Here is a 258,003-nt window from a genome sequence, read left to right on the forward strand (position 1 = left end):
TTTGAGCGGTGGAACGGTTGAACGGTGGAACAGTTGAACAGTGGAACGGTTAAGGTTGTGAACGGTTAAAGGAGATGAACATGTTGAATGTTAAATCACTTGATTGGTGGAACAGTTGAATATTGGAAGGGTTGAGGAGGTAAACAATTGACGGGGTTGAAACTGATTAAAGGTGGAACAATTATTTCTGTTAAATGGTGAAACAGTTTAACTGTAAAACGTTTAAACAATGAAACAGTTGAACGGTGTAACAGATGAGGAATTTAAGGGTTGAGGAGGCAAAATCGTTGATCGGGTAAACAGTTGAGCAGTGGAACAGTTGAACTGTAGAGCGGTTGAGAGAGTAAACTGTTGATGGGGTTTAACTTGTTGAACAGTTGAGGTGTTGCAACAGTTAAACGGTGAAGCTGTTCAACCTGTTGAACGGTGGAACAGTTGAAAGGTGGAACAGTTGAGCGGTGGAACGGTTGAGGGGGTGAAAGGTTGAGGATGTTAAACCTGTTGAACGGTTGAGAGGCTAAAACTGGTAAACGATGGAAGAGTTAAACCTGTTGAACAATGTATCAGTAAAACATGTTAAACTGTGGAACAGTTGAAGGGTGGAAAGATTGAGGAGGTGAACGGTTGAACCTGTTGAGCGGTAAGAAAGTTGAACAATAAAACAATAGAACGGTGATAGGGTTGAGGGGGTTAACGGTTGAAGGGGTTTAACCTGTTTTTACGTTTAGGAGATTTAAACTGTTGAACGGTGAAAGAGTTGAACTGTGGAACGGATGAGAGGGTGAACGGTTAAAGGAATTGAACCTGTTTAACGGTTGACGGGTTAAAACTGTTGAACGGTAGAACAGTTAAACTTGTTGAACGGTGAAACAGTTGAGAGGGCGAACGGTTAAAAAGGTTGAACCTGTTGAGTGGTGGAACAGTTGAACGGTGGAACAGTTGAACAGTGGAACGGTTACAAGTGTGAACGGTTAAAGGATTTAAACCTGTTGAACGGTGGATCAGTTGAACGGTGGAAAAGTTGGACGGTTGAACGATAAAAAGTTGAACGGTAAAACGGTTGAGGGGGTTAAACCTAATGATTGGTGGAACAGTTAAACGATGGAACAGTTGAACGGTTGAATATTATACTAAGGTAGCAGCACTGTTGACGGCGTTTGATTACTAAGATAGCGGTGCCGTTTACGGCGTTTAATTGCTAATAGCAGCGCAGTTGACGGCCTATAATTGACTAAGTTAGCGGCACTTTGGGCGGCGTTTGATTGCTATGGTATCGGCTTCTTTGACGGCATTTGATTAGTAAAGTAGCGGCACTGTTGACGGCGTACAATAAACCAAGGTAGCGGCGCTGTTGACAGAGTTTGATTACTAATGTAGGTAGCAGAATTGTTGACGGCGTATAATTTACTAAGGTAGCATAACTTTTGACAAAGTTTGATTGCTTAGGTAGCGGCGCTGTTGACGATGTATAATATACTAATTTTTAACCCCCTTAACAGTTCATCCTTTCAAATGTTCCACCGTACAACTAGTTTACCGTTCAACTGTTCCATTGCTAAACAGTTTCAATCTCTTAACCGTTTTACAGGTTCACCCCCTAAACCGTTCTACAGGTTCACCCCCTCAACCGTTCACACTCTCAACAGTTCCAACGTTCAACTGTTCCATCGTTCAACAGTTTCACCAATCATCAGGTTTAACCACTTCAACCGTTTTAACGTTCAACCTTTTCACCGTTCAGCCGTTCCACCGTTTGACTATTCCACCGATCAAAAGGTTCAACCCTTCCAATCGTTCACCTCCTTAACCGTTACACCGCTCAACTGTTCCACAGTTCAACTGTCCTAACGTTCAAATGTTCCACTGATGAAGTGTTCCACCGATCAACAGGTTCACCCTTTTAACAGTTAACCGTTCACCCCTCAACTGTTTTACCGTTAAACTGATTCACTGTTCAAACGTTTAACCGTGCAACTATTCCTCCGTTGAGGGGTTGAACCTGTTGATAGTTAAAACTTTTTTCATTTAAACTGTTTCAACGTTTAACAGAAATAATTGTTCCACCTTTAGTCAGTTTCAACCCCCTCAACCGTTTCCCCCTCAACCCTTCCACCATTCAACTTTTCCAGCTTTAAACTTATTCAAAATTAAACACGTTCATCTCCTAAATCCGTTTGCCCCCGTAACCGTTCTCCTGTTCAACTGTTCCACCGTTCAACCGTTCCACCGCTCATAGGGTTCTTCCTTTTCAACCGCTTATCCTCTCAACCGTTCCGCCGTTTAAACAGTTTAACCTTTTGAGCGGTGGAACAGTTGAACGGTGAAACAGTTGAACAGTGGAACGGTTGAATGAATAAACAATTGAGGGTGTTGAACCTGATGATAGGTAGAACAGTCGCACGGTGAAACAGTTAAACGATGGAACGGTTAGGGATGTAAAAATTCAGGTGGTTTAACCTCATGATCGGTAAAACAGTTGAACGATGGAACTGTTGAAAAGTGGAACGGTTGAAGGAAGAAACGGTAGAAAAGGTTGAATCTGCTGAAAGGTGGAACAGTTGAACGTTGGAAAAGTTAAAAGGTGGAGCGGTTGAAGACGTGAGCGGTTGAGGATCTTGAACCAGAATATCGGTGAACGATGAACAGTTGAACAGTGGAACGGTTTAGGGAAACACGGTTGATGGAGTTCAACATGTTGAGCGGTGGAACCGTTTAACGTTGGAACAGTTAAACGAAGAAACGGTTAAGGCGGTAAACGGTTGAAAGGGTTGAAACTGTTAAAAGGTAAAACAGTTGAAGTTGTTGAACGTTGCAATAGTTGAACGGTTAAACGGTTGAACGGTAGAACAGTTTAACAGTGGAACAGTTGGAGGCGTGAACGGTTAAAGAGGTTAACCTGTTCATCGGTGGAACAGTTGAACAGTGGAACAGTTGAACGGTAGATGGGTTGAGAGAGGGTTAGGGTTGAAAAGGTTAAACCTGTTGAACGGTTAAAGGCTTGAAACTGTAAACGGTGAACTGTTAATCCTATATAACGGTGGAACGGTAAAACGGTGAAACAGTTGAGAAGTGGAACGGTTGAGGGGAGTAAACCTTGTAAACGGTTGGAAGGCTAAAACTGTTAAACGGTCGATCAATTGAACCTTTTGAGCGGTGGAAAAGTTGAACAGTGGAACAGTTCAACAGTAGAGCTGTTTAATAGGTAAACGGTTGAGAGGGTTGACCATGATGATCGGTAAAACAGTTGAACTTTGGAACAGTTGAACAGTGGAACGGTTGAGGGGAGAAATGGTTGACGAAGTTCAACCTGTTGAGGCGGAAAAGTTGAACGTTGGAACATTTAAACGAAGAATGAGTTGATGCATTGAACGTTTGAAAAGGTTTAAAGTGTTGAAAGGTAGAAATGTTGAAGCTGTTAAACGTTGGAGCAGTTAAACGGTGAAACCGTTAAGGGAGTAAACGGTTGATGGGACTTAACCTTTTGAGCAGTGGAACAGTTGAACGGTTGAACGTTTGAGGGAGTGAACGGTTGAGAGAATTGAACTTGTTAAACTGTAGAGGTGTTAAAACTGTTGATTGGCGGAACAGTTGAACCTGATAAACAGGGAAACAGTTGAACTGTGGAACAGTTAAACAGTGGAACAGTTGAACGGTGTAACTGTTGATGGGATGAACGGTTGAGAGGGTTGAACCTGTTGAAAGACGGAACAGTTTAACGGTAGAACAATTAAACGTTGGAACAATTGAGGGGGTAAATGGTTGAAGAGGTTAAACTTGATGATTTGTGGAACAGTTAAACGATCAAACAGTAAAACGGTAGAACGGTCGAGAAAGAAAATGTTGAAACCGTTAAAAGATGAACATGTTGAACGGTGGAACAATTGAAGGGTGGAACTGTTGAAGGGGTTAACGTATTAACCTGTTGAGAGGTAAAACTGTTAAATGGTGGAACATTTGATCGGTGGAACAGTTGAACGGTGGAACAGTTCAGAGGGTAAACGATTGAGAGTGTTGACCATGTTAAACGTTTGAGGAGTTGAAACTGTTTAACGCTAAAACAGGTAATCATGTTAAACGGTGATAGAGTTGACCGTTTAACAGGTTTAACTCCCTCAACTGTTCAACCCTTTAACCGTTCCACCGTTCAACTGTTCCACCGTTCGACTGTTTCACCGATTAACAGGTTCAAGGCTTTCAAGCAATCACCCCCTTAACCTTTACACAGCTCAACTGTTCCACCGTTCAACTGTTCCACCGGTGAACTGTTATACCGCTCAACATGTTGAACTCCCTCTACCGTTTCTCCCCTCAAACGTTCCACTGTTCAAACGTTTCATCGTTGAACTGTTTTAACGATCATCAGGTTCAAACTTCACAAACTTTCACTCCCTCAACTGTTTCACAGTTTATCTCTTTCATTGTTCGACTGTTCCACGGATCAACACGTTCAGCCTCCTCAAACGTTAACCCATTCAACCGTTCCACTGTTCAACTGTTGAGGGGTTGAACCTGTTGAACGGTTAAAGGGTTGAAACTGTTGAACTTTGGAACAGTTGAACCTGTTGTAGGGTAGAACATTTTATTATTTAAACAGTTGAACGGTAGAACGGTTTAGAGGGTGAACGGTTGAGGGGTTGATTCTGTTGAGCAGTGGAACAGTTAAACGGTGAAACAGTTGAACAGTTGAACGGTTGAAAGGGTGAACTGTTGGGAGAGATGAAATTTTTGAGGGGCGAAACAGTTGAACGTCGGAGCAGTTAAACGTTGGAACGGTGAAGGGGGTAAACTGTTGATGAGACTAAACATTTTGAGCGGTGGAACAGTTGAACGGTGGAACAGTTAAACAAAGAAACAGTTCAGGCGGTGAACGTTTAAAAGGGTTGAAACTGTTGAAAGGTAGAAATGTTAAAGCTGTTAAAGGTTGGAGCAGTTAAAGGTTGGAACGGGGGAGGGAGTAAACGGTTGATGGGACTGAACCTTTTAGGCGGTGGAACAATTGAACGGTGGAACAGTTGAACTTTTGAAAGTTTGAGGGGGTGACCGCTTGAGAGAGTTGAACTTGGTCAACGGTTGAGGTGTTAAAACTGTTGAAAGGCGGAACAGTTGAACCTGATATACAAGGGAACAGTTTAACGGTGGAACAGTTAAACGTTCAAACAGTTGAACGGTGGAACGTTTGATGTTAGGAACAGTTAAGAGGGTTGAATATGTTGGAAGATGGAACAGTTTAACGGTAGAACAATTGAACGGTGGAACAATTGAGGGGGTAAATGGTTGAGAGGTTACACTTGATGATCGGTAGAAAAGTTAAACAATGGAACAGTAAAACTGTGGAACGGTTGAAGAAGAAAACGGTATAAAATGTTTAAACAGTTAAAAGATGGAAAAGTTGAACCTGTTGAACGGTGGAACAATTGAACGGTGGAACGGTTGAAGGGGTAAACGTTTTAACCTGTTGAGCGCTTAAACAGTTAAACGGTGGAACAGTTGAACGGTGGAACGTTTCAAAAGGTAAACGGTTGAGGGAGTTTAACTCTCTCAACTGTTGAGTCCCTCAACCGTTCCACCGTTGAACTGTTTCACCCTTCGACTGTTCCAACGATCAACAGGTTCAACGCCTTCAAGCGTTCACCCCCTTAACCGTTATACAACTCAACGGTTCCACCCGTCAACTGTTCCACCGGTAAACTGTTCTACCGCTCAACAGGTTGAACTCCCTCTACCGTTTTTCCCCTCCCACGTTCCACTGTTCAAATGTTTCATCGTTCAACTGTTTCACCGATCATCAGGTTCAACCTCCTCAACCGTTTCACCGTTCAACTGTTTCACCGTTAAACTGTTTCACCGCCCAACAGGTTGAACTCCCTCTACCGCTTCTACCCTCCAACGTTTCACTGTTCAAATGTTCCGTCGTTCAACTGTTTCGCCGATCATCAGGTTCAACCTCCTCAACCGTTTCACCGTTCAACTGTTTCACCGTTAAACTGTTTCACCGCCCAACAGGTTGAACTCCCTCTACCGCTTCTACCCTCCAACGTTTCACTGTTCAAATGTTCCGTCGTTCAACTGTTTCGCCGATCATCAGGTTCAACCTCCTCAACCGTTCACCCCCTCAACCGTTCCACTGTTAGACTCTTTCACCGTTTAACTGTTTCACCGATCAACAGGTTCAACCCCCTCAAATGTTTAACACCCATTCAAATGTTCCACTGTTCAACTATTGAGGGGTTGAACCTGTTGAACGTTTAAGGGGTGGAAACTGTTGAACTTTGAAACCGTTGAACCTGTTGTACGGTAGAACGGTTTAGAGGGTGAACGGTTGAGGGTTTGATTCTGTTGAGCAGTTAAAAAGTTAATCGGTGAAACAGTTGAACAGTGGAACGGTTGAAAGGTTTAACGGTTGGGGGAGGTAAAAATTTTGAGGGGTGGAACAGTTGAACTGTGATACAGTTGAATAGTGGAACGATTGAGGGGGTGAACGCTATTAGAGGTTGAAACTGTTGAAAAGAAAAACTGTTGAACTTGTTGAACGTAGGAACACTTGAACGGTGGAACGGTTGAGACGGTGAACAGTTGAGGAAGTTGAACTTGTTGAGCAGTGGAACAGTTGAACGGTTGGACAGTTAAACGGTGGAACGGTTGAGAGGGTAAACGGGTGCGAGAGTTGAACCTATTAAACGGTTGAGGGGTTCAAACTGTTGAACGGTGAAACAGTTGAATCGGTTAATCGGTGGAACAGTTGGACGGTTAAAAAGTTGAACGGTGAAACGGTTGAGAGGGTTAAATCGGATGATTGGTGGAACAGTTTAACGATTGAACAGTTGAGCGGTGGAATGGTTGAGAGTGTGAACGGTTGAGGGTGTAAAACCTTTTGAACGGTTAAGGGGTGTAAACTGTTGAGCGGTGGAACAGTAAAACGGTGAAACAGTTGATGATGGATCTGTTGAGATGATGAACTGCAAATGCGGTTAAAACGATATAAAGGTAAAACAGTTAAACTGTTGAACGGTGGAATAGTAGAACGGTTAAACGTTTGAACAGTTAAGCAGTTTAACTGTGAAACAGTTGAGAGGGTGAACGGTCAAAAGGGTGAACCTGTTGATCGTTGGAACACTTGATCAGTGGAACAGTTGAACGGTGGAACAGTTGAGCGGTACAACTGTTAAGGAATGAACGCTTTAAAGGGTTGAACCTGTTGATCGGTGGAACGGTCGAACGTCTGAACAGTTGAACGGTGAACAGCTGAACGGTGAAAAAGTTGAACGCTGAAACGGTTGAAAGAGTTAAACCTGATGATTGGTGAAACAGTTGAACAGTGGAACAGTTGAACGGTAGATCGGTTGACAGAGTGAACTGTTGAAAGGTTAAACCTGTTGAACGGTTAAGGGGTTTAAACTGTAAACAGTGAACAGTTAAACATTTTGAACGGTTGAACAGCAAAACGGTGAAACAGTTGAAAGGTTGAACGGTTGGAGGGAGTAAACCTGGTAAACGCAAAGTTGAAAAGCTAAAACTGTTAAACGGTGGATAAGCTGAACCTTTTGAGCGGTGGAACAGTTGAACTGTGGAACAGTTGAACTGTTGAACAGTTCAACATTTTTGACCTTTTCAACAGTCCACTCTCAACCGATCTACCGTTCAACTGTTCCACTGTTGAACTGTTCCACCGATGAATATTTTAACCTCTTCAACCGTTCACCCGCTAAAGTGTCCCACCGTCAAACTGTTCTACTGTTCAACCGTTTAACCGCTAAACTATTCCAACGTTTACCAGCTTCAACTGTTTTACCTCTCAACAGTTTCATCACTTTCAACCACTCACCGCCTCAACCGTTTTTTCGTTTATCTGTTTCACCGTTAAACGGTTCCACCGCTCAACATGTTGAACTCCTGCAACCGTTTTCCTCCTCAACCGTTCCACTGTTTAATCGTTCATCGTTCAACTGTTTCACCGATATTCAGGGTCAACATCCTCAACCTTTCACATCCTCAACCGTTCCACCGTTCAACTTTTCCACCGTTCAACTGTTCCACCTTTCAACAGGTTCAACCCCCTCAACTGTTCCTCCATTGAACCGTTCCACCGTTAAGCTGTTCTACCGTTCAACTGTTCCAGCGCTTAACAGTTTCAACCCCTTAACCGTTCTACAGCTTTAAACCCTCAACCTTTCACACTCTCAACAGCTCCACTTTTCAACTGTTGAGTCGTTCAACTGTTGCACCAATCATCAGGTTTAACCCCTTTAACCGTTTCACGTTCAACAATTCCACCGTTCAATTGTTCCACAGTTCAACAGGTTCAACACTTTCAAGCGTTCACACACTTAACCGTTATACCGCTTAATTGTTCCACCGTTCAACTGTTCCACTGCTCAACAGGTTCAATTTCCTCAAATGTTCACCGTCTCAACCGTTCCACCGTTACCCTGTTCGTACGTTCATCAAGTTCAACTGTTTCCTTTTCAAGAGTTTCTACCTCTTATACCGTTCACCCACTCAATCGTTCCACCGTTTAACTGTTCCACCGTTCAACTGTTCCACCCCTCAAAAAGTTCAACTCTCCAAACCGTTTACCCTTTCAAACGTTCCACTGTTCAACCTTTTCACCGTTTAACTGTTCCACTGCTCAAAAGAATCAACCCCTCAACGGTTCACCCTCTAAACCGTTCTACCGTTCAATTGTCTAAATATTGAAATGTTCTATCGCTCAACAGCTTCAACTGTTCCAAAGTTCAACAGTTTCAACCCCTTAACCGTTTAACAGGTTCAACTTCTCAACAGTTAAAAAGTGGAACGGTTGAATGGGTAAACATTTGAGGTGTTGAACCTGTTGATATGAGGAACACTAGTACGGTGGAACAATTTAACTGTGAAACGGTTGAGAGGGTGAACGGTTAAGGTGGTTGAACATGATGATCGGTGAAACAGTTGAACGATGGAACATGTGAACAGTGGAACGTTTGGGGGAGAAACGGTAGAGAGAGTTCAAACTGTTGAGCGGTAGAAGTGTTTGACGGGGGAAGAGTTAAACGTTGGAACAATTGAGTGGTATAACTGTTAAGGGGTGAATGCTTGAAAAGGTTGAACCTATTAATCGGTGGGACATTCGAACGGTGGAACAGTTGAACGGTAGAACTGTTGAACAGTGAAACGGTTGAAGGGATTAAACCTATGATTGGTGGAAGAGTTGAACAATGAAACAGTGTAACGGTGGAACTGTAGAGGGTGTGAACGGTTAATGGGGTGAACCTGTAGAACGGTTAACGAGTTAAAACTGTTAAGCGATGGAACAGTTGAACGGTAAACCAGTTGAACGGTTGAACGGTATAACAGCTTAACGGCGGAACAGTTGAGGGGGTAAACGGTTGAAGAGGTTAACCTGTTCATCGGTGGAACAGTTGAATAGTGGAACAGTTGAACGGTAGATCGGTTGAGAGAGTGAATGGTTGAAAGGTTAAACCTGTTGAATGGTTAAAGGGTTGAAACTGTAAACGGAGAAGAGTTATACCTGTTTAACGGTGGAACGGTAAAACGGTTGAAAGGCTAAAACTGTTAAACGGTGGATCAGTTGAACCTTGAGCGGTGGAACAGGTGAACGGTGGAACAGTTGAACAGTAGAACGGTCTAATGGGTAAACAGTTGAAAGGGTTGAACATGTTGATCGGTAAAACAGTCAAAGGGTGGAAAAATTGAACAGGATGAACTTCCTCTACCGTTTCTCTTCTCAAACGTTCCACTGTTAAAATGTTCCATCGCTCAACTGTTTCACCGATCATCAGGTTCAACCTCCCTAACCGTTTACATCTCAACCGTTTCACCGTCCAACTGTTCCACCGTTCGCCTGTTCCGCCGATCAACGGGTTCATCCCCTCAAATGTTTACCCATTCAACCGTTCCACGGTTCAACTGTGTAAGGGTTGAACCTGTTGAACGGTTAAGAGGTTGAAACTGTTGAACTTTGGAACAGTTGAACCTGTTGAACTGTAGAACATATCAATACTTAAAAAGTGTAAGGATAGAACGGTTTTGAGGGGTTGATTCTGATGAGCAGTGGAACAGTTGAACGGTGAAACAGTTGAAGAGTGGAACGGTTGAAAGGGTGAACAGTTGGGAGAGTTGAACTTTTTGAGAGGAGGAACAGTTGAACGGTGGAACGATTAAGGGGGTGAACGGTTGAAACTGTTGAAAAGAAAACAGTTGAACTTGTTGAACGACAAACAGTTGAACGGTGGAACGGTTGAGACGGTGACCTGCTGAGAACAGTAGGCAGCGTACAAACACGTCTGTAGGCGGCCCAATGATCCGAGTGAATGATGGTTCCTGGGTGAGTGTTCGCCGCTATGATTGGCAGAAGTGTTTGCGCGTCGCGTCTGTCGACCAGCTGCATAACGCCGAAGCGCAGATTAGTGCAATACATTCCGAAGACCCATCTTTCTGCGCGTGGCTTTCGCCCGCGGTTATACTACAAGAAAACGATAGGAATCACGGCTTTGCTGCAGCCATAGAAACTTACTTTTCTTCCGTGACGAAACAAGGACTCGTCAATTTGCACAACGAATCCGGCGCCGCCTAACTTTGTTGGGTTGCTTGTCAGGACAGCACTGCATACGTCTCGAACGTAGCTGTAGTGCTGTACTGCAGTTTTCTCGGAGAGATGCTCCTTCACTAGAGCATGCAGTTGCGTCACAGGAACTTTTGTTGCCGAGCAGTACAAGATGCGGAGGAGGATGGGCTATGGCAGTCGTGACTTTGTAAAATATGAGCCGGAACGAATTGACTGCTTTCTTCGGCAGTCCGATTTTGTGCTCCGCCACTGCCATCCGTCTGAAACGTCTGATCGGCGAATCCAATGCATGTCCTGTCCGCAAACGCACGTCGCACGTGAAGCCAGAAGCTTCTTCTCTTTCAGGAATGCAATAGTAGCGTCGGTGCTCGCCGTTGCCAAAGCAATCGTAGAAAGCATGGCGTCCTTCAAACCCCAAGCACAAAACTGTGCTTTCTCTTTTTATACTCTTCCGTGGATGACTCCCGCCAAAACTTCGATCCGCTCGATCCTCTCTCTCATTGGTCGACGGCTTCGGACCCGCCCAGCTGTCTTCTGGATTGTTCTATTCGAACGTGAACGGAATTATTGGGCGGGTCCGAAGTCGTCGACCAATCAGAGAGAGGATCGAGCGGATCGAAGTTTTGGCGGGAGACATCCGTGGAGGAGTATAAAAAGAGAAAGCACAGGTTTGTTCTTTGTAGTTGAAGGCTACTGATTGTCGCGTACGATGCTTTCAGCAATAGCAAAAGCAACGGCGAGCAAAGAAAGAACGATTGCGTTCTTTCAAGAAAACAACCTTCTGCTTTCCTCGGCGACGTGCCTATGCGGCAAGGCAATGCGTTGGAAGAAGCGCGCCGAAGTCAAAGACGGCTACACTTGGCGATGCTCGGCTGTCGGATGCCGCAAGAAGCTGTCTATCCGACACAACTCTTTCTTTAGCAAAACGAAACTGCCACTCGACGCGACTGTGCAGCTGCTGTACTGCTGGGCGGCAGAGATACCGTCTAGCGTTGTGCCGGAGCACGCTGACGCCGCTGCACCAAAGGGCGTCGAGAGTCAATACGATTGCATCCGAGATGTGTGCACGACTATTTTATCGAAAAGCCCAACACTAACGATGGGAGTAGAGACAGGAGGCGAAGGACTCGTTGTCAACGAGTTCATTGTCGAATACGGAATGAAAGTACGAGTGGCGAGTGAGCAAAGAAGCAAAGATAATGATGTAAATTATGTAGGGCATACCGAAGGCATGGATACTCATCCTATACGAAGCCAAGCGAGAAGAAAGGTTTATGCAAATCCTTGATGAACCTACCGAAGAGTGTGCCTTTCAACTGGTCAAGGCGCACACGTACCCGGGAAGTGAGATCCTCACCGTCCCATGGGATAAATACGTTGGCATGGCCGAAGATGGGGAGACGCGAATATTTTCTCCCGATTTCTTGCAGTACGATCCAACGAGCTTTGTGGAGTCAGTTTTCGAAAACGGACTCCAGCCTGGGAAGCGAGTTCAAGCCTTGTTGGATGAAAAAATGTGGCGAGAGAGATGGAGTCCGAACGGTGCGGCGGCGTTCGAGAGCATTCTCCGTCACATTGCGCAGCTGTACCCGCTGCCATAGACTGCGCGGACGCTGTTGTTAGTTTGCATGGGGAAGAGACCTCTCGTTCGTCGTTCTTTTTTGTCTCGATCCTCACTGTGCCCTTCGATCGTGCGCGTAATAAAGCTTCGTGAACGCAGATAACGTGGGAAACGCGATAGGGCGATAAAAGTAACCAGACAAAAAAATGCTCTAAAGATGAGGTTCCTTATGAAAACCCCGTATTGGAACTGCCGTCGTCTTCGTGGAAGACGGGGCCGGGACTAAGAAAGTGTGCAAATTGCCCGGTTGGCCGTTGTTCAACGTCTATAAATATTCGTATGGCCCTGTCTTAGACGGGGCCATACGACGCTCTATATCGATAGAGAACGAGCTGGCCCCGTCTGAGACGGGGCCATACGGCGCTCTATATAGAGCGAGCTGGCCCCGTCGGAGGCGGGGCCAGCTGCGTAGATGTGCGCAGAAGGCCCCGACGGGGCCATGCCCCGTTTCTTGGCGCTCGGACCCGTACAGTACAATATTTCCCTTTTTCTCTAGGCTGCGAGGCAATACGATTGCCCTCTCTCTCACGACAAGGCTCCAAATGAAACGGAGCCTTCTAGAACGCACTGGAGGCCCAGATACGGCGGCGTTGGGGTGTCTTTTTCTCGAGGCAATGCGATTGCCTAGTGAACGACGGTCTCGCTTCATCGTCTATTTTTGGGAGGAATCTCATGATTCAGTCGGTTTTTTCTCTCATGATTCAGTCTCTTTTTTCGTTGCAGTTTACGACATTGGACTCCGCATCCGCATGAACGTTCTCATTCTTGGAAAAGGACTTATGTATGAAGCAAAGTAAGAGTGAAGACTACCCGCCCACCCACATTGAGTTGAAGTCTGAATTTCAGAATGAGAAATACATGGAGGAAGAGGTCAAGAGGGGGCGTCGGAACAAGAAAACGATCCATAATGGCACTGCATGGTATCCTTATTCTTTGTGATGGCTTTTGGTAGGTATCAGCTAATAGAATGACCAGTTTATTTGTAATGTAGTTTCTTAGGTTTTGGCGTCCTGAGCATGACCCTGTTAGTAAAAAACTGCTTGCCGGGGTCCTGAGCACGACCCCGTGATCAAAAACTGCTTGTCGGGGTCCTGAGCACGACCCCGTGATCAAAAACTGCTCCAGTTTGTAAGGGAAGGGACAAGTGCTTTATTTAATAAAATAAAAAAATTGCACAGTGTTTCTTGTTTCATGCGCGGGCAGTTTTTTTGACAGGGTCATGCCCAGGACCCCAACGAGCAGTTTTTCATCACGAGGTCTTGCTCAGGTCTCCGACGAGCAGTTTTTCATCACGAGGTCTGTCTCAGGACCCCATGACCTAATGCAGTGGCACGGTAGTTAGGACACAACCATATGTTTTACGTACCTGCCAGGAATTGTCCTTCGAAATTGGTGTTTTTATTTCTTCCTCAGACGTGCTGACTTTCTGACATTCTTTGATAGTTCCTTCCTCTGGACCCCAGAACCTAATGACAATTATTAGGTAGTTACGTGTAAAAACCATGTCTCATGTGCCTGTCCTCCAGCCAGCTGCCATAATTGTCTTTTTGATCATTCCTGCCTGCTCTTCTTCAAACTTTTTCACTATAATGTCAAAAAATAAATAAAAGTAAACGCTGGCCGTTTGGCTTACCTGACTTATAGCAAATATCATATGACATCCTGTCTCGTCAACAGATGTTCTATCCTGATAATTTCCTATGAGAATCTTTTACGATATGTACTAAGGAAGAGACTCGCCGTTCATGACTGGCAAATAGACAGATAAAAGTCTCCAGAGATTCGTCCCTCACCTCACTGGTGCCCTTTTGTTTGTCAAATCTTTTCTTTTGTTGTCGAATAAAAATTAGAAACACAGTACACAGTGGCTCCAACGTTTTTGCTTACCTTACACAGAAAATTTGCAAAAGCTTCAAGTGGCCCTGCCTGCGCCTGCAAGAATAACAATTAGGTTGAGCTGAATTCCTTTAGGAGTTGTGCTGAGTTATACTTTAGAATGGGTAGTCCATTTATGAATTTTTCTCTCGTCTCATGCATTTCAATCATGAATTTTTTCCATATAAAAAGGACAGTTAAAAGTATCAAGTTCATTAATGGTTGAGCGAAAATCGACTTATCTGACAAAAGAGCTTCGCTGTCGAAGACTTCTGCAACAGAGATGATGAGTGGATATTTTTGAAAGTGCTGACGATCTAAAAGACAGGATTTCAGTGCAACCCTAATTAGGGCTGGGCTAAGGGCTTGGGCTTTCCGTTCGTAGGACGTATAGAAGTGTAGAGAAGAACAACGACCTTAGATTGACTATTAAAGCAGCGTCTGCGCTGCTGAGTAAGAATCGCGCAGGAATTCGCGAGTTCCACTCTGCTGTGACCTTGCCTACTGGTAATCTCACTCTTACCGGCACAGTCGTCTTTCGCAAAGTCCCAAAATGATGCTCGAACGGATGCTATTCTTCCGAGCAGCTTCTTCTCAATAAAAATCGATCGAAAACGTCTTTTGATAGCGTGCGCTACAGCTTTTTTCCTACATTTGAACGCTAATTACGACTTCCGCGAAAGAACTTTTGTTTATAACGCATCCAAAATGAGTTTGAAATCACCGAATCTATGAATCATGTGAAGATCAGCAAATTTTGTGACGTTTGGTCGTAAGGAGACAAAAAATGTGGATTTCTCTGCAACGAAGGCACAGATTCAAATGCAATTCTACCATTTACCTACTTGTCTAGACTGACATCAAACCGTGCTAGTTTGCAGCGGCTTCGATTCCGATTTCGCTAACCGAGTTTGGAACGACCACAGTGTCTAAAGGCTTTAGCTACCTCTACAATACACTACTCACCTTTCGCGGTTGCTCGCCGATCAAAGCAATACTGCTCAATTTTACTTTTTTTAACGTCCCTAATGCAAAATTAGTAGAGAAATCGATCTGCGCAAAAATTTTTGAAATCCGACAATCCGTTCGCGAGTTATTAGCAATCAAAAAATAGCAGTCCCGGATGTAATTTAAAAAATTAATATTTTTTCTAATTTATACTTTCTGACAACACACCTAGAGTCAAAAACTTTCTAAATTCAAGTTCTTTCTGTGATAAATTTTCGAATTTTTTGAGCGAATTGTTTCAGAAATCAATAACAGCCAAATTTTACATATAACTTGAAATATTTCGAAATCCGTTGCGCTTTCGAAGACACATTTTCTTAGAAACAAGTTGGAAGATATTTTCGCGCACTTCAGGTTCAAAGTAGACAAAATACACAAAGTTTATTTTAGAAAATAATTTTAAAAAATACAAAAATTACCAAAAAAATTAAAAATTTTTACAACTACTCTTCTTGATTCTAGGACCCTAAGAAAAATAACAGAGAAGAGATTCAGACGTATCACTTCAAAAAGGTCTCTACAGCTTACTGATTTTCTTCGCAGCCGAGAGACGGCTGCTGAGACGCTCCTTCGATGCCTTTTGCATTGCCTTGTCCGCCTACGAAGTCAGAAAATATCTGTCAGAGAGACAGAATCGCCCGAGTTTCTACTTCCGGTTCGGATCGCGAGAGATTCTGCCCCGAAACATAACCTACGCGCTATTGAGAAGCCAAAAACACGATCTAGAGCGATTCTAACCACATTCGGAGGCCAGCGACGAGCCGAAGGGAAACTCCCGCGCAGCTCGCCTCTCTCTAACTCGGCCAATCGCTCCCAAAACTCACCTTACGGTCGGAGGAACGCTGTCGAAGCGTTCGATTCGATCGCCGTTGGGCGAGCGGTCGACTTCGCTTCGCCAACTCCCAGAATCCTTCTGTATAGCGCAGGCGAAACGTAGAGGAAAGCCTATTCTAACGTTCCAAACATGTAAACGTGTGCATGCTGGGCCTACTATTTATATACATATGCGTGCATATATGTGCAGCGCGTTTTTATTGTTAGAATAGGGTTTTAGGTTGGCCGTTCTGTCCACTGACTTTAGAGGGTAAACGGGAGCGAGAGTTGAACGGTTAAACGTTTGAACTATGAAGCAGTTTAACGGTGAAATAGTTGAGGATCTGAACTGTTAAAAGGCTGAACCTGTTGATCGGTGGAACAGTTTATCAGTGGAACTTTTGAACGGTGGAACAGTTGAACGGTTAAACAGTTGAGCGGTAAAAAGGTTAAGGGGGTGAACGCTTGAAAGGGTTGAACCTGTTGATAGGTGGAACAGTTGAACGGTGGAACAGTTGAACGGGGGAACGGTGGAACGTTTGAACGGTGAAAACGTTGAACTTTGAAACTGTTGAAGGGGTTAAACCTGATGATTGATTGAACAGTTGTACGGTGGAACAGTTGAACAGTGAAACTGTTGAGAGTGTGAACGGTTGATGGGGTGAAGCTTTAGAACTGTTAAGGAGATGAAACTTTTAAGCGATGGAACAGTTAACGGTAAAACAGTTGAACGGTTGAACGGTCGAACAGTTTACGGTTGAACAGTTGAGGGAGGGAACGTTTGAACAGGTTATCCTGTTCATCGGTGGAACAGTTGAACAGTGGAACGGCGGATCAGTTGAACTTTTTGAGCTTTGGAGCAGTTGAACTGTGGAACAGTTGAACGGCTAAGGATGTGAAAAGTTTATGTTGTTGAACCTGATGTTCGGTGAAACAGTTGAACGTTGGAACAGTTGAACAGTGGAACGGTTCAGGGGAGGAAGAATTGAGAAGGTTGAACCTGTTGAAAGGTGGAACAGTTGAAAAGTGGAAAAGTTGAACGGAGGATGTGATCGGTAGAGGATGTTGAACCTGAACATCGGTAAAACAGTTGAACGATGAACAGTTAAACAGTGGAACCGTTGAGGGGAAAACGGTTGATTGAGTTCAACATGTTGAGCGGTGGAACCGTTTAACGGTGCAACAGATAAACGAAGAAACGGTTGAGGCTGTGAACGGTTGAAAAGGTTGAAACTGTTGAAAGGTAAAACAGTTGAAGCTGTTAAACGTTGCAATAGTTGGACGGTTAAACGTTTGAACAGTGATGCAGTTTAAAGGTGAAACAGTTGAGCATGTGAACGGTTAAAAGAGTGAACTTGTTGATTGGTGGAACAGTTGATTATTGGAACATTTGAACGCTGGAACAGTTGAACGGTGGAACAGTTAAGCGGTATAACGGTTAAGGGGGTGAACGCTTGAAAGGTTAAACCTGTTGATCCGTGGAACAGTTGAGCGGTTGAAAAGTAGAACGGTGGAACGGTTGAACGGTGAAACGTTGAACGTTGAAACGGTTGAAGGAGTTAAACCTGATGATTGGTGGAAAAGTTGAACAATGGAACATTTGAACAGTGGAACTGTTGAGAGTGTTAACGGTTGAAAAGGTGAAGCTGTAGAACGGTTAAAGGGTTGAAGCTGTTAAGCGATGGAGCGTTTGAACTGTAAAACAGTTGAACTGTTGAACGGTAGAACAGTTTTACGGTGGAACAGTTGATGGGATGAACGGTTGAAGAGGTTAACCTGTTCATCGGTGGAACAGTTGAACAGTGGAACGATCGATCAGTTGATCCTTTTGAGCTTTGGAACAGTTGAACGGTGGAACAGTTGAACGGTGGAACAGTTGAACGGTTAAGGATGTGAAAACTTGAGGTGGTTGAACCTGACGATCGGTGAAAAAGTTGAACGATGGAACAGTTGAACAGTGGAATGCTTCAGGGGATAAAGAGTTGAGAGGGTTGAACCTGTTGAAAGGTGGAACTGTTGAACGGTGGAAAAGTTGAACGGTGGAACGGTTGAGGATGTGAACGGTTGAGGATGTTGAACCTGAATATCGGTGAAACAGTTGAACGATGAACAGTTAAACAGTGGAACGGTTGAGGAGAAAAACGGTTGAGGGAGCTAAACATGTTGAGCGGTGGAACCGTTTAACGGTGAAACAGAAAAACGAACAAACGGTTGAAGCGGTCAACGGTTGAAAAGGTTGAACCTGTTGAAAGGTAAAACAGTTGAAGCTGGTAAACGTTGGAATAGTTGAACTTTTAAATGGTTGAACGGTAGAACGGTAGAACAGCTTAACGGTGCAACAGTTGAGGGAGTGAACGGTTGAAGAGGTTAACTTGTTCATCGGTGGAATAGTTGAACAGTGCAACATTTGAACAGTAGATCGGTTAGGAGTGGACGGATGAAAAGGTTAAACATGTTAAATTGTTCCACTGTTTAACTGTCCTACCGCTCAAAATGTTCAACTGATTCACAGTTTAACAGTTTTAGCCTTTAAAACGATTACCAGGTTTACTCCCCACAACCGTTCCACCTCTCAACTGTTCCACCGTTTTACTGTTCTACCGTTAAATACGTTTAACTGTACACAGTTTACAGTTTCAACCCCTTAACCGTTCAACAGGTTTAACATTTTCAATCGTTCACTCACTCAACCGATTTACCGTTCAACTGTTCGACTGTTCGACTGTTTCACCGATAAGCAGGTTAACCTCTTCAACCGTTCACCCCCTCAACTGTTCCACAGTTAAACTGTTCTACCGCTCAATATGTTGAACTCCCTCAACCGTTTATCCCCTCAACCGTTCCACTGTTCAAATCTTCATAGTTCAACTGTTTCACCAATATTCATGTTCAACATCCTCAACGGCTCACATCCTCAACCGTTCCACAGTTCAACTTTTCCACCGTTCAACTGTTCCATTGCTTTACAGTTTCAACCCCTTAACCGTTCTCCAGCTTCACCCCGTCAACCGTTCACACTCTCAACAGTTCCACTGTTCAACTGTTCTATCGTTCAACTGTTCCACAAATGATCATGTTTAACCCCTTCAACCGTTTCATCGTTCAACTGTTTCACCGTTCAACCGTTCCACCGTTCAACTGTTCCACCGTTCGACTGTTCCACCGACCAACAGGTTCAACCCTTTTAAGCGTTCACCCAAGTAATCGTTATACCGCTCAACTATTTCAACTTTCAACTGTTCCACCATTTCAAATGTTCCACTGATCACCTGTTCCACCGATCAAAAGGTTTACCCTTTTAACCGTTAACTCCCTCAACTGTTTCAACGTTAAACTGCTTCACTGTTCAAACGTTTAATTGTTGAACTACTCCACCGTTAAACAGGTTTAGCTGTTTTACCTTTCAACCGTTTTTACCTCCTTAACAGTTCATCCTCTCAACTGATCCACCGTTCAACTGTTTCACCGCTTAACAGTTTACACCCCTTAACCGTTCAACAGGTTCGACACCCTCAACCGTTCACACTCTAAACTATTCCACCGTTCAGCTGTTCCATCGTTCAATTGTTCCACCAATCATCAGGTTTAACATCCTTAGCCGTTTTACCGTTCAACTTTTTAACCGTCCAACTGTTCCACCGATTAACAGATTCAACTGTTCCACCGTTCAACAGTTTGAACCCCTCAACCGTTTAATAGGTTCAACTCTCGCACCTGTTTACCCGCTCAACCGTTTCACCGTTTAACTGTTCCACAAGGTTCATCTTCCTCAACTGTTCACATTCTCAACCGTTCCACCGTTCAACTGTTCGTACGTTCCACAAGTTTAACTGTTTTTCTTTTCAACAGTTTCAACCTCTACCGTTTACCCCCTCAATCGTTCCAACGTTCAACTGTTCAACCGTTCAACTGTTCCACCCCTCAAAAAGTTCAACTCTCCCAACTGTTCACCCCTTCAACCGTTCCATTGTTAAACTGTTTCACCGTTCAACTTTTCCGCTATTCAACGGTTCCATCTTAGCATTATATACGCCATAAAAACAGTGCCGCTACCTTTATAATCAAACGCCATCAACAGGACCGCTACCTTAGTATATGATACGCCTTCAATAGTGCCGCTAACTTAGGATAATGTACGCTGTCAAAAGTGCCGCTACCTCAGTACAACTGATCCATTGTTCAACTGTTCAACAAATAATAATGTTTAACCTCCTCAACGGTTTTACCGTTCAACTTTTTCACAGTTCAATCGTTCAACTGTTCCACCGTTCAACTGATCCTCCGTTCAACAGGTTAAACTCCTTTAACCGTTCACTCCCGTAACCGTTCCACTGTTCAACTTTTCCACCGTTCAACTGTTCCACGGCTCAACAGGTTCAACCTTTTCAAAAGTTCGCCCTCTTAACTGTTCCACCGTTGCATTTTTCACCGTTCAACCGTTCAACTGTTCCACCGTTCAACTGTTCCACCACTCAACATGTTCAACCTTTTCAACCGTTTTCCCTCTCAACTGTTCCATCGTTTAACTGTTTCACCGTTCAACAAGTTTAACTGTTCTACCGTTCTACACTTTTAACCCGTCAATCGTTAAACAGGTTCAACCGCTCAACCTTTCACCCTCGCAACCGTTCCACCGTTCAACTCTTCCACCGTTAAACAGTTTCAACCTCCTAAACGTAAAAACAGGTGTAACCTCTTCAACCGTTAACTCCCTCAACCGTTTCACCGTTCAATTGTTTTACCGTTCAACTTTCTTTCCGCCGTCAAAAGTGCTGCTACCTACGTAATCAAACGCCGTCAACAGCGACGCTATCTTAGTACATTATACGCCGACAACAGCGCCGCTACATTAGTAATCAAACGCCGTCTATAGCGCGGGTCACTTAGTATATTTTACGCCGTCAACAGTGCCGCTACCTTTAAATTCAACAGGTTTAACTCTTCAATCGTTTACCAGTTTTAGGCCTCTCAACCGTTCAACAGGTTTAACATCCTCAACCGTTCACCGCCTCAAACGTTTCACAGCTCAACTGTTTCACCTTTCAACTGTTCCACCGTTCAACAGGTTGAACTGCTTCACCGTTTAACTGTTGAAACACCTCAACTGTTCAACAAGTTAAACCCCTTAAACAGTTTACTCTCCCAACCGTTCTACAGTTTAACTGTTCCTGTGTTCAACTGTTTACCTGATCAACAAGTTCGCCTTCTCAAACGTTTAATTCCTCATCTGTTACACCGTTCAACAGTTTCATTGTTTAGAAGTTTTACAGTTAAACTGTTTCACCGTTTAACAGGATTAATTGTTCCACATTTAATCAGTTTCAACCCCCTCAACCGTTTACCCCCTCAACCCTTCCAATATTCAACTGTTCCACATTTCAACTGATTTAAAATTCAACATGTTCATCTCCTTTAACAGTTCAAACCCTTAACCGTTCCACTGTTCAATTGTTCGACCGTGCAACCGTTCCACCGCTCAAAAGGTTTAACCTTTTCAGCCGTTTACCCTCTCAACAGTTCCACCGTTTAAATAGTTAACCTTTTGAGCGGTGAAACAGTTGAACAGTGGAACGGTTAAATGAAAAAACAATTGAGGGGATTGAACCTGTTGATCGGTGGAAGAGTAGCACGGTGGAACAGTTGAACGGTGGAACGGTTAAGGATGTGAAAAGTTGATGTGGTTGAACCCGATTATCGGTAAAACAGTTGAACGATGGAACAGTTGAACAGTGAAACGGTTGAGGGGAAAAACGGTTTAGAGGGTTGAACCTGTTGAAAGGTGGAACAGTTTAACGGTGGAAAAGTTGAACGGTGGAACGGTTGAAGATGTGAAAGGTTGAGGATGTTGAACCTGAATATCGGTGAAACAGATGAACGATGAACAGTTGAACAGTGGAACTGTTGAGAGTGTGAACGGTTGAGAGTGTGAACGGTTGAGGGGGTGAAGCTGTAGAACGGTTAAGGGGTTGAAACTATTAAGCGATGGAACAGTTGAGCGGTAAAACAGTTGAACGGTTGAACAGCAGAACAGATCAATGGTGGAAGAGTTGAGGAGTAAACGGTTGAAGAGGTTAATCTGTTCTTTGGTGGGACAGTTGAACAGTGGAACTGTGGGTCAGTTGAACCATTTGAGCGGTGGAACAGTTGAACGGTGGAACAGTTGAACGGTTAAGGATGTGAACAGTTGAACGGTGGAACAGTTAAACCAAGAAACAGTTGAGGCGTTGAACGTTTGAAAGTGTTGAAACTGTTGAAAGGTAGAAATGTTAAAGCTGTTAAACGTTGGAGCAGTTAAACAATGGAACGGTTAAGGAGTAAACGGCTGATGGGACTAAAGGTTTTGAGCGGTGGAACAGTTGAACGGCGGTACAGTTTAACCTGTTAAACAGGCCCTAAACAGTTGAGCGGTGGAACAGTTAAACTGTGGAAAAGTTGAACGGTGGAACGGTTGAGGGGATAAACTGTTGAGAGGGTTGAACCTGTTGAAATGTGGAACAGTTTAACGGTAAAATAATTGAACGGTGGAACAATTGAGGGGATAAATGGCTGAGGAGGTTAAACTTGATGATCGGTGGAACAGTTGAACGATGGAACAGTAAAACGGTGGAAAGGTTAAGCAAGAAAACGGTAAGGAATGTTGAAACCGTTAAAAGATTGAGCAGTTGAACATGTTGATCGGTGGAACAGTTGAACGGCGGAGCAGTTGAACGGTGAAACGGTTAAACGGTGAAAAAGTTAAACGTTGAAACGGTTGATGATTGTGGAAAGTTGAACGATGGAACAGTTGGACAGTCGAACTGTTGAGGGTGTGAACGGTTGAGGAGGCAAAGCTGTAGAACGGTTAAGGGGTTGAAACTGTTACCTTTTTCACCGCTTAACATGATTACCTCTTCTACAGTTAAACAGTTTCATTTCCTTAATCGTTTAACAGGTTTAACTCCCTCAACCTTTCAACAAGTTTAACCTTTTCAACCGTTCACACTCTCAACCGATTTACCGTTCAACTGTTCCACTTGTTCAACTGTTCCACCGATGAACAGGTTAACCTCTTCAACCGTTCAACCTTTCAACTGTTCCACCGTTAAACTGTTTTACCGTTCAACCGTATAACCGATCATATATTGCAACGTTTAACAGCGTCAACTCTTTTACTTTTCAACAGTTTCAACCCTTTCAACCGTTCACTGTCTTACCGTTTCTTCGTTTAACTGTTCCCCCGTTAAACGGTTCCACCCCTCAACATCTTGAACTCCCTCAACCGTTTTTCTCCTCAACCGTTCCACTGTTCGACTGTTCCATCGTTCAGCAGTTTTACCAATCATCAGATTCAACCCTCTCAACCGTTTACTCATTAAACTTTTTATTGTTCAACGGTTCCACCGTTGAAATGTTCCACAGCTCAAAAGGTTCAACTGATCCACCGTTTAACAGATTTAGCCTTTCAACCGTTTAGAAGTTTACTCCCCTGAACCGTTCCACCTCTTAACTGTTCCATCGTTTTGCCGTTCCACCGTTCAACAGGTTTAACTGTTCACAGCTTACAGTTTTAACTGTTTCACCGTTCAACTGTTCCACAGTTCAACTGTTCCAGCGCTCAAAATGTTTAGTCCCATCAACCGTTTACCCCTTTCTCCGTTCCACCGTTTAACTGCTTCAACGTTCAACTGTTCCGCTCCTCAAAAAGTTCAACTCTCCCAACAGTTCACACTTTCAACCGTTACACTGTTTAACTGTTTCACCGTTCAACTTTTCCACTGCTCAACAGAGTCAACCCCTCAACCGTTCACCCTCTAAACCGTTCTACGGTTCAACTGTTTAAATATTGAAATGTTCTACAGTTCAACAGGTTCAACTGTTCCAAAGTTCAACTGTTTCATCCTCTTAACCGTTCAACAGGTTCAACACTTCAACAGTTGCAAAGCGGAACGGTTGAATGAGTAAACATCTGAGGGGGTTGAACCTGTTGATCAGTGGAACAGTCGAACGGCGAAACAGAAGAACGATCAACAGTTTAACAGTGGAACGGTTGAGGGGATAAACGGTTGAGGGAGTTTAACATATTGAGCGGTGGAACAGTTTAACTGTGGAAGAGTTGAGGAGGTGAACGGTTGCAGATATTAACCTGTTTATCGGTGGACCAGTTGAACAGTAGAACAGTTGAACTGTAATTCGGTTGAGAGAGTGAACGGTTTAAAATCCTTATTCTGTTGGACGGTTAAGGGGCTGAAACTGTAAACTGTGAATAGTTAAACGTGTTGAACGGTAGAACAGTAAAACGGTGGAACAATTGAGAGGTGGAACAGTTGCGGGGAGTAAACCTTGTAATCGTTTGAAAGGCTTAAACTGGTAAACGGTGGATCAGTTGAACCTTTTGAGCGGTGGGACAGTTGAACTGTGGAACAGTTCAACAGGTTTAACCTTTTCAACAGTCCACTCTTGACCGATCTACCGTTCAAATGTTCCACTGTTCAACTGTTCCACAGATGAACAGGTTAACCTCTTCAACCGTTCACCCCCTCAACTGTTCTACCGTTAAGCTGTTCTACCGTTCTACAGTTCAACCGTTTAAAAGTTCAACTATTCTAACGTTTACCAGCTTCAACTGTTTTACCTTTAAACAGTTTCAACCCTTTCAACCGTTGACCGCTTTAACCGTTTCTTCGTTTATCTGTTCCACCGTTAAACGGTTCCACCGCTTAACATTTTGAGCTCCCTCAACCGTTTTTCTCCGCAACCGTTCCACTGTTTAACTGTTCATTGTTCAACTATTTTACCGATATTCAGGTTCAACATCCTCAACCGTTCACATCCTCAACCGTTCCACCGTTCAACTTTTCCACCGTTCAACAGTTCCACCTTTCAACCGGTTCAACCCTCTCAACTCCTCATCCCCTGAACCGTTCCACTGTTCAACTGTTCCAACGTTAAACTGTTTCACAGATCATCATGTTCAACCACCTCAACTTTTCACATCCTTAACCGTTCAACTGTTCCACCGTTCAACTGTTCAAAAGCTCAAAAGGTTCAACTGATCCACCGTTCCACTGTTCAACTGTTCAACCGATGAACAGTTTGACATGTTCAACCGTTCACCCTCTTAACTGTTCCACCGTTAAACTGTTCTACCTTTCAACCGTTCAACTGTTTTACACTTCAACTGTTCCATGGCTTAACAGTTTCAACTCCTCAACAGTTCTAAATTTACCCCATCAACCGTTCACACTCTCAACAGTTCCACTGTTCAACTTTTCCAACGTACAACTGTTCAACCAATCATCAGGTTTAACCCCTTCAACCGTTTCAACGTTCAACGTTTTCACAGTTCAAACGTTCCACCGTTCAACTGTTCGACCGTTCAACTTTTCCACCTATCAACAGGTTCAAGGCTTTCAAGCGTTCACCCACTTAACTTTATACCACTAAACTGTTTCACCGTTAAACTGTTCCACCATTAAACTGTTCTACCGCATAACATGTTGAACTCCCTCTACCGTTTCTCTCCTCAAACGTTCCACTGTTCAAATGTTCCATCCTTTAACTGTTTCACCGATCATCAGGTTCGACCTTCTCAACCGTTTACCCCTTCAACCGTTTAACCGTACAACTGTTCCACCGTTCGACTGTTCCACCGATCAACAGGTTCAACCCCCTTAATTGTTTACCCATTCAAACTTTCCACTGTTCAACTGTTGAGGGGTTGAACATGTTGAACTGTTAAGGGGTTGAAACTTTTAAACTTTGGAACAGTTGAACGGTAGAACATTTCAACATATAAACAGTTGAACGGTAGAACGGTTTAGAGGGTTAACAGTTGAGCGTTTGATTCTGTTGAGCAGTGGTACGGTTGAAAGGGTGAACAGTTGGAGAGTTGAACTTTTTGAAAAACAGCTGAACGGTGGAACAGTTGAAAGGTGTAACAGTTGAGTGGTATAAGGTTAAGAGGGTGAACGCTTGAAAGCGTTGAACCTGTTGATTGGTGGAACAGTCGAACGGTGGAACAGGTTAACGGTGAAACGATTGAACGGTGGAACGATTGAGGGGTGAACGGTATAAGAGGTTGAACCTGTGGATCTGTGGAACATTCAATCTGTGGAACAGTTGAACGGTGGAACGGTTGAACTGTGGAAGAGGTGAACGATGAAACGGTTGAAGGGGTTAAGCCTGATGATATGTGGAACAGTCGAACGATAGAATAGTTGAACAGTGAAACTGTTGAGAGTGTGAACGGTTGACGGGGTGAAGCTGGAGAACGGTTTGGAGATTGAAACTGTTACGCAATGGAACAGTTGAACGGTAGAAAAGTTGAACTGTGGAACTGTTGAGGATGTGAACGGTTGAGGATGTTGAACCTGAATATCGGTGAAACAGTTGAACGATGAACAGTTGAACAGTGGAACGGTTGAGGGGATAAACGGTTGAGGGAGTTCAACATATTAAGCGATGGAACAGTTTAACGGTGGAACAGTTGAGGGGGTTAAAAGTTGAAGTGGTTAACCTGTCTATCGGTGGAACAGTTGAACAGTGAAACAGTTGGACGGTAAATCAGTTGAGAGAGTGAACGGTTAAAATTGTTAAACCTGTTAAAAGGTTAAAGGGTTGAAACTGTAAACGGTCAACAGTTAAACCAGTTGAACTGTAGAACGGTAAAACGTTTGAACAGTTGAGAGGTGGAACGTTTGCTGGAAGTAAATCTAGTAAACGTTTGAACGGCTAAAACTGTTAAACGGTGGATTGGTTAAACCTTTTGAGCGGTGAAACAGTTGAACTGTGGAACAGTTCAACAGGTTTGCCCTTTTCAACCGTCCACTCTCAACCGATCTACCGTTCAAATGTTCCACTGTTCAACTGTTCCATTGATGAACAGTTTACCCTTTTCAACCGTTCAAACGCTCAACTGCTTCACCGTTAAGCTGTTCTACCGTTCAACCGTTCAACTGTTTTACCGTTCAACTGTTACATCGCTTAACAGTTTTAACCCCTTAACCGTTCAACAGCTTCACCCCTCAACCGTTCATATTCTTAACAGTTCTCCTGTTCAACTGTTCCATCGCTCAACTGTTCCACCAATCATCAGGTTTAACCCCTTCAACCGTTTCAAAATCAACGTTTCACCGTTCAACCGTTCCACCGTTCAACTGTTCCACCGATCAACAGGTTCAACCCTTTCAAGCGTTCACTCTCTTAACCGTTATACCGCTGAACTGTTCCACCGTTCAACTGTTCCACCGTTCAAAAGTTCCACTGATAAACTCTTCCACGGATCAACAGGTTCAGCCTTTTAACAGTTCACATCCTCAACTATTTCACCGTTAAACTGCTTCATTGTTCAAACGTTTAACCGTTTAACTCTCGCACCCGTTTACCCTCTCACCCGTTTCACAGTTAAACCGTTCTACAGTTCAACTGTTCCACAGCTCAACAGGTTCATCTTCCTCAAATGTTCACCGTCTCAACCGTTCCACCATTCAACTGTTTGTACGTTCAACATAGTCGACTGTTTTTTTTAACAGTTTCAACTTTTTATGCGGATCACATCCTCAATCGTTCCCCCATTCAACTGTTTCACCGTTCAACTGTTCCACCCCTCAAAAAGTTGAACTCTCCCAACCGTTCACACTTTCAAACGTTCCACTGTTCAACTGTTTAACCGTTCAACTGTTCCACTGTTCAACAGAATAAACCGCTCAGCCGTTCACCTTCTAAACCGTTCTACGGTTCGACTGTTTAAACATGGAAATGTTCTATCGTTCAACAGGTTCAACTGTTCCAAAGTTCAACAGTTTCAACCTCTTAACCGTTCAACAGGTTCAACCCCTCAACAGTTTCGAAGTGAAACTGATGAATGGGTAAACATTTGAGGGGATTGAACCTTTTAATCGGTGGAACAGTCGAACGGTGGAACAGTTAAACGGTGAAACTGTGGAGGGGGTGAAAGTTCGAGGAGGTTGAACAAGATGATCGGTGAAACATATGAACGATGGCACATTTAAACAGTGGAACGTTTGGGAGATAAACGGCAGCGGGAGTTCAACCTGTTGACAGGAAAAACAGTTTGTCGGTGGAACAGTTAAAAGGTGGAACAATTGGGGTGTATAACGGTTAAGGGGGTGAACGCTTGATAGGGTTGAATCTCTTAATCGGGGGGACAGTCGAACGGTGGAACAGTTGAACGGTGGAACGGTTGAACGGTGAAATGGTTAAAGGGATTAAACCTGATGATTGGTTGAACAGTTGATCAGTAGAACATTTGAAATGGTAGAACAGTTAAAAGTTGAAACAGTTGAGCGGTATAACGATTAATTGGGTGAAGGTTTGAAAGGGTTTAACCTGTTGGTCGGTGAAACAGTCGAACGGTGGAACAGTTGAACGGTGGGACAGTTGAACGGTGAAAAAGTTGAACGATGAAACGGTTGAAGGGGTTAAACATGATGATTGGTTGAACAGTTGAACGATAGAACAGTTGAACAGTGGAACTGTTGAGAGTGTGAACGGTTGACGGGGTGAAGCTGGAGAACGGTTAAGGGGTTGAAACTGTAAAGCAATGGAACAGTTGAACGGTGGAAAAGTTGAACTGTGGAACGGTTGAGGATGTGAGCGGTTGAGGATGTTGAACATGAATATCGGTGAAACAGTTGAACTATGAAGAGTTGAACAGTGGAACGGTTGAGGGGATAAACGGTTGAGGGAGTTCAACATATTGAGCGGTAGAACAGTTTAACTGTGGAACAGTTGAGGGGGTGAACGGTTGAAGAGGTTAACCTGCTTATCGGTGAAACAGTCGAACAGTCGAACAGTTGAACGGTAAATCTATTGAGAGAGTGAACGATTGAAAATGTTAAACCTGTTGAACGGTTAAGGGGTTGAAACTGTAAACTGTGTACAGTTAAACGTATTGAACGGTAGAACAGTAAAACGGTGGAACAGTTGAGAGGTGGAACGGTTGTGGGGAGTAAACCTGGTAATTGTTTTAAAGGCTAAAACTGTTAAACTGTGGATCAGTTGAACATTTTGAGCAGTGGGACAGTTGAACTGTGAAACAATTCAACATTTTTAACCTTTTATCCGTCCACTCCTAACCGATCTACTGTTCAAAAGTTGCACTGTTCAACTATTCCACCGATGAACAGGTTAACCTCTTCAACCGTTCACCCCCTCAACTGTTGCACCGTTAAGCTGTTCTACCGTTCTACCGTTCAACCATTTAAAAGTTCAACTATTCCAACGTTTACCAGCTTCAACTGTTTTACCTTTCAACAGGTTCAACCTTTTCAACCGTTGACCGCTTCAACCGTTTCTTCGTTTTTCTGTTTCACCGTTAAACGGTTCCACCGCTCAACATGTTTAGCTCCCTCAACCGTTTTTCTCCTCAACCGTTCCACTGTTTAACTGTTCATCGTTCAACTGTTTCACCGATATTCAGGTTCAACATCCTCAACCGTTCACATCCTCAACCGTTCCACAGTTCAACTTTTCCGCCGTTCAACTGTTCCACCTTTCAACTGGTTCAACCCTCTCAACTCTTTATCCTCTGACGCGTACCACTGTGCAACTGTTCCATCGTTAAACTGTTTCACCGATCGTCAGGTTCAACCACCTCAACTTTTCACTTCCTTAACCGTTCAACTGTTCCACCGTTCAACTGTTCCACCGTTCAACTGTTCAAAAGCTCAAAAGGATCAACTGATCCACCGTTCCACTGTTCAACTGTTCCACCGTTCAACTGTTCTACCGTTAAACTGTTCTACCGGCCAACAGGTTGAACTCCCTCTACCGTTTCTCCCTTCAAACGATCCCCTGTTCAAATGTTCTATTGTTCAACTGTTTTACCGATCATCAGGTTCAACCTCCTCGACCGTTCTCCCCTGAACCATTTTACCGTTTAACTGTTCCACCGTTCGACCGTTCCACCGATCAACAGGTTCAACCGTCTCAAATGTTTACCCATTTAAAAGTTCCACTAATCACATGTTGAGGGGTTGAGCCTGTTGAAAGTTTAAGAGGTGGAATCTGTTGAACTTTTAAACAGTTGAACATGTTGAACGGTAGAACATTTCAGCATTTAAACAGTTTAACGTTAGAACGATTTAGAGGGAAAGCGGTTGAGGGGTTGATTATGTTGAGCAGTGGAACAGTTGAACTGTGAAACAGTTGAACAGTGGAACGGTTTAAAGGGTGAACAGTTGGGAGAGTTAAACTTTTGAGGGGTGGAAAAGTTGAACTGTGGAACAGTAGAACAAGGGTAGGATTGGCATAAGAGGTTGAAACTGTTAAAAAGAAAAACAGTTGAACTTGTTGAAAGTACGAACAGTTGAACTGTGGAACGGTTGAGACGGTGAACAGTTGAGGAAGTTGAACCTGTTGAGAAGTGGAACAGTTGAACTGTGGAACTGTTATACGGTGAAACGGTTGAGTGGGTAAACGGGTGCGAGACTTGAACGGTTAAACTTTTGAACAGTGAAGCAGTTTAACGGTGAAACAGTTGAGGGGGTGAACGGTTAAAAGGTGAACCTGTTGATCGGTGGAACAGTTGAACGGTGGAACAGTTGAGTGGTATAACGCTTAAGGGAGTAACGCTTGAAAGGGTAGAACGTGTTGATTGGTGGAACAGTCGAACGGTGGAAAAGTTGAACGGTGGAACGGTTGAACGGTGAAAAAGTTGAACGTTGAAACGGTTGAATGGGCTAAACCTGATGATTGGTGGAACAGTTGAACGATTGAACAGTTGAACAGTGGAACTTTCGAGAGTGAAGAGGTTTACCTCTTCAACCGTTCACTTCTTCAACTGTTCCACCGTGAAACTGTTCTACCGCTCAACCGTTTAACCGTTCATGTATTGCAACGTTTAACTGCTTCAAATGTTTTAACTTTCAACAGATTCAACCCTTTCAACAGTTCGCCAACTCAACCGTTTCTTCGTTTAACTGTTCTACCGTTAAACGGTTCCACCGCTGAACACGTTGAACTACCTCAACCGTTTTTCCCTTTCACCGTGTCACTGGTCAACTGTTCATCGTTCATCTTTTTCACTGATATTCAGGTTCAACCACCTCAACTTTTCACATCCTTAACCTTTCAACTTTTCTACCGTTCAACTGTTCCACCGCTCATAAGGTTCAACTGATCCACCGTCCTATTGTTTAACTGTTTCACAGATTAACAGGTTAACCTCTTCAACCGTTTAACCCTCAACTGTTTCACCGTTATGCTGTTCTACCGTTCAACAGTTCAACTGTTTTACCGTTCAAATGTTCCATTGCTTAACAGTTTCAACCCCTTAACCGTTCTTCATGTTCACCCCCTCAACCGTTCAAACTCTCAACAGGTCCACCGTTCAACTGTTCCACCAATCATCAGGTTTAACCCCTTCAACATTTTCAGCGTTGAACATTTTCACCGTTCAACAGTTCCACTGTTCAACTGTTCCACCGATGAACAGGTTAACCTCTTCAACCGTTCACTCCCTCAACTGTTCCACCGTTAAGCTGTTCTACAGTTCAATCGTTCAACTGTTTTACCGTTCAACTGTTCCATCGCTTAACAGTTTCACCCCTTTAACCGTTCTACAGCTTCACCCCTCAACCGTTCACACTCTCAGCAGTTCCACTGTTTGATATTCAGGTTCAACATCATCAACCGTTCACATCCGCAACCGTTCCACCTTTCAACTGTTCCACCGCTCAAAATGTTCAGTCCCATCAACCGTTTACCCCCTTAACCGTTCCACCGTTTAACTGCTCCAACGTTTAACAGCTTTAAAATTTCTAACTTTTAACAGTTTCGACCCTTTCAAACGTTCACCGCCTCAACTGTTTCTTCGTTTAACTATTACACCGTTCAAATGTGCCGCCTCAACAGGTTTAACTCCCTCAACCGTTTCTTCCCTCAACCGTTCCACTGATCAACTGTTCCATCGTTCAACTCTATCACCGATATTCAGGTTCAACGTCCTTAACCGTTCACATCCTCAACCGTTCCACCGTTCAACTTTTCCACCGTTTTTAAGGTTCAGTCCAATCAACCGTTTACCCCCTTAACAGTTTCACCGTCTAACTGCTCCAACGTTTCTCTGCTTTAACATTTCTACCTTTCAACACTTTCAAACTTTTCAAACGTTGACCGCCTTAACTGTTTCTTCGTTTAGCTGTTCTACTGTTAAAATGTGCCGCCTCAACAGGTTGAACTCCCTCTACCGTTTTGCCCCTCAACCGTTTCACTGTTCAACTGTTCCATCGTTCAACTGTTTTACCAATATAATGTTCAACACTCTCAACCGTTTACCCATCAAACAGTTCTACTGTTCAACTGTTCCACAGTTCAACTGTTCCACCGCTCAAAAGGTTCAACTGATCCACAGTTTAACAGTTTTAGCCTTTCAATCGTTTACCACGTTTACTCCCCATAAGCGTTCCACCTCTCAACTGTTCCACCGTTTTACCGTTCTACCGTTCAAAAGGTTTACCTGTTCACCGTTTAAAGTTTCAACCCTTTAACCGTTAAACAGGTTTAATCTTTTCAACCGTTCACTCTCTCAACCGATTTAACGTTGAACTGTTCCACTGTTCAACTGTTCCACTGATGAATAGATTAACATCTTCAACCGTTCATCCCTTTAATTCCTCCACCGTTAAACTGTTCTACTTTTCAACCGTTTAACCGTTCAACTATTGCAACGTTTAACAGTTTCAACTGTTTTGTCTTTTAACAGTTTCAACCCTTTCAACCGTTCACCACCTCAACCGTTTCTTTGTTTACCTATTCCACCGTTAAACGGTTCCACCGCTCAACATGTTGAACCCCCTCAAACGATTTTCCCCTCAACAGTTTTTCCCCTCAACCGTTCCACTGTTCAACTGTTCATCGTTCAACTGTTTCACAGATAATCAGGTTCAACATCTTCAACCGTTCACATCTTCAACCGTTCCACCGTGTAACTTTTCCACCGTTCAACTGTTCCACCTTTCAACAGGTTCAACCCTCTAAACCGTTTCTCCTCTCAACCGTTCCACTGTTCAACCGTTCCATCGTTCAACTGTTTAACAGATCATCGGGTTCAACCACCTCAACTTTTCACATCCTTAACCGTTCCACCGTTCAACTGTTCCACAGTGCTACTGTTCCACCGATCCACAGGTTCAATCCCCTAAATTGTTTACCCATTCAACTGTTCCACTGTTCAACTGTTTCACCGCTCAAAAGGTTAAACTATTTAAACGGTGGAACAGTGCAGAGGGTGAACGGTTGAAAAGGTTGAACCTTTTGAGCGGTGGAACGGTTGAACGGTGGAACAGTTGAAATGTGGAACGGTTAAGGGTGTGAATTGTTAAAGGAGATCAACATGTTGAATGTTAAATATGTTGAAAGATGGAACATTTGAATATTGGAAGGGTTGAGGAGGTAAACGGTTGAGGTGGTTGAAACTGATTAAAGGTGGAACAATTAATCCTGTTGAACGGAGAAATAGTTTACCTATGAAACGTTTAAACAATGAAACAGTTGAACGGTGTAATAGATGAGGAATTAAAGGGTTGAGGAAGCGAACTTGTTGATCGGGTAAACAGTTGAACACTGGAACAGTAGAACTGTTGAACGGTTGAGAGAGTAAACTGTTGAAGGGGTTTAACTTGTTGAACAGTTGAGGTGTTGCAACAGTTAAACGGTAAAGCAGTTCAACCTGTTGAACGGTGGAACAGTTGAAAGGTGGAACAGTTGAGAGGTGGAACGTTTGAAGGGGTGAACGGTTGAGGATGGTAAACCTGTTGAACGCTTTAGGGGCCTAAAACTGGTAAACCATGGAAGAGTTCAACCTGTTGAACAATGTATCAGTTAAACATGTTAAACTGTGAAACAGCTGAAGGGTGGAAAGGTTGAGGGGGTAAACGGTCGAACCTTTTGAGCGGAAAGAAAGTTGAACGGTAAAACAATTGAACGGTTAAACGGTTGACGGGGTTAACGGTTGAAGGGGTTTAACCTGTTTTTACGTTTAGGAGGTTGAAACTGTTAAACGGTGGAAGAGTTGAACGGTGGAACGGTTGAGAGGGTGAAAGGTTGAGCGGTTGAACCTGTTTACCGTTTGAGAGGTTAAAACTGTTGAACAGTAGAACAGTTAAACTTGTTGAACGTTGAAACAGTTAAACGGTGGAACAGTCTAGAGGGCGAACGGTTGAAAAGGTTGAACCTGTTGAGAGGTGGAACAGTTGAACGGTGGAACAGTTAAACAGTGGAACGGTTACGGGAGTGAACTGTTAACCGTTATACATCTCAATTGTTCCACCGTTCAACTGATCGACCGTCAAACTGCTCAACCGCTCAACAGGTTGAACTTTCTCCACCGTTTCTCCCCCAAACGTTCCCCTGTTCAAATGTTCCTTTGTTCAACTGTTTTATCGATTCTCATGTTCAACCTTTTCCACAGTTCACCCCCTCAACCGTTTCACAGTTCAATTGTTCCACCGTTGGACTGTTCCACCAATCAACAGGTTCAACCCTCTCAAATGTTTACCCATTTAACCGTTCTACTGTCCAATTGTTGAGGGGTTGAGCCTGTTCAACGGCTAAGGAGTTAAAACTGTTTAACTTCGGAACGGTTGAACCTGTTGAACGGTAAAACAATTCAATATTAAAAAGTTGAACGGTAGAACTGTTTAGAGTTTGAACGGTTGAGGAGTTGATTCTGTTGAGCAGTAAAAAAGTTGAGCGGTGAAACAGTTGAACAGTGGAACGGTTGAAAGGGTGAACCGTTTTGAGAGTCGAACTTTTTGAGGGGTGGAACAGTTCAACGGTGGAACAGTTGAACGGTGGAACGATTGAGGGGGTGAACAGTATAAGAGGTTGAAACTGTTGAAAAGAAAAACAGTTGAACTTGTTGAACGTACGAACAGTTGAACGGTGTAACGGTTGAGACGGTGAACAGTTGAGGAAGTTGAACCTGTTGAGCAGTGGAACAGTTGAACGGTGGAACAGTTAAACGGTGAAACGGTTGAGAGAGTAAACCGGTGCGAGAGTTGAACCTATTAAACGGTTGAGGGGTTCAAACTGTTGAACGGTGGAACAGTTGAATACGTTAATCTGTGTAACAGTTGAACGGTTAAAAATTTGAACGGTGAAACGGTTGAGGGGGTTAAACCTGATGATTGGTGGAACAGTTGAACTATGGAACAGTTGAACGGTGGAACGGTTTAGAGTGTGAGCGGTTCAGGGGATCGAACCTGTTGAAAACAGGGTAACGGTGGAACAGTTGAACGGTGAAACAGTTGAACGATGGATCAGTTAAGAGGATGAACTATTAAGGTGTTTAAAACGGTAAAACAGTTAACCCTGCTGAACAGTGGAATAGTTGAACGGTTAAACGTTTGAACAGTGAAGCAGTTTTACTGTGAAACAGTTGAGGGGGCGAAAGCTTAACCTGTTGATCGATGGAACACATGATCAGTAGAATATTTGAACGGTGGAACAGTTGAAAGGTGGAACAGTTGAGCGGTATAACGGTTAAGGGGGTGAACGCTTGAAAGGATTGAACCGGTTGATCGGTGGAACAGTCGAACGGTTGAACAGTTGAACGGTGGAACGGTTTAACGGTGAAAAAGTTGAACGTTGAAACGGTTGAAAGGGTTAAACCTGACGATTGGTGGAACAGTTAAACGATGGAACAGTTGAACGGTTGAACTGTTGAGATATTTAACGGTTGAGTTGGTGAACCTGTAGAACGGTTAAGGAGTTGAAACTGTTAAGCGATGGAGCAGTTGAACGGTCAACTAGTTAAACGGTTGACCGGTAGAACAGTTTAGCGGTAGAACAGTTGAGGGGTGAACGGTTGAAGAGGTTCACCTCTTTATCGCTGGATCAGTTGAACAGTAGAACAGTTGAACGGTAGATCTGTTGAGAGAGAGAACGGTTGTAGGTTCTATTCCTGCTAAATTTTTTAATCAAATCGACTAAATTTTTTTATTTCTTTGGTTAATTGAATTCAAATCTTACAGTCGATAAATGTCACATCAATGTCATCCGGATGAGGGGTTGAAACTGTAAACGGTGAACAGTTAAACCTGTTGAACGGTGGATCAGAAAAACGGTGGAACAGTTGAGAGGTAGAACGGTTGCGGGGAGTAAACCTGGTAAACGGTTGAAAGGCTAAAACTGTTAAACGGTGGATCAGATGAACCTTTTAGCGGTGGAACAGTTCAACTGTGGAACAGTTGAACAATAGAACGGTTTAATGAGTAAACGGTTGAGAGGGTTGAACCTGATGATCGGTAAAACAGTTGAACGATGGAACAGTTGAACAGTGGAACGGTTGAGGGAAAAAACGGTTGAAGGAGTTCAACATGTTGAGCGGTGGAACCGTTTAACGGTGGAACAGTTAAAGGAAGAAACGGTTGAGGAGGTGAACGGTTGAAAGGGTTGAAACTGTTGAAAGGTAAAACAGTTGAAGGTATTAAACGTTGCAATATATGAACGGTTAAACGGTTGAACGGTAGAACAGTTTAACGCTGGAACAGTTTAAGGGGTGAAAGGTTGAAGAGGTTAACATGTTCATCGGTGGAACAGTTGAACAGTGGAACAGTTGAACGGTAGATCGGTTGAGAGAGTGAACTGTTGAAAATGTTAAACCTGTTGAACGGTTGAGGGAGTTGAACCTGTTAAACGTTTGAGGAGTTGAAACTGTTTAACGGTAGAACAGGTAATGATGTTAAACGGTGAAACAGTTAACCGTTTAATAGGTTTAACTCCCTTCACTGTTCAGCCCCTCAACCGTTCCACCGATCAACTGTTCCACCACCGTTCCACTGTTCCACCGATCAACAGGTTGAACGTTTTCAAGCGTTCACCCCCTTAACCGTTATACCACTCAAATTTTCCAACGTTCAAATGTTCCACCGCTAAACTGTTCCCCCGCTCAAAACGTTCAACCTTCAACCCTTCACCCTCTCATCCGTTCCACCGTTTAAACAGTTTAACCTTTTGAGCGGTGGCAAAGTTGAACGGTGAAACAGTTGAACAGGGGAACGGTTGAATGGGTTAACATTTGAGGGGGTTGAACCTGTTGAACGGTGAAACAGTTGCACGGTGCAACAGTTGAACGGTGGAACGGTTAAGGATTTGAAAAGTTGAGTTGGTGGAACCTGATGATCAGTAAAACAGTTGAACGATGGAACAGTTAAACAGTGGAACGGTTGAAGGGAAAAACGGTTAAGAGGGATGAACCTGTTGAAAGGTGGAACAGTTGAACGGTGGAAAATTTGAACGGTGGAACGGTTGAAGATGAAAACGGTGGAGAGGGTTGAACCTGTTGAAAGGTGGAGCATTTGAACGGTTAACTGTTTCACCGTTTAACATGATTACATGTTCTACAGTTAAACAGATTCAACTTCTCAAGTGTTTAACAGGTTCAACTCCCTCAACCGTTCACCCTCTTAACCGTTCCACCGTTCAACTGTTCCACCGTTCAACTGTTCCACCGTTCAACTGTAGAAGAGTTAAACTAGTTGAACGGTGAAAAAGTTGAACGGTGGAACAGATAAGAGGGAGGTAAACATCTTCAATCGTTCACCCTATCCACTGTTTCACCGTTAAGTTGGTCTACCGTTCAACCGTAAAACTTTTTTACCGTTCAACTGTTCCATCGCTTAACAGTTTCAACCCCTTAATTGTTCTACAGTTTCACCCCCTCAACCGTTCACACTCTCAACAGTTCCACTGTTCAACTGTTGCAGCGTTCAACTGTTCCACAAATCATCAGGTTTAACCTCTTCAACCGTTTCAGCATTCAACGTTTACACCGTTCAACCGTTCCAACGTTCCACCGTTCCACCGTTCAACTGTTCCACCGATCAACAGGTTCAACCCTTTCAAGCGTTCAGCCCCTTAACCGTTATACCGCTAAACAGTTCCACCGTTCAACTGTTTCACCGTTCAAATGTTCCACCGATCAACAGGTTCTCCCTTTTAACCGTTCACCCCCTCAACTGTTTCACCGTTAATTACAACTACTTATGTAACCATTTTGTACATAGATAGAAGTACTTGTGCGCTGCTGTGCCACGGGCCCCCACCCCAGCCCCAGCTTACATTGATTCCCGCCGATGCCTTCAGAAGGTCAGTGGCAACTGACTTTTTAAACTCTTTGAATCCAATGTAGCTAAGACACAAAATATCGTATAAGAGGTTCGGTTTAAATAAAATGTAGACAGAAAAGAAAGGCTCCTGCATAAAGCTGCTCGTAAACGATCTACTTCTTTTTCAAATTACGCAGTGAAGAAACTGCAGGCCTCTTGATCCAATCAGTAATCATTACGAAATTAATTTTAATGCACAAAACGCTTATCAAGCTTATCCACATCAGCCGATGACTCCATCTGAAGAGGCCGCTGAAGAGGACGACCCATGAGAAGGCTCATAGCGTTGAACAACCTAACGGCATTACTCTGACAACTCGTCTCGAGAATATAATTTGCTTCGCGACGATCAAGATGAAGTCTGAATAATGCTGCATTTCTGAATAAATGCTCTACTGTACCCTTGCCCCTATTCCCACCCGCTGACCCTTAGCACCCTACTCACTCTCCTGCCTCTAATCCCAATCCTACCCCTCATCCTAATGCCTTTACTCCTAAGTGTGATAAATAAATATAAAATAACCGTGTACCTATTGATAGGGGTCCTCTAATTTCCTCTCCCTCGTCCATGTCGATTACTTCCCTTCCCTGTGCGTGTCCTTGTCCTTCTCTTGCATCTTCATTCCATTCCGTTTAATATTCCTAAATAAAAGAAATGAAATGTGATAAACAAATGTAGAATAACTCTGAACCTATTGGTAGTCTTCCTCCACGTCCCTTCCTTTGTCCTTGTCGATCCCCTTCCTTCCCTGTGCGTGTCCTTTGTCCTTCTCTTGCATCCTCGTTCTATCCCGTTAGGAGTTCCTAAATAAAAGGAATGAAGTGTGATAAACAAACGTAAAAGAATTCTGTACCTGTTGATGGTCTTCCTCCACTTCCTTTCCTTTGTCCTTGTCGATCCCTTTCCTTCCCTGTGCGTGTCCTTTGTCCTTCTCTTACATCCTCGTTCCATCCCGTTGAGTGTTCCTAATTGAAATTTGATAAAATAATTTTGTACTTGTTAATAGTCTTCCTCCACGTCCCTTCCTTTGTCCTTGTCATTCCCTGTGCGTGTCCTTTTTCCTTCTCTTGCTTCCTCGTTCCATCCCAATGAGTGTTCCTAAATAAAGAAATTTATTGTGATAAACAAATGTAAAATAATTCTGTACCTGTTGATAGTCTTCCTCCACTTCCTTTCCTTTGTCCTTGTCAATCCCTTTCCTTCCCTGTGCGTCTCCTTTGTCCTTCTCTTACATCCTCGTTCCATCCCGTTGAGTGTTCCTAAATAAAAGAAATGAAATTTGATAAACAAATGTAAAATAATTTTGTACCTGTTGATAGTCTTCCTCCACGTCCCCTCCTTTGTCCTTGTCGATCCCTTTCCTTCCCTGGGCGCGCCCTATGTCCTCTTCTCATCCCTCCAAATGAGTTCCCCCTGGATAAAAAGAAAGTTAAAAACCTTTTTTCCCCCAAAAAATAAACCTATACCTCATGCTGATATCCGTTCGACCTTCCCCCCCTATACAACACATGAGAACCAAAGCCCCTCGAACACGTAAAACTACGAGGCACTTATCTAATAGAACCCTTATAATGCTCCCCAGTAGTAGAATAACACTAAACAATGAATAACAAAAACAAATAATCACGTACAATATATGATTTGTTCTCCTAAAACACGTACCTTTAATGAATTCCAGTGAATGATAAAATGTCCCACACCTCCTTGGTCGTTAAACTCCCCCCTGAAAAATGAAAAATAAAAATAAATAAGTCTACATACGCCACTAAAAAACCTCTCCCCACTTACTCTCTGATTTGCAGGAACGCTGATCGGGTCGGATCGGGTCTCAGTATATATCCTGAGTCGCACGAACACTTGAAACTTCCCCCTGAGTTGGAGCAGTGCTGCTGGCAATATCCGAATGAAGCACATTCATCAATATCTAGAGAGAAAGTTTTAGCTTAGGGATTCTGTTCATGAGTCTCATCCCGAATGTCCTACCTTCGAATCCGGTTGCAATTTTTTGATATCCTTTCTGGCACGTGCAGTCGTACCCGATCGGCAAATCGACGCACGTCTGAGAGCCCCGGCACGGCGATGTCCCACTCGCACTTTCATTTCATAGAGTCTGAAAAACCCGCCTTGGGAAAGAGAAAGCCTTGTCCACACCTTTGACAGAGGAAGAGAAAGAGAACTCGTCTGACGAGTCTTTCAGCAAATTAGACGGAGCGTCGAATCGGCGCGACGGCGACGAGTTTTAGAGGCGCAATCGTCAGCAGAGCGAGCGATACGACGACGTCGTCATTGCTGCCGCCGCGCGCGGAGCGAAGGAGTAGGCGCTCGTTGTCGCGTTCCCACGTGGCGTAGCGGAATTTTAGGCGTTTGGAGACGTAGACGCGCTTGAGCGGTTCGCCGCGATCGAGCGACCAGATAATGAGCCAACCGGAGCGCGTCAGCGCCACAGCGCCAGATACGTTGTTCGTTGGATCAGCGGGTCCTGACAAAGAGCATTACATGTATGTCTACATCACGCGTATATGTTTTTATACACGTATATGAAAGTCACACTCTTTACCTGTCGTGTGTTTGTAGTAGCTGTTGAATGTGACTAAGGATTCGATGCGATCCTTCGTGGGAGACTCGTAGAGAGGGCGCGGAACGCAGTTGGGTCCGCGCGGTCCAACGCACAGTTTGAAATTGTCGAAGAAAATGAGTCGGTCGTAGAAGATGGGAGACGAGGACTGTCTCACCCAAACCTGCAGGAGATGTTGCGATTTACTCGTTGAATTAGAAACGGTGCTGTGTGCTTTTACTCGTTTGAAGTGGGCTTGGGAGCTGCAAACTATGGATCTAAGTGCAGACGCATTTCGACGTGTGGAGAGGCCGTCGATGGATCTCTTTCGTAGATACTGTACAATGGAGAGCTTCCTTGTCTTCGAGAATGTTGCCTTTTGCTCCAGACTTCAAACGGGCTTCGTCGCTCTTAGCGTGCGCTTTTGCGTTTTACAGATTCTTACGGGGGTGTTTTTCGTCGCATTTTAGCGAGATCGACTTCCAGTTTGCGGCTTTTCTAGTGTCTCAGTATGTAAAGTACAATCGTAGATCACGCAGCTAGGGCACGGTGCTTTCTGGTAGACAAACGGAGGTGACGTAAATTTAGAGTATTGTTACGAGACTTCCGTAACAGCACACACACGAAAATCCGTCGAACGAGACCGAATGGAGCGAGCGCAGACTCCGATAAGAGGTCGGAGCACTTTTTATAGCAGTTTTAAAGTCAATGGAATCTAAAAGGAACTCGAAATCACAGTGAATCGCCAGAAAAGAAGAGCGGTCGGGACATCCACGGGACAACAAAGCTGTAATCTCACGTAAGAACCAGCGAGAAATAGAACAGGAACCCTATACAAGGCAACCGGACCCAATTTAATGAAACGGAGCCCTAAATAACGAAGTTCTAGCCAATAACGGTGAAGCCCTCCCCGTTCGGACTGAAGAAAGCTGCTACAGTCCAAAATCGTAACCGTCATGTCAGAAGAAGATTCCATGCACTTCCTTTTTGTTGGAGTACATCAACTATCTATCCTCCATAGGATTCATACAGTATAGTCTAGCTCCAGTCGAAGCTCAACCGTGAATAGCGGCTCTGCTGATTATTTCTCTGCTTTTCTTTCTCCTTGATCTCTGTGTGAAGGCCGAATCTTGACTTGTGTCGCAAGAGAGAAGGTCAAAGTCAAACAAAAAATTTTGTTTGCAGTCACAGTTGCTGAATGCCCTTACCTCCTCTTGCCTTCCAAGGAGCCGTCTCTTGATTCGCGACGTGGACCTGACCTAGGAAATAGCCCAGTAAAATCTCTTATACTATCTTATATAGATACCAACTAACCTTCCTTGGTCCTGCATTACTTTTTCGCGTCTCCTCCTTTTCCTTTTTGACCTTACCAGTCTTTGACGACTGGTCAATAAGCTCGGTAGCAAAAAGCTGATTCATCTCGCGCGATCTCATGGGCTTCGTATGAATCCAACTACACGCGAGAACCGATTACAGAACTCAGCGCTGTGTATATCCGAAAAAGTCAAACCCGGATTCATCAGCCAATTTCTTTGTAATTCCATGAACCTCAAGTCGTTTGAGAATGTCTTTGATCACGGAGAGCTGATAACCTGCATAACATCAGAGCTTGAATCCAATGGATTAGAGATGACAGACACACGTTTGTGAAGACGCTTTCGAAGATCATTAGCGTAGATATTGATTGATCGGTATTCCATCATAATGACGTATACGACGAGTCGCCAGATAAAGATCGCACGGACGTTCGTCGGCGATTTCAACCCGTGCAGAGCCGAATCGGAGCACTTTCCTTAGATGAAATTATTAAAAAGAGTACCACTATTTTTCGTATCTTTACTGACTGGGTCACACTTGTAGCAGAGCAGCAAGTCGGGCCTCAAGTCGAGACGATTATAGCAGCAACCGTGGTGCCACGTAAAGCAGCGATTGCATTCAATCATAGCCCCTTTGTCCTACGGCAAAGCAATCGCGCGTACTGATGATGCACGGCACGAATAAAAGGCCTCCCTACGTAATTGTAGCCGCAGTTACAATCGATTTCGATTCCAAAATCGAACGTCATCGACGACGCATGGGACATAGCATTCATAGGAATCTCCTGCGACGCTTCTACGGTGCGCAAAACGAGTTCTCGTAATTAGAGAAACTGTGCACACTAACTGTACCTTCCATTGGAATTGTTGGACTCAGCCCTCCTGCTGAGCTGGCCAGACGGGGATCTTCATCGTTGTCAGACGACTGGTGGTGGTCTTCTGCTCAATTGCGAGGTTCTTCAAACGACTCGTTGTTGTCTGATTTTTTGATGAAAAAATACTTACTTTTTTGAAATTTCTTTCCATTTTTTCCTCTTCCTGCGCAAGATCGATTTTCTTTGCCTCGTATCTCTCTACACTATACAGGCATTCAGAAAAAAATGTTTTTTAAAAATTTTTCTCTGACTTAAGGAGCCCTGTAAGTCTCGCTGTATCAGGCTCTTGTATCTACGTCACTGTTTTAAGTGGTCACATTAAAAAAATACGACTAGGTGATGGAGCGGTGTCTACTGTAAGTAACTGCAGAACTAAAGACATCGATAAAACTGGCGACTTCCCCTGTCCTCTTGGAATAGTAGCAAAAAAAAGACGGACGCTTTTTAGTTACTTGCAGTGATTCCACTATCCGTGAAATTGATGTCCTGAAAACAGATTCAATTCGGATTTTGGCAGGTGTCAAAAATGAACATGGCAACAGTGACGGCCATTGCGGTGAAGCAAGATTCAATGTTCCTTTGCAAATAGCCGTAGGACCGGACGGTTCTGTGTACGTGATTGAACTTAGAAGTAATGCTGTAAGAAAAATGAACAGCAGTTTTCAAGTTGAAACGATACGCAATAATAGCAGCAAACCTAGCGGCGTTGCTGTAGACGATGAAGGAAACCTATATATCTCTGATAACTCTTATAAAATCTATAAGCTCGCGCCATCTGGAATAGAAACTGTGTGTGGATCAGGTGAAAAGGACTCCATTGACGGCAGGGGTACCCTGGCTTCCCTGAACATGCCTCGGTTTTTGTTCTATGATTCTAAATCAGGATTCCTCTACTTTACGGAGCCGAAAGCCCTTTGCAGGGTTAGGGTGGCAACTCCTTTTATCCACGATCCTAAACTGTCGCTTGATTTGGCCAAGTTTATTGATGGCAGTGACAACCTACCGGTGGGAGACGCCATATTTTTGGTCGAAGGAAAACGTATCAAAGTTTGCGCAAAACCTCTTTGCGTTCGCAGTGAATACTTCAGCAGCATGTTTTCGTCGAATTGGAAAGAAATTTCGACGAAGGACGCGAGCGAGTCGACTCTAATTCGCATTGAAGACGCAACGTACGAAGCGTTTCATGCTGTCATCAAGTATCTCGTCACCGGGTGCTTGGAAGTTCGTAAGTATTTTCGTATCATTCCTGATATACTCGTATTGGCGGATCGATATCTCGTTGAAAATCTGCGCGAGTTCTGCATCTCGCATATGGCTCGGAGAGTTTCAATTGAAACTGCTCTCGATTATCTGTCTTTGGCTGACGGGTTCAGCTTCCGAGAGCTGAGGAAAACGGCTCCGCAGTTTGCTACAAAAAATTTCAAGACGCTGTGTCATGACGACCGGTTTGCGGCTCTTGGCGGTGAACTACTTGCCGAAATTATGAGAGTTATTGCGTCGTCAAGTTCGTCGGAGGAAGAACATTGACTGGTAATTTTGGCGCGGATTTCTTTGTTGATTTTCCTTTCTGAACTTTCCTGTATAGCCTGGTTCTAAGTTTTATTAAAATTTACTTGTTCCAATTTGTGAAGCCGGTAAAATTATCGTCCTTGACGTGTGCGCACTAGATAAAAAGTCTTCCGAAGCCCTGTTCCGAAGCCTTTCGTAAATGACGTCTACTGAAGGTATAAGAAGCGTGTGGACAGCCATGCATGTTCGTTTGCAAGAACTCGCGCGAACTCACCCGGAAATCACGTTGCTCATGTTTTCAGGCAAGCGAAAATAAAATAATTCGATAACGTCAAATTTTTTATTTATTTTTCAGAAATGTGCCGACGATTCGAGGTGGCTCCTTGCATCAGCCAATATCGAATTTGTTGATTTCAATTGGCAACAGTGACGATCAAATATTAAAGTATTCGTTACCAAAAATTTTTGGTTTGAAGGCGAGTGCTCGTTGCCTGGCTGCGCTCTCATTCGATTAGAATTAGTCAGTAACTATAGCAATCTAGATCTAAACTGAACATGCTGCTTATGATAAGCTTTTCAGTCAACAACGTCGATCGTACGCGATCCGATTCGTCGAGAGGTCGTGGTGATGTACGGACTGCTCAGAGCCGACTTGTATCGCGGCGGTGGAGGTGAGAAAATATCTATCGAACGAGAAACGACTTGTAGAATAACTTCGTATGATAGCAAGCGAACCGTTAGTCGAAGTAACGGAAAGGCACGTCGGCTCGTTTGCGCGACAGGGACTAAGGACTCTGTGCATGGCGAAAAGGGTCAGTGAGAGTATATATGTCTTATATATATGACGACACTCTATCATTGACTGTTCGTTCTTTAGGTTCTCAGTGATGATGAGTATAAACGGTGGCTTGCCGATCACGAGACGGCCGAAAAGGCGTTGGGCTAGAAGTGCAGCTGGATTTATGACAGAAAACAGCAGAAAGCGTTCTTCTTCGGCTTGCTCAGTAGCAACGGTTGTCTGTGCAGGAGAATCTGAAGATTCAACTCCTGCAGCGAAAAAGAAAAAGTCGTTTGTTGCTAAACCTATTCAATGGCTTTAAATTAATTTTATGATTTTTTGTTTAGAGAATATTATGTATGATGTACTGTAGCAGTGGTAGCCTTTCTGCTATCACCACGAGTTTGGAATTTTTGTTATACGGGACGTTTTGTATGTTTGTCCGGGAAGGTCTCGCGAATTCAAACGAAGGAAGACAACGAACTGTTCGTTTCATTCGAATGAAATAATGTACGATAGGTATCGAACGTGTAAAGAGAGCTTCTGTTGTCATTTTTTGCAGGCTAACGGATCTCGAAGGCGAACTGGCAACGGAAACGAGCACAAAGAAGGAAGGGGGAACGAAATCGACATCGGCAACGACGTCAACAAAAACGACGATGGCTAGTTGGAGGCGATCTCGACGACGGCGTTTTGGCAGCGGCGGCGGCGGCGGCGGAAAAGGAAAAGCTGAATTGCCCGTCATTGTGCCAATTGATAGACATCGTGACGAACTCGCATCACTGTTGAATAGCGACGATGACGATAATGACAAAGATCGTCTAATTATTAATGAAAAAGTCTACAGGAAAGGAAAAGTGATAGGACAGGGTGGATCAAGCAAGGTACAGTATCAATGGAACTGCTTCTAACAGAGCACTGTCTTATCTTATTTCTAAGGTCATCGAGGCTATTTCAAAGGAAGGAGGTGCTTGTGTTGCTGTGAAATGCGTTGATTTGTCAAACATTGAAGACAGCGAAATTGAAATGGGATATCTTCAAGAAGTGAAAATGCTCAAAATGTTCAATTGTCCTCGTATCATCAAATTGATTGACTGGTAGAGAGACAAGACTGTTAAAATAAATTATAGTCATGTGTTGAATATACCCTATAGGGAATATCAAGAGAGAAATGGACTCTTGTTCATTGTAATGGAGAAGGCGGAACGTGATTTGGGATCAATGATGAGGATGGAAAAGCTCAAGAAGTTCAAGATTCAAGTATTTTGGGAGGATATGCTCAGAGCAGTTCAAGTTAGAAAAGAGAAATCCTACGTCATTGTCTGTCATTGTTTATTCTATTTTTTAGGCAGTTCATAAGGAAGGAGTTGTGCATGGCGATTTAAAACCGGCGAATTTTGTTGTGAAAAATGATCGTCTTTATCTCATTGATTTTGGAATTGCTGATCAGATTGATGACGGATCAACGAGCGTCGATCGTTTCATTCACAAGGGAACAGCTGATTCAATGGCACCAGAAGCAATAAATTACGGCGGAATGAAGGTCGGTCAGTTAGTCAGTCAATGAGATGTCTCTTCTATTAATTATATTCTTCAGGTTGGTCCCTATAGTGACGTTTGGTCTCTTGGCTGCATTTTGTACTCAATGGTCAGTGGACGTCCACCCTTTGCAGACAAGTCTACATACAAAGAGAAGCTCTTCGCTATTATCGACTCTTCCTATGAGATTCCTTTTCCCAAGCATTGGGATTTTCAAGTCGTTGACGTCATTAGGGTTTGTCTAATGACAACAGGTAATTGTATTTATAATGATTATTCTTTGTAGATGTGTCTTAAGAGAGACCCTAAAGAAAGAGCAACAATTCCTCAACTTCTTTCTCATTTATTTTTAAACGAATACTGTGATTCTCCGCCTCCTTTTTCTTCTTCTCGTGAGTCAAGTCATCTCATAGATAAAAAAAATGCTTAAATTTGTTGTATATTAGCTGCTGAAATGAATAAGGAAAAGTGAAGTTATGTACTCTACTGACTCTGAGCAAAGTTCTACGATAAAAAATTAATTAGGTCAGACTGTATTGTAGGTGACGTTATGATATACGGGACGTATACGTCAAAAGATGTGACGTGGCGCTGACGTGTTCGTTTTTTTCTTGCGTTGCAGTTTGTTTCCCTTTGATCCCTTTGATTTTTTTGTTTGTTGGAGGGGGATAATAAATCATTCTCTTATCACGTTACAGACCTGGGTTTTAGCAGGCTTTTTAATTCATACGGGGACACGAAAAAACTTTTATTTGAGCCGCGACGGGTTTTTCATTTACGCTGCGGATTAGCAGATAATCAGCCAGAAAGACAAAAACCCGCCTGTAGCTAGAGAACTTGCGCCTCCAGTTTCGCGAATAATAGCTGAAATTTCACGTACGCTTAGGAGAATGTTTACTATCAGCCTCTCATCTGATTTGGCGAGAAAATTTAGCGAAATATGCTCGAAATCCCATTTTCGCGGGTTCGCGTTCTCCGCAGCTGAAGCCAACAGTTCGCCTCTCTTAGCGGCGAGACTCACACAGCATGTTCAGCATTGACGTACGCTGCCGTGAACGAACAAAGGAAGGGCTCACGCGGTCTGATTTGGGGCACAGGAAAAGGAAACACAATTATGATACTTCACGCCCGTGATGTCTGACTGTACACGTGAGGTCCTTCCTTTGTTCGTCCACGGCAGCGTACAGTCAATGCCGAACATGCTGTGTGAGTCTCGCCGCTAAGAGAGGCGAACTGTTGGCGTCAGCAGCGGAGAACGCGAACCCGCGAAAATGAGATTTCGAGCATATTTCGCTAAATTTTCTCGCCAAATCAGATGAGAGGCTGATAGTAAACATTCTCCTAAGCGTACGTGAAATTTTAGCTATTATTCGCAAAACTGGAGGCGCAAGTTCTCTAGCTACAGGCGGGTTTTCGTCTTTCTGGCCGATTATCTGCTAATCCGCAGCGTAAATGAAAAACCCGTCGAGGCTCAAATAAAAGTTTTTTCGTGTCTTCGTGCGATAATGTGACATTCACATGTTCCTAGGGCTTCTAGACCTTGGCCCAGCCAAATATATTTTGAAGAACGCGTCTTTTAGTACTGATTGGCTAACCCCTATTGTTACCTCACTAGCGGGCGAGCATGCGCAGTGTTTGTCCGCCCTGCTCCCACATACTGGATTACTTTTGATTGTGACTTCAGAGCGTGACAATCAAAACTGTCGTTTCGGTTTCTCAGCGCATTTATAACACGGAAAATAGCACAGATCAATTGGAAACAGGGGTTTCTACGTATTAATTCCGTTTATGAAAGAAAAAAACGCTTTTGCCTTTTTTGGGACACCGTTTTGGGCCCTATTTCGCGCATGCGCTGTACAAAAAAACGGGTTTTTAAGTTACGTCACAATGCCGAGCGTGACGAACAGACAGACAGACAGACAGACAGACAGACAGACATACATACACTTCCGGCCCTAAGATCACGTTTGAAAGAGCCTCCCTCCGTCGTTATACGGGCTCCACCCGTACAACTGTGGTGGTCGGCTCCATAAGGTACGCTTTTGCTGTCACAAATCAAGGAAAATGTTTGCGGTGTTTCTGTCTCCTCTGCCGTGTTGGGAGAGGCGATTTCGGGGGGTTCCGCCTGTATAACTTAGAGATCGAGGTAACTTCTATTCCCCACACGCCTTCTGTGAGCAACGGCATACGTTTCGAGTTACAAAAACATTGTGTTGATGCGTGACGAGCTTGTTTTCTTCAAAAAGTGTATTCTTTTGCGACTTTCGAGCCATTTTCGGACCCGCACGTGCTCACGCGGGGGCAAAGGTATCTCCTCCTACGACAGCAAAGTTTGCTATTCGCGTGGTACACTGATGTTCCCTCCGTGGCGTCATGCAGCGTTTTAGTGAGTAAGCTGCTTTCTCTTGGCGAGAAAAGGCGATTTTCTCCAGCACATCAAACCTGAGTACTCGGGCACTTAATCTCTCAAATTTTGTCTCTTAGCTTGGACAACGCCTTTCCATAAAAAGAAGATGTCGAATTTAGTCCGAAAGCGAAAATTTCTTCAAGGCTCTCACCGAAAAGTCTCGAATGTTGAAGAAGATTTTCCTAGGTAGTCAGTGCATAAGCGACAATTGCCATAACGGTATCTATTTTACTTCATAGGACAAAGTGGCAAATTGATAACTGTGGCTCTGTGAATTATCTCACAAAAATGTTATACCGATCAATTGGTTCAAAGGACGGACCGCCAACGTCAGCACTTATCAGCGTTGCACTCTCGTTGACAGAGGCTCCTGAAATTTATGTTTGTGGCGTTCGCTTAACGACAGAGCAATGTTCACTTTTGCAAGAAGGCTTAGATTGGAATGAAAAGAGGACGGTCGACGTAGAAATTGTTACAGCTTTTCTTGACAAATTGTCATTATGCTCCGGAAATGATGACGGGCACTTTCGTCAGCTAATGCTCAGTAGTCGCCGTCTTTTCGTGAGCAGATCTGGAGAAAAAAGTGCAATTTTGGATTCGGTTAATAAGACCGTCCGCTCGACTAGATGTAGCTATCTCATTGAGCAGTCATCCCAACAACGCTGTGCAGCATGCAATCGCCTGCGTGCGTGCTTGAGAGTAGCTTATCAGCGCTCGCTGAAACCGCAAAGTGCTGCAGCAAGAAAGTATACCGCTAATGCTTTCTTAAAAACGCCTGAAAGAAAACGCAAATTCGCTAGCCTTGCCCGCGAAAAACAGATCCAAAATCAAAAGCTTCGTCGACTTCAAGTCAAAGTGCAAAAGTTGATTGCGGAGGCAGGGGTTCCAGTGACCGAAAGTCTTCATGAAGATCTTAAAACGTCCATTGAGGAAAAGCCTCCTGGTAAGTTTGAGGACATTCTGCCCAGTGGGAGCTTTCGACGTTTATTCTGGGAGCAACAGAAGAAAGCGTTTACGTCCAAAAAAGCAAAAGGAATGCGGTGGCACCCATTAATCATCCGATTGGCGCTGAACATAAAGATGATATTCTCTGCTGCCTATCACGCCATTCGGTCGTCAGAGTTCCTTGTTCTTCCATCTGAGAGATCTCTAAGAGACTACAGCAATTTTTTCAAGAACAAAACAGGCTTTCAAAAGGAGGTAAATGACCTTCTTCTTCGAGAATGCCCAAGTTCCGAAGAGTCACCATCAGACAAACACGTCGTCGTTGTACTAGACGAAATGAAAATAAGAGAAGACTTAGTGTTTCACAAAAATACCGAAGAAGTTTGTGGCTTCGTCGACTTAGGCAAAACAGCAAATCAACTGCAAGTCGTTGAAAGTTCTTTGTCCAAGGACAAAGCACCTATCCCACCAATTGCCACGCAAATGCTCGTGGTAATGATTCGTGGACTGACCTCATCCCTTCGATTTCCATACGTACATTTTCCAACGAAAGGTGCTACAGCTTTGAATTTGCTCGATATCTTCTGGGATACTGTGGAAAAGCTGGAAATGATAGGCCTCAAAGTCGGTGCCGTTTCTTGTGACGGAGCTGGGCCAAATCGGAAGTTTTTCCGCCTGCATTCTTCCTGTGTCCCAGAATCGGTATCTCTTTGCCACCAAACGGTGAACCCCTACTCTAAAGAAAAAAGAAACATCTATTTTATTGCGGACGTTCCACACCTACTTAATTAAAACAACCAGGAATTGCCTATCACACTCATTTCCGTCTAGCAAATCGCGTAATATGCAGGTAAGTTTCTTAAAACTCTTAGAAAACGTATACTTGACTTAGTCATCTTTACTAGATGAACAATGAAGCAATTACTTGGAGACATATTGAGTCACTGTACAATTCTTGCCGGAAGACATCCGATCCAGCTGGGCTTTATGTTGTTAAAAAATTAAAACTAGAACACGTTAGATTGACTTCGTATTCAAGAATGCGAGTAGGTCTAGCCGCACAGGTAGGAGTCAATCCAGAAAAAATTTAGAGTTCACAAAGTGGTTGTTTTTGCCAGATTTTAAGTCGAACTGTCGCTAATGGCCTCGAATTTTTCAAAATAAATGGGTCTAGCGAGACCGTCCGTTTTTGCTGGTTCGAGCGGAGAAGAATTAAGACAGAGTAGGCATTTTCAACCTTTAAACTTGCTAACGGATTGATCTTCGAGCTGCTAATGCACTTAATTGGACAATTGCTCGACGAGTGCGGAAGAAAATAGCTTCCAATTCGGGGATCCTTCAATCGACAGGAGCTTTTCGGCATGTTTCTTAAGTCGCTCGATACGCGAAGATGCTTCGGAAACAACGTCGTCGGCTAGAAGCTCTCGATATCGACTGCCGGAATTTTGCTATGAAGGGCCCTGATTATTTATGGCATATGGATGGATACGACAAGATCAAACCATATGGTTTCGCGATCTATGTCTGTATTGACGGGTGCAGTTGAATATCTTTGAAGTGGCTTAGTTGTCTCTGCGTACAGATTTTCGTGAAGAATTATGTGGCTGGAAGTTGCATCCACGAACAACGATCCACTTGTTATATCTGACTACTATTTACGTTGCATAGAGACACTGAAAGGTATTTCACATAAACTTTCTTTAATATCTCAATTATATTGTGAGGCCTTACTTTCATTTAGGTCTGCCAAGAGTCCTTCGTGCTGACCGAGGCACTGAAAATACACCTGTCGTAACATTGCAACCGTTCCTGCGTCATAAAGACACGGATGATATGGGCGGTGAGCGTAACTTCATGTATGGAAGATCGAGAGCGAATCAGGTTAGGTAAAGTAAATTATTTCATTAGCCAAGCTTAATTGAACTTTGTTCTAAGAGAATTGAAGCTTGGTGGGGACAGCTACGCAAAAATGGTGCTGGATATTGGATAGATTTCTTCAAGGTACCTATTTAGTACATACTCTTCCATTCAATGGTCATGTTTAGGATTTGCAAGATTTGGTGAAGTTTGACGCTTCTTGCTCTTTCCGCAAGTAACATTGATTGAATTCGTTGCTTCAAAAATTGTATCATTTTCCGAAGGGACTGCATTCGGTACTGCTTCATGGCTGTCATTCAGAAAGAACTTGACGAGGTTGCAAGAGAGTGGAATTTCCATCGAATCGAGAAATCTAAACACGGAGAGTCACCTGGGGGTGTACCAGAACTTCTCTACTACTGAGTCAGTTCGTTTGCTGTTCTTTTTAAATTAGAAGCCTGTGTTCTTCTATTTAAACTCTTTCTTTAGATGCGTTATTGACTGTAAGTGTCATTCCCCGAATACACTAAGGGCTTCAACAGGCAGTGAACCTTGTCAGGTATTGAAAAAACTCAGCGACAGTCGCTGTGCAAGTGCCAAAGTGGAGTTCATGTCTGGAGAAATCGGCCTGATAGGACCGGTTGTGACGACGAGAACTCGTGCACAAGAAACGACTTTTGCCTCAGCGGCAGATGCTTAGGCACTCCTTTCTTCTGCTTGTCGTGTCAAAAATGCGATGGCAGCGGCGGTTGCGTCACCGGTTCACGTTCCTGCGCTATCAGCAACACATGCTATTCTAGCGGTGATCGAAAAAATCAGGCTAGAATTGGCGATGACGGTTGCAAGGCAAATAAAAGTTGAACTCTTGGCCTCTACTTTTAACACTTTTGTTTCTACTCTAAAGGAATGTCAACCTTTGGCGAATCAGTTTGATTGGACCAGTGTGTCAGGAAGAAGTTGCAATGACAACAATGCTTGCACTAAGAATGACCAGTGCAAAGATGGAAGATGCACAGGAACAGCATTTTTGTGTCAGAGTTGCGAGTCATGCAGTGGAAATGGATGCACGCTAAACTCTGGCAATTGTCTTCTTGACAATATGTGTTACACAAACAATCAAGTGAACCCTAATGAACAGTGTCAGGTAAACACAAAAACTCTATACTATTTATTAATGTGGTAAATTCTATTTTGTAGGCGTGCAAATCTACGACTAATACAGTGGTCACCGTTGACCGGTACCAGTTGTGACGACGGGATATCTGTACGCATTCGGATGCGTGTACCAATCGTGGACTGTGCGTCGGAACTCTGATAACGTGCGTTTCTCCATGCCAGCAATGCGACGGAACATCTCAATGTCGAACTCAAGGATGCTTGACACCTCAGAGAAACTGCGGGTGCGGCGTTTGCTACAACAACAACGCAGTGAATCCGAGCAAACAGTGTCATTACTGTAACATTGCTTCATCTCCTACCTCATGGACAAACTATCCGACTCAGCCTTGCGACGACGGAAATTCGTGCACTAGAGACGACACGTGCAACGCAGGAACGTGCAGTGGAACGGACTTCACCAGCGAATGCGATGTGCACACGGTGGCAACGAATCCGTGTGTCAGTAGAACTTACTGTGACGGTTCAAATTGTCTACCGACATATTATTCGTCGAGTCGTCAGTGTTATACAAATCAGGACGCTTGCGACTATCCGAATTTGTTTTGCAGCGGAAGCCACGCCGAGTGCCGATATTGTACGAGTGACGGCACGTGCACTTCCGTACTGAGCACAAAGAAACCAACGACAGGTGTTGATCCAACGAACGCCGTCATATCCGTTTTTGAGTCTACGTCATCGTCACAGTTATTGTCTCTTGTACAAGGCACAGATGGAAAGTCGTACCTGATGCTGACGAATATTCGAGAAATGAAGATGAGGTTCGAAGGCTTCAAAGTTCCGTGTGGCAACGTCAGAATCGACTGGTAATTAGTGGACACAGCCAACAGCGATACGGTAGTGTATTCGTCAACGGGCCAAATAGAAATCGCCAGTGAAATAATACACGACGTAACGGTTACGAACCAATTCACACTAACAAACGGAGGCACGTACAGAATCGACGCGACAGCCAAAAATGTGAGAGACACAGAAACTGCGAAGAATTCCGACGAGATCTTCGTTGATGTCACTGCTCCAGTAATCTGGGTCATCTACGATGGAAGTCGTCCTGGTCCAAATCAAGTAGCAGATATCGATTATCAAAGTGGAATCGATGCAATTTCAATTCATTGGGACCCAAATACCATTGAGGATCCGGAAAGTGGAATCGATACAGACAGCTATAGAATCGCCGTGGGCACAAGCGCCGGTAGCACGAACATCAAGGACTTTGTGTCGTCAGCGACAGGAGAGATAACTGGACTCTCTCTTACTCACGGTACAACGTATTACGTGACGTTGACAGTGTATAATCGAACTGGATTGTTCACCATCAGATCGTCGGACGGCGTCGCCGTAGACACCACGGCACCAGTAACAGGAGCGGTGACGATTGTTAACAGTACGACCGATCAAACTCAACGCGACTATTTCACATCACCGAGTCGTCGCTTTGTAGCCACGCTGAAGGGTTGTAATGATCCCGAGAGCGGCATACGTCAAATGAGCTGGACAATGTGTTCTACTAATGTACAGAATTCGGCCGATTCAGCGTGCAACACGGCTGGTTACCAAACGTACAGTTGCGCCGATTTCAACGACTGTCTCGTCGATATTACGTTTTCACCTTCAGATCGAATCCTTTTCAACGGAAATTTCCAATCAGGCTACTCATATACACTCAGTTTGTCAATCGAGAACGAAGCTCTATTGACGAGTTCCGTCAACTCGAACGCAGTGATTGCCGACTATGATGCGCCTGTAGGCGGAACAGTGTATCACGGTCTCATTACAGACATTGACTACCAACACGTCAACACGTCAATCAGTGCGAGGTGGTTCGGATTTCGAGACGAACAGAGTGGATTGGACTATTGCCAATTGGCAGTTCGTAGAACATCGCCGGATGTAATCGTACTTCTGTTCGGCAATGTTGCTCTCAGCGGAATGACCACTAAACCGTTAGATTTTGCAGCAGAGACCGTGTACAGTGTTATCGTACGTTGTTTTGACAAAGCCGGATTCTACACGGCCGTTACATCCGACGGAGTATTCATCGATCCGTATCCTCCCGTCGCGACAGAGATAGCTGATGTTCGGTGTACGACGATAATGTAAACGATGAAGACGAAGACAGAGATTTTCAAGTTCAGCAAACAGGAGTGAAAAGCAAATGGAAAGTCTTTCCGTCGGCCAGTGGTCTTTCATCGTGTTTCTGGTCACTGGGATCGACGAGGAATGAATTGGAACTGGGAGACATTGTACCAGAACAGTCCATTCCGCCGACGAGTATACGATAGCCTTGTCAATGTCGACGACGTACTTCGCAGCCGTACGCTGTTCTAGTCGCGCTGGACTATCGACGACATCGATATCGGATGGAATCGCAGTAGATACAAGCGTTCTTTTGTCGGGAGCAGTGCATGACTTGTGTCCCGATCCGTGTGGCCTTACAACAGACAAAGAATTCTCTCCGTCTAATACCGCTCTGAAATTTCGCTGGGATCGTTTCACCGATGCTGAAAGTGCATGGCATCGAATTGTACGAGTGGAATTACGACCAAGACTGTACTGGATTCTATATATTGAGCGAGTTTGAGCCTGTCGGACTTGTTAACGAGGTCTTCTCCAATCAATCACTAGATCACAATGACAGTACAAGGCGTCAATGGAGCTGGACTCAAAGTAGCGAGTAGATCAAACGGCGTCCTGATCGATACAACGTCGCCGAGAAACGTTGTAGTGAGAGACGGAAATAATCCATCAACAGATATTGACTATCAGTCGTCAAGCAAGATCGCGTCATTTACGTGGTCGCAAGTAACAGATCCTGAATCCGGTATCGCTATCCTTCAAGTCGGTCTGGGTTCGTCACCAGGAGACAATGACATCGTGGCACTGACAACAATATCTAACGCGTCTACGTCGCATTCGTTCAGCAACCTGAGACTGGAACAGAACAATGTGTAGTACGCATTAGTCTGTGCCACGAATGGAGCTCGTCTACGCACGTGTGTGAACTCCGACGGAATTTTGATTGATACCACTTCTCCCAACACAGGCGTTGTCATTCACGGCGCCGTTCAACCGGGAATGATGTACCAAGCAGACGATATTAGCAAAGTCATAGCGCATTGGTACGGATTCAGAGACTTGGAAAGCTCAGTAGACTATTTCGAATGGGCGATTGGTACATCACCAAGTGCAACCGATGTTCAGGTGTATACGGCGGTCGGTTCCAATGTTACATTTGAGGCAGCTCTTTCTCTCGAAAATGGACAGCAATACTTCGTGTCCGTTATCTGCTACAATGGAGCAGGTTTGCAAATTGCCGACGTCTCTGACGGAGTGACCGTGGACATAACGGCGCCTGTAACATCAGAGATGACCATCTCTCTTACTTGACCTCGTTGCCCATTTGGAATCATCGCTTCATGGGAGAATTTCACCGACGCCGAAAGTCCGATCTGGTATTACACGTGGACCTCAGTCGGTACTACGAAATGTGGTATTCAATCGCAAGTATTCACGAACGTCGGCACGCGAATGACGGCGTCAAATTTTATGATCACGTTTGTAATCAGGACTAACGTACTATTCGTCTGTTTTAGCTCGCAATCGAGCTGGGCTGTTATCAAAGATCTTCTCAGACGGTATTCTATTTGACGACTGTCCACCAATCGCTGGGATTGTCCGAGATGGAGACGGCAGGACAGATGTTGATTTTCAAACACAAACGACCACATATTCTTTGAACTAGGACGAGTTTGAAGACGACGAGAGCGGATTGGGACTATGCTCGGTGGGCATTGGTACGAGCAATGATAGCGCGGATATTCGCGACTTCGTAAATGTGGGAAATGGTGTAACTCGATATCAATTCACTAATGTTGATCTGCAGAATGGAATCAAGTACTATGGGCTTGTCCGCTGCAACAACACAAATGGATTAGAAACCACCACGTCATCAAATGGCGTTACTATCAACTCCACCAACGCCAGGCGTCGTTCGCACTGTTCGTTTCCAGACTTCACTGACGTCAACTGAAGAAGCTACGTGGGATACCTTCACGGATACAGAGAGTTCTATCGACAGTTATTGGTGGTCAATTAGCAGCCGCAGTCCTCAAGACAAACTTCGTTTTACTGATGTCAAACTGAATGCGTTTGCTGTGCACAACGGACTAAATCTAACAGCGAACAGAACTTACGTTGTGACAGTGAGAGCATTCAATCATGCAGGACTGTCATCTGTAGCGTCTTCAGAAGGACTCGTAATTGACATATCTCCACCTCGAGCTGGTATTGTGTTTAACCTCGTCTATACATAAGAAGAGAGACATTACCGCATCAAACAGGCAATTCCAATTAGGCGTACTCCGTCATCGTCAGCCGTTGGAGTCGGCACGTGAGACGGCGGTCTTTCCGCCATCAGTTTTCGTCGAAGTACCTTCGCTCCCTGCTCCATCTTCCTCAGGTTCTCAAGCACGACGGGAATCGAAATCGGATCGGGAAAGACAAGACGGCAGCCGCCGCCGCCGCCGCTGCTACTCTCGTCTTCGACGCGACACACCTTGAAGAATTTCTTCGAGTCTTGCGTGTGCCGATGCCATTGCTCAAGGAGATGACGATAGTAAGAAGAATCTTTCGCAGGACCACCTCCTGGCGCCGCCGAAAGGCGCACCGGCGATTGTCCAGCAGTGGTCGACGTCGTCTCATTCCTTGTCTTCTCTCTCGAGCCCGAAGCGTGGTCAGGAGAGATTCTGCTGACCTTCAAAGACGAGTGCATGCTGGCGAGCACCTCGGCGACGGACCGTTTTGCCGGGTGGACGACAGCGGCGCTTCTGGTGCTTCGGACGAGCTCCGACGCATTTGGCCACGATGATTGACTGTCCGGTTCAGCGGAAAAGTCGACGGCATTCCACGGCTGGAGTAGAAAGGACGTTAGAACAAAGGGCTGTCCGAGAGATGTCATATGCACGTACCTTCATGAATTTCACAATGTTTCTTCTTTGACTCTTTGAAGAACTCTCTGACAACAATTGGCTTTCTTTGCTAAATCGACGCAAATTTCGACGCGGCCAGACAAATTCGGAGCCCTTTTGAATCGACGGCAACGCTTTTTCTAGAGCAAATCATTCGGCGACATCAATATGTGGATGTTGGATATATATAAAAACTGTGATTAAATAATTATTAATTGACTGCATACCTCTTTCCTCTTGCGTAATCTCTGTCGTTCGTTTATCAAGTGCAGCAGCCATGAGCTCTTCTTCGTCTTCGTCATTCTCCATTTCTTCGTTGTCTGGGCGAACTGTTCCTGTAACTTCGGCTGCACCCGCTGTTACTTCTCCTAAAGAAACAGTACGTCATACATATTTTTGTTATAATTGTCAATATGACTAACTTCTAGTTGGCTGAAATCCACCTGGGCCCGTTGGCGGAAACCCGGAAATAGCCCATTGAAGCATCTTCTGCTGAATGGGATCATCTAGAACAACGGGCTTATGCCTCTTCAACGTCTTTTTCGATTTCGTTTGAGAGCTCAAAACATCCGCCACTTCTTCCACTTCCGTCCCTATTGGCTCGTCATCGACGTCAGAAAACGTCTTGCGACAACGCTTAGCAGCTATCTATGAAAAAACACGTGATAAAAACAATAAATAAATAAATAAATATACTGTATATGTGTATAACCTACTGTACCTCCAATGCTGTCATGATTGCGTCTCTGTAGTGTAAATCTCTTAACTTGGGCATGCTCACTTTCTTTGCAAACGATTCGAATTGAGCCAATTGATTGATAGTGCACGCTAACTAAAGAATCTCGACGTCACATGCGCTCCCTCATTTTATCCTATTCTAATCTCACTCCCGAATATTGCTCTTTTCCGAGCCAACGAATCCTCGCGTGACCGCTCGGCGTCTTCTCCTGCTTCGCCTCCCAATCGTGAACGACGAGCGCCGGCCACCAATCAAATCCTTGCAACTTTCCCCAAACCAATTCGCCGACGACGACGACGACGCGACGCGACAACAAAGCCTACACAAGCAAATAAAAAATAATTAATTAAGATATTGCTGGGGTCGTCGTCCCCACTTCCTTTCTCTTCTCCGCTTCCGCTGCTTTCGCTCGCTTACGTTCGGATTCCGGACGCGGAAGCGGCGGGGGCGCCATTCCGAATAGCAATCGTTTTACGCGATTTTTGCGCAGGCTAATCCGATTGCGCACTTCTCCCGTCTCCTTCTCCTCGGCCGGCGTCGTCGTCGTCGTCGTCGTCGTCGTCGTCGTCGTCGTCATCTTGAGCGGCGTATCGGACGGCGTTTCACCCGCGACAAGAATCGTCGCGCGAGTCACGTGCTCGCTCGTCTAGGAAACGAAAGCCAAATAATCAATAAAGGTATAATTGCTTCGGCTCCACCCCTCGTCGTCGTCGTGAAGTCTGATAGATATTAATAGGAAATCGATACGTCATTTACAGTCACGAGTCTTCCTTGCCGCGCCACGTGACTAGAACCGAATCACGCCCGCGACTTTCGTTCGTTCGTTTTTTGATTTTTCATCCGCGTTCGTCGCTCATTGGCTCGCTTCCCACTCGTGACGTCACGAATGTGGAATGGAATGCGTGGGGGCGCTTTACGCCGAAATTCGAACGAGGAGGCGAGGTCCTTTCTCTCGGAATGGTCCGCCGGGTTCCAAAAGGCAGTCTTTTCCGACAAAAGGCGATGGTTTCTTTACATGCACATGGACATATAGAAGAGAAGCAGGAAAAGGGGACCCCGCCCACTTCCAGCGTTGCTTCAGCCGACGTTTAGCTCGATTCAACCTTCTCTATCTCTGATTCAACTCTGCTCGTGATCTTCTCCGGAAATGGCTCGAGCGGTCGCGCGGACACTCGATTCTCGTGCTCTTGCTTCTTCTTTGCCGTCGCGAAGGTGCGCTTGTGGCTCCTACGAGTCGCTCTTACCATGCTTTGAGCTGTTCGGATCGGCGAAACGTCGATTTTTCTACGCTTGTTTCGAATGGTCACGTGGGATAGCGCCCGGATACCGACGCCACGCGAAATGTCAAATGGGTCTGCGCGAAATCAAATGTATTCCCCCGCCCTTAGGCCTAGCAGCTGACGTGCTGATTTGTCGACTTGAGCGTCATTCTCCGCACATCCAAACCACGAAACGGACTAGAGTCGTTCCGGTACTTTCGGACATGTAGTTCGGACAGTTCTTGTGTGCGTTGGAGACGGTAGATCCAAACCGCTTTCGGCTGATCTTCTTCCTTGTTCTCTTAGAGATTACTCACTAAAGTTTCGGCTGGATCGAAAGAGCCATCGCCAGATGACACGCCATTATTCGAGCAAGGACCTCAGTGACACGTACTTTCGGACACCCACATGTGATACGGACAGAGCGATTTTCTTCAAGATAATCACGAGCAAATAGGTTGGAAAGCTCTTTCTTTGCTCTTTCATCCTATATTAATTATTTAATTAAATTTGAATTGGTAATTGAATTACAGAATTTTAAAAATTGCCGAATTTTTGGCAATTTCGGACACATTTGATAACGTTATTTTGTTGTAAAGCAAGCTCAGAAAAACTGAAAATTTATAGCTGTCAAGCTTTCTTTGCATTTCTCGAAAATAGCGTTTAGCATAGGTTCACTGGCGCTAAACTCAGAAAAAGCAAGTAGACATGCAGTTAGCTGGCATTAGTAACTCTTAAATGCTCTAGGAAAGGTCAGAAAGTAGTTTGGTGAACGGCCAGACTTTTCTCTCTGGCTATCTGCCACCTTCTGTGCAAACGCTATTTTTGAGAAACGCAAAAGAAAGCTTGGCCGTTACAAATTCTCAGATTTCTTGAGCTTGCTTTAAAGTAAAATAACGTCGATGACCGTGTCCGAAAATGCCAAAAATTCGGCAATTTTTAAAATTCTGTAATTCAATCACCAATTCCAATTTAATTAAATAACTATTATAGGATGAAAGAGCAAAGAAAGAGCTTTCCAACGGTATATAACTTTCCCTATTTGCTTGTGATTATCTTGAAGAAAATCGCTCTGTCCGTATCGCATGTGGGTGTCCGAAAGTACGTGTCACTGACCTTGCTCGAATAATGGCGTGTCATCTGGCGATGGCTATTTCGATCCAGCCGAAACTTTAGTGAGTAATCTCTAAGAGAACAAGGAAGAAGATCAGCTAAAAGCGGTTTGGATCTACCGTCTCCAACGCACACAAGAACTGTCCGAACTACATGTCTAGGAGAATACGGGATAGAGCACTTGACTTGCGCCTGACGTCACAAAGCTAAAAGGAACCCGTATTTCTGAGTAGAAAGCATTCGACGATCGTCAGAACGATTGGCTTGTGAGCGATATCGTCGAGCGCCGCGTAGCGAGTCGGCGCGCTCACGGCGAACGTTATTTGCGAGTCGTATTGGTCCGTTTTCTCGGCGGCGACAAGCGGCCCGTTTCGCTTTGGGTTCGCGAGCCGAATTCGACGCGGACGAACGACGTCATTACTATTTCATTCAGGAAGACGGGAGCCGATTTCGAGTAATAATAATTAAAAATTTTAATTAATTAAATTTTTAATTATTAAGGCTACGTTGCCATTTGAGCCGTAATTTTATTTGGCTGCGAAAAAGGTGCGAGAGCATGGGGAATTTTTATATTGCGAATTTTTCACTTGTTTGTTGCTAGGATATGGAAGGGGAAGTGGTTGCGTTTTGACTCGAAAATTTGCTGGACTTCTCGCCACAATTGAACTCGTGGAAAAAGAAGATTTGGACTTGGTAAATTAATAAATAAATAAATAAATAAATAAACACCATTCTCAAAATATAATTACTATCTTTTAATTTTCTTAGACGAATCATCTGGTTGGATTGAGAGGCAAATTCATAAAGCTCTTCTTTTGCACGACGCAAGATCTGAAGTCAGAAGGCAAGAGAAAAAAATCAAATAAATAAATAATCTTCTATACGTAATCCAATTGATATCAGAGAGGTAATGCCTGCCGTTAAGAAGAACAAAGATGGAATAAAAACCGCGGATAAATACAACGTTTCTCTTTTGACTACGTTGAGTGTACCGTTTCGTGACGTCACAAATAGTTAGCTTCTATTTCTTAAAAGCATTTCCTTGGGCGCCAAAATGACCAATCGAGTTCCAGATCAAATGGAGATATTCGAGAGTATGACGTCCCGTATCACGTTGCCATCGATTTGAAAATCAACGTGGTAAGGAAAACCCGTATAGATGACGTCATAAAAGAGAAACGAGTTCTCCTTATAAGGGATGTGTACAAAGTGCAAGGAAACGGATCAAATCTTCGAATAATTGAACGACTTCCGGATCCGGACAGACCGGTTAGTAAACATTTTTAATTAATTAATTAAATTCATAATTGAATAATAGGATCCCGTTGTAATGGCTTTTGATATTGAAACGACGAAGATGCCTTTGAAATTCCCGGACGCGAGTACAGATTGCGTCATGATGATATCCTATCTCAAAGCGACGACTAAAGCGAAGTTGAGGTACGATCCCATTGAATTGGACCCGGAAGAGATCTGTCGAATGGCGACAGGAGAACCCAGGGTAAAAAAATCACGCGCGCGGGGATTATGTTTAATTACTTAATGATACTCCTAAGGAATCGGCTAATTATTCCCGTTTCTGATGCCGTGGCGACGTTCTATCTCTACATGAAATACGTACATCCGTTCATTTTCTCGCGCTGCAATATCATTCCTCTTGAACCCGACGAAGTAAATAACTAAATTAATTAATTTAATTTAATTAATGATAATCTTTCTCTCGAAGGTTTTAAGAAAGGGATCCGGGACTCTTTGCGAGACTCTGCTCATGGTGCAAGCATTTCACGCTAACATTATTTTCCCCAATAAACAGGAAGCTGTAATTATATAAATCTCGTCGTCCACGTGACCTATTTTAGATGTTGGGGTTATCAGGTCTCTACGGCGGAGCAAATTCCATCGCCGCGATGTCTTTCGTGAGATCTACCAACAGTTTTAGAAACGACTCCAATCGCCTTCGCTCGTCGCTCCAGACATTTCGAATATTCGCTTTCGACTTCGCACAGACCGTTTCCACTAACCGCTTTCGAAGACCTGCCACCGTGTCACGTGAAGTAGCGTCATAGGCTAGTAGAGCGCGCGCAGGGTGACTCGACGAAAGTGTATTACAGCCGCCATTACAGCCTCGTTTCCACCATCCTGTATCGATTCGACAAGACCGTTGAAGCTTTGGAGCGCAGGCTTTCTTCGTCGTCGCATCCAGCTGCTTCGACCTAAAAGCAAGTAAAAAGAATTCCCATCCATTTCACAGAGTCATTGAGTACTATTCTTATATTCCTCGTATTTCAACCCCCACACGTACACCACGTTTACATTTGCAAAAGGATGAAAAGAATGAAACAATCTCGCGCCATATCGTCTTCTAACCAATGACGTCATGGACTCTTTCTTTTACTCCTACACGATTTCCAGTCCTTCGCGACTCCGAACCCGAAGCGGATCCTCGCAAACGCGCCGACGTCTCGAGCCTACATTAGTTTTACTCAATGTATTGTATTTTTGTGCACCCAGGCTCTTCCAAACATTGTAGCAAGAATGTGATCGCCTTTTTGTACTTTTTCGGTTTTTTCCTTCCTCTTTCTCCTTTCTTTTGTTAGAGGAAATAATCGGGAATTGGTTTCTTGACGGGAACGCTTCGGACGTCTTCGGGCGCCGCTTTGAATATCGTGAAGTTCCTCTGAAGATTCTCACCCAGCTCCATGATTGCCGCTACGTTGCCACATCGGTAGCAGTAGTTCGGCGCCGACCAGACGGTGATGACCGTCTCGTTGAAATGCCACTTGTAGCCCTCCATTACGAGTTGATGGGCTCGGCAAATCATTTCGACATGGTTATTCGAATTGAACTAGGTCGCTAAGTAAGGAGTAATTTAACGACGTTGTGCTCTGTTTACCTGAGCCACTACGCCACTTCCAAAATGATGGCCAGAACCTCGCTGTGATACACCCCACCCTTCAATATCTAAGAGAAAGAGAAATCAATACTGATTTGGATTCACTGCTCAGTAGGTTCCACTATATACATTCTAAGGCATTAGTGCACTTGCCTTCTGGGTCAGACCAGAGGAGGTCACACATTGCTCCTTCGTGCGGGACCTCTTGTTTTCTATCAATTGCCCTTATCTGCAGCAGATGATAGATTACAGGGAGGCTAGCTGCTGTGCGTTGATACTTACTTGGTCTAACGTTTCTATCAATGGAGAGAGACCGCCGTGGACGCAAAATATCTTTGATTAGAGAAAAAGTCATTATTAATACTCTTTTGGCTGGAATATTACTTTGTTATCAATTAAAGCAGAGAGACTAAGATAATCGAAAATTTCCGTGCAGTAACGCCACACGTTGACAGACCCATATTTTCTCAAGCATTCATCATAAAATCCGTAAACCTGACAACAAAAAAACTTGATTCGTTTCGTTTCCCAAATATGAGAAACATAAACAACCTGACTGATTTTCCTGCTTTCGTGGTTTCCTCGGATCAGAGTAATTCGACCAGGATACTTTACCTACGCACAATAAATAGGACGTTTAGGCAGATGTTCGCTGCTGTAGGATTCGCTAAACATACTTTCAGCGCTAAAAGCAACAAGAACGTTTCCACACTATAGAAACCTCTGTCGACGAAGTCGCCGAGAAAGAGATAATTCGTATCGGGAACAGCACCTCCCACCTTGGAAAGAAACTTTAGCGAGAGGAGAGAGAGAGAGGGAAGGAGATTGTCGTCCTGTTACTCTGAATAGTTCTTTCAGATCGTAAAATTGACCGTGAATGTCACCGCAAACCTAAGGAAACACGCCGATTCGCCGATTCACCGATCGGGAGAGGAGAAACTCGCCGTGACGGGCGAATCGACTCGCTGTACGTTTCCCTCTTCGATGAGAATCTCTCTACATAAAAGCGCCTCGTTTGTATCGCTTTACGGTACGTCACACCGATTTCGTACCTCGCCTTGCCGCACAACGTTCTCACTTCGACTTCGGTGATGATCTCGCAGCGGCGTAGCCGTTCGATTAGTCTGCAAGGGCAAAAACGTATGATTCGTTCGTGCCGACGCGTGTGCACGAGACTCACGGGTCTAAGAAGTCACCCATCGTCGAAATGTGTAGAACCAGAGACCAAGAGAGAGAACCACGGATACTAAAATACGGGTGCTGCGCTGAAGAGCACGTGACGTGACACTCTGCGTGTACGTTTTCCCTGATGACTATGTCTCACAAAATGGCTTTGGATAAGGTCAATACGCAATGGATAAGCGTCGGGTTTCCGTTAATCGAAGCTTTAGGAAAAAAGCTTCGATTTAAGTCCGACGTATTTTTAATTGGGGGGGACAGTTTTCGACGAGAGCGTGTTGAAATTTTTGAACGCACATAAAAGCAAAATTTTGTGCAAATCCTCACTCAGACATAAGCATTAGGGTGTTATAAATCCATGGCAATGATAGGAGAGGCGCTAAATATTTTCGCTTTCTATTTATTTGCAGCTGTACGTGGACCATCCGCGCGCAATTTTTGCCTTCGTGCGGGTAGTTTCTCTACCTCAAACGCATGTGCGATCGGGAGATTACTAAAAGATCTAATAGTTTTGAACGAAATAGTTTTCGTTATTCAGATCGGTAATCGCATTTTACAGGACTTCCTCCCTGCGTATCTGCAGACGTAGTCCGCCAGCGAATTGTTAGAAAAACTTCCACTAAATGCATTTTCTTACAAAACAGATTGAAATTCAATAGATACGAGGGAAAATGGGATCCTACGTAGAATGCGAGTTAGCGGGAGATAACCCTAACAATGTCGCATGCGCCTTTGAAAGTCCGCCCTGCCGAGCTACAGTAGGTAAAAGAGACTTGTTTCGCGCGTCTCACCCTGACGTCATCAGCAGAAAGTCAACGTGCGCTACATATCTTGAATGAGTTCGAATCTAACCGACGTCCAGCTTATTGTTCGCTTGCGAAGGCTTGGCTTTAACCCAGGCCCGATTACGAACGCTTCTACTCGAAAATACTGGCACGATCAGCTAAGAAAGACGAAAGGGGACCTTAGCGGCGTCGTCAGCCAACCGCGGCGTCGAATCGAGCCACGAAGCGTCGATGAGACCGATAGTATAGTTCGAAGACGTATCCAGAAGAGTTGGAAGAATCGACGATGGGATTTGCCCAGCGGTTTTACCGTTGGAGGAACGATCTTTTCTTTTGGCGTATTTATCTATATTGCCTATGTCCTAGTCGCCGAATCGGCGAGAGAGAAAGAGCTTCGAGCAAAAGACAGTAAGATAACGTCTTTTTGAAGGTTTGTAACGCTTTTATTCTAGTTTTTCTACGTTGCCAGGGTGATAGCGATATGAAAAAGGTAATGGAAAATATTAGGGAATGTGCATGAATTTAATTGTAGGGATATCTTAGACATTTTGCATTGAAGACGAATCACTTGGGCGAATTATTGGAGTTGCTGTGGAAATGGGAGAAATACTTAGCACCATAGCAGGTGACAGTGTTTCTTTGTTAGTAGAGGATAAATTGTATTTCTTCTCTAGGGCGTTATGACTGTGAGTTCGGAGTTAATAGTCGAAGCTTGACACTGAAAGAGCTGAAAGAAGTGATTCAGAAAGATACAAGGTAAAAAGAGTTTGATTTATTATTAGTGAGAACCAAACAGAGCTAATTGATTGGCTTGTCTATTGTCCGCTGGAGCTAGTCCTGACCTTCATTGTTAGACTATGAAGGTTACTACTCCTTGTTGTAGCAAATTGACTTGTGGCTCACATAGGGTGCTCCTATACCTAATCAACTCTCACATCTCCGCTACTAGTATATATTATATAGTCCTCTAGTCGACTCTCACTAGCCTGACTATTAATTTGCCGGCGTATTTGACATATAGGGACTCGGATATTGAAGTGGGTCTCTTGCTGTTTCTAGTCAATCCTCACTGGCAGATGAAGTGGCTATAGCAAGAATCATCAAAACAAGTGCATTGCCTATAAAATCAATAAAGTATCAAATAAATTTATTAGGAAAATCTGCGCACAGTACCGCACGAAAATGTGAACATAGGAATTCGACGTAAATTGCGCGTTTGCCTATAGAAGCCCAAATAGCCTCGCTGCCGGGACTTTTGGTGATCGGAAACGAAGATCCAAAACCAGACGAGAGCGTGAACGAAGGCGAAAAATTGAAATGGCGTTTGTACAGTTCAAGCTAACCGTGAGGAAGTTGCTGACGTCACTTTCAGTACGGGGTTTGGTGTCACGTAAAAGCTAACGTTCATGGCTCACTACGGCGGTTCGCGCGGCTATCTGACCACGTGATCTGACCGACGAGATGTCCAGGTATGATATTTGCTTTCAGGATACCCGCTTCGGCATCTCATTTACCGCACCGTTTAGGTTCGAACGGGAAATTGGTCACGATCAAGGCTACGGCTCAGGTAACGCAACCAAGAGCCATCAAAACAATACCTACTCACCATATTCTCTAGGCCCACCTATTCACCCGCCTCACTTGTCAATGCGTAAGCCCAAATTTCCCCGTCTAGCGTGCGGTACCCAATTTTTTAGCCGTTTCTCTAATGGGAGTCGCAGGCGCTTCAGCTCCAATACCAACACTGGCAAATCGCATCACAGATGAAGAGCAGCGCAAATGGCAAGCGAACTACAGCGAAGGAGTTGAAAAAGAACAAGAAAGCTCTCCGAGCGGCGGGTGGATCGTCGTGGAACGATCCCAGTCTTTTGGAATGGGACAAAGGTTTCAAAAATTGACGAATTTGAATTTTCAACAACCTTTATGTATAAATAAATTAATTAATTAATTAATAATTAATTAATTCTTTTAGATGATTTTCGCGTTTTTTGTGGTAACCTTGGCAACGAGGTGACGGACGACACGCTGGCGAGAGCGTTCAATCACTACTCGTCATTTCAAAAGGCGAAAGTGATTCGCGACAAACGAACCCGGAAGACGCGCGGATTCGGATTCATCAGCTTTGCGGACGGTCACGATTACTTGAAAGCTTTAAAAGAAATGAATGGTATTGTTGATTAAGAGCATCACGTGATTTTCTATATTGTATTATTGTCTTTTCCTTTTTTTTCTCCCATGCAGGTAAGTATATAGGCAATCGACCGGTGAAACTGACCAAGAGCGTGTGGAAAGATCGAAATATTGACGAAAGAGAAAAAGAAGCTTGGCTATAAAGTGTGATAGACTAGACTTTTATTTTGTTTGTTTCCTTATTATTTTTGTAATATGACTGTGAATCGTGCTGTCTTTTTTTCGTGCTCTACATGATGCTTCACTTAGAGCTGCGACGACTCTTTTGGTGGAGCTGGGGGAGATGATTCGTGGGATATATCGGTCATTCTGACTACCTTCGTCATCCTGGTGCCGCTCGAATCAAGACCGGACGTGCTTTTACTCGACGCCATCAAGCCTTTGTCTCCGCATTTGAAAAACTTCTTATAAAGACGTCGCACCTTATCGTTTAGTACGAAGACCAAGAGCAGTACAATCGCCTGAAAGAGACTCGCTGCCATGTACAAATACCAAAGCCAGTCCTGCTGAACAAACGCAGCGACTTGGGAGAAAATGAAACTGAGCCCAGCAGAGAAAACAAGCTGAGATACACACGAGATTGTTTTAGAATTTTCTCCGAAGACTTCTCTTTTCTCACAGCAGCAGCAGTCTTGAAATCCCTATGAACAACGATGGTGACCCTGATGAAACAGCCTAGATTAATGTTCGAAGATCATTGCTGTTTTGACAGACAAAAGCGGCAAAATCGTTACGACTCACCATCGCCTCCAAATATTTGGCCATTGACGCGCCTTTCATATCAACCTAAAAATAATTAATAATACCCATGTTCCCCTACCTAATGAATAAACGCTTTAAACATGTTTCCCTACCTAATGAATAAACGCTTTAAACATGTTTCCCTACCTAATGAATAAACGCTGGAAAATGTTCCCCTACCTAATGAATAAACGCTGGAAACATGTTTCCCTACATAATGAATAAACGCTGGAAACATGTTTCCCTACCCTAACGAAAAAACGCTGGAAACATGTTTCCCTACCTAATGAATAAACGCTGGAAACATATTTCCCTACCTAATGAGAAAACACTGAAAACATGTTTCCCTACCAAATGAAAAACGCTGGAAACATGTTCCCCTACCTAATTAATAAACACTGGAAACATGTTCCCCTATCAAATAAATAAATAAATGCTGGAAACATGTTTCCCTACCTAATGGAAGCATGTTTCCCTACCTAATAAATAAACGCTGGAAACATGTTTCTCTACCTAATGAATAGAAGCTGGAAACATGTTTCCCTACCTAATGATTAAACGCTTCCCCTACCTAATGAATAAACACTGGAAACATGTGTTCCTACCAAATAAATAAACGCTGGAAACATGTCTCCCTACATAATGAATAAACATGTGCTCCTACCTAATGAATAAACGCTGGAAAGATGTTTCCCTACATAATAAATAAACATAGGAAACATGTTTCCATACCTAATGAATAAATGCTGGAAACATGTTTCCCTCCCTAATGCCACTTTATTTGACACCAGTTTCGATATCAACGCCTTACAGCAAGATGCTCAGGTAGGTACAACTTCTCCTTTGAGCAGGAGATCTTCACACTAGTGGGGAATTTCCGCGTGAAAAAATTCGTGGAAGACCTAGATTTACCTTCTTTCCGTTTTCCGTTTCGTTGCGAATCTCTTCTGCAATAGCCGAGGCCCTTTAGAAATGCGACGTTTCGTTGAAAGATTTATAGATCGATTAGTAAACTTAGTTCTCTTTTATTTCTGTTTATTTGTACTGAGCGAAATAATTATGTCGCGCAGTTCGCGACGTTTCTGGGTAACAAGTTGGTTAACGTCGAACCACTTCTGAAGCGCTATAGGAAAATTGTAGTCTTGAATCGGATTCTGAATAGCAAAAAATGAGCATTGCGTTGCGCTCGACATTATTAGCGTACCTTGAAAAAGCTTTCAACAAATTGGCAGAGAAAAATACCGCAGTCACAAGAATTGGGTTGCTGGGGCACCTAATACAAAGCACATTCCCTGACGTTCACACCGATTTATCAACATGCTTTTACTTTAGGAGAACTCAAGGGTAGGTTTTTCGGGGTGAACTTGACCGGAGTCCTTCCAGAGCGTAGCTCCCACTCTTTTGTCAGATACCTACGTTGCAAGGAGATAAAAACTAAAAAACTAAACTATACAGCGAAACTTACATTCGAATGGATTGGGAGAGGGTAAATCGTCCCGAAGTGTACATAGAATCAAAGTGCAATAAACAGGGCCTAAGTGAATGGAACTCACCCCAGTGCGCGTAACTTCTCTAGTCTACCTCTTCTCAAGCGAAGGGCCCTTATCGTCATCAGATCGCTGTTTTTTGGATTTCTTAGATGGACTATCGAACGAGATATCGATATCGAACGAAGAAGAGAAACCTGGGTCTCGACCCGACTGACGCTGTAATAAACAGGACAGATTGAACGTCACGGAAACGACGACATTAATCTATTTCGTGATACCTTATTGCTGGTCTCGACGACGTCGACCTCCTCGATTTGCATTGCCGCTGATCCCTCGTCAGAAGGAAAGTCTTTTTCCGCAAATTTTATTCCGACGTCTTCGGCGGACGCCGCAGCGTCTTCAGGTTCCGCAAGAGAAAAATCGCCGCTGTCCGAGTCCGTTTCCATCTCCGCTTCGGTGGTTTGGTTCTGACGCTTTGCAGGCGAATCCGAATTGGATTTATCGTCGTCGATTTCCCCGACGAGATACGGATAGCAAATGACGTAGACAGACCAATGTGAATTGCTATTCCAAAGAATTACCGGTGGTCACGGGGGGAGGGGGGGGGGGGGACTGACCTGGTGTTGGCCGGAATGACGAGAAAATCCTTTGAAAAAACGTCGATTTTTTTCGTCCATCGCGACAAGCTGTTGTGAAGAATTTCATAATCGTCCACCCTACAACGACAGTAAGGACTACTGCTGAGAAACCGGTATCACACCGACTCTTTGTCCTTTTTCTTTGCCCTGCTGCTAAGTCGTAAGCCCGCTTGCAACTTTTGGCAGAAGAAGGTGCTGAATATGTGGGTTCGAGATCGCTGTTCGTCGGTGAGCTCGTTGTCAAACAGGTACCTAAGGAAGGAGATTTGTGCACAAGCACTAAAGTTCCCACTCTCTCTCACGTTAGATAGAAATTGATAATGTTATCATTGAGCCAGGAGGACTCATCCAGAGAATCCAAATCGATGGACCTCAACTCAATAGCTCCGGATGAGGGTTCCACTTGGGGCATATACCTTACAATTCTGTAAAAAAACATCACGTCGTGCGTGCGTAAATAAGAAGGCAGGCAAGAACATTTTATCAGCTGATTGAGGAGGGTTGTAGCTTCTAGAAACTTCTTGCTCCCTTGGCTCTGGCGCTGGCCGAGGCGACACCTCGCGTCGTCCTATTTAGAAGAATAAGTGAGTGATAATCTAGTAGCCGAGTGCCGTCGTTCAAACCGTCTTTTCGAAGTTGTCGAAATTTTACTGCAAACTGCTCAAACTGCGAGACTATGTGAGGATTCAAGTCACGACAGGCGGTGAACGCTTTTCTAAATTCGTCTTTACTATAAAAGAAAAAGAGGTAGAAATTTTCAAAACATCGACACCGTTGCCGTTCACTTACGTGAGATCCAACAAATCAACGGAGCGTTGATTAGACATGCCGGCCAATACCTAACGACAAATCTCGTTACCTATCTGAGCGATTGCTCGTTCACTTACCGACTCTTCCAGTAAAGATATAACCGAGTTTCTTGGTCTTTGAGCGAACATCAGTATACAGTGCTTCTTCACAAAATCTGGCACAGCAAGTCTAAAAGCGCGAAAAAACTATAGTATATTAGATAAGTATACTTTTGTGTTCTGGATCATAGAGATGTCGAGTAGTGTCCATGAAGAGCGCCATACGCATCTGTTGAGCAAACTCAGAGTCGGTCTGAAAAACAATGAAGCAGCCGTCCTCTGCGCTACTAGCTCGTAAATTAGTCTAGTAAAAAAGTTGGGATTTTGACGTGCACCAATTTGGACAGTACCTTCCAGACGCGAAGTCTGCGAAAAGGAATGTCCATAGATTTACTTCGAAAAATTCCGACATCAGCGCAGTAGGATATCTTCATTTTATCTCTGGTTACCTAGATAGAGAATCCTTCGATAGGGCCGTTACACGGTTACGACGTCTTCGCACGGTTAAGTTACGAAGCTCCAATTTCATGCTGCCGACGAGAAAAGCGGCGGCTTTGATTGTCGTCACGTCGATTCGTTCCTCCTGTGTCGGCGTCGTGCTCGTCGTCGTCGTCGCCGTCGCGTCCAGCGACGATGGTTCGGGTGGTCTTCTCGTCGTCGTTTTTTGGAGAATTCGATATGACGACAAATCGGCGTGTTTCAAATGAGGCGCTTCAAAGTCGCCATCGCCGTCAAAATCACGTTGCTGCATCGTAAAAAAACGCGTGAGTGTACACGACGGAAAAGGACTTTGCGCTTACACTTTCCCCCATGCCACTGCTGTTCTTCTTGCTACTACTTCCACTCGAATTGGCAACCGGTTTTGAATCTTCGTCATCGCTCGACAGCAAAACTAAAAAGCCAAGTAAGAAAAAAAACTCACTAGGAAGAGACGAGAGAGTCCTCCTTGCCTGGCATATCTCCTCGGCCATCCGACGATTCGAGTGCTAACAAACCGCCGCCTCAGTATTAAAGTACTTAAACACACAAGCCAATTATACGGATTACCCCCCTTTGAAATTGTCCTCCGTCGTGTAGTCCTAAGACTATAAGTGCCAAAAGCCGAAGTAGGAGCAGTAGTAACATTCCGAGTCGCCTTTGGTACTCGAAGCGTAACGTTGGATAAAGCTGGCGCTGATGGATCACCGTAAAAAACCCTCGTCTTCGAACGACGGATGGGAGATGGCGGCTTCAAGTTAGGCTTGCCAAAGTAGGGCGAGACGGAAAAGCCTAAAAACCGGGAGAGCGTTACTAAGCGACACCGCCATCAGACTCATTCTCTGCCTGGAAATTTGCTTTCTTTCCGTTTCTCTGGCATCGAAGTAAGACTATAAGTGCCAAAAGCCGAGGTAGGAGCAGTGGCATTCCGAGTCGCCTTTGGTACTCGAAGCGTAACGTTGGATAAAGCTGGCGCTGATGGATCACCGTAAAAAACCCTCGCCTTCGAACGACGGATGGGCGAGACGGAAAAGCCTAAAAACCGGGAGAGCGTTACTAAGCGACACCGCCATCAGACTCATTCTCTGCCTGGAAATTTGCTTTCTTTCCGTTTCTCTGGCATCGAAGTAAGACTATAAGTGCCAAAAGCCGAAGTAGGAGCAGTAGCATTCCGAGTCGCCTTTGGTACTCGAAGCGTAACGTTGGATAAAGCTGGCGCTGATGGATCACCGTAAAAAACCCTCGCCTTCGAACGACGGATGGGCGAGACGCCTAAAAACCGGGGAGAGCGTTACTAAGCGACACCGCCATCAGACTCATTCTCTGCCTGGAAATTTGCTTTCTTTCCGTTTCTCTGGCATCGAAAGGGGGCTATATAACAAACGAGATACTACATGGAGTGGTGCTTTTTTCTTTTATTGTACCTTGGTCTCGCTAAACTGTCGGTTTCCGGTGATACACGTACCTCCTTCTTGTGATTGGCGACGCGATTGCCGCCAATTCTGCTATTCGTCGCCGCTCCCAAAAGCACGTGTGGAGCGTGCGTCTTCGCTCCCGATATGCATCCGTTGTCGTCGTCGTTCGTTTCGATCGAAGGACGACTTCTCCGCGTCGTCGTCGCCCTCGCCTTAGTCCATCGCAACGACGTGGGCTCGGCGTCGACCTCGTCCAACTTCTCCATAAGCGTGACGTTCGATGCGTTCCCGTGGAGAATAGCCCTCGCAAGCCAGGCTCTCCCGTAGTAGCGCGCTTTAGCGCGTCCACTACTGGGAGCACTCGTCTGCGTCATAGGCCATGTGACCACCCGACTTTCCACGTGACCATTTCGGAGTGGTCAGAGCCTTATTTATACAGGCTCTTCGAGTGGTTAAGATTAGGCCAGCACTTTAGTAATGGCTTGCATGACTAGTAACGAGAGGTCTGCCTGTTTTCTACGTCAGCTAGAGGCTATTTCGGATCCTGTGGGATGTACTCAAAATGGTCACGTGGAAAGTCGGGTGATCACATGGCCTATGACGCAGACGAGTGCGCCCAGGCTCTCCTACTAGGCTCTCCCAGTAGTGGACGCGCTAAAGCGCGCTTCACTACGGGAGAGCCTGGCTTGCGAGGCTACATGTATGGCGAGAAGAGGAGATCGTTCGTCGGTAGTCAACAAAAAACGAAGGAAAGTTATCCCCAAGATAAATAGTAAGGCGCAGCATGGCCTATCTGAAGTATTTAACGCAGAGGCTTACGTTAGCGTCAATGTAGCTAGCTAGCTGGTCGTTGAACTGGAGAGCTCGAGACTGAGCTGCTGGAGAGTGTTTGACATGTTCCGGGATTATGGCATATTGTAGTATGAAATTCTGTATTGATCCTTCTACGCAAGATGGCGGCGTCCAATTGACGGCGATCGTTTGATCTGACGTCGATGGTGACAATCGCGGAGTTTCCGGCTTTGGTGACGGGGCGGGGGAGCGTTCTAGAGGCCGTTGCTATGGACGCGGGCCCGTATCCGACGCACGTTAGCACAGCCACGGTGAAGAGTACGGTGAAGAGTTACGGTGAAGGTATAATTCGTGATTCGTGAATGAATCAAGTCGGAGACGACCGTTGGGCGTTGAATTCGCGCTTCGCTGAAGACGACGTTGTTGAGAGCGCTGTGATGACGTTGAGCGGCGCCGACGGATAGTCGCATGGAGGGTTGGCGCTGATTGAATTGCTTTTGGAGCAGAATTCGCCGTTTGAGTCTTCGGTGCACAATTCCACTTGATAAAGGTATGGGCGCGTACGTGCAGGCGTTGACGAAATTATGCGCGAGGCAGAAAGAAAAATTGGCGCGTGCAGACTGGGTATGACCTATCACGTGCTCGACCTATCACGTGCTCGACCTCGTTGGCCACCGATTTGGTTACGCGAATTCCGACAACGAGCGGTACTCTACTGCGAATCGACAAAGCGAGCTCCAAGCAATAAAGTAGATAAGGAAACGCCATGTGCAAAATATACGGGAGCCGAAGCAACAAAGTTGCCCGTAATCCATAGCGGTAAAAACACTGCAACACAAATGAAACTATATTACTTAATCTTTTTCGATAAAGCAGAAATAGCACAATAAAGAGATGTTTAATTAAAGTAACGTCACGGCCAAAAAATCAAGGAACTGTACCGCACGCAATAAAACAACAGAGCAGGCAAGGGCGGCGATTGCTACTACTAACTAAGAGCAAATTCATTCTCCCTACCCTTTTCCGGACGTCCCATCAATTCGGAGCGAAATTTCATCGTACTTGGACCTGCAGAAAAAGGGCGATCTCACAAATCAATTTATAAATTTTATACCAAAAACCGGCAAACCTCCAAAGGCAGCATATCCTTTCCAAAGAGCGCTTCTCATCCAAGGCCAGATCCAATTCTTTCTGCAAAGACATTAGAATGCATAGCATATCCATAGGGGTCAGACTTACCCTCAACTCCTCGCACGCGGCCGCTTCCGATACAGCGCTCACCGTGTTGTGTCGAAAAAATACTAAAAACTGAATTAGTGCACTGAAAAAAAATAGATTTACAAATGCTTACCTTTTCCTTCCCCTGACTCTTGACCGGACCGGCCAGCAGCCAATTCCTTTTGGAGTCGTTCGTTTTCTTTAATCAAGCCGTTCAATTCTGAACGCATTCTCTCCAGTTTAGATCTCGCCTCGCCTACAAGAGTCTTCTAGGTGAGGTGCTCAATCTTTCGAGGGTGATTTACTTTTCAAAGCCTTGTTCTGGAAAATGAGTTTATCATTCTGGCGTTGTAGGACCTCTTGAAATTGCGAGTATCCTTCGATTTCTGCTTCCAATACTTCAATTTTATCAGCGGCTGCAACAAAAAAAACGTAGACGCGAAAATAGCGATTTTTTGCTAGATTCTTACTATCAATCTTCTCGTCCTTTATAAAAAATAAAATATTTCAAAATCGGTGCTTAGGTTAGCGTCAAAAAAAACTTACTTCTAGTTTGTCAATTGTAGTCGTCAGCAAATCCTTCTCTCGGTCCCATTCGTCTAAAAAATCATAAATGGCAATAATTTGACGTAAGACAGCCGCCACACGTACCGCCCATAGAATTCATCATATCCTCGTATCTTTTTATGAAAACTTCGACGGCTTCGACCACTCTGGCACCCGTGTAATCTAACAAACAAACAAACAAACAAACAAACAAACAAACGCGTACTCGCACAACAATAATATATATCTAGACAAACAAGCTCACTTTCGTTTTCCTTCATCTTCGCTTTCAAGACTTCGTCCGCTTTCTCTTTCTCGCCTGTTCACAACACAAATATCATTGAAGAAAAAACGCTCTATTTTAATGACTTACTTTGAAGTTGAGCGCGATGTTTCTTCACTAATTCGTCAATGTCGGCATTGAATTTCGACTGAAGAGCCGTCATCTCTCGTCTCGCCTGTTTCTCAGCGAGTTCGTATTCCAGCTTTTGAAAATACATGGATTGCGCCTAATACATGGTAGTGTTGATATAGATCAATTTAATTAATCAAAGGTTTTTACTTTACCTTTGCTTTCCAGTCTTCTAGCGTCTTCGTCCAGCGTTCGTCCTGTCTCTCGAGCTCTTCATGGAGCGCTTTCACCTAATAAGTAAATCATATTATTAGCAAATATTCCTGTGCATACTGTACCCTTTCTTGGAGGACTTGATTGCTTTCTAGGAGCGTATCGTCAGCCACCTGCTGCTTAAATCAGATGAAATTTATTCTAATAAACAGGTTGTGCTCATCTCTTTACCTTGTATTCTGATAGGTCCGCTTGTGGAGAGCTTGGTTCTACGTGCGTTTTGGAGATCAGGTGTTCTCCCTTTAGGGACGAACGAGATGAAAATTTTTCCTTTTTCTCAACTCCAGCACAATTGTCGTAGTCGTCGTCATCAACGTCTTCCAGCTGGCCAATTGCGAATGTCTGTCGTCTCGGTGCCACCTATAATATTAGAGAAACTAGACATATTTAATTAAAGAGTAGAAAAACGTTGAGACAAACCTTCGATTTTTTGCTTTCCCCACTTGACTTTTTGCTGTCGCAGTGAAGAATCAATTTTTGAAGCTGAGCGATTTTCGCCTCTTTTTCTTCAAGCTACAGAAAAATGATAAATCTCCGAAAATATTTCTGCGACGTAGTACTGTACTTGTTTAGCGCGAGCTTGGTCCAATTCTTGAGCCAACTACGTAAGGAAAAAAATCCGTTTACCTTCTATATATCTCCGTTTTTTATCGTCAAGTTCAACCTGCACCTTTTCACGCAGAAGACTGGCTATTCCAGACTCGCTCCTAACCTAAATAAGTAAAAGTTCAATTCATACAAGAGATTCAAAATAAAGACATGTTTTACAATGTCTAATTCCTTCTTTAGACCGCTGATCTCCTTCTTATGCAGTTTCAGCAAGGCCTGGTCGGACAGAACCTAAAAAACAAATTTTTAAAAATCAATACTCAAATGAAAATACACGTAAGTTTCTACCTGGTTAACTTCCGGTTTATTTTTGATTGTCTTGGCTCTCGAGGCGAACTGAACATTGGTGATAATTTATTACTTTTTTTTCTAATAATCGTTTTCTTTACTCTTAGAGTTCCGTGGGTTTCGTCGAGCGACGACGGCGCCACCGTGCAAATGATTCCCGTTCTAGCGTTTCCTCCGAGAGACGTCTGCAGAATCCTGGTGAGCTTGCTCTCGCGAAACGACAGATAACAGCCCCTACAATAAGATCAGTAAAGAACTAAGACACTGTGCTCAAATGTGTACTGGTCTCCTTCGCAGAGCTTCTCTATCACATTTCTCAAGAAGAGAAGACTCTCGTAGATAAATCCGCCCTCTTTCAATCGACTCCCTAAAAGACATTATTCAATTTTATTTATTTATTTATTTATTTATGTTACCTTGAGCTCCTGTCTGGTTTGCTCGCTCTGATCCAGCGAGATCTACCAGGTTCTTCAAAGATACAAAACGTATAGGGAATTTGTTTTGAAAAAACCGTTTTCTGGTGTACCAGCTTTGCAACGTTCACTGCACCGCTCATCGAGTCTCGTTTGTCAACCGTACGACTCTCGACAACCTAAACGTAATAGCAAATAAAAGTGAACTAATAATAATAATCAGAAATATATATTTGTTACTAATGTAAAAATTGTGTGCGAGCGAGAACTACTTTCGTTCACGTTCGTCTCGCCGAAATGACGATTATCTTTGAAACAAAATGTCACTTTTCGAATTAAAATTATTAGTTGTGCACAACTGACGTTCTCCGCGTTGAATGAGATCCAGTGCCATCTCTCGACTCAACAAAATCTCTTCGGTACAATCAGCAACATATACTCCCCTCTATGTTTTATTAATTTCTATTGCTCAATTTAATTTTTTTAGTGACGTACCTGCGGGCTCATGTGAATTTTTAATTTCTTATTCTCTGGATTCAAAAGATCTTTAATCGCCTTTTTAATTAATCGAAAGTCAGTCACAAGACAAGCAAATAATCCTAATCCCGAGTACTAACTTCATTGCAAATTTCAATATAGGACGCTCCAAGAAGAAATTCTCGTCCGCTACACTAAATATAAGAAATGACGTCACGTCAAAAGAGATGATAATTTAGAAGTGTCACCTCCTGATCTATGTAATCGAAGACCTCCTGCATTGCCAAGAGAACATCGCCTTCGTTTCCCTTCTCGCCCATCATAGTGTGCGTCTTTCCTGAGGCCGTTTGACGATGAGCAAAAACAGTGCCTATAAATAAATAAATATTTGATTATTTTTTCTTACCGTTGAATGCCTTTAGGACTGAAAGAACGATTCCCTGAGCCGACTTTTCGTATACTTCCACATTCGATATGTCGCCGGAAAACACGTGATCTGCTCGCGAAAATTCGACCCTCAAGACGACGATTTCGTCGTCGCAAAGCCTCACCGAACGTCGTCACGCCTTTCTGCGCGATCGTCGGTCCGTCCGTTTCTCTACAATCCGTGGTTTCACAAAGAATCTCGCTCGCTTCCCTAAAATTAAAACGCGAACCGTTTTCGATCTCTCTCGAGCGACAGGGGCTTTTGCATCGTCTCTCGCCCCCTACGAAACGCTCTACAGTCTCGAAGAGTCCGCGTCGCGACGACGCGAAATCGACTCGCGTTCTTTTCCGACTTGATTACCTTTTCGTCGGCGGCCTGACGCGCACCGCAACCTTTATAACGTCCATCGACAGACCGTACGAAACACAAAGAGAGCGTCGGTGCGCTTTTCAAAAAAGATAGAAGCGGGCGCTAATTGGTCGTGCGTGTAGGCACGTGATAGGCTCCCGGATAGCGAAGCGAAGGCTTTCATTCATTCATTCATTTACCAAACCCGTATTGTTGCTGCGCGAAATTCCGCGAAATATACAAAAAATACTTCTTACATTGCCAAATACCGAAAACACTATCCCCTCGACACTCCACATCACATAGAAAGCAGCTGAAAAGCTCTCCAAAGCGAAAGCAACGACATAATAAATTAGAAATCAGTCCAAAGCTAAAAATAAACCAATACCTCATGCTACTTCCTGCTGCTCGACCCCCTTCCTATACAACAAAAGAAAACCAAAGCCCCTATAACACGTAAAACTCAAGTGCACTTATCTGATAAAACCCCCCCTGAATGAGCTCTACAGATGGAATAACACTAAACCATAAAGATAAATAACTCTACATCGATCCTCCTAAAAACGTACTATCGACAGATAAACCTTCATCCCCACCCGTGAATTGTCCTGAACCTCCTAGCCCAAGAAAACCTTTTTTTCCCCTATTAAAATAAATAAATAAATAAATAAATAACCCCATCTACAGAAATAAAGAAAACGATGAATCCGCGAGAAAAACAACAATAAAACCATGCACAGGGTCACGGTTTAAGTCGCATGCTAGGGGGTCCCTGTACCTTTTTCGCTCCGTATGGTATCCCATAGACCATTGGATTGAGATGCATGCGAACGAATAAATACGTGTAACTGAGCCACTGCACGGCTTCTTCGACGTTTCCCACCGTTCCCAAAGCGACCTAGTGTAGAAAAAAAATTGGAACTCCTCTCATTGGTCACAATAGGAAGCAATTTACCTCCGCATTGAGATTATCGATGAGGCGACCGGTGAATTGACTTTCGATCGGGTGTTGTTGCGTCAAAAGAGAAAGATAATGGGACAGCTTGTCGTTCGCCGACGCTGTCGTTTTGAGGACGGCAAGCGCGGCCTAAGATCTGCAGCACGTCGAGTATCCCTAAATCAACGAAAGCGCCCTTGGTCGAATCATACAGTTGAGTTCTTTAAGGAGAGAAATATATATAACCTATGTAACCGTCCACAATGCCTCCATAACCTTTATGAGTGAATTCCAAAGCCGAACTGGAAGAGTTCTCGATTGCGAGACTTCGCAACCTGAGAGAAAGAAACGTCGTTCAAAAAGTGGGAGACGGATTTTCAGGGTTCTTACGTTGATCGCGTTCACGGCGAAATCGCAGCCGTCCGATACGTGGAATTCTCGTCGAAACGTTCGAAATGAACGATTTCTTGGCAACTTGCCGAGACTCGACACGGTGAGAAGATTGGGTTTAGTCGGAGTCGGAGTCGCCTCTTTCTTCTCGAAATCTGCACTGAAACGATTAGAAGAGACGACGGGAGAGCTTTTCTTTACCTGCGATTATGTCCTCCTCAAGTGGATTTTCGTCTTCTTGTATTCGACGGCGTCCGCACTGATGAGAGAAGCGCGATTTTTCGACGAAATCCCCAATGAGGAGCCCCACCTCACCTCAAACATGATCCAGCGAAGCACTTTGACGTACTTTTTTCGTGTATGCCAAAGGTGATGCCCGTCGACGCAGGAAAAAGGATTACCGCAAAGACAAAGACGAGGAAAGCAACGGGTCAATCATTTTTTAACTTAGCGCGCTTGGGCGACAAGTCAGTGACGTCACCTCCTACACGTAATGCCTCCTAACTATAGTTTCAAAGCAAGTACAGTAGAGGCACTGAAGGCCTGTACATCGATCGATCTCGGATCGATCGGCCTAGCGATCGATCTTGATCGGCTTACTGATCGATCGGCACAGCGATCGATCTTCGACCGATCGATCTTCGGGATAAAGGCACTTTTTTCTTTTTTTCTTTTTTCTTTTTTTTCTTTTTTCTGATCTCAAAACATTCAAAGTTCTATTACGATTTAACTGTTATTTTGTCCAAGGAAAATAAACATGTTTAATTAATCAAGAGATATACATTATTTATTTTATTTATGGTAGATAGGTAATTATGTACGGCACCCGGTAGATCGACCATTACGTGTCGAGGGTTGTTCCGTCGGAAAATAAATTAATATCACTATCACTATCACAATTCTGCTATACGGGGGTTCGCGATTTAGATACTGTGACGTCACGTTTTTTCGGTAGCAAAAATACGGGAGATTATGACATCACAATGAATGTGATGTCATAAAGGCACCTTTGTCATCTACTGTATTTGTCGTTCGGGGATTTCTAAGACTCTGCAGGAAGATTGATGGGCGTAATTTAGTAAGCAGTTTTTTACAACTCTCCTGATTGACTTGGATAGGGCGGAAGAATGTGATAACAAGTTCAGACTTCGGATCACAGGCGTAAATTACTAATCCCACCTGACAAAATACATGTTCTTGGACTCTTACAACGCAACACAACGCAACTGACTACCAGTGCCTAACTATCAATCTCTCAATGTCTCTGATGTGTTTGTCCAGATTTTCAGTGTCGTGACGATGAGGAATTGGCCCCAGTGCCACGACTTCTTCCAAATCTCCTTGGGCCACTCTGCGAGGTTGTTGACGTTAGGAGGATAGAATGCTTTACCCTCAGGAGCTGCCCAGTCAAAATCAATCAGAACAACAGCAGCTGTGCTTGTGTTGATCATAATATTGACGGTCCTCAAATCTCCGTGAACGTATTGAGCTTCCTTCAATTTAATATATAACGTACGCGTTTTGTGGCTTTGGTCATTTTGTCTTTGGTAGGGGATAAACCTGTAAGAATGGCTTCCGAAGGTATGTGGATGAGGGGTGGCTTTATTTACAGTGTTTCAGTCTTATATTTTAGACTATGGGGACTCTTTAGGGATTAATTAATCAATTAATCGTTGTCTCTTTCATTCTTACTTTACGGCTACGAGTTTTCTTATTTAGATATAGGACGGTTACGTGAACTTCAACCATAGAGAAGACATCAATGAGGCCGTTCATATCAATCGTAAATCAGTATGCCAAACAACAGAAGAACAAAAGAGTGAATATGTTCCTATTTAGGAAGTCCAGTAGCGGCCTCGCGAATTTTTCTCTTGTATCCGGCTAGAAAGTAGAGATCATGGCACTTGGAAAGCTCACTGTTTTTAAAACAAGGCCACACATAGCAATTGCCCAACTGCTCATACTTCGTCTCGCCTTGTTTGCCCGACCAATCAAAATCAACAAATTTAACAGAACCGCTGGAGCAGACAAGAATGTTAGGGCTTCGAAAATCTCCGTGGACATAGCCCTTGCTGTGAAGAACGTGCAGAGCTCTTTCCATACTTTCGATGACACGTTGGTAAGGCGCGCAGCTTGATGAGTGTGCAGCCACAGCTTTGATGTATTCGTCGAGATTCATAGCCTCTTCAACTTTCTCCATGACAACAATAGTGTATCCGTCAGCCTCTTCCACGTCAAACTTAGGAGCAATGCCGTTTTCATAGCAATGCTGATGCACTTCTTCTGGGTACTTGATAGACAAGAATTTGACAATGCAGTTCACAGGCCCGTCTTTGCGCTCTTTGGCTTCGAAAACTCTGCTATTAATCACATTCACGTATTCCAGTTGTGGATAACGAGTCGGTTTTACGACAGGAAACGACGAACTTGAACTAGCTTCTTCCGCTGTGGCTCTGATAGATTCAAGCAATTGCACCATTGCCAGCATTCCAGATTTTAGCCGATACGCAAGTTCATCAAACTTGGACTTGTCATCCATTCTTGAGCAGGAGCAGAGCAGAGCATGAGATATCTTTTCTTGACCTTGTGTAGCCACTCCGTACAAGTTGAATTTGTCCTTTACAATGGTGAACAAGAAGGAAGGAAAACAAGTTCTCTCGGTAAACATTGCAGAAAATTGCCCGGACCGGCGCCAATATCTCCACAAACTCTGATATTCCCGCATTGCTTGATTGAGGGCACGCTCAGGAGAGGCATGTTCACCGAACTTCCTCTCGCCAATAACCAAAGCGTAAAATAGCATGAGAGTAACAGGAATTATGATGGCCGCGTCCGCGCGGTAATCGCTTCGCACACCGAAATGTGCGTCACCAACCACTGTGGGATCTTCTATTGAACACTGCTTTAGAATTAGCATTGGAAACTGGCACAAGACGCTGAAAGCCTCCCTAATATATTTTTCGCAATTCGTTTCTGATTTTAGCCCTTGGCACATCAACTCGTGAAAATCCCGAAGATCGTTGTCAGAAATTAAGTCGGCGATGGCGGGCTTGGCAAAGCCCTCAAAGAACGGCACCGATGAGAAGGTTGTTTTATACCTTGCCATGTACATGCCAACATCACCAGAAGAAGGAGACGTGGCTTCCTATTTCAGTTTAGAACTTAGGCACATTGAATTTCAGCTTCAAAGCAGAAAACTTACGATACTACAAGGTACATCTCTGCGAAGAGGCCAAGTAGGAAAAAATGCGCCCCCCACTCCTAAGTCGCCTCATAATAATAATAAAAGCCTTCAACAGACAAACAAGTCCTTACCTTCGATTTCAACCAGGTCCGAAACGCACGTCACGTAATCTGGACTTGTAATCGCGCAAAAGTAGAAACAATTGGAATGGCGAGCGCTGCAACTCTGACTAGTGTCCGTACAGTCGATGATTCCCCCTTTAAAAGCGTCGACCATAAACCAATGGTATGACAGACTTTCGGTGCATTCTACTTCAACGGTCAGCTCCTTCTGCCATTTTCCTCCTTGTGGCTGGCGTGTGATCTCCATTAAAAGCAAATCTGCGCAGAAGTGCACGTGACGTCACAGGCGACGTCACAGTCTTTTGTTTGGGCATGACGCGCGTTAGGGTTTCAGAAATTGTCCTCATCTGCGCGATACTACCTTTCTTCCGCGTAACTACCAGAACATATGTAGAGGCATGCTATAGACGTCGTTCGGCGCCTATTCCGTGGGATTTCTCCTCGTTTTCGGCGAGTTATATCGATAAATGGGCGTTTTCAATGTGCTCTCATTCCTCACCAAAGCATCTGATTGCACCGAGACTTTAGCACGTTATAGGCACATGATTGATCTTCACATTAATGGCCAAGATCTGGCAAGAAGAGGTTTAGTTTCGCCCTTTGGGTCCTGTTTGTAACACCACTTAGCGCACGCGCTTCAACTCCTTCTTTATCGTTTCTATAGTTCTAACTCCCTGTGTCGTCGATGGAATGTTGAGAGAAGGTATTAGTTTGTATTGTGTGCGAACATTGGAGATTGCGCGGCGGGATACAAAGTTATGCCTTCTCTCGACATGCGCGACATACGAAATCCATGGCACAGGGAGTTAGAACAACTGAAAGGAAAAAAAGCGAAAAAAAAAGCGCTGAAACACGTGCGCTACGTGGTGCTACAAACAGGGCCCAAAGTGCGAAACTAAACCTCTTCTTGCCAGGTCTTGGCCATTAATATGAAGATCAATCATGTGCCTATAACGTGCTAAAGTCTCGGTGCAATCAGATGCTTTGGTGAGGAATGAGAGCACATCGAAAACGCCCATTTCGTCGGAAGTCCCCGCCCATTTATCGATATCACTCGCCGAAAACACGGAGAAATACCACGGAATAGGCGCCGAAACGACGTCTATAGCATGCCTCTACATATCTTATGGTGGTTACGCGGTAGAAAGGTAGTATCGCGCGGTCCCTATCGCGCAAATAGATCGTACCTGAAACCTTCTTGCGTTCCGCACTGCGAGAGGACGACTTGACAGTCACGCTCGCCTTCTTAGAAACCTTCCTGCGCTTCGAGTCGCGAGAGGACATGATCGGGTGATATGAATGCTACGGCGCGTGCGCAGATTTGTCCCATAGCTCGTCACGCACATCGGTGTCCTTTGATCATAATACACCGGGCTACCATGTCCACCGACAAAAGGTTGCCATGGTTACCCATTACTATTCTATTTTCCCTCTATCGACAAATGAAATCCTACTTTCTTTTCTCTTTTTAAATTTTAATTAAGTTGCATGCTAGGGAGTCCCTGTACCTTTTTCGCTCCGTATGGTATCCCATAGACCATTGGATTGAGATGCATGCGAACGAAGAAATACGTGTAACTGAGCCACTGCATGGCTTCTTCGACGTTTCCCACCGTTCCCAAAGCGACCTAGTGTAGAAAAAAAATTGGGACTCCTCTCATTGGTCACAAAAGCAATTTACCTCCGCATTGAGATTGGCGACCGGTGAGTTGACTTTCGATCAGGTGTTGTTGCGTCAAAAGAGAAAGATAATGGGACAGCTTGTCGTGCGCTGCGATGATCATTCCTTCGCCGACGCTGTCGTTTTGAGGACGGCCAGCGCGGCCTAAGATCTGCAGCACGTCGAGTATCCCTAAATCAACGAAAGCGCCCTTGGTCGAATCATACAGTTGAGTTCTTTAGGGAGAGAAATATATATAACCTATGTAACCGTCCACAATGCCTCCATAACCTTTATGATGATGGCGTGAGCTGGCAGATTGACTCCCCACGCCAACGTCGCACGAAGAGGAACGCGAAAAGATCTCTAAAGAGCTTTCTGAGACGTCGGAGTGGCTCTACGAGGACGGAATGGACGCGACTAGGAAGGTGAGGCCCCTCGCGAGGATCCCGTCCCGTTCTTACGAGGTTACCGTTAGTTAGCGTCGTTTTTTTAGGAGTACGAGGAGAAATTGAAGACTTTGAAAGCGTTGTGTCGACCCGTGTTCGTTCGCGCGAAGGAACGAAGCGTTCTACCGCAGGCGATCAGCGATTTGAAGAAATCTCTCAATTTGTCGATTGCCTTCCATCGCAAGGTGAGCTATTTAAGCGAATACGAACAGATGTACACAGACGTCGAGTTTACGAAGCTCATCGAAGTGAAAAACGAGACGAAAGTGAGGAAACGACGTCGATATGAATGAATTTACCGGTTGCCATTTTGTTTTTCGTAGGATTGGCTCAATGACGCCGAAATTCGACACAATGCGACGACTCCGAAGGACGATCCCGTCGTCACGGTGTCGGACGTGCACGAGAAAGGCACGAAGCTCGATCGCGAGGTGATGTACTTGAGCAACTAACCCTAAGAGCGAAACAACTAAAGAAGGGAAATGAATTTCATAAAGTGATAGCGACAGTGATAGCGATAATGACAGTGATAGATTATCTATTAGTGATGCTGATTGTGTGGTGGTTAATCCTAATGACTAGATAATGATGGCCTTTAATTGTGTCCAATTGCTGATCTCTCTTTGAATTGATATTGATCAGGTATTTCTGCTATTAATTTCAAACTCTCGTTTCACTTTTTCATTCAGAAATACTCTTGCATTGTTCCCTAGTGATACCGCCCCCATGAATGACATACCCTTTCCCTTCACATTGAATGTGAAGATATATACATTTTAAAATGTCGCGAGCCACCCATCCCTGCACAGTATTTCTTTCATCCCTGATTGTACTCAAAATTACGAAACCCTAATTAAATAGCCTAAAATAGTCTGTCATGCAGCACAGATACAAGAGAGACACAGACACAGACACACACACACAAACATCATGTGCTGCACAGGATAGGCTACCACCTATCACAATTCAGACTTTTCATTCTCCAGCTTGACTTCCTCTGTTTCTTTGGATTCTTTGGCCTCTTCTGACCCTACTTTGTGCTCCAGTTTATCTTGGTTGATCTCTTGTACTATTACAAGGTGCAATTTGGAATCAGAAATTCTTTCCCGTAAGATGGTTCTGACCAAATTACTGTATAGTGTGACACTGCGATTACGGTGCTGATATATGATATATGATATATGATATATGATAGAGACAACGGAAAATCAAGTCAAACTCAAATGAGCTACATGGTGTACTTTGTATCCAAAGTGTCGATAAGCTCGTCTCCTTCAAGTAAGTCCCTCACTACCAGAAGATTCGTTGTAGTAGGCAAGTCCGCATATTTTAAGGTTTGGCCGGACGGGTATTTCCTCAGAAACGCAATTCATGACCGCTTGAATCGTTGACACATGTTCTGTTTCGATGCACTCCACTGCTGTCCATATCAACAACAGTCGCCCTCCAGTGATGACCTCATATACGTCAGACACAGATAGGCACGTATTCGTCTTCGAGATTCGATATGACAGCAAGTAGATAGAATTCTCCCTGTCAACGGTCGTCAATCATGTAAGAAAATGTTTTCCATGCGCACGTCGCAATGCGCATATTTCAGAAGGTTGTGCATCGATGACAGAGCTTCCGAAACACTCTTGGCATAGTTGGGAAAGCATTCTTGAACTTCTTCCTTTGACATAGGGTAGGCGGGCAAACGTGGATACACGAAGAAGGCCTTGTCAGAGATCATTTTGGAATCCACTGGAAGCAGGAACTGACGGTCAGACGGAGAGACGACAGTTATATCCTTTGATATATCTTTTAGGCGAAAAAGCGTATTTTCCTCGGTCTCCCAAAAGACGTACTTGAATACCAAATCTTTATTAGCAACAATAATCGACGTTAGAGATGGCCACTGTTCAAATGACGTTTTTAGCTTTTTGGGATCCGGTGGATTGGCGGTGTTAGAAGTGGCAGCTGTAATATTCGTGTTGAGGAAGGTAATCGACCCTTCTGATAGTGGAATGCCAAACAGCAAAGGTGGCTCTTCAGCACCTAAATGACGCCGAAGATCGTCAATTTGCTTCTCAAAGTGCTTCTTCATGTCTGCCTTGTATTCGTCAAGTTTCAGTGGCTCAAAAGACAATTCAAATGCTAATTTGTCATCATTCCACTCGATATCAACGCGGGTTACGCAACCATCGACTTCCTTCTCAGGGCAGTTGGAAGGCTTCGCATAAAGGTAACCACTCCACTCCTTGAAAGTCGTGCTGATATTGCGCAGGAGACGAAGGTGATCAAAAATATACAGGTACGTTTGCCTGATTGCATTCTCGAAGTTGGGGGGAGACTGCAATTCTATGACCATAACCGGCACCCCACAACATACTGTATGACAACAAAGTCAGGCCTTGATTTTTGAGATGCACATATAGCAGGAAGATTGCGTAAGCGAGGAATTTCTCCTTCTTTTTTGACGGTAAGTCCAATTTTATTATGGTCTACGTCAGTGTTCTCTGTGTTCTCTGTGACGGTAACATCTTGTCCAAACTCACGTCCAAATTCTTTAATAATTTCTTCAATTTCAGAATAAATTTTCTTTTTGGAAATAGCGTACGAATCAATGCCGCAAGTCACCCACTCCTGTGGGTGCTTCTTAAATTTCAGTAGGCTTTCATTATGAGCAGCAATGAATGTTCCATCTGATACTCCGGCTCTGGAAGCAGTAGGACGCGAAAATTGAAAAGCGAACGTTCGTCGCTTGGGAACATAGTGGCTCATTTTCAATTCACCCTAATAAAAAAAGAGACATCAAAACTTGTCCGAGGAAGACACTTTCAATAGTATTTATGGCTCAAAAAATACCGTTACGAATGCACTTAGGGAATGTACAGCGAAAGTGACTGAACGAAAAAGGCACACTCGAAAGACCTGTTCACATGACTTAATACGCTGACGCTGGATGGACGCAAGCCCAGCGAAAGCTGATGTAAACAGGCCTGAAATTGAATTGTCTTCGAAGGAGCTTACAACGGTGACTATTGCGTCATGAATGACCGTGTGCCTAGAAAGGGGCCCCACCAACTGGCTCGCAGGACAGCAAGCCAGATAGTGACCAAAAAACGCGACCGGGTGCCCGCGACCCGCACGAACGACGCGCGCGGCGAATTCAAAGCTCGCATAGAGTCGATCGGCGCGAGCCTACAAACGTACCGGCGGTACGTACTTGTGTACGTCTCTTAGGAGAATACAAACTGACGAACGGAGTAGCGGATGTCGATTGTACGCAACTTCGGGCGATCGGCGACACCCAAAGAATTAATTAATTAAGAACACACCCACCGCACAGGAGAATACGGGATAGAGCACTTGACTTGCGCATGACGTCACAAAGCTAAAAGGAACCCGTATTTCTGCAGGATAAAGGCGTTGAGTAAAAAGTCAGTAAAAAATTTAAGACTACACTGTCTTTTGTCACCATAGTATCTATGGCAGCGACGCGCGTCGTTTCCATGTCGTAGACGACGAAGAAAGTAGCCTCGTACCCAGGCCCCTCCCACCCGAGAGAGGTACTGTCACGTGATAGCGCGAGTCCACATGCCCGGTTGAAATTGGGCTCACTTTTGGCTTTGCAGCGCTAATTCCAAGTTCCTCGAGTCCTATACCCCGGTAAGAATAGGTTAGAGGGCCGAGAAGTAGTGAAAGGTCCCCACATTCACTGGGCTTTCTAACGATACCCAGAGCTATAAATGCCTACGAAAAGCGAGTCGTTTCTCTACTAAGCGGCCTCGCCTTCTAGCTATGTACGTTGTTACATCGCGCTAACGCTTCGCGACGAAGCCGAATCCGCGGCGGTTTCGCGTGCAGCAATGGCGACTAAAATAGTCGATGTAAGTATTTTTCGTGCAAGATTTCTCTCTTTCGAAGCGATTTCAAGCACAATCGCGCACACGATCGCGATCGGAAAGCCCTAATCTGTGGTTTGACGAGCGATTTTTTTTCGATTCGTCGCCTATTTCGTGAGATACAGCACGGACGATTTCGACGATGTGGCGAGGAAAAAACTACCTAACCTATTTCGCGACCGAATACACTAATCGAAAAAAAAAAATGCGCTTGTCAAACCACAGATTAGGGCTTGCTGATCGCGATCGTGTGCGCGATTGTGCCCGAATCGCGTATAATTTGCACGAAAAATGCCTACTCGGTCGATTTTAGACACTCGCGTGGGCGCGGGGGGGGGGGGGGGGGTAATGGCTTCTAGCGCACTAGTATAGGACCTCCTCTTGCTAAACCGAACGTTCCATACGTTCCTTTGAGACCATTGAAGCAACTAAATAGTCGGCCAATAGATACAGGGCACTTCTAAATATTTTTTGAGCGTGTTTTATTTTTTTGACTTTTTTTGACCCAATTTATATTACCACCTTAAACTTGACGTAGTCTAGGAGACAGCCTACAATGAGAAGGGTATAGTGATCCCACAATAACTCGTCGCGATTTCTCTTCAGAAAGCCATGGCAACGTCTTCGGCGGCTGATATAGACATGTTAAAGAAAAAAATGCAGGCAATGGAAGAGGAATTAAAGAAGAAAGATGATGAAATGAAAGAGGAATTAAAGAAGAAAGATGATGAAATGAAGAAGAAAGATGTTGAAAAGGAAGATTTTTTGGTCAAGAGGCTGGCACAATTGCAGTTGGGTACGCTTGAAATAGATCAAAACTGCTCTCTCGCCAGATCGTTTTTTAGGTTTCTCTTCTCTTAGTGATGCAACAGTGCCGGAAAGTGGACAGTGTAAGTTGACAACCTAATTTTTTCTATCGTCGTCTTCGCTATTGCATAATCTTCTTTAGCTGAAAAGGCAGTAAGAGAGGCTGTAGAGATTCGTAATGCCTACCTGGCGAAATTAGAAGAGAGAGAAAGACTGATTTTGAAGAAAAGCGTAAGATTGTTAACATTATTTTTACCTTTTACCTAATTGCATGAATAAAATATTCAGAAGTTCGGTGGCAGTCTGCCTGCTGACGACGCATCGCATTTAGAAAAAGTCGAGGAGGAACTAATTGCATTAAAACCTGGTGAGATGCGTCGTCATACTACTCCTACGTGGCTAATTGGCTAATTGGCTTTTTGTTTTATTGAAAGATTACGCTAAAGCAGAGAAATTTGTGAGTACACATGTGTGATGATGATTACGCTAGTGCTATTCTGTTGCTGTCTTGCAGTGGCGACGACCGTCAAGCATTGGCACTTACAAAGAAATCTGGCACGATTTTAGAGCGAAAAATCTTCTAAAGATTCCGGCGTTGCTGTTTTGTAACGCTTTCTGTCTTGACAGTCTCCAGAAAAAAGCAGAGAAAGAGGAAATAAAACTAAAGGAACAAGCGCCAAACATCATTTCTCATTCGAACGCTATCATTCGAAATTTCATTAACGGCGAAAACAAAATGAACGAAGCAGTTGCACAACTTCTCAGTTTGTCAGGATACAATTTTAAGCCGAATACCGTCGGCCGCTGTCAAACAGATAGTTGTTGCTATGAATCCCTGTCTGACGGCAGAATCTACGTAGTTGACGAGGGCAAGTTACCATACGGCAAGGGTGACCCTGCTATTCAGGGTGCAGGTTATTATGTTCTTGGAAGACACGAGGTAGGAGTATATTGTCACTGACTTACTTACAGTTTGGTGGAACTAACTTGCCGATTTTTATTTAGTATCACGAAAGCCTAAGCAATCGTCTTCAGAATTTGTCTGCAATTGACAAATTGTGCCCCGGTTTCATCTTAGCGAATCGTGGAGAACTGTTTGATGTCTACGGCGTTGTTACACTCACGCCAGAAATGAGAAATAGGCCAGACGACGGCCCAGAAGCAGGCATTGCATTTTCACTTGTGAAGCAGTTCTCTATTGGTCAGCCAGGCGCGGCAATCAAACTCGTTTCATGGCTACGGGTGGCAATTAGGGAACTGAGGTCTTATTATACGGATGAGGCGACAACGGGTCAATTGTGCAATCACTTTCCAGTCGTCAAAACGGATTGCTCCCTTCGATTCCATAGGCATCTTCGAGACAATCTTTTTCTTGCCAAAATCGATAACGACGTCAACAAAGGAGAGGAGTGCTTCGTCAAATTTTTGACAGGTGACTACGGCCAAGCTGCACATGATTACTGTCATGGCTCCAAGGCGATGTCGTTTGCACCCCAAATTTTGCATTACGAAGTAATTCCGTCATACGCGGGACCTATAATTATGGTCGTGATGAAGAAGGACGCATCGTTCACTACTCTTCATGAAGCGCTAAAAAAAGAAAATCTGAAATCGCCGCAGGAAGTTGTCAAAAATTTGACAAGTGCTGTTGAATTCCTCCACGAGAAAGATTTCGTTCACGGAGACATCCGGCCTCCAAATGTCCTCGTCAATGACAAAGGAGAAATTAAGCTAATCGATTTTGATTGGGCTGGACGAGAGGGATGCGCTATATATCCTAGCTTGTTGAATGGAAACGTTGGGTGGCCTCCACAGATCTTCGATACTAATGGTATCAGGAGAAATTCTCGCAGCAGAAACCAATTTCCGCCTAAAAATTTTTTGAAAGGTATCAAGAAGACTAAACACTGTGAACCGTACACGTCTTTGAGAAACGTCAATTTCATCAAACTCTCTTGATACAATTCGGGGTGTTCGAGATTTTCGACGAAAGGTATCTGCGCGCAAAGGCGAGAGCGCGCCCGTCGTGCCAACGCGAAGATGAAAAAAAACCGTTACTGTACCTGCCCCGACATTGGGCATCCTACGACCAGCTCGAAGAGTTCGGCGAATAGACGAGTAACGCTGCGCGTCTGCAAAAGCGAAGATGGGACTCCGGCGAGCCCATTCCATGGATCGCGCTTACGGTTGGAGATTCGATGTCCGCCATTGAAGGGTGGAACGACTTCCCAACCTTCTCGAATGAAGACTTCAAGAAGACGTGAATTTCTTGCGACTTGAGCAACGGAAAGCATGTGGTCATTGCGCCTCCTTCCATCGTAGCTTCCATCAGCGTTCTCTAGGCATGCGCGATAGTTGTATCTAATCTCTCATGCGCGCGAAAATGCATCGACACCTCCGAGGACGGGCCGCGCAGGGACTGCATCTATTAGTGTATATATGGATGCTAAATGCACGTGTGTTGGGCTACCTATCTCCTAAATAAACCCACGCGCGCTTGTTTCGTTCGACGGCAGTTTTGGGGAGCTTCTTATCGCGGGCTGCACGCCCGCGGCGAACTAAAGAACAAGGGGGCCGGGCTAAACTCGAAAAGAACTTACATTAGCATTTTGAGTGGCGTGCACGTCGGAAGCCTTATTATCGATCGTAAATTGGTCCTTGCTACGTCTTCGACGGCCCCTGTCTAAAACCGCTCCAATTTACGTCACGTTGGCACCGCCAATTCGACCGTTATGTATCGATCGACCGATGCGTTCGTTTATTTTTTTTCCGGCGTTTTTCGACCCGCTGACTTTTCACAACAAAAAGGCGTCGAGTCGACTCGCCCGCTTTTTGAGCGCTCGAAACCTCGCGCGCGCGATCCTCACTCTCGTATCCTTCGTCGAAACGATGTTTTTATGTTGTATGACGCATAGAAAAGGGATCGGGAGTGCGTGTGGTCCGTTGCTGTTTGCTTGGGCGAATGCAAGGGTGTGGTTTACTTTGAGCGCAGGATGGCCTAAAGGCCTCTCTTTCCTTTCCTTCTGACATCAATCATGCGAAATGAAGGGAATTAGGGAGTCCCAAAAAAGAAGAATCGCGATCCTATTAGAAGGACCCCCTTAGCGGCTTCACGATTCCCCCCGCCGCGAATCTCGATCGCAATTCCTCCACTTCCTCTAGAACGTTCGTCCCCGCTGTGGCACTTTTACGAGGTGGGGCCCCCTAACAGCATTTGCACGCACACGCCATTTCCACCGAATAAACGCCTGTTGACATTGAGGTCAACAACGTTAGCGAGTCGGCGTATCGCCCTCGACCAAATTGAATGACATGTTGCTGAAGTTGCCCAAACTGAAGACCTCATACATATACGCGACGAGGTCTCCCTATCACCTCGCACCTGTAATCCTAATCCTAATCCTAATTCTACCCCTAGTCCTAATGTAACCTCTAATCCTTAACCTACCCCTAATCCTACCCCTAATCTATATCTTACACCATTGATCCTTCATTTGCTCCTCCCCTCTTTTCATCGATCGTTTTCCTATTCTGCGCATACCGTCCTTCTCCTCTCCCATTCAACTAAGCGCCCTAGATAAAAGAAATGTAAAATGATTGAATAGTTCAAAAAAAGGTAAAAAAAACTATATCCTATACCATCGACTCCTATTTGGCTCCGATCCTCCTTGTCCTGTCGACGTCCCTTCCCTTTGTCCTAGTTTGTCCTTATCCTTTCTCTCCCTATTGTATCTCCCTATCTATAAACAAAGTAAAATAAATACAGAGGCTAAAAATAAATCTATTCCCCATACCGATCGATCCCTTGCTTGCTCTTTCTCCTTCCTCTCCAATTGCCATTCCCTTCCCCTTGTCCTCGTATATCCTTATCCTTTCTCTCCCTAGTGTATCTCCCTATCTATAAACAAAATAAAATAAATACAGAAGTTAAAAATAAATCCATTCCCCAAACCGATCGATCATATGCCTGCTCTTTCTTCTTCCTTTCCAATTGCCAGTCCCTTCCCCTTGTCCCTGTCTGTCCTTATCCTTTCTCTCCCTATTGTATCTCCTTATCTATAAACAAAATAAAATGAATACAAACGCTAAAAATAAATCTACTTCCTATACCTCAGGCTATTGATCACTCTTGACCTCCCCCCTATAAACACACACAAACCAAAGCCCCTATACCGTGTGAGAGTGCAATGCACTTATCTGATAGCACCCCTGATTAAGAATGACACTATAAAAAAGAGAAATAAAAGATTAGATAATCATATATAACATAACATTATTTATCCTCTTAAAACCATCTAAAAAAGAGTGATAAACGCTCCTCCCCTCCCGGACTGTTCTAAATTCCCTTGTCACACAATCGTCCCCCCCTAAAAACGAAAGAAAGAAATAACCCCTTCGCAACAACAGATTTATAGAGAAATACTAAGACAACCATGCACGAAACCGTGCTCTAAAACCGAATCGCGCAGTAAACACTGCTCAAAACTACAAGAATCGCGAGAAAACCATTTTTTCCCCCTTCGGGCCCCCAATCCCCAACGCGCAGCAGAAACAGTCTCTCAAACACGTCCAAACCTCACCGCAAAACGCTGGAATCCTAAGAACCGCGTAGAGAACAGAGAAAAAGAGTAGTAAAACCCTTCGAACGCGTATGGGACCCCGAAACTGAAACGCACTGGGTTAAATGACACACAAACACATAATTTACCCTTCGCGATAGTCGATCCCCTCCCTTGTCGTCCCCTTCGCCCGCCGTTCTGTAGCGATGAATGAATATAGTACTCCCGTATACGCGGAACCCCGGATAGCCACCTCGCGAATTTCGAGAACTTACGCTCAAAGACTACTTCCTACACGGCCAAATACGTATAACACACTATTCTTATTACAATAGATGGCATGGAAAACAGCGAAAAAGCTCGTTGAAACGTAAAACGTCGACATGCAAAAAAACGCGATTTTATGATGTCAAACCTCAAATACGCCCACCAGACCCTACACCCATATTAAACTACATAAAATTATCTACAAAACACCAGTAAAACAATTGTCAATCCTTCTAATCTACTATACAAAATAACGGGTATTAGTTGACAGTTCACAAAACACGAATTCCTTAATAATAAATAGAGATTACACCCAATGACGTCATCCACAGGATTTTAGATAGAGCTCCAAAAGCGCTCTCCAATGATGTATAACACAAACATAACGGGCCAAACGTAACACTAATCCCGCAACTTATTGATTTTAAGCGATTTTTAGAAAAATGAAATTCTGCATAACTTCGTAGGAACTCACTGAAACCACTTGGGATTTTTTCAGTGGGGGCCACGCATAGTAGAATTGCATTCCATAACTCCCCTAACAAATCCCCACGTTTCCCTGGTAACCAAAAATCTTAAAAGATTTTTCCTTACCAATACCCCTTTAACCAACCATAACTTTAAACTCAAAGCACGAATCGGGCTTCCAATCTCCCTTTCCGGAGATCTACCACTAGGGAATCCTCTAAACTAACCGTTGCCATGGTTACTAAACCTTTTTTTAAAATGCTTTTGTCGACCCCTCCTATAAAAAACCCTCCTACAAACCACTCTACACCTCCCCAACACTACAGAACCATAGAAATTACCTCACCCCTACAATTACCTCACCCTTAAATCTTCTATATACGGGCTGTCTGTATAGTGACGTAAGTGTTCATGTTACGTGGCGTGGTAGTGACGTCAGGAGGTTATTAGCGAATAATAGAGGAGGGGCTCCAGTTCTGGCCAAACTAGCTAAGCAGACGTCAATAAAGCCTAAGTTTAACTAGCTACAGAGAGCGCGTCGAAAGAACGGGGCCGTGGCCCGGAAAGGGCTGCGTCCCCCAGCGGACAATCCACGGTTGCGCCAGCGGGTACGCAATCGTGACAAAAAGGAGCCCGTTTACGGTGGCGTAACTGTAGCCACGGCGATATGGATAACCTCTATACTGTAGTCTAGAACGGTCTAGAACGCGATCGCGGAACGAAAAATTCCCATGCGCGACGGACCTTCAGAACTCGATCGCGCAACGATAAAACGCACGTCTAAACAAAACAGGAGCCATTCGAACGAGAGCGAACGCTCGCCAAAGGAGCACATTGAATTCGAAACAAAAAATTAGCACCCGTATCAGCAAACCCGGATGCCCTGTCGCGTAAAAAAACATGTTTCTCCGACACCAAAAAAAACAGGGTTACTGCACTCAAGACCACAGACAACATTGAGGACGAGGAACAAGACGGAAACAAAGAATCAACATTGACTACAAAAAATGAAGTACAGTCACTTTTTCTCGTCATCGCCGCCGCTCTTCAAAGGATGTCCTTCATTGAGGACGATGTACTTGATTGCATTACTATGTAATTCAAGCTCACCAAGATTTACGTATCGAAGAAGATCGCGTTTGAGCAGTTGACGTATTGCTGCATCACAATCGACCCCTTTGGCTTTGAAGTCATCCTGTCCCGCTCGATCTCGCAATTCAGTGGCCTTTTCGAATCCCTTTGGATTCTCGGCGAGAAGACGAAGAATTCGATACTGAAACTCTTGAGCGGGTTCGGATTTCTCAATTCTCGGCCAAACAGAAAAGACTTTGGCTAAATCATCATTGGGCACAGACAAGACTGACTTAAACAGCTCTTCTTTCGTTGTAATTGCTTTAGCTACGCTTTCACGGGCCGGCTTAGGGGGAGCGGCTATTCCAAAGAGACGCTTCAAAGCTGCTTTGAGTCCTCCTCCTTCCTTCGACGTCGACTTAGGCTTTTCTTTAACGGCGTCAGCTGCATTCTTCAGCAGGCCAATTCTTCCACCGGTCACGCACTTGTACACGTCATCGGCATCAAACTTTTTTCCTGCTGCTTCAAATCGTTTCTTCAGAAACTCCTTGGCCTCCTCCTCGCTGACGTCACGTGAAAATACCAGTTTAAGGCGAGATGAACTGCTCACTGACCTCATTACATCGAGAGCCACCCCACTGGAATCAACCAGTATCCAGTGAATCACGCCATCATCTGCGTGGTCTTTAGCCCTATCAAGTAACTTGCGAAGTTCCTCCGGCCCTCGAAGATCAGACGGAGGAAGAGGGACGAGTTTGTTGACCCCGTCAATGATGATCGTCGTCACTCGACCGTTTGCATATTCCCTCGCTGATTCACCCAAACGGTGGGTTACTTCACTAAGAGAAATTTCAGGCGCTTGCTCTTTGGCAAATGCCTCCCTTATTAAGTTAGGGACCGCATTTAAAAGGCCATGCATGACTGCCGGTTGATCCATGGAGAAGGCTTTAGCAAGACACTTATAAAGTGGCTGCTCTGCAGTGACGTAATGAACACCCTTGACTCCTTCCTTGCGCAACTCATCGACTACTTCCATCATTGCACGCGATTTTCCTGCTCGGTGAGGCCCAATGTAAACATGAAAATATGACGAAGGGGGGAAAGGGCTCATGATCAGTTCTCTGAGTCTCGCTTTCTCTTCCGTTCGATCAACGTAATCTTCATTGGCAATGGGAGACAACTTCTTATTGGTAGTCGAAGAGAGACGTTTTTCAAAATACAAAATTCTTCCACAGCAATAGAGAAAGTATCCCGCAGCTGACGCGAGGGGGATCGAAGTCTTTGCTACATTAATGAAAGGGGTGGGTTAGGGGATTTTTTTAACATCTACTTCCTAGCAAATACCATTTCGTGACACAAAGTCTTTCAATCGAAGCAGTCTATTAGAGCCACTAGCTGGGAAGGTCAACGAAAAGTTGAAAAGCGTCCTGATACCGCTCAAAAAGTTTCTACCTTTCATATTTGCCCATATGTCTTTCCATCGCTGAAATTTCAATGGAGGCCGTTCATTAGAGCCGCTACCTGGGAAGGGTCAACAAAGAGTTGAGCGGTGGCGGCATCTTCTGATACCGCTGGAAACGTTTCTACCATTTTTTTTGCCATTTTCAGCAAAAAGTCTTCCAATTGGTAGTGAGAGACGTTGCTTTGCACTACTCCAGCCGCAGCCGCCCTTGAGAAGAAGCCCGTTGCTCAAAGTACTGTAACAAACGAATCAATAGATACATTGGATCAATCCACTTTACAAACACATACCGATTCAAACGAGACAAAAGCATTTCGAATTCTTTTAATTCAACGGCCCGGGCCGCACACACACTCTCTATTAAGCTAATGATAAAAAACACATTAGTGACATTACTATTCTTTCCCAACAAAACTTTGAACAAGTCGCGTGCAACTCTAGACGACGTATGGGTTACAATGTCGCCGGGGAGGAGGCGTGTCATATTATATATTCATCATGTGACGTTCAACAATCATCGGCGGCGGAGATCGTTTGCCTAGTTCGTTTCCCTAGTACGTAAAACGATCCCCGCCCGCCGCGCGGGCCCCCAACATGCATTCTCCGGCGGCAAGTCGCAATAAGTCCGTCAAGGAAAAGGTGTAAGTGTGAGGGAAAGCGGCCGGCGGCGGTGGCGGCGGCTGAGTGGTGGCAAAATCAAAAAGCTACGACGCTTCGGCTCTCTCACCTGCCGATTGAAAGCTTTTAGATCGTCACCAGAACCAGGATCGTCCGATTGGAGCGGTGCCGAACTCAGCCGAAGAGATTCGAGCGCACAATCCGTCTGTCTACAATACGGGACACTTTGTCACCTCGCCCACGCAACGAAGGACGAGCGTTCTTAGAAAGAGTCTCTAAATCTCTTTCTGAGCTAGTTCTTATTTTTGTAAACAAATCCTCCGTTTAAAATTAGGCCAAAATCACAATTTTTTGTCATTTTTTGCGAGAAATCAATGAGCAAAAAATTCATTTTCGCATCTCAAGCGAAAATGTAGCGAAATTATTACGTCATTACACTACTAGATGCGAAAAACCATAGCTTCTGTTTTGGGCGAGAAAGGGCCAATTACGCGAGAATGAGAGGAACGCCCACCTTCGTTTAACCTCCTAAGAGCTAAGTTGCGCTTTATGCGCTGGATAACCTAGTCTAGCTACATCTACAGAAGCTTTCGAGCTACTTTCGAAGAAGCGAAACTAAAGATTCGAGGCAGGAGAGCTATTTTCCGCCTATCGAACTGGACTTAAAATGGCGGCGGTCACATGCTTGTGACGTCATTGTAGACAGACGGGAAGTCCTCAACTGGCGCATGCGCAGTGAGCGCTATCTAACCATAGATGTATGAGAGATCATCTATGATCTAACTAGATGTAATTACATCTATGGTGAAACTGGCTGATTTCGAGCAGGAAATTTTAGACAAACCCCATTAGGAGCTTGTTTAATTATTAAAAGGCTAAGGCAGCGCTGAAAAGGTTTTTCTGCAGTATCTTCGCGTTTTTGCTGTTTATCGGAATTTTCGCGCCGCGCAACGACTTCGTGTTTATAGACCGAGCGGTACGTAGAGGCGAGGAGAGCCACAGCCGAGCGTTTCTTTGCTTTTTCGCCGGGTTTTCGCGGTGCGCGGGGCCCGGTGATGTTTCTGTGTGATCGCGTCTCTTTGGTGGGCGTTTTCTTACCTTTGTCGTTGTTGATGTTGAGCCTTCGTTTCTTCCCAACGAGGGGCCTCATTTCCATTCGTCTACCCCATTGCGGGGCCCCATTTCCCTACGGTGCTAATTATCTCGCTGCGTTCTTCGCCCTTCTCTTCTTTCCGCTTTTGCTCCGTTTTTGCTGCGCGTGACGTGTTCCAAGCTGTATATATATAGCGTGTTGACGTAATGAGATTAGCCACGTGACCTCTCGAACCAGTGAGTCCCCATTCGTGCACTTGGGGCCCCGCCGACAATGTCCCATCTAGTCTTTCTTCTTCCCTTTCTTAAGCGGCTCGGCCCGTACTCCGGCGATCTTTCCCTTCTCCGTCGCGCCGACGCTTACACGGAAGCGGAAATCGTACGGACTACGCCTCGTCGCGAAAGCGAATTCTCTCGATCTCGACCTCATACCGCTCGTTCATACGTTCGGTCACTTGGGATTCGTGCTGAAGCACGAACCCGCGCGACGTGACGTTAGTGGCATTCCGATTCAGCGGCGCTAACCAAACGACTCGTCGCCGACGTGGCGCGTCTCCATCCGAACGCGAAGCGAATACACGTCGGCGGCGGCGAAGTCGGCGGAATCGGAAAACCAACCCCTCCACCAATGCACTCACCTCACCCTTTCCATACCGTTTCCCCTTACAATACGCATATGAGGCACTTATCTAATAGTTCCCTCTTGATAATTTCCCTCCTGTGAATTGAGCCACGTCCCTCCAGAAAAATTTCCCCACGTTTCTTCATAATTGCTGTCCCCGCAACTTGAACCAACTTCAGTCTACGACAATGAAAATGACGTTAGGAGAGCACCTTGACTGACGACTTAGGCATACTAACCCTGTGTCCCAGTGGACTCCGCAGCATGTCCTGCCGGTTGATACACCCCTAGAAAAAAAACAATAATGTACTACCGCATTAATTAGGGAAGAAAATAAAAATAAAGAATGAAGGGTACCTCAAACATTCGACGCCAAACAAAACTTTGGGCCTCTTGGGCCTCTTCTCTTCCACTTCGATGGTCTTCCCTTCTGTGTAGCTCTGCTAAGTACTTGTCCTCTCTGTAGCAAAGAATAAATTATCTCTAAAAAATAAAGAATATATTAATAACATCGAATAAAGATGATCTTTATCTACTCTGTGAATCCGGTGGCATTGGCTGGGTCTCCTGTCTCTGTCTAGATGCTGGATGAGACGAGACTTCTGTAAATGATCAGTCATAATGAAATGCCTTTCGAAGCTGAATAAACGTGCCTTGACTATCGGCGTTCTCCCTCTGTCGAGATAGCACTCTCCTCAACTGCGGCCAAAGGCTCTAAACCCCAAGAACACAAGGTAAATCAACAGCCTACACGTCCCTGGTGCTTATCATCTCAAAAAACCTTACTCAATGGAAGGAGATCACAGCTCTTCCTCGTTTAGTGCCGCTGGCCCTTCAGAAATTTGTCTTATTTAGAAAATCAGCGAGTTTTTGAGCACACTTTTCTGTGTGTCCCAACTAAGACATAGACGTCCATATTAACACATCGTTTCGTTTCGACTTCTCTTGTCGCTTTCAATCGAGCGTCGGTTTGCGAGGCGACGACGCGTGCTCTCGTAAAATAGAGAACCTGCTCCGACCGAATTGACCCGCTGCGTTGGGAAGGGATGTCGCTCTACTCGCGCGCATGCTCACGTTTTTCAACTCATAAACGGTCGAGCGGAGCGTGAAATGGACGACCTAACCCAAAATTTCGACGCGATGGAAATAGCGAAAAAAGCGATAGCACGAGCTGAAGCGGCCGAACGAGAAGCTGAAGCCGAACGAGCCGAACGAGCAAAGGCCGAACGAGAAGCTGAAGCCGAACGAGCCGAACGAGCAAAGGCCGAACGAGAAGCTGAAACCCGACGAGCCGAAGCTGAAGCCGAACGAGCCGAACGAGCAAAGGCCGAACGAGAAGCTGAAGACGAACGAGCCGGACGAGTAAAGGCCGAACGAAAAGCTGAAACCCGACGAGCCGAAGCTGAAGCCGAACGAGCCGGACGAGCAAAGGCCGAACGAGAAGCTGAAGACGAACGAGCCGGACGAGTAAAGGCCGAACGAAAAGCTGAAGACGCGGAACGACAAATTGAAGCCGAACGAGCAAAAGGTGCTGGAAAGGACGAAGAGCAGATCGAAGATGGCGCCCGAGGTCAGTTTATTTATTTTATTTTTTTTATGCTATGGCGCAATTCTAGAATGGAAGATTATTGACAATCCCACTCACCTTAAAGCAAGCTGGGACGAAAATGTCAGTCTTCGTTTTCGTTGTTCAGGGTCAAACGTCCGTTACCAATGGATCCACAATACGACGAAGAATAGAGAGAAAAAGTATTGGAAAGATGTGAAACAAGGTAACGATTCCACACTGAATTTGATTTTGCGGAGGCGGGAAGACTTCGGATGGTATCGCTGCATTGCCCTGAGAAACGACCAATCGAAAAAACTCACTTCCAATGATGTTGAAATTAAGTGTTCGGTATGATAATGGCATAATTTATGTGTCTTCATTAGCTAATTCTTTTAGGATACGCTTATGTCGCCAGGGGATGTATCAACTAAGGATCATAACGTATTTTCTGAGAATTTCCTAACTGGATCCAAGTTTGCTGCCTCATACTCGGATGCATTTCTTCCATTCTTTTTGGACGACAACGACGATTCAGAGCTTGACTTGCTCTCCGCTGACTGTCTTGTCCATGTAGACTTTGATGCCAGTGATAACGACATCAGCAAATCTCTCAGCGAAGTCTTTTCTCGATGGCTGATAAGTCATGGTCTGGATTTCAGTATTGAAACAGACGCTCAGGATCAAGCTGGCAAAGGCCTAGGTAGTCAACACTCGTCACGTGTCTTCTACTCTTTCCGTTTGACCATCGCGACTCTACTGTCTCTAATGTAAGATTGGAATGAATAAGAGGAATTTTAGCTTTCGAAAGAATCGAAACTCTTCTGTCAGTGTTTCGTAGCGCGGGCGGCGAATTCATCCACTTGCGCACTATCTCGTTTTTCGCCTCCGTTCTATTGTGAAACGAATGCTCTTTATTATTTTATTTTTTAGCCGCCCCATAGCCTCGATGTGCTCCAGACCCTCGCGCGTTAAGGGGGTGTGGTACACCCCTCTTAACGCGCGAGGGTCTGGAGTATCGAGGCTATCTGGCTATCCCAGAACAGCCCAGAACCAGGGATATAATAGGGTTAGGGTGCCAGCATAGATATGGTGCCAGAACAGAACTGAACAGAACTACTTTAGCGCTGTAGGCTTACCGTTACCAGTAGAACCTGCAGAACCTGCTTGACGAGTAAAGTGCGCTACACAAAACATTCGCTCCTCTTCTTGTTGAATCAATCTTCTGGACGTTTCTCCGGCGTTCGAGACGGTTGAACAGTGGCTGTTCGCTTCTACCGGTAAGGATGGGACATTGTCTGGGTCTTGAAATGGTGGATTTCCTTCGATTTACCGCTGCGCGCTTTTTGTTACGACCCGAAGGCGTATAGCACGCGCCGATCTCGTTCGATTAGCCGGAATAAAAGAGCGAGATCGGCGAAAGGCAGCAATTTGGAGAGAGGGGGCCCACCACTTGTGCGAAAGTGAAATCCAGTCCTCTCGCCGTCCACGCGAAAGCAGCTCTAGGCGAATTCCTTTCACGTTGTCCTCTACGCACTCCTCCCTTGCAGCTCGAGTTAGCTGAAGCTGGAACTAACGAAGAATTTCCGTGTAGATCTCGAATATCGACAGCTATTTCCTCACGTGACGCGAATAATGGCCGGCCGTATGTTTTGACGCACTGTCACGATTGATTTTCTCACTTTCTCTGTCTCTTTAGAAGTTGCAACGACGCCGCGCATCGAGGGCCCTGTTCTTCTATTTTCTGACGAACTCCTATGCCACTTCAGGGGTGAAGGCTGGAACCCATCGTTCGACTGGCGTGTCGACTATTCGCGAGAGGAGCAGAAGACGTGGATAGTGTCTAACGATGGTCTGCGTTCGTTTTTGCGCCAAGATCCTAAACTGAAAATTGGTCGATACCACTGCAATGTCACGTTTGAAATGGAGTACGAGGGCAAGACTACAAAATTGTGTAGTCAAACAAAATCGCATTACATCTTCCCTGGTAATTGTGTTTGTCTGAGGTCTGTCTTTCACATTGATGTTACTTCTATAGAACCCGCTGATGATAAAGTTACCTCTACAGAACCCGCTGTTGATAAAGTTACCGCTACAGAACCCCCTGTTGACGAAGTTACCAGACAGCTGCAGAAAAGAAAGCGAAAGCGAAAGACTCGTTCGGTCAGTTTAAGCGAAAGCTGTTCTAGAGATCAGGATTCAATTTTTCTTGCGTTTCCTACCTTAGAAACATAGTTTCTCATCTCTTGCGAAAAAGCCTAAAGAATGCGTCAAGGCGTATGATGAGTATGCACAGCTTGACCTGACAACGCCAACACTGTGCCACGCATTCTTCTCGGCGGGGTCAGTCCTGAGCAATGACGACGTTGATTGTGAGAGGATGGAAGGTCTTGCTCAAAAGCTGATTTATGCCAATTGGTCCGACTGCCTCGGATTTGTTAAAAAAAGTGCAGAAGAGGAGCTCATGCAGCCAATCATTAATGAAATTCTCTCGGAAGTGCTGGGAAAAGATTTCCCTATTAAAAAATGGGCAAAAGAACATCATTTCAAGATTGACAGTAACGACAAAGAACCCGACGACTGTTTTGGTAATCAGCATCCGGACGGGGTAGTCCTCAGCCGCAAGACTCCTCACACTATAGCTCTTCTCATTGAAGAATTCAAGGTTCGTGAAGGCTCCGGGGATCCCTTTGTTCAACTACTGCTCTATATGCGTGAGCTGGGGAAAAAGACGGACACTAAACACTCTGATCCGGCATCAAGGGCTTACCCTGTATTGCTATTAGAAATGAAGGGCAAGTTTGCCAAATTGCACGCTGCCATTCGGATGCTCGACGACGAAAACGAGATGGTCATTCACCATTGTCCACTAGCCAAAGCCGAGTTCGTTCCTGGTGAAGAGAAGGAGTGCGCCATGTTCCTGCTGCGACTTCAACGCGGCGTCGAGGAGCTGAATACGTTTTGGGAAAACGGGGCGGAATGCATGAAATTCGACTCGGATCACATTTTGCCTTGCGATTGCGTCACAGAGCTTCTGGGAACTTCCGGTCGTTTTCGCTTCAGTCGACACGTGAAGAGAGACGTCTTTGAAATGAGCACGTAAGTTCATTTCTACTCTGTTTTACTCAATTAACTCAATTATTCTTTAGCAAGGACGGATCAGAGACTCGCATTGTCAAGTTTTCGACGCACCGATACGGCCAGGAGGCGCATGAGCGCTGCGCACAAAAGGGGATGGCGCCGAAGCTCTACGATATCGTTCACTTGCCATTATGCTGCTCTCTCTGGGTAGTCATGATGGAGAAATTGGACGGCTACATCTGTTTGGATGATGCCCTTTGCCTCAACCTCTCCGCTGCTCAGACACAGAAGATCAAGGAAAAGATGAAGGAGGCGCTCGACGTGCTGCACGGGGGCGAGAGCGAAACGCGTCTCGTTCATGGAGATTTTCGCTCTCCGAATGTGCTCGTCTCCATGCAAGAGGGAAGCGACGACGTCCACGTTCGCATCGTCGATTTCGACTGGTCGGGAGAAGAAGGGCGCGCCTTCTATCCAAATGTCAACGTCACCCTGAATTGGCCGGAAGGAGTCGAATGCGGATCAGCTCTCAAGGTAGAGCACGATGGGCATCTCTATCGCGCCCACTGTCATGACCTTGACTGGGTGGCGCGTCAAGAGTCTTAGGTTGAGCTTTCCGTTTTGTTTTGAGGCTGCCGTGTGTGTTAGGGGAGGGGGGGGGGACTTGATTTGCAGGACAGCAGTGCCATGAGGTTATTAATAGGCTAAGGAATGCCGACGCGAAGGGTTTCGGGTGGTTGATCATAGAGAGAGGGGTTGTTTTTTCGTGGAGAGATCACACACGCATTTTTTGCCACACGCGCGCACACGCACAGGAGTAGTGAATTAATGTCTAAATAGTCACGTAGAGGACTATGGGACAGTGACCGATTCGAATTGACGACGACGGACGCGCGAGTGCCGTCGAGATAGGCCTTCGATATGAGCGCGACCGTTCCCCAGTCCGTCCAATAGAAATAGCCGTTTGACGGATCGACGACGATGTTGCGCGGACGGTCCATGCCGCTCCAGATGACGACGCTTCGTTGGCTCCCGTCGAAGTTGCTCACTTCGATTTTATCCGTTCCGACGTCTGTCCAGTAGACTTTCTCGTTGATCCAATCGACGGCCAAGCCGGTGGGACTCTCGAGGCTATTCGACGCAATCACTTTTTGATCCTTAGCTGGAGAGGAAAAAATAGATAAATAATGGACATGTTTTCGTTTACCGTTCATGTTGGATCTGCTGATGAAATCGAGAGTGACGTCACTCCAGAAGACCTGATTCTGATTGATTTCGAAATCGAGCGCTATTGCGCTTCGTAGACCTTTCAGCGGCAGAATGACGTTTGAATGGGTGGCCGTGTCAAAGGATATGACGCGAATGTCCGTCCGAGGAGCGAACATGAGAAATTTGTTGCTCTCTAGGAGAAAGAGATTCATAGGTACGCGTACCGTCAAAGCATTCTTTCTTGTCCCAAAAAGTAAAAACGTGACTTCGACACAGGTGAAAAACACATAAAATAAAACTAGCAGTAACTCTACGGCGCATCTCTTAGAGAAGGATAAAAAGAAGCAGAAAATTTTCTAAGTCGATCGTGCGATCGTCTAATGGCATTCCATATCGTTTGACGTTGATCGTCGCTGAAATACCGCATTCGATCGCGCGTCTCCGATCCGCGCCGACGTCCGCGTCCCTCCGGATGACGAAGAAGACAGTCGAGCAGCGTCGCGTTGACTCGCACCTTGAGAAAATCGAGAACGGCGCCGAGTTCTCGTCGCGCGTCGACGCGCACATCTTCAAACCAGACGACGTGCGTAGGCGTGGGCTGGCCGAGCCAAAAATCGACGAAGTTCTCCCAGTACGTCGTCGAGGCTTCGACGTGCTCGCGCCAGCGTTCGCCGGCGAACGTCGCGTCGGGCGCGACGCCCGTGTGACCGTGCGTTTTGCGATTGAATTCGGCGACGATCGCGTGGAACGGATTGCGCATGAGAACGACGACCCCGTCGACCCATTCGGCGAGCGGACGACCGGGCCGATAGAGTTCGTGCGTCTTGTGAACGAGCACGGTCGGATTCATGACGTTTTCGCCGAGAAATCCGATGCTAACGAGCGAACCGTCATTGTAGACGGATCCAGTCAGGACGCCGGTCGACTGTTCGAGAAGATAGCGCATCCACGTATTACCGCTGCCCGGAAAGCTCGCCAGGGCGATAATCGGCGCTTGGCGTCGCAAAAACGTCGGCACAACGCACGGATAGTAGGATTTCGTCGCGAAATTTAGTCGATCGGGCGGCGCGCCGCGCAATTGCGCCGGATCGAAGAGCTCCCATCGATGGGTCGCCGTGTAGTAGAGCCACGGATATTTCCCTTTTCCTGCTGGCTGTTTATTAGGACGATCGTTCTTCGGATGTGCGAGCTGTTTAGTAGCGAGCTTTTAGTAGTAGGAAGAGAAGGAGGAGGAGTAGTAGTAGTAGACTCTTTCCGGGTTTCGTGTTGCGGTTGTCGCGGTTTTGACGAGCGCGCGTACCAGGCGAGCGCCCCGATACACAGGAGCAGAGGCAGTGGGACGCGAAATCGACGAGAACATCGTCGTTTCATGATCGTTGATTTGCGTGGGTCTTGCGCACGCGCGAACGCACGCACATAATCAGATTAGATACCCTTGCATAGTTGTTAAAAATAGGCTTTTGACGTATTAAACCACTGAAAATGTCAAAAGTATTTTTGATTCATGAAACTGCTATTTATTTTTTTATATATATAATATGTTCTAGCTTTGTCTGAGAAGATTGCTGAGACTTATGCCGGTAAATCCACCAGCTACTTTTGAACACTTTCAAACACTCGTTTTCGTTATCTAGGTTCAGTTTCCATATATAAAGGTATCTCTTATTTCTAAAGGTATCTCTTATTAGGGAAAATATTGAAAAGGTCAAAACTGATTCACCTGCCACCCAAGAACAGCTAAGGATCCGTAAAACGTAGCAAAATATGGCCATGTCTGCTGAGACAAAATGCCAGCTGCTGTTCCACCTAAACACATTGATGTGCTGAAGAGTGCCATCCAAGACTTGGTTTGGCTTGCAAAAAGCAAGGCCGTTGATTTGACGCCTATATTAACGTCGTCTTTCTTATCCTAGGAGTCTCAGTCGACATGCAGAGAAAGTGAAAAAGTCTCACACCTGATGAGCGTAAATTGTGTCGTATATAATGGTCGAACAAATGCACGCTGCATAACGGAAGCATCAAGATGACCTCTAACCGCACTATATCCCACCAGCACTCCCCAATTAATAGTGAATCCTACACGCGTCAAAACAGCTCTAATTGTCATACTTATAAGTTGTCTACCGTATTTATCTAGCCACAGCTGCGGCCAGTGGGTAAATCTTTTCATCATAGGATAAAGTATAAACTGAGGAAAAAAAAGGCGAGAGCCACGCTAAGAAACCCTGAAGATAACTCTCATTCACTTTATCCCATAATAGTTGAGAGAGAAAACAATTGGAAGAGCTGCTGTCAACTGAAGTCCCAACGAGCCAATTGCTCCCGTCTGCGACACTTCTCCCGAGGCAAGTGGCCGGAATTTGGTATGAGCTACCTGTGATCATAAAATATTATGTACCAATATCTGATATCAGTGTTACGCTCACTTTTCCGTCTATGTCCCTGTCCCACAAGTCGTTGATAATGCAGGCAGCGCCGCGCATTAGAAACGATCCCATTCCAAATAGGGCGAGCATTTTGAATGACGGCAACGAAGCGGGTTCTGTGGCAAGGGCTATGCCCCAAGTGCAAGGCCAGTAGAGTAGCCAGCTCCAGTACCTAAAAGGGTGAGTTACAGTCGGAGACTTGCTTTTTGGTGCCTAGTTCTGGCCATTTGAAGGCGTACTATTGGGGAAAGTTTTAAGTAATTTTCGTTGCCAAGGAGGTGTGAGGATACGGTAGGGAGGTGGTAGAGGGCAATTCTACCCTGGGTCTCCCTCTCTGAAAAAAATCCTAAACGTTTTAGAGCAATTTCTAAGGAATTATGCAAGATTTTCGATTTTGTGAAAAAGGCCTAAAAGTAATAAGTTTCTGAATTAACGTCTGGTTTGGTTCGTTGTGGTTGTGTTATACATCGTTCGAAAGCGCTCGTCGAGCTCTATCTAGGTTCCTGCTGGTGGCGTGTGTAGATGTAATTGTAATTTGTTAGAAAAAAATTCATGTTTTTGGAGAGTGTCAACTTATACCTTTAATCTCATATAGAAGATTAGCGAGAATGACAATTGTTTAACTAAGGTTTTGTAGAGAATTTTCTGTAGATTAATTTGGGTGTAGGGTCTCTTGGTCAAATTTGAGCTTTGACGTAGTATAATCGTGTTTTTATGTATGGTTGCGTTTTTATTTCTAGGAGTCTTATGGTTTCTTTTGGAGCCGACCACCAGAGTTGTACGGGTGGAGCCCGTATAACGGCGGAGGGAGGCTCTCTCAAACGTGATCTTAGGGCCGGAAGTGTCTGTCTGTCTGTCTGTCTGTCTGTATGTCTGTTCGTCACGCTCGGTATTGTGACGTCACATAAGAAAAACCCTCACTTTGTAAAGCGCATGCGTGACATAGGGCCGAAAACGGTGACCCGAAAAAGGCGATTTACGGCGCGAATAAAGCGTTTTTTCTTTCAGAAACGAAAAAAATGCTTAGAAACCCTTATTTCCAATTGATCTGTGCTATTTTCCGTGTTATAAATGCGCTGAGAAACCGAAACGACAGTTTTGATTGTCACGCTCTGACGTCACAATCAAAAGTATCCAGTCACATGTACAGTATATGGGTGGGTATGTACGCGTGTACGGGTAACAGGAAATATGACCCGTACACATGCATAGGTCCTCCTCAAATACAGAGCACATTATCAAGTGCCAGCATAAATGGCCAAACGGGACTTTTAGTAGCGCGCGAGGAATTCAGAGCGTAGTTTACATTTGGCGTAGTTTTGACGTTTGATCGTCACATCAAGGATTTCCAATGAAGTCTAGCATTTCTATTTACGTCTATTTTGTAAGAAAACGGTTTTGATTTCACCGCAGACAACGTTTCTATACGTTTTGCTAAGAACACAGAAAAGTTCGTTTTTTTTCCAGTTTCAAACAACATATGACGGCTTTCATAAACTCATCTGTCACTTTATACCATTTTCTAAAACTTCATTATCTTTGATTTTCAATACAGTAATTCGGTGGAAAGAAACGGATGTCACGTGACGTAAATAGAAATGCATTTTTTTCCGTTAGGGATCAAGTTAGAAAGAAACTCACTCTATAAATGGCTTCTCACGTGCATTGTTTAGAAATTTATTATCGGCGAATTTGAAAATGTTCTTTCCTTTACAAAATTAGCGCGCGCTAAACTTGCAAAAAATTTAAATCTTTGGGAGTACGTCCCACAAAAGTCAAACTGACATCCCTGTTTAAAATAGGCATTAGAGCGATTTTCGTTGACACACAGTGACACTGTATGTCTTGCAGCGAGTGATCTACAGTGATCTTAGCGCGCGTTTTGTGGCCATTTATGCTGGCACGCACTGTACTGTACGTCAGAAAAGCGCCTAATTAGGAAAACACAGCAATCATGCAAGTACTGTATTTACAGTATGTAGGTAGGACTGAGCTGTACTAGTAGTAGCTAACGGCTGTAATGACAACGTGAATATGTGACAGCATAAAAACTATGACGTCACACTATGTTATGCACTCGCGTACGGTAAGCGGTGGGAGGCTCTGCATGATGGCAACACGGTGAACACCGGGCCATCATTCTCTAGTTAATTTTTTAGGAAAGTATATTGTGATGAGTTGATTGTGGTGAATAAGTTTGGGAGTGTTGGGAATTTTTTCGGTGTATTTTTTGATGAGTGGGCGGTGGTTTATCCGGGTTGTGTATACACGGGGGCTGCGGTTTAAGTCATTACTATGGATCGGCTGAAAAATGGCTCTAAACAGGGCATTTACGGCAGAGACCGGCTAACGCGAAGGGTAAGGAACGTGTTTGTGTGTTATTCGTTGCGTGCGATCGCCAATGTTCGTCGCGCCTCTCGAATCGTCGCGAATCGATGCGAAACGATGTTTTCGAATCATTTTCGAACGTTTCGCGTCGTCCCGCGGCGTATTGCGAGCGTTTACGACGATTTTCGATGCGCGAAAAGGGGGCGGGCCCCTATGTTTCCGGCTCTCTCTACGGCAAACGGCGCATCGGACGCCGTCGACGAACCGAAAATCAGAATCTAGATGATGTAGGCTTTCGATCGACGGTTCGTTCGTTCGTTGCCGTACGTCGCGTCGTTAAGGCGCGGCGGCGTCGTAAAGGTGGGGTGATTTGGACGCACGCGAGTAGGTGTGTTTGTTTATTTGGCGCGTTTTTGAATTGGAATTTTGCAATTTTCGACACGGCTCCGAACCAGTTCGATAGAGTAGTGCATTGCGGTTCGATTGGTCGTGGTCCGATCGTCGTGCGACGTTTCCTGGCGAAACGGCACGATTTTTAAGATGTTTTATCACGAATGAGAAAAATCGATTTTGTTTTTCCATTTTCTCCGTCCCCTGATGGAATTCTTTCGTGCAAAGGAATTCTATTCGGTGGTAGATTAGGGACAAGAAATTTGGTGGTGATCGGCCAAATTTTTGGGTGGAATTTTCACCCAAATCGTTTTTTGCTTTTGTACATATTTGCGGCGTTCGCAAAGTGCCTTCCTGTGGTCGGATTGAGCCGAGATTTTTTATCTGATCTCTCCAGCGCCGGAATAATTGGTGGCCAAACTTTGGTTGCTATAGCAACCAAAAAAGTTTTATTTTTTTCTTTGACCCTATGTTATTGGATCTTCCCTTTCGTCAAGCGGGCCTGGAGGGCCGCGACAGGGGGACGGTATATGGGTGTTCATTGCTCGTTTGATTTTTTAGGGGGAAGTTTTCTGAGCGAAGAAGTTCAGAATGGAGTCAGATAAGTATTTTCGTAGCCTGCTACGTTGTGTGGGCTTTGGTTGTTGTGTATGTATAGGGGTACACTGGCGAATTGGAGGTGAAGCGGGCAGCCAGGAGACGATGACGACTCCGGAAAGTTGCCTAGTTTGAATAAGATAGTGGAAGAAACTCCTAACGTATGGAGTATAGTGTCTCCGAGTACTTAGACGCTAAGTGTTCTGTTTAGACCGACCACGAGCGGATAAAGATGATTTTGAGGCGGGCTGATCATAAAGGAAGCGCAAGGCCAGCGCGGTCTTCGCCACGGGGATAATCAACGATATAGGCGAGCGAAAAGGACTAAAAACGAGTCACGTGATGGACTAAGCGATCCTACTTTCGCAGGCAATACTGTTCTCGACGTCTTCGTCGCGTGAGAAAGTCTCTCAGCTTCGTTCACGGTTCGAGACATCGATTCCATCCGAAAGAGCTCACAATTGACGTCATAACGGATTCGAAGTAGGAGAAAAATAGACTAGGAGCTGTAGAGAGTCTCAGAGCTGAGAAATCTCTTTCTCTCTTGATTACTAGATTTCTACTATTGCCTTTGATGAATTCTGAACGAGCGTGGGCGTATGCCCTACAGTTACGACAGCAGGCGAACACGGAGTCGCGAAAGCGATTTCACATGGTTCGACGCTTGAAAAAGGCAGCCAAGCACGCGAGAGCATTGAGCCAGCTGTGCAAAGCAGACATATGCGAAGCAAGAACGAAACTAGAAGCGCAGGTCAGAAAAGAAAACAAAACGAATAAAACTTTGAATGCAAAGGGTAATCGGATTAGGCTTATTCTGCTTGGATGAATGGGAATTTGAACTTTGAGATGAGAGAGTGGCAGACTGCACTTAGTCTCTTTAGAGAAGCAAGGCAGGTAGTACTAATAATCTATATCCAAACTATTGATTTAGTAAGAAAAAGGAGTGATGTCATTGTAGTCTTAGTTTTGCTCATAAAAAAAATCTTTTATTTAGTACAATTTACGGGAGACTTGCCAGCGCTTTGCCGGCGCACAAGGCACTTTACGATCCCAACATTCGTTACTGCGCGTACAACGTCGGCGACGGCAGCGCCGACATCGAAGAGCTGATGAAGCTGAGAATGACTGCAGGAGACGACCAAGATCTCTTAGCAGGAAAAATAGACGTACGAAGCTCGCGAGGTCGAAGGTTAGATAGAAATTCTCTTTTTTAGGAAGTTTTGGCTCAGAGCCGAGACCAGCAGGCGGAGACGATGAAGGAGATCACGTGGAACGGGCAGACGGTGCCCGTGAAGAACGAGAAAGTGCGCGTCTTTATTTTGCGTACTCTGGAAAGCGATCAGGAGATCGTGCGCGCCGAGACGTTCGAACAGAAAATGGAGCTCTATGATTCACTGCTGATGGCATGCAAAGATGCGCAGCAAAAAGAAGTACATAGACTAAATAATTAATAAATCAATAAGGATTAAATATACAACCTCAGGTTGGCACCCAAGTCAGTTCCATGAATATTCAGCTATCGAATCTGTGTCAATTTTTACCTCAAGTATAGAAGGAAGATGTTATTGGAATTTTTTCTCCAAAATTTTTTTTGATTTATTAGGACAAAGTTGTTGAATTTGCTAAAATGAATCCCGTCGAACTTCTTCGCGCGACCGTGAAAGCAGTTCGTTTTTCGTATCCGTGACGACCAAAAATTATTTAAGTATTTTTATAGTTGAATTTTGAGATTGGACACGAGGAATTGATTCGACGTCAGAAACAACTTCACAATATGAAAGAGAGAGGCAAAGAAATGAAAGCGAAACAAGAACAATTGACACAACAACAGGAATTACATCGAGGCGACGTGGAAAGATTCGAGGAGAGAAGACGACAAATCAACAATCTTGAAAAACTCAAAATGAAACGCGCCTACGTGGTACTAATGAATTAAAATAAAATAGAATAAATAAATAAATAATATATTCTGTGTCACGTGGTCTAGTATTACAATAGTCTTCGAGATGTGCACACGGCTGCGAAGGAACGTCTCTCCGTTGCTATGAAGCAATTGAAAAAAGCCAAAGATTGATCCGGGCCAATTCAGCGAAAAATCACTGAAGCAAATGAGAATATTGATGCACACAAAATGTCTACTAGAGATTTATGATGATACATCTGATCATCATGTGGCAATTCTTGTGTATAGTCGCACAAAGTCACAAAGGGTAGACAGGACGTATCCGGGAAATTGAGCACTTTAGAATCTCTAGAACATGACGTAATAAAATTAATTAATAAAATTAATTAATAATGTTGAATTCAGCTTGGAGAGCCCAAACAAACTTATAAGGAGAGCTTGTATCAAAGAGAAGAAGCGTATGGGAGAGTGAGTTCGTATCATATCACGTGTTTATTATTTATCTATTTTTTATGCGTCAGTATCCGACACCTTGAGAGGGAAATACAAGCTCTCAAACTAGACGCTCTTCCGCCTTCCGAAAACGTCGGCGTAAGAAAAAACTAAAATCCCGGATATTGTATTGCAATAATTTTTAATAATTTTTTGTAGTCACAAGCCGATGAACTTGCGCGTAAAATTTCAAAGTGCAGCCGGGATATTAACAGAGTATCAACCGATAGGACCCGTATACGTCAGGAAAGCGATGATCTAAAAGCTCGATCAAGAGGTAAGAAACCTACATGACGTCATTATTTGTTTGTTTATTTATTTATTTATAAGGGTTTTCTGAGGAATTGAAACGGCTTGAAGACTTGAACCAGCGTCGAGATCAAATCCTTCAAAAGAATGTCCCCGGATGCTTACAAAGCTGTTCAATGGCTTCGTTCCAATCAGGGAATGTTTAGAGAGCCGGTATTAGAGCCAATTTTCTTGCTGGTACAGTATGTATAAATAGAATAGTAGCATGGAAATGTAGTGCGTCTGAAAATCGGTTGTGTTTTACGTGTGTAGCAGTGTACGAAAGCGTATATGTGCAATTTACGTATGTTTTTGAAATACGCGCGGTTGTTTATCCGGGTTGCGTATATACGGGAGCTGTACTTTCATTCACTGCGACAGTGTGACTGAAAACGGCTCGAAAAGGGGCGAATACGGCGCCGGAAAAGAGAAAACGATCATCGCGAAGGGTAAGGAACGTTTTCGCGTGGTATTCGTTGCGCGTGATCGGGTTTCGGGGCCTCGTCTTCGCTTGGGGGTGCTGTCTCCTTGCCTCTTTGTTGTATCTGCGGTTTTTTGAAGTTTAGGCGATTCGCGGTGAGGTTTCAGGCTCGCGTGAGGGATCGTTAACGGCGCGCAGAGGAGAATGGGGGCCCGATAGGAGAAACTGGCCTTTTTTGTACAGATCACGCAGTTTCGAGCGTTGTATTCGATAAGATCGGGTTTAGAGCGTGGTTTTAGGCATAGTTTAGCTTTGGTATCATCGCGTTTACATAAGGGGCTTTTATATGGGTATTCATTGGTCGTTTGATTTTTTAGGGGGAAGTTTTCTGAGCGAAGGGGTTCGGGATGGAGTCAGATAAGTATTTTCGTAGCCTGCACGTTGTGTGGGCTTTGGTTGTTGTGTATAGGGGTGGATCAAACAAGGGGGGGGGGGGGGGGGGGGGGGGGGGGTCGACACGATTAGGTATGGATTGAAGTAGTCTCTAGCAGTGTGACTGATTTTGATTTATTTTTACTAGGGGCGTTCAATTGGAAGGGAAAGGGCACCAAACTTGAGAGGAAGAAGAGGGGGTTCGATGAAGAGAAGAAAGGAGTCCTCGGAGAGTTTATGGTAAGGGATATAGGTTCGTGTTCTGTCTTTGGGAATGTATGTAACGTTTTTTCTCTAGGGGAACACGAGTGGAGAGGAAAGGAGAAGGGGAGGACACGACACGCGATGGAGACAGAAGGAGAAGAAGGAAAATGGATCGATTGAAGGTATGTGGTGTATGTTTGATTTTGGTTGAGAAATTATTTTTAATTGAGTTCCTCTAGGAGCGTATAAACGGAAGGAGGAGGAGAGGAGAAGAACACGCGATGGAGACAGAAGTGCGAGCAAGGAAGAAGAAGGACGATGGATCGATCGTAGATACGGGTTGTAGGTATGGGTTAGGTTCAATAGGGAGAGCTGGGGGGTGGCTTAGAGAAATTTTTTGGCTATGTGGGAAGGGTTTATAGGGGCTTGGGGGCACTCTAGGGAGATAGGGTCGACAAATAGGTTTTTGGAAAATCTACGGTGACAATGGCAACGATGGGGTCCAGGTGTTTGGTAGCGAGGCGGTACCTAAAAGGGTGAGTTACAGTCGGAGACTTGCTTTTTGGTGCCTAGTTCTCGCCATTTGAAGGCGTACTATTGGGGGAAAGTTTTAAGTAATTTTCGTTGCCAAGGAGATGTGAGGATTCGGTAGGGAGGTGGTAGAGAGCAATTCTCCCTGTCTGAAAAAAATCCTGAGCGTTTTAGAGCAATTTCTGAGGAAATATGCAAGATTTTCGATTTTGTGAAAAAGGCCTAAAAGTAATAAGTTGCTGGATTAACGTCTGGTTTGGTTCGTTGTGGTTGTGTTATATATCGTTCGAAAGCGCTCGTCGAGCTCAATCTAGGTTCCTGCTGGTGGCGTGTGTAGATGTAATTGTAATTTGTTAGAAAAAATTCATGTTTTTGGAGAGTGTCAACTTATACCTTTAATCTCATATAGAAGATTAGCGAGAATGGCAATTGTTTAACTAAGGTTTTGTAGAGAATTTTCTGTAGATTAATTTGGGTGTAGGGTCTCTTGGTCAAATTTGAGCTTTGACGTAATATAATCGTGTTTTTATGTATGGTTGCGTTTTTGTTTCTAGGAGTCTTATGGTTTCTTTTTTAATTTTTTAGGAAAGTATATTGTGATGAGTTGATTGTGTTGAATATGTTTGGCAGTGTTGGGAATTTTTTCGGTTAATTCGCGTGTATTTTTGAGGAGTGGGCGGTGGTTTATCCGGGTTGTGTATACACGGGGGCTGCGGTTTAAGTCATTACTACGGATCGGCTGAAAAATGGCTCTAAACAGGGCATTTACGGCAGAGACCGGCTAACGCGAAGGGTAAGGAACGTGTTTGTGTGTTATTCGTTGCGTGCGATCGCCAATGTTCGTCGCGCCTCTCGAATCGTCGCGAATCGATGCGAAACGATGTTTTCGAATCATTTTCGAACGTTTCGCGTCGTCCCGCGGCGTATTGCGAGCGTTTACGACGATTTTCGATGCGCGAAAAGGGGGCGGGCCCCTATGTTTCTGGCTCTCTCTACGGCAAACGGCGCATCGGACGCCGTCGACGAACCGAAAATCAGAATCTAGATGATGTAGGCTTTCGATCGACGGTTCGTTCGTTGCCGTACGTCGCGTCGTTAAGGCGCGGCGGCGTCGTAAAGGTGGGGTGATTTGGACGCACGCGACTACGTAGGTGTGTTTGTTTATTTGGCGCGTTTTTGAATTGAAATTTTGCAATTTTCGACACGGCTCCGAACCAGTTCGATAGAGTAGCGCATTGCGGTTCGATTGGTCGTGGTCCGGTCGTCGTGCGACGTTTCCTGGCGAAACGGCACGATTTTTAAGATGTTTTATCACGAATGAGAAAAATCGATTTTGTTTTTCCATTTTCTCCGTCCCCTGATGGAATTCTTTCACGATTTTTTGTGGAAAGGAATTCTATTTGGTGGTAGATTAGGGACAAGAAATTTGGTGGCGATCGGCCAAATTTTTGGGTGGAATTTTCACCCAAATCGTTTTTTGGCTTTTGGTACATATTTGCGGCGTTCGCAAAGTGCCTTCCTGTGGTCGGATTGAGCCGTGATTTTTTATCTGATCTCTCCAGCGCCGAAATAATTGGTGGCCAAACTTTGGTTTCTATAGCAACCAAAAATTTTATTTTTTTTCTTTGACCCTAAGTTATTGGATCTTCCCTTTCGTCAAGCGGGCCTGGAGGGCCGCGACAGGGCGACGGTATATGGGTGTTCATTGCTCGTTTGATTTTTTAGGGGGAAGTTTTCTGAGCGAAGAAGTTCGGAATGGAGTCAGATAAGTATTTTCATAGCCTGCTACGTTGTGTGGGCTTTGGTTGTTGTGTATGTATAGGGGTGGATCAAACGAGGGGGGGGGGGGGGGGGGGGGGGGTCGACACGATTAGGTATGGATTGAAGTAGTCTCTCGCAGTGTGACTGATTTTGATTTATTTTTACTAGGGGCGTTCAATTGGTAGGGAAAGGGCACCAAACTTGAGAGGAAGAAGAAGGGGATCGATGAAGAGAAGAAAGGAGCCCTCGGAGAGTTTATGGTAAGGGATATAGGTTCGTGTTCTGTCTTTGGGAATGTTTGTAACGTTTTTTCTCTAGGGGAACACGAGTGTTGAGGAAAGGAGAAGGGGAGGACACGACACGCGACGGAAACAGAAGGATGAGCGGAGAAAAAGGAAAATGGATCAATTGAAGGTATGGGGTGTATGTTTGATTTTGGTTGAGGAATTATTTTTAATTGAGTTCCTCTAGGAGCGTATAAACGGAAGGAGGAGGAGAGGAGAAGAACACGCGATTGAGACAGAAGTGCGAGCAAGGAAGAAGAAGGACGATGGATCGATCGTAGATACGGGTTGTAGGTATGACTTTCGAGTTAGGTTCGATAGGGAGAGCTGGTGGTGGTTTAGAGAAATTTTTTGGCTATCTGGGAAGGGTTTATAGGGGCTTGGGGGGACTGTAGGGAGATAGGGGTCGACCAATAGGTTTTTCGAAATCTACGGTTACCATGGCAACGATGGGGTCCAGGTGAAGTTCGAACGCGTAGCTCGTTGAGAATCGATGCTTTTTGTGAGGAGGGCTAAAAGTCGTGAGGAGGGCTAAAAGTCGTGAGGAGGACTAAATGTAGCCATTCTAGATGAAAAAATGACGCAATCTTTTTTTTGTAATTGTTGTTGCGAGATTCTCTAAAGTAACTGTTCTGACAGAGTAGCTTTCCTGAAATTAAATCAATCATTGACACGACTACTGTTCTTTTACATTGAAAATTCCCGTATACAGTAGGAAAACGGCTTCTCGCTAAAAAACCACGAAAAGAGGAGGAGCAGTGCTCTTATGTCCCGTATAAAAATCGTGGCTCCTCCTCTTTTCTAGGTTTTTTATCAAGAAGCCGTTTTCTTACTGTATACGGGAATTTTAAATGTTGGACAATACAGCAAAATGAAGGCAGGTCGACCACATTGATTTCGCAGATCTCACTGGCTGATTTTAGTGAAAAATAGCGCGTGATGAGACTTTGTTCATTTTGGTCAGTTTGTTCAATTAGTTCTATCAACTGTTCGTATGTTGTACGCTGTCCAAAGTCCTGAAAAAGTGGGAAGAGATTGAAATGGCTCGTCGCATTGGGGTTTGCACTAATCAATTCACTATTACAGTAGTTCTGAGAGAATCTCTTACAAAAATATTTGACGACAACACAATCGACTAATATTGAGCTCCCGCAGCGAGCAGAAATGTAGAACAAAGTTTACGTATATACACTTTATCTATAAAAGCACCTTGTTGTCGTCACTCGTAAGCATTTCAATAAACCTCTCGGCATTTTTCATCTGCAAATAACTAATTAATCTGTACTCCACGTCTTCCGCCAAGACATTGATGCACGACATCAAAATTTCTTCTTGGCATCGCCAGTCGTTTAGTCCGCTTTTCTTGACGCATGACTAGAGCTGCTCCACTTGACGCAAGCGCCTCAGCTTGGCAAAGCTTCGACTGACGTATGAGTAAATTTTATTGGCATTCAGACGAAAGTCCTGAGAGAAAACTTGAACAAAGGTTTGCAGTAGATCCCAAGTAAACATACCTGTATCAGTGTGAAAGCCAGTTTGAATCCATTCTCAATATTTTGGCTGGCTAATAAAACCTGAAGGAAACACTAGTAAAACATGGACTCTCAGGCCTCGTCTTCGCTGGCAAACCTGCGATGCTACAGTTGACTTGGCATTGGACGATCCAAACAGAGTCGCTGGCAGATCGCGTCGGCCTTTTGATGTCTGATAGGCAACTTCGGCGAGGACGCCGCACTCGTGCAAATACTTCGTCACTTCAATCTGAATTCGAAACACATGGGAATGCCGCTTCGCATCTCTGAAACAAAGAAGTAAGCGTCAGTAATGAAAGTGTCAGAAAATGACGCGAAATTGGCTTAGAATCTCCCCTGGAAACCGCTTACCCAAGTGAAGGGCTGACGTCGAAAACCGGACCTCGAGTCCGTTTGTTCTTCGCTCGGATCTGCAACGTCGTATATGCTACCGGTTATCAGAGACTGCTTTTTAGGACGTTGCATGAAGCCGGGTCGAGAACGCATCGGTTCAATGCCGCGATACTCTGCAATGTACTTTTCCAGATGAGAAAGCGCCTTTTCTAGATGATGTAGAAACGTCAAGTCGATTGCTCGGTCGTCCCGCTTCGCCCGTAAAGAAATTGATGCATGTAAAAGAAGCGCGAATGTAGTCCTAAGAAAAAACATTGGCTCTCAGTCTCTCAGTTTCTTGCTCGCGTTCTTTCACTTACTTTCATGAAAAGATGGAGTTTGTACAGAACGGCAAACAGTCGCTTCTGCGTCAGATACTGACAGCTTGCCGTGAGATATTTCTCCCATTTTTCTAATGACCAGTCGGCCACGAGCATTTCTTCCTGCAGCTTGCCAAAGCAACTGTGTGAAAGTGACGGAAGAAGAACGCCTTTGACAAATACGCTTGGAGTGCATCTCTGAAGAACAAGAAACTCATACTATCAGGCCAAAAAAATAGAAGGTCTACCTTATCAAGAACAATCTGACAGGCTTTACTGATGAACTCGTAGCTAACGTAAAATTCCACGAGCATAGTGTCGCTGCCGTAGGCTTTGATGTAGTATCGGCACTCGTTAAAACGAGCGGGATCCAGCTTGGTCGGCGATCCAGGACGCTAGAATGCAAATAATTTAATCATTTCATACCCCTAGAGAGAAAGAGTCCTTTACCCGTATAGCGTGAGTGACCGACGCCGGATCGGTCACCTAAAGACGTATACAATAGAGAAAATATTTGAGATGGGTTTTGTACCAGTTCCGCAGTGATGAACGGAGTGCTTCGAATTTGATCAACGATGGCATTGACTAATACTTGCCTTTGTCCCGCGTCTTTCTGTCTCTATCATATACATAAGCAATTAGCGTAAAATCGGTGCATACAGCACAAAAATCTTACGTTGAAGCAGTGGCCGAATTTTTCTCTGGCCGTTCTTACTGTCCCGCTTTGAGGCAGGCCATTCCCCACGACGACCAAACGACGTTGGGATCTAGATGGCTCTTAGTTGACGCTTCTACGGCGAGAATAAAACGATCGTCCAGTAGTAACTTGTCCCTCAAACGCCTAAGAAAACGAGTTTCGACACGTATGGAGTAATTCGCTCGAGAGAAACCTAGCAGCGTCCTGATGGCGTAGATCTTCCAGGGAAGGAACGCTGGAGCAGTCTGATGATATGAGAAAGTTAAGAAGTTCAGCCTTCGAGAGATATCTGAGGAGAACGAGGTTCTAATAAACGTCCTACTTTCAGCCCCTCGTACACTTACGTGTCGCATAATTCCACGCCTGAGCTGTCACCACATTTCATGAATTTGACTTTCGCCGTGAAGAGCAAATGCTGAATCATGCTGTGTAGAGCAAAAGTGAACCAAGTCAAGTGCGCCAATTGATACATGTCTACCTGACGATCAGCTGCTGATCGACTTCCTCGTTCTTTCCGTGGTATCTCACCATTCGCGAAGACAGCCCGTCGCATAGTTGAAGAATGACAAAAGCGCATCGATGCGGATCACTGTGCAGCTCGAGAAGACTCAAGCACACAGTAGTACTCGGAGACTATTGGAAAGACGAGCATTTACCGTAGAAAGACTTGAGATCTCTTTGTGTTTGTTTGGGGGTAATTTCCAAGGGGTTCTTACCTGAGGATAGCAGAATTCTTTCCTAAGTGAAGCACAATACTCTTCGTCGTCAGCGGGAAGAAGCCACGGTTCTTCCAAATCGATGCCCTGTTCGATCATGTCCTCATCTATTGCAGTCGGTGGACTGAAGGCGTCTCCACTACTCAGCAAGTCTCCGCCACCTGAACGAGGATTTATAAATAAAAAGAATCAGAATGCACAGGCGAACATACTGGTTACGACGCTTTCCACCAAAAGCGACTTGCCTTGCTGCAAGTGACTGAAACGAAAAAACGCAGAAATGATCGCAAAAAAGTCACCCCTCCCCATATCGATGTTCAGAAGAACCTGTAGCAATTCTTGCACACGCGAACGGCACGTATCCACGCGATGTCGATACGACGAGCAGCTGTCGCACACGACGCGACCACAACGTCGACAGTGGTGCCGACGATTAAACTACAACGACCTCGCAATCACACGGAAACGAGCTTCTCCCCCCCGCCTCTTACCATTGTAAAGCGTTCTTCACATTCCATGCACGCCGAACGCTTTCGTCTTTCGTCCACTCTTCCCTCGTCGGAACTCTCTCCGGCAGTTCGAGCAGCCAAGGCAGAGCCCTGTCCTTGACGAGCAAGAAGAGATCGTAAGCGCGACGCAGAAACGATAGCGGGCCCGCTTCGCTAGCGCCGCCGCCGCCGCCGCGAATTCGATTGATCGCTATCAAAAGAAACTCGCGACACACGCTGACAATCGTCGTGGACGAGCAGGCCAAATCGAAGAGAACCATTGACGGCAACGACGACGCGAGGGCGACGACGCAATCGGGCGGATGAATAAAAGGAAAATGCTTCGGAGTGACGGAACTCGATAAAAGCTCCTTCATCGCCTCGAGCGTCGACGACGACGACGATCCCATTTGTACGGGCGACGACGACCTGTCGCCGCCGCCGCCGCCGCCGAATCGACTTTCAAACGAGACCTTCTTCTTGCGCGACGGCATCGGCGACGTTCGCGGCGAATGACGTCGCGACGCCGGACCCTTGAGCTGTTCGCCGAGTTGATTGAGCTGATCGGAAAACTTGACGGCATTCGCCGCCGCTTGACCCTCCATGCCGAACCATGTGAACGACTCCGTAGGCGCGATGACAGTTGCCGCTGCGAAGGCACAACTGGAGCAGCGCCAGCGTGTCGGGCGACGACAGCATGCGCGAAACGATTCCCGTTCGTTTGTTATGAAACGATCGACGTCCGGTCATCGCGCGAGCGGCGCGTCGCGTCGTCGTCGGCGAGCCCGATCGACGACCGCGCTTTCGGCGTCGAGGCAACGCCGCCGACGAAGAATTCTTCTCCTCCGTATCGCCTTCGCCGCCCGAATCCCATCGGTTTCGCTCGTCGAAAGCGCGACTTCGTCGTTGCGAGACGAGCGATTTTCGCTCGGTTTCGTCCTCCTCCAGCGACGGCGGCGGCACGTCCTCCTCGTTCATTTCGATCTCGCTGTCTGTTTCCGCCACCGACACGCCGCTTCCCTCGAGAAGCAATTTTCTCGTCCCAGACGACGCCACTTCGCCTCGTTCAAGTACTGATTCAAACGCGCCGTGCGCTGCTGCAAGTCGGCGACGACGATCGACGTTCGAATGAGAGTCTCGTCGTTTTCTGCACTCGACGACGAGTGAAGGTCGTCGGCCGAGCCGCCGCTCAACGATCTTCGATGCGTGCTCGATCGATGTCACGCGAATTTCGCCGATTCTAAGTCCATGAGCGAGTCCTTGAGCATGCTAATCACGTCGCAAGCGACCGCTACGTCGACGACGAAATCGTCGCGAAACGGAAACGACGATAGACCGCCGCTCGCCGTGCTGCTATCGCCGCCGCCTGACTTTTCGAATATGTCCAGCGTTAGTTGATCCTCGTCGGAATCCTTCGACGACGGATCGTCGAGATCCGACGTCTTGACGAAAAGCAAGAGAATGTTTTCGAGCACTTCGACGCGATAAGCGAGCGGCACGACGTGCGACAAGGCGTTGCGCGCGTTTTTCAAATTTGTCGTCACGTTGACGCTGTAGTCGTTGTCGGAGGCGGCGGCGGCGGCGGCGGCGGCGGCGGCGGCGGCGGCGGCGTCCTCGTCGCCTTTCTGCTTCCGATTGGGGCGAAGAGCAAGGCGTCGACGTACGACGTATTGAACGGCACAGAAACTACGAAATATCGACAAGCGACTGAGCGATCGACGCGGCGGTCTCGAATGCGAGTAGATGTCGGGCGTTGACGGCGTGGAGGACGACGGCGAGGCACGCGAATAGGCCGGTGACGGCGAGCGGACTCTTTATAGAATTCTTTATTAAAAATCAATAAGATTAATAGTAGTATTTCTACTTCGCCGAGTGACTGGGTTTTAATGAATTGGCCGTGGATGTCGTAATAGAGAACAGTGCCGCTTTCCACGACGATTATGAGCTCTTCCGTGTGCGACCAGCCCGATTGGACGACACTTCCGCCGTCCCACTAGTAAAACTTATTGATTTATTGATTTTCGTTTTTTCGACGTCACTTGCTTTTATTGTCGATATGATGCGACCGCTCGCCGTGAAAATATAGATGAGCGGCTTCAGAGTGCCGCGTTTGACTCGGACGATTTTCTTATCGTCGCGAACGAGTGCTGGAATGTTCTTTCGTTTTCTGGGGGCCCCCCGATGGGAATTTTGTTTCGTTTACCTATTGGGCCGCCGAATGGTGCACCGGCGACGATGAATCGTGCTAGATCGATGTCGTTTTCGCCCCATTCCATGGTGAAGAGGACGCGTCGCCTGATTTGAGATCGAAAGCGCCTCGTTTCTTATGATCGCGCGTTCTAACCTGTAGTAGACGTCTCCTAGGAGGCCCCATTCCACTGTAGGATTGACCTCTGCCATTTCGGAAGCAGAAAACGAGAAGAAAGGGTTAGTGCCGTCGCAGTGCACGTGCCGAACGGAAATCCCGGATCCACAATGTTTACTTGGGCGACTAGGAATTTGTCTAAGAAGCAAGAGGAAGGTACAACAAGCTCGATGCTTCATTTGTAAAACCCCCATGGGTATATCGCTTCACCTTACGACTTTTTTGACTTGGAGAAGTTTGAGATGTCTTGTGCAATTAGCCTCGCAAGCCAGGCTCTCCCGTAGTGAAGCGCGTTAGCGCCCCGGGCGGGGTCGGCGTCCCGTCGTATCTGTTTATATCGAAGCGATCGCGAGTCGCTTCGCTCATTCGACGTGCTCCCCGCAATCGCAAGAGTCATGGTATTAGGCGGCGCTAAGGCGTTAAACGACTCCCTTCATCATCAATCCGTTTTGGACATGATCCTCGATATGACCGATAGGTCATCGCCGCCAAGGGTCCTGTCCGTAGTACAGTACATGTAGCTGATATCATTGGCGAACGGATGCCCCAAGGCGCTACAGCAGCTGCTCATTGTTTTTCTTTATAGGCAACAGAGTGGTGGTGCCGGCGGTGACCTTGGCTTCGATCCGTCGACTGGAACATACGTCTTTTGATGATGATGATGATGATGTCATTGGCAGTGTTTTTGTCGTATACCAGGAATGGGCGAATTGCTGGAATTGCTCGGTTCGCCCGGAAGACCGCCACCCGATTCAGGAATTGCATCAGGAATTGCATCAGAATTGCAACAAGCGGCGTTCCATCTGGCGCTCCGTCTGGCATTCAGTCAGACCACAGAAGACATCCTCCCCCGCCGCCGTCCAATCACAGCGGCGTAAGCGAGGAGGAGGCGGACGACTGAGGTATATATCTGGCCGTCAATCTACATACATTTTTATTGACTTGTACAGGGAACCCATTGAGGGTGATCCCATGAGCCGAATGATCAGCGTCAGCATCCCCGGCACCCCCGCGGAGCCGAGCAGCATGCAGCGCTTAGCGGAACCGTCCGCGATGCTTCGGAACGCCGTGATGAGTATTATCAACTATCAAGATGATGCTGATTTGGCGGGGGCTTGTTATCCCCGAGGTAACGCGGCTGCTAGGCGACGGAGATCCGTCTGTCGTGAACCACGCTGTTCTTGTCTGATATCTAAGTACCGTAGCGCGTGCGCTTGACTGCCCGTTGTACACGAAGTATTCTACGTAATTCGATCCCGGAAGTTTGCGAGGACTCGTTTAGCGAATAGAGCGTTTGTTGGATCTTTTCTTAGTGTAGTGTAAGTGCGTAGATAGAATGTTCATGCTTGAAGTGGGTCATATTTTGCAAATGTATGTTAAGCTCAGAGGGAGGTTTGATTGAACTATTGGAGAAACGATCGCCTCTTATGAAAGACACAGCGCCAACCAGACCGCCCATTAAAGCGCCCATCGTCGCAGTACATTTCGCCTCGGGCAAGGTCCGCTGGCATCGGCGTCATGGTGCTTCTAATCCCCGTCAATGCGGTGATAGCGGTCATCAGTAGAAAATTGCAGGTGAGAACCGCCGTAGTCATGGGCTGCGGGAAGGGACGAGAACTTGGGCGGGGTTTTCCTTGTCGTACATGTAAGATCATGAACGAATCGAATCCCGTGAAATTCTCTCCCGGCAAATTACGCACACACGCCAACGACCACGCACTCGACCGGCGAAGGCGAACTTGTCGCGCGACGTTTTGCATTCGAGAAGTTCGGCGAGCGATCGCGAGCCCGCGTACTCGAACGCGTCTTTTCGCGGCGACGGCGACGGCGGCGGCGGCGGCGGCGGCGGCGGCGGCGGCGGCGGCGGCGGCGGCGGCGTCTTTCCCATTATGAAACGTTTGGATGAAGGTGCCGATGCGAAGTCGGCGTGTCGAGTCCTTTTTGCACTCGTTGCGCACGAACCGAACGTGCCCGGAAAGAGGCTGCGATCGACGATCGCCAGCGTGTCGTCGCGATGCGATTCGAAGTCGAATGTCCGGAGTTCGTGTTCGTCTTTGTATCGATCCGTGTTGTGCGTGAGAGAGACGTCGCCACGCCCGAACCATGGGGCGTCTTGGGACTCCGTTAGCGCGACGAGGAGTAGAAATAAATAGGCGACGATGCGTCGCTTCGATTGTACGACCATCGTTTTACGAGTGAAGGATTTCTTGTGCGGTGACGCGAACTCTTGTGAGGCTAACCCTTCCCTTTCGGTGCGCGTGACGTCATGTGCGAGAGGAAACACGCGAAATCTTCGTCAGTGAACACCTCTTTTCTTGGCAATAAACCGAGGATGTCCGTGTAGGACAGGGGGGCGAACTTCCTTTTCATTTCCAGTCTTCTACATTCCAGTGGACATTTTGATTTTATTGCATGCATAAATGATATACAAGAGTAGGTTCCATATGTGATGAACACTCACATGTATAAATGCGTCGTCCGTCATTGTTTCTTTCTTGGAGACGTCCAATCCATTTCTACGGCAATGCCAAATAGATAGTCTAGAGCTTCGCGCACCTAAAAGTTGAAATCAATTGTTTGATAGAAATGTGTATCTGTACAGTCTTACATGATCTTTGCTTTTTGCCACGTTGAACCCCACGACGCGAAAACATCGCGGGAGATCTTAAAATTCGATGATTTCTTTGAGTTTGTGTTTGGCTTCGTCCACCTGCGGGAAGTATCACGTGTTGAGAGAGAGGCTACACTATATCTCTTACTCCTTGGACGTCTTCGAATTTGACTTTCTTTTCTGACGTATCATTTTGATTGTTCGTCACTTAGCAACCGAGGAAGAAATCAATATGACAAATAAGGTAATTAAGTCAGTCTTACTCTCATCTGGAGTTGTCCTTCAATGAGAGACAGAATGAGTAGGAGTGCAATCAGAAACCTCAGCGTCGTCCAGAGCTGTTCTTTACAGAATGATCCTTTGAAGAAGAAAAAATGAACATGTAAGCCCCTGTCTATGTTTCTCTGATTTAGATACCTTTGTTTGGTTGTTTTATTACGTGAAGTGGCTGGGACTCGGAGCCTATGCCGGTAAAAGACGATCCAGCGTCTCCACCACTCTCAAAATCTATTACAGTACCACAACATTAATAGGGAATTGATTTAGAAGCCGGAGAATGCACCTGGTTGCTTTCGTCGAGTCTCTGCCCTACAAAGAACGTCAGAGCAAGACCTCTCTCTAAGGAAAGAGCGTACCTAAACGATGATGATGATGATGATGATGATGATGATGATGATGATGATGATGATGATGATGATGATGATGATGATAGTGGAGACCAGAATGTCTGGAATTCATCTTTTTTCGGTTCTGCTGCTTCCTGCTCGACGAGTTTCTTTGCCTAAGAAGTAAGCACGCGTACAAACATGCGGGATTTCGGAAGTTGTGTGCTACTTTTATATAGATAAATTGACTCTCCGCGTCTTTGGCGTATTTTCCGCTCTCGTATCTTCGAATTACGTACAAGGGATCTTCGTCCACTACGGTCTGTATTGCATGCTCTTAATTTACAGTATTTTTATTTTTGAATATTATACTTTTAGATATTCGGCTTGTATTTGCGAATTCTTGGGATTTTCATTGGCAAGTCGTTCCAAGTCTTGAAGCAATTTTCGACTGTACATCTGGAGACGTCGAATCTGGCCCGACGACGCACCCGGACGTAACACGGAGAACAAAGTCGACCCTGAAAAACCTAAAGAAGAATAAATCAGGTACTGTATTAATTAATTAATTAATCAAACATATTGATTATTTACCGTATCCACTAGATTGTCGTTTTGACGACGGAATCGGCATCGCAGCGAAGTTCCTGTACCAATCGGAAGGCAAGCCGAAGAATCCGAGTTCTCTCATACAAGCGAGAGCCTGTGTGCGCAGTCACGTGGTTTTTAGTTGTAGATTGCACTGTGGCGAGCGTGTTTACCTCTGGCGTCAGCTTGGGATCGATCGGGCTCGGTCTCTGGAAGTTCCATCGGCCCAAGCGAGACGAGAGAAGGTTCTGGAATGCCGCAATCGTCCCCGAGACGACGTTTCCGACGTTGAAATGGGCGGCGGCGGGCTAGAGGACGAAATCAGAGGCTCGACATCGCGTCGAAAGAACCGCGTAAGATCACCTGAAAGCCAAACATAGCGATTCCGCCACGAAAAAGTCGCTAAATGAGCTCTTAACGAAATACGCGTGCGTAATGAAGTGAAAATTTATTTTGAGAGTCAGTTTCTAGTGTACAAATTGTAGATTGTGATAAACAGAAAAAATTCACTCGCTTTCTTTTCTTTCAGTTTTCACTTCCTTTCACGTTTACTTCGACCCGATGCCATGAATTATTCAACAATCCCTGAAAATTCCACACGTGCTCGCCCTTCTCCGGCTGCGTATTCGCCGAATCGACGGCACGACAAGCGATCACCAACGAACCCGAGCTCTCAGCCGAAATCGGCACGTCGTCCTCCCAAAGGGTCCAGGCCCAATTCCTATTCAATCGCCTCACAATCCCCGCGCCGCTATCCAACTCCGCCACGCGCCGCCACGTGCGCCCCCTGTCAATCGTGACGTCAACGCGATCAATGCCACGCCCACCTCCACTAAACGCGTATCCGCGAACCGTAATCCACTTCGTCTTCCGCGTCGACGTCACTTCCGCTCGCCGGCTCGGTGATCGCTGATTGGACGGGCGTTTCTTGAATCGCCGGCACTTTGGCGTAGTCGACCGTTTCGGGGCTCGACGACGGGGCGAAGAGTTTGTAGTCTTCGCGCTGCCAAAAGCCGTCGCTTTCCGTTTCGCGCACGCGAATGCGCGCGAGCCATTTCGCGTTGCGAGCGCCGGCGACTCCCGGGACGACGACGCGTAGGGATAGCCGTGGTCGCGGGGAAGCGTTTCGCCGTTCATTTCGTAGGCGAGGAGGACGTCGCCGTCGGCGCTCATCGCCTTCTCGATGGGAATGGAAACACGGTAGGGATCACCTAGAAAATTAGGGTGTCCAAGATTTAATCAATAACAGAGGGCCTCTCTACTAAAGAAGGCGTTAATTCATACAGTGATCTTCCTTCACTGTGGGTTGGAGTTCACTGGGGAAGGAAGATCACTGTATCAAATAAATCTAAAAAATTGATATATATAAGAGAGTGAGAAACATGTGACATATTAGTAATAGTCTCACTTCTTATATATAAATTTTTGAGATTTATCTTAGACAGGTATCTCAAAGTCACCGCATACAAAAGTCACTCTAATAAAAAGCCCATGGGAGTCGCGTGGTTACATCTACTATATATGTTTAATAGTACACGCAGTCCCCATACCCTTTTAGCTACCCCACATGTTCTAGAATCTCGATTTTAGGCTCTATGATCAATGCATGGGGATTTCTACTACGACCTACCACTCATATCTTTATCCAATCCTTCAAATTCGACGTGCCGAGCCGGTCCGCTCCCATCGCAACCGGCGTCCAACAGAACGTCCCTCAGCAGCGGCATGCCCGTCCACTTAGCCGTCGATATCGCCGCAGGACCCCACTCCAATCCCCGCACCGTCTTCACCGTCGAAAATCCCGAAAAGGTTTCCCAATGACCGTTTACAAGAATTTCTACTTACAATTCCTAGATGCCTACATAAACCCATATTCCTTATAATTTAAAAAATAGCTCTTTCTCTAACCATTTTCCCACTATTTGGGTCGCGAAGCCCTTTTTCTTTAGCAGTTCAGCTATCGTTGTTTCGTTGTCAGGCAACCCGCCAATGCTCGGAGGATTCTGTTGGCATGCAGCGAGACATGCCCGTGCGAGCGCTAAGCGTCATCAAGGCAGCTCGACTTAATTAAATCAACTATTAATTGCATTTAATTAAAAAAATAATTTATAGAATACCTGGGACTGCAGACGGGATTTGTTGAGTACCAGCGATTGAATCGAATTCCTTCGCGAGCTAGACGGTCCATGCTGGGGGTTCGAATGGTTGGATGGCCGAAAACGGACGAGTCTCCGTAGCCGAACTGTGGAAGCGCTTTGAGGAGGAATTGAAGCGGGATTGCTTCAGCCTTACGTCGTCGGCAAACATAATAACATAATTCTTCGGCTTCTGAGCCGAAGAAAGAGCGAGAAGGAGGAATAAAGTCATCGCGTTCACTTCCCGGATAGACGCAGCCTTTCATCCCGGATAGGGCAAAAGAAATGCTTCTTGTTCTTCGCGATCGTTGCATACCTGGTCTCCGCGGTACATCTAGTGTTTGCACTAAATGCCGAGGCCGAGCTCTCGCGTTTTAGCAGGTCCGCCAACAATCGTCGAGTACGTCTACTTCGAAGTACTCGAACCGTATGAAATAGGATACGTTTATCGATCTCTACCAGCCAAAAACTTTGGCTCATATTTGGTAAAAATTAGACAGGAGCCCTCTGCAGAAACGAACCTTCATTGCTAGGCCTAGTTGCTAGATGACAAAATATGACGCAGTGGTTCTCGTTCCAACGGATCCTGTCGATAGCTGCAGTTCCCTCAGGAACCGATACAGCATCGCTGGCTCTGTGGCGCTAGCAACGAGAGGGTAGCGATAATAATTAATCAATTAAAAAATCAATTATCTTTCTGTACTACTAGTGGCTGTTCGTTCATGTCTAAGGCCATTGTGGCTGAACATCACGGAGCTGTTGTTATAATAATTGCGGATAACGATGAGGATAATGAAAGCCACTGGATTGACATGATAGGGCATGGAACAGAGAGAGACGTTACTATTCCCGCAATGTTTCTACTGGGCACAGACGGGTAAGAATAAAAACCACTGATTTCCTCTCTCTAAGTCTTGTGCTTTCTGTTTAGGCGAGAAATAAAAGGAGCTTTAAAAAATAACCACTGTCCGAAGCACTTATTTCTATACCTATTAACATGACAAATAATCCGAGTCTATTTCTCAGAGAAGACGCCTTGGACTTTGCGCTAAGAACGTCGCTCATCTTTTTTTCCTAATATTTGAAACGACTTTTGTCTTTAATTAAGTAATGATAAATTTTTAACTTTTCAAGCTGTTATTCCTCCGTCGCCCGAAAACGTGACGGTTCGAACGGTTTCTGGAACGACGAATTTGCTTGTCACGTGGAATTTCGACGTCGACAAGGTCAACGAACAGCATGCACTTCCTGTTGTCGGATTTGTGATAGTCTACATTCCCATTGATCAAACGGCCGAGAACGAGGGCAGAAGAGCGAACAATTCAAAGATAAGGAAGGAACGGTGTCTCACGCAAAGGAACGTCTAATTTCGTGTATTTAGAACTGGGAAATTAATAAACAAATAGATCAGGTGAAAAAGACTAGTCGCTAGTAAATTTAGATTTAGATTGTATTTGTCAATACGAGATAAAGAATTTAATGAAAAGGAGCGACGCTATAATCATGTACTGTAATGAGATAAAAAATGGAATTTTTTTGCCAAGTGGGTCAGCGCAGGAGGCTGGACAAGTGACTACGTCACGACTTCGTCCGCCGCGCTTCGATCCGGTCGTCGCGCCGTCGGAGCCGCCCGAACTCGATCCCGAAGATCTCACGCTTCTCGACGTTCTCGGCGAGGGATTTTTCGGCGTCGTTCTCAAAGGCGAACTTCGTTCACAGCGTGTCGACGAGCGAATCGACGGCGTTCGGCGTGCGGCCGCGTCGATTGGGCTCGCGCTCGCGTCGTCTCGTCACGATGCGATCGAGTCGACGGTCAAGACCGTTGTCGACTAAAAGGTTTACCTAATGTACGAATTACGAATAGAATGTTAAATTTTTTTCTTATAAGAGGATGGTACTCTAGTACTATTGACGATCAGATGGAATTGGTCAAGGAGGTGCAGCTGAATTGGTCAGCACAAGCATATCGTCTCGATGTTGGCTTGCATTACGAGAAGCCATCCGCTCTGTCTCATCGTCGAGTATTGCGCCAACGGAGACTCTTGCAGGCTTATCTCCCGGCTTCGAGATCATCTGTAGACACTGACATAATTAATTAATTAAATAAATAATTTTATGTTTTTAGTGGACTGGTGTCGAGAGTCAAGAGAAGCAACGCGTAGCACATGCAACAGAGGTGCTGGAAGACGCGGTATGAATCCTATGGAGGATAGATAGTTGATGTACTCTAATAAAAAGGAAGTGCATGGAATCTTCTTCTGACATGACGGTTACGATTTTGGACTGTAGCAGCTTTCTTCAGTCCGAACGGGGAGGGCTTCACCGTTATTGGCTAGAACTTCGTTATTTAAGGCTCCATTTCATTAAATTGGGTCCCGTTGCCTTGTATAGGGTTCCTATTCTATTTCTCGCTGGTTCTTACGTGAGATTACAGCTTTGTTGTCCCGTGGTTGTCCCGACCGCTCTTCTTTTCTGGCGATTCACTGTGATTTCGAGTTCCTTTTAGATTCCATTGACTTTAAAACTGCTATAAAAAGTGCTCCGACCTCTTATCGGAGTCTGCGCTCGCTCCATTCGGTCTCGTTCGACGGATTTTCGTGTGTGTGCTGTTACGGAAGTCTCGTAACAATACTCTAAATTTACGTCACCTCCGTTTGTCTACCAGAAAGCACCGTGCCCTAGCTGCGTGGTCTACGATTGTACTTTACATACTGAGACACTAGAAAAGCCGCAAACTGGAAGTCGATCTCGCTAAAATGCGACGAAAAACACCCCCGTAAGAATCTGAAAAGCGCACGCTAAGAGCGACGAAGCCCGTTTGAAGTCTGGAGCAAAAGGCAACATTCTCGAAGACAAGGAAGCTCTCCATTGTACAGTATCTACGAAAGAGATCCATCGACGGCCTCTCCACACGTCGAAATGCGTCTGCACTTAGATCCATAGTGTGCAGCTCCCAAGCCCACTTCAAACGAGTAAAAGCACACAGCACCGTTTCTAATTCAACGAGTAAATCGCAACATCTCCTGCAGGTTTGGGTGAGACAGTCCTCGTCTCCCATCTTCTACGACCGACTCATTTTCTTCGACAATTTCAAACTGTGCGTTGGACCGCGCGGACCCAACTGCGTTCCGCGCCCTCTCTACGAGTCTCCCACGAAGGATCGCATCGAATCCTTAGTCACATTCAACAGCTACTACAAACACACGACAGGTAAAGAGTGTGACTTTCATATACGTGTATAAAAACATATACGCGTGATGTAGACATACATGTAAGGCTCTTTGTCAGGACCCGCTGATCCAACGAACAACGTATCTGGCGCTGTGGCGCTGACGCGCTTCGGTTGGCTCATTATCTGGTCGCTCGATCGCGACGAACCGCTCAAGCGCGTCTACGTCTCCAAACGCCTAAAATTCCGCTACGCCACGTGGGAACGCGACAACGAGCGCCTACTCCTTCGCTCCGCGCGCGGCGGCAGCAATGACGACGTCGTCGTATCGCTCGCTCTGCTGACGATTGCGCCTCTAAAACTCGTCGCCGTCGCGCCGATTCGACGCTTCGTCTAATTTGCTGAAAGACTCGTCAGACGAGTTCTCTTTCTCTTCCTCTGTCAAAGGTGTGGACAAGGCTTTCTCTTTCCCAAGGCGGGTTTTTCAGACTCTATGAAATGAAAGTGCGAGTGGGACATCGCCGTGCCGGGGCTCTCAGACGTGCGTCGATTTGCCGAGCGGGTACGACTTCACGTGCCAGAAAGGATATCAAAAAATTGCAACCGGATGCGAAGGTAGGACATTCGGGATGAGACTCATGAACAGAATCCCTAAGCTAAAACTTTCTCTCTAGATATTGATGAATGTGCTTCATTCGGATATTGCCAGCAGCACTGCTCCAACTCAGGGGGAAGTTTCAAGTGTTCGTGCGACTCAGGATATATACTGAGACCCGATCCGACCCGATCAGCGTTCCTGCAAATCAGAGAGTAAGTGGGGGGAGGTTTTTTTAGTGCCGTAAGTAGACTTATTTATTTTTTATTTTTCATTTTTCAGGGGGGAGTTTAACGACCAAGGAGGTGTGGGACATTTTATCATTCACTGGAATTCATTAAAGGTACGTGTTTTAGGAGAACAAATCATATATTGTACGTGATTATTTGTTTTTGTTATTCATTGTTTAGTGTTATTCTACTACTGGGGAGCATTCTAAGGGTTCTATTAGATAAGTGCCTCGTAGTTTTACGTGTTCGAGGGGCTTTGGTTCTCATGTGTTGTATAGGGGGGAAGGTCGAACGGATATCAGCATGAGGTATAGGTTTATTTTTTGGGGAAAAGGTTTTTAACTTTCTTTTTATCCAGGGGGAACTCATTTGGAGGGATGAGAAGAGGACATAGGGCGCGCCCAGGGAAGGAAAGGGATCGACGAGGACAAAGGAGGGGACGTGGAGGAAGACTATCAACAGGTACAAAATTATTTTACATTTGTTTATCAAATTTCATTTCTTTTATTTAGGAACACTCAACGGGATGGAACGAGGATGTAAGAGAAGGACAAAGGAGACGCACAGGGAAGGAAAGGGATTGACAAGGACAAAGGAAAGGAAGTGGAGGAAGACTATCAACAGGTACAGAATTATTTTACATTTGTTTATCACACTTCATTCCTTTTATTTAGGAACACTCAACGGGATGGAGCGAGGATGCAAGAGAAGGACAAATGACACACACAGGGAAGGAAAGGGATCGACAAAGACAAAGGAAGCGACGTGGCGAGAGACTATCAACAGGTACAGAATTATTTTACATTTGTTTATCACAATAAATTTCTTTATTTAGGAACACTCATTGGGATGGAACGAGGAAGCAAGAGAAGGAAAAAGGACACGCACAGGGAATGACAAGGACAAAGGAAGGGGCGTGGAGGAAGACTATTAACAGGTACAAAATTATTTTATCAAATTTCATTTAGGAACACTCAACGGGATGGAACGAGGATGTAAGAGAAGGACAAAGGACACGCACAGGGAAGGAAAGGGATCGACAAGGACAAAGGAAAGGAAGTGGAGGAAGACTATCAACAGGTACAGAATTCTTTTACGTTTGTTTATCACACTTCATTCCTTTTATTTAGGAACTCCTAACGGGATAGAACGAGGATGCAAGAGAAGGACGAAGGACACGCACAGGGAAGGAAGGGGATCGACAAGGACAAAGGAAGGGACGTGGAGGAAGACTACCAATAGGTTCAGAGTTATTCTACATTTGTTTATCACATTTCATTTCTTTTATTTAGGAATATTAAACGGAATGGAATGAAGATGCAAGAGAAGGACAAGGTCACGCACAGGGAAGGGAAGTAATCGACATGGACGAGGGAGAGGAAATTAGAGGACCCCTATCAATAGGTACACGGTTATTTTATATTTATTTATCACACTTAGGAGTAAAGGCATTAGGATGAGGGGTAGGATTGGGATTAGAGGCAGGAGGATGAGTAGGGTGCTAAGGGTCAGGGGTGGGAATAGGGGCAAGGGTACAGTAGAGCATTTATTCAGAAATGCAGCATTATTCAGACTTCATCTTGATCGTCGCGAAGCAAATTATATTCTCGAGACGAGTTGTCAGAGTAATGCCGTTAGGTTGTTCAACGCTATGAGCCTTCTCATGGGTCGTCCTCTTCAGCGGCCTCTTCAGATGGAGTCATCGGCTGATGTGGATAAGCTTGATAAGCGTTTTGTGCATTAAAATTAATTTCGTAATGATTACTGATTGGCTCAAGAGGCCTGCAAATGATCTTTGAGTTTTTTCACTGCGTAATTTGAAAAAGAAGTAGATCGTTTACGAGCAGCTTTATGCAGGAGCCTTTCTTTTCTGTCTACATTTTATTTAAACCGAACCTCTTATACGATATTTTGTGTCTTAGCTACATTGGATTCAAAGAGTTTAAAAGTCAGTTGCCACTGACCTTCTGAAGGCATCGGCGGGAATCAATGTAAGCTGGGGCTGGGGTGGGGGCCCGTGGCACAGCAGCGCACAAGTACTTCTATCTATGTACAAAACGGTTACATAAGTAGTTGTAATTAAACGTCGTCCGTTATTTGTACTCGCTGCAATAGTTTGCACGGCCGTTAGCGAGCGGTCGCCATCTGCTTCAGCTCAGAATGTTGTCATATCCTAGGAGAAGTCGTGTGTTTTTAGTGCACGGACAACAGCACGTTACTGAAGAAAACAAACAAACAAACAACTATTCTGTAAAAGTGTCATGGGAAAGGTCACAGTTTGTAGGCTCCAAAGAAAGCATATCGAGGTTGAACGAGGTATCGGCTGCCGACACCGTAAACCGATAGACGATCTCCTTTCACTAAAAACCTCATGAAGCCTGTTTGTTCTTCCTGGTGTCTATTCGAACTGTGGCTCTGTGAGAGGTGTCGGACTGCGTCGTTGTTGTTGATACGAATGTAGAAATAGACGTAGCTTCCAGAGCTTGACGAAAAGAAGTGCATTTGGGCATAAATGTAGTAAAGGCCGTCTTGAGGCACAGTAATGTAGCCGTTGCTGTAAGTCATTCCACCCCTGAGAAACGATTGATAGTTGCCATTAGTTGAAGTAGTCCACTGCGTAATCGTTTGACCTGAATTAGTTAGTGTCAACTGAACATTCAGATTCGAAATGCATGAATAAAAGCGTACTGCTCGACATGTAGCTGCCAGAGTTTCCATAAAGATGCGCTGCCGGCCGATCAGAACTCGAAGAATAATTCAGACGAAGAGTAATCACTTCTTCCTGGAGTTTTGATTTCTGTTGGGATAAAAATGTTCTAGGTATATCAGACATGTTTGTATGACGACAGATTACGTCGGCCTGCAGTGACTGAACAGACAGTTCTAGCTTCTTGTACTAATGAGTCATTAGATCAAGAACATTATCCCTTTGAGCCCCCTCCTTACTTGCGTCTCTAGTGCTTTAAATGGCTCAAAATACTTTCGCAGAATGTCTTCACTAAGCTAAATTGATAAATTAGTTATTGATAGCTACGATGTCCGGGTGTAAGCAGAGAAGTATATTTTTTAGAGAGATAATTTATGTTGCTGTTCCAACCTCTGGTCCAGGCACTCCTTGTGGTCCAGGCTTGCCCTTGTAACCGGGAAGACCCCGATCTCCCTGTCAAAATCAAAAGTTTTTAATACATCATTCCAAACTGCAAGTACCCTGTCCCCTTTAAGTCCTCTATCTCCAGGATGTCCCGGTGGACCCTAGTCGCTTTATCCAATATCTTGAAATTTAGTACTAGTTTATGTGTACCGGATTGCCGTCGTCTCCTTCAGTTCCCCTCGGCCCTATCAGACCTCGTTCTCCCTAAAAAACAGTGCTATTGATCTCATGTCCAGAGCAAAGATCAATCCCTGAATTGTTCTAAAAACGTTTAGAATTACCTTGAATCCCGTATCTCCTTTTATGCCCTTTGTGCCTTGTGGCCCTCTGTATCCCTAGAATCACGTGATGTAAGAAGACCAAAAAAAGATAAAACAATCTCTCACCTGAACTCCTGTGCTGCCTCTTGGCCCTTGAGGCCCTGGCGAGCCAACGCAGCTTGGTCCTGGCGGACCAACAACGCCAGCAGGTCCCTCTTTACCCTGACTCCCAGGCGGACCTGTCATCCCTTGTTCACCCTACACAGATTAGTCTATAGTATTTACCAGCGCCGAAACGAGTCAAACACACCTTCTGTCCGCGATCTCCTGTTAAACCCGTGGCTCCTTTTTCGCCTTTGTGTCCCTAGAAGTGCGCAAAGTTGGCGAGCAACTGATATAGTAGCTAATAGCCTAAGCATACACGAACACCCTGCGGACCTGTATGACCTGGGTAGCCTTAAAAAACCGTCTTATTGCAGTAGTGTAGTCTGTAAAGGCAGCGCTCATTTTTACACGCTGTCCCTGCACAACGTTTTCATCTGAGCCATTTACTGCTGAAGACAGAGCGAAGGCAATGCAGAGGGCAAGAAGTGGAGCTATTTTGAGCGTAAACATGCTGATAGGAGTATAGCTAGAAGCTTTAAGTTTAGTCTGCGAACAAAGAGAGAATGCGCAGTCTCCTCTGCTCGGTTTGCCTATCTACGCTCTGCTTGATGGCACACACAATAGTTTGGCCAAATATAATTACGAAACGGCCAATCATTCTTTTGGAGCTTTGTTCTCCTTGGTAAATGTCATTACTGAAGTGATTGTCTTAGCAGCTTTGGATCAAGATGTTCACGTAATGTTGCCAGCGGGAATTACCGGTACGTTGTGCAAATCAATAAGCATGTTCATAAACTCTCTGATTCGTTGAAGAGATAATTCTCACTCTAAATACAGAATTTTTAAACGATTTTTTCTCCACAAGGCAAGAGAGTAAATTTTATGTATTTATTTGGTCTGTGACACCATGGTGGCACTGAATGCAGTGCTGATTTTGAATGTTTTATAGATTTGATCGAGTCTGTACCACCACACCACCTATCTGACGCAGTACAAGATAATTCGTATCACGTACCACGTGATTGCCGTGACACTATTTCGGTCGTAAAGACACCAACAAGAACGGGGCCAGGGTAGCCGCAATGCGACCTTTTACAAACTGGCAAGGATCGAAAACTGTAATGTATCTTCTCGACGGTTCCGGGGACCCCCTATGGGTCTTCACGAGACGACGAGTGCATCCGCTCCGTGGTAAGCAATCCCGCATTCATCGCTTCCTCTTCTACTTCTATATCTTTTGCTATGATCGTTTCTCTTGGCTATGCAAGTCTACTCGACGGGAATTCGTTTGGGGGCCCCAATTCATGACGAATTACGTTTGCGCTCCCTCTAAATATTTATAGTTTACTTTTCCGACATTACCCAGCTTAAAATGTATAGACGTTTAGTGCGGGCATATATGTATATGTTTTCTTCTTAGGTGTCACATGATTTTCTTCATTTGAAAGAGGAATTAAGCCAATGGAACATAAGGTTCGTTTCATTTCTTTGGGGTCCAGTGGTGTAGGCATAGATATGGTGTAGGCGTGCACTTGGGGGATGGACTAGTAGTACATTGAGGTGAATTGCATGCTGTGCCACTGCCCCTTTCCGTTCCTGACAATGTGAGCTGGGGCTCAGGGGATGGAAGAGCAGCGCATGAAGCTCTCAGAATAATCAAACCAATACTTTATTTATGTATGCACGATGCGGAGAGTAGTGAAGGCGGCATTCGGTTATAGAGTAATTGTGAGCCTCCGCCGTATCCTTGCTCGTATGCTTGAGTCTCTGCCTCGCACTCGGGTAGTAAGTTGGAGAGGCCAGTAGTTGTAGTTACTTCCCTAAGGCTATTAGCGAACATTTGCCACGTGCTTTAGATCGCTTTTCTATAAAATGTACACGTAATGTATGTTCAGTGGTTTTTTTCTTATAACAGCAGTGCTGCTCAAGTTGAACTCGCAGTACGTGGTTTAATTAATTAAATACGGACATCAGCACACTAATGAAACAAACAGATCAAAGTTTGTATACCCCAATGAAGCCGTAAGGAGCGCCAACGGCATATCTGTTGCCAGCAGCGTAAACAGATACACGATCCTCTTTAACGAGACATACTCATTTGCAATATTTTGAAATTTAGAATAGTTTATGTGTACGGGATTGCCGTCGTCTCCTTCAGTTCCCTTGGCCCTATCAGGCCACGTTCGCCCTAAAAACAGTGCTATTGATCCCAGGTTCAGAGCAAAAATCAATCCCTGAGAATAGTTCTAAAAATTAGAATTACCTTGAATCCCGTATCTCCTTTTATGCCTTTTGTGCCTTGTGGCCCTCCGTGTCCCTAGAATCACGTGATGTAAGAAGATAAACAATCTCTCACTTGAACTCCTGTGCTGCCTCTTGGTCCTTGAGGCCCTGGCGAGCCAACGCAGCATGGTCCCGGCGGACCAACAACGCCAGCAGGTCCCTCTTTACCCCGACTCCCCGGCGAACCCGTCATTCCTTGTTCACCCTACACAGATTAGTCTAAAATTTACCAGAGCCGAAATAAGTCAAACACACCTTTTGTCCGCGCTCTCCTGTTTAACCCGTGGCTCCTTTTTCGCGTGTCCAAGCTAACTTGAAAGTGCGAGTCACTAGAATAGGCTAGCGTACACGAACTCCCTGCGGGCCTGGATGACCTGGGTAGCCCTAAAAAACCGGCCGATTGCACTGCTGTGTAGTCTAGAACGGCAAAAAAGGTTCTAACACGCTGTCCCTGGGCAACGTTTTCATCTGAGCCATTGACTGCGGAGGACAGCGCAAAGGCAATGCAGATTACAAATATTGGAGCTATTTTGAGCATAAGCATGCTTTTAGGTTGGGCAAGTCCGAAGTTTAGGCTGAAAGCAAAGAGAGAATGTGAAGCGTCCTCTGCTGGGTTTGCCTATTTGCGCTCTGGAGCAAATTTGACAGACAGGTTGACAGCATAGCACATTAGTTTGGCCAAATATAATTACGAAACAGCCAATCAGTTTTTGGGGCTTTGTTCGTCTTTGTAAATGTCATTACCTAAAGCAATCGCTTTAGCTACTTTGATATCAAGATGCCCGCGTCACATTTATTGATTTGAAATGCTTAGGTTCCAAGGGCAGACGAGTAAACCAACGCAGCCAGATTCATTGCACCAGGTATTTTATTTGAACTTTGTATATTCGATTTATTTTACAGGTTACACATATAAACACGTGATTTCTGTCTCCGGGAAGTTACACGAAATGAATCATCACGCACATTCGCACGTACGCAACGCCGTTTCTAGCCGTTTCTCTCGACGCTCGAAGGGAGTCAAAGCTTTCTTCAGTTTTAATGCTTCTTTTTGTTCTAATAGACATTCGTTCGCACGTTTCGATCGCCTCAACGGATGCTTCTCAGACGAAGAGCGGCTCCGCGTCGTCTCAGAGACTTGGCAGGAGAGAATTACGGGCAGGCGAATCCTCGCAACGACGCTGCGCGCTCGTATTCTCCGATTCCAAGCGATTTCGTCTCGATGCGTTGCGCAAAACGACTCCGCCCCCTCATTTCGTCTGCCACGAGAACGCATCCGCTCGCCGGTAAGCAATCGCGCCCTAATCGCTTTTGTGCTTACTCTCATGGAGTTTAAAACCGTTTTTCCTTCGGCATCGCGGGTCGCACGAGCACGTTTTCTAAAGGGGCCCCCTCCTCTTTCGTTCGGCTCCAATCGCGTGTCATGTACAGTTGCCGTGCGCTTTCGATGTGTGCTGTTATAATATAAACGTGTGCTAGCTCTTATGCTCGGGAACAAAGGAGAAGAAGGAACGTCTGTCTATCTCTTTTGGCGGCATTCGCTACTAGGCGTGCGAAAGTCTATATCCACACTATTAGTAAGGTAGAGACTATATACACGTACTTCTTTTGCTGCTATTCTTTTGTTGCGTTTTGCCGAATGCTTTGGAATCTAGCCAGGGGATGGCTTATGCATCAAATGATTTTGTGCCGTCATCTCACACAGATTGGACAAACGTGAGGTAAACGGCTGTGGAGCATGATACGCGAAGTAGGTGGTCTTTCATTAGGCATTTGTTTTTTTCCTAGGGTTGATGGTGATGATGGAGCAGCCTTTTTAAATCAATTGTTATTATCAGTGGCATCTCTCAGGCCTCTGGATGAAGAGAAGAAGACGTTTTAATGTAGCTATAGCTTTTTCTGCGGTAGAATGGGCGCATAATACACAAACGAACGCGCGTGGCTCTTGCGCATCTACCGGGCAAGAGCTACGCAGCAAACGCAGTTTCCTAGTGCGCTAGTGCGCGAGAGCGCTTCTTTGGTAGCGCATTCGGAAGCTGATCCTCGCGCGGCGCTGCTCCCGCTCTAGCGCATTGGGGCTCGGGCGTGCGCTGCTCAACACACAGTAGCTAGGGCTGCGAAATTTAGGCAGTAATGTGGTATTTTAAAATTTTATTTGAATAAAGGTCCCGGATGTAAAAATTGAAACAAAATTCCCTCTACAGCAGCTGCGTTCCTATGCGGGGAGAAGAGAGCAACATGGCTCCCCCTCCCCGCTTCGCTCACCTCCTCCCACATGTGTGAGAGGAGGTGAGCCCTGTGATCCTTGTCCTCCCCACGGCGTCTTCTTACGGCGCTCCTTGTCCTCTTCTCAACTCGCTCCCAGTAGAGGGGAGCGAGAAGGGACCTAACTTCTCCCCAGGTCCAAGAGGTGAGACATACTCCCATGTCCCCAGGGCCGACTTTCACCCAAGCGGCAAGGAGGAGAGCGCATTAGACGAGTTAACCTCCAGCTCCCAAGGAGGTGGGATCACCCAATCATCCCGCAGGTTAAGGCCTTCAGTATACCCCTTTAAGGCCCAAAGGGGGTACCCTCGCCACCGGGGCACGGGGGGAGTCATTAACCCAAGACCCGGGAGGACCGCGATTTTGCCCACAGCGTCTTGCCCAAGTGGGGGATGGTAGTTATCACTCGTACCACCAAGAGTAGGGCCGCTCTATCGCCCCGGCAGAGGTGCGGCCGCTTTTCGCTCTCGGCCCGGAGGGATGGCTGCGTCTGGCCTCGTCGGATTGGGGGAACGACTACGCGACAAAACAAGTGAAGCGAGGAGTAATCAAAAAGCTTACATGGTGAAAGTAGGAAAGACTCCTGGAGCAAGGACGTCTTTGTTCACCAAAGGAAACTACAGTCTAGAAAAAAGAGGCTGATTAAGTATAGAACGTTATTTAAAGTTTCTCATGTGAGAGCATATACAAGGTCTGGAAAGGTAAACACTTGACTACACTTTTTCTGCGGTATCTTATCTACATTTTTTAAGTATAAATGTCTGTGTAAAAGCTAAAGTCCTTAGAAACACGCGTTCATTTTATCATGTACCTATAGGAAAGAATGTTGTGAGAAAGTTCCACGTTGAAGAGAAGCCCACACTCTGGCGAGTGACGCCTATAAAAAGAGAAGAAAACGTTCGCCTGCTCGGGGAAACGTCTCTGCGAGCCTCACTTGTGTAAGAAAAGCAAGAGTCGATGCGTGAACAACAAAATTATAGGCGATGAACTGCGAAACCCACGCGTGGGATGATCGAGAGGACCGGCCCTTTCCAAAACGCTTGCTAGCCGCTTGGACACCTGGAAAAAAGTCTAGTGAAGCGAAAGAAAACGAGCGCGACTTTGATCGACCCAGGATTGCTCGCCAGGAAGTGGATTCGAAAACGTTGTGGGCACTTCAATGAAGCGTCGCCGGCACGCTTTAGCTAATTAGAGCTTTTCAGCGCTTGCGACGACGTAATCGGAGGCCGGGGAGGTGTTCTTTGTCACGATTAAGCAATGGATAGCGTATTTCGGTGCCAATCCCATTGCGGGGTCCCCTTAGCGAAAATGAGGCGTTGCGATGCTCACCGCTTCGTATCGAAACTTTCTTAAGTTCCGACGGCGAAAAGTGTTTGATCTACATCGTCGTCTGGCGAAAAACGGCCGAGGAAAGGAAAGAAACGTGCCTCGGGCTTTTGTAGATGAAATTTACCCCGGATATACACATAACACGTTACAGTTCGCATTCTTTGTGACCCAAGTAGACCAAAAAGTCGATCACGGATGTAACTCAGAGAGCACTGAAGCAGAAAGAAAGACAGCGGCTGCTTAAAGATAGGATCAATATGTTCTACCTTAGCCCTATAACTTTTTACTTCAATCTGAACAAGCTAGAAGGGTCAAGAAAGCAGAACAACATTGTTTCTGTGTATACAGTATCTTAATTAAAGCAGCCGCGGCACGGCTTTCTTTCTGCAGACTGATCTAGCTTTACTGCAATAGATTTCTTATTTGCATACGTAGGTGTCTTTCGTAATGTGAACTTACACTGCGCAGTAAAGAAACTTGAAGAAATCGGTCTTACTACGTAATTAAATTAAGCAATGGTTCCCATTGCTTTCGCGCGTGAGACGACGCATCTTCCAATGGATTCTCCAGGGCGGTGCCCTGTACTGCGACGCATTACTGACTCCGATCACTGCCTAGCTCTACTCAGCCTGAGTTACACACGGCACCGTTCGACTCTTCTTGAGAATCAACTTACGCAGAGGTGAAAATGATACATATAAAACGACCGTTTAGAAGACCGCTTAGTTTCTATTGAAAACGTATATGTAATAAATAGGCGGCAGCCTTGCGGTTTCAGTCCCCGCGACGGCGCGTGAAGTCCTACGTATAGAGCTGCGACAATGCATCCCGCGAAATCGATCTCTACATGACTGGCACAGAGACGCGGAGCGGTCTGATACGATATCCGGCTCTAATCCCTTCCTCTTAATTAGACACAAAGGACTTCAAGCGAAACCATGAACGCGTACGAAAACGTTGCCGTCGCCACGGACCAGGCGCTATGCTCGAAAATCGGAACCCACGTTCTCCGCGAGCTGAACGGCACGGCGGCCGACGCCGCCGTCGCTCTCTCCCTCGGCGTCGTCAACTTCCAATCGTCGGGACACGACAGCGCGACGAAAGAATCGTCGTCAATCAACTTTCGAGAAAAGGCGCCAAAGGAAGTCAACGAGACGCTAATCGCCGAGGAACTCGCCCAACGACGAGGCCTAATAGTCGGTGTCCCGGGCGAACTCAAAGGACTCGATGAGCGACAAGGAGGCAATTACTAATGTTGCTTCACGTCACGCCTAATTAAATGTGTGAATACATATGTATGTACTTGAATATGAAAGCCAACCCTTGTCTTCCCAATCATGACCAGCACGTGAAACTCTACCCTTCCGCTCGCGGTCATAGGCCAACTCAAAACCGCATGACGTAAAAACAAACGAATGAACATCCGCTTCATGCATTAAAACGCCGCTGCGTGCGAACAATGCACGCGTCTTTTTTCGCTTGGCGCTTTTGTTTGCTGCTTTTTGCGGCAATGCCGCAGATACTAGACATTGGAAAACGCTTTTTAAGTATTGCACTCGACTCTCGTGGATTGGTCGAGCATGTAATAAGGTTTCAGTAAGTGCCACATGACGCGTAAAGAAAACCATAGAACATCTGCATATATATTGCATTCTACGCCGCTGCGCACGAACAATGCACTCGGCTGTTCATCGCTGGGCGCTTTGGTTTATTGCTTTTTGCAGCAATGCCGAAGGTATAGGACACTGGAAAAAGGTTCTTAGTGAAGACATTAGCTGGAGCCGAAATTGGCCAACACATAGCCGAGAGTGCGACCACGTTCTCGCAGGGCCAGAGTCATCTATCTCGACATATCGTCGAAACGAAGCATTCCCACTAGCAAAAAGTCGTCTACTATTCGTCGATTGCACGGGAAATACGTGGACTTACTCAATGGGGACAGGGACATGGACGAAGCTTTTCACGAATACAAACTACACTGAACCAGCGTCTTCATTCGATCATTTAGTCTCATTCTCAATGACCACTATTTGCGAAACTCAAGTCGTACTGCATGGCGGACTTTATATTGTTGCGAATGTTAATGGCTTCTTACACAGACATGTATATTCAAACACCACGTGGTTGTTCAACGGCGTAGACGAAAAGTGGGTGGTTCTTCAAACTAACGACGAAGTCTCTCCGCCAAGCAAAGAACACAGGGCTTTCGCGTTTCATCAGGAAAAAAGCCCGTGCTCATGTAAAGATTCAATATTGATGTACGGGGACGAATTGTGGGAACTTCGATGCGTAGAGGAAGAAAATGAGAGAAACTTTAGCTACCGATGGATAAAATTTGAAGAAAAATTGCCAATGTCGCTAAGATCAAATATTAGTGCGTCGCGGGTATACGGCTTTTCCGTGAACGAAAGTCACATTTGTTGGCTCGCGATGCACGCAAAAAGAATGTCGATTTTTGAGTTATCGACGGCCAGGTGGTACGAAAAAACGATCCTTGTTGACAAAGCTTGTCTAAATGACACCATTGAAACAGGAACCTACGTAAAAAAACTTCAGCTTCTTATTTTCTCTTTACTCGGACATCAAGTTGGACTGTACAATGCAACAGAAAATCGTATTGATTGCGTGTACACAAATGTGAGAACGCTAAATGAGGCACTTGGCATTATCCTGCTTAGAGATACAATTGTTATTCCGACGTTTCATGGGCGAGAGAGAGATCTTCAATTATGGATACCCAGCACACACAACGTGTCAACCTTTCTGAAAATAACACAAAAATATCGACCTCGATTGAAATGGGAGTTTCGCAGAGCCGAGTACAATAATAGATTTCCTTGCTCGAAATTCGGCATATCTAATCCATCACTGGCTCTAATTAGAACCGAAGATTCGGTTTTATATCAAGTGGAAAGCTATATCTCTGTAACTGTGCGTATGTGGAGGCTGGAGATCGACACTCTTATGTGGACGTTGTATGATCCAGACCTGACGCCCCCTAGCGATCTATATGCGGCATTTTCAGCAACGGTGAATGAGTGCGTGGCATACTATAATACAAAAAATAGACGTCTTTGGATTTACTCTACAAATCGACGGCAATGGTCAAAAGTTGTCTCTCGAGGACTGGCACCTCAACATAGCAAGTCTTTCACGACGATGAATTCGATGTCTAATGGATCGCTGCTTATTTACGGCGGCATTGTCAACAAACCTAACTCCTTATGGATGGCTACGATCAACGACAATGTCGTACCTATGACGGCAACGTGGAAACGACTTTGCTGCGATGACGACAAGAAGGAAAAGCATCCAAATCACTGGACAAGCACATTCTGGAATGACACTTTTAATCATGCTTCATCTCATCATCAAAAAGTAACAATGTTGATCCCTTTTTTTATTCTACCAAGGAATTACAGCTGGGATATCTATTTCACAGAAATTGGCAGAGGGGATTCAAAGTTGCACAGGAAAAACATGTCTTGGGGATCACAACGATACTATACACACGACTGGCATCCAACGGCATTTGGACGCATTGCTGTCACTGTAGACCAAATGGACAACACAATGATTATGGCAGATCTTAAGCGGAATGAATACATTATGTTAGAAGGATACTCAAGTATGTTTCCGAAAAGATCACACGACTTCTTTAGCGATTATCGAATAGTCAGTAGCAAAAACTCATTGCTCTATTTAGAATATCATTTTGACGAAAACTGCTTATTTCCCACGAACTTGTACATCTTGGACCTGAAGAGGTGCCCCCCGGGAATGTACAGTTCGGATTTCAGTCTCTATCCATGTCGCCCATGTCCAAGAGGGCAGTACAGCGATCGAGGCGGTTCCACTCACTGTACCGATTGTCCACCAGGTCTTGTAACAAGCTCGAAGGGCTCAACATCTGCTCGGAATTGTACATGTGCGATCGACACTTGCATTCACGGACAATGCATCATTCAAAGCGACAATACGACAGTCTGCATTTGCGATGCTGGATTCAGTGGAAAAGCCTGCGCAACACCGACTTCCTATCTAATCGGTAAGGGAGTAGTAGTCGGAGTTCTACTTATTGTTGCATTCTATTACGGCATCAAACGCGTCAATAAACATAAAAGAGAAGCGAACTACACCAGAGTCGAACTCGAGATAGCCGAGCGAACTGTCGCGGAGCTTTCGAATATATGGTCAGTGGACAACGACAAATTCGACTTTCGACAAAGAATTGGAAAAGGATCGTTTGGCGACGTGTGGACCGCCGAATATCGAGATCAAATCGTTGCCGTCAAAGTTCTCAAGATTAAAGCCGAAGATTGCACGGACGAACAACTGCAAGATTTTCGAGACGAAAGCGAATTACTTCGATCAATTTTCCACGCCAATAGCGTTCGTTTCATAGGCACCGGAAAAACGGCTGATAGCAAACCGTTCATCGTTTTGGAATACATGGAACGAGGCTCGGTGCGAAACGAGTTATAGACAACGAGTACGCCGATCATCAAATGGAACTCGCGCTTCAAGTCAAGTACGCCCTACATGCGGCGAAAGGAATGCGTCATCTGCACAGCATCGATGGAATGCATCGCGATCTCAAGTGCGATAACCTTCTCATCAATGTCAACGGAATCGTCAAAGTCGCCGATTTGGGTTGCACTAAAATCGCACCGAAGATCGACAATAACAGCGGTGAGAGCGTTGAAGGTTCGCGCGCCGTGGGTACGGCACTTTTCAGGGCTCCCGAAATATTTTGCGGCGAGGCTTACAACGGCGCGGTCGACGTCTACAGCTACGGAATTACGCTGTGGGAAATCATGACAGCTAAGCATCCGTATTTCGAAAAATTAAATCGAGGAATGATGGCCGGGGAGATTTTGGAACAAGTCGTTCGCTGCGATCTAAGACCAGAGTATCCTGTTCTCTGTAACAACGATTTGAAAAAAGTGGCCGAATCGTGCTGGAATGGGAATCCGTTGGTACGACCTACGTTCGAAGATATCGTTCAAACGCTCAAAGGAATCTGGTTGACAATACGGTAAAAAACGTTAATCCTATGGAGATCTTAAAAGCTGAGATGGTTCGTTCAGTGCTGATGTGATGTGATGTGATACTTGGATCAAAAGGAGAACAATGGGAAACGTTGATGAAGGAAATAGATAGTATGTACTTGTTCTCTTCATCTTTGTTCGTGTCATTTATGTGCTCACAAATGTCCTCACTAGCTAGTGACACTGCTGTAGTTAGGCAAATAGAATCTCAACTAGGGTAGGATCTCTTGAACGTTGTAACTTGTTAGGTACAGAATCTGGTCTACTGAGAGTCATGAAATAGATGAAGAATATGGAATGCACTTGCACCGTGTCGTTGTTTGTTTTTAGTTGATACCTTACGTCTGCACCCGTCCGTGTTATATTGCACCTTAGAAGAATGGTCTAGCTAGAACTTGAGACTGTAGAACCGTCTGTCATTGATTGACGTTGTACGCAATAGATCATTGAGTCAGAGAGCTCAGGATTGTAGACTGGGAGGATGTGGTACAAGTAAGCTAGGCGCAACGCGTCCAAGCAGCGCCAAGAGTATGGAAAAGTCTCGCGTTTCTTCTGCCCAGTCTACTTATGGACCCCGGTGCGAACCTGACGTCTTCTCTTCATCTTTGCTATCTTCTCTATCCTCAGTGCTTACATAGGCGACGTTTCCAACGCGACCGTGTGGCGTCGCCTTCGCGACGATCGACGAGACTCCTTGGAGAGACTATGTGAAGTGGGTAAGGAGTGTGCATTGTGTTCTACGCTCAACCTTACGCTTGTATAGCTCCATTGCATGAGTGCAGCTGCTCTGACCGTGGAGTTTCGACGAACTTTCGCTTTCAATCACGTGGTACAAGAAACCCGGACAACGAGTGGAAACCCATGTGATAAAGGAAATAATGTGCTTCTCATGTAAAACAATCACATAGACGGCATTCACATGCACCGCGAACCTTCCGATGGACGTCGTACTATGTACGTAATACTTAGGTTATTGGGGAACGGAGGGGCGCGAGTTATTGCCCGAGGCGAAATCATAATCCACGACCATAAGTCGTCATCAACGTGACTCTCGATCACTGATCGAGAGGCGAACACATTCAAATCCGTCGCTACCCCTCGTCGCTACATGATACTTCTAGGTCACACCTAATACTGTAACTAGCGGAAGTTAATGCCTTTGAAAACGAAAGCTTGGGTGCAACGTCTTTCCAGATTGGTGATATCATCTTTGCCAATTTATTGCACTGTTCTTGCGTCACTTTATTCTTTCGTGTTGAAAGGAGAAATTTGAATAGTAACTTCTAATAAGACAAAACAACGCATACCTGCGGATTCTACTGGCATGCTCTCGTAGCCGTCTGAGTCCGGGTTTAGGCAGCCACTGGGAAAAATCCCGCTGTTTCGGCCTTCACTACTGCTGTAGCCAATTCCGTTCCGAGAATTACCCGAACTGTTTCCACTACTAGGACTCGAATAAACGCTTAAAGTGTCAGGATCCCAAGGCATGACCTTCGTAGCGCTGTGAAGAATTTGTCTCTACTATTATTTGTCCTATATCCACCGATGTAGTCAAATCGGTTTCGTAAGCGCTCATGTTAAATTGTAACGTAGTCATTCCTGCATTAGCTGAGTCGATGTCAGAGGCTTTTCTTAAAAGAAAACTCCTCGTTGGTCCAAGAAACGATCCTCTGGGACACTTTATTACAGTATTCCTGGCTTCGACTGTAAAAGCGGCCTTTCCTGACGCTTTCCATTCGTCATCACATTCTAATGCAATTTCCATTTTATTCCAAGACTCTTCCCACGTACAGAAAGACGTCTTCAAGAAGCACTCGTTGTTCTCCTTCACATGATAAATCTTGAGGGCGCGAAGAATGTCCGGGTGAGCGCACGACAGCGCTATTGTGACGCCGAATTTTGAAGCACTGCCACTACTGCGAAATACGGAGAAGGCGACGTTGCACGGACCTTCTGACCAACTGCAGAGTTCGCAGAATGACAACGCTTGAATTTCTAAGAACTCTTCTTTAAGAAAATACTTCATATCCAAAAAGGTAAATTCGGCTTTCGTTTCGCTCAGCTCCCCAACATATTCTAAAGCCGTGTCAGATCTGAATTTCTTCGAATAAGTTTTGAATCAACACTACGGCTGCCGGCAACGTGATAGGAGCTCCGTATTAGTACGGGACGATCAAACATTATGCCATGTGGTAGCAGCTCTAGTAGACTAACAAAACGGCCTTTGACTGGTTCTGATGAAATGAAAAGAGAAATTGTTATTGTCACACGCTCCCCTTGCAAAGCGTCGCGAGGAAATTCAATCAAAATGCCATAATTCGCCAAATTTATGCTTCCACCGTTTGATTTACTAATTTCCATAGAAGCCGACTCTTCTAATTTTAAACTTAGCTTTGTCGATTCAACAAACAATTCGAAGGTGCCGCAGGGATGAGAAGCGTACCTAATAGCAAATGGGCTTGGAGTCGCATAATTCTTCTGCCTCACACTACGGCTCATCGCAGTCTACAGGTAAATTTGTTTTTGATGACGTCAAACCGCAACTTTTCTGACACAATCGAGGTTGCTATTTCCATACAATGACTATAGTGACTGCTATTATGATGAATATCATGACGGTGATGGTGCAGCCCGCTACGATCTATGTACTGCTAACTTGTAAAGAAACACTGCCAATCTCAGAAGCCCAGGTGGAATTTCAGCAGCATAGCTACTACCGGTATATGGCGGTAATGATCTTGAACGAGAAAAATGGGTGATGTTACTGTCGACGTTACTCGATGACTTGAGGAAGTCTAATAAAGCAGTAGGATTCAGAGAAGGGTTCGATATTTTGACGCCACTAGCGTTTATATTATTACCTTCAAGAACAGTGACAAAAAAGCTGTTGGAATAAACATTGTCACCGACGACGATGCTGAACGTATAAAGACCACTATCGGCTTTCTTTGCGTTGTACAGGCGATATTTAAAGTTTTTTTGCGACGTTTAGCGTTATCCCTGTTCGCCGAAGCAGCTCTGTCTCGCCTCGCTTCCAAACAAAGCTCACTGTGACTTTGCACTTAGAACAGTATAAACGACATAAAAACTTTGTAGATTTTCCTTCAAACAAAGTCAAATTATTCTGCCCAGATAGAAATGTTGTAGATTCTAGACAAAAAATCGTCATTAGAGACGTCACTGCGCGTTGTATATAAAACGTACCTTTCCAACACAGGCGCTTCGTCACATCTCTGCTTGAATGACAGTGCGAAGCAAATTTCGAGCAATAGCGATTGCTTGTCAATACAGTATTTGGAACGAATTCAAGGGAGAAATCCGTAAGAAGTCTCTGCTAGTAAACTTCTCTTGCGGTGTATCAATAACGGAAGCTTCTTCCAGTAGGAGTGGGCACTGTTGAAGAGACGTCGCCGGCGTGTAAGACAGACTGGAACGTACAAGAATCTTTCAAACAGAACGTAAATTTGTCCCTTCAAATCACGAAAAACAGTTGAGAAATCTAAGATATGTATCAATACTACTAAAAGATCATACTGGCCACTTACCCAAGTGCAGGCTATCTCTGATTCGACGACAGGAATAGTAAAAGGACGATCTCTTTAAAACGCCCACAGCCGTAATTTTAACAAAAGAACTCACGCAAAAGCCAGGGAAAGGAAGAGAAATGGTGGTTGAATAGATGATGCTTTAGGGTTGCCAAGACCAAACAGAAATAGATTCATCAATAAGCCTTCTTGAGCCGTTTGTGAATCTCAGATAGTAGGACATCGTATAGAAATCTATTCGTTCTCTTTCTTGATAGTAAAGTTCTCGTAATACAAACGTCCGCAGGCTGACCAATCCATGACCTTTTGGTGACTGGCTACAATGACCCAGAGGAGGGACTAGAAATGACTGATGTAAATTTTTGCACAATGCAGCCCGCAATTAATTAAGCCCCGTACGACTTACTTGTCACAATGAGAGTAAATCTGAATTTCCGGGTAGCAACTCCAGCCCCAGACGGTTGCAGGAAAAAAAATACTTTCCAGCATCACTAAGCTTTATATTGGACAACTTCAAAAATGACGCCTGTTTTCCTTTGTTCAAAACATGGGTGCTGTTTTGCAAAAATGTGTCGCCCAAAAGAACCACCACGCCGTCACAGAACCAGGATATTTGAACCATATTCGAAACGTTTTTTTGCCTCCTTCATAGGCATGAAACCTCCTTCCTTTGCCCCTTGTTGTGATCATATATCACTTCCAGACCTCCTATGCCGCCGGGCGCCTGATTAAGCAAAATGGCGAGCCATTACAAAGATCTCACCAGTATCCTCGAAGGTCTTCACGCTTTTCGTGGTCGTCTCGCACAAGCCGACAAGAAGAACCAAGACCAAAAGCCAAAGAGACAAGCAGTGGCGGGCCTAATTAAAGAACATACACAAAGATTACCAAAGTTAGCTATACGCCAGCCTTCTTTACAACATTCCGGCAACAACAGAGTAATTTAATACGTTCGGTGTGGATTGAAACAGCGCCAACTGTGTATATTATTATTGTTATAAGATAATGTTGCTCACGCAAATTGTTGCAAATTGCAAACGACGTGGGATATCAGGTAGAGAGACAGCATTTATTTTGAGCCCCGCACCGAAAGGTCGCGATGAGACGCCACGCCCCAAACACTTCATAAACCAGTACTGTAAGACCGGTACAGTTAATTATTCAAATCAACACGTGATGGGTTTTAATTCGGATTAACGAACTAAAGCATTTCATATTGCTATTTGAGTATACTTGCACTACTATGACGCACGCTGAAGTTAAATGAAGACCTACTATGTTACGGAAAGACTTAGTACATTACTATTTTCAATGGCAAGTCAGTCACAAGATTTAGTTACCTAGAATACCTAGAAGTGGACATATTGCATGACGTTCCTAAACTAAAACCTAGTAATGTGGTAGAAAAATTAAAACATGGTGTAAATCGTTAGTATTGGAATTGGAAATGTAGTACATTACGTTCCTAATCTAAAAACCTAGTACATTACTTTTCTAAAAAACGGATTAGCCACGTGGTTTAAACGATTAAAATTGGAAATGGAGACCTAGTAATACTGTATATTACGTCACTACTCTAACAACCTAGTACATTACTTTCCTAAAAGACAGATTAGTCACGCGGTTTAAACTATTAAAACCTAGAGTACCTCTTTAAAATTAAAAATGGAAACCTAGTATATTACGTCTCTACTCTAAACACCTAGTACATCACTTTCCTAAAAGTCGGATTAGTCACGTGGTTTAAACAATTAAAACCTAGAGTACGTAAGTACAATTGGAAATGGAAACCTAGTATATTACGTCCTATTCTAAAAACCTAGTACAATACTTTCCTAAAAGTCGGATTAGTCAAGTGGTATAAACTACTAAAATCTAGAGTACCTCATTAAAATTGGAAATGGAGACCTACTAGTATATTACATCCCTACTCTAAAAACCTAGTACATTACATTCCTAAAAGTCAGGTTAGTCACGTGGTTTAAATAAATAGCTAAAAACGGATTAGATACAATTTTTACCCTAAAATGCAAATTAGATACGTAATTAAAACCTAAATGACGGATTCGCTACGTGGTTTAAAAAATTTAAAACCTAGAGTACCTTAATAATCCATTGATCTAAAATATGAATTAGGCACGTGGTTTAAACAATTAAAACCTAGAGTACCTCGTTAATCCATTGACCTAGATAATTATCCTAAAATCTATAATCAACATAGATTACCTCAGAAATCCATGGAAAAATGGTCTAATGTGGGTGGCGGCTGCCAGCTACAGCTTAGGGGTCAGGCCTAACTAAACTACCACCTATCTCCTGCTCTCTCACCTTAGAGCAAATTGGGAACCGCCCTACCTGCTGACAGCCGCCCTAAACCTTAGTGCAAGGGATGCGTGGACCCGTGCATGGCCATCGTAGTGATGCATACGCCAAGGGTAGCTGCGCGCCGGCGCAGATTGATGATGCAGTCCCCACTACGTTCTCCGCAACGCACATCATTGTGAATATTTACATGTGATTTTAATTAGATTTTTAATTTGATTAGTGATGTTAATATTAATTTGCTATTTTTCACGGAATCGTACATGTGCGCGGGGACAAATATTTCCTCTATGGCGTACATGTGGTAAGAATATGATGGATAAGCGTCATGCTGTTAACCGCCGCCGTCAGGTACACGAGCGCCCTCCCGCCCCCTGATGCGCTACGACTCGGGCCCTCGAACCACGGATACTAGTATCCATGCTCGAACGGCGGCAACGTGCAATCGCTTACATGTGACGTCACAGAGAACCCCGCCCTTACGTGTACGCCTACACCACAGGGGACCCGTATATTACGCACAAAACCTCGTGGGCGTGTCGTCCCTTGTCACATCTTCGTCTACGTCACATCGCATCGCATCCGGTTTTCTTGGCACGTGCGCCAGGCGTTTGACAGCTGCAAAGAAAGGGGAGATTCAATTACGCACGTCCAAATGACAATTCCGAGTCGTGTTACTTACCAGCGACGAGCGACGATGTAGCCGAGTCCAAATATGTCCGACGCGCGTTGATCGTTCGCACAGCGCAACGATCTACGAAAAACAGAGCGATTAATGGATTGAATCGCGACACGCGACGCGGCTTACCGTCGCGCGGCCACGCGGCGTCCTTCTTTCGCCCGGGGCGCAGTCCTTCGCAAAGGACTGCACGGGGACTCGCTGCAACGAGAGAAAGGCGCGCAATTAGCTCGATTCGTTACGAAATCGCGTCATCTAGCTTCACTTACCTGCCGACTCCGCTATCCCCTCCGCTCGTTGATTGGCTTTAGAGGCTCGCCTCGCGGCGAGAAGCCTCTTCTCGGCGTGCCCCGGCGATTGAAGTAACGTTGGCGTGGCGTGGCGCCTGTTTTGCGAGAGAGCGGACCAGACTGCGTCCGCTGTGTTGATCGCTTTAGCCGAGAATGACGCTGCGATCACGCGCAAATAGCAAGAGAGGGTGCGAACTTGCGTGAATCGCGGGAACAGGTGACCTTTTATGGAGTTGTGAAGCTCACGTGATGGCGCTACTGGTCTGAATCCGAAGCGCGTGCGAGAGGGCCGCGAGCGCGCGCGTGCAAGAACGCCGCGCGCGCGAAGCGTCCGCTCTCGTCGATTCTCAAGCGGAGACAAGTGAGTGTCGCACAAGCAGACCACGGGAGTGCTTCCTATCAGAGAAAGTGTGAAAACTCATAGATAGAGAACGCGTGAATTCTGCTGCACCGCAGTCGCGTGACCTCACGTGAAAGCTGCGTGGATGGACGGGACATCTTTTCGTCATCATTTTCCATGGGTACGCTTCATCTCGGCAACAGAAATCAATAGCACATACAAATAAAATATCAAATGCAGCCAATATATAAAATTTTCGAAGTAGAATACATGCAGATGTCTTTGTCCAATATTCCTTTATAAATGCAATGCCCACAAACCCGCATGTAATGATTCTACAAATCTATAGAACTCCAAGCTTCTATCAACAGAGTCCATGGCTCTGTAAGGATGAGAGGACTGTGCATCGGCCTCATCATCGTGGAGGACAGCGTTTGGGTCGAAAGAGCATAAATATTCCCTTTGATTTTGACTCCAAAGACACCTAACAAGAAAAAAGAAAAAAACGTTAGAGTGGCCAACACTGTATACAACAAAGCTCTCACGTTCGCCGACCAAAAAGGTCGAGAAATCAAAAGAGTGCACTGAGTCTGACTGAGGCACATAGCCACTCCTCATCCAAACTCCGCTACAACAAGAGACTCGTCTCCCTAAAAGAAAGACCATCCTGTGGCTTTCTAATCAAACTTTTAAATTTCTTACGTGTAGAGTCTACATTTTTCTGATGTCTGCTACGCGATGCTTTCTATTGGATTGGTACGGTCGTTTGGCCGCTTGGGGCTTCAAAATTCGAATCCTCGATGATAGGTCTCGAACAGGTCTGGATCGTCTTCGAATAGAAAAATCGCCACTTCGCTTCGCGTTTCTCGAAGATGTAGCGGAACTGACCTTCCTCGAGCCTCTTGCAAACGTTCGACGCCACTTTCGTTGCTCTCTGCTCTGATGCAACTCGTTTACGATTGTTTTGGCGCGTTTCGACGGGCTGGTTGGCGTTCGAAGGGGTGGTGAGGCCTCTTTCGGGGATTCTACGCTGTTATGATCGCATCGGCTATTCCTTTCGGAGGTCAGCATCATCGATTCGCGAGATTCGCGAAGATTCAAAGGTGTATTCGCTCTTTAGCGACGGTGACTTTGAAAATAACGCACCGTAAACACTCGGCCAAAAGTCGTCCATTGCCCCTATGGACGAAGACACTGGCTCCATTCGTGCGGAGCCAGTATATGAAAGTGAAAGAAGGCGCTTGAGAAAGCAGGAACGATGGATGGAGGCAAAGAAAGGCTCCAATACGCGAGACGAATAGCAGAAGCAAAAAACCAAGCCGTCAGGAAGCCCACTACATCAAACAAACGAACGAATGATTGAGAGACGAAGAAAAAAGTGCATTTCATCTAAGGCCTTCTGAGCATTGATCTAAGCTTTGAACAACTTGATGGATGACAGGGTGAAGTCATTGACTAGTGACCAATATGCCAGTCAGCAAATTCCTGCTCTTTTAGGATATCAAAAAGCGTCTGTCTGTGTCAATCAATCAGATATACTGTATATATATGGCGCTGCTACGCGTGCAACAGACGCGCCGTGCATCCGATCATCATTGTACATTGAAAGAGTCGAGTCCACGCAGATTACGTACCGTCTTCTCTAGCTTCACTGGACCGACTTCGGAGATAAACACGAAGTGAAGATGGTACACTAGTTGGAACGTTCCTAATCCACAAAGAGTGTTATCTGTATATTATTATGTGAAAAGAAAAACGTGGTCTATTTGATGTCCAAATCGACCACGTTATGACAGGTGAAAATTATTAGTGTACATAAATATTCTGTAGAGTTGGACCACAACCCTGATAGAGAAACCCCCATATAATTACTCATAAAGGCTACGTATTGAAAGTTCGCTTACGTTATCAGCTTGTAGTGGGAATTCGCACAGAACCAGGAACACTGTGTAAAACCCGTCAAGATTATTCAACAAATATTTATAATCGTACACCGTTGTTTTCGATCGATTGATGGGCGGAAAAGTTCAGACTTCGGATCACAGGCGTAAATTACTAATCCCACCTGACGAAATACATGTTCTTGGACTCTTACAACGCAACACAACGCAACTGACTACCAGTGCCTAACTAGAACTACAATAACAATCTCTCAATATGTCCGATGTGTTTGTTCAGATTTGCAGTGTCGTGACGATGAGGGATTGGCCTCAGTGCCACGACTTCCTCCAAAATCTCCTTGGGCCACTCTGCGGAGTTGTTGACGTTAGGAGGATAGAATGCTTTACCCTCAGGAGCTGCCCAGTCAAAATCAATCAGAACAACAGCAGCTGTGCTGGTGTTGATCATAATATTGACGGTCCTCAAATCTCCGTGAACGTATTGAGCTTCCGTCAACTTCTTCTTGACTTCCTGGATGTTATGAATCAGTTGGGGTCGAAGTCGTTTCAGGAGCTCTTTATTTTCATCTTGCAGTAGGTCGTGGAGAGTAATTGAATTAGGCACTTTGCGCATAACGATCTTCGTCAAACCCGCATTAATTGTCTGGTGCCATAAAATTTCGGGTGCTAAATTGATCGAGGCAAAATGAACTTGAGCCTCATGACCAATAAAGGAGCCAGGAACGTACTTGACAATAATGCCATCTTTATCCTTATCTTTTGCTTCTAATACTTTTGCTTCAAATACCATGCCGTGGATGTGCTTGACAAACTCATACTCTCTCTTGACAGAGGAACTCTGCCAATAGCTGCATTCGTCACATGGAAATGAATCTATGGGCTCTTCAGCAACCACAAGAGCCTCAGAAGCCAAGTTTGCTTGGCGGTAAAATTGAGTCAGTTGTTGTACGCCTCTTATTAGTTTCAGCACAAGCGCTGTCAAAACTCCTCTGTTTCTGGCTTTGCAGACAGCAGAGCCCAGAAGATCACTGGCGGTTTTCTGCTCATCAGATAACTTATCCATGCTGCAAGGAAACGTTCCGAGAGCGAAAACGCTCATCACGGCTCCTCGAAACGTCACGTTAAAGCACGGAAACAGCTTTGAAGAATGAATAGGCGATTTGGGATCGCTCGACGGATTGATCCAGCGTACCTTCTGCTCGTACAGAAGAGTAGGTTGTGCCCATTCACTGCCATTGGAAGGATACGGTTTATATTCACCGACCAAAATAACATATTGCCCCAACGTCAGACACAGATCCCCCCTTGAGGATCTGCTTCTTTCCTTGTCTAAGTATACTGTAGGGTCAAACTGTAGAGAAGGAAAGAAGTTCTGGAAAGCAAGATTGACGTCTGCCTTGAAGGTATCTTCTTTTCCGGAAAAGTTAATTTGCAACAATGCATCAACCAACTTGCAGGCACTCTTAGCGTCGACATCGTCATTGAAGTGGTAAAAACTTTCCACAAACAATGGCAGAAATTTTCGATGTTCCAAAAGTTCCATGTACTGCCCCGCACTTTCAATAACGTATGACATCTCAGACGCCTTAGTCAAGTTCTAAATTTGTACGTTTACGAAATATTACAAGTGCAAATACGCTGATGATCACCTTAATATCATGAGTCACGTGGGCTGGGTCGGACAACAAGGTCTCACCACGATACCTTACTTCACATCTGTATTCACCGTACTCAGAAGCTTTTGTCATCTTCAACGCAAAATTTGACCTGCTTGCATTTCGTAGCCGTCGTCCATTTCTTTTCCACTGAAATTCAACAGACCCCTCCTTTACACTGGTTCCACAGAACAACTCCAGATTCTTATTGTATGCCACACATTTGTCCATGGGATGCGTGGTGATTATGAATTGTGGAATTTCTTCTTGTTCTACAACCAAAGCGGAATAAACACTGTAATCGAATGATAGGACGCGCGCGCGGCCCACCCCACCCCGGCGGCATGAATTTACCACGTGCTCCTTTTGCCTTTGCCAGTTCATTCGTCAGCTCCCGTTGCTCCTTTTCGAGACGCTGTCTCTCCTCTTTCTCCTTTTCGAGACGCTGTCGCTGCTCTTCCTTCTCCTTTTCGTGACGCTGTCTCTCCTCTTCTTTCTCCTTTTCGAGACGCTGTCTCTCCTCTTTCTCCTTTTCGAGACGCTGTCGCTGCTCTTCTTTTTCCTCTTCGTGACGCTGTCTCTCCTCTTCTTTCTCCTTTTCGTGACGCTGTCTCTCCTCTTCTTTCTCCTTTTCGTGACGCTGTCTCTCCTCTTCTTTCTCCTTTTCGAGACGCTGTCGCTGCTCTTCTTTCTCCTTTTCGTGACGCTGTCTCTCCTCTTCTTTCTCCTTTTCGAGACGCTGTGTGTGCTTTCGCAGCTTCGCAAGTTCTTCGGCCAGTTGCTGCTCTTGCGTCGACGGAGATCTGATTTCGCTTTCTTCGGAGGTCGTTTCCTGGATCTCCAGATCTTCCAAACTCTTCCGGGTTTCTTCGACCAACTCTCCTAACACAAAACACCGTTATAACGACTCGCGTTGCGACGTTGAGTTTGCCTTTAGCCGCCATCGCTCGCTTCAAAACGGACCGTTTGTGAAATACCAAGCATGCGCAAAAGATGCATGTCCCGTCTTCTGGTCCCGTCACGCCCATCGTTACGTAAATGAAACTATTTTTAGATCGGCGATGTGGTTGACGAGTGTGCGATCGCTTGTGTAGGTCGTTCGTAATTTTAAACTCACCCCTTGCATATGGTAATGTAGATGGACGATGACTTGCAAAAGTTCTAATTTATAGTTGGATTTGGGAAATGAAAAAGGTACGTGCAGATCTTTATTCCGTTGTTTTCAAACTGCTTTTTTACAGAGTCTTTACAGGCGCTGTTATTGATTGTCCTAATGGTAATATAGCAAGTTGGTTTTCGCGAGTCACGTGATTTAAGGGACCCTCCCACTTGCACTGCCACCGACGACTGCTCCGATCCGCTCCGATCGCTGCACCCGAAGAACATTTCCGATACGACAATGATTCAGTTAGTCTTCGTGTCTCGCGTACGAGGGGAGGGCTCCCCTAGACGAGCTTGCGTGCAGCGTGTGTTTGTTTGTGTGGCACGTTCTTTTGTCGGTCACTTGCACTCGGCGCGCTTCAGTGTGCTCTCGTTCGGATTAGGACTCTTGGACTCTTCGCCGAAATCGAATCGAAGAAATCGACGTCAATTTCTTTCGGAATGCGAATCTTTCTCACAACATCATCATGCGGAACCTCGTCATGCTCCTGTAAGTGTTCTTGCGAGCGTTTCTCTGTCGGTTTGTTGCCGAGCGAGAGCCGGGCCCCTTTCGGGGAAACCATGTTTCGGTCGACCCTAATTGAATTTCCGCTCGCTCTCTTAGCCAAAACAGAATCGAAGGCTTCGGTGCGAAGGCCTTCGATTCGCCGACGAATTATCTCCAGGACGTTGAATCGTACGAGAGCGAGCACGGAGGTAAGAAAAATATTCGAAAAATAAGATAGATTTTTAAAAGGACGACGAACACAGTTTTTTTTCTTGCAGTACCCCAGCCGGATCCAGAACCGTCGCCTACCAGGTACAAATAGGGAAAAAAGATAAGCAAAGTTCTTTATTTTCTTTTTTTTTTCTTGCAGTCCTGCGGCGGGTGGAAGAGAGGACTTGCTCTCTACCGAGCTACTGCGGATTGTCTCCGTCCCCGAAGACGGCTTTGGTCCTAAGAGCTCATCTCGAACCGGAAGGCGGCGAAGATGAAGGAACTGAATTTTATTTCATTTTTTATTTCATTTTATTTATTAAATTTTCTGTACGTGCAATTAATTTTCTTCTTTAGCTTTTCTACACAGTCAGAGGATCTGCACTTGACATCAAATCTTCTGATTCCAGCCAGTAAGAACAAGCCATGCAATTGAGTGGAGTCCAGGGAAGGAGAGTTTGTCATTGTTATTTTTTTTGGATCGTTGAGGAGAGGAGAAGGACGGAGAGATCAAGATAGGGGTACCAATAATCACGTGACAAAAGACGGCCAATTGGTCATAAAAGTTTTGAAAGACACGGAGGGAGCAGTGCGACTCCACGACGATATATTGCGCAATCATAATAGACACGTTCTTGTGTCTGCGCAGGCAGCGCAATTAATATATAGTTTAGCGCACATGGACTTTGCGCGTTTTCATAAAAAGACGAATATAAGGAAGCGAAATGTGCCCATTAGGATGTGGCAAGAGCGAGCCGTCAGTCGTCGTGGTCCATTGGACGAGCGAAAGGAAGGTAAGTGGAGGATAATGAATTTATCCATCATTTCCTAACCACGGCGTTGCGGTTTGCCGGCAGGACGAGAAGGCGTTGAGAGGCAACAAGAAATAGCACAGCATCGACACGAGTGCCAGAGGAGTGAGATTTACATTTTTGTCACTGAGGCAACTGAATGACGAGTTCATCAAACTGCGTGAAAACTATGACGTATTGCAAAGTCATCTTGCCTTGGAAGTCATCAAAGTAGCAGGTATTTGGATCATGTGAACGTCGAATTGCTAGTGGAAAACGCCTTTTCTCTTAGGCTCTTGGCAGATGGCAGAGCGCGTGTCCGGGCGAGTTGAGCACCGCCGGAACGACGGCTTCCGCGTGCGTGATTCGCGGTAGTTAGTTTTGTACGGGATTTACCTCGCCTGACGTCACTCTGTACCTATTCAAGATGGCGGAGCAACCAAGTGGTCCCGATCCGAACAATGAACTCCGGAAGCCCAAGCAAGGACGATACGAGGCGACAAAAGTGAGAAACGAATGACGCTATATTGTTAACAAGGAACAAATGCGTATCTATTTAGAACTCCTTTATGGCCGGCATTATGACTGGAGTAGGAGGCTCGTCGATGGCCATTCTCGTCCTGGCTCTGGCTGTATTTGTCTATTCGACATTTGATTTCCCGCCGCGGCCGCAGAGCTGGCGTCTAGCTTCGTCTCTTGAAAACGGAGGAATTTATCCCGACTTGCCGTTAAAAGAAAGAAAGCCCGTCATTAATCGTGCTGCAGAAGCTCAGAAATTCCTGTTCGATGTCTTCGAAGAAGGAGTATACACTGTTTTGGTAGGACCTAAAGGTTGCGGAAAAACAAGCCTGCTCTTGGAAATTGTTCGAAATCAATCAGGTATTGTCTACGTAGAATACGAACCAGGCCGTCTGTTTGACAACCTGCGACGTGCCTTTGATCTCTGTCTTCCATCTGAAATGCTGCCAATAGGCTTTTCGTATATTCCTCTTCTCCGTCACCATTTGTCATACATCAACTGGGAACTTGGAAATGACGTAGATGACGCTTCACGTTTACTGATGGATGTAATTCTACCACAAGCGTCTTCTTACGATGCAAAAGCAGGACGACCTTTTGTTCTCATTATAGACGATATTAACAAAATGCTAAATCGGGTTGAAAAGGGGGAAAACGCGCTCCACAAACTGCAGGCAGCCCTAAAGAAAATAGCAGACAAACTTTATATGCACGTGGTGCTGGTAGACTCTGCAGGTGAGGTGGTTTCACACTTAAGACAGAAAAGTGCAGCGTCAAGAATGCAAGTTATAGAAGTCGGGGATGTTGACAGGGAGAATTCTATCTACTTGCTGTCATATCGAATCTCGAAGACGAATACGAGCCTATCTGCGTCCGACGTATATGAGGTCATCACTGGAGGGCGACTGTTGTTGATATGGACAGCAGTTAAGTGCATCGAAAGAGAACATGTGTCAACGATTCAAGCGGTCATGGATTGCGTTTCTGAGGAAATACCGGTTTGGCCAAACCTTAAAATATGCGGACTTGCCTACTACAACGAATCTTCTCTTAGTTGGATGGTAGTGAGGGACTTACTCGAAGGAGACGAGCTTATCGACACTTTGGATACAAAGTACACCATGTCAAGTAGTTCATTTGAGTTTGACTTGATTTTCCGTTGTCTCGTTCAAAATGATATCATGTATCAGCACCGTAATCACAGTGTCACACTATACAGTAATTTGGTCAGAACCATCTTACGGAAAAGAATTTCTGATTCCAAATTGCACCTTGGAATAGTAGAAGAGATCAACCAAGATAAACTGGAGCACAAAGTAGGGTCAGAAGAGGCCAAAGAATCCAAAGAAACAGAGGAAGTCAAGCTGGAAAATGAAAAGTCTGAATTGTGATAGGTGGTAGCCTATCCTATGCAGCACATGATGTTTGTGTGAGGGATGAAAGAAATATTGTGCAGGGATGGGTGGCTCGCGACATTTTGAATCACACACACACTGATAGGGCACCGTGTCTTCCATTAGCCGCGTGATCGAGTAGCCCATGAAGAATACGCGCGCTTGGGACGACATCGCGTTGTTCTGCATCACTCGCGCTTGATTCTCTATACGTGGGTTAACCCTATACGTGCTCGTCATTTGCTCGCAATCATCTCTGGGAGAACATGAAACGGCAGAAGGACTTCGAATCGAAAGACCCGTCGAAAGTCGTCGGCGCCATTCGTCAGGCGTTTCGCGAGACGCAGAACGGAATAGGGAAGGCAGTCGGTACAGAAAGAAAGCGATTGATCGATCGATCGATCGATCGAAATAGTGAAGAAACGCTTCTTCTCTTGGCCGAGCACGCATCCGGGCGTGTTCAGCGCATCCGGGCGTGTTCAGCGCATCCGGGCGTGTTCAGCACGGCCGGAATGAATCGCGTTATATCCCGAGATGGAATCACTTCCGGTTCGCTTATTCCTAAGCCGTTTTCATTTGTTTTACTGCAAACGGTTTGTTTGACTCTCAATCGACTGCTATTGTCTTATTACATCATAGCACGGCAAAAACATTGGAAAAAGTGCAGCCGCTTTGATTGCGGTTTGCCTTTGTTTCAACCGTGCCATTGTGTACTAGAACAGTTGCAGTCGATTCAGTCGATTGATTTTGTGTCACGCACCTGCGGTTATCTGACTGAGATGACTTTATCTCTTAGCTCCACATCATCGAAGTGGCGAAGTGGGACAGTCGACGGCGGCGGGCAATCAGCTTCTGTTTCGGCGACGTCATCGCTATATATAGCTACACTTGTGACGAAAGAGGTCCCGTGACGCCATTCCACGGTACACTGTAGCTTCTTTTCGGACTTTCCGTACGCTGTACAACGCTCGCGAACGATCTTGCGTAAGCTTTCCGTTCGAATGGCACGATTAGGGGCCTCCATGCATTTTTCTCTTCCTTCTTCTTTCGCCAGTCGACTTGAAAATGATCTCGTCAGTTGGTGCGACATATGAGAAGTGTCGCGGGGGCCCGACGTTGGCTCTCTTGTAGTGCAGCTCGCCCCGATTCGCCGCCAAAAGCGTCTTTTGGTTCGCGCACGTATCCGTGAGTTGATCTACTTACTCTTTCTTTCCGACATTTCCTCCCCTTTAGGATGTCGTTTCGAGGAAAAGCTCGCTCGCCTATGTCATTGCCTCTCTCCTCCATTGCCTTCCATTTCACTCCAGGTGAGAACCGTGAGATATCTAATATTTAGGTTAAATGCTCCATGGAAATCAATATAATAATGTTATTTATATTATTAGAAATGCAATCGACTCGGCGGCAGCAGAAGAAATATTTCTTCTCTGTTTCCAATGGCGACGATGAAAGAAAAATATTCACGGGGCACAAGTTTCCTAACGAAGGCTGCATCTACGTTGATAAAACGCCTTTGATCAAACGTCTCGTCAAAATGACCAACCCTTACAGTGGAGTCTTTGTGAATCGACCTCGTCGCTTTGGAAAGAGTCTTCTTGTGCACCTTGGAGGAATATTTCAAACGAAACAAGGAAGCGTTTAAAGGAACGGCAATTTACAATGATCCGGAAGTGAAGTGGGACAAATGGCCCGTTATCACGTTAGATATGAGTAAAGTTGGTGGGACTACGTTTGAGGAGGTCAAGTTATCTTTAGTCAAATTGGTGAGAATCCTTTGAACGTTGCAATGCATGCTAATAGGTAACGGTTTTTTTATTTAGCTGCGAAAAGTTGCTCAGCGTAAGGGAGTTGAGATTTCTACTCCCGGATTACCGGACGATTCTATTTCAATGATCCGCAGATTATTTGAGGAAACCTATGCTAAGGAAGGAAAGGAGCGTGTCGTTCTCATTGATGAGTATGATTCACCAATTGTCGCCAATTGGTCGCAGATGAAGTGGAGTTGGCAACAGCGTGCCAAAAATTACTGTCAGGCTTCTACAGACAGTTGAAAGCGTCCTCTCCTATCATCCGGTTCCGCTTTTTGACCGGAATCTCGTACTGGCCAAAAACGAGTATTCATTCTGGCTTGAATGACGTCAGAGATATTGACGATTACCCTGATCTTGGCGCCATTCTTGGATTCACTCGAGAAGAAGTGACATCGACGTATTCTCCTGAAATTAAGGTTATTGCCAAAGAGCTGAAGATGAAGGAGGGGGAGTTGATGGATGAAATCACGCGATATTACGATGGATACAATTGAGGTGATGATAATCTCCCTGCCACTCAAGTCTATCATCCACATTCAGTCAACCAGTTTTTGACTTGGAAAAAATTTAGCTCTCGTTACTCGACGGGTTGGCCTACGCTAATGTGTTGTGTTGTCGATTCTGTTGATTTCGTTTGTTTCTCTGAATTACTGAGCGGAGAAGTGCCGAGCAGATTAGACACGCCCCCCGACAGTCTTTTATCTTTGCAGAAGCCCACTTATAGCAAAATGGTTAATTAGGTCAATTACACGTGTACTGTACCCCCCGAGGTAGGGAGTCTAATACATACGGGCCTCTCCACCAACGAGCGCGGACTCTCGTAGACTAGCCGGCCCTCGTAGCCGCCCGTTTCTCGTCCTCGTGAACGCGTCAAAGTCGTCTCGGTGAGTTTTTTGGGGAATCGTAACTGCCACCGCGTTCACAGCAGGGCGGGCTCCCGGGATTTCGTCCGCGAGCTAGATCTCCTCTCCCGGCCGGGCACCCTTTCTTCTCTCGCGTCTTCTTTTCTCTTCCCGCAGGCTTCCTGCTTCTTTTCGCGGCTTCCTTTCTATTTTCGTGGTCTCTTAAGTTCTCTCGCGAGCAGCAGTTCCTCGTTTCTCTTCCCCTATCCGTCTGTCTACAATGACGTCACAAGCATGTGACCGCCATTTTAAATGAGCTCTCCTGCCTCGAATCTTTAGTTTCGCTTCTTCGACAGTAGCTCGAAAGCTTCTGTAGATGTTGCTAGACTAGGTTATCGAGCGCTTAAAGCGCAACTTAGCTCTTAGGAGGCTAAACGAAGGTGGGCGTTCCTTTCATACTCGCATAATTAGCCCTTTCTCACCCAAAACAGAAGCTATTGTTTTTCGTGTTATGACGTAATAAATTCGCTTCGTTTTCGCTTGAGATGCGAAAATGAATTTTTTGCTCATTGATTTCTCTGAAAAATGACAAAATATTGTGATGTTGGCCTAATTTTAAACGGGGGATTTGTTTATAAGGATACCAACTAGCTCAGAAAGAGATTTAGAGACTCTTTCTAAGAACGCTTGTCCTTCTTTGCGTGGGCGAGGTGACAAAGTGTCCCGTATTGTAGACAGACGGATCTCGGGGTCTTTTTTTCAAGCTCCCGCAAACTGAAATAACCGCAAACCCTTCACCGATTTAACCGAACGTCAACATGCGTCAAAAGCTCCGTTTCCCTAAAACACTATATTATAGGAAAAATGGAAAAAATGGAAGAATTACTGAAAGAAATCGAAAGATTAAAAAAAGAAAACGAAAAAGTCGAAAGATTAGAAAAGGAAAACAAAAAAGTCGAAAGATTAGAAAAAGAAAACGAAAAATTGAAGAAAAGAATGGACGTAGTGGAATTGGAAAAGGCAGTTGCAGAGGTGACAGAGCAACTTCGAGATGTGGATCTGTCCCAGACAAGTGAGTATTGTCTTATTGGAAAGTTTTATTAGTAGCGCGTCTTGTTTTCTAGGTGCCTCAGTACTGACTGTATCAGGTATAGAATGTTGTGATTGTGCATGCCGCGCATAACCTTCTGTACAGAAGCGACAGATATGGCAAGAGTTATTCATCACTATGAAAGTAATTTGGCGCAATTCAATGAATTAAAGCGTAAATTAGGTTATCATTTTTCATTCCTATTTTATCACCGTTTGAGTAACTCGTTACTTAGCTGCAGAAGTCCTGACTGAAATCGAGCAGCAAACATTGCGTGAATTGACCGACACTCTGAATTCAGGAAGTAATGTACCTGATATTGGGCCGATTTTGTAAACAAACTTTGACATTTCTATAGAAAAGAAGTACTATAAAATGCTTTCAAAAGTGAGCTGGTGTTTGTTTTTTGGCCTTCTATTGTATTTTTTGTCTGTAGTCGAAGTGTCCTTCGACTATAGCAACTGACCAGTTTGCTCGAGCCAGGTTTGCTGGAACAGAAATGCGAATTCCTGCATCTCTCTTCTGCGACGTCTTCAAAACGTATACGCCTCCAGAGATATCGGCCAGAGAAGAAGTTGACGATTCATTTTCGCGTAAATTTCAAAGGCTCCTATTTTACTCAATCTGTCAAAAGGACAAAGTGAAGGAACTGAAAGAAGAGGCGAAACTTAATCGATCAATTGCGGAGCTTCTCAAATCTGCCGGCATTCCACTAAGCCGTCAGGGTGCCGTGCTATCTTACTCTACTGATGGTGTTGTCCAGTTCTTTGAAGAGAGCATCAAAGATTGGCTTTTTGATGCATTTCTGGAGTGCAAAATAGCCGTTGGCCGTGGTGATCCTCGTCTTCAAGGAGTGGCTTATGTGAAGTATGCAGGTGATCCGATTGTTGCGCAGGTAATTTATGATCAATGAGTGAGAGTAAATTTACCGTCTGCGTCTCTCTGTAGGGTAATGTCTGGTTATTACCTCCTTCTCTCCTCTTGGCATGGCGCGAGTTTGAGGTTGATATTTATGGGACAGTTGTTCTTCAACCCCAGCATAGAAAGAAGAAAGGCGAAGTTGGAGTTGCATGTTCGCACTTGGCACACTTCTCGCTAACGAATGCAGAAGTAGCGAAAGCCATGGTTTGTTGGCTAAAGGGAATGCTTGAGAAACTTGAACAAAAACGCCTGGAACCGGCTCGTCAGAAGTTTCCTCTCATTGCTGAATACGAAGACGACGACGGACGAAAGTTTCCGCTTACCTTCACGGAGCACATTCGTGACAACGTCTTCAGCGCTACTGCAACTACTGGTTCTGTAGAAGAAGGCCGTATTGTCAAATTCGTTGGTCGCTACGGAAAGGAAGTGCATAAGCTTTGCGCTGATAATAACTTTGCTCCTGCTCTCTACTCCTGTCAGTTTCTTCCTGAACATTCGGTTTGGATGCTAGTCATGGCCAAGGACGACGGCTTCCGTACCCTCAAAAGTGCCCTTGATGATCAAACAGTGCACAAGCCGGCTGCAGTAAAAGAAAATCTAAAGAATGCCCTCGAGTGCATTCACAGCAACGCATATGTTCATGGTGACTTTCGATCTCCCAACATACTAGTTAACAACGATGGCGAGGTGAAGATCATTGACTTTGATTGGTCAGGAAAAGAAGCCTCAGTTTACTATCCTGTACCTCTCAACGACGGAATCGATTGGCCAAAAGGAGCAGCGTTTGATCAGCGCATACGTAAGGAGCACGATTGCTTCTTCCTGGAGAAGCACTTGTCTCAGCTATGAATGTCAATTGCTCTGCTATTATACTGTCTACTTATCATTTTAGACTTGTGTTGTAGCGCTCGTGAGCGTACTCTACTCTATTGTCTCAAACATTTTCGCGTCTAAACCGTAGAAATACAGTACTACTAAGCAAGTAGACTTATAGGTCCTTTGCTGTCGACTACTCACCCTGCCAAATCATGAGACAAAAATTGCCCTGATAAGGATGGAGTTTCTGAGTGCAGAAAATTATTTTAGCCGAAGAACAGTTTGTGCCTAAAAATTGTGGATTTCTTTCAAGCGAATACAAAAAGGCAATATTTAATTAGAATCTATAATTAATTTATTTGCCTTCAAATAAATTTTAAATACAGTCAGCTTCCTTCTCCCAGGAAGGCGGCAGAAAAGATACAAACTTCCCCCTCTGGCTCCTGCAAACATGTCACAAAGTCTCACCAAAATGTCAAAGGAATCATATCACGTGGACATCTATGGACCATAAGTATAGGAATCCATTTCTAAATCTAGCTTTAGTAGTGGCTGGTGTCACGTGAGGCGTGTGACGTCACCTGCATAAGCTCCATTCAAGATGGCGGAGCAACCAAGTGGTCCCGATCCGAACAATGAAGGCCGGAAGCCCAAGCAAGGACGATACGAGGCGAGAAACGAATGACTCTATATTGTTGACAAGGAACAAATGCGTATCTATTTAGAACTCCCTTATGCCCGGCATTATGACTGGAGTAGGACGGTGCGCAGGCTCGTCGATGGCCATTCTCGTCCTGGGTCTGGCTGTATTTGTCTATTCCACATTTGATTTCCCGCCGCGGCCGCAGAGCTGGCGTCTAGCTTCGTCTATTGCAAACGGAGGAATTTATCCCGACTTGCCGTTAAAAGAAAGAAAGCCCGTCATTAATTGTGCTGCAGAAGCTCAGAAATTTCTGTTTCATGTCGTCGAAGAAGGAGTATACACTGTTTTGGTAGGACCTCACGGTTGCGGAAAAACAAGCCTGCTCTTGGAAATTGTTCGAAATCAATCAGGTATTGTCTACGTAGAATACGAACCAGGCCGTCTGTTTGACAACCTGCGGCGTGCCTTTGATCTCCGTCTTCCATCTGAAATGCTGCCAATAGGCTTTTCGTATATTCCTCTTCTCCGTCACCATTTGTCATACATCAACTGGGAACTTGGAAATGACGTAGATGACGCTTCACGTTTACTGATGGATGTAATTCTACCACAAGCGTCTTCTTACGATGCAAAAGCAGGACGACCTTTTGTTCTCATTATAGACGATATTAACAAAATGCTAAATCGGGTTGAAAAGGGGGAAAACGCGCTCCACAAACTGCAGGCAGCCCTAAAGAAAATAGCAGACAAACTTTATATGCACGTGGTGCTGGTAGACTCTGCAGGTGAGGTGGTTTCACACTTAAGACAGAAAAGTGCAGCGTCAAGAATGCAAGTTATAGAAGTTGGGGATGTTGACAGGGAGAATTCTATCTACTTGCTGTCATATCGAATCTCGAAGACGAATACGAGCCTATCTGCGTCTGACGTATATGAGGTCATCACTGGAGGGCGACTCACTGTTGTTGATATGGACAGCAGTTAAGTGCATCGAAAGAGAACATGTGTCAACGATTCAAGCGGTCATGGATTGCGTTTCTGAGGAAATACCTGTCCGGCCAAACCTTAAAATATGCGGACTTGCCTACTACAACGAATCTTCTCTTAGTTGGATGGTAGTGAGGGACTTACTCGAAGGAGACGAGCTTATCGACACTTTGGATACAAAGTACACCATGTCAAGTAGCTCATTTGAGTTTGACTTGATTTTCCGTTGTCTCGTTCAAAATGATATCATATATCAGCACCGTAATCACAGTGTCACACTATACAGTAATTTGGTCAGAACCATCTTACGGAAAAGAATTTCTGATTCCAAATTGCACCTTGGAATAGTAGAAGAGATCAACCAAGATAAAGTGGAGCACAAAGTAGGGTCAGAAGAGGCCAAAGAATCCAAAGAAACAGAGGAAGTCAAGCTGGAGAATGAAAAGTCTGAATTGTGATAGGTGGTAGCCTATCCTATGCAGCACATGATGTTTGTGTGTCTCTCTTGTGTCTGTGTCTCTCTTGTATCTGTGCTGCATGACAGACTATTTTAGGCTATTTAATTAGGGTTTCATAATTTTCAGCACAATCAGGGATGAAAGAAATATTGTGCAGGGATGGGTGGCTCGCGACATTTTGAATCACACACACACTGATAGGGCACCGTGTCTTCCATTAGCCGCGTGATCGAGTTGCCCATGAAGAATACGCGCGCTTGGGACGACATCGCGTTGTTCTGCATCACTCGCGCTTGATTCTCTATACGTACGTGCTCGTCATTTGCTTGCAATCATCTCTGGGAGAAGATGAAACGGCAGAAGGACTTGGAATCGAAAGACCCGTCGAAAGTCGTCGGCGCCATTCGTCAGGCGTTTCGCGAGACGCAGAACGGAATAGGGAAGGCAGTCGGTACAGAAAGAAAGCGATTGATCGATCGAAATAGTGAAGAAACGCTTCTTCTCTTGGCCGAGCACGCATCCGGGCGTGTTGAGCACGGCCGGAATGAATGGCGTTATATCCCGAGATGGAATCACTTCCGGTTCGCTTATTCCTAAGCCGTTTTCATTCGTTTTTTACTGCAAACGGTTTGTTTGACTCTCAATCGACTGCTATTGTCTTATTACATCATAGCACGGCAAAAACATAGGAAAAAGTGCAGCCGCGTTGATTGCGGTTTGCCTTTGTTTCAACCGTGCCATTGTGTAATAGTTGCAGTCGATTCAGTGGATTGATTTTGTGTCACGCACCTGCGGTTAGCTTTATCTCTTAGCTCCACATCATCGAAGTGGCGAAGTGAACGACGGCGGGCAATCAGCTGCTGTTTCGTCGACGTCATCGCTATATATAGCTACACTTGTGACGAAAGAGGTCCCGTGACGCCGGTCCACGATCGCGTTTCGGTAGACTGTAGCTTCTTTTCGGACTCTCCGTACGCTGTACAACGCTCGCGAACGATCTTGCGTAAGCTTTCCGTTCGAATTTCACGATTGGGGGGGCCCCCATGCATTTTTCTCTTCCTTCTTCTTTCGCCAGTCGACTTGAAAATGATCCGTCAGTTGGTGCGACATATGAGGCAGTGGAGAAGTGTCGCGGGGGCCCGACGTTGGCTCTCTTGTGGTGCAGCTCGCCCCGATTCGCCGCCAAAAGCGTCTTTTTGTTCGCGGACGTATCCGTGAGTTGATCTACTTACTCTTTCTTTCCGACATTTCCTCCCCTTTAGGATGTCGTTTCGAGGAAAAGCTCGCTCGCCTATGTCATTGCCTCTCTCCTCCATTGCCTTCCATTTCACTCCATTTCACTCCAGGTGAGAACCATGGAAATCAATATATTAATGTTATTTATATTATTAGAAATGCAATCGACTCGGCAGCAGAAGAAATATTTCTCCTCTGTTTCCAATGGCGACGATGAAAGAACAATATTCGATGGGTGCCGGTTTCCTAACGAAGGATGCATCTACGTTGATAAAACGCCTTTGATCAAACGTCTCGTCAAAATTACCAAGCCTGGCTGTGGAGTCTTTGTGAATCGACCTCGTCGCTTTGGAAAGAGTCTTCTTGTGAACACCTTGGAGGAATATTTCAAAGGAAACAAGGAAGCGTTTAAAGGAACGGCAATTTACAATGATCCGGAAGTGAAGTGGGAGAAATGGCCCGTTATCACGTTAGATATGAGTCAACTTGAAGGGTCGACAATTGAGGAGGTCAAGTTATGTTTAGGCGAATTGGTGAGAATCCTTTGAATGATGCAATGAATGCTAATAGATAACGGTTTTTCTTTATTTAGTTGCTTGACATTGCTAAACATAAGGGGGTTGAGATTTCTACTCCCGGATATCCGCCCAATCCTAGTTCAATGATGCGCAGATTATTTGAGGAAACTTATGCTAAGGAAGGAAAGGAGCTTGTCGTTCTCGTTGATGAGTATGATTCACCAATTGTCGCCAATTGGGCCAAAGATGACGTGGAGTTGGCAACAGCGTGCCAAAAATTACTGTCAGGCTTCTACAGACAGTTGAAAGCGTCCCATCGTATCATCCGGTTCCGCTTTATGACCGGAATCTCGTATTTGGCAAAAATGAGTATTCATTCTGGCTTGAATGACCTAGAAGATATTGACGAGCACCATGATCTTGGCGCAATTCTTGGATTCACTCGAGAAGAAGTGACATCGACGTATTCTCCTGAAATTAATGTTATTGCCAAAGAGCTAAATATGAAAGAGGGGGAATTGATGGATGAAATTACGCGATATTACGATGGATACAATTGGGGTGATGATAATCTTCCTGCCACTCAAGTCTATCATCCACATTCAGTCAACAAGTTTTTGACTCGGAAAAAATTTGGCTATTACTCGACGGGTTGGCCTACGCTACTGCGTCGTGTTGTCGATTCTGTTGATTTCGTTCGTTTCTATGAATTACTGAGCGGAGAAGTGCCGAGGAGATCAAGGACGCGTGACAGTCTTTTATCTTTGCAGAACCCCACTGATAGCCAAATGCGGCTTCTACTGTGGGAGTTTGGTATTCTTCGGCGTCGGCTTACTTCCGAGAACGAATCAGGAGTTGCTTTCACAAATGAAAGTGTGCGGCAGCACTTTACTGAAGATGTTCTCTTCGATTTGTATGGAGATAACGCTACTGCCACTAAAATGAGAGAAATGCGGATCGCCCTGGTAAAGGGAGATATTCCTACATTTGCAGAGACGTTTGCCACTGTGGTGGAGGGCATTCCTCCTCATGTTACGAAATCAAAAGACAAAGAGGGTGAAGCAATGCGAGAAAAGGAAGGATTCTATCAGGCAATATACTTTGGTGTTATAAATGTTGTTGGGCCAAATTCGTCTTATATCGGATCTGAAGAGGTCCTTGAAAAAGGAGTTAGAGCGGACTTGGTCTTCATTTCACCACACTGCGCAATGATATTTGAATTCAAAAAGAATCCTAAGAGAGTCGACGAAGGTCTTAAGCAAATAAAGAAGCAAGAATACATTGAAAAGTACGGAAAGTATTTGGAAAAGGAAATGAATGAGGCGAAGAATAGCGAGCAAAGAAAGAAGTGGGAAAAGAGATGGGAGACATGGAAATCCGTTCCCAAATGGGGAATTGGAATCAACGTCATCGTCGACAAGGTGCAAAAAACGGTAACCAAGACAACCTCAATAGCCGAGCAATTCCCCTTCTCATCTGATCTCTAGTTTGTGAACTGTCGTCGTTGTTCTGTGTTAGATGTCAGTAGATTAGCCAGGTCTTGATTTTGGTCAATAAAAATTTGTGCCACGTGTTTCATGTTTGAAACATACTCTTGCGCTCAGCTCTAGCGCTCCCACATTTCCCACATATATGACTGTTCTAAGTTCCCGGATTAGACGACCACCGCCCCCATTTTCCAAATCTTGGAGAATGGTGGTAGTCTAATCCGGGCATTTATAGCCGTTTACCCTATTAAATCCGGGACATTGCTCCTTGTGACAGAGGACGGCAGATTATGAGATAGCGTACATTTAGGAACAGTCTATCATTTTTTCTGGCTAGAAGAACTTACCTTCTACCGACCGGGATTTTTAGAAAAATTTGAAAGCTGGTTAGCTTACAAAAATGAAAGCACAATTGCGTTCATTCCATCTAGCTTCGAACAACAGACAAAAACACAAGAAGAATAAGAAAAAAAACTGAGAGTCTTTTCTTCCAATGTCAGGAAGAGAGAGTGCTACGAGGTGTAAATTATTTAGAATACTGAGAGGTCGGACGATTTCGAGGATGCCCTCCTTGGGCCTCGTTTGCACCCACTTGTATCAGGTAGATATAAAATTATTGAGCCCGTGGCCCTGCAAGTTGCGCATGATCAATACCTTTTCGATAATGTTATCAAGCCATTGCTGCTGAAATAGGGGCAGGAGGTCACTCGTACTCATTTTCTTGTATCTTTTGTATCTGGTTGTATCTGGTCTGAATTGTAAGAGTCCTACTGTAGCGAATAGCGAATATGTTTTCACCTGTGTGTACAGTAGACTACTTGTGTTTGCGCATCCGGGTTGCGCAGGTATTTTTTCGTTCGCCGTTTGACTGAAATCGTAGGGAACGCCGCGACATCGAAGGTCGAATGACCTTTCTACACGGGTAAGAGACGCGTTTAGGGGATGGCGATTGTTGCGCGAGCGGTTCTGGGGCCCCTGTACGCGTGCGAGGGATTTCTTTAGTCGATGCGCGCCCTTGGCGAGCATTCGCTGTCGTTCGAATGGGTCCTGTTGCGCTTAGACGTGCGTTTTATCGTTGCGCGATCGAGTTCTGAGGCTCCGTTGCGCCATGGAATTTTTCGTTCCGGTGATCATTATATTTTTCGACGCCTTTCCGTCCTATTTCGGGGTCCCATGTGTCTCTAGGCGTGTTTTTGTCGTAGTTAAGGTGGGTTCTTGTTTCTATTTAGACTTGTATGTTGTGTTGCTGGGAAAAAAGAGTTTGGAGGCGAAGCAGAGGGTTAATGCAAGCTAGAAGAGCTGTACCACCATTCGTTCAGGTAAGGGGGATATTTTATTGTGGGTGGGATCATGCACTGAGCTAATCAATTTTTTTATTATTTTATTTTTAGGGGGTAATCTCTTCTATATCCATAGGAGGAGGAACTGTAAGCAGGATGCAATTGGAAGAATGTGAAGGCCTAACAAAGGAGAAGGGACATGGACTGAAATTAGGACACAGGTACTTTGTTGCATAGTAGATAACATGAATATTATTTGCTGTTTCCTAGAGGGATATACAACTAACTAGGAGCAAGGGATGGGAAAGGTAAATCTTTTTGGGTTTGGGTATGTTTTTCTACTTAGTTTGTTTGTTGTTTTATAGAAAGGTGCAATGGGGACTGTATGCTTCAAGGGATCAGATAAGTGTTTAATATATAACGTACGCGTTTTGTGGCTTTGGTCATTTTGTCTGTGGTAGGGGATGAACATGTAAGAATGGGAAGGTATGTGGATGAGGGGTGGCTTTATTTACAGTGTTTCGGTCTTATATTTTAGACTATGGGGACATAGAAGATGATATGAGAGTGTCGCGATAGGGCACTTCCCCGCAATTCAAAGCTCCGCGGAAAAAATTTGGCTATTATTACTCGACGGGTTGGCCTACGCTACTGCGTCGTGTTGTCGATTCTGTTGATTTCGTTCGTTTCTCTGAATTACTGAGCGGAGAAGTGCCGAGCAGATTAGACACGCCCCCCGACAGTCTTTTATCTTTGCAGAAGCCCACTAATAGGTCAATTAGGTCAATTACACGTGTACAGTACCGAGGTAGGGGAGTCTAATACATACGGGCCTCTCCACCAACGAGCGCGGACTCTTAACTCGTAGCCGCCCGTTTCTCGTCCTCGTGAACGCGTCAAAGTCGTCTCGGTGAGTTTTTGGGAATCGTAACTGCCACCGCGTTCACAGCAGGGCGGGCTCCCGGGATTTCGTCCGCGAGCCTCTCCTCTCCTTTCTTCGCGTCTTCTTTTCTCTTCCCGCAGGCTTCCTGCTTCTTTTCGCGGCTTCCTTTCTATTTTCGTGGTCCCTTAAGTTCTCTCGCGAGCAGCAGTTCCTCGTTTCTCTTCCCCTATCCGTGTGTCTACAATGACGTCACAAGCATGTGACCGCCATTTTAAATGAGCTCTCCTGCCTCGAATCTTTAGTTTCGCTTCTTCGACAGTAGCTCGAAAGCTTCTGTAGATGTTGCTAGACTAGGTTATCGAGCGCTTAAAGCGCAACTTAGCTCTTAGGAGGCTAAACGAAGGTGGGCGTTCCTCTCATTTTTTCAAGCTCCTGCAAACTGAAATAACCGCAAACCCTTCACCGATTTAACCGTCAACATGCGTCAAAAGCTCCACCTCCCTAAAACTCTCTATTAGGAAAAATGGGAAAAATGGAAGAATTACTGAAGAGAATCGAAAAAATCGAAAAAGAAAACGAAGAATTGAAGAAAAGAATGGACGTAGTGGAATTGGAAAAGTCAGTTGCTGAGGTGACAGAGCAACTTCGAGATGTGGATCTATCCCAGACAAGTGAGTATTGTCTCATTGGAAAGTTTTATTAGTACAGTAGCGCGTCCTATTTTCTAGGTGCCTCAGTACTGACTAAATCACGTATAGTTCTAATTAGAATGCTGTAATTGTGCATGCCACGCATAACCTTCTGTACAGAAGCGTCAGCGATGGGAAGAGCTATTCATGAATATGAAAGTAAAGTGGCGCAATTCAATGAATTAAAGCGTAAATTAGGTTATCATTTTTCATTTCTATTTTATCACCGTTTGAGTAACTCGTTACTTAGCTGCAGGAGTCCTGACTGAAATCGAGCAGCTAACATTGCGTGAATTGGCCCTCGTTCTGACGTCAGGAAGTAATGTACCTGATATTGAGCCGATTTTGTAAACAAACTTTGACATTTCTATAGAAAAGGAGTACGATGAAATGCTTTCAAAAGTGAGCTGTGTTTGTTTTTGGCATTCCATTGTATTTTTTGTGTGTAGTTGAAGAGCCCTTCGAATATAGCAACTATCAGCGTTGCTCGAGCCAGGTTTGCTGGAACAGAAATGCGAATTCCTGCATCTCTCTTCTGCGACGTCTTCAAAACGTATATGCCTCCAGAGATATCGGCCAGAGAAGAAATGAAGGATTCATTTTCACGTAAATTTCAAAGGCTTCTATTTTACTCAATCTGTCAAAAAGACCATGCCTATGAGGAGAGGAAACTTAATGAATCAATTGTGGAGCTTCTCAACTCTGTCGGCATTCGAATGGACGGTCAGGTCTCCGTGAAATCTTATACTGCTGATGGTGCTCTCAAGTTCTTTGACGAAAACATCGGCCGTAATGTTTTTCATGCATTTCTGGAGTGCAAAATAGCCATTGGCAAAGGTGATCCTCGTCTTGAAGGAATGGCTTATGTGAAGCATGCAGGTGATAAGATTGTTGCGGAGGTAATTTATGATGAATGAGTGAGAGTAAATTTACCGTCTGCGTCTCTCTGTAGGGTAATGTCTGGTTATTACCTCCTTCTCTCCTCTTGACATGGCGCGAGTTTGAGGTCGATATTTATGGGACAGTTACCCTTCAACCCCAGCATAGAGAAAAGAAAGGCGAAGTTGGAATTGCATGTTCGCACTTGGCACACTTCTCGCTAACGAATGCGGAAGTAGCGAAAGCCATGGTTTGTTGGCTAAAGGGAATGCTTGACGAACTTGAACAAAAACGCGTGGAACCGGCTCGTCAGAAGTTTCCTCTCATTGCTGAATACGAAGACGACGAAGGACGAAAGTTTCCGCTTACCTTCACGGAGCACATTCGTGACAACGTCTTCAGCGCTACTGCAACTACTGGTTCTGTAGAAGAAGGCCGTATTGTCAAATTCGTTGGTCGCTACGGAAAGGAAGTGCATAAGCTTTGCGCTGACAATAACTTTGCTCCTGCTCTCTACTCCTGTCAGTTTCTTCCTGAACATTCGGTTTGGATGCTAGTCATGGCCAAGGACGACGGCTTCCGTACCCTCAAAAGTGCCCTTGATGATCAAACAGTGCACAAGCCGGCTGCAGTAAAAGAAAATCTAAAGAATGCCCTCGAATGCATTCACAGAAACGCATATGTTCATGGTGACTTTCGATCTCCCAACATACTAGTTAACAACGATGGCGAGGTGAAGCTCATTGACTTTGATTGGTCGGGAAAAGAAGCCTCAGTTTACTATCCTGTACCTCTCAACGACGGAATCGATTGGCCAAAAGGAGCAGCGTTTGATCAGCGCATACGTAAGGAGCACGATTGCTTCTTCCTGGAGAAGCACTTGTCTCAGCTATGAATGTCAATTGCTCTGCTATTATACTGTCTACTTATCATTTTAGACTTGTGTTGTAGCGCTCGTGAGCGTACTCGACTCTATTGTCTCAAACATTTTCGCGTCTAAACCGTAGAAATACAGTACTACTAAGCAAGTAGACTTATAGGTCCTTTGCTGTCGACTACTCACCCTGCCAAATCATGAGACAAAAATTGCCCTGATAAGGATGAAGTTTCTGAGTTCAGAAAATTATTTTAGCCAAAGAACAGTTTGTGCCTAAAAATTGGGGATTTCTTCCAAGCGAATACAAAAAGGCAATATTTAATTAGAATCTATAATTAATTGATTTGCCTTCAAATAAATTTTAAATACAGTCAGCTTCCTTCTCCCAGGAAGGCGGCAGAAAAGATACAAACTTCCCCCTCTGGCTCCTGCAAACATGTCACAAAGTCTCACCAAAATGTCAAAGGAATCATATCACGTGGACATCTATGGACCATAAGTATAGGAATCCATTTCTAAATCTAGCTTTAGTAGTGGCTGGTGTCAAAAAGTTTCGGGTAGTTTTCTATTGGTGTCTTCAAGTCTTTTTAGCGCGATAGTCCGGAGTGTGAAGAGGGGAGGAGTGTGACGATTCTATATACGGGCTATCTGCGGGCTCATGGACGCCACGCCGAGCAAATATAGTGGCCTCTGTCGAGCTCAGCTGAGCTACGACTACTTGCACACCAACAGGTAGGACGCAGCGGCTCAAGGAACCAGTTCGGACGTCGCGCGTGGCTACGTCCGATCCCTATGAACACGGGAAGGAAAACCTAAAGATCTTCTTCCGTGTTTATCTGGGAAATCAGGGGAGGGTCTCTGAAGGAGGAGTGTTATTATTTTCATTTTTAGCACCACCCACGAATTCTTGTTCGGCGCTTTGGCGGAACTCGTAGACAACGCAAGGTGAGATGATACGGGGGGCACGGTCAATCTGCTCCTATTCGACTTGTCTAGGGATGCCCAGGCAAAATCCATCCGAATTTACACAGGTAAGGGCGCCAGCAATAATAAATAAATAAATAATTAATTAAATAATTAAAAAATCATTATTTTTCGGTGAAGAAAAACGTGAAAAAGTTCGCAAAAGACGAATTTTGTCTTTTCTTGATGATGGCGAAGGGATGAATCCAGGTTAGTTTCAGTTATATATATGTATGATCTGCGTTTCAAATTGTTATATAGAGGAAACCGCTAACATCATCAAATTTGGCGTGTCTTCGAAACGGCTGGCGCAAAAGGAGCAAATTGGGCAGTATGGCAATGGGCTAAAATCGTAAGAATAATTGCCTATAGTTTTGAAGGCAAGATAGTGTGTTAGGGGTTCCATGAGAGTCGCAAAGGATATGATACCTTTTACAAAATGGTATGTAGACACAACTTCACTTGCAGCTTTGATTTTTTTTTTACTACAGCAAGAAAACGATGACCTGTCTATTCTTGTCACGGTGCTTTCACGAAGATGAAGGATTAAAAGAGGTCATTGTTCCATTGCCATCATGGATTGGTAGAAGCCCTTTTGCCGAATCACAAGCTGAGAAGGATCAAGTAGAAAAAAAAATATAGAGAGAAATGAACTTTATAAACAAATATAGCACTTGATGGAAATGGAAATTATTTTGAAATATTCTCCTTTCAACACCGAATAGAAGTTGATGGAGCAATTTGCTAAGATCAAAAGTGGCATGCACAACAGCTGTGGCCCATTGATTCAATCAAGTAGAATTTCTCTTCGTTTTTTTCATAGAAACTGAAACTCTTGTTATGCTGTACAATCTCAAAGTGTTAGATTGTGGAGAAACAGAATTGGATGTAAAAAACGACTTGGAACTATCAAATATCTTCATTAATCTTTTTATCGTTTAGTTTCACACAGATCCTAACGACATTCGCTTGACTGCCGATCATCTTGACATGACTCTGCAAAGGTTTGACGGACGGCGTTTGAATTATTTTTAAAATTAACGTTTGTTTGAAAAAGTGTCGTTTTGGAACGCACCTCCTTTCGTGCTTACGTATCTCTGCGACAGGCCGTCGAATTAGAATGGCGACAACCGTTTGGACGATACATCGTCATCGTCGCATCCATGGGCCTACAGGACACCGAAGAGAATCTCTTACTCGGCGTCGACTGGATCGACAAGAGGTCGTCGCGCCGCCGGGGGCGACGACATTGTTTACTATTTATTTTATTTATTTTCTTTAGACTTCGCGTTGCTTTCGTATTTCCCATCTGGCGCGACACGACGGTCGTTTTGAACGGCGACGGGTAAGCGCGAGAGAAACGACGTCATCGCGAGGGAACCGCCGAACGATTTTTTCTCTTCTTTTTTTTCTTTTCTTCGCTCGCCGCAGCGGCTTCAGCATTAGTTCCGGCGCGCGACGTCACATATTCAAACGACCCGTCTCCGTCCAATGCATGTGGTGAGAGAACGCGAGACGGGCCTCCTTTGTCCTCTTTCGAATCGTCGCTTGTTTTTTCTCAGGGCTGCCTTTCAGGCGCTTCACAAAGCCTGCGAACTGGCGCGCGCCTATAACTATTATCTCGACGGCCTGTCTCATACGTCGAGCGCCTATTCTAAGACTCTATTGACCGGGGAATGGTAAATCCCGGGGGCGGGGCTCCGACATAGACGAACTACTGCAGTGACTCTCTTTTGTCTTATGAGGAATTGGCACGAAGACGTCGAGACTCGACCGGACTCGCCGCCCTTGTTTTTTCTCGCCGTCGGCGCCGAGCAGTCGGAGAAGGATTTGGTCAAACAATTGCTGTCGTCGAAACTCAAGCGAATCATGATGACTGTGGATTTGGAGACGGTCACTAGTCGACAGGTGTGGATTGAATTTTATTTTATCATTTCTATTCTATTGTCTCCTTTTTTTTTAGTTGAGGCAGTCGTTGCAGGAAGATTTGCAAATGGATTTGCGCGAGTCTAAGTCGTATCTCGATCAGGAAATGATTCGAATAATAATGGGACTAATGGAAAGCGCTTTGGAGATACTCGACTACCTCTACTTGGTATTTTTCGAAAGAAGACGACGACCATTATTTTTATGCACTTCTCTCAGGGATCCCAATGGAATGCGTCGAATCTTGAAGAACTAAACGACAGGGTGTTAGTAATTTTAGTCCCGGTAAAATTCTCAACAGGGTTCATCTTTAGAATTCGTCATATTTTGAATGTGACGAGAGAAATTGACAATTTTTTCCTAGGCATTATGCAATTAATTACGTTGTACAATCGAGTGTCCCCTCCCGCGCAATTTTGACGTAAACGCGTAGAGAGCGTATCCGGGCGCTTCCCTGCATCGAACAATGGGTTTTGCAGAGAATCGCGAGGCAATGATCGCGCAAAGAGTTTTGGGGCGGTCCTCGGGTTCGTAGGGCTCGCGTAGGGCATGATGAGAGAAGTGGTTAACGAAATTACGTTTCCGGATACACACAACAAGAAATAAGCGATCTGTGGACCAATGGGCAGTGCAAGTATTTCTTTCGATTTCAACGTACATATATCATCATGTTTTAATTAAAGCAGCAAAAATCAACAGAGGAAATTGGTTATTTCATGAATCGTCTCAGACTTTCCAGCCTCTAACGTGAGGCTGCATGGCCTCAATCAGCCTATGGGTGAATTCGCTCCTTTCTCTGGCGTCTTTTTCTAGAGAACGCAGAATCTTCGCAATCCTTGACTTAACTTCTTCGCTTTTGGTTACATCTTCAGAAAGAACATAGCTGGTTAGAGTGGAGAGCGCATAAACGAAAACGGGCGACTGAAGAGTCGAGAGGTCATTTTCAAGACACGACAAAACCATTTCGAGAGTGTACATCCTGCGAAAGTCATCCTCTGCTCTCGCAAAACCGATATAGTAACCAGAATGCTTCGTAATGCAGTAAGACTTATAAGTCGTCGGTGGCGGGACGTTCTCACAATTTTCAGCTATTCGTTGCCACAACTTTTCAGCCGACAAACCGTTGTCGAAACTCGTCGTCGTCGTTCCGAAGAAGGGCGTCGACAATTCGAACGTGATCGAGGCAAATAGTTCGGCGGCGAAACGCTGTATAGTACGATGTCTTGAATAGGGATAATTCAAGCTCCTCCATACGAACGAAAGCACTGAAGGTTTCTCAAGAAGAGATCGATTGGACTTCTGAATGGACAACATGTAGAAGGTGTCAAGCAGATATGTGGCCTCCCAGACGTTATTTTCATCGAGCGTATCGTAGAGAGAGCAGAGAACGTCGGAGAATGGGTCAATTCGTCTGGCAAGGAGCATGGAAATCTCGGCATCCTCCATGGCAATGTGCCACATACTTAGAAACCATACGATTTTCTCGGAAAGACGAGATTGCGACGATACAAGACCTGATTGCAGAACGTCGACAAGAGCCTGGGCAAAACCTCGACTGATAGCAACGTCGCGCAGAAAACCGTCATCATTCAGGAGAGAAAAAATATCAAGCATACTGGAGAAACACGTTCTGATTAAATATGAGTCGGGGTTGTTGCAGTGACAAAAGGCAATAACAAGAAGCAAGTGAAGTTGCTCCAAGTCCACGACGCGAGAACGCCGTATAAAATAAGAGTCGTGAAGAACCCTTTCTGCAAACACGATCGACGGCGGTGTGGAGACAATGCGCACAATGAGCTCGTTCAAAAGAGCGAGAGCGCTCTCACGATGCCAAATCCCGTGAAAGAACGCCCCCAGAGAGAGGCAAGCCAAGTTTCTGACAAGAGGACAGGAATACGACGTTTCGCTTTTCCAGCGACGATCGGCGCGACACCGGCGCAAGGCGAACGACGAGACCACGCCCGCCTCCTCTTTCGTCAGAGCCCAAATATTGCGGATGGGCTCGATGACCAGACGACCACAAAGAAACTTCAATATCTCATGGTTTCGAGGAGTTGGCAACATGTAGTGAGGCTGAAAGGCGAAGAAATCGTCGACGCAAAAATGTCCTGTCGCAACGATTTTCAAATCGTTGACTTCAGCCTCTAAATCGCTACTCAAACTAGTTGAAGAGTCGTCGTCATAGTACGGACAATACTGAAGATTCATGTTAAGAGCACCGAGGTATTGAAGGCTTTGTTCGATGCCGAGATCTTTGACGAGGCGAAGAGTTTCGCGAAGAGACGCTAAACCAGAGACGTCCACGTGAGTCAATCCGCAGCCCAGACATTCCAGAAGTGTGCAAGCAACGTCCCATCCCGTCACTGTTCCAGCGTCCTCTATCCAGCCAACGTCAAGAAATTTCAACGACGAGAGACAATTGAAAGCATCTTTGAACGTAGACAAGACGCTCTCTTTATTCGAATTCGTCACATCCTTACTAGCAACTGGAAGATCGTGGAGTGCTAAATGATTAAGATTTCTCGCCAAGCGAATGCCTGGAAGTAGAGCAATAAGGTTGAGTTGGGAGCATTCTGAAACGTTGAGAGTCGTCAGAGATTCAGCAAAAGTTCGACAAATCATTATGACGTCATCAACGGAAACACACGTGTTGCTCAGATTCAACGAAGATATGTTGGAAAATTCCGTAATGCGTTCAAAATGAAAAGCAGGATTTTTTAAACCGATAGCGGCAAATGAGCGAAGAGACGTGCGACTCGGCGTCAATTTCTCCCATAGAGCGTCGGTCACGTGATCGACATTCGTGCAGTCGAAATCGACCAGATAGGCGAGCGGTGGAAGACGAAGAAAATCGTCGAACGTCAGCTGAGTCGAACTCAAGTGCAGGGTGTCGAGACTGCCTCGCGATAGCCGCAGCAAAAGCTCGAGTATGTGAGCGCTGAGGATCCCCTTATCCGATAGGTGTTCGACAACTGGTTTACGATCGTGAAGGGCAGTTGGAGAGGAAGCGTCAGCGTCGAGGAGAAGGTGATGGGTCGGGTTTTGCAGAGAATTCCGAGGCAATGATCGCGAAGCGTTTTGGGACCCGCACTGAAGACGCTTTCGTCGTCGTCGTCGTCATCGTTGTCGTACGACATAACAAGAGTCGAACTCGTGCTCCCGGATAATCAAATGTTTACATTGTTATGTAATTCCCTTTCTAAAGACTCTCCGACTGTCCCACCGCTTCGAACCCGCAAGAAAGTGCTCTCTCGGTACGTTCCGCTACTGTACGCGAACCGGCGCCCAACCGTCGCCCCTTATCGCGCGACGCGCCGCGATCCAAATATACTATAGGCTCCCGTCGACGTTTCCTCGCTCGTTTCCCCGATTTCGACCCGACGCGCGCGCGCAAGAGAGAGAGAGAGAGCGAGCGGACATTCCTTCGACGGTTCCCAACGTAACGTGCGAGCCACCGAAGCGTGAGATCTCTCAATCGAATTTGCGTTCTCTTCAACACTCGCGGTTTCTCACTACTGTACCTACTAATCGTAATCGAGACCGTCGTCGAAGGGGGGACCCCGCGTCGCGACGATCCAAATAGAATAAGGAAAACGGCTTCCTCGAACTGTTAGCGTTCGCCTTTCGTTTAGAGAGAGAGAAAAAAGAAAACCCCGGGGCGTCGCACACTATCGGAAAAAAACCGGATGCAAGCTGGAACCGACTCCGCGCGGATCCGATTCGCGATCATGACTGACGCCGTCGATCTATCGCATACGGGACATCGCCACCGACGACGTCGACGACCGCTACTCCGTCGTCTCGCGAAACATCTCAGCTCGAGCGATCCGTCGCTCGCCGCCGAAACGGAAACGACGGAATATGACGTCACCGGCGGTGCCGATTCCGATCCGTCGTTGAGGAAATCGTCGTCGGGGGCGGCGGCGACGGCTCACGTCGGCGACGACGACGGCGTACGCCGACGACGATTCGAGAACTTGAAACCGCCTTCTATTGAACTCGTCGGCGATTTATCGCACGTGTACAAAACAGTATAGCTTATATAGAATTATTTATTTATTGATTTTTTAGTCATCCGCTAACATTGACGACTGCCGTTTGCGCTCGTCAAGCATTGCCTTTGTTACGGACGCTGTGCAAGAGCCCCTGCCTGGACAGAAGGTCATGTACAATGGAAGACAGCGTATGATATCTATAGTCATTACATACATGGTCTAAAATTTACTGTTCTTAGTTGAAGTGTCTTGCAACGCCACACGAGTCGTTTTGTCGGGTACGGATACGTTAGCTGGCAGCTGTTCGTCTCTACACTTCAGACTTTTTATTTCTTGGTCAATAATCTTGGAGTGTCTATTGGGTCAGCAGTGCAGATGCTAGCGGAGACGCCTGCTCGGTATTTTTTTTTATTTTTCTATGGTTCTGAAAGAGATTCGTGTTTAGAATTGCTGGGATTGCTGGAATTGGTGAACTTTCTGTGGGAAAACGAGGTGATTTGCTTTGTTTTGACGCAGACCTTCGCCTGATGTCGACAGATGTCGACAATTGTAGCGGGAAGAGTAGCGTACGCCTGTTCATAATCTGCTTTACTTGAAAGAGGAGCAGATGTTGAAATAAGGGATAAAGTAATTTGATCTGGTAAGTATCTTTTAAGTGCACGTATTTTGTATTTTGGTATGCGTGTTTTTTGTGTGATTTTCTTTTTGACTTACAGGAAATTTTTTATATGATTTTGTTAGCGTGCGCCAGTGAAACGTGTCGCGTTTGTTGCGTTGGGGCTTCGAAGGTTTCCATAGGGATCGGAAGTAGTAGGTCCTAGCGTACGTCGTCAATCGCAAGTGCTGCGCGCGCTCTACTAGCCTATGACGCAACGTCACGTGACGTGGCATAAACGGTCTTCGAAAGCGGTTAGTGGAAGTCGAAAGCGAATATTCGAAATGTCTGGAGCGACGAGCAAAGGCGATGATGTCGAAAGTACGGTACTGTGTGCGATTGGAGTCGTTTCTAAACTGTTGGTAGATCTCACGAAAGGCATCGCGGCGATGGAATTTGCTCCCGCCGTAGAGACGACAGCGTTGGCAGATCTGGCCAAAGAGATTGATGAGATGAGGAGAAAGATGGCGGCGCGCGACGAAGAGATGGCGGCGCGCGACGAAGAGATGGCGGCGCGCGACAAAGAGATCAAAGAGATGAAGATGAAGATGGCGGCGCGCGACGAAGAGATAAAAGAGATGAAGAAACGCCTTGACGCTGTGCTTTCAACGAAAACAGGTAGGAAGGTTCCTCTGACCGACGACGTCGACGAGCAAAGGCATGGCAAGGTCTTAATTCGTCTACTTTGTGTGTAGGGTTCAGTTTCGACGTAGGTGAAGTGATCACGATACCGTGTCTATTACCAGACGCCATTTCAATGGTCTCTTGGAAGCACAGACGAGTAGCAAATGAAAAGCCGACAGTGATTCGAGAGCTGGAAGGGGACCAGGACCTAGTCATCCCGTTTGCAAAGCTGGGTGACGCCGGCATATATCAATGCGAGACAACCCTCCATGACGGTCGGATCCAGAAGTCAATGGAAGTCAAGGTCTTTGTCGAGGTAATATTGATGCGCATTACGAGTCGCGTCTTTCCTTTTCTTCACGGCTTGTACTCTTCTGTGTTCGAAGGCACCGAATAGAAAAGCGCCTCACGCTACTGGTTCCACGCCTGAGTATCGCCATGAGTTTCGAGAGAGACATGCGCAATTTCAGCACTCTCCTCTGTTTTTTGAGCATTTTCAAACGTTCAGCAAGAAGACGAGAAAGAAGTGGCGGTGGAGTGAAGAAGAAGAAGAAGTAAAGAAAACAACTGCATCTGAAAAAAAACTGCCTCATGGCTGTGCAGAACGTCTCCAACACTTGGGACGTCAAAAAGAACACAAAAGCGAGGCCGACCTGATGAAGGCTGTCAATGCTTGTTTGGAGGAGGCGTTAGACTGCAAGTTGGAAACGAGAGGAGCGAAGACAGCAGAAACAAGATCAGCCAGATCTGAAGAAAAAAGGAAATCTGATAAGGAGAAATCTTCTGGCTCGGCGGGATCCGAAGGAACGAAGTCAAAAAAGAAGGGTAAATCTGTGAAGATTGAAGAGGAGAAATTTGATGATCGGTCTGACACGGCGGCGGCGGAGGCGGCGGCGAGATCCAAAGAAGCAAAATCAAACGAAGCGGATGGTAAAGCCAAATCTGATAAGAAGAAATCTTCTGGCTCGGCGGGATCCGAAGGAACGAAGTCAAAAAAGAAGGGTAAATCTGTGAAGATTGAAGAGGAGAAATTTGATGATCGGTCTGACGCGGCGGCGGCGGCGGCAGCGAGATCCAAAGAAGCAAAATCAAACGAAGCGGATGGTAAAGCCAAGTCACAACGAAGTTCCAAAGGGCCGTATCCAAACGACGGAGCTTTTCTTTATGAAGACGTGATCGTCATCTTCGTTATAGAAGGAAAATTGCATGTTTTGACGACGGGCGACCCTCTTTTTCAGGTATTAAGATACTACGAAGACTTTCGTGACAAGCTTCCTCCAAAATGGGGTCCGAACGGAAATCTCGGCACAGGCGGACTCTTTCCATGTTATGCCGCTACCCTTTCAGGGAATAAACTTATTCTGTTCGGCGTTGTTACGATTGTGGAATGCGGCGAGGAACTTTCCGTGGAAAAGATAAGCTTCTGTGAATTGGCCTCAGTGGATCTCTCCCACACGTTGCAGCCTATACGGGAATTCCTCTCCAATTTGCGCTGCGCCGTCGATCGTCTCAAAGAGTATTATACGGACTACAAGGAGCCACAGCGCCCTGAAGAGTTGTTTCCCTCTCTACCCACTGATGGAGTCTTTAATGGCAAACGTCTCAAATTCAAGGAGGCGTTTAGTAACCGCCCATTGATGTTTCTTGCTAAGTGGGGGTCAGATGACGTGATTGTCAAATTCACAGACGAAAAATACGGCGACAAAGTGCACAAGTTCTGCTCCGATAAGAGAATTGCTCCCGCATTGCATGGCGTTAAAAAGGTCGGTCCTTTTCAAATGGTCGTCATGGAGAAATGTGACAAAAAATTTGTCACATTTAACGAAGCGATAATGCAGGGGTTCGAAAAGGATGAAGCGTACAAGTCCGTCAAAGCCGCTCTCGACACCTTGTACAAGGGACCTGGCGATGGCGTGAATTACGTTCACGGCGATTTTCGTGACGTCAACGTCCTCATTAATAATGAATATGAAGTGAGAATCATCGACTTCGATTGGGCGGGGAGAGATTCAGAAGTGACCTATCCTGTTTTTCTGAATAGAAAAATTCCCTGGCACGATTCCGCGAAGATAGGGCATCCTGTTTTGCACGAACATGATGAGTTCTGTCTCGACAAATATTTTCTTGATAGGCCCGAGACGGAAAAATGTGACTAATTGACATTGCATGCGCTTTTTTTTGTCTCTCTTACTAAGTCACACGCACATTATATCAGACTGCAGGAAAAAGAACGACCATAGCCCCATCACTATTATACAAAAAAAACATATATGTACCAATAATCGCGAAAGCGCGCTACGCAGACGTTGATATCAACCAATTGTACAAGATTCTCGCATACCCGCGAACGATGTCAATAGCGAGTCCAACTCCGGTGGTCAGCGGCGACTCGACTGACGACGAGTTAGGAGAAACAACTAGAAAGCCGGTAGAGCGAAAGGAACACCTTTCGCGTGGCGCGCGCGCGACGACGATACTCTAGATTGGCCATTTCAAAGTCCTAAAGCAGGCGGGAGTAGCAGAAGAATTCTATCTAATATACGAAGGTAAAAAACCCTATCCTTATCCTAATATCTCTACATTTCGAATTTTTTCTTTCTACATACTAGGAGAGACTCTCATAGGAAGAGACGCGTCATGCCACATACGTCTTCCTATAAGAGTAATAAATGGTTTTTGCTATAGTGTAGATATGACTAGAGAAACGTTTAGGGTTTGTCTCGAAAGCACGCTTGCATCGAAGCTGCAGTTGACGTGTCAATGATATATGATATGGGTAGCAGAAATGGGACGTACAGAGGCCAGGTACTAGAGAAACGTGTAACTCTAGCTTATTACTCTTGAGATGATTTCCCCCCTCCCCTTTAGCTCTCTCTCAAACGTGGTTGCCGATATGAGCTGACCAATGAAAGCTTGATACGATTGTCACGTGTTGAGTGTATGTATTTTCTGGGTGGCCATGGGGCTTCCGCTTCTTCGACTACGCCTGCTTCGGATACGGAATCGAAGGGAAATTCTGAGCCGATTCTATCGATGCAGAGAAGAATGACGTCAGAGAAGGGTGGTGGGGGTGTGGAAAAGACCGAAGAGACTTTGCACGGATCTGCCGATCATCTCATCGATGAGAAAGAGGAGATCAATGAAGGTACACCCATAGTTTCTTTATGTATCACTTTTTTTATCTAGTTTCTTCTCTAGATGCCGATAATTTGACTCAAGCGTACGCCGTGCCTGATAATGCGCAAACTTTGGCTTATGGGATACCCTCGCCTCAAGAGGCATCACCTGTAATTGTGGAAACATCTTCTGATGGTGATAGAAATAAGGAAAAGAAGCAAGAAGACGACGACGAGCCGCGTGCAGAGGAGATGGAGGTTACTCCTCCACAGGACGTCGCTAGTATGTAATTTTATGAAATTTTGAGCTCAACACCCCAGAGTCCTTTTCCTCTTTAGCTTCTCGGCCACCTAGTGATGACGACAGTCCGCCAGTTGTAGCCACAGGTAGAAGAAAAACTGTTCGTTTTGCTGAAGGTATTCTTTCATCGCTCAACATGTCTCGTCGTTCAAATTTTCTTCTAGAGAATGAAGAGCCTAGTTTGCCGAGAGACAACGACAGCGAAGATACTTCCTCGACGAATGGAGCAAATCATAGACAAACAAACGGTCGAGGCCGTAGAGGTACGCATCGTCGACGTTATGCATAATTCAAACGTTGGCAAAATCAATCCTAGGTAGAGGCAGGGGTAAAAGAGGGCGCCCATCAACGAAGAAAGACTCGCAGGTTAGTTGAAAGGTGGGTGGGGGGAAAACTTTCGAACGGACACTGTTAATTAACAGGAGAGCACTTCTCAAGCGTCCAAGTCGTCTAGAGGACGCGGAAAGGGACAAAAGCGTGGCCCACTCGCAGAAGACGAAGACGACTCAGCAGTTAGTGACTCAACCTATAAATATATTTATATATATGTTATAGGTGGTTGAAGCACCGTCGTCGAAACGACGACGAGCTTCAAAACCGTCAGCCGCCGCTACGACAGGTACAAAATTCCATGTATTAATCTTGGCAGTTTAGTTATTTATTCTTTAGCTTCTTTGCCGTCTCCAGACGTTCCTAAAGTCATGTTCACTGGTTTACGTAGTACGGCTGCGGAAAGGGTAAAAGAAATAATAGCTGCATGAGCGTTCTTTATTTTATGTCTCTGTTTAGATTGTACGGAATCTGGGAGGGAAATTAGTCAAGTCCGTTTTTGAGTGTACTCATCTCATAGCAGATAAGGTAAATAGGATGAATTTATATGTCTTATACCACGTGACTTGCTGTCAGGTTATGAAAAACATCAAATTTTTGTGCGTCGTTGCTCGAGGGAAAATGATCGTGTTCAGCAAGTGGCTCGACGCGTGCAAACGTGCAGGAACTTTCATTGGTATGATATTGGCTTCGTCGACAAAATGATTCATTGTCTAATTAGACGCGTCTCCCTATATCCTGTGCGACGCTGCGAGCGAAAGAGAGCACTCGTTTCAGCTGCGCAGGTGCTCTTAGAAAAACCTGCTATTCAAATAATAATAAACATTGTATTATCCCAATTTTTTTTCTTTTTTTATTTAGGATCTTTGGTTGTGAAGAATCACATTCCGAGGATGCTTCTCCTCTGACGCAACGCATTCCCGCGCTCCCAAAAGGAATTCGAAAACGAAAAAGAGAAAGGAGGCGTGTTCACATGGCAACTCACCATGGACGCAAGAGCGGGAGCACTCACAGGTAAATCAATTAAATACGCTAATAATCACGTGACCATAATCAAAATCTCAATTTTATTACAGCATTGAGAAGTTTTCTCTCCTCCTGTTTGGACATAATAACGGACGATTTAATCCGTTGCTTATTGACTCCCATCGAAGGAACCTTCTACCAAGGTATCATGAATACATAGTCACGTGATTATTTATTATGCATTATTCTAGCATTCCGAGTCTCGTTAAATCGTTTGATTCTGATCTCATCGGCGGGAATAAGATCAGTCCACCTTGAGGGACTACTGTACAGAACCGAAAGGCAAAGTGTATATGTCATCGATGACAGGGCGTACCACCTCGCCAGTATTGATTATAATGATAGCGTCAAAGAGCGGAAATTATTTGCCTACTGTAGTCCGAGAGTTTGAACAAACTTTAAGACATTAGTTGCGTTATTTCGGGAAATGAATTTGGGCCGACGTTCTGACCCAATAGGCGAAGCCAATTTTTTTCTTTTCACGATTCTTTTAATTCGGCATTCATCCGTCGCTTGTGTAAAGAAACGAATCGACAATGGCCTATTCAATCTGCCCATTGTGCATAGATCATGCACGAGTAGGAGCAAGTCCAGTCGCCAAAAGTTTTCTAGCACAGCAGTCTAACAGTTTATTAATTAAATATATAATATATTATCTAGTATCCATGGTCTACCTAATCGTCTCTCTTTGCTACATGTGCACGCGTCACTGCCGCGCGCGCGACGACAGCGCAACGCGTCCGCCCCTATGGCCAAGTCTCACCCACTCGGCGGCATCCGTGTACCCTAGATGAAAACACGTCAAAGTACCTCAAAGCAATTCTGCGCAGTCGACGCGCGTATTGGAGGCGAGTCGAGTGGTCGCGTCGGCGCACGAGCTCTCGCATCACATACAAATCCATCAACGCATCATCAACGCGTAGTGTCGCGAAGCCGAGCAGCTCGACGATCCCATACACGATACCCTATGGGATTTGCTTGATGAGTTGATTGAGGCGCACTCCAATGTCTTCTCCGATTCAATCGACTTCGTCTCCGGCGACGATTGCGCGCGGAAGCCGCGGCGGCTACGGCATCGCTTCGACTCTTTCGCCACCCTCCGCCCACGTTTCGACGTCACTGTACGCTTGGAAGTACCGGTATGTCGTCTGGCCTTCTCTTTTATCTATGCTGGCGACGTTTTCGACGAAGCGAAGCAAATGCGGAGTCTGAAACACGACGTCGAGCGTTTTTCGCAAGCCGTCAATCATCTTCGAACGGCGCTCTCGGCCGAAACGAGCTAGCTGTAAGTCGTAGGCTAGCGGGGCCCCCCAAATTCCCGCAACGGGGAACCCTCTTTGCCGAGCGACACGCCGACGCAGGAAACACGAACGAACTATACGTAATAGAATTGTTAGGCGTAGTCGCTAAGCACGCAGCCCTAAACGATCGAATCGGAAACGAATGGGCAAGGAAACAGATGGGCGGGGCCACGATCGCATAGCGGGCATAAGCTTGGCTTTCGAATTGACGTTTTTCTGACCGTATTCATCGATGGGAGGCACATCGAGAAGGCAGCGGCGAATTAGCCCCCCAAATTCCCGCAAGATTTCTTTCTGCTTTCTTTCGTTGGACCTAGACGAAGGGAGTCGAATTTCGCGTTCAAGAACGAACGTGCGACCTGTAGATGCTTGTTTTCTTTGTTCGCTACGGGCACGGTCGCTTCGTCGACGACAAAATCAGCCATCGCGTACCCGTTACGTTGTAGCCTTGACAACAATCGACGTCCCGTATATCTTTTGTGCTAAACAAAAATCTCTAATAGAACCTCTACAAAAATCCCATGCCGTAGATACACAAACCATACACAGTACGAGTGTCTAGAAACCTGTCCCGCCTATATCTAATGAATTATTCTACTTTATAATTACTCTTCGGCGGTTATTGTAAAAAGAAGCTTTCTCTCTTCAAACATAGAGATATAGTAAGAGAGACAAAAAAAGCGCATGCAATGTCAATTAGTCACATTTTTGCCTCAATCTTTAGCAGTAACACTGAAACATGTGTCGAGAAAGAACTCATCATGTTCGTGCAAAATAGGATGCCCCATCTCCGCGGAATCGTGCCAGTCAATTTCATAATTCAAAGGAACAGGATAGGTCACTTCTGAATCTCTCCCCGCCCAATCGAAGTCGACGATTCTCACTTCATATTTATCATTCATGAGGACGTTGACGTCACGAAAATCGCCATGAACGTAATTCACGCCATCGCCAGGTCCCTTGTACAAGGTGTCGAGAGCGGCTTTGACGGAATCGTACGCTTTCTTCTTTTCCAACCTAAACGCCTTTTGCGCTTCCTTAAATCTGACAAATTTTTTGTCACATTTCTCCATGACGACCATTTGAAAAGGACCGACCTTTTTAACGCCATGCAATGCGGGAGCAATTCTCTTATCGGAGCAGAACTTGTGCACTTTCTCGCCGTATCTTTCTGTGAATTTGACAATCACGTCGTCTGATCCCCACTTAGCAAGAAACATCAATGGGCGGTTACTAAACGCCTCCTTGAATTTGAGACGTTTTCCTTCAAAGACTCCATCAGTGGGTAGAGAGGGAAACAACTCTTCAGGGCGCTCTGGCTCCTCGTACTTCGTATAATACTCTTTGAGACGATTGACGGCGCAGCGCAAATTGGAGAGGAATTCCCGTATAGGCTGCGACGTGTGGGAGAGATCCACTGAGGCCAATTCACAGAAGCTTATCTTTTCCACGGGAAGTTCGTCGCCGCATTCCACAATCGTAACAATGCCGAACAGAGTAAGTTTATTCCCTGAAAGGGTAGCGGCATAACATGGAAAGAGTCCGCCTGTGCCGAGATTTCCGTTCGGACCCCATTTTGGAGGAAGCTTGTCACGAAAGTCTTTGTAGTATCTTAATATCTGAAAATGAGGGTCGCCCGTCGTCAAAACATGCAATTTTCCTTCTATAATGAAGATGACAATAACAGCTCCGTCGTTTGGATACGGCCCTTTGGAACTTCGTTGTGACTTGGCTTTACCATCCGCTTCGTTTGATTTTGCTTCTTTGGATCTCGCTGCCGCCGCCGTGTCAGACCGATCATCAAATTTCTTCTTCTCTTGAAACGTGGTTTTCGTCATAGATTTCGCCTTTGATTTTGTTGGCTTCATCTCTTCGTCGCGCGCCGCCATCTTCATCTTCATCTCTTTGATCTCTTTGTCGCGCGCCGCCATCTTTCTCCTCATCTCAGTTTTAGAAACGACTCCCGTACACAGTACCGTACTTTCGACATCATCGCCTTCGCTCGTCGCTCCAGACATTTCGAATATTCGCTTTCGACTTCGCACAGACCGTTTCCACTATTCGCTTTCGAAGACCGTTATGCCACGTCACGTGAAGTTGCGTCATAGGCTACAGTAGAGCGCGCGCAGGGTGACTGGACGAAAGTGTATTACAGCCTCGTTTCCACCATAGATATATGAGAGATCCATGGTTCCACCATCGACGGAGTTCGCAACTGGCTCATGAAGAACGAAAAAATAGTGAGGCCCCGTCCGAGGTTCGCAGACGCGCGACTCAGCCTAATCGCCTCTCTTCTTCTTCTCCTCGCAGTCCGTCCTTCGAGTTCGTTTGCCGCCTTGCGCCGGCAATTGGATGGCCGACGACGGAGGTCGAACGCCGCCCGTTCCCTCCCTTCTTTGGCCACGCAACGTTTTTAGTCATCGACGGCATGGAAATGCGCAGCGCGAGAATACGACGCACTTTCGCGCAGAGCGTCGTTGTCCGCGGCAGGCGTTCGACGGGTTCCCTCTCCACGTCCACGTCATCAATCAAGAACGCCGAGCCTTCGAAGCGTCCGTATCGATCGAGTGCTTCGCAACGTCGATCGGGTCATTGCGGCGACAACGGCTACATATGGGAATGCGCCGAAGAATTCGATTGGATGGTGCGTAAAGAAAACTTCATTACCCAGATCTTTACTATCCAAATTCCTAAATTTAGAATTTTTATTTTAAAATTTTTAATTCATATTTATTTAACGCCGCCGCGCGAGGCGCCGGACCGGAAATTGCAAGACTGTGGCTGATCTCATTGGGCGGCTCGTTCAGTCTGTACGCGCGAACTGTATGGCCAATCCAGAGAGCCCAAGTTCTCAGCTGGGTCTTATCAATGCCAGTCAGGCCATTATACAGCCGTGTGGCAAGATGATTTCCGCTTCGAAAGCTGCTGTTGCGACCGTCGGAGATGAAGCTACTGCATTGCAATTGTCTAATTTTGCTAAGCAGACGGCCACGTGTTTGGCTGACTTGAGAACGGCTGCTGCCAAAGTAAGGGCGATATTATTGATTATTGATTATTTATTTGTTCTTTAGGTGGCTGAAGCATGCGGTTCTTTGGAAGTTGAAAGTGCTATTGATGTTGTGAGACAGTTGGAGGCCGATCTCGTTTCCGTGCAGAAGACGGCCGCTTCCGGGAAATTGCTTCCTTTGCCAGTAGAAACGGTGAGACAATAAATGATATCTAGGGCCATATATAGAGAGAGTTACTTGTCTATTTTTTAGGCGGAGTCATGTGCCCTGGAATTGGGTGGTGCTACATCGAAAACAGTTGGTGCTTCAATGGCTCAGGTACTGACAGCTGCAGCTCAGGTTAGTACTGGTACACGTCATAACCTAATATATATTCCACTCTAATAATCTTCGTATTAGGGAAGAGTTTAGGGAAGTGAGAACTACTGTATACTGGAATCGCGGCACGTGACACGGCCAATGCTCTCAAAGTTCTTAGCGGTTCTTTTCGTGCCGCGACAACCGATGATCGCAGTGCCCAAGAGGAGATCGTTGCCACGGCAATTCAACTCATGCTTCATTCGCGTCATCTCATTGACGAAGCGCAAAGAAAGCGATTGCTTCGCCACGGAACCCGGAAAATCAATCTCGTCTCGCTCAAGCGGCCAAAGCCGTTTCCCAGGCATTGAATCAAGTCATCAATTGTCTTCCCAGACAACGAGACGTCGATGCGGCGATCAAAGAAATCGCCGCCGCTAGCGTTGCCCTGGCGACGGGGCAATATCCGCCGGCGGGCGATATGTCGTTTCAAGACGTTCAAACGTCGTTGAGCGTCAGCGCGGCGGCGTTGAACGTCAGCGCGAGCGAATTGGTTGCGCGGGACGCACATGCAATTGGCGCAAGCGTCGCAGAAATTCGCCGGAACTATCGAAGGTAAGGGGGAGAGAGACTGATAGAGTGAGGGGAAACGATGGGGGTTTCTAGGAAAAGGCTGCGCGGAATGAAATCGTTGGCTATTTGAGATCCGTCTCTATGTCGTCGAGTAAATTGCTACTTGTCGCCAAAGCGCTCTCAGCTGATCCCAAAGCGCCAAACGTGAAAAACAATTTGGCTGCGGCGGCGAGGTAAAGGGGCCAAACGCGAAAGGGGCTGGGGTCTTCGTAAATTTGTTTTTGTTTTCTTTGTCAGAGGTGTAACAGATGCTATCAATGCGCTCGTGACTGTGTGCACGGCCGCTGCGTTCGGACAACGCGAATGCGACAATGCGCTTAGAAAGATGCAGACATTGACGGGCGCAATGTTGCAACCGGTCAACGATAGCACGTACTTTGCGTGCGTCGACTCGGTCGTCGAAAATTCGAAGGTCAGTGCAGATTCTATCCCGATTCACACTAGCAACTTCCAAATATGGTCCGGGGGGTGACTGATGTCACAAAGGCAGAGCAACCAATCACAGGATACGTTGCATTGCTAATTTGCTAGTGTGAATGAGCCCTTCTAAATGGAGCCAGGAGACGTGTTTTCTAGATCTTGGACGAAGCGATGGGCGATGGGCGATGTTATGGTATTAATTGACTAATTAATGACTCTCTTCAAGATTGAATAGTATTATATGTAATTACTTATTCTTTTTCTTTCGTTTGTAGGGCTCACTCAGGGGTTCTATCAGATAAGTGTACCATAGTTGTATCGATTATGCAGGGGCTTTGGTTTTTGTGTGTTGTATAGGGGGGGAGATCGAACAGGAAGTGGCACGTGGTATAGATTTATTTTTAGCTTTTGGAATTATTTCTAATTACTTTTGTTTTTAGGGGAGCTTAATTGGAAGGAAGAGGAGAGGAATAGATGAAGCAAAGAGGAAGGAAGAGGAGGAGGAGGGAGGAACAAGCGAAGGGTATGTAGTATGAGATATAGATTTGTTTTAGCTTTTGGAATTATTTCTAATTATTTCTATTTAGAGGAGCGAAGAGGAAGGAAGAGGGATCGAGGAAGAGGAGGGAGGAACAAGCAAAGGGTATGTAGTATGAGATATAGATTTATTTTAGCTTTTGGAATTATTTCTAATTAATTCTATTTAGGGGAGCTTAATTGGAAGGAAGAGGAGAGGGATAGCAGGCGGGAAGAGGAAGGAAGAAGGATTGAGGAGGAAAGGGTATGTAGTAGGAGACATCGATTTATTTTAGCTTTTGGAATTATTTCTAATTATTTCTATTTAGGGGAGCTTAATTGGAAGAAAGAGGGGAAGGATAGGAGGTGCGAAGAGGAAGGAAGAGGGATAGAGGAGAAGGAGGAGGGACAAGGGAAGGATATGTAATCTAAGGTATAGGTTTATTCTTTGCCTGTCACTTATTTCTAATTTCTGTTATCCAGGGATACTCGGCTGGAGGGGGTGGGGTACTGGGTGGGAGGGCCTAAGCCACAGGGTAGGCGTAAGGATAGAATTGAGGGTAGGATTAGGATTAGGATTAGGGGTAGGATTAGGATTAAGGTAGAGGTAGGGACAGGGTTGTTAGGGTGGTTAGGGGTAGGATTAGGATTAGGCTCGAATAGTGTTGTTCATGGCGATTTGCATCTTCGAAACGTGCTTGTGCACACCTCTGATCACACCCCATTTCTCGTCGATTTTGAATATTACCTGAGTCATATTACAAACGTTATCACGTTGCAGAGGAATGTGAAGACGTCAAATTTCTTGTTCGAGGACTGATATATTCCGGAACTATGGTACACATAAGAGCTTCAAACAATTGATTAATTAATTAATTAATCAATCAATTAATTTCTTATATGATATTTACAAGTGCAAAGATGTGAAAATTGACATTGGAAGTGGAATAGTCATTTCAGTCGTCTCCTTCGAAACGAGCAGAAATCATTGGCAGTCCTGGATGCAAAAGAACAGGCAAAACCCATTAATTAACGAACCTTAACGCAAAATGGCAGAACGGAATCAATGACGAAAATCGACGATCCTTCTTTCATTTCTACCGATAAAACGCGACCGCCTCGTCGACCCAATACGGCGTAGAGTCGACTGGATTTGACACGAGTACATAGCCATCATGAGTCGCAACGGCTGAGCGAGAAAAGCGCGACGACAGGTGTCTTTCATCGCCGATATCAGCTGACCAGACAAAAGGCCAAAAGAATCCGCAACGGGAGAGGCGAACGCTACTGATGGTGGATTCCGCATCAATAACGATCATAACGGAAAATATGCGTCTCCCCCTTCAGATCGTTCATCCGAAGACGGAAGAACAGCGCAGTCGGCTCATGGACGTCGTCAAAACGATATTTCTCTTTCGCACGCTCGATTCCGATCTCGACGCCATGTTCGAACACATCATCTTCGTAAGTGGGGGGAGATGGGCTTTCGAGAACGCGTATGCCATCTAACGAGACATTTAAAATCATATTCTTCTTTCCCTTCGACGTCTAGCAAAAGAAAAACATATACTGTTGCGTTACGGCAAATGCCGGCGCGTTTGGCGGGTCGAAAGATGCCACGACGGATTCGCACACTTCGTGCCCGCTCCACTTCGGAAGAACCCAAATACTAAGGGGAAAAAAACGCTATTCGCATGGGTCGTTAGGCTGCTAATGGGGGGGGGGGCGTTTACAACGAGCTGTAAGACTCCTGTTGTACCCGAGTACTATTGTAAAAGTGTGTTGTTCTGCGTGACTGCGTCGAAGTTGCAGCGAATGTGTCGATTTACCTTTACAGCGAAGTTCATTCCCGCGGTCGACAAGGCGACGCTGTCCCAGTTGTGAGGACCCGATCGGTCCGGGCTGCTTGTCGAACGGTTCAACCGACGTATCATAACGACGAACGACGATCCGAGGAACTACAGTCTGCCGTTCCGCTCTAAAAGGATTAATTATACGGGGACACCGTGGCCGTTGATCCGGGCCGTGACCATCACTTCACATCTTCTGAGAAGACACTTTCTACAGCTTCGGCTCAGTCGAAAGCGGCGAAAAAGTAAGCGATTTGCTTTAAAAAGAAAAGTGTCGTGCTATTTTTAGTCGTTAGGCTCCTGCAGTTCGATTGCTTCGTTGCACCCGCAACAGGGCTTCGAGCAGCAGCGGCTCAAGCTGCAGACGCAGCGCGTACAAATCCAACAGAAGACATTCTCGAAGTGGATAAACTCCTATCTGCCGGTACGAAGCGCATACGATTTTCGCGAATTTTTTCAACTTACGCGTACGCTGCATGCTAGAAAAGATACACTGTGATTTCTTTATTTTGTACTTTCGTTGTCGTTTTTCCTACGAAACCCGTAGTTTCCGCCGCATGCGTTTTGGCTGTGACGTATGCTCCGAGGCGCGCTTTTGTGAGCGGGCACTCCAGTGCTTAGATCGTTAGTTAGATACGCCATAAGCAATGTTATATTGCCTGATACGGAGAACGCTCTTCCGCCAATAGAAATCCATGGCTTTTTGCTGATTTGCAAGACGGTCGCGTTCTCATGAAACTCCTGGAAAGTATTTCCGGGGAAAAGCTTGGTGCAATGGGTAGGAAACGAAAAATAATTTGGGCGCGAAATAATACGTTGGTTTCAGCTAAAGGAAACTTGAGAATTGACGAACTTGAAAACGTGCAAAAGGCCTTGGACTTCTTATCTAGTAAAAAGGTGCAAGGATTTTTGGAAAATGAAAAGTGGGCGTGGTTAACTTAATGTCTCATACTGTAGGTCAAATTAGAGAGCATCAGGGCGCATAATATTGTTGACGGCAATCAGAGACTGATTCTCGGCTTGCTATGGACAATAATTTTGCGATTTCAAATTCAGGATATTTCTATAGAGGTACGTTCAGTTTTGAGTAAGGAACGCTAAGATCATCTTACATACACTAGGATGAGTCAAGGGAGAGAAAATCAGCAAAAGACGCACTCTTGCTTTGGTGTCAGAGAAAGACTAAAGGGTGAAATCAGAGAATTTTTAATTAGATTAACATTATTATTAACTTTGCTTTTAGGTACACTAATGTAGGTGTGAAGAATTTCACGTGCGATGGATTGGCTTTCTGTGCCATCATCCACAAACACAAGTAGGCCATAAACAAATTGAGATATTCATTAATGGGCCCTGACGTTTCTTACTTCAGACCAGAACTGATTGACTTTGCTTCCTTGAAAAAATCCAATCCTGAACACAATGTCAACCTTGCTTTTGACGTTGCGGAAAGAGAGCTTGGAATTCCGAGGCTCCTTGACGCAGAAGGTAAAAAAACGACTCAAATCTTTTTTTCCTGATATTTCTATTAGACGTAAACGTTCCTCGTCCTGATGATAAATCGATCATGACTTATCTCGTTTCCTACTACAACTATTTCACCAAAATGAAATTTGAAGAGACGGCAGGGCGACGTGTTGCCAAGGTGACTTGTAAAAGCAACTGCATGCACTTGGCGCGAAACTTTCACATTATTCAGGTGATAGGAAAATTGTTGAAGATGCAGGGGGAGTGCGACCGCATGGTCACGAATCTCCTCGCGTGGATTCAAAAAACTATAGTCATATTAGCAGATAGAAAGTTTCCCAATCGTCTAACGGGCGTCCAGGCGCTCGTGACCGACTTCAAACGCTATAGAACAGTGGAAAAGCCGCCCAAGTAAACGCTAGTCATACCAAAAGTAGGGGGTCCCCTTTAGGGAACGTTTTTATAGATACGCGGAAAAGGGCGAATTGGAAGTGCAGTTATTTAACATTCAGACTAATTTAAGAGCGTTGAAGCGGAGGGTTTGGGTTCCCGTTGAAGGCAAACTCATTTCCGACGTGAACAAGGTTTACTTCTTACATTACAACGAGAGAAAATTAATCCTCTCCAATTTCTCTAAGGGATGGGACAGGCTAGAAGTGGCTGAACACGAGAGAGAGCTTGCGTTGCGAGAAGCTCTCCAAAAGTGCGTATTTAGTTATTTTCTGAAAGGTTAATTAATTGATTTTGCAGGCAAGAACAGTTAGAGCAACTCGCCGTTAGATTTGACCGCAAGGCGGCTCTCAGAGAAGCCTGGCTGGTTGACATGAATCAAGTCTTGACTGACATGCGTTACGGCGAGACGGCCAGCTCTGTTGCCGCCTCGCTGAAGCGCCACGAAGCGGTGAACACGGATGTCAGAGCGAGAGTAAGACGCTGCAGATGCGGTGGAGATATAAGAAGGAATTAATACATAGGAAGAGAGAATTGAAGTAGTGGTAAAATTAGCGGATCAGTTGATTGGGGAGGAATATCATCAGGCTGCAATAGTCAGAAAGAGGTGTCTATAAACGTCTTTGGATGGTTTCAGTGTTTACCTCTTATCCCCCCTAGACAAAGAGACATTCAGGAAAAGTGGGAAGCTTTGCTTGCGAAATTGGAACAGGGACGAAAGGTCTTGGCCGGCTACCGCGACTTGATAACCGTTCTTTCCGACGTTGATAATTGCGTTTCGGAAATGGGTCAATTGGAGGTGAGCAGACCAAATCTAGGCGCACGTGACATAAGACGATAGGCGCTGTTCTAGAACCGATTGCGTTCTGAGGACTTTGGCAAGCATTTGACGGGCGTAGAAGACTTGATACAAAAGCATTCTATTGTGGAGTCCGACATTACGGGACAAGGGGAGCGCGTCAAAGCGCTGCAAGCCCAACTGCAGAGATTTGCGGATTCAAAGCAGACTGATTCTGGTCTTGTACGCGAGAGACAGGAGACTCTGTCTTCCGCTAATAAGCGGCTGTGTGTCGCCGCTGAGCAGAGAAAAGCGCGGCTCAACGACTCGTTGAGGCTGCAGCAGTTCTATCGCGACGTTGAGGAGGAGGAAGCGTGGATTAGAGAGAAAGAACAAGTTGCTTCGTCTGTAGATCACGGAAAGGATCTCGTCGGTGTCATGCATTTGATCAAGAAGCACGAAGCTTTAGAAGCGGAATTGCAAGGGCAAGATTCTCATGTAAAGGTGAGGTAAAGCGATAGCAACAAAAACAAATAAAACCGCGTTACTTGCTGAGATAAGGTAGACAAGTGTGTGACAGGTGATCAGCAGTTGCCAAGACTACGCAGACACCTGATTATCAGTCAGTCATTGTTCTCTTTCTAGGCTGTCTGCAAAACAGGAGAAGATCTCAAACGCGGAAGCCACTATGCCTCCAAAGCGATAGCAGCGCGCATTGGCTCTCTAACAGACAAATGGAAAAAGCTTAGAGAACTCTCGGCAGCACGAAAGACTCGCCTAAATGAAGCGTACCAATCCCAACAGGTATATCCAATGTCATTGTCCTCTGTGCATATAGGATACGTGATTGCTTAGTATTACGCCGACGCAAATGACTCCGAATCAAAAGGAGCCCGTCGTCTCTAGCGATGACTACGGCCGCGATTTTGCTACGGCCGAGGTTTGCTTAGAATTTAGAGCGCTTGCATAACAGATAATGCGAATGGTCGCTGTACAGAATCTACTTCAAAGCCACGAACGCTTGGAGGGGGAGGTAAAGTCGTACGGTGCGGAGATTGATAGGCTGCGACGCTTGGCAAAACAAGTCGCCGAAACAAGCGGAACGACGGTACGTTGATGTTTTTTTTTCCTCGTTGATTTTTTGGTGGTGGAGATTACCGGCTTTCAGCTTCCCGAGCCGACTGGAGATGCCGGAGGCGAGGAAGTAGTCGAAGTGGAGGAAGAATACGAAGTAGAGGAGATGCAGAAATGCGATAAAGTGCAAGAGGTCGTCGAGGAGACGAAAGTGAGCCAGGTAAAGGCAAACTACCCGTACAAAGGACAGCAAGGCATGTCAGCGGCAAAAGGAGAGGTATGGTTCACGTAAACAAAACTAAAGCTATCGCAATTGACTTCCTCAAGATTTTCGTCCTTGTCAAGAAAACGAATAAGGATTGGTGGCAAATTAGGTGTGCAAATCCTTGCGCCTTACTTGGGGTGCTTATTAAACCGCTTTTGTTGTAGAAATAAGAGGGCTATCTTCCCGCCAACTACGTTGCCGAGACAGCACCGCTGGTTCAAAAGAAGACCGTGCAAAGAAAAGTCGTGGAAACTGTTCCCGTGCAAGTCAAGAAGACGAGAACGATGAAGAAGGTTGTTCCTGGTTCCAAACCAAGACTTACTGCTACGAGAACTCTTAAAAGGCTTTCAAGTAAGGAAATAAAGTTTAGGAAGCTGTTCAGTAGCAAGATTTGTGTTAGCTGAACTAAAGCAAGGCCAGAGTCCTTCTAGGCACTTTGATAGCCACAATGTAGCGAGTAGACAACAGGCAATTGACTCTACGTACGACAGGCTTGTTAAACAAGCGGAGGTAGGAGAAAGGGGGCCCTCGTGGGGAGAAACTCTTGTCTAACGAGATTCTAGGTGAGGAGAAAGTATCTTGAAGACGCACTTCGGTTGTTTGAATTGTTTCGCGATTGTGACGAAGTGGAATCTTGGCTAACGGACAAGGTTATTGTCTAGAACATCAGGGAGAGAGAGCCTGCACGTTTAGATTGGTTTTTCAGGAAGTTATTGCTACTAGCGACGACGCAGATGGAAGGGGAAGAGAGCACGTTGAAGCGATGCGAAAGAAATTTGACGTACGAAAGATAACAGCTTTAAAAGTCCCGTTCACAGTCACTCTTGCTGCGTTTACAATTGCGCATCGGACTTGGGGGTAGAGAGGTATTAGAGCGCACTTTTATCTAGACCTTTAAAACGGATTTGGCGACCAACAGTATCAGAGTGATGGAAATCAATAACGTTGCTGATCAAATGGTGAAAGACAGGCATTCGCAGGCGCGAGCGATTCGCCAGAAACAGCAGGAATTAAATCAAAGGCAAATTCTTAATTAACGTGCATTCTTCGAGGATGCACTGCGCGAAAGATGACATATTAATCTTATTTGTATGTATTCCCAGATGGGAAAAATTGCAGAAGTTGAGAGTAGCAAAAGAGCAAACTCTTGAAGTAGCAGAGAGGTATTCAAGTCTAAGAAAAACCCCGACTTCAATAAAAAAGCGAGGCCTTTAATTTTAGTGTGCAGCTTTTCCAGCAAACTTGTGACGAAATGAAGGCGTGGATAAATGAAAAGGACGCCTTCTGATGTCATCTCATTCAAGTGAAGCAGGTATGATTCTCTTTCTCTTTGGCTTTGTCTTTTTTCTCTATGTAGGCTCGTTCATGGATCATACTGACGAGGTGATGAAGAGCTCTCCGATGTCTTCGTTCACCCCTGGGCCCCGGGGTGACTAAACAAAACCGGCCCAACTCTGTTGCCACGAGGTTAAATTGGCTGACCTGCTGTTGGGGGTTATGCAGTCGACCCCTCCCCCTCCAGGACTGCGGTGGGCAAAAAAGTAGTCCCCCTGGAATCAGGCTGCCAGTGCTCACATCCGAGACTGCCCAGTCCCAGGCGTCCGAGCCAAGAGAATAAACGGGCTCTAACTCCGATCGAGGGGAGTATGGAGTGACCCCCACTCTGAAGCCTGCACGGGTTCCCGTAACACGGAGCTCGTGCAGGTGGACAGCGAATGTAAAGAAGGCTGTGCACGATTTTTTACTTCCGGTTTATTTCCGGGTATATTAAATAAAAGATTTGCAAGCATACGCCAGGACCCCTAATCTAACTACCAACTAATAACTACAGCTAACGCAAATGAAAAAGAAAATAAAACCAGTTCATATCTCGTCTCTTGCTTCTTCATCTGACTGATTTTCTGGACTGTTCAATGACTTGGTAGAGCCGCAGTAGTAGCCATTGATTAGAGAAGCAGATGTGCTGATGAAGTCGGAAAGCTAGGCAGAAATAGTTTATCAGTTCTTCTAGCCTATTCAGGAAGGAATAAGACCTACTTGTTTTCAAGGGACTTCATTTGATTACATAAATCTTTCTTTCTTGCTTTGCTTCTAAGACAAGGAAAATCAGTTTTGAGATCAAAGCATGCAAAAAGCTATACCAGCTTCCAATAGGGATTCCATCCAATCTAGTAACGTCATATTTTGGTCGACGGTAAACCAACGAGTGGCATAGGCGGTTGCAGCTAGCATCAGTGTATCCACACTCTTCCAGCGCATAAATGATTGATGAATACAACTGAACAATTTCAACGTGTTGACGTTCCCTGGACAACCTGTGTTCAAATGTTGAGAAGTAAATTTTGACACTTTGCTGATAGACGCCTCGTCGGTTGGTTCCGTATGAATAACTGAAATCAAATACCTCAATGGCGTCGTCGAGTTCGCTCTTCATGGAGGCCCAGCTGTCTTCCAGTTCTATAATCTTTTCTTTAGCCTCCTCGCGTTCTGCCTCCCTTTGGGAGATCTCCTTAGCTTGCTTGTGCAAGTGGCCTTCAATCACTTCTCGTTTCGTCGACTGGCCGCATGTAGGACAGGGAACCTTAGAATAGTCACACTGCAGCAAATGACTCTCTACAGCAATAAACAAGAAATTAGCGTCATTTGGAACCCCCTTTTTCTAAAACTATGCAACGTCAAAAAAGGAATTTAAAGAGACTTAATTAATTAATTATTTTTTACCGAGAGCGTCTCGCTTGACTATTGCCTTGCAGCCGTCGTGTCGCTTGGGACAGTAGATCTCGAGCGCGTTGATCATCTTTTTCAAAGCGACGACTCGCTGCAGCTGATTTTTTGCATTCGATAGCGGCCTTCGGGACAAGTGGGAGTTCGCTTCAGCCACGATTTGACGCAGCTCTTGCAGAACGAATGACCGCACGGCCAAGCAGATCGTGCAGCACAAGCTGTCGACGTTCAGGTTCTTCACGTATGCGTAAGACTGACTGTCGTCGCCACGAGCGCTAGCCTAGAGGATAGCATCATGCAGTCGAGCAGTTTGAAGAATAGTTGTCTACCATAAGTCGAGAGGGAGTCGCACAAACGATAGAAGAAGAAAGAGAAGAAGGAATATTTGCGGCTTGTAGCGCGCTATGACGAAAGGGCGTGACGATTCAAATACCACAGTAAAAAAAATTACAATTAATTAAGTAAGTAATTAATTATCCCCTTTGTTTTATTATTCAGAAGGATGTAGCGCGATTATTTGAGAAGACAGTGATCCTACGTTACGCATTAGATAAAGAAAAGAAGAAGACTCTTTGCTACCTTTTTCACTGGCTCGTTCAAACACTATGAAACGAAACGCTCCGAGGCGGTTTTAAATTATCGTTATCTGATAATTACCTCGTCTTCGAGTACGGTCGGTATTCGTCGAAACCATTCCGGAACGGCTTCGTCGTCCTGATTCGTTTTCTCGTCTTCTGCTTGCTTCTCTTCGCTTTCAATTGTACCCATCTTTAATAATTAAATGTATGTGAATATACATGTATATACCCTTGAGGTGTACGTACTCCGCCGGCAGGCGGTGTAAATATTCCGGCAGACGTGTACGTACTCCGCCGGCAGGCGGTGTATATATTCCGGCAAGCAGTGTATATATTACGGCAAGCGGTGTACGTACTCCGCCGGCAGGCGGCGTATATATTACGGCAAGCGGTGTACGTACTCCGCGAGCAGGCGGTGTATATATTCCGACAAGTGGTGTACGTATACTCAGCCGGCAGGCGATGTATATATTCCGGCAAGTGGTGTACGTATACTCCGCCGGCAGGCGGTGTATATATTCCGGCAAGCGGTGTACGTACTCCGCCGGCAGGCGATGTATATATTCCGGCAAGTGGTGTAATCCGCAGGCAGGCGGTGTATATATTCCGGCAGGCGGTGTATATATTCCGGCAAGAGGTGTACGTACTCCGCCGGCAGGAGGTGTATATATTCCGGCAAGTGGTGTACGTACTCCGCAGGAGGGCGATGTATATATTCCGGCAAGTGGTGTATATATCCCGGCAAGTGCTGTACGTACTCCGCCGGCTGGCGGTGAATATATTCCGGAAAGAGGTGTATATATTCCGGCAAGCGGGGTACGTACTCCGCCGGCAGGCGGTGTATATATTCCGGCAAGTGGTGTACGTACTCCGCCGGCAGGCGATGTATATATTCCGACAAGTGGTGTACGTACTCCGCCGGAAGGCGGTGTATATATTCCGGAGAGTGGTGTACGTACTCCGCCGGCTGGCGGTGTATATATTCCGGCAAGAGGTGTATATATTCCGGCAAGGGGTGTACGTACTCCGCCGGCAGGCGGTGTATATATTCCGGCAGGTGGTGTACGTGCTCCGCCGGCAGGCGGTGAATATATTCCGGCAAGCGGTGTACGTACTCCACAGGTAGGCGATGTATATATTCCGGCAAGAGGTGTACGTACTCCGCCGGCAGGCGATGTATATATTCCGGCAAGTAGTGTACGTACTCCACCGGCAGGCGGTGTATATATTCCGGCAAGTGGTGTACGTACTCCGCCGGCAGGCGATGTATATATTCCGACAAGTGGTGTACGTACTCCGCCGGAAGGCGGTGTATATATTCCGGAGAGTGGTGTACGTACTCCGCCGGCAGGCGGTGTATATATTCCGGCAAGTGGTGTACGTACTCCGCCGGCAGGCGATGTATATATTCCGACAAGTGGTGTACGTACTCCGCCGGAAGGCGGTGTATATATTCCGGAGAGTGGTGTACGTACTCCGCCGGCTGGCGGTGTATATATTCCGGCAAGAGGTGTATATATTCCGGCAAGGGGTGTACGTACTCCGCCGGCAGGCGGTGTATATATTCCGGCAGGTGGTGTACGTGCTCCGCCGGCAGGCGGTGAATATATTCCGGCAAGCGGTGTACGTACTCCACAGGTAGGCGATGTATATATTCCGGCAAGTGGTGTACGTACTCCGCAGGCAGGCGATGTATATATTCCGGCAAGAGGTGTACGTACTCCGCCGGCAGGCGATGTATATATTCCGGCAAGTAGTGTACGTACTCCACCGGCAGGCGGTGTATATATTCCGGCAGGCGGTGTATATATACCGGAGAGCGGTGTACGTACTCCGCCGGCAGGCGATGAATATAATCCGGCAAGAGGTGTACGTACTCCGCCGGCAGGCGGTGTATATATTCCGGCAGGCGGTGTATATATTCCGGCAAGTGGTGTACGTACTCCGCCGGCAGGTGATGTATATATTCCGGCAAGTGGTGTACGTACTCCGCCGGCAGGTGATGTATATATTCCGGCAAGGGGTGTACGTACTCCGCCGGCAGGCGATGTATATATTCCGGCAAGCGGTGTACGTACTCCGCTGGCAGGCGCTGGATATATTCCGGCAAGCGGTGTACGTACTCCGCCGGCAGGCGGTGTATATATTCCGGCAAGCGGTGTATATACGGCTACAACCACTACAACGACAACAACGGCTACAACGGCTACAACGACAACAACGGCTACAACGGCTACAACGACTACAACGGCTACAACGGCTACAACGGCTACAACGACTACAACGGCTACAACTACTACAACGGCTACAACGGCTACAACGGTGTATATATTCCGGAAGGCAGTGTACGTACTCCGCCGGCAGGCGGTGTATACATTTCGGCAAGAGGTGTATATATTCCGGCAAGCAGTGTATATATTCCGGCAAGCAGTGTATATATTCCGGAAGGCAGTGTACGTACTCCGCCTGCAGGCGGTGTATATATTACGGCAAGTGGTGTACGTACTCCGCCCGCAGGCGGTGTATATATTTTGGCAAGCGGTGTATATATTACGGTAAGCGGTGTATATATTCCGGAAGGCAGTGTACGTACTCCGCCCGCAGGTGGTGTATATATATCGGCAGGCGTGTACGTACTCCGCCGGCAGGCGGTGTATATATTCCTGCAGGCGTGTACGTACTCCGCAGGCAGGCGGTGTACATATTCCGGCCGGCGTGTATGTACTCCGCCGGCAGGCGGTGTATATATTCCGGCAGGCGTGTACGTACTCCGCAGGCAGGCGATGTACATATTGCGGCAGGCGTGTACGTACTCCGCCGGCAGGCGGTGTATATATATTCTGGCAGGCGTGTACGTACTCCGCCGGCAGGCGGTGTATATATTACGCCAAGCGGTGTATATATTCAAGAAGGCAGTGTACGTACTCCGCCGGCAAGCGGTGTATATATTCCGGCAAGCGCTGTATACATTCCGGCAAGCGGTGTACGTACTCCGTCGGAGAGCGGTGTATATATTCCGGCAAGCGGTGTACGTACTAAGGAGGCAGACGGTGTATATATCCCGGCAAGTGGTGTACGTACTCAGGCGGCTGGCGGTGTATATATTCCGGAAAGAGGTGTATATAATCCGGCAAGGGGTGTACGTACTCCGCCGGCAGGCGATGTATAAATTCCGACAAGTGGTGTACGTACTCCGCCGGCAGGCGGTGTATATATTACGGCAAGAGGTGTACGTACTCCGCCGGCTGGCGGTGTATATATTCCGGCAAGAGGTGTATATATTCCGGCAAGAGGTGTACGCACTACGCCGGTAGGCGGTGTATATATTCCGGCAAGTGGTGTACGTACTCCGCCGGCAGGCGATGTATAAATTCCGACAAGTGGTGTACGTACTCCGCCGGCAGGCGGTGTATATATTCCGGAGAGTTGTGTACGTACTCCGCCGGCTGGCGGTGTATTAATTCCGGCAAGAGGTGTATATATTCCGGCAGGCGATCTATATATTCCGGCAAGTGATGTACGTACTCCGCCGACATACGATGTATATATTCCGGGAAGCGGTCTACGTATACTCAGCCGGCAGGCGATGTATATATTCCGGCAAGTGGTGCACGTATACTCCGCCGGCAGGCGGTAAATATATTCCGGCAAGTGGTGTACGTACTCCGCCGGCAGGCGGCGTATATATTACGGCAAGTGGTGTACGTACTCCGCAGGAGGGCGATGTATATATTCCGGCAAGTGGTGTACGTACTCCGCCGGCAGGCGTTGAATATATTCCGGCAAGAGGTGTACGTACTCCACCGGCAGGCGGTGTATATATTCCGGCAGGCGGTGCATATATTCCAGCAAGTGGTGTACGTACTCCGCCGGCAGGCGATGCATATATTCCGGCAAGTGGTGTAGGTACTCCGCAGGCAGGCGATGTATATATGCCGGCAAGTTGTGTACGTATACTCAGCCGGCAGGCGATGTATATATTCCGGCAAGAGGTGTATATATTCCGGCAAGTGGTGTATGTACTCCGCCGGTAAGCGATGTATATACTCCGGCAAGTGGTGTACGTACTCCGCCGGCAGGCGGTGTATATATTCGGCAAGTGGTGTACGTACTCCGCCGGCAGGTGGTGTATATATTCCGGTAAGAGGTGTACGTACTCCGCCGGTAGGCGATGTATATATTCCGTCAAGTGGTGTACGTACTCCGCTTGCAGGCGATGTATATATTCCGGCAAGAGGTGTACGTACTCCGCCGGCAGGCGGTGTATATATTACGGCAAGAGGTGTACGTACTCCGCCGGCTGGCGGTGTATATATTCCGGCAAGAGGTGCATATATTCCGGCAAGAGGTGTACGCACTACGCCGGTAGGCGGTGTATATATTCCGGCAAGAGGTGTATATATTCCGGCAAGAGGTGTACGCACTACGCCGGCAGGCGATGTATAAATTCCGACAAGTGGTGTACGTACTCCGCTGGCAGGCGGTGTATATATTACGGCAAGAGGTGTACGTACTCCGCCGGCTGACGGTGTATATATTCCGGAAAGAGGTGTCTATATTCCGTCAAGTGGTGTACGTACTCCGCCGGCAGGCGTTGTATATATTCCGGCAAGCGGTGTACGTACTCCGCTTGCAGGCGGTGTATATATTCCGGCAAGTGGTGTACTTCGCCGGCAGGCGGTGTATATATTCCGGTAGGCGGTGTATATATTCCGGCAAGAGGTGTACGTACTCCGCCGGCAGGCGGTGTAGATATTCCTGCAAGTGGTGTACGTACTCCGCCGGAAGGCGATGTATATATTCCGGCAAGTGGTGTACGTACTGCGCAGGCAGGCGATGAATATATTCCGGCAAGAGGTGTACGTACTCCGCCGGCAGGCGGTGTATATATTCCGGCAGGCGGTGCATATATTCCGACAAGTGGTGTACGTACTCCGCTGGCAGGCGGTGTATATATTACGGCAAGAGGTGTACGTACTCCGCCGGCTGACGGTGTATATATTCCGGAAAGAGGTGTCTATATTCCGTCAAATGGTGTACGTACTCCGCCGGCAGGCGTTGTATATATTCCGGCAAGCGGTGTACGTACTCCGCCTGCAGGCGGTGTATATATTCCGGCAAGTGGTGTACTCCGCCGGCAGGCGGTGTATATATTCCGGCAGGCGGTGTATATATTCCGGCAAGAGGTGTACATACTCCGCCGGCAGGCGGTGTATATATTCCTGCAAGTGGTGTACGTACTCCGCCGGAGGGCGATGTATATATTCCGGCAAGTGGTGTACGTACTCCGCCGGCAGGCGGTGTATATATTCCGGCAGGCGGTGCATATATTCCAGCAAGTGGTGTACGTACTCCGCCCGCAGGCGATGTATATATTCTGGCAAGTGGTGTACGTACTCCGCTGGCAGGCGGTGTATACATTCCGGAAGGCGGTGCATATATTCCGGCAAGTGGTGTACGTACTCCGCCGGCAGGCGATGTATATATTCCAGCAAGTCGTCTACGTATACTCCGCCGGCAGGCGGTGTAAATATTCCGGCAAGTTGTGTACGTATACTCCGCCGGCAGGCTATGTATATATTCCGGCAAGTGGTGTACGTATACTCCGCCGGCCGGCGATGTATATATTCCGGCAAGTGGTGTACGTACTCCGCAGGCAGGCGATGTATATATTCCGGCAAGTGGTGTATGTACTTCGCCGGCAGGCGATGTATATACTCCGGCAAGTGGAGTACGTACTCCGCCGGCAGGCCGTGTATATATTCCGGCAAGCGGTGTACGTACTCCGCAGGCAGGCGATGTATATATTCCGGCAAGAGGTGTACGTACTCCGCAGGCAGACGATGTATATATTCCGGCAAGAGGTGTATATATTCTGGCAAGCGGCGTACGTACTCCGCCGGCAGGCGATGTATATATCCCGGCAAGTGGTGTACGTACTCCGGCGGCTGGCGGTGTATATATTCCGGAAAGAGGTGTACGTACTCCGCCGGCAGGCGGTGTATATATTCCGGCAAGATGTGTACGTACTCCGCAGGAAAGCGATGTATATATTCCGGCAAGTGGTGAACGTACTCCGCCGGTAGGCGGTGTTTATATTCCGGCAAATGCTGTACGTACTCCGCCGGCAGGCGATGTATATATTCCGGCAAGTGGTGCACGTATACTCAGCCGGCAGGCGATGTATATATTCCTGCAAGAGGTGTACGTATACTCAGCCGGCAGGCGATGTACATATTCCGTCAAGTGGTGTACGTTCTCCGCCGGCAGGCGGTCTATATATTCCGGCAAGCGGTGTACGTACTCCGCCGGCAGGCCGATGAATATATTCCGGCAAGAGGTGTACGTACTCCGCCGGCAGGCGCTGTATATATTCCGGCAGGCGGTGCATATATTCCAGCAAGTGGTGTACGTACTCCGCCCGCAGGCGATGTAAATATTCCGGCAAGTGGTGTACGTACTCCGCTGGCAGGCGGTGTATACATTCCGGCAGGCGGTGCATATATTCCGGCAAGTGGTGTACGTACTCCGCCGGCAGGCGATGTATATATTCCAGCAAGTCGTCTACGTATACTCCGGCGGCAGGCGGTGTAAATATTCCGGCAAGTTGTGTACGTATACTCAGCCGGCAGGCTATGTATATATTCCGGAAAGTGGTGTACGTACTCCGCCGGCAGGCGGTGTATATATTACGGCAAGTGGTGTACGTACTCCACCGGCAGGCGATGTATATATTCCGGCAAGCGGTGTACGTACTCCGCAGGCAGGCATAATCCGGCAAGAGGTGCACGTACTCCGCAGGCAGGCGATGTATATATTCCGGCAAGAGGTGTACGTACTCCGCCGGCAGGCAATGTATATATTCCGGCAAGAGGTGTATATATTCCGGCAAGAGGTGTACGCACTACGCCGGTAGGCGGTGTATATATTCCGGCAAGTGGTGTACGTACTCCGCCGGCAGGCGGTGTATATATTACGGAGAGTGGTGTACGTACTCCGCCGGAGGGCGATGTATATATTCCGGCAAGAGGTGTACGTACTCCGCTGGCAGGCGGTTTATACATTCCGGCAGGCGGTGCATATATATCCGGCAAGTGGTGTACGTACTGCGCCGTCAGGCGATGTATATATTCCAGCAAGTCGTCTACGTATACTCGCCGGCAGGCGGTGTAAATATTCCGGCAAGTTGTGTACGTATACTCAGCCGGCAGGTGATGTATATATTCCGGCAAGCGGTGTACGTACTCCGCAGGCAGGCGATGTATATATTCGGGCAAGAGGGTGTATATATTCCGGCAAGAGGTGTACGCACTACGCCGGTAGGCGGGTGTATATATTCCGGCAAGTGGTGTACGTACTCCGCCGGCAGGCGGTGTATATATTACGGAGAGTGGTGTACGTACTCCGCCGGAGGGCGATGTATATATTCCGGCAAGAGGTGTACGTACACCGCCGGCAGGCGGTGTATACATTCCGGCAGGCGGTGCATATATTCCGGCAAGTGGTGTACGTACTCCGCAGGCAGGCGATGTATATATGCCGGCAAGTTGTGTACGTATACTCAGCCGGCAGGCTATGTATATAATCCGGCAAGTGGTGTACGTATACTCCGCCGGCCGGCGATGTATAAATTCCGGCAAGTGGTGTACGTATACTCCGCAGGCAGGCAATGTATATATTCCGGCAAGAGGTGTATATATTCCGGCAAGTGGTGTATGTACTCCGCCGGTAGGCGGTGTATATATTCCGGCAGGCGATGTATATATTCAGCAAAGAGGTGCACGTACTCCGCAGGAAGGCGATGTATATACTCCGGCAAGTGGTGTACGTACTCCGCCGGCAGGCGGTGTATATATTCCGGCAGGCGATGTATATATTCAGCTAAGAGGTGCACGTACTCCGCAGGAAGGCGATGTATATATTCCGGGGAGATGTGTATATATTCCGCAAGAGGTGTACGTTCTCCGCCGGCAGGCGATGAATATATTCCGGTAAGTGGTGTACGTACTCCGCCTGCTGGCGGTGTATATATTCCGGCAAGAGGTATATATTCCGGCAAGGGGTGTACGCACTCCGCCTGCAGGCGGTGTATATATTCCGGGAAGTGGTGTACGTATACTCCGCCGGCAGGCGGTGTATATATTCCGGCAAGCGGTGTACGTACTCCGCAGGCAGGCGATGTATATATCCCGGCAAGTGGTGTACGTACTCCGGCGGCTGGCGGTGTATATATTCCGGAAAGAGGTGTATATATTCCGGCAAGTGGTGTACGTACTCCGCCGGAAGGCGGTGTATATATTACGGAGAGTGGTGTACGTACTCCGCCGGAGGGCGATGTATATATTCCGGCAAGAGGTGTACGTACTCCGCTGGCAGGCGGTGTATACATTCCGGCAGGCGGTGCATATATTCCGGCAAGTGGTGTACGTACTGCGCCGTCAGGCGATGTATATATTCCAGCAAGTCGTCTACGTATACTCCGCCGGCAGGCGGTGTAAATATTCCGGCAAGTTGTGTACGTATACTCAGCCGGCAGGTGATGTATATATTCCGGCAAGCGGTGTACGTACTCCGCAGGCAGGCGATGTATATATTCCGGCAAGAGGTGTATATATTCCGGCAAGTGGTGTATGTACTCCGCCGGCAGGCGATGTATATATTCCGGGAAGCGGTGTACGTACTCCGCAGGCAGGCATAATCCGGCAAGAGGTGCACGTACTCCGCAGGCAGGCGATGTATATATTCCGGCAAGAGGTGTACGTACTCCGCCGGCAGGCGGTGTATATATTCCGGCAAGAGGTGTATATATTCCGGCAAGGGGTGTACGTACTCCGCCGGCAGGCGATGTATATATCCCGGCAAGTGGTGTACGTACTCCGCCGGTAGGCGGTGTATATATTATGGCAAGTGGTGTACGTACTCCGCCGGCAGGCGGTGTATATATTCCGGCAAGAGGTGTATATATTCCGGCAAGAGGTGTACGCACTACGCCGGTAGGCGGTGTATATATTCCGGCAAGTGGTGTACGTACTCCGCTGGCAGGCGGTGTATATATTACGGAGAGTGGTGTACGTACTCCGCCGGAGGGCGATGTATATATTCCGGCAAGAGGTGTACGTACACCGCCGGCAGGCGGTGTATACATTCCGGCAGGCGGTGCATATATTCCGGCAAGTGGTGTACGTACTCCGCAGGCAGGCGATGTATATATGCCGGCAAGTTGTGTACGTATACTCAGCCGGCAGGCTATGTATATAATCCGGCAAGTGGTGTACGTATACTCCGCCGGCCGGCGATGTATAAATTCCGGCAAGTGGTGTACGTATACTCCGCAGGCAGGCGATGTATATATTCCGGCAAGAGGTGTATATATTCCGGCAAGTGGTGTATGTACCCCGCCGGTAAGCGGTGTATATATTCCGGCAGGCGATGTATATATTCAGCTAAGAGGTGCACGTACTCCGCAGGAAGGCGATGTATATATTCCGGGGAGATGTGTATATATTCCGCAAGAGGTGTACGTACTCCGCAGGCAGGCGATGTATATATTCCGGTAAGTGGTGTACGTACTCCGCCTGCTGGCGGTGTATATATTCCGGCAAGAGGTATATATTCCGGCAAGGGGTGTACGCACTCCGCCTGCAGGCGGTGTATATATTCCGGGAAGTGGTGTACGTATACTCCGCCGGCAGGCGGTGTATATATTCCGGCAAGCGGTGTACGTACTCCGCAGGCAGGCGATGTATATATTCCGGCAAGAGGTGTACGTACTCCGCCGGCAGGCGGTGTATATATTCCGGCAAGAGGTGTATATATCCCGGCAAGTGGTGTACGTACTCCGGCGGCTGGCGGTGTATATATTCCGGAAAGAGGTGTATATAATCCGGCAAGGGGTGTACGTACTCCGCCGGCAGGCGGTGTATATATTCCGGTAAGACGTGTACGTACTCCGCCGGCAGGCGGTGTATACATTCCAGCAAGCGGGGTACGTACTCCGCCGGCAGGCGGTGTATATATTCCGGCAGGCGTGTACGTACTCCGCCGGCAGGCGGTGTTTATATTCCGGCAGGCATATATTCCAGAAAGCGGTGTATATATTCCGGAAGGCAGTGTACGTACTCCGCCGGCAGGCGGTGTATATACTCCGGAGAGCGGTGTATATATTCCGGAAGGCAGTGTACGTATTCCGCCGGTAGGCGGTGTATATATTACGGCAAGCGGTGTACGTACTCCGCCGGCAGGCGATGAATATATTCCGGTAAGAGTTGTACGTACTCCGCCGGCAGGCGGTGTATATATTCCGGCAGGCGCTGTATATATTCCGGCAATTGGTGTACGTACTCCGCCGGCAGGCGATGTATATATCCCGGCAAGTGGTGTACGAACCCCGCAGGCAGGCGATGTATATATTCCGGCAAGTGGTGTACGTACTCCGCCGGCAGGCGGTGTATATACTCCGGAGAGCGGTGTATATATTCCGGAAGGAGTGTACGTATTCCGCCGGTAGGCGGTGTATATATTACGGCAAGCGGTGTACGTACTCCGCCGGCAGGCGATGAATATATTCCGGTAAGAGGTGTACGTACTCCGCCGGCAGGCGGTGTATATATTCCGGCAGGCGCTGTATATATTCCGGCAATTGGTGTACGTACTCCGCCGGCAGGCGATGTATATATCCCGGCAAGTGGTGTACGAACTCCGCAGGCAGGCGATGTATATATTCCGGCAAGTGGTGTACGTACTCCGCCGGCAGGCGATGTATATATTCCGGCAAGTGGTGTATATATTCCGGCAAGAGGTGTAAGTACTTCGCCGGCAGGCGATGTATATATTCCGACAAGTGGTGTACGTACTCCGCCGGAAGGCGGTGTATATATTTTGGAGAGTGGTGTACGTACTCCGCCGGCTGGCGGTGTATATATTCCAGCAAGAGGTGTATATATTCCGGCAAGAGGTGTACGTACTCCGCCGGCAGGCGGTGTATATATTCCGGCAGGTGGTGTACGTGCTCGTATATATTCCGGCAAGTGGTGTACGTATACTCAGCAGGCAGGCGGTGTATATATTCCGGCAAGAGGTGTACGTACTCTGCCGGAAAGCGATGTATATATTCCGGCAAGTCGTCTACGTATACTCCGCCGGCAAGCGGTGTAAATATTCCGGCAAGTTGTGTACGTATACTCAGCCGGCAGGCTATGTATATATTCCGGCAAGTGGTGTACGTATACTCCGCCGGCCGGCGATATATTCCGGCAAGTGGTGTACGTAAACTCCGCAGGCAGGCGATGTATATATTCCGGCAAGAGGTGTATATATTCCGGCAAGTGGTGTATGTACTCCGCCGGTAGGCGATGTATATACTCCGGCAAGTGGTGTACGTACTCCGCCGGCAGGCGGTGTATATATTCCGGCAAGCGGTGTACGTACTCCGCCGGCATGCGATGCATATATTCCGGCAAGTGGTGTAGGAACTCCGCCGGAGGCGGTGTGTATATTCCGGCAAGCGGTGTACGTACTCCGCCTGCAGGCGGTGTATATATTCCGGCAAGTGGTGTATATATTCAGGAAAGAGGTGTACGTACTCCGCCGGCAGGCGGTGTATATATTCCGGAGAGTGGTGTACGTACTCCGCCGGCAGGCGATGAATATATTCCGGCAAGAGGTGTACGTACTCCGCAGGCAGGCGATGTATATATTCCGGCAAGAGGTGTACGTACTCCGCCGGCAGGCGGTGTATATATTCCTGCAAGAGGTGTATATATTCAGGCAAGGGGTGTACGTACTCCGCCGGCTGGCGGTGTATATATTCTGGAAAGAGGTGTATATATTCCGGCAAGTGGTGTACGTACTCCGCCTTGCAGGCGGTGTATATATTCCGGGAAGCGGTGTACGTACTCCGCCTGCAGGCGATGTATATATTCCGGCAAGTGGTGTACGTATACTCAGCCGGCAGGCGATGTATATATTCCGGCAAGTGGTGGACGTATACTCCGCCGGCAGGCGGTAAATATATTCCGGCAAGTGGTGTACGTACTCCGCCGGCAGGCGGTGTATATATTCCGGCAAGAGGTGTACGTTCTCCGCCGGAAGGCGGTGAATATATTCCGGCAAGCGGTGTACGTACTCCGCCGGCAGGCGGTGTATATATTTCGGCAAGAGGTGTATATATTCCGGCAAGCAGTGTATATATTCCGGAAGGCAGTGTACGTACTCCGCCGGCAAGCGGTGTATATATTACGGCAAGCGGTGTACGTATTCCGCCTGCAGGCGGTGTATATATTACGGCAAGTGGCGTACGTACTCCGCCGGCAGGTGGTGTATATGTATCGGCAGGCGTGTTCGTACTCCGCCGGCAGGCGGTGTATATATTCCTGCAGGCGTGTACGTACTCCGCCGGCAGGCGGTGTATATATTCCGGCAGGCGTGTACGTACTCTGCCAGCAGGCGGTGTATATATTCCGGCAAGCGGTGTATATATTCCGGAAGGCAGTGTACGTACTCCGCCGGCAGGCGGTGTATATATTCCGGCAAGCGGTGTATATATTCCGGCAGGCGTGTACGTACTCCGCCGACAGGCGGTGTATATATTCCTGCCGCTGGTGGTCGAGCTGGGACGGGCGTGGCTTCTTACGACGGGCACGCGACTGACGCCTTCTCTCGACTTACCGTCTTTTCTTTGTTGAAATACATTCTCGGTAAAAATTCGAGATACTCGAAATTGAGAGCTACACATGTTTCACTTTGATCAGATGACCCTCTAAAAAAGAAATATTAAAATATTAAATAATAATAATAAAAATAATAAAGATCATTATTTTTAAATTATTGATTTTTGAGTTCTTGCCTCGCGAAATTGGTCAGCGTCAAAAGATCGCGATGGAGAGTCGAAACAATTGTCGTTTTATCGCAAAGAAGCAAAAATTCAAGCGGCTGAACCGCGGAGACGACGCAATGAAGGGGCGGCGGCGGAAGAATCGACGAAGGAACGCGAAGAGCCATAATACGGGACTTAGCTAAAACAAAAAATTATTAAAAATATAAAGACTTTTCTATCTATATAACAACGTACCCGTATCGGGTCCAGGTGATGTGGGCGTGGTCAATAGAGAGCCAAGTCTTCCTTGTGACGGACGATTGCAATTTCGTCGCTTTTATCCAATCAGCGATTTCCTTTTGAACTTCCGTGTTAACCGTCACCCAATCGACGACTTCAAGCCATACGGACTAAAAGAGAGGAGAGATTCCTCAAAGGGAGCCCCACTTAGTTAACCCCTTAGCAACAAACGAACCGCGTCTCTAGACATAATATCTTCGAGTTTATCGGGTAAATATTGAAGCGGTAAGTCCGGTAAATAAAGCGAGGGCGAGGTTCTTCGACCCAAAGACTCAATCCATAATAAATTCTATGAAATAAATAATTTTATAGGCATAATACGTGACGTCATTTTTCTTACTTTCCCACGTCGCTGTGAAATCGAATTCTCGCCAATTGATCGGGTCGAAACGGATCGTTGACGTCTCGATGATCTTTCTCCGATTGGGCGATAGATTTATGTTTTTCCGCTATCGACGTCAATTTCCCTTTCATCGCTCTCAAAACGCCGAAATTCGAGAAAAATTTGGCGCGCCGAATTTATTTCTACGACGATAGAAAAAACGCGTGAAAAAAGCGCTCCACATGAGAGCGCATCCCGGATGATCGACGGGGGCGGATTGGGCGCGTTCCGCCCAGCGATGAATCGAGAGTCGCGATGAGGAGAAAGGCGCTTTGGGGTACGAAGTGCGGGAGAAAAAAGCCTAAGGAAAAAATCAATAAAGGTTATGTGATATTATTTATTTACCTTGAGTGCTTGGTCTGGATTTTGCTTGGGATTTGCTTGGAGATGTTCGTCTATGGAGTCGATTAATCCGTGTCTTTTTTCGAATTCTGTTTCGACGCATAGAATGACGTAGGAAAGCCAGACGTGTTCACTAGCCTTGGAACCCCAAAAAACCGTCTTAACCCTATTTATTTACTTAATAAAATTGAATACCGTGTGGTCAAGAAATGAAGGGGGACCCCCACTTCCAGCCAATGAGAAGAGCGCTCCGAGAAGTCCCGGTTTCGATTTATCCAAAGCGACAAATTCCTAATTAAATTCCCCATAATTATCCAAACTAAAACGACATTCTTACGTCATATTTTTCATATATGACTTCAGTGATAATTTCCCGGCATTCTTTTATTTTAAAAACGGACATAATGAGTCCGTCCAAAACGCGTTCAATACTCTTCTCTCTATGACGTCAAAAATCAATACTAATTATATTAATTTATTTATTCTCACTTGTGCCAATTATTTAAACCCGTAAATGCTCTCGTCCAAAATTCGGCGAGACGCTTTGGAGTCTGCAAACTTCGGGGTCGCTGAGACGAACTCATTTGAGCCTAAAAAATAAATAATTAATACTAATTAATATTCATTATTTTTCTTACGTGAACTAATGACGTCAGAAGTTTGGTGTTCGCTCCAGATCCGGCACGTCCAGTCAATTTTTCAATAAATCCGCTCATATTCATATCAGCCAAAGCAAGGCAATGAATAACAGCAACAAATCTAAATAAATCAATTTATGAAATTTTCGCTCGAGGAATTCTTACTTTGGTTCATCCAAAAGTCGATCTGCTTCGCGCGAAAACGTGAGAATGACGTTGGAGAGAATTTTGAGTGCAGCCAAGAGATTCTTCGACTCGACAAGACGCTCAAGAAGTGGCAAACCATCCACGCAAAATTTCTCAAGACTAAAGACACGAGCCCCTGAAAAAATCCCCCTATGTAATCCCTACGTACTTGTGTCCAAGATGCGACGAAGAGGAAAGAGCGATAAAGCACGCTAGAGACGACGTTTTAAGCGCCTGTCTTACGGGAGCGAGAGTCGGATCCAAATCGAAATCTAATAGGTCCGTATTCGCGTCATCAGAATGAAAGACGGGGGTCGGACGATCGGACTTGTGAAGACATAGAGAAAGAGCTACATTCCACAGCCAATTAGTGACCTCGTGACGCGGATCCACCGCGCCCAAACGATACAAATTAAACTAAAAAATAAATAAATATTTTATGACGTCATAAATTGGTTTTATACCTGCGCTAGAATATCTGCTCCTTGCTCGTTGGATTCAATTATCATTTCTACTTCTACTGGGAGGGTTGCCATGGCGATGTGAATGTGATTTGGTAGCGCGAGTTCGTCCGTTTCCCCGGCAACGCCCCAATTGAGATCCGAGATGATGGAACGCGCGAGATGATGACGTGCCGATGCGGGGGCGTAGCACAGAAGAAATTCCCGTAGCGTTTGGATGTCCGATTCCCTGGGATTCCATGCGGAAACGGGAAGCGCTTTGAAAAGATAAATACAAGCCTATATATAAAAATCCCAATAATGATTAGAAGAGGACAAATATTTTTAATTAATACTTTTCCCAATTGATCGATTGTGTGTCCGACTTGCGACAAAAGAAATGAGACTAAACGCGGATGTTTGCCGGCTATAGCGCCAAGCAAATCTCGACCCGTTTTGCCACAAACTTCCCTAGTAACAGACTGCAATTGAGACACCTAGATACAATGTAACAACATGAGAAGTCCCTTTTCTTTTCTTTTTTCTTTGCCTCGTAAATTTGAAGGGAAACGGCTTCCGCGAAATCCGTTTCCATGGCGTCGCGAGCCGTTGCCATGTTCGCGAGCGTAGTGAGAAGAAACACTGTCTCAGATTCGCTAATACCGATTAAATAATCAGCAAAGCCGACTTCCGGTTCTCATCTAAAAAATTAATAAAAAGTCCTGATTAATCAACAGATACTATACCGTTTATTCTTCGCTCCCAATCCGAGTCCGAAGACTCGATTTCCGGTTCGGAAGGATCAACAAGAAACCAAAAAATTTCCCAAATTTTTTCAACGGATATACTTTCGTATGGCATATCAGACAAAAATGGCCACGCCCCCAAAACTAATAATGTAATAGTTATTTTTAATTATTATTTTTGAAATTTACCGGTGTGCTGACTGAATCCACTTCACGGCGCGAATAAAAAGAGCGTCGAATTCGGTTCGAAGACGTTTGAGTGTCAAACGTGGCTCCATGAAGCCCGTCTGTTGCCCAGGCAACTCGTCTTCCGTCTCGCCGAGAATGTGCGTGCGCCAATTGCAATACGAGATCCAATGGTCGGACATAAAATGAACGGTTTGTCTAGAAAAATCAATAAATAAAAGTTTAATTTATATTTTTTTCTGGGTGTGCACCTTATTGTTCTTCCTATCATTTGAACGAATCTCTTGTGGCGTATTTGTTGGAGAGTGGTGAAGGCGACGCTAAGAAGTTTCATGAGACGAGTGGCGAAAGCGAAGAGAAGCATCAGACGAAAACTCGTCGTGTCTTCAACACTGTAAGGAGACTCTGAAAAAAAAGAATAACGATCTGATCTATAATCTCCAATATTATATTAACTAAAGTCATACCTGATTCCATTGAATCAATTCCGAGAATATATTGAAATACTGACTGACGTCATGGGAAACTGATTAAATAGAGATATGAAATCGGATTCCTTGAGCCACCAGAACGACTCAGCTGGCTCCTCATCCTTAATTAAAAACAAATTATAGAATTAATAAATAAATAATCAACGCACCTCCTCTCCATCTTCATCAAGAAAAGTCCAATTGACACCACCCTATTTATAACATTAATTAATAATTAAAACACGTGAGAAACAAAAATAATTAGGTATGATTAATTTATTTCATTCTAAAGGCCAAATATTAAAATGTGAGCCTAATCTTTGAATCTAAAAACCCAAACTATAAAATGAGGGCCTAATATTTGATTCACAGAGCCTAAATATTACGTTGAGGGCCTCATCTTATACTCTAAAGGCCACAGTATTAAATTTAGAGCCTAATCTTTGATTCTAAAGGCAAATATTAAATTGAGGGCCTAATCTTTGAATCTAAAAACATAAACTTTAAATTGAGGGCCTAATCTTTGATTCACAGAGCCTAAATATTACGATGAGGGCCTCATCTTTTATTCTAAAGGCCTCAGTATTAAATTCAGGGCCTAATCTTCGATTCTAAAGGCCAAATCTTAAATTGAGGGCTCAATCTTTGATTCACAGGGCGTAAGTATTAAATTGAGGGACTAATCTTTGATTCTAAAGGCCTCAGTATTAAATTCAGGGCCTAATCTTTGATTCTAAAGGCCAAATATTAAATTGAGGGACTAATCTTTGATTCACAGGGCGTAAATATTAAACTGAGGGCCTAATCTTTGACTCTAAAGGACTTAGTATCAAATTTAGGGCCTAATCTTTGATTCTAAAGGCCAAATAATAAATTGAGGGCCTAATGTTTGATTCTAAAGACCTAAACTTTAAATTCAGGGCATAATCTTTGATTCAGAGGGCCTCAATATTAAATTGAGAGCCTAATCTTGGATTGTAAAGGCCTAAGTATTAAATTCAAGGCCTAATCTTTGATATCAAAGCCAAATATTAAATTGAGGGCCTAATCTTTTATCCTAAAGGCTTAAATATTAAATTGAGGGCCTAATCTTTGACTCACAGGGCCTAAATATTAAATTGAGGGCATAATCTTTCATTCTAAGGACTCAGTATTAAATTTGGGGAATAATCTTTGATTCTAAAGGCAAAATATTAATATGAGGGCCTAATCTTTGATTCTAAAGACCTAAACTTTAAATTTAGGGCCTAATCTTTGATTCACAGGGCCTAAATATTAAATTGAGGGCCTAATCTTTAATTATAAAGGCCAAATAATAAATTGAGGGCCTAATCTTTGATTATAAAGGACTCAGTATCAAATTTAGGGCCTAATCTTTGATTCTAAAGGCCAAATATTAATTTGAAGGCCTAATCTTTGATTTACAGGGCCTAAAAATTAAATTGAGGGCCTAATCTTTAATTCTACAGGCCCAAATATTAAATTGAGGGCCTAATCTTTGATTCACAAGGCCTAAGTATTAAATTGAGGGCCTACTCTTTCATTCTAAAGGCCTAAATATTAAATTGAGGGCCTAATCGTTGATTCTAAAGGCCTCAGTATTAAATTTAGGGCCTAATCTTTGATTCTAAAAGAAAAATATTAATTTGAGGGTTTTATCTTTGATTCTAAAGACTTAAACTTTAAATTGAGGGCCTAATCTTTGATTCACAGGGCCTAAATATTAAATTAAGGCCCTAATCTTTAACTGTACACGCCTGAGTATTAAATTTCGGGCCTAATCTTTAATTCTAAAGGCCAAATAATAAATTGAGGGCCTAATCTTTGATTCACAGGGCGTAAATATTAAATTGAGAGCCTAATCTTGATTATAAAGGACTCAGTATCAAATTTAGGGCCTAATCTTTGACTCTAAAGGCCAAATATTAAATTGAGGGCCTAATCTTTGATTCTAAAGACCTAAACTTTAAATTCAGGGCCTAATTTTTGATTCACAGGGCTTAAATATTAAATTGAGGGCCTAATCTTTGATTCTCAAGGCTTAAGTATTAAATTCAGAGCAGAATCTTTGATTCTAAGGGCCAAATATTAAATCGAGGGCCTAATCTTTCATTCTAAAGGCTTAAGTATTAAATTCAGAGCAGAATCTTTGATTCTAAGGGCCAAATATTAAATTGAGGGCCTAATCTTTTATTCTAAAGACCTAAATATTAAATTGAGGGCCTAATCTTTGATTCGCAAGGCCTATATATTAAATTGAGGGCCTAATCGTTGATTCTAAAGGCCCCAGTATTAAATTTAGGACTTAATCTATAATTCTAAAAGCCAAAATATTAAATTGAGGGCCTAATCTTTCACTGTTTTCGCCTGAGTATTAAATTTTGGGCCTAATCTTTAATTCTAAAGGCCAAATATTAATTTGAAGGCCTAATCTTTGACTTACAGGGCCTAAAAATTAAATTGAGGGCCTAAACTTTAATTCTACAGGCCTAAATATTAAATTGAGGGCCTACTCTTTGATTCACAAGGCCTAATATTAAATTGAGGGCCTAACCGTTGATTCTAAAGGCCTCAGTATTAAATTTAGGGCCTAATCTTTGATTCTAAAGGCCAAATATTAAATTGATGGCCTAATCTTTGATTCACAGGGCCTAAATATTAAATTTAGGGCCAAATCTTTCATTCTAAGGACTCAGTATTAAATTTAGAGCATATTCTTTAATTCTAAAAGCCAAATAATTAATTGAGGGCCTAATCTTTGATTCACAGGACGTAAATATTATATTGAGGGCATAATCTTTGATTATAAAGGACTCATTATCAAATTTAGGGCCTAATCTTTGATTCTAAAGGCTAAATATTAATTTGAAACTCTAATCTTTGATTTACAGGGCATAAAAATTTAATTGAGGGCCTAATCTTTAATTCTACAGGCCTAAATATTAAATTGAGGGCCTAATCTTTGAATCACAAGGCTTAATATTAAATTTCGGGCCTAATCTTTGATCCTAAAGGCCAAATATTAAATTGAGGGCCTAATCTTTGATTCTAAAGACATAAACTTTAAATTCAGGGCCTAATTTGTGATTCACAGGGCCTAAATATTACATTGAGGGACTAATCTTTGATTCTAAATGCTTAAGTATTAAATTCAGAGCAGAAACTTTGATTCTAAGGGCCACATATTAAATTGAGGGCCTAATCTTTCATTCTAAAGACTAAATATTAAATTGAGGGCCTAATCTTAGATTCACAAAGCCTAAATATTAAATTGAAGGCCTAATCGTTGATTCTAAAGGCCTCAGTATTAAATTTAGAGCCTAATCTTTGATTCACAGGGCCTAAATATTAAATTAAGGGCCTAATCTTTAACTGTACACGCCTGAGTATTAAATTTAGGGCCTAATGTTTAATTCTAAAGACCAAATAATAAATTGAGGGCCTAATGTTTGATTCTAAATACCTAAACTTTAAATTGAGGGCCTAATCTTTGACTCACAGGGCCTAAATATTAAATTGAGGGCATAATCTTTCATTCTAAGGACTCAGTATTAAATTTGGGGAATAATCTTTGATTCTAAAGGCAAAATATTAATATGAGGGCCTAATCTTTGATTCTAAAGACCTAAACTTTAAATTTAGGGCCTAATCTTTGATTCACAGGGCCTAAATATTAAATTGAGGGCCTAATCTTTAACTGTACACGCCTGAGTATTAAATTAAGGGCCTAATCTTTAATTATAAAGGCCAAATAATAAATTGAGGGCCTAATCTTTGATTATAAAGGACTCAGTATCAAATTTAGGGCCTAATCTTTGATTCTAAAGGCCAAATATTAATTTGAAGGCCTAATCTTTGATTTACAGGGCCTAAAAATTAAATTGAGGGCCTAATCTTTAATTCTACAGGCCCAAATATTAAACTGAGGGCCTAATCTTTGATTCACAAGGCCTAAGTATTAAATTCAAAGAAGAATCTTTGATTCTAAAGGCCTCAGTATTAAATTGAGGGCCGACTCTTTCATTCTAAAGGCCAAAATATTAAATTGAGGGCCTAATCTTTGATTCACAAGGCCTAAATATTAAATTGAGGGCCTAATCGTGGATTCTAAAGGCCTCAGTATTAAATTTAGGACCTAATCTTTGATTCTAAAAGAAAAATATTAATTTGAGGGTTTTATCTTTGATTCTAAAGACTTAAACTTTAAATTGAGGGCCTAATCTTTGATTCACAGGGCCTAAATATTAAATTAAGGCCCTAATCTTTAACTGTACACGCCTGAGTATTAAATTTCGGGCCTAATCTTTAATTCTAAAGGCCAAATAATAAATTGAGGGCCTAATCTTTGATTCACAGGGCGTAAATATTAAATTGAGAGCCTAATCTTGATTATAAAGGACTCAGTATCAAATTTAGGGCCTAATCTTTGACTCTAAAGGCCAAATATTAAATTGAGGGCCTAATCTTTGACTCTAAAGACCTAAACTTTAAATTCAGGGCCTAATTTTTGATTCACAGGGCTTAAATATTAAATTGACGGCCTAATCTTTGATTCTCAAGGCTTAAGTATTAAATTCAGAGCAGAATCTTTGATTCTAAGGGCCAAATATTAAATCGAGGGCCTAATCTTTCATTCTAAAGGCTTAAGTATTAAATTCAGAGCAGAATCTTTGATTCTAAGGACCAAATATTAAATTGAGGGCCTAATCTTTTATTCTAAAGACCTAAATATTAAATTGAGGGCCTAATCTTTGATTCGCAAGGCCTAAATATTAAATTGAGGGCCTAATCGTTGATTCTAAAGGCCCCAGTATTAAATTTAGGACTTAATCTATAATTCTAAAAGCCAAAATATTAAATTGAGGGCCTAATCTTTCACTGTTTTCGCCTGAGTATTAAATTTTGGGCCTAATCTTTAATTCTAAAAGCCAAATATTAATTTGAAAGCCTAATCTTTGACTTACAGGGCCTAAAAATTAAATTGAGGGCCTAAACTTTAATTCTACACGCCTAAATATTAAATTGAGGGCCTACTCCTTGATTCACAAGGCCTAATATTAAATTGAGGGCCTAACCGTTGATTCTAAAGGCCTCAGTATTAAATTTAGGGCCTAATCTTTGATTCTAAAGGCCAAATATTAAATTGATGGCCTAATCTTTGATTCACAAAGCCTAAATATTAAATTGAAGGCCTAATCGTTGATTCTAAAGGCCTCAGTATTAAATTTAGAGCCTAATCTTTGATTCACAGGGCCTAAATATTAAATTAAGGGCCTAATCTTTAACTGTACACGCCTGAGTATTAAATTTAGGGCCTAATGTTTAATTCTAAAGACCAAATAATAAATTGAGGGCCTAATGTTTGATTCTAAATACCTAAACTTTAAATTGAGGGCCTAATCTTTGACTCACAGGGCCTAAATATTAAATTGAGGGCATAATCTTTCATTCTAAGGACTCAGTATTAAATTTGGGGAATAATCTTTGATTCTAAAGGCAAAATATTAATATGAGGGCCTAATCTTTGATTCTAAAGACCTAAACTTTAAATTTAGGGCCTAATCTTTGATTCACAGGGCCTAAATATTAAATTGAGGGCCTAATCTTTAACTGTACACGCCTGAGTATTAAATTAAGGGCCTAATCTTTAATTATAAAGGCCAAATAATAAATTGAGGGCCTAATCTTTGATTATAAAGGACTCAGTATCAAATTTAGGGCCTAATCTTTGATTCTAAAGGCCAAATATTAATTTGAAGGCCTAATCTTTGATTTACAGGGCCTAAAAATTAAATTGAGGGCCTAATCTTTAATTCTACAGGCCCAAATATTAAACTGAGGGCCTAATCTTTGATTCACAAGGCCTAAGTATTAAATTCAAAGAAGAATCTTTGATTCTAAAGGCCTCAGTATTAAATTGAGGGCCGACTCTTTCATTCTAAAGGCCAAAATATTAAATTGAGGGCCTAATCTTTGATTCACAAGGCCTAAATATTAAATTGAGGGCCTAATCGTTGATTCTAAAGGCCTCAGTATTAAATTTAGGACCTAATCTTTGATTCTAAAAGAAAAATATTAATTTGAGGGTTTTATCTTTGATTCTAAAGACTTAAACTTTAAATTGAGGGCCTAATCTTTGATTCACAGGGCCTAAATATTAAATTAAGGCCCTAATCTTTAACTGTACACGCCTGAGTATTAAATTTCGGGCCTAATCTTTAATTCTAAAGGCCAAATAATAAATTGAGGGCCTAATCTTTGATTCACAGGGCGTAAATATTAAATTGAGAGCCTAATCTTGATTATAAAGGACTCAGTATCAAATTTAGGGCCTAATCTTTGACTCTAAAGGCCAAATATTAAATTGAGTGCCTAATCTTTGACTCTAAAGACCTAAACTTTAAATTCAGGGCCTAATTTTTGATTCACAGGGCTTAAATATTAAATTGACGGCCTAATCTTTGATTCTCAAGGCTTAAGTATTAAATTCAGAGCAGAATCTTTGATTCTAAGGGCCAAATATTAAATCGAGGGCCTAATCTTTCATTCTAAAGGCTTAAGTATTAAATTCAGAGCAGAATCTTTGATTCTAAGGACCAAATATTAAATTGAGGGCCTAATCTTTTATTCTAAAGACCTAAATATTAAATTGAGGGCCTAATCTTTGATTCGCAAGGCCTAAATATTAAATTGAGGGCCTAATCTTTTATTCTAAAGACCTAAATATTAAATTGAGGGCCTAATCTTTGATTCGCAAGGCCTAAATATTAAATTGAGGGCCTAATCGTTGATTCTAAAGGCCCCAGTATTAAATTTAGGACTTAATCTATAATTCTAAAAGCCAAAATATTAAATTGAGGGCCTAATCTTTCACTGTTTTCGCCTGAGTATTAAATTTTGGGCCTAATCTTTAATTCTAAAAGCCAAATATTAATTTGAAAGCCTAATCTTTGACTTACAGGGCCTAAAAATTAAATTGAGGGCCTAAACTTTAATTCTACACGCCTAAATATTAAATTGAGGGCCTACTCCTTGATTCACAAGGCCTAATATTAAATTGAGGGCCTAACCGTTGATTCTAAAGGCCTCAGTATTAAATTTAGGGCCTAATCTTTGATTCTAAAGGCCAAATATTAAATTGATGGCCTAATCTTTGATTCACAGGGCCTAAATATTAAATTGAGGGCCTAATCTTTGAATCTAAAGGCCAAATATTAAATTGAGGGCCTAATCCTTGATTCTAAGGACTCAGTATTAAATTTAGGGCATAGTCTTTGATTCTAAAGGCAAAATATTAATATGAGGGCCTAATCTTTGATTCACAGGGAATAAATATTAAATTGAGGGCCTAATCTTTAACTGTACACGCCTGAGTATTAAATTTAGGGCCTAATCTTTAATTCTAAACGCCAAATAATAAATTGAGGGCCTAATCTTTTATTCACACGGCGTAAATATTAAATTCAGGGCCTAATCTTTGATTATAAAGGACTCAGTATCAAATTTAAGGCTTAATCTTTGATTCTAAAGGCCAAATATTAATTTCCAGGCCTAATCTTTGATTCACAGAACCTAAAAATTAAATTGAGGGCCTAATCTTTAATTCTACAGGCCTAAATATTAAATTGAGGGCCTACTCTTTGATTCACAAGGCCTAAATATTAAATTGAGGGCCTAATCTTTGATTCACAGGGCCTAAATATTAAATTTAGGGCCAAATCTTTCATTCTAAGGACTCAGTATTAAATTTAGAGCATATTCTTTAATTCTAAAAGCCAAATAATTAATTGAGGGCCTAATCTTTGATTCACAGGACGTAAATATTAAATTGAGGGCATAATCTTTGATTATAAAGGACTCATTATCAAATTTAGGGCCTAATCTTTGATTCTAAAGGCTAAATATTAATTTGAAACTCTAATCTTTGATTTACAGGGCATAAAAATTAAATTGAGGGCCTAATCTTTAATTCTACAGGCCTAAATATTAAATTGAGGGCCTAATCTTTGAATCACAAGGCCTAATATTAAATTTCGGGCCTAATCTTTGATCCTAAAGGCCAAATATTAAATTGAGGGCCTAATCTTTGATTCTAAAGACTTAAACTTTAAATTCAGGGCCTAATTTGTGATTCACAGGGCCTAAATATTAAATTGAGGGACTAATCTTTGATTCTAAATGCTTAAGTATTAAATTCAGAGCAGAAACTTTGATTCTAAGGGCCACATATTAAATTGAGGGCCTAATCTTTCATTCTAAAGACTAAATATTAAATTGAGGGCCTAATCTTAGATTCACAAAGCCTAAATATTAAATTGAAGGCCTAATCGTTGATTCTAAAGGCCTCAGTATTAAATTTAGAGCCTAATCTTTGATTCACAGGGCCTAAATATTAAATTAAGGGCCTAATCTTTAACTGTACACGCCTGAGTATTAAATTTAGGGCCTAATGTTTAATTCTAAAGACCAAATAATAAATTGAGGGCCTAATGTTTGATTCTAAATACCTAAACTTTAAATTGAGGGCCTAATCTTTGACTCACAGGGCCTAAATATTAAATTGAGGGCATAATCTTTCATTCTAAGGACTCAGTATTAAATTTGGGGAATAATCTTTTATTCTAAAGGCCTAAATATTAAATTGACGGCCAAATCTTTGATTCACAAGGCCTAAATATTAAATTGAGGGCCTAATCGTTGATTCTAAAGGCCTCAGTATTAAATTTAGGGCCTAATCTAAGATTCTAAAGGCCAAATATTAAAATGAGAGCCTAATCTTTGAATCTAAAAACCTAAACTTTAAATTGAGGGCCTAATCTTTGATTCACAGAGCCTAAATATTACGTTGAGGGCCTAATGTTTTATTCGAAAGGCCTAAATATTAAATTGAGGGCCTAATATTTGATTCACAAGGCAAAATATTAATATGAGGGCCTAATCTTTGATTCTAAAGACTTAAACTTTAAATTCAGGGCCTAATCTTTGATTCACAGGGCCTAAATATTAAATTGAGGGCCTAATCTTTAACTGTACACGCCTGAGTATTAAATTTAGGGCCTAATCTTTAATTTTAAAGCCAAATAATAAATTGAGGGCCTAATCTTTGATTCACAGAGCGTAAATATTAAATTGAGAGCCTAATCTTTGATTATAAAGGAATCAGTATCAAATTTAGAACCTAATCTAAGATTCTAAAGGCCAAATATTAATTTGAAGGCCTAATCTTTGATTTAAAGGGCGTAAAAATTAAATTGAGGACCTAATCTTTAATTCCACAGGCATAAATATTAAATTGAGGGCCTAATCTTTAATTCCACAGGCATAATATAAAATTTAGGGCCTAATCTTTGATCCTAAAGGCCAAATATTAAATTGAGGGCCTAATCTTTGATTCTCAAGGCTTAAGTATTACATACAGAGCAGAATCTTTGATTCTAAGGGCCAAATATTAAATTGAGGGCCTAATCTTTTATTCTAAAGGCCAAGATATTAAATTGAGGGCCTAATCGTTGATTCTAAAGGCCTAAGTATTAAATTTAGGGCCTAATCTTTGATTCTAAAGGCCTAAATATTAAATTGAGAACCTAATCTTTGAATCTAAAAACATAAACTTTAAATTGAGGGCCTAATCTTTGATTGTAAAGGCTTAAGTATTAAATTCAGAGAAGAATCTTTGATTCTAAGGGCCAAATATTAAATTGAGGGCCTAATCTTTTATTCTAAAGGCCAAGATATTAAATTGAGGGCCTAATCGTTGATTCTAAAGGCCTAAGTATTAAATTTAGGGCCTAATCTTTGATTCTAAAGGCCTAAATATTAAATTGAGGGCCTAATCTTTGAATCTAAAAATATAAACTTTAAATTGAGGGCCTAATCTTTGATTCACAGAGCCTAAATATTACGTTGAGGGCCTCATCTTTTATTCTAAAGGCCTCAGTATTAAATTTAGGGCCTAATCTTTGATTCTAAAGGCCAAGATATTAAATTCAGGGCCTAATCGTTGATTCTGAAGGCCTAAGTATTAAATTTAGGGCCTAATCTTTGATTCTAAAGGCCTAAATATTAAATTGAGAACCTAATGTTTGAATCTAAAAACATAAACTTTAAATTGAGGGCCTAATCTATGATTCTAAAGGCTTAAGTATTAAATTCAGAGCAGAATCTTTGATTCTAAGGGCCAAATATTAAATTGAGGGCCTAATCTTTTATTCTAAAGGCCAAGATATTAAATTCAGGGCCTCATCGTTGATTCTAAAGGCCTAAGTATTAAATTTAGGGCCTAAGCTTTGATTCTAAAGGCCTAAATATTAAATCGAGGGCCTAATCTTTGAATCTAAAAACATAAACTTTAAATTGAGGGCCTAATCTTTGATTCTAAAGGCTTAAGTATTAAATTCAGAGAAGAATCTTTGATTCTAAGGGCCAAATATTAAATTGAGGGCATAATCTTTTATTCTAAAGGCCTAAATATTAAATTGAGGGCCTAATCGTTTGATTTTAAAGGCATCATTATTAAATTTAGGGCCTAATCTATGATTCTAAAGGCCAAATATTAAATATAGAGCCTAATCTTTGATTCACAGGGCCTTAATATTAAAAGGAGAGCCTAATCTTTGATTCTAAAGGCCTCAGTATTAAATTAAGGGCCTTATCTTTGATTCTAAAGGCCAAATATTAAACTGAGGGCCTAATCTTTGATTCACAGGGCGTAAATATTAAATTGAGGGCCTAATCTTTGATTCTATAGGACTCAGTATTAAATGTAGGGCCTAATCTTTGATTCTAAAGGCCAAATATTAATTTGAAGGACTAATCTTTGATACAGAAGGCATAAAAATTAAATTGAGGGCCTAATCTTTAATTCTACAGGCCTCAATATTAAATTGAGGGCCTAATCTTTGATTCACAAGGCCTAAATATTAAATTGTGAGCCTAATCGTTGATTCTAAAGGCCTCAGTATTAAATTTAGGGCCTAATCTTTGATTCTAAAGTCCAAATATTAAATTGAGGGCCTAATATTTCATTCTAAGGAGTCAGTATTAAATTTAGGGCATAATCTTTGATTATAAAAGCAAAATATTAATTTGAGGGCCTAATCTTTGATTCTAAAGACATCAACTTTAAATTGAGGGCCTAATCTTTGATTCACAATGCCTAAATATTAAATTGAGGGCATAATCTTTGATTCAGAGGGCCTTAATATTAAACTGAGGGCCTAATCTTGGATTCTAAAGGCCTAGATATTAAATTGACGGCCTAATCTTTGATTCACAAGGCCTAAATATTAAATTGAGGGCAGAATCTTTGATTCAGAGGGCCTTAATATTAAAATGAGGGCCTAATATTTGATTCTAAAGGCCTCAGTATTAAATTAAGGGCCTAATCTTTAAATCTAAGGACTCAGTATTAAATTTAGGGCATAATCTTTGATTCTAAAGGCAAAATATTAATATGAGGGCCTAATCTTTGATTCACAGGGAATAAATATTAAATTGAGGGCCTAATCTTTAACTGTACACGCCTGAGTATTAAATTTAGGGCCTAATCTTTAATTCTAAACGCCAAATAATAAATTGAGGGCCTAATCTTTTATTCACAGGGCGTAAATATTAAATTCAGGGCCTAATCTTTGATTATAAAGGACTCAGTATCAAATTTAAGGCTTAATCTTTGATTCCAAAGGCCAAATATTAATTTCCAGGCCTAATCTTTGATTCACAGGGCCTAAAAATTAAATTGAGGGCCTATTCTTTAATTCTACAGGCCTAAATATTAAATTGAGGGCCTAATCTTTGATTCACCAGGCCTAAATATTAAATTGAGGGCCTAATCTTTGATTCACAGGGCCTAAATATTAAATTTAAGGCCAAATCTTTCATTCTAAGGACTCAGTATTAAATTTAGAGCATATTCTTTAATTCTAAAAGCCAAATAATTAATTGAGGGCCTAATCTTTGATTCACAGGACGTAAATATTAAATTGAGGGCCTAATCTTTGATTATAAAGGACTCATTATCAAATTTGGGGCCTAATCTTTGATTCTAAAGGCCAAATATTAATTTGAAGGCCTAATCTTTGATTTACAGGGCCTAAAAATTTAATTGAGGGCCTAATCTTTAATTCTACAGGCCTAAATATTAAATTGAGGGCAGAATCTTTGATTCAGAGGGCCTTAATATTAAAATGAGAGCCTAATATTTGATTCTAAAGGCCTCAGTATTAAATTAAGGGCCTAATCTTTAATTCTAAAGGCCAAATATTAAAATGAGAGCCTAATCTTTGAATCTAAAAACCTAAACCTTAAATATAGGGCCTAATCTTTGATTCACAGGGCGTAAATATTATATTAAGGGACTAATCTTTGATTCTAAAGGACTCAGTATTAAATTTAGGGCTTAAACTTTGATTCTAAAGGCCAAATATTAATTTGAAGGCCTAATCTTTGATTCACAGGGACTAAACTTTAAATTGAGGGCATAATCTTTGATTCACAGGGCCTAAATATTAAATTGAGGGCCTAATCTTTACTGTACACGCCTGAGTATTAAATTATGGGCCTAATCTTTAATTCTAAAGGCCAAATAATAAATTGAGGGCCTAATCTTTGATTCGAAAAACCTAAACTTTCAATTCAAGGCCTAATCTTCGATTCACAGGACCTAAATATTAAATTTAGGGCCTAATCTTTAACTGTACACGTATGAGTATTAAATTTAGGGCCAAATCTTTAATTCTAAAGGACAAATAATAAATTGAGGGCCTAATGTTGGATTCTAAATACATAAACTTTAAATTGAGGGCCTAATCTTGGATTCTAAAGGCCTAAGTATTAAATTCAAGGCCTAATCTTTGATTGCAAAGGCCAAATATTAAATTGAGGGCCTAATCTTTTATGCTAAAGGCCTAAATAATAAATTGACGGGCTAATCTTTGATTCACAAGGCCTAAATATTAAAATGAGGGCCTAATATTTCATTCTAAAGACTCAGTATTAAATTTAGGGCATAATCTTTGATTCTAAAAGCAAAATATTAATTTGAGGGCCTAATCTTTGATTCTAAAGACCTAAACTTTAAATTGAAGGCCTAATCTTTGATTCACAGGGCCTAAATATTAAATTAAGGGCCTAATCTTTAACTGTACACGCCTGAGTATTAAATTTAGGGCCTAATGTTTAATTCTAAAGGCCAAATAATGAATTGAGGGCCTAAGATTTGATTCCCAAGGCCTGAATATTAAATTGATGGCCTAATCGTTGATTCTAAAGGCATCAGTATTAAATTTAGGGCCTAATCTTTGATTCTAAAGACCAAATATTAAATTGAGGGCCTAATCTTTGATTCACAGGGCCTAAATATTAAATTGAGGGTCTAATCTTTCATTCTAAGAACTCAGTATTAAATTTAGGGCATAATCATTGATTCTAAAGGCAAAATATTAATATGAGGGCCTAATCTTTGATTCTAAAGACATAAACTTTAAATTGAGAGCCTAATCTTTGATTCACAGCGCTTAAATATTAAATTGAGAGCCTAATCATAATTCTAAAGACCAAATAATAAATGGAGGGCCTAATGTTTGATTCTAAATACCTAAACTTTAAATTGAGGGCCTAATCTTTGATTCAGAGGGCCTCAATATTAAATTGAGGGCCTAATCTTGGATTCTAAAGGCCTAAGTATTAAATTCAAGGCCTAATCTTTGATTCCAAAGACCAAATATTAAATTGAGGGCCTAATCTTTTATTCTAAAGACCTAAATATTAAATTGACGCCTAATCTTTGATTCACAAGGCCTAAATATTAAATTGAGGGCCTAATCGTTGATTCTAAAGGCCTCAGTATTAAATTTAGGGCCTAATCTATGATTCTAAAGGCCTAAATATTAAATTGACGGCCTAATCTTTGATTCACAAGGCCTAAATATTAAATTGAGGGCCTAATCGTTGATTCTAAAGGCCTGAGTATTAAATTTAGGGCCTAATCTATGATTCTAAAGACCAAATATTAAAATGAGAGCCTAATATTTGAATCTAAAAATTTAAACTTTAAATTGAGGGCCTAATCTATGATTCTAAAGACCAAATATTAAAATGAGAGCCTTATCTTTGAATCTAAAAACCTAAACTTTAAATTGAGGGCCTAATCTTTGATTCACAGAGCCTAAATATTACGTTGAGGGCCTCATCTTTTATTCTAAAGGCCTCAGTATTAAATTTAGGGCCTAATCTTTGATTCTAAAGGCCAAATATTAAATATAGGGCCTAATCTTTGCTACACAGGGCCTTAATATTAAAATGAGGGCCTAATCTTTGATTCTAAAGGCCTCAGTATTAAATTCAGGGCCTAAACTTTGATTCTAAAGCCAAATAATAATTTGAAGGCCTAATCTTTGATTCACAGGGCCTAAAAATTAAATTGAGGGCCTAATATTTAATTCTACAGGCCTAAATATTAAATTGAGGGCCTAATCTTTGATTCACAAGGCCTAATATTAAATTGAGGGCCTAATCGTTGATTCTAAAGGCCTCAGTATTAAATTTAGGGCCTAATCTTTGATTCTAAAGGCCTAAATATTAGATTGAGGGCTTAATCTCTGATTCCAAAAGCTTAAATATTAAATTGAGGGCCTAATCTTTGATTGACAGGGCCTCAATATTAAATTAAGGGCCTAATCTTTGATTCTAAAGTCCTAAGTATTAAATTGAGTGCCTAATCTTTGATTCTAAAGGCTTAAATATTAAATTGAGGGCCTAAACTTTGATTCTAAAGTCCAAATATTAAATGGAGGGTCTATTCTGAAGACCTAAGTATAAAATTGTGTGCCTAATCTTTGATTCACAGGGCTTAATTATTAAATTGAGGGCCTTATCATTGATTCTAAAGGCTTATCTATTAAACTATAAGTCCTTACGTTTCGATCCCGGTCTTGCGCGACAGCACAGGCAGACGATCACCATGCAAATATCACCGCAACGCCGCACACGGCACCGATAATGATAAACATCTGCTCTCCGTTACTGCTGAGCGTTTTGACATCTAAAAAAAAATTCGTATATGTAGTTGGAACGTACGTACGCTCTATGGTCTCGTCTTACTGGTCGTCGTGAAGACGAGAATCGTGCTTTGGGGTCCGACGTCGCTTCCGCCGTTCTCCTTTACGCCGTATTCCAGTACCATGGTGACTTCGTACGTCGTATTACGCTTCAAATCGGTCAGCTGGTACGTCGAGTCGGTGAGATCGCTGATTCGCTTGGCTATCCAGCCGGCTACGGGACTGTTGCCGTCGAACGGGGTAGACAGACGAAAATGGATGCTGTTCTGCGCAGCACGGAGAAGAACGGGAACGTCGGGAGAGGCCCAGGAGGTCCTAGAAAAGACGAGAGAGAGAGATAGAGATAGAGGACAATCTCTATATAAACATAAAGGAAGGGGCTGTGGGCATCAATAAGTCTAACCTCCCTAAAGGGATTTCTAGGCTCTCCCCTTGAAGTTGACGTCAACCGTTGCCGTTCCTTTACCGAGAAAATTCTCCGCGTTGCACGTGTACGTTGCCAGCTTTGTCCATAGTCAATTCATCGAGCACGAGACTCGCCAATCCTTCGTAGGAGAGAGACTTCACTGGAGTGCGTACCTTCGATCCGCCGTGCGTCCACCAGACAGCGCGCCAAGGGCAATCCCGTCGTATTGCAGAGAATCGTGCGCGACTCCTTGACGGGAAACTCGATCGACGCGCCAGTCGACAGCGCAACACTCGGCGAATCTACGCAGATACTAATAATCATTGAATATCGGATCAGTTAGAGATACTTACAGTTGACAATAAGTTGAACCGATTCGGTATCGGTGCCGGCCATGTTCGTCGCTCTGCACCGGTACAAGCCGGCGGCGCTGCGCTGAACGTTCGAAATTCGCCACTCGAACGACATCGCGTTCTGTTTCGACGCCGCCACTTTGACCCCGTTGCGGAGAAAGGCGAGACCGTCAGTTCGCAAACGAGGACGGCCGTGTTCGACTCGTTTCCGTAAAAGGGCGACGGCGGCGACCGGATCACAGGCGGCCCTATAAATAAGAGTCTTTTAGGACCTCGAAAAGTATTTGAAAACGCAGAACAATTCCACCACCACGTTTTTTTAGCGAACAGTTATTGCGCCCACAAACCACAATAGAGTTGATTCTACGAAGGCTTCTATTGTGGCATTAGGGGCTATCATGCAGGCACTCTTTTGCAAACAGACTGTTCTTTTATTCAAGTAAGTGCCGGTCTGATTTGTCCCAGGAAAAAAAAATTCAAGTCTGGAGCGCTTTAGACACTTTGTTCTACATAGCTTAGGGCATCCCCACAAAGAAAACTTTCTATCCAGTACCCAGTGCTAATTCAATGAGACGAACATATTACATATAAGTCAACTAGTTGATTTCATTTGATCGGCCTTTCTACTTTGTTCCCTATGATGCCGTGCAACTTACTTGCAATCTCCAATGCGAAGGGCTTGCTTTGATTTTGGGTTCCAGAGACCGTTGCCGCCGTGCATTCGTACGAGCCCTCGTCGGCATTTGCCGTCGACAAAATCGTCAATTTTCCTCTTACCGACGATCCGTCGAGCGTTCCATCGAATTTAATATTCGAGGACGGGTGCACGGGATTGCCGTCTTTGCGCCACGTGACTGTCACCGAATTCTCCGCCGTGCACGTGAAGACGACGCGCTCGCCGAGCGTGACGATGCGATCGCTTGGAACGGAGACGAGTCGTTGGCCAACTGCGCGAAAAAGCGAGAATAATAGTCAGAAAAATTCGTCGTCGAGCGCGCCGAGCGAAAAGCGCATGCTCCATTCTTCGACGCGTGCTCTCTTCTACGTTCTCTTCATTTTCTCTACACTACAGACTAATTCGATGAAGCTGCGATCGCGGAGATTCCTCAACTCTGAAAGCGTCTCGAAATCGCGCCTCTAAACGCTTCCTCGCGCAGCTCTAACGTCCGAACGGGGATTACGATCCGATTTTTCAAAATCAAGCAGCCCCCCGCAAGAAAAACCATCGTGGCGTACGTCGTATCGAGAACTCGCGACGGCGACAATAGCATTAGGCCGATTCTAATACGAACCGTCTGCGTTGTGCGAAGGGAAATTAGATTGCGGGAAAGAATAAAATAAAACGAAAAAAGGCTGTCACGATTTCGCGAGGGGGGATGCGATAGGTGGCGCGCATTTACCTGCCGTCCACGTTAGCGCTGCCGTTAGGCGAGTAGAAGAGATTTCGTTGTCATCGCGATGAGAGGATGCGATTCGGGCGCGAGACAGGATCGCGTGTGCGCGCGTCGCGTTTCGGGAGTCGTCTGACGATCGGTTGCGAGTGCTGCGACTTCGAACGCTGTCTCTTCGTTTCGCGCTTTGTGTACACAACGACGAGGGATGTCACACGGATTCAGATGACGTTCGGTTCGACTGCGCCTGCTGCCTGCTCGAAGTGGCGGTGCGTGGCCACAGATATGCGGCCTCAAGCCCTGGGAGGCAGCCAGGGGTCCAGCCTGAACTGTTGAGCTAACGCGCGCTACATACGGGCAAGCCGAGTAGCTCAACCAGGGATGTAACTCGCGCTATCACGTGACGTTTCCTTGATGCAAGCCCTGTTACGGTTAGAACCCGTATAGGAGTCTCCAAAGTGCCTCCGTTTAGTCACTAATAAATTCCTATCGTGGCGAAATCATTAGACAATCGTGCCGAGACAAGGTTTACTTAGTATCAATGCTGGTATATGTTTTTGATCTTCTATTATATCCCTGACTGTACCTTCGAGAGACTACTGTACCTTCGAGCCCTATGGAGGCGTCGGAATAAGCGGAAAGGAAAGGAGTGGGTAAAGAGGTAAGAGCGATCCCATCGATGATCTCAAAGGCAAGGTGAGCTTAACGAGCTTGTTTATTGTAGCCTGGTCAACAAGATGCTGGTGCCACGCTCCGTCTTACTACAACAGAGTCATACATAATCTCTATTTTAGCAAAAAGATTCAATTTTGAACGTTGTGATCATCCCATTTAGAATATTCCCCTGAATTTGTCAAAAATTAATTTTTTTCTGAAGCAATGATTGTCAAGTGATCGTCTTTTGAAGGTACACGTATACACCTGTATTAGGTAGAGCTTGGGCGAGGAACGTGCTGTAAAAGTGTCTTTCTTTGAAGACTTGCAGAAAATTAGACGAGGTTCAGCTAATAACGTGCTTGGCAAATAAATAAGTCCACAGTCGTCACAAACGGGGGTCACACTGAGAGTCTGGAGACTCCTCCCACATACCAAAAGTTTGCGGAAAAGCAAGTCAATTTCCACAATCAGAAAGCAAAGCTATTTTGGTGCATACATCGGACAAAACATCTCGATTTTCAACCGCACTCGGGCGTTCGAAGGAGCTAGGAGACTCCCCCCTGCCAACTCTCCACAGCCCAATCGTTTACAGACGACACCAAGGAACAAATGAAGCAGAGAAACGCGCTCGTCGCGCTATTTCTCGCCGTCGCGTCACTATTTACGTCATCAAGTAAGGTTCCCACTTAACAAACCGTATGGAAAATATAGAACGACCGCTACACAAAGACGCATTCTAATAAACGCCCTCGAACGCGCTGTACACGCAAACGCGTTGAGGAATCCCTTCGCTCGCGCGAAAGAAAAAACACTTCGTTCTCGTTTAGCGCTCGGCGATCTTCCGCCCAATTGGCTTCGATATCCCGAAGATACGATCGCGCTCGAAGGCGATCACATGACGTTTCAGTGTCAGGCCGCTGGGAATGGATTTATCGTGCGAGCTCACCTTCAACTCGCCGACGGATCGACGCCGACCGTCAATAACGTGTCCGGCGACTGGATGGTCCATTTCGCTCCCAATCAACTAGTCGCCGTGACGATTTTGAGTTTCTCGAAGCGAACAGAGGGTTCCTACTATAGAGGGGTTGCACGGTGACGTCACAGCGCACGTGATCATCGACCGTGGTGGGCAAGCCTACAAGGTGGGACAGCTGTTCCGCATTGGGTTATTTAGGGTTTTTTCACCGATTTACCGTCGTTGTACGTAGATATGGTTCAAACGTGCTGCGTAATCGGATGCGCGAATCGATCGGAAAGCGGCAGTGGAATTCGCTTTTTCCGTATCCCTTCTTCCACGAATTCTGTGCGTCGTTCCTGCCAGACAACAGACGATTTACGCGTTCGACGACGCGAAAAATGGATAGCGGCAATCAGGAGGAAAGACTGGGCTCCCTCTGCCGATTCAAGAGTTTGCTCGGCTCACTTCATTAGCGGTACGAGAATGGTTTTTTACCTAAAATTTAATTAATCGCCGCGTCTTGCTACAGGCTCACCTTCACCGCTACAGGATGCAACAAACCCTGATTGGGTTCCCAGCGTGCGGATGGGGTACTCATTTTCAGCTGTGTCGACGAAGACGTCAATTGGCAGATACGAACGTCACGAAAGAAGGAGGGGGCTATTGTCTGCTGCTGAGAGTGAGGAATCCGTTGCTTGCACAATCGATATGACTGTGGACGAAAGCCTTATCGACGAAGCGAATGATGATACTTGCATGGCCTCTTCTTGTCAAACAGACATGTCTTTCACTGCCATCAAGGGGCTGGAAAGCGAGTTGCAGCGAATGACCGACGAACGAGACGGTTTGAGGGAGGCAATTGGTCAAATTTCTATCTCGTTCGACTTCTTGAAGAATAACAATTCTAAATTGAAGTTCTACACAGGTATTCAAATTTCATTACTGTTACATTACTCACTCAGTGTGTACTCACTCGTAGGTATTCATGAATGGCCTGTTTTTTACTCGTTGTTCCAGCTGGTTGAAGATGCCCTTCCTGAAGGGAACAAACTAACAAAGAAGGACATTTTCGTCATGTTCTTCTTAAAGATCCGTCTGAATCTAACGGACGAAGACATAGGCGATCGGTATGGCGTACATAAAAGTACGGTATCTCGGCATTTTCACCAAGTTCTGGATGTGATGCACATCAAATGTGCTCACCTGATTTGCTGGCCCGACAGAGAGACGCTTCGTCTGACAATGCCCACGTCCTTCCGCAAATTCTTCAAGTCCTGCTGTGTAATAGTCGATTGCACCGAGATATTCATAGAACGACCGTCCGACCTGCTTGCGAGAGCCCAAGTCTGGAGCAATTACAAACATCATTCGACAATCAAATTTCTGATTGGCATATCACCTCAAGGAACCATTTCGTTTCTTTCCCATGCAGCTGGTGGTCGTATGTCTGACAAAGACATACTGGAAAGTTCGGGCCTAACGCATCTACTGCTACCGGGTAGGTCAATACCTCTGCGTGACTGTGTTATGGTTATGACTGTCTTATGTCACAGGCGACGTAATTCTAGCAGATCGTGGATTTACCTGTCATGCCTACGCTCGACTTACCATGAGCGAAATTAAGATGCCAACATTTACCAGAGGCAGGAAACAGCTCGAGAAGATTGATGTCGACTGGAGTCGAGAGTTATCGCTGGTAAGGATCCATGTTGAGCGACTCATAGGCGTCCTGAAACAGAAGTACACGATCCTACAGAGCGTCATGCCAATCTCCTTCATCTCCAACAGCAGTAGCGGTAACTCAACTCTAGATAAATTGATTAGGGTATGTTGTGCTTGTGTTAACCTGTGTCCGTCCGTTGTCAGTGGAGAATAGACGTCATATTCACCCCCACTACTACCATTAATTGAACTACTCATTTAGCATTGTCTACTTTTCTGCAAGAGGGACAGTACCATTTGCCCTTTGGCACCGACTGCATTCTTAGGCAGTCGCAGTGAAACCATTTAATTCTGCATTTTTTGCTTTCGCAGAAGATCATCAGGCCCTTGCTTGGCTCGCCGCAGTAGCACCAGGAAGCAGAATCACTCGTATCAGTAGCGTCGATTACTTGCACGTCGTCACGACTGACGACCGGAACAGGTACGATATTGTCGGTGCTCACCACTGGCCTCCGCGTGTACCATTTCCCGACAATCTCCGGCAAAAGCCCGTAGGTAAAAAGTGACTGACGTTCTCCAATTTCTCTCGCATGAATTCAGGATCCGGATGAATACGCTCGACGGCCATTTCTTGTGGGGTCCACACCACAAAGTCGCAGTATGACACGCGACAGACATGAATTTGCATTTGTACCTGGTAATAGTACGCGTGATCTCCCGTCGGAAGTCCCCTCTGCCCAATGCCCACCTGGTAATAGTAGGCGTGATCTCTCTGAAGCATCCACTTCCCGTCAGTTTCCGTCAGGCAAAGATTGGCAGTGCTGCGCAGGGGGCTGTCTCGCACAGTGAACGGGCACTTCAATTCGACCGTGCCTTGACCGCAGCACTCGCAACAAACCAATGCATCCGGAGATGCACCAATGAATGAGCATTCCGGATCAAGGAAGAGGCCAGCAAGATGAATGGTGAGACCTTCGTGCTTGTGTGTAGCCGCAGCAAAGTAGGCTTGTCGTGCCGTTTCTTCATTCTCTTGACCCCACCTTTGCAAAAGTAATCAGAAATTCCCTTTTATGTGTTACTGACCTTTACCTAGTAGCCTCTGTTGAGAAAGCGCGTGGATAGCACAGTCTCTTTATTAGACTAACAGACGGCATATCGCGCTTGGTGTGTGCCGCATCCTTGAAATTTGACGCCGTTATTCTTCCAGCTCTGTGAGCAGACCACAGTTTGCTGGACGCCTGATTTCGTGTCTCCGCCTCGATCTTTAACGCCTGGTCGGCGGAAACCTCAAAAAAATTGTTACAGCTGATAGCTTAGGTAGTGTTCGCGTTGCCCTTACTGTAATACTGCTTTTCATTTGTTCACATTTTGTTAGCAGGCTGCAGTAAGAAAGTTCCAATGCTTCAGGATCGTACAGATCCGTAATGGGCTTGGGAAATGACGGATTGCTGGCCTTAGGGACGAAGTCCTTGGCGTACCCAGGAGTGACCAGCAGAATAGCTGGCTTTTGCTTGGCCCCGCTTATCCCGTCGTAAAACGCTTTCAGCTGGTCTTCACTGGGAGGACTAATAACTTTCCCCTCAACCTAGATAGGCGTGCAGTAGCTCTCAGAGGAAGAATTTCCTTCCCAGCAACCTGTGTACTGGCAGGTTCGCCACTCTTCTTCCGCTTTGGGTTGCTGAAGCAGATGTCGCGAACAAATGCAGGCTTGACCTAAAATTCAAGTGTAAGGACAGTCACGTACAACAATCGAACTCACGTTGCGGCGTGGCGGCAACCAAACGCATGACTGGGACGTGCAGGAGTCGTCGCCGCAATTTCGTCGCGCATCAGCAGCATTGACAGCGCAGGAGAGGATTGCCGCTATATGAGAGCATGCTTCTCCCAGTCTATTGTCAGTGAAGTAAGCACGTCATCAATAAGTAAGCACGTCATCAATATGCAAGAAATACCCTGCCATGCAGGTGCAATGCGTAGAAAGAACTTCTCCGTCACGCGCAAAAATTGCCCACGGAAGAAGGTGATCTGCATCTGATCTTTGTGAATGCCTCACCTTGATGCATGTTAACAGATTTGTATGATAGAGTGTACCTGCAACTCACCTTTCCCATGATAACGAATTTCTTTTCTCCAGAAGAATCAAGAAACTTGTGCAATTGCAGATTGTGCACCCAGCCAGCAGATACGAAACTGTCTCCACTAAGCATTCCTTTCCAGGCCTAATGAAGTACTGCAGTCATGGCCGTAAGTCAATGCATTACCCGAACCTTTATTTCCTGTCTTGTGTAAGGACTCGGTGTTGATATCATGTAGATTATCATATCGCTCGATTTCACGTCAGGAATCTCATCAGGAGACGCCGTCCATTCATCAATCTCGTACGGATCAACGAGCAAGCCAGCAGCAGTGACTTTCGCCCTATATCTCGCCTGTGACTCGCGAGAAAGACCGGAGACACGTTTCGAAAGTCGTTCCATTACACGCGCGCTAAGTGTGCCCAGAAAACGCAGCATATACGTTTAATGCGAAATTCAGTGACAGAATGGAATAGCTACACGCGATAGGCACACCCTTCTCCCTCTAAAGTCAACAAAGTAAGCACCGAGTCAGCATAAATTAGAGCCTCATCGTCAACGAGTCACGCCCCCCAAATTAGCTCGCCGCTCCGATACTTGCGGATGTTGAGCGAAATTGGCAGTACTAAAAGCCCTATAAAGACCGTTTCTAAGTGATGAGTACCCGGTCCCCGACGGATAGGGTGGATTTTCATCGATACACCCAGCTGCCCGCAGGCGCGCCCACCAGTTTGCCCACCACGGTCAACGTCACGTGGATCATGACGTCACATGCAACCCCTCTATTGCCAGGGAGTCAATCGAGAATCCTAACAAGGATTTGATCGGGCCGAAAAGATCTTTTACCATTGCAGGTGAGTGGCAACGATCGACGCTACGTCGCCGAAAAGAAGTATAACTGTACAGCTCAACACGTGTACGCTGCCAGGGAAATCCTCTTAACGCTGTCCTTTCTTTCTCCTACAGGAGAATCAGCAGCCACGGCGGACCACAAGTCTACGGCTGTCCATTCTGGGCAAAAATCCCTAAGAAACACGAAGAAAATAGCAACCCTGACCATCACATATCCTTGCCATATTTCTTACCTTGACAACCGTTCTCAGCTTGGCGACGTAATCCACTTCCGTCTTAATCAATTCACCCAAAACGTAGCTAAGGCAAAAATATGCAAAATATTCGACGACGCGCGACAATTTGCCGTACTCAATTTTCTTCATCGCCTTGCGCATCTCCTTCGCATCCTCGCCGGCGTCCGTCTCCTCCTCTCCGTCATCGTCGTCCTCTTTCGACGCCGAAACGCCGAGCATCGTCTCGACGTCCTCCGGCGTGCTCACGACGACGGCGACGTCGTCCGCTTCCACTTCCAACGTTCCGAAGAGACGTCGTTTGAGCATCGCCGCCGCCGTCGCCGCCAGTCGCATTTCATCCTGCATCTCATTCGGCAATTCGTCGTCGTAGAAAGCGCTCGAGTCGCCGCTCTCCGACAATCCGAAAGCGCCGATCGACGCGGCGACGAGCGACGACATCAACGATTTGGGCGGTCCGCTGGATTTCTTTCGCTTCTTCGACCGCTCCCGCTTCGTGATGTTCATTTAGTAGTCTGTTAATTATTTATTGTGTTGACATTTATCCAACACTGCAAATTTAAAACCTCACGCGATGGCGCAGCGCCTGGAAATGCCGATTAATTAATATTTGTCACGTGTTTGCATGGAGAAGTCTCAACTGTTAGAACTGCTTAGTACAGCAGCGCCTCGAGCCGGCCAGCTTGTCCCGTCGACTTCGGACGTATCGTTCGAAGAAATCGGAGACGGAAATCTCAGTTTCGTGTACCGTTTGTCCACCGACGCGATGAGCGTCATCGTGAAGCACGCACCGACGTATATTCGAGTACGAAAACTTATCTAGGCACGCGTACAGGTCTCTTGAACTGCATTGACTCCTAATACTGCGAAAACAGAGCGAGGGCGTGGCCTGCGATTTCCTTATTACCGATAATTAATTAAAATGTTCTGCGTCGCAGTGTCTCGGTCCCTCGTATTCTCTGACACAAGATCGACTCGAGTTCGAATACAGATGCTTGGAACGATTTCATGCGATTCACCCTGGCTCGTGTCCTACGACAAGATCAAATCATCTGGTACGCTAATGCATCCAGTGACGTCGTCACTTTTTCTTTTTTTCCTTTTAGTTGTTATGGAGGATTTGAAAGGTCATCGCATTATGCGTTATGATCTAATGGAAGGCAAGGTCAATTTGGAAGCTGTTCGTTGCGTGGCCAAGTTTGCAGCTCACATTCACTGTGCAACTTTATTAGCGGATTTATCCCAGAGCGATCAGGCAATGCTGCTCAAATACTTCGAGTAAAGGATGTGTGTAATTGGACATAAGGATCATGCATGAGGATGTTTTCTTTTGTTTGTAGAAATCCTGTTATTGTTATGGTTCAGCTGACAAAAGACTAGATATTCACCAAGCCGTACATTGCAGAGGACGAAACGAATTTATGCAATCCGGCTCACAAGGACCTTGTCGACGCTATTCGACAATGCAGAGTGCGATCAAGGAGCTCCGGAGGAAATTTGCTGAAGAGGAAACGTGCCCGTGTCACGGTGATCTCCACTCGGGTTCTATCATGGTCAAGGAGGCATCAGCAAAGGCACAGTCTTTAGAACTTATTATCTAGGTATTTATCTAGGTAATTGATTGTGAGTTTGCTTTTGTTAGGCCACAGGCGTGACGCACGATTTTCCTGTTTGTTTAGATGCGGAACCGAAATTTCGCAACGCTCGCTCCGCATGGATCGCAGCAACGTGCCGCTCCTTCCTACGCTCTAGAGCGCTCGCCATCGAATCTCGTTCGATTTGATCGAATGGCTCGAGACGAAAACGCGAGGAATGCAAGGCATTGGTCAATGGTAGATTGAATGAATGTGTAAGACTTAATTGAAAGGAACACTTGTAGAATGTGATATTTTAATTAAATAAAATTTTGGTCATTCCCTTTTTACGTCGCATTGTGTATTCGCATTATATATATGTATTGCTTTTCCCTGATGCCCGTATGTCCGGGTAGGGTAAACGGCTTTTCCTTGCTTTTGCTTGAAAAGCCGTTTACCCTACCCGGATATACGGGCCACAGACGTTCTTGGTGCCCGTATGTCATATTATACAGACGGCTTTTTCAACCCGGATATACGGGCCATATACATTTTATACGTGATAGCGGAAGTATACAAAAGAATGAATTATATAAAATTTTATTTTCTGCGTACAATAACGACAGGAGAAAGTGCGTCATTAGAAGTCTCAACAGAAAACCTACTCGTCGCCGTCGTGTTAGGGTTGAGCGGCATGCTAGAAGTTCGCGGCCTGCCTCCATCGTCGCCAGACATCGTCTTCATCTCCCTAAGAGGAACTGCTTCACCTCCGTCCGACTTCGAACTCCCAAGCAATGAAATGCCAGATTCCAGTCGCTGCTCAATCGGTTGCCGCTCAATTTTCGGCGATGACGCGATCGGCTTTATAACGGTGAGCGGCGGCGGCGGCGGCGGCGGCGGCGGCGGCGGCGGCGGCGGCGGGAGTTGAAGCATTTTCGCTATCGTTTGCATTTCGCGAAATTTCACCTCGTTGCAGCCGTGCTGAATTCGCCATGCGATTGTCGAATTCGAATTTTCCGGTGAGCGTCGGCTTGCGACGCATCATCGATCAGCTGTTGTGCGCCGTTGGATGGTGAGCGACGACGTGAAGACAGCTGCTGCTCGCCGGATCAGGAGTTATCTCTATCTCCTAGTATAAAGAAGCATTGTCTCAATGAAGCCAAAAGACCTTCGCTACTACGATGTTCTCACCTGTAGGTAAGCAGTGAAGTTCGTGATGCCCCAACCGAGACGAGTCGTGTCCGGTTCGACGAGAAAGCGTTTCGCCGTCCTGTAAGCGCAAAACGGTTTAATTAATACCTGTACACAGGCCTTTGTGCGCACTCACTTGTCTCCTGTCACCACTGTGCAGGCGATCAGGTCACTATTGTACAAGAAATTCTCTTGTCACATGTAGAAGCGTATGGTTTCGAGTTTGAAGTCAAGAACGCTATCAGCGGCTTTCTACAGAGCAAGCAAGAATTAAAACAAAAGTACAAGTTACAAGCGAACTTCCCCCCTACCAATAATCCACATTGTGTCGAGCGAATCAATGATCGTCAAGCCGAGATAAAACCACTCGCTGTACGACTCCGAGACGGGGCTTCAACTCGTCGTGTCCCCACGCGTGACGCCTGTACGCCGACCAGGCGTGCCGAAAAGCGTCGACGACGGCGCGCTGACGCAAACGCGTCGCGGACGGCGCGTCGCTTTTCGGCGGACGTTGACGCGCGAGCGGCGGCGACGACGACGACGGAAGTCGCGTCGCCGTTCCATTGCGAAACCGTTTCTTCAGTAGATCGTTTTCGATTTGGAGGGCGTCGATTCGTTGTTCGCTCCTTCGAAGGAGAAGGGAGTCGAGGGGAGGTCCGAGGCGATTGTTATCTTGACGGGGATCGTTGCGGGCGAAGCCGATGACCAGAAGCATCGCTAGTACGAGACACACGCTCATTGCGCTCTTTTGGAGTCGAGTGAGCTGGTTCCACATCTGTGAGTACACGTTTTTGAGTGGCCCGATGCCAAAGGGACCCCATGCGTTCCCCGGGGACTCGACGCGTACCCTATTTATAGCGAATCGTCGTCGCTGCACTGGTCCTTGGGATCCGATGTCTATCGACACGCTACGATTCATGGCATTGAGTTACGAGGACATGACGTCGTCGCCCACGTGGTCTATCAGACGTGCGTTTATGCAACCCCACGGAAAGTTGCCCGGGGAACGAACTGTAAATAAACAAGAACAAAAAAAATTACGCAAGAATGTTTTCCACCACTTTAGCGCACTCGCCAACCTACAGAAATTTTATTCATCTGTTTGCTCCCGTTTTTCGTCTTACAGTACCTTTTTTGGTTCAACAATTCCTGACCACAACGACACCGCCTTTTGAGTTTCCAAAGACAGCGCCAAAGCGCCTGCATTTTCACGATGACTTGAAAGCTAAACGATACAAAAAGAAAGTCACATTCTATGTCATGGCGTTATACTGACCATACCAGGGTTCCTATGGCTACTAGAACTCTAAATGCAGCCTCTTTGTCAATTTGATTACGAAGCATCTGCAAAGAAAGAGATCACACTTTACTAAGCAGACAAAGGCAAACAAGCTTTTTACTTTAGTCAGGATGGACAGTAAAGTTCCTTTGATATCAACTTGCTTATCACCGTCACAAAACGCAACAGCGTAACTGCCAATAATTAGTAAATCACATAGACTATACGCAAAACATACTCACTTTAGTAAAACAGTCGATAACGCTACTTGAGCCCCTTTGTTACGACATATTCAAGGTGGACCAAAATCTGAGCCGAGAAATAAAGTTCTAACGGTAACTGTCCAAAGAGCGAGCGAGCGAGCGCCTCTTTACCTGATCTACATTGCAACAGAGCAGCGTAGTGCCTACAGAATGAGCAAAGAGATTGGCCAAAACGCGCAACGAAAGCATGTTCGCCGCCGAGTTGTTGACGGTCAGCAGCTGTATGAGTCGTTCAAGAAATTCGGCTCCTCTAGCGCACATAAGCTGATTGCCAGGTAAGCAGCGAACTACCATGCGAAGGACATCTAAGCCTGAAGAGCGTACATAATATAGGTTTTTAATCTTAATCGATTTCCTACCTGGAAAGACTACGTCGTCCGGCCAACATAAAATTTTCCACAGCACAGAGGTACTCTGGTCGTTCACAAGAGGCGTCAATTTTTCTAAGTCAGAACTGGCCTCAAGAATGGCTGCATTACACAAAAAAATAAACGATAAACCAAACGAGGGTCATCAATTCATTACCATCAACAGTTTGGAGCTCCGTTTCAGACAGTCGACCTGTCAACGTTTCGTTGAACTCGACGAGTTTGCGAAAGACGGCCGCTGGATTGATGGTACCAAACGTGATTGGAGTCGTCTAAAAGCAAGGTCGTAAAAGCAAGGACGCAAGAGACAGCGCTCTGATAAATACCTTTGGAAAATACGGATTAGAAGAAAAACGTCTACAGTGTACCTGCTGCTCGCTCGAGGCGGAGACGTTGGCAGGAATGTATCTCGCTCCGCTTATCGAAATGAAGAATAAACAATTCCCAAGGCAATTGAATCCCTTTGTTTACCTGTAAATGGATCTGATGGCCCGCTCGGAAGTGGACGCGGCGCCCCCGCGCCACCACCCGTAAAACTAGGACCCGCTGGAACATAACGAGCTCCCCCTACAGGCGCGAGACGATGCGTCACTCCCGCGCGGCATATCAAATGCATAAAGTACCAGTGAAAGGATCGGAAGGACCCTCTGACGCCGATGCAACGGTCACTCCCTTCGTATTCTCTATGATAAACTGAGCCACCTGTGCAAAGAATGCTATTATTCTGATTGCTTGATTCTAATTCGTACTTGGTCCAAATGCATGGGACTCAACTCGTTTTTCTGAAGAAACTGCTGGGCGGCAAACCAGGGGTCCTCTACGAGACAACACATCGATTTCGAGAAGATTATTACGTGCGACTAGTTTGCCTGTAATATTGTATCCCAACCGGTAAGAGCGTCCTGTCTGTGGGCCCGTGTCTAAGTCGAGCTCGACGTTGAACACGTAATCGTATGCCTAATAAGCAGGTAAATATTTCGCTAACGTAGGCACGAGTCTTGGCACTTTGCCATCCAGCATTTGTTTCCTATCTGATCCAACTGCATCCACAACTTCGCCAACGTGTTCGAGGAATCTCAACTCGTGCCAGCAAGTGCACAAAAGAATTTCTGACCTTTATCCAATCGTGCGCTGACGCACTCCACTAAAAAATTCCGACAATGAGCAAAAAAACATTCGACGTAAATACGAATCGTTTCTACCTGATACGCGTGAGGCTTAACTTCGACCACTTTCGTCTGACCGTCTTTGATTCCTGCATAAAATTCAAATATTGAGCTCAGGCTTTCATCAACTCTTTGATTGCCATTTACCCGGGGCTTGCAGTGCCTCAATTCCAGCCTTGTCAGACACCTTCAAGTCTCCAACTTGACTGCTACAGTAGAATTGGAAATAAATAACGCAAGGAGACCGAGACCTAGACTTGCCTAGGTAAGGACTGGGATGCAACTTGGTGCTGAAACGCCTAAAACAGTAGGATAGCACACGCGCTATAGAAAGAGCTCTTTCTCGAATTCACATCTCTTTCTTCTCGATCGGCTGTCCTCGTGGAATCAGTCGTGAAAATTCGAGCAACGCCGTCACTGAACATAGAACGTATCACCCCCACCACCACAACGTTTTAGTTAGTAAAAGAAATGCATGCCTCGATCCCGTGATAATGTCGCCGTTTGACAATACGCCGCAGCACCAAACCGACTGAGCGGGATGAGTCAACGTCTGAACGCACTCGTTTCCTACGCAAAACGTCAACCGCCAACCGAGGAAAAAAAAGCGCGCAGAGTTGAACCTTTCCACACGCGCAACGTTCTGTCTTCGCTCGACGACACGAAATCGGCGACAGTGGACGCTCCGTCTGGCACAGCGACAACGCTACAAACGCTCATAATGATATAGAGGTGCATATACTGGGGGAACACAAAATACCTGTAAACAAACGCGGTGTGTCTGTAGTACACTTGAATGCATTCGCCGCTAGTTAGCCAACGCCGTATAGAACTGCGTGTAGAAAAATCTGTTGGCAAACATTTTTTATTCGCGTGAGTATCTGACCTGTCAGTTGAACACGATAGAAACTCGGTGGCGGACACGACGGCTAGACCTCGCGCGAACGCAGTCGTCGTGCCCTGTGAAAATTCGTTCGCAGTGTTCCACCTTCCACAGCCTAATCGTCTTGTCAGCCGAACCTGCAAAAAGCCACACATAGTAAAGGATTCGTCGTCTCGCACGGGTTTAAACGTAACAGACGGCTCTACACTCCATTTCTCCAAACGTGTATTATTCTAATTTTTTTGAGGAGGTACGGATTCTCTCGACATTGAACTTACCCGTCAGTTTTAGCCCGTCTTTCGGCACGACGGCAACAGCCCAGACGGCGTGCGTGTGTCCCGCGAGAGTCAATACCGATTTTCCGTCCAACCAAACACGCGCCGTTCTTGGAAAAAACGAATCATTCTATTGACCTTCTCCTGTCTCTCGATCTCACTGACTTGTCCCAGGAGCCCGACAGGAGACTCCCGAATTTCCCTGACGACAGTGTACACACGTTATCGGCGTGACCCGACAAGACGTCAACGGGTTCTATACAGGGAAATTACAAAGAGAAGATCGGTTCAAAGGCACTCTTTACCCGAAGAAGTAGGATCAAAAAGTCGAATCAGTTTATCTTGGCATCCCGTCGCTATTAATCCTGCAGGAGAAAATAATTGTCGTGAAAAAAAGTCCTTTTTTGACGAATTAGTTCTTTAGACTCCGAGATCAAGAAAAGAGAATTGACTTCCGTTCGTTGGTCACAGAAATCGAAAACCGCTTTCGGCTCTATTTCCTTCTCGTGCGTCTTGCCTCTCGGATGTTTTTCGGTCGGGTAAACGTAGCAGATTGCTGTGACGTAGTGCGTGTGACCGGCGAGAGAGCGCGTTTCGGTGTACGATCGACTTCCTGGGGTCTCCTCTGTCCACAAGCGCGCCGTGCGATCTCGCGACCCCGTAGCTACAAATTCTGCGCCCGAGCAGGCCGTCCTGACGTCGCCCTGATGCCCGACGAGCTGACAGCGAAGCCGATACATGAAAGGAATCAAAGGATGTATACGGGGAAGTAGCGGTATGTAAACACGAAGATACAATATCTGCATTTTCTGTACTCTTCGCTAAAAAGACGTGATACTGTACGAAAAAGCGTAGAAACTAAAAAAAGGCAAAAGCGTCTAATTACAATTCCGTTTCTGACCTCCGCCTGTCTACAGGTGGCCGCCGCACAACGTGATTCAATTGATACCCTTTATCAAACTCCGGTTCATCTTCAAAAACATCATCCAGACTCTCCGACTTAGCCTCCGCCAAAGGCGTTGTCGCCGCCGCCGCCGCCGCCGTAGCCAATCTACGATCATGACGGAAATCAGCCGGTACGGTTTTCGCCATTAGTTTCGGATCGTAGCTCAACATTCTCTTGGGCGGCTCTCTAGTCTCTAGGCGAGATACAGAACAGTTCCTTGATTTTGCAAAGCAAACAAACCGCCAATGGGGTTTCCGTCCCCTTTACGACACCGACGCAGGCGGGAAGCCGGTCGTCGCAACGACGAGACGCAAAGGCTTGCCGCGTTTCGACCTCAAAAGCGAGCTTATTGGCCGAAATTGTCGGAGTCACTTCGAAAGAGAGAAAAATCGAGAGACGAACGTTTGAAGGTCGATCGTTTCATACCCGCATTGCAGTCAGTCGATTCGACGTCGTCCAATGCGACGGGCCCACACAAAGACGACGAATCGTTCAATACTTCGAATCGCGACGGGACGCCACGACCACGTGGGCGCGCACGTGTCGTTCGACGACATTCCGTTCCACTTCCGGTCGATTCTCAACACCGATTCGTTGCCGATTGACGCGCGAAGCGCGCCGGAAAAGTCGTCGGGGAGTCGATAGCGGAAGGCGAGACGGCAGAGCGGCGCCGCGTAGAGCGCAGGGCTGGATAGGAGACCGCTTTCGCCGCGTAAGTAAGCCACTCGTCCTGGATGGATTCCGAATATAAACATTAAGCCGAAGGTATCGTTTTTCAATTCGGCGTATACCGGACGAATTTCCATCGCTGTCGACGGCACGTGTCGCGTTCGTGTCGAGACTCGCGACGCGCGGGAGGCGACGACGACCAGCCGCACAAATTGGACCGTTCGAAACCGCAGGAGACGTCTGGACAGCGAGAGAGAGAGAGAGTGAGCGAGCGAGATAAAACGAGGAGTACGTGTGACAGCTCTCGTGGCGGTAAAGTAGGCGGGCGCGGTGTCAATTAGACGAAAGACGAAAGCCACACATGTTCTCGAGGCGCGAATACGGCTCTCGCGTCCTACTACAGTTTTTTTAGAAGACTACGACTTGCGCAAGGACCTCGAACGACGACATAAAAT

At 45.2% G+C, this 258,003-nt stretch overlaps 40 protein-coding genes, 15 long non-coding RNA genes and 4 pseudogenes across 84 annotated transcripts in view; 29 read left to right on the forward strand and 30 right to left on the reverse strand.

The window, feature by feature from the left end:
- Window positions 1-38,447: 38,447 nt before the first annotated feature.
- Window positions 38,448-39,522, reverse strand: LOC136188095 (uncharacterized). Of its 2 annotated transcripts, XM_065975817.1 has the most exons (6): window positions 39,461-39,522; window positions 39,304-39,407; window positions 39,142-39,253; window positions 38,848-39,092; window positions 38,686-38,797; window positions 38,448-38,635 (listed from the first exon to the last, which is right to left on the reverse strand). In XM_065975817.1, the coding sequence occupies exons 1-4, from the start codon at window positions 39,502-39,504 to the stop codon at window positions 38,960-38,962; spliced, it is 393 nt and encodes a 130-aa protein (XP_065831889.1). In that variant the 5' UTR covers window positions 39,505-39,522; the 3' UTR covers window positions 38,448-38,635; window positions 38,686-38,797; window positions 38,848-38,959. The 2 variants fall into 2 exon arrangements, 1 of the variants encoding a protein (XP_065831889.1); XR_010670108.1 differs by lacking the exon at window positions 39,461-39,522 and having other exon boundaries at window positions 38,848-38,959; window positions 39,304-39,400.
- A 33-nt stretch (window positions 39,523-39,555) lies between these two features.
- Window positions 39,556-40,926, reverse strand: LOC136188065 (uncharacterized). The gene is made up of 6 exons (XR_010670097.1): window positions 40,790-40,926; window positions 40,552-40,732; window positions 39,978-40,473; window positions 39,783-39,918; window positions 39,657-39,717; window positions 39,556-39,589 (listed from the first exon to the last, which is right to left on the reverse strand). It is a non-coding gene; the product is annotated as an uncharacterized lncRNA (long non-coding RNA).
- Window positions 40,927-44,865: 3,939 nt separating this feature from the next.
- LOC136188276 (uncharacterized) lies at window positions 44,866-45,162 on the forward strand. The gene is made up of 3 exons (XR_010670189.1): window positions 44,866-44,919; window positions 44,975-45,060; window positions 45,126-45,162. It is a non-coding gene; the product is annotated as an uncharacterized lncRNA (long non-coding RNA).
- A 334-nt stretch (window positions 45,163-45,496) lies between these two features.
- LOC136188034 (dual specificity protein kinase TTK-like) lies at window positions 45,497-47,227 on the forward strand. The gene is made up of 8 exons (XM_065975759.1): window positions 45,497-45,536; window positions 45,589-45,910; window positions 45,966-46,123; window positions 46,181-46,319; window positions 46,375-46,569; window positions 46,624-46,800; window positions 46,852-46,957; window positions 47,012-47,227. Coding segments are annotated over exons 1-8 (1,125 nt in total). The 5' UTR covers window positions 45,497-45,534; the 3' UTR covers window positions 47,038-47,227.
- A 4,080-nt stretch (window positions 47,228-51,307) lies between these two features.
- LOC136188419 (uncharacterized) lies at window positions 51,308-52,197 on the forward strand (annotated as a pseudogene).
- A 4,861-nt stretch (window positions 52,198-57,058) lies between these two features.
- Window positions 57,059-59,964, reverse strand: LOC136188584 (uncharacterized). The gene is made up of 9 exons (XM_065976317.1): window positions 59,901-59,964; window positions 59,033-59,302; window positions 58,805-58,975; window positions 58,639-58,749; window positions 58,340-58,565; window positions 58,145-58,285; window positions 57,918-58,057; window positions 57,311-57,859; window positions 57,059-57,253 (listed from the first exon to the last, which is right to left on the reverse strand). The coding sequence occupies exons 1-9, from the start codon at window positions 59,901-59,903 to the stop codon at window positions 57,167-57,169; spliced, it is 1,698 nt and encodes a 565-aa protein (XP_065832389.1). The 5' UTR covers window positions 59,904-59,964; the 3' UTR covers window positions 57,059-57,166.
- Window positions 59,965-61,260: 1,296 nt separating this feature from the next.
- LOC136187985 (uncharacterized) lies at window positions 61,261-62,877 on the forward strand. 2 transcript variants are annotated; one of them, XR_010670066.1, is made up of 10 exons: window positions 61,261-61,482; window positions 61,530-61,574; window positions 61,630-61,721; window positions 61,797-61,872; window positions 61,932-62,009; window positions 62,064-62,168; window positions 62,225-62,297; window positions 62,347-62,529; window positions 62,585-62,699; window positions 62,755-62,877. It is a non-coding gene; the product is annotated as an uncharacterized lncRNA (long non-coding RNA). The 2 variants fall into 2 exon arrangements; XR_010670067.1 differs by having other exon boundaries at window positions 62,239-62,297.
- Window positions 62,878-63,290: 413 nt separating this feature from the next.
- LOC136188338 (serine/threonine-protein phosphatase 4 catalytic subunit-like) lies at window positions 63,291-65,217 on the reverse strand. Of its 3 annotated transcripts, XR_010670207.1 has the most exons (12): window positions 65,102-65,217; window positions 64,974-65,045; window positions 64,866-64,917; window positions 64,762-64,812; window positions 64,599-64,700; window positions 64,474-64,536; window positions 64,306-64,416; window positions 64,204-64,254; window positions 64,051-64,150; window positions 63,922-63,989; window positions 63,552-63,873; window positions 63,291-63,496 (listed from the first exon to the last, which is right to left on the reverse strand). XR_010670207.1 is itself a non-coding variant. In XM_065976088.1 (11 exons), exons 1-11 carry the CDS (start codon window positions 65,119-65,121, stop codon window positions 63,622-63,624), a joined length of 918 nt encoding a protein of 305 aa, XP_065832160.1. In that variant the 5' UTR covers window positions 65,122-65,217; the 3' UTR covers window positions 63,291-63,621. The 3 variants fall into 3 exon arrangements, 2 of the variants coding, with proteins under 2 accessions (XP_065832160.1, XP_065832159.1); XM_065976088.1 differs by having other exon boundaries at window positions 63,291-63,873; window positions 64,075-64,150; XM_065976087.1 differs by having other exon boundaries at window positions 63,291-63,873.
- Window positions 65,218-65,943: 726 nt separating this feature from the next.
- On the forward strand, window positions 65,944-68,532 carry LOC136188100 (RNA-binding protein 42-like). 4 transcript variants are annotated; one of them, XM_065975823.1, is made up of 12 exons: window positions 65,944-66,293; window positions 66,338-66,375; window positions 66,429-66,510; window positions 66,560-66,641; window positions 66,945-66,994; window positions 67,040-67,054; window positions 67,112-67,354; window positions 67,412-67,452; window positions 67,504-67,536; window positions 67,607-67,810; window positions 67,858-68,052; window positions 68,127-68,532. In XM_065975823.1, exons 7-12 carry the CDS (start codon window positions 67,347-67,349, stop codon window positions 68,216-68,218), a joined length of 573 nt encoding a protein of 190 aa, XP_065831895.1. In that variant the 5' UTR covers window positions 65,944-66,293; window positions 66,338-66,375; window positions 66,429-66,510; window positions 66,560-66,641; window positions 66,945-66,994; window positions 67,040-67,054; window positions 67,112-67,346; the 3' UTR covers window positions 68,219-68,532. The 4 variants fall into 4 exon arrangements, with proteins under 4 accessions (XP_065831895.1, XP_065831893.1, XP_065831892.1 ...); XM_065975821.1 differs by having other exon boundaries at window positions 66,907-66,994; window positions 67,583-67,810; window positions 68,127-68,388; XM_065975820.1 differs by having other exon boundaries at window positions 67,583-67,810; window positions 68,127-68,388.
- LOC136188098 (sentrin-specific protease 7-like) lies at window positions 68,256-73,993 on the reverse strand. 2 transcript variants are annotated; one of them, XM_065975819.1, is made up of 26 exons: window positions 73,694-73,993; window positions 73,597-73,640; window positions 73,359-73,541; window positions 73,116-73,304; window positions 72,840-73,061; window positions 72,743-72,778; window positions 72,593-72,684; window positions 72,295-72,537; window positions 72,143-72,241; window positions 71,964-72,096; window positions 71,832-71,908; window positions 71,734-71,783; window positions 71,568-71,674; window positions 71,422-71,512; window positions 71,247-71,369; window positions 71,071-71,196; window positions 70,924-71,022; window positions 70,585-70,870; window positions 70,398-70,522; window positions 70,282-70,350; window positions 70,144-70,228; window positions 70,021-70,089; window positions 69,729-69,970; window positions 69,628-69,679; window positions 68,817-68,861; window positions 68,256-68,716 (listed from the first exon to the last, which is right to left on the reverse strand). In XM_065975819.1, exons 1-23 carry the CDS (start codon window positions 73,948-73,950, stop codon window positions 69,842-69,844), a joined length of 2,934 nt encoding a protein of 977 aa, XP_065831891.1. In that variant the 5' UTR covers window positions 73,951-73,993; the 3' UTR covers window positions 68,256-68,716; window positions 68,817-68,861; window positions 69,628-69,679; window positions 69,729-69,841. The 2 variants fall into 2 exon arrangements, with proteins under 2 accessions (XP_065831891.1, XP_065831890.1); XM_065975818.1 differs by having other exon boundaries at window positions 68,256-68,737.
- A 1,323-nt stretch (window positions 73,994-75,316) lies between these two features.
- Window positions 75,317-80,637, reverse strand: LOC136188421 (kinesin-related protein 11-like). Its single transcript, XM_065976161.1, has 33 exons — window positions 80,620-80,637; window positions 80,383-80,514; window positions 80,206-80,325; window positions 79,816-79,847; window positions 79,204-79,289; window positions 79,059-79,148; window positions 78,901-78,989; window positions 78,793-78,846; window positions 78,671-78,730; window positions 78,539-78,620; window positions 78,416-78,483; window positions 78,289-78,354; window positions 78,179-78,230; window positions 78,045-78,129; window positions 77,864-77,996; window positions 77,763-77,810; window positions 77,634-77,705; window positions 77,530-77,577; window positions 77,431-77,466; window positions 77,286-77,378; window positions 77,037-77,225; window positions 76,931-76,981; window positions 76,808-76,882; window positions 76,614-76,749; window positions 76,506-76,559; window positions 76,346-76,423; window positions 76,241-76,293; window positions 76,165-76,180; window positions 76,000-76,110; window positions 75,828-75,950; window positions 75,716-75,777; window positions 75,606-75,667; window positions 75,317-75,544 (listed from the first exon to the last, which is right to left on the reverse strand). Exons 1-33 carry the CDS (start codon window positions 80,635-80,637, stop codon window positions 75,490-75,492), a joined length of 2,529 nt encoding a protein of 842 aa, XP_065832233.1. The 3' UTR covers window positions 75,317-75,489.
- Window positions 80,638-82,355: 1,718 nt separating this feature from the next.
- On the reverse strand, window positions 82,356-85,390 carry LOC136188532 (uncharacterized). Of its 2 annotated transcripts, XM_065976262.1 has the most exons (5): window positions 84,684-85,213; window positions 84,560-84,632; window positions 84,070-84,318; window positions 83,957-84,015; window positions 82,356-83,899 (listed from the first exon to the last, which is right to left on the reverse strand). In XM_065976262.1, exons 3-5 carry the CDS (start codon window positions 84,305-84,307, stop codon window positions 82,586-82,588), a joined length of 1,611 nt encoding a protein of 536 aa, XP_065832334.1. In that variant the 5' UTR covers window positions 84,308-84,318; window positions 84,560-84,632; window positions 84,684-85,213; the 3' UTR covers window positions 82,356-82,585. The 2 variants fall into 2 exon arrangements, with proteins under 2 accessions (XP_065832334.1, XP_065832333.1); XM_065976261.1 differs by lacking the exons at window positions 84,560-84,632; window positions 84,684-85,213 and adding an exon at window positions 85,248-85,390.
- Window positions 85,391-86,016: 626 nt separating this feature from the next.
- On the forward strand, window positions 86,017-86,845 carry LOC136187974 (hypoxia up-regulated protein 1-like). 3 transcript variants are annotated; one of them, XM_065975672.1, is made up of 4 exons: window positions 86,017-86,148; window positions 86,217-86,354; window positions 86,409-86,435; window positions 86,493-86,845. In XM_065975672.1, exons 1-4 carry the CDS (start codon window positions 86,131-86,133, stop codon window positions 86,619-86,621), a joined length of 312 nt encoding a protein of 103 aa, XP_065831744.1. In that variant the 5' UTR covers window positions 86,017-86,130; the 3' UTR covers window positions 86,622-86,845. The 3 variants fall into 3 exon arrangements, with proteins under 3 accessions (XP_065831744.1, XP_065831743.1, XP_065831746.1); XM_065975671.1 differs by having other exon boundaries at window positions 86,217-86,435; XM_065975674.1 differs by lacking the exon at window positions 86,409-86,435.
- A 135-nt stretch (window positions 86,846-86,980) lies between these two features.
- Window positions 86,981-89,492, reverse strand: LOC136188542 (uncharacterized). Its single transcript, XR_010670232.1, has 2 exons — window positions 89,378-89,492; window positions 86,981-88,944 (listed from the first exon to the last, which is right to left on the reverse strand). It is a non-coding gene; the product is annotated as an uncharacterized lncRNA (long non-coding RNA).
- Window positions 89,493-92,672: 3,180 nt separating this feature from the next.
- Window positions 92,673-93,201, reverse strand: LOC136188566 (uncharacterized). Its single transcript, XR_010670243.1, has 4 exons — window positions 93,049-93,201; window positions 92,927-92,995; window positions 92,784-92,860; window positions 92,673-92,733 (listed from the first exon to the last, which is right to left on the reverse strand). It is a non-coding gene; the product is annotated as an uncharacterized lncRNA (long non-coding RNA).
- Window positions 93,202-93,389: 188 nt separating this feature from the next.
- On the reverse strand, window positions 93,390-95,041 carry LOC136187969 (uncharacterized). Its single transcript, XR_010670065.1, has 5 exons — window positions 94,974-95,041; window positions 94,816-94,919; window positions 94,658-94,761; window positions 94,503-94,603; window positions 93,390-94,436 (listed from the first exon to the last, which is right to left on the reverse strand). It is a non-coding gene; the product is annotated as an uncharacterized lncRNA (long non-coding RNA).
- Window positions 95,042-97,043: 2,002 nt separating this feature from the next.
- Window positions 97,044-102,051, reverse strand: LOC136187949 (uncharacterized). Of its 2 annotated transcripts, XM_065975653.1 has the most exons (11): window positions 101,809-102,051; window positions 101,676-101,736; window positions 101,559-101,624; window positions 101,380-101,505; window positions 101,262-101,309; window positions 100,407-101,202; window positions 98,981-99,055; window positions 98,816-98,925; window positions 98,681-98,749; window positions 98,573-98,623; window positions 97,044-98,512 (listed from the first exon to the last, which is right to left on the reverse strand). In XM_065975653.1, the coding sequence occupies exons 7-11, from the start codon at window positions 99,001-99,003 to the stop codon at window positions 97,176-97,178; spliced, it is 1,590 nt and encodes a 529-aa protein (XP_065831725.1). In that variant the 5' UTR covers window positions 99,004-99,055; window positions 100,407-101,202; window positions 101,262-101,309; window positions 101,380-101,505; window positions 101,559-101,624; window positions 101,676-101,736; window positions 101,809-102,051; the 3' UTR covers window positions 97,044-97,175. The 2 variants fall into 2 exon arrangements, with proteins under 2 accessions (XP_065831725.1, XP_065831724.1); XM_065975652.1 differs by lacking the exons at window positions 100,407-101,202; window positions 101,262-101,309; window positions 101,380-101,505; ... (1 more) ...; window positions 101,676-101,736; window positions 101,809-102,051 and adding an exon at window positions 99,418-99,517.
- On the forward strand, window positions 101,943-103,520 carry LOC136187950 (cilia- and flagella-associated protein 251-like). Its single transcript, XM_065975654.1, has 3 exons — window positions 101,943-102,592; window positions 102,639-102,919; window positions 102,968-103,520. The coding sequence occupies exons 1-3, from the start codon at window positions 102,133-102,135 to the stop codon at window positions 103,340-103,342; spliced, it is 1,116 nt and encodes a 371-aa protein (XP_065831726.1). The 5' UTR covers window positions 101,943-102,132; the 3' UTR covers window positions 103,343-103,520.
- A 209-nt stretch (window positions 103,521-103,729) lies between these two features.
- On the forward strand, window positions 103,730-106,438 carry LOC136188450 (uncharacterized). The gene is made up of 6 exons (XM_065976184.1): window positions 103,730-103,848; window positions 104,163-104,213; window positions 104,268-104,555; window positions 104,607-104,731; window positions 104,796-105,667; window positions 105,718-106,438. Exons 2-6 carry the CDS (start codon window positions 104,204-104,206, stop codon window positions 106,250-106,252), a joined length of 1,830 nt encoding a protein of 609 aa, XP_065832256.1. The 5' UTR covers window positions 103,730-103,848; window positions 104,163-104,203; the 3' UTR covers window positions 106,253-106,438.
- A 684-nt stretch (window positions 106,439-107,122) lies between these two features.
- On the reverse strand, window positions 107,123-108,062 carry LOC136188422 (WSCD family member GA21586-like; the record flags this gene model as incomplete). The annotated part of the gene is made up of 1 exon (XM_065976162.1): window positions 107,123-108,062. A coding segment is annotated over one exon (897 nt), but the record flags the coding sequence as incomplete, so codon positions are not given.
- Window positions 108,063-108,517: 455 nt separating this feature from the next.
- On the reverse strand, window positions 108,518-109,508 carry LOC136188423 (4-hydroxybenzoate polyprenyltransferase, mitochondrial-like; annotated as a pseudogene).
- Window positions 109,509-111,549: 2,041 nt separating this feature from the next.
- LOC136188540 (signal recognition particle subunit SRP68-like) lies at window positions 111,550-115,563 on the forward strand. Of its 5 annotated transcripts, XM_065976270.1 has the most exons (17): window positions 111,573-111,639; window positions 112,561-112,604; window positions 112,658-112,757; window positions 112,808-112,906; window positions 112,966-113,079; window positions 113,152-113,347; window positions 113,404-113,486; window positions 113,591-113,762; window positions 113,811-114,026; window positions 114,080-114,142; window positions 114,200-114,262; window positions 114,314-114,517; window positions 114,584-114,859; window positions 114,905-114,967; window positions 115,021-115,090; window positions 115,151-115,268; window positions 115,322-115,563. In XM_065976270.1, exons 6-13 carry the CDS (start codon window positions 113,171-113,173, stop codon window positions 114,668-114,670), a joined length of 1,065 nt encoding a protein of 354 aa, XP_065832342.1. In that variant the 5' UTR covers window positions 111,573-111,639; window positions 112,561-112,604; window positions 112,658-112,757; window positions 112,808-112,906; window positions 112,966-113,079; window positions 113,152-113,170; the 3' UTR covers window positions 114,671-114,859; window positions 114,905-114,967; window positions 115,021-115,090; window positions 115,151-115,268; window positions 115,322-115,563. The 5 variants fall into 5 exon arrangements, with proteins under 5 accessions (XP_065832340.1, XP_065832342.1, XP_065832344.1 ...); XM_065976268.1 differs by having other exon boundaries at window positions 111,550-111,639; window positions 112,561-112,757; XM_065976272.1 differs by lacking the exon at window positions 111,573-111,639 and having other exon boundaries at window positions 112,296-112,757; window positions 114,584-114,729; window positions 114,788-114,859.
- An 89-nt stretch (window positions 115,564-115,652) lies between these two features.
- LOC136187958 (uncharacterized) lies at window positions 115,653-117,498 on the forward strand. Its single transcript, XR_010670057.1, has 4 exons — window positions 115,653-115,728; window positions 116,281-116,372; window positions 116,431-116,518; window positions 116,576-117,498. It is a non-coding gene; the product is annotated as an uncharacterized lncRNA (long non-coding RNA).
- A 1,248-nt stretch (window positions 117,499-118,746) lies between these two features.
- LOC136188093 (uncharacterized) lies at window positions 118,747-119,588 on the forward strand. Its single transcript, XR_010670106.1, has 3 exons — window positions 118,747-118,888; window positions 118,947-119,042; window positions 119,100-119,588. It is a non-coding gene; the product is annotated as an uncharacterized lncRNA (long non-coding RNA).
- A 367-nt stretch (window positions 119,589-119,955) lies between these two features.
- LOC136188424 (zinc finger FYVE domain-containing protein 26-like) lies at window positions 119,956-125,490 on the reverse strand. Its single transcript, XM_065976164.1, is given in 21 exon segments — window positions 119,956-120,376; window positions 120,427-120,486; window positions 120,542-120,710; window positions 120,942-121,078; window positions 121,137-121,334; window positions 121,385-121,531; window positions 121,587-121,622; window positions 121,669-121,755; window positions 121,813-121,844; window positions 121,847-121,977; window positions 122,027-122,122; window positions 122,178-122,258; window positions 122,312-122,466; window positions 122,550-122,710; window positions 122,762-122,987; window positions 123,041-123,075; window positions 123,078-124,849; window positions 124,902-125,030; window positions 125,081-125,184; window positions 125,241-125,332; window positions 125,382-125,490. Coding segments are annotated over 17 exon segments (2,583 nt in total). The 5' UTR covers window positions 123,643-124,849; window positions 124,902-125,030; window positions 125,081-125,184; window positions 125,241-125,332; window positions 125,382-125,490; the 3' UTR covers window positions 119,956-120,109.
- Window positions 125,491-126,181: 691 nt separating this feature from the next.
- LOC136187900 (uncharacterized) lies at window positions 126,182-126,787 on the forward strand. The gene is made up of 2 exons (XR_010670026.1): window positions 126,182-126,304; window positions 126,353-126,787. It is a non-coding gene; the product is annotated as an uncharacterized lncRNA (long non-coding RNA).
- A 464-nt stretch (window positions 126,788-127,251) lies between these two features.
- LOC136187899 (uncharacterized) lies at window positions 127,252-129,618 on the reverse strand. 2 transcript variants are annotated; one of them, XM_065975615.1, is made up of 13 exons: window positions 129,570-129,618; window positions 129,380-129,514; window positions 129,213-129,321; window positions 128,991-129,148; window positions 128,848-128,940; window positions 128,649-128,794; window positions 128,576-128,601; window positions 128,431-128,520; window positions 128,277-128,371; window positions 128,162-128,220; window positions 128,011-128,112; window positions 127,864-127,958; window positions 127,252-127,782 (listed from the first exon to the last, which is right to left on the reverse strand). In XM_065975615.1, exons 1-10 carry the CDS (start codon window positions 129,582-129,584, stop codon window positions 128,218-128,220), a joined length of 870 nt encoding a protein of 289 aa, XP_065831687.1. In that variant the 5' UTR covers window positions 129,585-129,618; the 3' UTR covers window positions 127,252-127,782; window positions 127,864-127,958; window positions 128,011-128,112; window positions 128,162-128,217. The 2 variants fall into 2 exon arrangements, with proteins under 2 accessions (XP_065831687.1, XP_065831686.1); XM_065975614.1 differs by having other exon boundaries at window positions 127,252-127,958.
- Window positions 129,619-129,731: 113 nt separating this feature from the next.
- On the reverse strand, window positions 129,732-131,675 carry LOC136188425 (sulfite oxidase, mitochondrial-like; annotated as a pseudogene).
- Window positions 131,676-131,691: 16 nt separating this feature from the next.
- LOC136188426 (protease-associated domain-containing protein 1-like) lies at window positions 131,692-132,347 on the forward strand. Its single transcript, XM_065976165.1, has 4 exons — window positions 131,692-131,826; window positions 131,888-131,997; window positions 132,051-132,218; window positions 132,273-132,347. Exons 1-4 carry the CDS (start codon window positions 131,692-131,694, stop codon window positions 132,340-132,342), a joined length of 483 nt encoding a protein of 160 aa, XP_065832237.1. The 3' UTR covers window positions 132,343-132,347.
- A 401-nt stretch (window positions 132,348-132,748) lies between these two features.
- LOC136187938 (uncharacterized) lies at window positions 132,749-133,993 on the reverse strand. 2 transcript variants are annotated; one of them, XR_010670044.1, is made up of 3 exons: window positions 133,888-133,993; window positions 133,764-133,840; window positions 132,749-133,541 (listed from the first exon to the last, which is right to left on the reverse strand). It is a non-coding gene; the product is annotated as an uncharacterized lncRNA (long non-coding RNA). The 2 variants fall into 2 exon arrangements; XR_010670045.1 differs by having other exon boundaries at window positions 132,755-133,414; window positions 133,888-133,988.
- A 181-nt stretch (window positions 133,994-134,174) lies between these two features.
- On the forward strand, window positions 134,175-134,680 carry LOC136188227 (uncharacterized). The gene is made up of 3 exons (XR_010670167.1): window positions 134,175-134,313; window positions 134,371-134,551; window positions 134,630-134,680. It is a non-coding gene; the product is annotated as an uncharacterized lncRNA (long non-coding RNA).
- Window positions 134,681-134,911: 231 nt separating this feature from the next.
- LOC136187957 (uncharacterized) lies at window positions 134,912-136,835 on the forward strand. Its single transcript, XR_010670056.1, has 10 exons — window positions 134,912-135,125; window positions 135,185-135,320; window positions 135,388-135,448; window positions 135,516-135,643; window positions 135,694-135,797; window positions 135,848-135,959; window positions 136,010-136,121; window positions 136,171-136,415; window positions 136,466-136,577; window positions 136,628-136,835. It is a non-coding gene; the product is annotated as an uncharacterized lncRNA (long non-coding RNA).
- Window positions 136,836-137,606: 771 nt separating this feature from the next.
- LOC136188427 (pulmonary surfactant-associated protein D-like) lies at window positions 137,607-139,361 on the reverse strand. The gene is made up of 11 exons (XM_065976166.1): window positions 139,260-139,361; window positions 139,057-139,110; window positions 138,873-139,004; window positions 138,768-138,821; window positions 138,637-138,690; window positions 138,543-138,587; window positions 138,433-138,495; window positions 138,282-138,338; window positions 138,190-138,231; window positions 138,024-138,132; window positions 137,607-137,965 (listed from the first exon to the last, which is right to left on the reverse strand). Exons 1-11 carry the CDS (start codon window positions 139,359-139,361, stop codon window positions 137,607-137,609), a joined length of 1,071 nt encoding a protein of 356 aa, XP_065832238.1.
- A 2,689-nt stretch (window positions 139,362-142,050) lies between these two features.
- Window positions 142,051-143,314, forward strand: LOC136187986 (uncharacterized). The gene is made up of 5 exons (XM_065975691.1): window positions 142,051-142,108; window positions 142,198-142,420; window positions 142,614-142,716; window positions 142,790-142,855; window positions 142,923-143,314. Exons 1-5 carry the CDS (start codon window positions 142,085-142,087, stop codon window positions 143,014-143,016), a joined length of 510 nt encoding a protein of 169 aa, XP_065831763.1. The 5' UTR covers window positions 142,051-142,084; the 3' UTR covers window positions 143,017-143,314.
- A 5,922-nt stretch (window positions 143,315-149,236) lies between these two features.
- LOC136188428 (uncharacterized) lies at window positions 149,237-149,834 on the forward strand. The gene is made up of 2 exons (XM_065976167.1): window positions 149,237-149,766; window positions 149,819-149,834. Exons 1-2 carry the CDS (start codon window positions 149,237-149,239, stop codon window positions 149,832-149,834), a joined length of 546 nt encoding a protein of 181 aa, XP_065832239.1.
- A 1,187-nt stretch (window positions 149,835-151,021) lies between these two features.
- LOC136188429 (uncharacterized) lies at window positions 151,022-157,134 on the reverse strand. The gene is made up of 10 exons (XM_065976168.1): window positions 157,086-157,134; window positions 156,595-156,774; window positions 156,455-156,526; window positions 156,329-156,400; window positions 154,088-156,264; window positions 153,731-154,032; window positions 153,325-153,663; window positions 152,984-153,278; window positions 152,641-152,929; window positions 151,022-152,574 (listed from the first exon to the last, which is right to left on the reverse strand). Exons 1-5 carry the CDS (start codon window positions 157,132-157,134, stop codon window positions 156,161-156,163), a joined length of 477 nt encoding a protein of 158 aa, XP_065832240.1. The 3' UTR covers window positions 151,022-152,574; window positions 152,641-152,929; window positions 152,984-153,278; window positions 153,325-153,663; window positions 153,731-154,032; window positions 154,088-156,160.
- A 1,854-nt stretch (window positions 157,135-158,988) lies between these two features.
- LOC136188150 (uncharacterized) lies at window positions 158,989-161,488 on the reverse strand. The gene is made up of 4 exons (XM_065975884.1): window positions 161,443-161,488; window positions 160,866-161,393; window positions 160,506-160,783; window positions 158,989-160,453 (listed from the first exon to the last, which is right to left on the reverse strand). The coding sequence occupies exons 1-4, from the start codon at window positions 161,453-161,455 to the stop codon at window positions 159,092-159,094; spliced, it is 2,181 nt and encodes a 726-aa protein (XP_065831956.1). The 5' UTR covers window positions 161,456-161,488; the 3' UTR covers window positions 158,989-159,091.
- Window positions 161,489-161,794: 306 nt separating this feature from the next.
- LOC136188335 (uncharacterized) lies at window positions 161,795-165,225 on the forward strand. Of its 6 annotated transcripts, none has more exons than XM_065976082.1 (9): window positions 161,795-161,918; window positions 162,056-162,162; window positions 162,277-162,368; window positions 162,438-162,471; window positions 162,530-163,163; window positions 163,227-163,398; window positions 163,453-163,665; window positions 163,721-164,677; window positions 164,734-165,225. In XM_065976082.1, the coding sequence occupies exons 7-9, from the start codon at window positions 163,588-163,590 to the stop codon at window positions 164,809-164,811; spliced, it is 1,113 nt and encodes a 370-aa protein (XP_065832154.1). In that variant the 5' UTR covers window positions 161,795-161,918; window positions 162,056-162,162; window positions 162,277-162,368; window positions 162,438-162,471; window positions 162,530-163,163; window positions 163,227-163,398; window positions 163,453-163,587; the 3' UTR covers window positions 164,812-165,225. The 6 variants fall into 6 exon arrangements, with proteins under 6 accessions (XP_065832154.1, XP_065832152.1, XP_065832153.1 ...); XM_065976080.1 differs by having other exon boundaries at window positions 163,453-163,531; window positions 163,588-163,665; window positions 163,721-165,222; XM_065976081.1 differs by having other exon boundaries at window positions 162,423-162,471; window positions 163,721-165,222.
- A 2,453-nt stretch (window positions 165,226-167,678) lies between these two features.
- On the forward strand, window positions 167,679-170,724 carry LOC136188332 (uncharacterized). The gene is made up of 8 exons (XM_065976073.1): window positions 167,679-167,768; window positions 168,586-168,798; window positions 168,851-168,874; window positions 168,922-168,999; window positions 169,052-169,120; window positions 169,175-169,203; window positions 169,253-169,711; window positions 169,765-170,724. The coding sequence occupies exons 2-8, from the start codon at window positions 168,591-168,593 to the stop codon at window positions 170,584-170,586; spliced, it is 1,689 nt and encodes a 562-aa protein (XP_065832145.1). The 5' UTR covers window positions 167,679-167,768; window positions 168,586-168,590; the 3' UTR covers window positions 170,587-170,724.
- Window positions 170,725-171,103: 379 nt separating this feature from the next.
- On the forward strand, window positions 171,104-172,782 carry LOC136188337 (uncharacterized). The gene is made up of 2 exons (XM_065976086.1): window positions 171,104-171,223; window positions 171,279-172,782. The coding sequence occupies exons 1-2, from the start codon at window positions 171,155-171,157 to the stop codon at window positions 172,179-172,181; spliced, it is 972 nt and encodes a 323-aa protein (XP_065832158.1). The 5' UTR covers window positions 171,104-171,154; the 3' UTR covers window positions 172,182-172,782.
- An 857-nt stretch (window positions 172,783-173,639) lies between these two features.
- LOC136188336 (uncharacterized protein in vnfD 5'region-like) lies at window positions 173,640-175,968 on the forward strand. The gene is made up of 5 exons (XM_065976085.1): window positions 173,640-173,644; window positions 173,717-173,855; window positions 173,904-173,987; window positions 174,054-174,410; window positions 174,470-175,968. The coding sequence occupies exons 4-5, from the start codon at window positions 174,354-174,356 to the stop codon at window positions 175,880-175,882; spliced, it is 1,470 nt and encodes a 489-aa protein (XP_065832157.1). The 5' UTR covers window positions 173,640-173,644; window positions 173,717-173,855; window positions 173,904-173,987; window positions 174,054-174,353; the 3' UTR covers window positions 175,883-175,968.
- Window positions 175,969-176,706: 738 nt separating this feature from the next.
- Window positions 176,707-180,969, forward strand: LOC136188333 (uncharacterized). 5 transcript variants are annotated; one of them, XM_065976074.1, is made up of 12 exons: window positions 176,707-176,804; window positions 177,112-177,201; window positions 177,274-177,383; window positions 177,433-177,470; window positions 177,528-178,072; window positions 178,564-178,716; window positions 178,774-178,797; window positions 178,855-178,932; window positions 178,985-179,053; window positions 179,108-179,136; window positions 179,184-179,633; window positions 179,687-180,969. In XM_065976074.1, exons 6-12 carry the CDS (start codon window positions 178,569-178,571, stop codon window positions 180,506-180,508), a joined length of 1,620 nt encoding a protein of 539 aa, XP_065832146.1. In that variant the 5' UTR covers window positions 176,707-176,804; window positions 177,112-177,201; window positions 177,274-177,383; window positions 177,433-177,470; window positions 177,528-178,072; window positions 178,564-178,568; the 3' UTR covers window positions 180,509-180,969. The 5 variants fall into 5 exon arrangements, with proteins under 5 accessions (XP_065832146.1, XP_065832147.1, XP_065832148.1 ...); XM_065976075.1 differs by having other exon boundaries at window positions 176,715-176,804; window positions 177,299-177,383; XM_065976076.1 differs by having other exon boundaries at window positions 176,727-176,804; window positions 177,112-177,161; window positions 177,299-177,383.
- A 1,032-nt stretch (window positions 180,970-182,001) lies between these two features.
- LOC136188430 (protein phosphatase Slingshot homolog 1-like) lies at window positions 182,002-183,799 on the forward strand. Its single transcript, XM_065976169.1, has 12 exons — window positions 182,002-182,077; window positions 182,125-182,209; window positions 182,277-182,341; window positions 182,396-182,457; window positions 182,511-182,675; window positions 182,736-182,798; window positions 182,885-182,953; window positions 183,016-183,132; window positions 183,199-183,361; window positions 183,417-183,548; window positions 183,599-183,645; window positions 183,694-183,799. Exons 2-12 carry the CDS (start codon window positions 182,185-182,187, stop codon window positions 183,797-183,799), a joined length of 1,014 nt encoding a protein of 337 aa, XP_065832241.1. The 5' UTR covers window positions 182,002-182,077; window positions 182,125-182,184.
- Window positions 183,800-188,221: 4,422 nt separating this feature from the next.
- On the forward strand, window positions 188,222-190,909 carry LOC136188054 (neurofilament medium polypeptide-like). The gene is made up of 4 exons (XM_065975778.1): window positions 188,222-188,350; window positions 188,396-188,647; window positions 188,725-188,969; window positions 189,040-190,909. The coding sequence occupies exons 1-4, from the start codon at window positions 188,239-188,241 to the stop codon at window positions 190,807-190,809; spliced, it is 2,379 nt and encodes a 792-aa protein (XP_065831850.1). The 5' UTR covers window positions 188,222-188,238; the 3' UTR covers window positions 190,810-190,909.
- A 60-nt stretch (window positions 190,910-190,969) lies between these two features.
- On the forward strand, window positions 190,970-194,088 carry LOC136188373 (uncharacterized). The gene is made up of 18 exons (XM_065976121.1): window positions 190,970-191,081; window positions 191,136-191,199; window positions 191,263-191,315; window positions 191,366-191,458; window positions 191,522-191,798; window positions 191,852-192,052; window positions 192,109-192,186; window positions 192,235-192,333; window positions 192,387-192,436; window positions 192,493-192,582; window positions 192,626-192,689; window positions 192,740-192,807; window positions 192,860-192,928; window positions 192,977-193,076; window positions 193,122-193,185; window positions 193,262-193,414; window positions 193,477-193,569; window positions 193,618-194,088. Exons 1-18 carry the CDS (start codon window positions 191,004-191,006, stop codon window positions 193,682-193,684), a joined length of 1,761 nt encoding a protein of 586 aa, XP_065832193.1. The 5' UTR covers window positions 190,970-191,003; the 3' UTR covers window positions 193,685-194,088.
- LOC136188374 (uncharacterized) lies at window positions 193,536-195,172 on the reverse strand. The gene is made up of 3 exons (XR_010670210.1): window positions 194,949-195,172; window positions 194,101-194,801; window positions 193,536-194,047 (listed from the first exon to the last, which is right to left on the reverse strand). It is a non-coding gene; the product is annotated as an uncharacterized lncRNA (long non-coding RNA).
- Window positions 195,173-196,840: 1,668 nt separating this feature from the next.
- LOC136188375 (talin-like) lies at window positions 196,841-200,034 on the forward strand. 3 transcript variants are annotated; one of them, XM_065976124.1, is made up of 14 exons: window positions 196,841-196,967; window positions 197,038-197,371; window positions 197,428-197,753; window positions 197,799-197,927; window positions 197,988-198,074; window positions 198,135-198,647; window positions 198,699-198,838; window positions 198,903-199,077; window positions 199,242-199,278; window positions 199,361-199,472; window positions 199,526-199,608; window positions 199,673-199,728; window positions 199,793-199,866; window positions 199,931-200,034. In XM_065976124.1, the coding sequence occupies exons 7-10, from the start codon at window positions 198,747-198,749 to the stop codon at window positions 199,396-199,398; spliced, it is 342 nt and encodes a 113-aa protein (XP_065832196.1). In that variant the 5' UTR covers window positions 196,841-196,967; window positions 197,038-197,371; window positions 197,428-197,753; window positions 197,799-197,927; window positions 197,988-198,074; window positions 198,135-198,647; window positions 198,699-198,746; the 3' UTR covers window positions 199,399-199,472; window positions 199,526-199,608; window positions 199,673-199,728; window positions 199,793-199,866; window positions 199,931-200,034. The 3 variants fall into 3 exon arrangements, 2 of the variants coding, with proteins under 2 accessions (XP_065832196.1, XP_065832195.1); XR_010670211.1 differs by having other exon boundaries at window positions 196,854-196,984; window positions 199,242-199,472; window positions 199,931-199,945; XM_065976123.1 differs by lacking the exon at window positions 199,931-200,034 and having other exon boundaries at window positions 199,242-199,472.
- Window positions 200,035-200,317: 283 nt separating this feature from the next.
- On the reverse strand, window positions 200,318-201,603 carry LOC136188376 (uncharacterized). Its single transcript, XR_010670212.1, has 3 exons — window positions 201,431-201,603; window positions 200,513-201,270; window positions 200,318-200,451 (listed from the first exon to the last, which is right to left on the reverse strand). It is a non-coding gene; the product is annotated as an uncharacterized lncRNA (long non-coding RNA).
- Window positions 201,604-201,620: 17 nt separating this feature from the next.
- LOC136188432 (spectrin beta chain, non-erythrocytic 1-like) lies at window positions 201,621-207,274 on the forward strand (annotated as a pseudogene).
- LOC136188377 (ectopic P granules protein 5 homolog) lies at window positions 207,240-225,504 on the reverse strand. Its single transcript, XM_065976125.1, has 29 exons — window positions 225,462-225,504; window positions 225,289-225,413; window positions 225,073-225,226; window positions 224,825-225,019; window positions 224,636-224,779; window positions 224,440-224,590; window positions 224,246-224,386; window positions 223,914-224,189; window positions 223,619-223,866; window positions 223,429-223,569; window positions 223,264-223,384; window positions 223,115-223,215; window positions 222,963-223,065; window positions 222,821-222,916; window positions 222,629-222,763; window positions 222,242-222,584; window positions 222,077-222,190; window positions 221,857-222,011; window positions 221,632-221,800; window positions 221,454-221,544; window positions 208,867-208,977; window positions 208,789-208,812; window positions 208,539-208,743; window positions 208,207-208,489; window positions 207,890-208,098; window positions 207,801-207,838; window positions 207,627-207,732; window positions 207,523-207,576; window positions 207,240-207,465 (listed from the first exon to the last, which is right to left on the reverse strand). The coding sequence occupies exons 6-16, from the start codon at window positions 224,503-224,505 to the stop codon at window positions 222,381-222,383; spliced, it is 1,632 nt and encodes a 543-aa protein (XP_065832197.1). The 5' UTR covers window positions 224,506-224,590; window positions 224,636-224,779; window positions 224,825-225,019; window positions 225,073-225,226; window positions 225,289-225,413; window positions 225,462-225,504; the 3' UTR covers window positions 207,240-207,465; window positions 207,523-207,576; window positions 207,627-207,732; window positions 207,801-207,838; window positions 207,890-208,098; window positions 208,207-208,489; window positions 208,539-208,743; window positions 208,789-208,812; window positions 208,867-208,977; window positions 221,454-221,544; window positions 221,632-221,800; window positions 221,857-222,011; window positions 222,077-222,190; window positions 222,242-222,380.
- Window positions 225,505-240,186: 14,682 nt separating this feature from the next.
- Window positions 240,187-242,795, reverse strand: LOC136187989 (hemicentin-2-like). Its single transcript, XM_065975693.1, has 6 exons — window positions 242,507-242,795; window positions 241,763-242,053; window positions 241,107-241,354; window positions 240,751-241,055; window positions 240,391-240,662; window positions 240,187-240,331 (listed from the first exon to the last, which is right to left on the reverse strand). Exons 2-4 carry the CDS (start codon window positions 241,825-241,827, stop codon window positions 240,868-240,870), a joined length of 501 nt encoding a protein of 166 aa, XP_065831765.1. The 5' UTR covers window positions 241,828-242,053; window positions 242,507-242,795; the 3' UTR covers window positions 240,187-240,331; window positions 240,391-240,662; window positions 240,751-240,867.
- A 1,441-nt stretch (window positions 242,796-244,236) lies between these two features.
- LOC136187895 (uncharacterized) lies at window positions 244,237-246,031 on the forward strand. Its single transcript, XM_065975608.1, has 5 exons — window positions 244,237-244,296; window positions 244,363-244,587; window positions 244,642-245,037; window positions 245,092-245,610; window positions 245,666-246,031. The coding sequence occupies exons 2-5, from the start codon at window positions 244,365-244,367 to the stop codon at window positions 245,986-245,988; spliced, it is 1,461 nt and encodes a 486-aa protein (XP_065831680.1). The 5' UTR covers window positions 244,237-244,296; window positions 244,363-244,364; the 3' UTR covers window positions 245,989-246,031.
- A 2,606-nt stretch (window positions 246,032-248,637) lies between these two features.
- Window positions 248,638-249,441, reverse strand: LOC136188433 (uncharacterized). Its single transcript, XM_065976170.1, has 3 exons — window positions 249,053-249,441; window positions 248,935-249,001; window positions 248,638-248,874 (listed from the first exon to the last, which is right to left on the reverse strand). Exons 1-3 carry the CDS (start codon window positions 249,439-249,441, stop codon window positions 248,821-248,823), a joined length of 510 nt encoding a protein of 169 aa, XP_065832242.1. The 3' UTR covers window positions 248,638-248,820.
- A 148-nt stretch (window positions 249,442-249,589) lies between these two features.
- LOC136188268 (uncharacterized) lies at window positions 249,590-250,504 on the forward strand. The gene is made up of 4 exons (XM_065976012.1): window positions 249,590-249,739; window positions 249,873-249,989; window positions 250,041-250,212; window positions 250,275-250,504. Coding segments are annotated over exons 1-4 (330 nt in total). The 5' UTR covers window positions 249,590-249,738; the 3' UTR covers window positions 250,315-250,504.
- Window positions 250,505-251,444: 940 nt separating this feature from the next.
- LOC136188064 (uncharacterized) lies at window positions 251,445-252,627 on the reverse strand. Its single transcript, XR_010670096.1, has 5 exons — window positions 252,547-252,627; window positions 252,011-252,474; window positions 251,836-251,951; window positions 251,700-251,778; window positions 251,445-251,637 (listed from the first exon to the last, which is right to left on the reverse strand). It is a non-coding gene; the product is annotated as an uncharacterized lncRNA (long non-coding RNA).
- Window positions 252,628-252,683: 56 nt separating this feature from the next.
- LOC136188435 (phospholipase A-2-activating protein-like) lies at window positions 252,684-254,629 on the reverse strand. The gene is made up of 14 exons (XM_065976172.1): window positions 254,615-254,629; window positions 254,464-254,566; window positions 254,359-254,426; window positions 254,233-254,311; window positions 254,081-254,176; window positions 253,936-254,026; window positions 253,767-253,881; window positions 253,601-253,711; window positions 253,353-253,552; window positions 253,221-253,287; window positions 253,100-253,172; window positions 252,981-253,043; window positions 252,829-252,924; window positions 252,684-252,778 (listed from the first exon to the last, which is right to left on the reverse strand). The coding sequence occupies exons 1-7, from the start codon at window positions 254,627-254,629 to the stop codon at window positions 253,806-253,808; spliced, it is 528 nt and encodes a 175-aa protein (XP_065832244.1). The 3' UTR covers window positions 252,684-252,778; window positions 252,829-252,924; window positions 252,981-253,043; window positions 253,100-253,172; window positions 253,221-253,287; window positions 253,353-253,552; window positions 253,601-253,711; window positions 253,767-253,805.
- LOC136188434 (phospholipase A-2-activating protein-like) lies at window positions 252,737-253,535 on the reverse strand. Its single transcript, XM_065976171.1, has 6 exons — window positions 253,353-253,535; window positions 253,247-253,287; window positions 253,100-253,199; window positions 252,981-253,043; window positions 252,829-252,924; window positions 252,737-252,778 (listed from the first exon to the last, which is right to left on the reverse strand). The coding sequence occupies exons 1-6, from the start codon at window positions 253,533-253,535 to the stop codon at window positions 252,737-252,739; spliced, it is 525 nt and encodes a 174-aa protein (XP_065832243.1).
- On the reverse strand, window positions 254,479-256,685 carry LOC136187939 (phospholipase A-2-activating protein-like). Its single transcript, XM_065975645.1, is given in 15 exon segments — window positions 254,479-254,566; window positions 254,615-254,753; window positions 254,812-254,864; window positions 254,923-254,984; window positions 255,037-255,074; window positions 255,129-255,192; window positions 255,255-255,345; window positions 255,399-255,481; window positions 255,536-255,607; window positions 255,662-255,714; window positions 255,716-255,795; window positions 255,937-256,043; window positions 256,099-256,189; window positions 256,239-256,298; window positions 256,451-256,685. Coding segments are annotated over 14 exon segments (1,194 nt in total). The 5' UTR covers window positions 256,674-256,685; the 3' UTR covers window positions 254,479-254,566; window positions 254,615-254,636.
- Window positions 256,686-256,725: 40 nt separating this feature from the next.
- LOC136188090 (rap1 GTPase-activating protein 1-like) overlaps window positions 256,726-258,003 on the reverse strand; it is a 3,335-nt gene continuing 2,057 nt past the window's right edge. The window contains exons 11-13 of the mRNA XM_065975811.1: window positions 257,671-257,788; window positions 257,306-257,609; window positions 256,726-257,250 (exon numbers count right to left, since the gene is read on the reverse strand). The gene's annotated coding sequence lies outside the window, so the exon portion shown is untranslated. The remainder of the gene's footprint in view (window positions 257,251-257,305; window positions 257,610-257,670; window positions 257,789-258,003) is intronic.

This window comes from Oscarella lobularis, chromosome 6 (genome assembly GCF_947507565.1).
Source record: "Oscarella lobularis chromosome 6, ooOscLobu1.1, whole genome shotgun sequence".
Lineage (NCBI taxonomy): Eukaryota > Metazoa > Porifera > Homoscleromorpha > Homosclerophorida > Oscarellidae > Oscarella > Oscarella lobularis.

Excerpts from the sequence above, each read along its gene's own strand:
- LOC136188095 (XM_065975817.1), bottom strand. The coding sequence starts at position 39,504 with ATGTGTTGTATAGGGGGGGAAGGTCGAACGGATATCAGCATGAG. Across the intron at positions 39,408-39,460 it reads CGAACGGATATCAGCATGAG|GGGGAACTCATTTGGAGGGA; the intron begins GTATAGGTTTAT and ends CTTTTTATCCAG. Across the intron at positions 39,254-39,303 it reads TGGAGGAAGACTATCAACAG|GAACACTCAACGGGATGGAA; the intron begins GTACAAAATTAT and ends TCTTTTATTTAG.
- LOC136188034 (XM_065975759.1), top strand. Across the intron at positions 46,124-46,180 it reads ATCATCAAATTGATTGACTG|GGAATATCAAGAGAGAAATG; the intron begins GTAGAGAGACAA and ends TATACCCTATAG. Across the intron at positions 46,570-46,623 it reads TAAATTACGGCGGAATGAAG|GTTGGTCCCTATAGTGACGT; the intron begins GTCGGTCAGTTA and ends TATATTCTTCAG.
- LOC136188584 (XM_065976317.1), bottom strand. Across the intron at positions 58,566-58,638 it reads CAATCATGACAGCATTGGAG|ATAGCTGCTAAGCGTTGTCG; the intron begins GTACAGTAGGTT and ends GTTTTTTCATAG. Across the intron at positions 57,860-57,917 it reads ACATTGTGAAATTCATGAAG|CCGTGGAATGCCGTCGACTT; the intron begins GTACGTGCATAT and ends TTTCTACTCCAG.
- LOC136188338 (XM_065976087.1), bottom strand. The coding sequence starts at position 65,121 with ATGGGTGACTTCTTAGACCC. Across the intron at positions 64,918-64,973 it reads ACGTTGTGCGGCAAGGCGAG|AGAGATTCTCATCGAAGAGG; the intron begins GTACGAAATCGG and ends GCTTTTATGTAG. Across the intron at positions 64,537-64,598 it reads TGTTGCTTTTAGCGCTGAAA|GTAAAGTATCCTGGTCGAAT; the intron begins GTATGTTTAGCG and ends TATTGTGCGTAG.
- LOC136188100 (XM_065975821.1), top strand. Across the intron at positions 67,537-67,582 it reads CCCGCCTCACTTGTCAATGC|CCGTTTCTCTAATGGGAGTC; the intron begins GTAAGCCCAAAT and ends CCAATTTTTTAG. Across the intron at positions 67,811-67,857 it reads GAATTTTCAACAACCTTTAT|ATGATTTTCGCGTTTTTTGT; the intron begins GTATAAATAAAT and ends TAATTCTTTTAG.
- LOC136188098 (XM_065975819.1), bottom strand. The coding sequence starts at position 73,950 with ATGGAGAAGTTGGACGAGGTCGACGCCGAGCCCACGTCGTTGCGATGG. Across the intron at positions 72,097-72,142 it reads GCAGACTTCGCGTCTGGAAG|ACTAATTTACGAGCTAGTAG; the intron begins GTACTGTCCAAA and ends CTTTTTTACTAG. Across the intron at positions 70,523-70,584 it reads TCGTCGAGACCAGCAATAAG|CGTCAGTCGGGTCGAGACCC; the intron begins GTATCACGAAAT and ends TGTTTATTACAG.
- LOC136188421 (XM_065976161.1), bottom strand. Across the intron at positions 79,848-80,205 it reads TACCATACGGAGCGAAAAAG|GAAGGGGGTCGAGCAGCAGG; the intron begins GTACAGGGACCC and ends TTTGTTGTATAG. Across the intron at positions 75,545-75,605 it reads AGGATATGCTGCCTTTGGAG|GTCCAAGTACGATGAAATTT; the intron begins GTTTGCCGGTTT and ends CTTTTTCTGCAG.
- LOC136188532 (XM_065976261.1), bottom strand. The coding sequence starts at position 85,344 with ATGTCCTCTCGCGACTCGAAGCGCAGGAAGGTTTCTAAGAAGGCGAGC. Across the intron at positions 84,016-84,069 it reads GGACCTGGTTGAAATCGAAG|GAGTGGGGGGCGCATTTTTT; the intron begins GTAAGGACTTGT and ends GAGGCGACTTAG. Across the intron at positions 83,900-83,956 it reads GAGATGTACCTTGTAGTATC|GAAGCCACGTCTCCTTCTTC; the intron begins GTAAGTTTTCTG and ends AAACTGAAATAG.
- LOC136187974 (XM_065975671.1), top strand. Across the intron at positions 86,436-86,492 it reads AAGTGAAAAACGAGACGAAA|GATTGGCTCAATGACGCCGA; the intron begins GTGAGGAAACGA and ends TGTTTTTCGTAG.
- LOC136187949 (XM_065975653.1), bottom strand. The coding sequence starts at position 99,003 with ATGCTTTTGTCTCGTTTGAATCG. Across the intron at positions 98,624-98,680 it reads CATATGGGCAAATATGAAAG|CTAGTGGCTCTAATAGACTG; the intron begins GTAGAAACTTTT and ends TGACCTTCCCAG. Across the intron at positions 98,513-98,572 it reads AGACTTTGTGTCACGAAATG|CAAAGACTTCGATCCCCCTC; the intron begins GTATTTGCTAGG and ends TCATTAATGTAG.
- LOC136187950 (XM_065975654.1), top strand. The coding sequence starts at position 102,133 with ATGGACGACCTAACCCAAAATTTCGACGCGATGGAAATAGCGAAAAAA. Across the intron at positions 102,593-102,638 it reads GATCGAAGATGGCGCCCGAG|AATGGAAGATTATTGACAAT; the intron begins GTCAGTTTATTT and ends GCGCAATTCTAG. Across the intron at positions 102,920-102,967 it reads ATGTTGAAATTAAGTGTTCG|GATACGCTTATGTCGCCAGG; the intron begins GTATGATAATGG and ends TAATTCTTTTAG.
- LOC136188450 (XM_065976184.1), top strand. Across the intron at positions 104,556-104,606 it reads ATCGCATTACATCTTCCCTG|AACCCGCTGATGATAAAGTT; the intron begins GTAATTGTGTTT and ends TTACTTCTATAG. Across the intron at positions 105,668-105,717 it reads GACGTCTTTGAAATGAGCAC|CAAGGACGGATCAGAGACTC; the intron begins GTAAGTTCATTT and ends ATTATTCTTTAG.
- LOC136188540 (XM_065976268.1), top strand. The coding sequence starts at position 113,171 with ATGAATTCTGAACGAGCGTGGGCGTATGCCCTACAGTTACGACAGCAG. Across the intron at positions 113,487-113,590 it reads AGTCTCTTTAGAGAAGCAAG|TACAATTTACGGGAGACTTG; the intron begins GCAGGTAGTACT and ends TCTTTTATTTAG. Across the intron at positions 114,518-114,583 it reads AAATGAAACGCGCCTACGTG|TATTACAATAGTCTTCGAGA; the intron begins GTACTAATGAAT and ends CACGTGGTCTAG.
- LOC136187899 (XM_065975615.1), bottom strand. Across the intron at positions 128,941-128,990 it reads TACAAGCCGAATATCTAAAA|ACCGTAGTGGACGAAGATCC; the intron begins GTATAATATTCA and ends CATGCAATACAG. Across the intron at positions 128,795-128,847 it reads GTCAATTTATCTATATAAAA|GCAAAGAAACTCGTCGAGCA; the intron begins GTAGCACACAAC and ends CTTACTTCTTAG.
- LOC136188426 (XM_065976165.1), top strand. The coding sequence starts at position 131,692 with ATGCCGAGGCCGAGCTCTCGCGTTTTAGCAGGTCCGCCAACAATCGTC. Across the intron at positions 131,827-131,887 it reads AAAACTTTGGCTCATATTTG|ATGACAAAATATGACGCAGT; the intron begins GTAAAAATTAGA and ends CCTAGTTGCTAG. Across the intron at positions 131,998-132,050 it reads GTGGCGCTAGCAACGAGAGG|TGGCTGTTCGTTCATGTCTA; the intron begins GTAGCGATAATA and ends CTGTACTACTAG.
- LOC136188427 (XM_065976166.1), bottom strand. The coding sequence starts at position 139,361 with ATGTTTACGCTCAAAATAGCTCCACTTCTTGCCCTCTGCATTGCCTTC. Across the intron at positions 138,691-138,767 it reads AAGGAGATACGGGATTCAAG|GGAGAACGAGGTCTGATAGG; the intron begins GTAATTCTAAAC and ends ACTGTTTTTTAG. Across the intron at positions 138,588-138,636 it reads AAGGAGACGACGGCAATCCG|GGTCCACCGGGACATCCTGG; the intron begins GTACACATAAAC and ends TAAAGCGACTAG.
- LOC136187986 (XM_065975691.1), top strand. The coding sequence starts at position 142,085 with ATGAATCATCACGCACATTCGCAC. Across the intron at positions 142,421-142,613 it reads GAGAACGCATCCGCTCGCCG|CTCTTATGCTCGGGAACAAA; the intron begins GTAAGCAATCGC and ends AACGTGTGCTAG. Across the intron at positions 142,717-142,789 it reads ATATCCACACTATTAGTAAG|CCAGGGGATGGCTTATGCAT; the intron begins GTAGAGACTATA and ends TTTGGAATCTAG.
- LOC136188428 (XM_065976167.1), top strand. The coding sequence starts at position 149,237 with ATGGAACTCGCGCTTCAAGTCAAGTACGCCCTACATGCGGCGAAAGGA.
- LOC136188429 (XM_065976168.1), bottom strand. The coding sequence starts at position 157,134 with ATGGAAAATGATGACGAAAAGATGTCCCGTCCATCCACGCAGCTTTCA. Across the intron at positions 156,401-156,454 it reads CGCCGCGTGGCCGCGCGACG|ATCGTTGCGCTGTGCGAACG; the intron begins GTAAGCCGCGTC and ends TGTTTTTCGTAG. Across the intron at positions 156,265-156,328 it reads TACATCGTCGCTCGTCGCTG|CTGTCAAACGCCTGGCGCAC; the intron begins GTAAGTAACACG and ends CTTTCTTTGCAG.
- LOC136188150 (XM_065975884.1), bottom strand. Across the intron at positions 160,784-160,865 it reads AAAGGCAAAAGGAGCACGTG|AACAAGAAGAAATTCCACAA; the intron begins GTAAATTCATGC and ends CTTTGGTTGTAG. Across the intron at positions 160,454-160,505 it reads ACGTGACTCATGATATTAAG|AACTTGACTAAGGCGTCTGA; the intron begins GTGATCATCAGC and ends GTACAAATTTAG.
- LOC136188335 (XM_065976081.1), top strand. The coding sequence starts at position 163,588 with ATGGCGGAGCAACCAAGTGGTCCCGATCCGAACAATGAACTCCGGAAG. Across the intron at positions 163,666-163,720 it reads GACGATACGAGGCGACAAAA|AACTCCTTTATGGCCGGCAT; the intron begins GTGAGAAACGAA and ends GTATCTATTTAG.
- LOC136188332 (XM_065976073.1), top strand. The coding sequence starts at position 168,591 with ATGGAAAAAATGGAAGAATTACTGAAAGAAATCGAAAGATTAAAAAAA. Across the intron at positions 169,121-169,174 it reads CGACACTCTGAATTCAGGAA|AAAAGAAGTACTATAAAATG; the intron begins GTAATGTACCTG and ends ACATTTCTATAG. Across the intron at positions 169,204-169,252 it reads ACTATAAAATGCTTTCAAAA|TCGAAGTGTCCTTCGACTAT; the intron begins GTGAGCTGGTGT and ends TTTTGTCTGTAG.
- LOC136188337 (XM_065976086.1), top strand. The coding sequence starts at position 171,155 with ATGGCGGAGCAACCAAGTGGTCCCGATCCGAACAATGAAGGCCGGAAG. Across the intron at positions 171,224-171,278 it reads CCAAGCAAGGACGATACGAG|AACTCCCTTATGCCCGGCAT; the intron begins GCGAGAAACGAA and ends GTATCTATTTAG.
- LOC136188336 (XM_065976085.1), top strand. The coding sequence starts at position 174,354 with ATGAGTCAACTTGAAGGGTCGACAATTGAGGAGGTCAAGTTATGTTTA. Across the intron at positions 174,411-174,469 it reads AGTTATGTTTAGGCGAATTG|TTGCTTGACATTGCTAAACA; the intron begins GTGAGAATCCTT and ends TTCTTTATTTAG.
- LOC136188333 (XM_065976074.1), top strand. The coding sequence starts at position 178,569 with ATGGGAAAAATGGAAGAATTACTGAAGAGAATCGAAAAAATCGAAAAA. Across the intron at positions 178,717-178,773 it reads TGTGGATCTATCCCAGACAA|GTGCCTCAGTACTGACTAAA; the intron begins GTGAGTATTGTC and ends CCTATTTTCTAG. Across the intron at positions 178,933-178,984 it reads TGAATTAAAGCGTAAATTAG|CTGCAGGAGTCCTGACTGAA; the intron begins GTTATCATTTTT and ends CTCGTTACTTAG.
- LOC136188430 (XM_065976169.1), top strand. The coding sequence starts at position 182,185 with ATGGAGCAATTTGCTAAGATCAAAA. Across the intron at positions 182,458-182,510 it reads CTTGACATGACTCTGCAAAG|TGTCGTTTTGGAACGCACCT; the intron begins GTTTGACGGACG and ends TGTTTGAAAAAG. Across the intron at positions 183,133-183,198 it reads ACTCTATTGACCGGGGAATG|GAATTGGCACGAAGACGTCG; the intron begins GTAAATCCCGGG and ends TTGTCTTATGAG.
- LOC136188054 (XM_065975778.1), top strand. The coding sequence starts at position 188,239 with ATGACGCAACGTCACGTGACGTGGCATAAACGGTCTTCGAAAGCGGTT. Across the intron at positions 188,351-188,395 it reads CAAAGGCGATGATGTCGAAA|ATCTCACGAAAGGCATCGCG; the intron begins GTACGGTACTGT and ends AACTGTTGGTAG. Across the intron at positions 188,970-189,039 it reads AAGTCAAGGTCTTTGTCGAG|GCACCGAATAGAAAAGCGCC; the intron begins GTAATATTGATG and ends CTGTGTTCGAAG.
- LOC136188373 (XM_065976121.1), top strand. The coding sequence starts at position 191,004 with ATGTCAATAGCGAGTCCAACTCCGGTGGTCAGCGGCGACTCGACTGAC. Across the intron at positions 192,187-192,234 it reads AACTGTTCGTTTTGCTGAAG|AGAATGAAGAGCCTAGTTTG; the intron begins GTATTCTTTCAT and ends ATTTTCTTCTAG. Across the intron at positions 193,077-193,121 it reads ACGTGCAGGAACTTTCATTG|ACGCGTCTCCCTATATCCTG; the intron begins GTATGATATTGG and ends TTGTCTAATTAG.
- LOC136188375 (XM_065976123.1), top strand. The coding sequence starts at position 197,553 with ATGGCCAATCCAGAGAGCCCAAGTTCTCAGCTGGGTCTTATCAATGCC. Across the intron at positions 197,754-197,798 it reads TGAGAACGGCTGCTGCCAAA|GTGGCTGAAGCATGCGGTTC; the intron begins GTAAGGGCGATA and ends TTTGTTCTTTAG. Across the intron at positions 197,928-197,987 it reads TTCCTTTGCCAGTAGAAACG|GCGGAGTCATGTGCCCTGGA; the intron begins GTGAGACAATAA and ends TCTATTTTTTAG.
- LOC136188377 (XM_065976125.1), bottom strand. The coding sequence starts at position 224,505 with ATGGCAACGGCTCGCGACGCCATGGAAACGGATTTCGCGGAAGCCGTT. Across the intron at positions 223,216-223,263 it reads TTCTGACGTCATTAGTTCAC|GCTCAAATGAGTTCGTCTCA; the intron begins GTAAGAAAAATA and ends TTTATTTTTTAG. Across the intron at positions 223,066-223,114 it reads GGTTTAAATAATTGGCACAA|AGAGAAGAGTATTGAACGCG; the intron begins GTGAGAATAAAT and ends TTGACGTCATAG.
- LOC136187989 (XM_065975693.1), bottom strand. The coding sequence starts at position 241,827 with ATGCACGGCGGCAACGGTCTCTGGAACCCAAAATCAAAGCAAGCCCTT. Across the intron at positions 241,355-241,762 it reads CTTCGCATTGGAGATTGCAA|GGCCGCCTGTGATCCGGTCG; the intron begins GTAAGTTGCACG and ends TCTTATTTATAG. Across the intron at positions 241,056-241,106 it reads GGTTCAACTTATTGTCAACT|ATTCGCCGAGTGTTGCGCTG; the intron begins GTAAGTATCTCT and ends GTATCTGCGTAG.
- LOC136187895 (XM_065975608.1), top strand. The coding sequence starts at position 244,365 with ATGGTTCAAACGTGCTGCGTAATCGGATGCGCGAATCGATCGGAAAGC. Across the intron at positions 245,038-245,091 it reads TAAATTGAAGTTCTACACAG|GTATTCATGAATGGCCTGTT; the intron begins GTATTCAAATTT and ends ACTCACTCGTAG. Across the intron at positions 245,611-245,665 it reads AACGCATCTACTGCTACCGG|GCGACGTAATTCTAGCAGAT; the intron begins GTAGGTCAATAC and ends CTTATGTCACAG.
- LOC136188433 (XM_065976170.1), bottom strand. The coding sequence starts at position 249,441 with ATGAACATCACGAAGCGGGAGCGGTCGAAGAAGCGAAAGAAATCCAGC. Across the intron at positions 249,002-249,052 it reads AAGGCGATGAAGAAAATTGA|CTACGTTTTGGGTGAATTGA; the intron begins GTACGGCAAATT and ends TTTTTGCCTTAG. Across the intron at positions 248,875-248,934 it reads AGCTGAGAACGGTTGTCAAG|GGATTTTTGCCCAGAATGGA; the intron begins GTAAGAAATATG and ends CGTGTTTCTTAG.
- LOC136188268 (XM_065976012.1), top strand. Across the intron at positions 249,990-250,040 it reads CGACAAGATCAAATCATCTG|TTGTTATGGAGGATTTGAAA; the intron begins GTACGCTAATGC and ends TTTTCCTTTTAG. Across the intron at positions 250,213-250,274 it reads ATGCTGCTCAAATACTTCGA|AAATCCTGTTATTGTTATGG; the intron begins GTAAAGGATGTG and ends TTTTGTTTGTAG.
- LOC136188434 (XM_065976171.1), bottom strand. The coding sequence starts at position 253,535 with ATGGTAGTTCGCTGCTTACCTGGCAATCAGCTTATGTGCGCTAGAGGA. Across the intron at positions 253,288-253,352 it reads TCTGTTGCAATGTAGATCAG|ATTTTGGTCCACCTTGAATA; the intron begins GTAAAGAGGCGC and ends TTCTCGGCTCAG. Across the intron at positions 253,200-253,246 it reads GTCGTAACAAAGGGGCTCAA|TCTATGTGATTTACTAATTA; the intron begins GTAGCGTTATCG and ends TTTTGCGTATAG.
- LOC136188435 (XM_065976172.1), bottom strand. Across the intron at positions 254,312-254,358 it reads GTCCCATGCATTTGGACCAA|GTGGCTCAGTTTATCATAGA; the intron begins GTACGAATTAGA and ends TTCTTTGCACAG. Across the intron at positions 253,882-253,935 it reads CTAATCCGTATTTTCCAAAG|ACGACTCCAATCACGTTTGG; the intron begins GTATTTATCAGA and ends CCTTGCTTTTAG.